A 273,504-nucleotide genomic window follows, 5' to 3' on the forward strand; every position below is an offset into this window, starting at 1 on the left:
CGGTGTCCCCCGTCCCTGCCCCCGGCTGGTGCCCGAGGAGGCGGCGGCGGAGGCAGGGCTGGAAACCGGAGAGGCGCAGCTGGCTTGCAACCCGAACCCGGGGCGCCGCGCCGCTGCCGCCGGGGAGGAAGGAGAGCGCTGATCAAAGGCCAGGCACGCAAGAGGTGCAGCCGGGGCGCTGGGCAGGCAGGGAATGACCTCGGCGCTCCCTCGGGTCCCTTGGCGGGGCTCCCCTGGAGCGGAGGGTGGGGCGGCGTCCTGCCCCCTACCCTCCTCCTCCAGCCGCCGCCACTGCCAGGATGGAGAACGGCAACAGCTCCGCGGCAGCAGGCACCCGCTTGGCAGGCTGAGGCCTCCCCTTCAGTGCTTCCCTTGTCTGAAAGCCCGGAGAGTTGCTGCCAGTCAGTGGCGACCGTTCTGAGCTAGCTGGGGCCAGGGTCAGCCCCCTGCGTCCTGCCCTGCTGCAAGATGCCCTTGAGGTTGAAGGCCCAGCCTCCCTCGCCTGGGGAGCAGCCCCTGCCCAGCTGCCTTCAGGGAAGCAATCTGCAGGGGCAGCCCCAGGCCTTCATGTCAGGCTTGTGGCTGGCCGGCCACCGTTGGAAACAGCATGCTGGGCTGGGTGGCGCCACGTGGGTCTGCTCCAGCAGGGCTGCTCTTGCGTTGGGAAGACACAACCCTTGGATGGGTTGTCTTCCCTGAAGGCCAGGGCTGGCCCTCCGGCCTTTCCCCTCCCGCAGGTACACAGCAGGTGCTTTTCAGGACTTTGGGCTAAGTGAGGGGGGCAGCAGATAGTCTCCTCCTTTGGCGTGGGGCGGGGGCTGCACAACAGCTCTGCCTAGTTCAGAAGGTCTGGCCAAGAGAAGAGGCCCGGAGTCGGCCAAGGCGCAGGGCAGCTGCTGAGCCAAAGACAATCCTTGGGATTTTCCTAACCTGGCTTCCTGTCCTGAGTCACAGGCGGGCCAAACATGGGCAGCTAAAATATCATTCTGGGCACTGAGCCACCGCACCGTGGGCACAGCAGATGAAGCAACTGCCCATTGCGTTGTGCGGAGCTGGCTGGCACGCAGCGAGGGTCAGGAGGGTGCGATGGGAGTTCGGCATGATGATGAACGACTGCAGCATTTCCCCTTTTCCCACAGTCTGTACATGCTGGAGACACAGCAACATCTGGAGCCCATCAACCCACATGTGCTGTGTTGCACAACAGGCTGCGCAGCTGTCCAAACCAGTGACTTCCAGTGTCTCACAGGACATCGCAGGAGGAGCAGCTCCAGCAGGACTCGCAGGAAAGGGCTACAGCCAGAGCCAGAGCAGGCAAAGGCTGGGAGAGCTTCTCTTGCACGCAAAGGCCAATGTTGGAAGGTCTGTAGGAAGAGATGGGAGGCAGCCTAATGGAGCAAGCACAAAGTTCTTCCCATTACGTCAGGGGTGGGAAGCCTTTTCTAGACAGAGGGCCACATTCCTTCCTGGGTAATATTCTGCACATCTGACCTTCCTATGGTAGTCCACTTTCTACACATCCAGGCACCTGAGAGGCATTAGCAGAGTTCAAGGACCCAACCCAGGAGTGGAAATACCCTCAAGGGGGGGGATGAAGTAGGGCTGGCGAGGGGTACGGATGAGGAGCAGGTGTGGGCAGGGGAGAGTCCTGAGGGCCAGGCAGAGAGGCTGGAGGGCCGCATTTGGCCCCCAGGTTCCCCATCCCTGTATTATGTGTGGCAGACTTTACAACAGCTCTGCGAGGCAGGCCAGCTTTACTTCAGTCTTGTGGCAGAAGGGGCCACAGGCAAGAGTGAGTGAAGCAGGAGACCCCACCCCCATGCCTTGGCTGTCTTGTCAAGCCAGTGAGCCCTCCCCCTCTCCAAGAGCAGGCTGAACAAACAACTCCAAACATTTCCCAGTTGAAACAAATTTGTTCACCCAGAGACCAGCCTAATTATAGCTAACCATTATATCACCCAGGGAGGGGAGGCGAGGGGAGGAGAGATCCCTGGCCCATTTTCCTTTCTCTGCTCCCTCAATCCCTTTTAAATAAAAAGGAGGGCCCCCCATGCATCCTCCAGCATAAACAATTGGGTTGAAGGGCCTGGATGGTCCCCAGATGTGCCTTCAAGCACCAGGTGGCCAGCAGCTGCAGCCTCTTCAGGAGACCAGAGCAAGGGCAGGAGAGCCAAAGACAAGGGGAAAGAGACGAGTGTCTTTAGCCTGCCTGCACTCAGAGTGGAGAGAAGAAGCCGGCCTTGGAGCTGGTTGCCTGACAAAGTTTGCTCCACTTTGCTGTGGAGGGGTAGCCTCTGCCCCCTCCCAAGTGACTCCATTCAGCTTGGCCGGATACAGGTAACCTGCTGGCGTTACCTTTCCCTGCCTGGCTGATGCTGGCGAGATGACCGGTGGAGAAGCTGTAGGGACACCGAGGCCATTAGCTCACAGGAGCTAAACCATGCTGTAGAGGGGAGCCTAGTGTGCCCCCCTCCCCCCAATATGAGCATAGGCCATGAATGTGTGGATGAGCAGGCAGGCAGTTCTGCCCCAGGCAACCTTTTAAAAAATAAATATTGTCATTGTCATTTTCCATTATGCACCAGAACTGTATTCACGACAGGAGCACAGGGTGGCCTCTGAGCTTGAGGAAACAGAGAAAATTGGGTCTAACCTTTCACCCAGCTAGTGCAGTATTGCCTATATGGAGTGAGAGCAGCTCTCCAGCATTTCAGACCAGGGACCTCCTGGGGGATTGAACCTAGAACATCCTGCTTGCAGGTTATGTGCTCTACGGTCCTTCCAATAAGGGGTGGGGGTGTTTCCCACAGGAATAAGGCAGGGACTGTCACTCTTTAGGGGGCAGTGGGCACATCTGGAGTTTTGCAAGAGTTCCACAGGCACCCTCTGCTCTGATCCCTTCCTCCCGCCTCTAGGTCACTCCCACCCTAGGCAGAAAAAGGAAGCAAGCTTGTGCACGCACAACTTGTTTATGAGGTCTGGATAAAAGTCAGATCGGGTAAAATTAAAATGGATCCTTTTGAATTTGTATGATTTTACATAAGGTTCTCCCAAAGAACACCACCAAACTGAAGCTGGCAGTGCTTGACTGTACAGCAAGTTACAAATCTGGTACTTGCAATCAAGATACAGGTCGGTATCTTCATGATTATAGGGCCACAGTCATGGACATGGTACGGGCGAGTCACCTCAGGACCAGGACCAGGGGCAGCCAGGTTGGGCACTGATCAAAGGCGCATGCATCTGACGGGGCCCTGGGGCTGGCTGGCTGGGTGGGTGTAGCTCCCACTCCCGATCCACGCACCTGGTTGCAGAGTGTGTGCCCCACAACCCAATGCGGGAGTCACCCTCCAGGCAACAGCCCCACCACCACCACCACTGGGGTAGGCTGGCCATGCCACTTCCTGCATTGCCACGGCAGTTCCTTGTCCAAGGGAACAATTCTGCAACTGTTGAGCAACCATTTGTGAAGAGCCCCCATTAACCTTCAATATACCATAACGGTAAGGTTCTGTTTGTATTGAAACAGAACTTTAAAATGGACAGCAACCATTTTATCAGAGGGCAAATCCTAGTCACCACTATTCAAATTGGGAGGGAGGGAAAGAGTAATCAAAAACAGAAGACATTCGGGACTTTTTCAGGTAAGCGGTAAACTCTGGCATCTTCCAACAGGTATTTTTTACTCTTTTTCATTTAATAATTGAGCCACTTGACAGGCACATCCTACCATTTTAAATGACTTCTTACTCATCATGGCATTTCTTCATTTAGTCAATACAGATATGGTAGGATGCCCTATCCTGTGGCAAATTATCTTTGGGGCTGGAGGGCCATCAGTGGCAGGGTGGCGTGTGTAAGTCCCACATTTGTCTGTTCACTGGAATGTATGCAAATGAAGCTACCACTTCATGTTACAAATATCAACTGGCAACCAATGCCATTTTATTTTAATGGATGTACTCAGAGTATGACTAGCACTGGTTATCACCCTCTCTTTTGTCAGCCCTCTTATGCCATAGGTGAGCACGGCAGTGCCTGTAGATTTGCCTCGGTGGGGGGGAATGTATATAAGAAGCCAGACCCATATGTAGGCCTAGTTTGTGTTCTGTTATTGTTTAATGCCAGATTGGTACACAATAAGACCACACTCAGCCATGATTTGATCGTGGATGAAGATGCCAATCTGGTGTGCATTAGCAAGACCTGGGTGGGTGAGCTGGGAGTTGATCTGACCCACATTTGCCCACCTGGATACTCAGTGAAACACCAGCACAGGCTGCAGGGATGGGGGCGGGGGGAGGAGTTGCTATGGTCTACAGAACTTCTAACTCTGACACCAGGAAACCACTCTGTCTTGGAGCTGACTGTGAGGGCCTGCACCTGGTGTTGGGCCAAGGAGACAGGAAACTAGGGTTGCTGCTGATGTACCATCCACCCTGCTGCCCGGCAGCTTCTCTGACTGAGCTGGTGGAGGACATCTCAGCTGTGGTATTGGAGGAGCCCAGAACGATAGTTCTGGGTGATTTCAATGTCCACATTGAGGCTGCCTCCAATGTTCCAGCTCAGGACTTTATGGCCTCCATGACAACCATGGGGCTGTCTCAAGTTGTCACCGGTCCAATGCATAGGGCAGGGCATACCCTCGACTTGGGTTTTGCTCCAGATGGAGGAAGGGGTGGTCTGGAGATGGGGTGTGTGAATGTCACCCAACTGTCATGGTCAGACCACTTCCTGGTGAAGGTCTTATGGCTCTGATCCTTCCCTGCAAGAGTGGTGGACAGATTAAGATGGTCCACCCCCAGAGACTAATGGAATCCACTGGATTCCTGAATGCCCTGGGGGAATTCCCAGTAGATAGAGCAGGTGACCCAGTGACACCGAGGCACATCAGGCTCTTGACATGGTTGCCCCCGAGTGCCCTCTCCGGCATTGTGGAGCCTGGTTTGCACCCTGGTACACCAGTGAGCTAAGGGCAATGAAACAGGCTGGACAACGGCTAGATTGCAAGTGGCGAAAGGCATGCTGTGAGGTTGATTGGGCACAAGTAAAACATAACCGTGCCTACTGTGTGGCAGTGAGGACAGTGAAGAAGGCCCCCTTCTCTGCCTCCATTGCATCCTCAAGTAGCCGTTCAGTGCAGCTTTTCCATATTGTATGGGGTCTGTTGACATAAACACCAGGAAATGTAGTTTTAGACCCTTCAGAGGCCCACTGTGAATTGTTTGCAAGGTACTTTGACAGTAAAGTTGCTCGCCTCCGCAGCTGACTTGATGTCCCATCTACATCTACTGTAGTCCCCAATGAGGTGTCCAGTGCACCATTTGCTGCAACTTCTTGGGAACAGTTTCAGCTGATGTGGCCTGATGACATAGATAAGGTGCTTGTGATGATGCAGCCAGCAACTTGTCCTCTTGACCCTTCTTGGCTTATTAAAGCTTGCCGAGTGGGATTGACCGAGTGGATCCAGGGTGTGGTCAACACATCATTGCAGGAGGGAGTGGTTCCAGCCACCCTGAAAGAGTCGGTGATCTGACCACTCCTGAAAAAGCCTACCCTGGACCCATTGGTCTGCAACAATTACCAACTGGTCGCAAATTACCCCTTCCTAGGGAAGGTGATTGAGAGGGTTGTGGTGCAGCAATTGCAAGTACTCTTGGATGAAACAGATTATCTTGACCCATTCCAGTCTGGGTTCAGGCCTGGTTATGGGGCTGAATCGGCCTTGGTTGTCCTGGTTGACCTTTATCGGGAGGACATGGGGAGTGTGACCTGTTACTCTTACTTGATCTCTTGGCAGCTTTTGATACCATTGATGATGGTATCCTTCTGGGCCGACTTGGTGAGATGGATATTGGAGGCACTGTTTTACAGTGGTTCCGATCCTATCTCCAGGGTCGTTTTCAGAGAATAGCATTGGGTGATTGTCTTTCAGCCCCCTGGCAGTTGTGCTGTGGGGTGCCGCAGGGTACCATCTTGTCCTCAATGCTGTTTAACATCTATATGAAGTCCTTGGGAGAGGTCATCAGGAGATATGGGGTGAGGTGTCAGCAGTATGCTGAAGATACCCAGCTCTATTTCTCTGTAACATCTGAATCGGGAGATGCCGTGCAAGCTCTGGACCGCTGCCTGGACTCAGTGGTGGGCTGCATGAGGGCCAGTAAACAGAGTCTGAATCCTAGCAAGATGGAGGCGCTGTGGGTTGGGAGTTCCCAAGTTCAGATAATTGGTCAGTTGCCTGCTTTGGATGGGGTCATTCTCCCTCTGAAAGAGCAGGTCCATAGTCTGGGGGTGCTCCTGGATCCATCTTTCTCACTAGAAGCCCAGGTGACCTCAGTGGCTAAGGGTGCCTTTTACCAACTTCAGCCGTTTCTGGACTGGGATAAACTGATCACTGTTATCCACGCATTGGTAACCTGGATTACTGTAATGGGCTTTATGTGGGGCTGCCCTTGAGAATGGTCCTGAATCTACAGCTGGTGCAAAATGTGGCAGCGCAACTCCTTACTGGGGCAGAGTGTCACCAACATGTGACCCCGCTGCTGAAAGAATTGCACTGGCTGCCTATTAGCATAACATAAAAAAGTTTTTAAAGATGTTTTGTTTTAGTGTATTTTAAACTCTTTTTATGTTTTAGTGTTTTTAGTGCTTTTGTTGGCCACCCTGGGCTCCTGCTGGAAGGGTGGGATATAATAAAATTAATACCTGGATAGTGCTCTGTGATCGATACTGATATATGCAAAGTTTCCTGTTGCAGAGCTTCAGATTTTATTTCAAGCTGAATTTTGCAACTGGGGCTAGGAAGATTAAAGATCTCAAGACACTGAATTTTGTATCAAGGACTCCCTCCTGTGTTTTCTGTAAGGACAGTGAAGTCACTTGGCCTTGGGGTCTGGCAGATCCCATAGCCTGTATATTTGCTGCTTGTGAATTGATGGTGTTATAGAGCAGGTACAGGGAACCTTTGCCCTAAAGATGTTGCTGAACTACAACTCCAATCATCCCTGGCCACTGGCTGTGCTTTGCTAGGGCTGATGGCAACTGCAGTTCAGCAACATGACTGACATACCAAAAACATCATAGTTGAAGTAGAGGTCGGTCAGAGTGTGTGTATCGATACACACACACACAGTTAAAAAAAACACTATTACTCAAACCTTGAACTGATGCCCCATCTCCCAAACTGAGCTGTCAACAGCAACCCAGCAATAGCCACTTCAGAGTCTGCTCTAGGCCAGCTGTTTACACTCCCTTGGACCATAGAAGAGTTGGAAGGGGCCTATAAGGCCATCAAATCCAACCTCCTGCTCAATGCAGGAATCCAAGTTAAAGCATGCCCAATAGGTGGCAGTCCAGCTGCCTCTTGAATGCCTCCAGTGTCGGAGAGCCCACCACCACCATAGGTCATTGGTTCCATTGTTATACTGCCGTTTGGAAATTTTTCCTGATGTTTAGCTGAAATCTAGCTTCCTGTAACTTGAGCTCGTTATTCCATGTCTTGCACTGGGTTGATCGAGAACCCGCCTGCATCTGTGTGGCAACCTTTCAAGTACTTGTAGGGTGCTCTCGCATCGCCCCTCAGTCTTCTCAAGGCTAAACATGCGTTTTTTTAGTCTCTTCTCATAGGGCTGTTTCCAGTCCCGATTATGTTGCCCTCCTCAGAACCTGTTCGTTTGTTTGCACCTTCTTAAAAGTACTCACTAACCAGTGCTGAATAGAGGGGAACCAATGCTTCATGTGATTTGGAAATTATGCTTCTGTTAACGCAGCCTAAAATAGCATTTGCCTTTCTTCCAGCCACATCACACTGTTTGCTCATATTCAGCTTGTGATCAACAATTCCAAGATCCTTCTCGCGTGTAGTATTGCTGGGCCAAGTATTCCCAATCTTATCTGTGCATTTGGTTTCTTTTTCCTGGGTGTAGAGCTTTTTACTTTCCCTGGAAAGTTTCATTTGTTTTCAGGCCGATGTTCTAGCTTATCAATATGTTTCTGTCTTTCAGGGTATTAAGCTCCCTCTCCCAATTTTGTGTCATCTGCAAATTTGATAAGCATTCCCAACAGCTCCTCAACCAAGTCATTAATAAAAATGTTAAAGAGCGCTGGGCCCAGGACCGAGCCCTGCAGTACCCCGCTTGTTACCTCCCCCCACGTTGAGAAGGAACCATTGATAAGCATTCTCCAAGGATGATTCTGTAGCCAACAGTGGATCCACCTAGTTGTTCCATCCGGCCCACATTTAGCTAGCTTGCTAATCAGAGTATCATGGGGCACTTTGTCAAAAGCTTTGCTGAAGTCCAGATATATTATGTCCACAGCATTCCCACAGTCTACAAGGAAGGTTACCCGATCAAAATATAAGATTAGTCTGGCAGGATTTGTTCTTGATAAATCCATGTTGGCTTCTAGTAATCACTGCATTGTCTTCAAAGTGCTTACAGACTGCTTTATCATGTGCTCCAGAATTTCCCCAGGGATCGATGTCAGGCTGACAGGTCTTAGTTCCCACGTTCCTTTTTGCCCTTTTTGAAGATAGGGACAACATTAGCCCTCCTCCAGTCATCCAGCACTTCACCCATCCACCACAATTTCACAAAGACAATAGACAGTGGTTCTGAGAGTTCTTCAGCTAATTCCTTCAATATAGCAGGATGCAGTTCATTGGGCCCTGGAGTTCTGAACCGTTCAAAGTGGTTAGGTATGTCTATCAATCTCAAGCTTCAATCCTGTTCCTTCCACTTGTACTTCACGTTTGCCAGGAAGGTCATAGACCCTCTTCTGGGAGAAAATTGAGTAGGAATTGAGCACTTATTTTTGTTTTGTCACCTGTTACCATTCTTATAGTATCAGCTCCAGGTTCAAAGCCCATCCCATTCTAGGCAGCTAAATAGCTTCACGCATCTCCTTTCAGAATACTCTTTATTGGATTCAGGAGCAGGGATTCTGTGTGTACACTGGAATGTGTTATAGGCCCTAACTCATTATTTTACAGGGTTACAAAATCTTATTTAAATATCACTTCTCCCCCCCTCCATGTCATTTAAGAAAAAAAGCCTCCTTTGGTGGAACTATACTTAACTCCATTTTAAAAATCAGACGGACAACTCTTCAACACTGCTGGATCAGTAAGATTCATAGCTACTTCCTACGGTACAGGCCTAGCCCACCCAACCCCAAGGACATTTTGAAAAGGGTCACATCAGCAATGAGGCAACATGGGAGAAGCTGGTGACTTCTCTAACAGGTGGGCACAAACTGGCACGTGCCAAAAGCCACTGGGGAAGTCAGTGCCTGCCACTCCTCCCTATTGATGGCCATTTCAAAGGGTTCCCAGGCAAGAAAGGCCAGAGACACTGCTTCCTCCTCCTCCAGATGGGTAGCAGCTTGATCAGAGAGAGCGACTGGTCTTCAGGCAAGAGTCCAGAACTGGACCGAGTCAGGAGCAGTGGCCAAAGGTTCCCTCCACACCCTCCTCTCCCAGGTCAGGATTGGCAGGGGCTCCATGGCATCAGGGAAGGAAGTGCCAGCCCTTGGTACAGGTAAGGGGCAGGGAGTGACAGGGGCTGACCTCTGCTTTCTGCCAGGTTAGAGCTTGTTAGGAGCCATGCTGTTCTCCCCTGACTGATGCTGGGTGCAACAGCTACTCCACTCCCATCAGAGTAAGTGGCCAGCAACAAAAAGGGGTGTCCTGGGGGAAAGGGGTGAGGGGAAGTCACTGTGAATTAAAGCACAGGAGGAGAGAGCCTACAGAGTGGGGAGGCCAGCTGAGCCAGAGAAGCAAGTGGCCTCTCCCTGCCTGATTGGCTGTGACCTTGGGAATATCGGTGGGCAAACGAACATGTCAGTGTCGCCTGACATGGAAAGGGCTGCGGCCACCTTCCAAGAGAGCACAGCCTTGAAGTCTTGCTTGTCACTTCCCTGGAGCAAGGGCTACAGAATCTCATACTTGTCCACAAGGAAGGTGGTCTCTGTGGAAAATTTCACGGGACTGTTCCCATCTACCTGGGTCACTTTGGTAACCTGCAGAGAGAAAGCCGCAAGGTCAGCTGGGATGAAACAGTCTGCTGCAGGCACTGGGCTAAACGGCTTCTGTGGTATAGGCCAGATGGGACAAAATTCCAGGATACACTTGTCCCTCCACTCCACGCCCAAGGCTGGATTATCAGTGGTGCAACTGCTCCAATTGCACCAGACCCTTGCCTGCAAGAGGGCCCAGATTCTGCACTTTCATTAATAAAAAAAAGTAAGCAAATCAGCATAGCAAAATGTGCACACAAATGAGGCAGCCTTGTTTTTCCCACCTTTTCAACGTTTTTAGTTAATGAGTGAAGTCAGAGCTGTGACTGACAAGTCAATCCCTGGGTCCTAAAGGGCAGCTGCTTCACCCTTCCCTTTAGTTTCTGTTTCCGAGTCTGTCTTTGCAGTTTGCCCTGGCCCAGCAGCAGCAGCAGCAGTCAGTCTGCTTGGAGAAAACTATGTACATTTGGAATTAATATAGTACCGTCTTATTTATCTTAAATGTTGTGGATATCTCCCTCCTGCCCCCCAAAAAAGCAATCTAATAAATGAGGATGAAGTTTGGAAATTTGGGGATAGGAAGTGATTTATAGCATTCTGTGTGAACAAAGTTAAGAGCCTAGCTAAGTCTAACCTGGACATGGTTAGACTTTGGATATTAAGGTTCGTGTTTGACATCTGTGCAAAGTGACAATGATGAGAAATGTGTGGAAAAGAGATGCCTGATTTTTAAAACATCTAAGGTTTTATTACTGATTATGATTTGTCTTATTACTGACCTTTGTAAGCCACTCTGGAAGCCTTTTTTGGCTGAAGAGCGGAGCAAACAACGCTTTGCTTTTTTGTGTCAGAACAGTGTACTAAATAAAAATATTGCTGCTTCAGAACAGTAGAGCTTGCTTGGGCATGTTCACAGGGTAGTAAAAAAACTCAAACCAGAAACAATTTTTTTTAAAAAAAATGTGAGTGTGTGGGGTAGTCTCTCTAAATATATCAGCAACTAGACTGAATGAATCCTAAGGTCCAGCTGGTCTACCATGTGTGGTTCCCACAATGGCAACTAGATACATCAGAAAGCCCATAAGCAGGGTTTGAGGCCAAGAACCTTTTTCTGCTGCTTGCTCTGTGCTGTGAGACGCAGCAGCCCCGTCTCTCTAACAACCGTCAAACTGTAATCTACTTTTATCTTGATCTGTAAACGGTGAATTTAACTTGAATGGGACCTTCTCCCGTAGGGGGCATCATCATTTCACCTGATGTTACATACCCACAGTTTTAATTTTTGGGCATCTACTTACAACATTTTTTTTTCCCTGACCTTTTCTAGTGTGTGATCTAACGTTGTCTTATTATTGCTGTTTTATTCGTGGTCTTTCAGAACTGCAGACCATTCAGAAATGAGTATGCTTATGTTGCAGTGCTCAAATACATCCAACAAAATAAACATTACTTTTTTTTTTCAACACATGCATTCCTTTCTGGGAGAGGGGTGCCCTTTTGGGAAACCTAACCGGGGGGCCCAACCACTTTAATCCAGCCTTGTTTACACCCAAAGGAAAGAGTCCAAGGTTTTATTCCCAGCAAATGTAGCATGGCAGTTTGAAAAAACAAGGATTAGACTGTGAAAAGACAAGGACAATCTTCCTACACCAATGTGCACTCACACACAGAAGGCCTCAGCTGAAGAGAGCAATGGCGCCAAGAAGAGGCACAGCTCAAAGTCAGTCACCTGCTTTGCATGCAGAAATCCCCCAACTTTCCTGCTCTGGACATGTGTGTACATGTGGGTGGGAAGGATATGGCTTGCCAGTTGGTCTGGGTGCCTTAGCCACATGGCTGTGAGGCAGCTCCCCCCCCCCGTGGAGCTGTGAAGACATCTCTGCATCTTCAAAGATGGGTAGGAAAGCTTGTTGCTCACCACACTTGCTAGATGAGCAGACTGCAGACCTGTTTGTAAACTGAGGAGAGTTTCCTTTTTTTGTGGAATGGGGCTGCTCCCTTTGGGCAACAAAGAGGAAGAGGCCACTGCATCCATTCAAGGCACCCCAAGACTCACCTGGATGTGGCAGTAGTTCTTCTTGGATACAAAGGAAACATGCACAGGGAAGAAGTCATTGGGCTGCCCAGTGATGCTGAACTCCAGGCTGCCACTCTTGTTTTTGGCATCAATCACAGGCAGGCACCACTCCAGGATGTTCCTCCGGCTGTCATGGCGATACTCGCCATCAATCTCCCCAATCACAGGAGCACCCACACCAGACCTAAAGTAACAGCAATGAGTTACATCAGGGTTGACATTTGAGCTGGTGGGTGGATTGGGGCCCGAGAGGTGTGACAACTACTCACGGCAAGGGGATGGCGATCACCACATCATTTAACTCCAGGTTCTCCTCTTGCAGCTCATACTCAATGTTGACATCGCAGCCACCCCCGCTCTCTGATGGCCAGCAGTTAACTAAGAGAAAAAACACCCCACTCATTGCAAGATCTTGTACCAGAAAGATGTGGGAGGAAGGTCTGCGAATGGCCAAGCAAGGGAGCCCCCCCCCTTGCTCTGCCACCTCTAGGAATAGCGTGTTATATTCCTGCCTTGGTCCATCTGTCCCTTCCCCCCCATCACACTTACTTGTTAGTGGAATGAGAGACTCCTCTGTCGTCTGCAGCCGCCATTTCAGCACTCCCACATCGCTGTTTGTGGGGAAAGACTTATCTGGGTTCTTCAGGCCAATCAGGGACTCTGCTGTAAAAAGCTTCTTGTCAACATTGGGGTGAGTCTGAAGGAAAATTAAAAATTGAGAGTAGATTCAGCTGTTGACCCCAAAAGTCAAACACTCCCTGCCCTAAATTCTGGACTGACAATTTGCTTTTGGCTCATCAGCTCTCCTGTCCCTTGCCATACCCGGCTGGGACAGGCAAGCCAGTCAACAGAGAGGAGATGGAAAACCGCTTCCAAACCAGATAGTGGGTCCTCTCGTGTTTTTCCAAACAGGGCTACCCTGCAGGATGCCAAGACTTTCTCCTTCACCCTGCCACACCAAATCTAGGAGAATGCCCATGCCCAGGGCAGAGCGACTGGGAGCTCCTCGCCTAGAGGACAAGATGAGGCAAGAATGGTGAAGCCCAGAGCCGTGGCCTTTCACAACAGAAGGCCTAAAACTTTGTCTCTCTTGTCACCGCTACTGGCCTCAGTTCCTCATACTCCCATCCTGCAATAGTTAGTTCAGGCAGAGAGATCCACCCTGCGTCTTCCACGTGAAGAGAGATGCGAACCCTTCTTTCCCATGGTTTGCTATCTCCTTTTTCTTCTCCAGCGCACCTCTGACTCCCTTGCTGTCCAAAGGTTCAACTGCCTCCCTACCGCAATGGTATTTAAATACAGTTTTTTGCTGGCCTTCGTTGCCAACAATGTGCTCCTTCGCTCTCAGTGCCTCCTTTTGTCTCTTCTCCGTTCAGACCATTGCACGTGTTTTCACCTCTGTCTGTATCCCTGAGGGATGATTTCTTCCGAACTGGAAGCTCCTTTAGCCCCTGCTGGCTTCACCCCCGCAATTAGTTTTTCTGCCAACCCAGTTCTGGGAGGACCACTAACCCCAGATCGAAGTGCAACAGACCTCTAGCCAAGGACGCCTACCCCAAACCCACAGCTCAATTAATACCCCCAACTTGTGTCAGCTGCCATGTGCAGTGGAAAGCAGCTGCTGCTGGCCACTCCTTTTCACCCGCACAGACAGCAGCAACAAGGCCAGCTGGACACACCTGGAGCTGCACTCCCTTCTTGTCCTCATTCTCAACGTGGATGCGGATCCGGGCAAACTTTTCATCCAAGATCCGCAGCATGATCATGCCATGCAGCTCCATGTTCTGCAGCCCCCCATCTCTGCCGCAGGTCAGTGAGATCTTCTCCTCTATTTTCATGTGCACACTGGAGAGGAGAGAACCTGGGTTACAACACTCGTGGCCCTGCGTCCCTTTCCCTTTGGCCATGTCACTGCCTGAGGTTAAAAAGTCTCCAGGCCAAAACAGGATGGAGGTTTGGCTCCCCTTGGAACAGCCCTTCTAAGGGTTATGCTCGTACAGTTCTAGGCTAGATTACCTGTGTGCACTTCCCATGACACACCCCTCAGCTCGTTCCTCTCCCCAACCTCACTGTCCCTTCAATTTGTGCTGCTCAGGGCAGTGACTGCAGCGGCTGCTTTTGAGTGCAGGATTCAACTCCCAACAAGGTACCTCTAATTCCTCACAGGGACAATCACAGATGCCTACAGAGCACACCTGCTGGAAAGCCCAGGAATGCTGACAATCCCCAGGATTGGGTGGGATGATGTCAGGAGGGCAGAAGCCACCCTGAATCCCAGCTCCAGCTGCCAGGAAGCTTCACCCTCTCCTCTCCTTACACAGCACAAACACTTACCTCTCCATGTTAATGGGTGGAGCAAGAACAGCAGCTGCTTCTGAGGACCGTTTGCCAACAGAAGATGTGACTATATGTTCTCCTTCAGACTTTAGCTTGTCTACGAAATTGTCTACTTCCTTCCCTTTTGCACCAAGCTTGAGTGCCTTATTTGAACCAGACGGCCTACCAGAGAAAATAAGATGCAGCCATTTTGTGACAGTCCTTTTTCCGTAGCAAAAACCAAAGGGGGGCTGAGAAGGCGTTTGTGGCGCTGCTGCTGCTGCTATAGCCTTATCCTCACGCTCTAAAGCCCATTAAGGAATGAAATGCACAATGACCATATGCTCAGTGTGGAGATCGCATCTGGATGCCCTCCAGAGAGCAAGTAGATCATTCAGTTGGGAAGCACCGCAAGATTAATCCAAGAAGCCCAATGAGAATCCTGGTTAAGACCCACAACTCCTGCTTTTGAAGGTGGCTACTCACAGCAATAAGAGCTCAGGGAGACATGTGGAGGTCCACAACCTGCACCCGCTTCTTGCTCACCCTTCACCCAGCAGAGGGAAACAGCTTTTATACCTGGTAGGTGCTGGAGTCACTTTTGGTTTCTCTGTCTCAATGATGGTTTCGGTGATCATGGCAGCTGTGCTGCCTCCCGACATAGCTGAGCTCCCAAAACCACCAAAGCCCGGAGCTTTGGTGCCCCGGCGCTCAGCATCCCTGCGGGCCTGCTGCAGCTCCTTGGCTTTCCGGCGCATCTCTGCCTTGGCCTCACGCTCCTGCGTCTAAACATACATGAGAGAGAAAGAGGTGGACACACAAGCACAGTGAGGAATTGATGGCCGGAACCAAATACATTCCACAGGTACAGACTTGGAGACCAGAGTCTTCGCCTACCTCACGGACAGCTCTGAAGACCTTCTCCTCATGGGAGTCCATCTCCGTAAAGGTGCGGATCTGGGCCAGGTTGACGTTTTCCCGGTACCCAAGGGCAACAATCTCATCGAAGGCAAATATCAGATCAAAGCAGTGTTCAGAGATCTCGTTCTCCTCCAGAGCTCTGCAGTATTCTGGTATCTAGATGGAGTAAGGGAAAAAGGCATCCTGAGAAGGTGTGCAAATTGTGGATAAGAACTGCTCCCTGCGGCTTCCTAGCCAAAACCTCTACACCTTCAGCTGGTCCACTGGTCAGGAGGTCTGTTTCAAGGGCAAAAAATTATCCTGACTAACTACCTCCTCCCCACACCTCTTCCAACAGCATCCGGTGGATCACCCCTTCGGCCCTCAATTCCATATCAACGACTGAGGCACATCAAAGAAACCAACGAAAAGAGCGGGAGCAGGCTGTGGCTATCGAAAGGTCCTTGGCTTTGTCCTGCCTCCCCCCACCCCCACCCCCACTCCTGGGCATTTAGCAAGCAAGCCAGCTTCGCCCAGGATCCTCACCACTCTAGAGAAGAGCCGGAGAGTTTCAAGGTCCTCCAGGATGTTGCTGTTTTTGGTGGTGATCAGGACCATGTACAGCTTCTCCATGGGCTGGTAGACGTAGCGCACGCTCTCAGTCTCCACAAACGTGTGCTGCTTCCCTGTATTCATGAGCTTAGGGAAGGCTGCCAACAGCCCCTCAATGCGAGTCCGTGTCATCTCTACAAACTGGCGCGAGACAATCGCCTTCCCGGCTTTCGTGCAGACGGCAGCTGCCAAGAGCACCTAGAGAGACAAGGGCTTTTATCAGCTGCATAAAAGCATAAACAGGTAAGAGCACTTCAGCTGGATCAGTGGCCAGCCAGATGCCCATGGGACCTGGTAATTCCTGGCAACTGATATGCAGAAATGGAGATAGTTTACAGCCATCAGCCTTGCCCAGTAGCCATCGATGGTCTTATCTCGCTTTCCTTCCCTGCCTTACGAACAAGGAGCAAAGGTCTGTGTGGGGCACCTCCATCTCACAGCGATTTTCTTCTTATAACTCAAGGAGGCCTCCAGCAATCCTCTGGTGCTGAACAGCCACATTTTAGCCACTGGCCATTAGGCAGCCTCAGGCAGGCCACTGTCACTCAGCCTGTCCAAATCAGCTATCAAGCAAGTACTGCGGCAAAAAGTAAGCAGCAGAGATTACTAATGTTTTGTGATTTATTCCTCCAAAAGAATTAACAATTAAAATAAGCATAAGCGAGTTTAACAAGCTGTACAAGATTACTTATAACACCCAAAGCAAAATGCGCTGCGCTAGCCAAGCATCAGAAGCTCCAAATTTCAACTACTTCTGGCATATTCTTAACTGATTTACTTTGCGCTACTTTACACCAAAGTGGTATGCGAACAAATGTTCGCTCTACTAGATTTGCACGGGGCTGTGCAAACGATTTTAACACAAGGCCTCCCTGGCAGCTTCTCCAATTCTTCTCCCTCCTCCAGGGAGCCCCCTTTTTCCTCCGGAGAGAAGCCCACTCTTTTAGGGCATCGGAAGGGGTCACTGATAAAACTGCTGCCGGCAGATCTCGGTGCCCGCAAATTGCAGGGCCCCTTCACGAGCCAGCGCGGCGGCACCTGCTACCTCCGCCTCGGGGGAACTGCACAGCCAGCCCCCGCAGGTGCACCCGGACATCCCCCAGACCTCCGACGACGCGGCCTCTCCGCCAGCAGCCTCAGCTCATGGAGGGAGGCCTCCGGGTGGCGCAGGCAGCGGCCCGTGAGCATCAGAGGCGGTCGGTGTCCCGGGCGGCGCTCCGCCTTGGGGCTGCGGAAGGGCCCCGCTCCGGCCGGGGCCGCCCAGGAAGCGCTTCGCCCGCGCGCTCCCCACACCCGGAGCACCCACGGCCGCCCGGCCTCCGCCCGCTCGCAAGGGCGGCCGGAGGGAAGAGGGCGGCGGGAGGACAGGACAGGCCCCGCTGCGGGGAGGGGGCGACGGCAGCCCCATGCGACGCGGGGGACCCCGGAGGCCCGGCACTCACCATGGCGGCGGCGGCGGCGTCTCCTCCCTCGTCCGCGTCCCTCCCGGCCTGGCCTGAGGGTCTCTCGGCTCCGCCCGCCCGCCTGCCCGTCTGCCAGCCACACAAGATGGCAGCTCCGAGCCACGTCTCCCAGGCGGAAGTGGCGGCGTCACGCACGCAGAGGGCACGGTGCCCCGCCCCTCGCCCTCCCCGCCACAGCCGGCAGGCGGCGCTGCGCCCTCGCTTCCCCCAGCCAGAGAGGCCCGCCTGCCTCGTCCGCTCCTCGCCGTCCGTTTCCCGGGAGACGGAGCCGCCAAGGCCTCCCTCGCCCGCCCGACTGCCTGCGGGTATGGCCGGAGCGCCGCCGCCGCCGCCCGAAGTCGGGCTGCAGGTGAGGAGGGGGAGGGGCTCCAAGCGAGGGAGGCGCACTCCGGAGCGGCGAATCCGGATTAGCAGGGGGGGCGGGGCGGCCGGCCTCTGACCGCTTCTCTGCCCCGGCAGACCCGGATCCTGGAGAACCAGCCGTATGACGAGAGCCTGGACGTCAACGAGACGGAGGACGTGGCCAGCATCTACGCGCCCAGCCCCCCGCAGCCAGGTGCGGCAGGCAGGCGGGGAGGGAGCCTCGGTGGGGCGCCGAGGGACCCCTGGGGCGCCCCCGCCGCAAGCTCGCCCCGCCTGATGAGGCTCTTCCCCTCTCTCAGGCCCGCGCCCGCCGCGCGCCCAGCATAAGAGCCTGGCCGAGAACAGCAGCGAGGAGGACGACGAGGAGATCCTGAAGGTAGCCCAGACCCCCCGCCGCCCCCGTGGCTAGCAGGGGAGAAGGTGGGGTAGCCACTGCCAGCAGCAGCAGCGAGCGAATAGAGGGTGGTGGTCGCGGGGCTTCCGGGGGCCGCCCGGGGGCCAGGTTGTCACCAAGTGCTCTCCCCCCCTCTTTGCTTCCCCCCCCCAGGACAAAAAGGCCACCCAGCTGGCCTCCCAGCGGCGGTTCAGCGGCAACGAGGTGGAGGATGAGGACGAGGACTCTTCGGAGACAGACTCTGACGACGACGACGATGATGACGACGAGCACGGGGCTCCTCTGGAGGGGTATTGGCCGGGCAGGGGGTGCCTCCTGCTTGCGGGAAGGAAAGGGGGTTCCCTTCAGCCGTGAGGCACCTGGGTGCTGGGCACCCCGGGGAAGGAAGGAGGCTAGGCAGGCACGTCTTCGGGTGCCAACACATTGGCAGGAGTTGGCGGGTTGGCTTCCTGAGGATGTGAAGGGCGTCTGCCTGGAAGACGTCCCCGAGCCCTTGACTTCAGTGGGCTGCCTGGCTTTGAGCAGAAAGAGGCCTGACCTGGAGCCTTCCTTGCCCATCAGCCTCTTCCATTCCCCCCCTCCCTGCACGGGCCAGTGGAAAGTCAAGAAGACTCCTGTGTCTGGATAGCAAAGACAGCTCTGTCAGGAGCCAAAGTCAGACCTTCCCAGAGAAGCCTTGTGGGCCTCCAAAGCCCCCCAGACACTGTCATTTGGGCAGCCAGGAGAGGAGCCCATAAGGCAAGGGTGGGGAACTGTGGCCCTCCAGAGGTTGCTGGACTACAGCTCCTGCCATGCCTCACCATTGTCCGTGCTGGCGGGGGCTGATGGGAGATGGAGTCCAGCAGCCTCTGGAAGGCCACAGGTTGCCAATCCATGTCATAATATAGTAGTCTTGTAGAAGATAGCTAAATATCAAAGCCAATCAGGTATGCTCAGATATAGCATCTTAGCTGGACAGTCAGGGTTGTATCAAATGCTAGTTCTACTTGGAGTAGACCCATTACAATCAAAGGACACGAGCAGCTTAAGTGCAGGGATTTCAGTGGGTCTGTTTACGGTAAGACTTCCATGGATGTAACCCTCAGCCTGTTTTGCCATCTTTGGCAGCCCTCTCAGGCATGAACTACTTGTTCTGTGAAGTGCACTTGTTGTGTTTAACCTTTAGGTGTTATCTGCAGTTTTAGATAGCATCAGTTTGTCAGTGTGGAACAACGAGGTTGTAGCAGGTACGTAAGGGGGGACAGTCACCTTTCCCCCCCCCTGTTGAGGCTTGAGGAAGATGCTGTTTGCTTCAGGGAGGGAAGTTCTCCTTTGGCCTCCAGCAGTGCCAGCCTTGCTTGAGGAGGAGGAGAGCGAGAGCTGGTTTCCACTCTGAGAATCTCCTTGGAGCCAGGACCTCCCTTGTCCTGCCTCTGAGCGTATCTCCTGCCCAACCGCCCTCTGCTTCTTTCTCCAGGGCGTATAACTCAGCAGATTATGACTACCTGCCGGTCTCCCTGGAGATCAAGGAACTTTTCCAGTACATCCGGAGGTGAGTGGAGACGGGGGGGGGGACTTGGCTTTAGGGTGGGCCGATGGCGGGCCTCTTTCCCAGCTCCTGCTCTGTGCCTGTTCCTCAGGTATTCTTCGCAAATGATTGACCTGGAGCACAAGCTGAAGCCGTTCATTCCAGACTTCATTCCTGCTGTTGGGGACATTGATGCCTTCTTGAAGGTATGGCATTCACTGTAGCACTTCCCTACATGCAGCCCTGGCTGGGAGTTCGTAGAATCATAGAATAGTCGAGTTGGAAGGGGCTTATAAGGCCATCCAGTCCAACCCCCTGCTCAATGCAGAAATCCAAATCAAAGCATTCCCGCCCGATGGCCATCCAGCTGCCTCTTGAATGCCTCCAGTGTCGGAGCGCCCACTTCCTCCCTAGGTCTTTGGTTCCATTGTCGTATGGCTCTAGCCACTCAGGGCTCTCCCCGATGGCAGCGCTTGTTGCCGCTCTAGGGCGGTGTGGCAGATTTTGCCTCTGTCCCCGCAGTCACCAGAGCCAAGAACCCTCCTGGGCAAGTGGGGAGAGTTGTTGCATTCAGGTCCTGCTCATGGGTGCTGTGAGAAGAGGGTGCTGAACTCGACGGGTCCCCTTTTGTCTTGTGCAGCAGCAGGGCTCTTCCTTAAGTTCTTCCAGCTCCTTGGCTTTTGCAGCAGGCAGGGCCGTGTTCTGTGGGTCAGTGGTGCCTGTCCTGTCCCAGAAGAAACTCTTGAGGAGAGTCCTGCCCTGGGTGTGGGGGTGTGAAAGAATGGCAGCTGCTCCCTGAAGGGCACCTTGGCTTATTTCCCAAAGGTTCCACGCTCTGATGGGAAGCCAGATAACCTTGGTTTGTTGGTGCTGGATGAGCCGTCGACCAAGCAGTCAGACCCTACTGTGCTGTCCCTCTGGCTAACAGAAAACTCAAAGCAGCACAACGTGGCTGTAAGTGAGTGGGAGGGAGGGAGGGAGGGAGGCTGGCCAGTGTTGGTAATGGGATGGCTGTTGGCTGTCACCAGCAGCTGCTGCTACCACAGTAGTCTGTGTTTGTAGCAGCAAATAAAAGTGAAAAGCCTGGAGAATGCCGAGAAGAATCCCAAAGCCATTGACAGCTGGATCGAGAGCATCAGTGAGCTCCATCGCTGCAAGCCGCCAGCCACAGTCCACTATGCCAGGTGGGCCTCTATAGGGAGCATGATGGAAAGGGCCAGGCCTGCCAGCATTGAGCTGCTCTGTCCTGGGGGTGGGGGAGAAATCCTTCCCGCAGAAGCACCCTCTGTGCAGAGCTGTGGTCATCTCAAACTGCCATCTGGCGCCTCTTCCTTGCAGGCCCATGCCGGACATAGACACGCTGATGCAGGAATGGTCCCCGGAGTTTGAAGATCTGCTGGGAAAGGTACACTGTCTGCCAAGTCTCTCCCCCCCTTCTTCTTTCCATGGGGCCTTTGATGAAGGGGGAGATTGTGGGCCTTAAAAGAGCTTCCTAGAGAAGAAGAGACCAGTACTGAGCCAATGGTTCCCTCTCTGCTCTTCAGGTGAGCCTTCCTACTGCAGACATCAACTGCAGCTTGGCTGAATACACGGACATGATATGTGGTGAGTGCCCTTCTGCTGTGCTCATCTATGCCAAGCCTTGACTTGTCGGAGCCACACTAAATTGCTCCTATTTGGGGGTCGGGTTCTTTTCCTCAGCTATTCTGGACATTCCTGTCTACAAGGGCCACATCCAGTCCCTGCACACCTTCTTCTCCCTCTACTCTGAATTCAAAAATTCACAGGTAGGAGAGGGGCAAGGGGCAGACGCTCTGACCATGGAGGGGTGGGAGGGGGTGCTTTCTGCTGGTGGAGGGACTGCATCCACGCACTCCAAGCAGGAGGCTCCACCTGAACCTCCCCTCCCCCCCAGCGGAAGTGATTGCTTGCCAGCCATTTGCACTTTGGGCAACCTGAGCTGGAGGCCTTGGCCCTCCAGCAGCCTAAAGCGAGGGCATGCTCTCCCCCTCCCCCACTCTTCCCTGCAGCATTTCAAGGCTCTCGCCGAGGGCAAGAAAGCTACCAGCCCTCCCTCCAATGCCCCCTCGCAGGCTGAAGAGATGGACATCCTGAGCCTTACCTGAGGCAGCCGCCTGCCCTGGAAGGAGCTGTTCTAGAGAATTGCCAGCCTGAAAGTTGCAGGCCCTGAGATCTTGTTTGGGTCAAATGCTACTCAGGCTTCCAGGTTTCCTCTGAGGCAAAGCTCCCGTTGGCCCTGTGCAGCACAACACAGCAGGGATCTAGCTCAAAGGCTGATGTCCTAGCAGGTTTTCAATATATTTTTCTTTGTGCAGCTTCTGTGAAAGATTTGCTTCAGTAAAGTTTTGTTTGCAGTGTGACTGCGGATGGACTTGGAACAGTTTAAGAGTACTGTGGCTGTTTTCATCTTATTTGGCTCTTAGACTCAACTTACCTGCAGGGCAAGCCCCAGGTTTATTTCTCTGTTCCAGGGGTGTATATATGTTAGGGTGCCTCTGTAAATGAGGAATGTTGCCCAGAGTTCAGAATCCTAAGCATCTGAGGCTTCTAGTCCTTAAGATGAAAGAAGTCTTGAGTAGGTAAGTAGGGTTGCGCTGTCTGAAGGTTTCATTCCCCCCCCCCATCAAAGACTAGCCTGGCCTGCCCAGCTCCCTTCAGCTGCTGTTCCTTAACTGCAGCTCCTCCTGTTATTGGGTATTGTTAAATCTGTCCGTGGACGGCCAAATCAACGCATGTGCACTCCGGACCCCTGTACACCTCTGTCTCTCTCCTTTGCCTGGGTTCCTCTTTTGGGAGCTGGAGGGATGGTCTGAGAGCAAAAGAAAGGGAAACACTTTGATCACAGCCATTTATTTGTGAAGTGCAGAAGCTACACAGCAGCATGCCTCAGCGGAGATGGCTGTGGCCCCTTGATGCCACGGAAGAGCAGTTGCATGCAGATGGAGCCATCCCTCAGGCTGGGAATCTCCGCTGGAGAGGAAGGGCCCAGCCTCTTTGCCAGGCCTTGAGGTGCTCTGACTGGGGGCTAGGCGGTGCACTTGGTCACTGCAGGTCTTCTTGGACTATGCTTAACAAGGCCCTGCAGTCCCACATGGGATCTGGCACCAGAGACGCCAACACAGGTCCTCGCTGCCCCGCCCCTTACAAGTCGGCCTCTTCAGTGCCTCCGCTCTGGCATGGGGACAGGCCTCACAGCCAGATCTCATCACTGCTCACACTGGATGCTCTGTAGATGTATCCAACCATCTGGGGTCGCTCAAAGCCTGCAGGGCCAGAGAAACCTGCTTTTGACTACTGACAAACGGAAGGGGTGGGCAGTTGGGTGCAGTGCACCTGCACTCTGCGTGCAGAAAGTCCCAGGTGTAGCCTCCAGCATTGCTCGCTTTATAGGATCTCCTATCGGTATGGCTGGCAAAATGGCCCTGGGGAGCCCCCAGGAACCTGCGTTAATCCTGTTGGGACAACAGGCGGAGCTCCAAGGGGCCCATCTACTCCAGTACTGCGCACTCACTCTCCAGGGCCCTGGGTGTGGGGAGGGTCCCATGGTCGAGGGACTGAGCCTGGCCCCCTCCTGCATGCAAAGCAGCCGCTCCAACACTAAGCTGTGGGAGCGTCACAGTGGTTTCTCTTGGAAGGTGGCTTCATCACACCTGTTTCACAGGGGTAGAAAGCAACACAGGTGCACGGGGAGGCCAGATTTCACCTCCTTTGTTTTTGTAGAAAAAGACTGCAAGGCTGGAGGGCTGTGCGTGTGCCTTTGAACGTGTGTGTAGGCAAGGCTGATTAAGCCAGAGTGGGAGACCCAAGGCACGTTGGTAGGACTTGGGCCCTTTCCTAGAAGCAACAGAAAGTACACAAATGGCATAATTCTTAAGGAGAGCCATCTCATCTAACTGGAGAAGAAGGCCTCAGCCCTTATTCTTTGGCCCCAACGCTGGTTGATGGAGGTATACTGCTTCTGAACAAATCAAATCTTTATTGTTACGGTCAATGACCAGCATACTGCTTCTGAACATGGAAGTTCTATTGTAGGTATTAGCCATTGATAGCAAATTCCTGAAGAAGGCTTTTAAAGAGATATACTAATTATGTGTGGTTTGAAAATGGACTTTACACCTATCCTGAAGCTCCTGGTAATCAGTTTCACTGGGTAATGTGTTACAGGAGAGTAAACGCAGCACTTTGTCCGTGCCATGCATAATTTTATACATCTCTGTTGTGGTCCTCCTCGCCATTTTTCTTAACTAAAAAGCCCCAGACATGGCACCTTTCCTCATAGGGGAGCAACTCCAGCCCCTTGATCATTTCCTCAACCTCCAGTTCCACAATAATCTTTCTGAGATGTAGAAGCTAGAATTATGTGCTCTGTTTCATGTGTTTACATGTTATACAACCAACAAGAGTGGCTGTATGCTGTAACCAGCATGGATTTTTCACACTCTACCATGTTAAATTGAAAATACCCCTCAAGCCATTCTGCTTGCTTCCTATACGCTTATTTCAAAACAAAATCTTTCAAAACGTGTAGTCCTGAACTCAAATGCTTGCATAACAACCCTCTAAGTTTTCATGGTGATACACAAAATGGAGAGAATTGAGAGTTCAAAGTCTAAAATGAAGGGAAAAAATCCAGACCCCCTGTTGGCCTTTCTTCTGTCAGTGGTCTCATAATTTGTTGACATTTTTCAGCCATGTTCACAGAGTACATGTAATCTTATTACTGACCATGCCCCATACTCTGGCCTTCATCCTCTGCGGTTTTAAAAAAATGCATGGCTGATTTTTTAGTTAATTTAAGAAATTTAACATTGGATTCTATGATAGTGCAGGGCATGCTCAGTAAGAACCAACTGTCAGTGTTGTACAAGCCAGACTTGCAGCTGATTGGCTTGGCTAATCAGGTGACCACACCCATGCCGGACCTTTATTTCACTGTAAATAGCCATGGCTTCCCCCCAAGAATCCTGGCAAGTGTAATTTGTGAAGGGTGCTGAGAGTTGCTAGGAGACTCCTATACCCCTGACAGAGCTCTTGGGCCAGAGTGGTTTAACAGCTCCTCTTCTGGTGATTGTAGCTCTGAGGGTAATAGGGCATAAATATTATTGACCTCAATAAGCATGCAAATGATGGTCAGTTTCACCCATCCCAAGCGTGATTGCTGAGAAGTGAATCCCACTGAACTCAATAAGCATGCATATGTTCAAACCTGCCCTCCTCCTTCCCTGTCCCTCCTGCCTGCTCCCATTCCCCTCATCCCTCCTTCCCTCCCTCCTCCTCCCCAATGGTCATTTTCACCTATCCTAAGCATGATTGCAAGGGAGTAAATCTCATTGAACTCAATAAGCATGCAAATGATCAATCCATTCTCGGCAAACTTGCACAGGATCCCATTTCTTACCCCCCAGGTTAAAAAGCAGAGAATGTCACTAATGCAAAAAATCCTTTGTGGTTTAGGAATGTACCTATAGCCAACGGATATTTCTATGAAATGTTAAAAAACAGGGAAATTGGGCAGCTATAGTGATTGTACTAGGGGAGCAGGAGACCTGACCTCTTTAAGATATTGTCCTGTCCTACAAATATGTAAAAATGCAAACACAATTTGGCTTGGTCTTTCACAGTCCAATCCACTTCCTGTGTAGCTTGGAAGAATTTGGTAATATGTGCCTCTGAGCATATCGTGAGTGGTGGCAACACCTGCAATTAGGGCTACATCGCCAAAGATGGAAAATCACATTTTTTGTATGTTTATTGGTGGTGGTCTTATTTTGCTTCTTTCCTGTGTTACTACTATTTCTACAGAGAATCTAACCTAGAAATTTATATTTCACTCATTGTGCATCCTAGAAATCTGTGTCAAATATTTGTTGGCTATAGGTACGTTCTTGAACTGCAAGGGTTTTTTGCCTATTAGTGAATTTCAAATAAAGGCTGCACTATGGATTTGTATGGGGATATTATAATACTGGCTGTTATGTTTTCAGTCTGTTTCCTAATAATCTCTTAAGGAATTTGCCATTTTCATTGAGCTACCACCGTACACTCAAGATCCCTTTCCTGGCTAAGTCACAACATGTCATTTTTTAAAAGTGGCTCTACCCCCATCTCTGTTTGACTCAGTTCAGATTCCTTCCTGTAAGCAAGTGGCTACTGGTGATGGTGGTGGATCTGCCCAATATTTCTTGCAGCTTTTCTTGGCCCAAACTTCTCCTTGCCTTGTGGCTGAAGGCCAAATATTTTTAAAAGCAGAGCAACCACAGCCGCCTCCCTCTGCCCCCTCCCATTGCTTACCAGCCCTTCTGTCCTACCTCTCTCTGCAAGGGCCAGGGAGTCCTCCGGCTCCGAGAAGCCCTCTTCCTCCTCCTGCTGTAGTGCAGTTCCTTCTGTCATCCTGTCCTTGGCTGTGGAAGGAAAGTGGTGTGAGGCTAGGACCTTTATATCCCTCCCCGCACCTCCCAGCTGTAAGATGAGACCTTCAGGCCACTTCTGCATCCCCTACCTTTGGGCTCGGGGGTGAGGTTGTTGAGCTGCAGGTTGGCTGGGAGAGACCTGTTTGCCCGGGGCAGCCGGGCCACCTTTGGCTTCAGGTTGTTGGAGTCACTGTGGTGAGAGCAGAAAACAACCAGTGGGCTGAAATCTCCAGAGTAGGGCTCCACCCACATGCACACACCCCAGCTTGGTCAGCTCAAGGCATTGTGGAGACCACAGCCCTCAGGATTATCTACCCTGGTTCTACTGGGGAGGGTGGAGACACCTGGTGAAGGCTGGCTGGCACCTATCAAACCCAGGTTCTATGCTGCTGGTGCTAGCCTTGGTCTCAGAGGCGTATGCCAGGCAATTCGGGCTGCAGTCTCTCTGCTGGGGTCCCAGAGCAGGGTCTATGCAGACAACCCTGACAGGAAAAGGCAGGGAGCAGACAAGATGCTTTTACCCCAAACTAAGTCCCGCCAGAAGAGGAGCCAGTGGCTGGGAATGTTACCTCGGAGGCACCAGCACTGGTGGGGACAGTCCTGCAAGAAAGAGGAGAAATTGGGGTGGGGTGGTCCTAATGGTGGCATCAGGCAGGGTCCTGGTTGGCTCTCTTGCACCTACCTGCTGCCTTCTTGCCCTGCTGGTAGACTGCACAGCTGATGAGAGTGCCAAGGCCTAGGAGAGTCCCCAGGGTCACCGCACCCCCCACCACAAGCGCCAGAAGGGGCAGCTCAATGCGGGTGTCCAGGAAACCTGGGGAGACCAGAAATGTCTGTCAGGGCTCTCGTTCCAGCCCTGCCCTTTGGAGGCTTTGTGAGCTGGGCCCGGGCACTAAGCTTCTCCCGTGAAGTCTCAGGCAGGAGGTCAGTTAGTTGCCAGCCACTGAGAGGCCAGCTGTGCCAAGCTGCCCCACTCTTGGCCTGCAAGGGTGAGCACCCAAGCAGACACCCAGAGGCCTGGTTACTTGCTTATCGGGCCCATCATCCAACCAGGACCCCCAACCGATGGTGACACCCTGACCCCTACCAGGCAGCGGAACAGAGGAGTTGATGATGCCCAGGTCATTGGAGGCGCTGAAGGAGAAGTTCTTGGCCAGGCTGCTGAGCTGCACCTGAACGGTGTGGTTGATGAGCCAGGGGTAGGTTTTGGTGTCCACGATGAGGAAGTGGGAGGTGTTCACTATCACTTGGCCCTCCTGGTCCACCCAAGTGATGCTGGCAGGGGGATTGGCTTGGACCAGCACAAACAACACCAGGAGGAGACCGGGCTCCCTGGCCTCTTCGTAGCGGGCATCCATCCTCACGATTTCTGGTTTAACTAGGTCGGGGGACACAAAGAACAAACTGTACACCAGCATGCCCGGTAAGCCAGCCGCGGGCGGGCGGGCGGGGGCGGCACACCTCCTTAGGGCTGCGAAGGCCGGCTGCCCCGCCAGGCTGGCGCTGAATCAACCCTGCCGGGCCCAGTTCCGGCCTGCGGGATGCTGCCCTCCGCAGGCGCCTGGCCAGGCCCGGAGACCGACCCACCCGCTGGACCTTCCGGGTAGTCCCGCTCACATTGCACGTTGAGAAGGACGGAGGCGTTGGCGACGCGGCCCGTGGCCGGGTCGGTGGCGGAGCAGTTGAGCTGGCGGTCCAGGCGCCGCGCCGTCACCACGAAGGTGCTGCTACTGCTGTCCTCGAAGGGGCCGCCGCCGCTGTCGTCCTGGCCGTCCGTGGCCAGCAACCTGCTGGAGCCGTTGGTCTCCTGCCGCTCCCCGTTGAGGTACCAGGCCAGGCTGGGCGCCGCGGCCAGGCACGTAAAGGCCCGGCTCTCGGCCTCCCGCAGGCTGCGGACAGACAGCGCCCGCCCGTCGATCATGGCCTCGAGCTCCGCCAGGCCTACACAGGAGCAGAGCAGAGCTGAGCAAGGCGAGGCGGGGTAGGCGAGCCTCTGCCCGGCTGGGGCCCTCCTGGGGAGTCCGTCCCTCTCACCTGCCGGGAAGAGCGCCTGGAGGAGGAGAAGGAGAAGGGGCGGCGGCTGGAGCGGGGCTGGCAGGGGGCTGCCTGGCGTCATCCGCCTCCTTCCCCGCCGGGAGGTGTTCCGAGAAGACGACCAGCGGGTAGCCCTCGGAGGGCCGTTGTGCTGGGTCACCACTCGGGCCCCCGCCGGAAGACGATGCTCCGCGCGCGGCTCAGGAGCGCACACTGCGGTGGTTGCGCCGCTCCGGCTGGTCCCGTCGAGGCTGCTGCGGCAACGACTGGCCGCGGAAGAGGCGCTCGGCCCCGCCCCTCGCGGGCTCCTTAGCAATCCCGGCCTGGACCCTTCGCTCCGCCGGTGGGGACGGAGGCTGGGTTCCCTCCCGGCCCGAGCGCCGCTCTTTCCGAGCTGCTCGAACCCGAACCCCTCCTCGCTCTGAGTAAGCCGCGCTGGCGCTTTCCCGGAAAAGGAGGCGGAGGCGCGTTCACCGAGCGCAGCGGCGGCCGCGGCAGGTCCCTGGGGTTGCCTGCCTGCTGGGACCGGCTCGGAGGTGGCAGGCCCAGGATGTGGCCTGGCGGGCCGCTCAGCCAGCTTCGACCCCTTCCAGTAGTCCCAACCCCTCCTGCTTGCAGAACTGATGCTCTGCCACAACTCTTGTTCAGAGGCAGTCTACCACAATCCCAGCAGCTGAGCTCACACAAGGAAAGCTTCTGCCTGCCTCCCTCTCCCTGTCGGTTCCCGGCATCAGGAGAACCGCTGCCAATGCTGTACGTGCAAGAGGGTTTCAACACCAGAAGAGCCTGCCTGCAGTTGGATCAGGCCCATGGGGTCCAGCACCCTGTTCTCACAGTGGCCAACCAGGTGGCTTTGGGACGCTCACAAGCAGGACTGCAGGGCACAGGAGCAGGTTCCTGGCTTCTGATTCCCAGCATCATGCCTCTGGCACTGAAAGGAGAACGTATGTTTAGCCTCCTCCATGCATTTGTCGAATCCCCTTTTAAAGCCATCCACGGTCGTGGGTGTCACTCCACTTGGTGGGAGCAACTTCCATAGTTTGATGTGCTGTGTGAAGAAGTATCGTGTTTTCTGTCCTGACTCTTCCAGCATTCTGCTTCATTGGATGGCCCTGCCTTCTACTCTCATGAGAGGGAGAAAAAACGACTGTCCACAATCTTAACACCTTGCATAATCTTATGCACCTCTGTCATGTCCCCCCCCCCGCTTGCCTTTTCTCTAAGATAAAAAGCCCCAAATGCTGCAACTTCTCATAGGGGAGTCGCTCCATCCCCTTTTCCAGCTCTCTGTAATATCATAATTGTTTATTTGTATGCTACTTTTCCAGGGTAAACCATGTTCAAAGAGTCTCAAAGCATCAAAATGTTTCCGTAAGATAATTCTTGATTCTTATGCGTAAAGCTGGGGTTTAGAGAGCCATCGCCCTCAGCTTGCCATGCCCAGCGGCGTTTGTGGAAGAGGAGGCAGGAATACCCCTGGACTCTACCTGGGGCATCATCTGGGGAAAGGAGGAGCACCCACTGGGATGCAGCATTGCCAGGAGACCACCAGCTACTTAGAAGGAGGCAAATGCTCAGTGGGCTCAGCTATGCTCCTCAATTGCAGCGTAACATGAAGCCAGCATCTGACTGATAAGGAGAGTGCCTTTTGAGGTGAGGTAACCAGAACTGTACACTGTTTCTCAACTGCAGTTGCACCCTAGATTTGTATAATGGCATTATGATATCGGCAGTTGTGTTTTCAGTCCCTTTCCCAATAGTTCCTAGCATTTAATTTGCCTTTTCCCCAGCTGCTACATACTGGGTTGACATTGAGGTGGATTTCGATCAATACTGAACAAGTCTGACTGCCATTTTCCCTAAACAGGGGGTCACGTAGACAACAGAGAATAGTGCTATTGTAGTGAAAATGTGCCAAGGACACTGATATTGCAGGAATGAAGGGAGGACGGATGGAATGGGGCAGAGCATCATTGTAGCATTGTAACATAGAATAATGCAATGTAACTGTTGCCATGATTGTGACGGAGGTAAAGGTATATGACTGTCTGTAACCAACCACCATTTTGAGGAAGAGAGTTGAGTCCTGTACTCTACTCTGGCTAAGCGCTTAGCTAAATAAACAACCTTAAAACAGGCTTTGGCTTCATTATTAAGTCTCCTCAAAAAGAACTCAGTCGTAAATTCCACGACAATCTTGGTGGGAGAGGTGGGATGTGAGGATCTCCTGTCTGGGTCAACCCGAAGGGGGAAGGTTGGAGCGGCGGTTTGTGCACATTCTGAGAGGTAAGAGGACCTCGTTTTGATCAAATCCTCCCGCTTAGCTCCCACCTCCAACCCCGGGACTCCTGGATGGGCGGTAAGAATTTCCCATAGTTTATCGAAGCCCCTGCGTTAAGGTCCCTCCCTGGTTACATCTACACTCACAACAAAGGGTAAGCAGTCCCACAGTCTCTGGTTTGGGTGTTAGGATAGGTTTGGAGGACGTCCTAATGAGCCGTGAATGAAACTGATACTGTTCCAACTTTTTCTCTCTGTCTGCTGGGGACGCCTGGCCTTTCTAAACTGCCCTTCTCCATCGCTTGATCAGTTTCAGCTCCGGACAAAACATGGGTGGAGGTGTGTCTTGTCCTGATGAAAAAAACCCCTGGGGTACATGTGCCAAAATTATGGTACCCGTTTGGGTCCAAAAAACTGCTCAAAGGCTGGTGAAGCTGACTCACTGGTGGAGTGAGTGCACCTTCAACCGGCCTGAGCTTCAAATCCCGGAAACGGCGCTTTTGACATGGACAAGCTCACCTATTTATGGGGAAAACTGGAGAAAACAAAGCCTAGGCATATAGATTTCTGGGTCCTGTGGAAAGAGGAGGCAGAACACAGGAAACAGAAATCTATAGTAACAAGTCTTCAAGATTCTAACAAAAAGTTAAAAGCACAACTGGAGGGAAAAAAAAGAAAATCGAGAAAGAAAAGGAACAAGAAAAAAAATGCATGCCAACGCCCCTTGCTGCCTCTGTATCAAAGCTTGCTAGCCACTGCCCCTTTGCCACCCTATAACGAGGTACCAGAAGATATTTTGGATATTTTGGGCCCCAACGGCTGGGAATGCTCAGCCTCAAGCGCAGGCAAATGCTACTTTACAGTCAGAGCAGACACCACCTCTCCCAGCTCGAGCGGGTGCCATTTTAAGCTCTGGAATACCCAAACGCTCTAAAGAGAAGAAACACCCCCCCACCTGAACTTACTAGAGAAGAATGGCCACTGTCTCCTGAGGAATTAACATTTAAGGAGCAGTTTCCCCATCTTGTCAGTGCAAGAGTTACAAAAAGGGTTAAAAGCAAAGTTTGAAATTGTAGCTACATCCATAGACAGCCCCATTTGCCAAATAAAGTTGGGGAGAAAAAAGACAGTGATGGAGGATTTACCTCTATCCAGTTTAATCCGGAAAACTTCCCTGGGTGCTTTCCCCAAGTTCAGCCAGCCGGCATGGTTCAATATCTTCCTGAAACTCAGGGAGGCTCCCAATGAATTTAAAGAAAAGCTGGAAGCAATCATTAGTGTTTACAACCCAACTTGGGCTGACATGAACCAGCTGCTCTCTGGACTCCTGTCCCCAGAACAAAAAATCAGCCCTGATAGCCCAAATGGAAGTCTGAGGATTCCAGACATACCACACAAGCTGAGAGAATGCTCTTAGCCAATTTGCACACCCGCACCCAGCTAGTTAATAAAAGAAACAGTTAGAAGCCGAGAAATACTGCAAACCTTCTCTGTTAACCCTTCCTTGGCTCCCCACCGCATTCTTGCAGCAGTAGTGTTCAAGAGGACAACCTTCAAGACAACTGGGCTCCCTACACTCCATCACCCCCACAGTTGTTTCCAGAGGAATAGTTTAAAAAAAGGAAAAAAAATTAAGCATGCTCAGCTTTTAACCTGATGTTGTCTCAAACTAATTTCTCCACCTCTGATGCTACCATTCCTCTTACAGTTGCCGGCCAGCCACAGCATTTCTCATAGACTCTTATGCTTCCAGATCCACAGTTCATCAAGCTGACCTGTCTCATCCACCATCAGGAGAAATAGTGACTGAGTTTGAAGTAGGAGGTCAACTAGCAACCTTTTCAGCTGCTCCACTCACCTATGACCATATCTTTCTTTCCCTGGTACCAGTTCTGTCAATTTCTGTGTAAATTGCACAATACTGTTATTGCAGCTCTGATGGGTACATTTGGATCTTCCCTTTTCTAATCCTCATTATTGTTCCTTCTAAAGCTACAGAGGCATTCCCTTGGAATGATGTGGGAAAGCTGCTAACAGTGGAACCAATAGAGATTCGGTGTCCACCTGATAAACCTTACCCATCAGTAAAGCAATACACTCTCTCTCAGCTGAAGCAATTGAGGACATCCAGCCTGATTGCCTCACTGCTACAGCAAGGTATTCTTGTATGTAATGTGCTTCCCTGTAATAGGAAAAAGCCGCTTCGTAGGTTTTTGAGAGCGGCTAAATACTAGGCATTGGATCCCAAACTTTGCAGCCTATTGAATGAAAGGCAGAATGTGAGGCTTCCTTTGTGGATTTAAGGAAGGCTGTGGCCCAGACTCCTGTTATGTTAAACCTTTTTTCCTCTTTTGCCATGAGTCTCAGGGTTCTGCTGCAGAAGTACTCTGTCGACCTGGTAGCTAAAGGATACCCTCCTTGGAGTACAGCTTGTTTGTCCAGAAGTCTGAGGACTTGGAGCAAGGACGTTCCCTCACTGTGTTGGTTCCCCATTCTGTGCATTCTCTCCTGCTGCACAGAAAAACTCAGTTCCTTTCTTCTCAATGTCAAACTTCCTATGGAACTGTTAGTGTTCATGTACCTCACAGCATTTCTTACCTCAGCTAGTTCACCTTGGGAGGTGGATAGCTTTCCTTATTTACAAGGATATGATGACAATGGAACTATTCTGCTTACCCCACCTAACAACTCTGTGCCCCTCTCAACCCTGCTTCACTTCTACCCCTTCCTTCTGATGGAGAACCTCATTCAATCTCTCCTCATGATTGTTTGCAGGTCGTTGAACATCTCTCCACCCCTTGCCCCGACCTTCGTGACATTCCTCTGGATAACCCTGATCTTATCCTTTTCACAGATGGCTCCTGCTTCAGAGATGACACAGGAGTTCTCAGAATTGGCTATGCTGTGTGCTCTCCACATGAAGTCCTAGAAACCTTTTCTCTGCCAACTCTCCAGTCTGTCCAAGCTGCAGAGCTCGTGGCTCTACAGAGAGCCTGCATTCTGGCATCCAGTTGCTCTGCTAATATCTATACAGACTCTTCTTATGCTTTCAAAACCTGTCATTTCGTGGGTCAAATTTGGTCACACAGAGGATTCTTGACTTCAGCTGGCACACAAATTTCTCATTCAGCTCTTATTTCTGCTTTACTGTCTGCTCTTCAACTTCCTAATTCTATTGCTCTCATGCACTGCTCTGCCCACACCACTGCTACTGATCCTGTTAGCCGTGGCTAGGGAAGTCCGATTGTGGACACCTTTCCTAAGGGTCTGATATGAAATTATCGAAGGGTAGCCCCAAGTCATAAAATCCTGGAAGCTTATAAAGATCTTAAAGCTCCAGGTGAGTCCTGGCTACGACGTATCTTCCCCTTTTATGGGGCAGGGGCAAACCATTTAGATATCTTAAGAATTTGTACTCTGCTGGAGAACTTCATGAATGAAACTGCTGATGCCCTTTCTATGATTAACACTGAACTTAAACAAGTCCGACAGTTTGTCTTACAAAACCGCATAACGTTGAACTATCTTTTGACATCGCAAGGCAGAGTCTGAGGTCTTATTGGCCCAGAATGCTGCACCTACATTGTTGACAGCTCTGTAAATATCACCGGATCTATTGAGAATATTCGCCTATTAGCATCTAAGGTGCATGAGGTTAAGACCTCTGGGTGGCAATGGAGTCCAGGGGATTGGTTCAGTGGCCTAAGAGGCTGGATAAAATCAATCCTCTTAGGACTATTGTTGGGTATGTTGTTCCTCTTTGCCATGTATATCTTGGTTAATTGTGTATTGTTTTGTTTAAAGAGTACCATGCAAAAGACCACCCAAATGTTAACACCGGCTGAAGTGAAACAAATGTACTTGGAATTTGATAGACAACGGATGGAGGAGAAAGAGAAGGTGTTATCTATCATGCAAATTGGGATGGGACTCGAAAGGAGTCCCATAGGGGGGAGTGAGGTGGATTTTGATCAATACTGAACAAGTCTGACTGCCATTTTCCCTAAACAGGGGGTCACGTAGACAACAGAGAATAGTGCTGTTGTAGTGAAAATGTGCCAAGGACACTGATATTGCAGGAATGAAGGGAGGACGGATGGAATGGGGCAGAGCATCATTGTAGCATTGTAACATAGAATAATGCAATGTAACTGTTGCCATGATTGTGACGGAGGTAAAGGTATATAACTGTCTGTAACCAACCACCATTTTGAGGAAGAGAGTTGAGTCCTGTACTCTACTCTGGCTAAGCGCTTAGCTAAATAAACAACCTTAAAACAGGCTTTGGCTTCATTATTAAGTCTCCTCAAAAAGAACTCAGTCGTAGATTCCATGACAACATTGTCATTGAGGTATCCACCACAGCCCCAATATATTTTTCCTGGTCAGTTACTGACAGATCAAACCCAATTAGCATATATATGAAAATAGGAATTTTCTTTGCTCCAGTGTGCATCACTTTGCACTTGCTTACATTGAATTGCATTTGCCATTTTACTGCCAATTCACACAGTCTGGACAGATCCCTTTGGAGCTCTTTGCAATTCCTTTTTGTTTTACCTGAACAATTTGGTATCATCAGCAAACTTGGCTAACTCACTGTGCACCCCTAGCCCCAGATCATTTGAGAACTAGTTAAAAACCACAGGTCCCATTGCTGATCCTTGGGGGACTCTACTTTCTACATCCCTCCATTGGGAGAACTGTCCATTTATTCCTGTTCTCGGCTCCCTGTTCAATAACCAGTTGCTGATCCATAAGAGGCCTATCCTCTTACCCCAGGATTGCTAGACTTAGGAGCATTTAGTGAGGAACTTCATCAGAAGTTTTTTGAAAGCCTAAGCGCAAAATGTCAGGTGGATCACCTCTATATGCTTTTTTACATTTTCAAAGAACTCTAAAAGGTTAGTGAGACAGGACTCATTCTGTTTCAGCAAGGCTTGTTTTGCTTTGTAATTCCATCTCTAGCACTGCTTTCCACCAGTTTTCTTGGAAGAGATGTTAAGCCAACCAGCCTGTAATTTCCTGGATCTCCCCTGGATCCCTTCTTAAAACTTGCTGTGACCAGGCCTCAGGTATGAAAGCTGATCTTAGGGATATGTAATGTCTCTTGTTAAAAGATCCATTTCTAAATTTGAATTATTAATACAAAATAAAATTATAATTTAATTTTATAATTGAGATCTGTGCTAGGTAAGATGCAAAACATGAAAAATTTGTCAAAGTGCTCAATTTGTATAGTTTATTCCAGATCACAACCCAAATGCACATTGCTTTGAGACAATCTTTGTTGCCAGAAAGGGAGAGCGAGCGAGCCATAATGAGGAGCAGCCCCCACAGCTTGCCTTTTGGAGAGGAAGTGCAGAATGAGCCCTTCTGGACCCTCAGCCACAGCTCTCAGTGGCACTCTTTCTCCCTGGAAGAAGCCTCCTGCTGGGGCTCTTCCCTTGGGCAGTGGAGCTTCTTCACCACTTCTGAGAGCATCTGGTTACAGAGGGCTGCGTAAGGATTCATCAGGACCAGCTGCTGGCGGGCAAAGGTGCTGCCCAGACTGGCTGCTTGCTCAAAATCCTTCCGGGCTGCCTCTTCCTGGCCTTGCAAGCGTTGGATCAGTCCTCTTTGCACAAATCCTTGGCAGGCCACACGGCCAACACCCTTGCTAAGTTTCAGTGTCATGTCCAGGTCCTTTCGGGCACCTGATGGGATAGAGATGAAAGGGTGCAAATGGTGGAGGCAGAGGAAATTAGAGCTCCTGCACTGTTAATGGCCAGGATATTTGGGGAGAGAAGGAACCAGTTTCTCACTGCTGTGGCATCATCTTCAGCTCAGGCAGAGCTGAGATGGAGAGAGATTATTTTATTAAGAAGCGGAATTTGTTTCAGCAGTTTGGGTTCCACTTTCACAAGCAGGTTCAGAGCTCAGAGATGTGAGTCACATGGATCTTGCAGAGGAGGGGAAATGCCCCGGTAGGTGGGTTCTCAAGCTGTTCTTGGGAAGATTACAAAGAGCACCAATCTTGGGCCTGTGGCTGATGGCAAAGCCTGTAAAACTCACTTGAAAAGGACAAGGAATCTGGAGCCCATGGTGCCTGTCCCAGGCAGAGGGCACCCATACCCCAGTGTCAAGGAAAAAATGGGGAAACAGATCAGTCCCCTTGCTCACTTACTTGCTACGTCGCCATTGAGGCGGAGGGCCTGGGCCCTGTTGTTGTAGGCTGTAGCTCGCTCAGGGAGCAGCCGAATGGCTCGGTCAAACCTCTCCAAGGCCTTATCCAGGTCTCCAGCTTCAGCGGCTGCAACTCCCTGGATCTCTAGCTCAGTGGCTTGTTCCAGCAGCTCTGGGTCAAATGCAGCTCCTGCTCCATCTCAAGGAGAAGCAGATTCTTGTCAATAGCTCTGACTCACTGCCTCCCCCCCTCAGCAGACACCTCTATGGGTATGCATCAAGGCCCCTATGGATAGCTTAGTCACTCAGAAGCCACCAGCCCCCCCCCCCAATCTTCTGCCTGGTGCTGGCTGCACAGCTGGACCCTCTATTTTGGCCTCTGGTTCTACATCACAACTGCTAAATTGCAGCAGCTACAACAGTGGGACCTACAGCCATACTACTCTGAACACGCAAAACTCCTCTGATCTCGGAAGCAGGGCCAGGCCTGGTTAGCACTTGGATGGGAGACCGCCTGGGAATACCGGGTGCCGTAGGCTTAGAGGAAGGCAATGGTGAACCACCTCTGAATACCTCTTACCATGAAAACCCTATGAATATATCCAAAAAAAGATTCCTAGGGTTGCCATAAGTCACAATTGACTTGAAGGTATATAACAACAGAATTGGGGTTTTTTATTGCTGCATCAGGGAGAGACCAGGAACTTCTCAGGGACAGTAGAAAGGAACACCCCCCCTTCTCCAGAGCAGAGTGCAACGAATGCTGGTCATCTCATGCCTTTGGGAGGTCTGGCTGCGCCACTGTGGAAATGAACCCAGAAGCAAGGCACCAAGCCAGCCTCTCCTGCTGAAGCCTGGAGAAAAAGGTGGGCAGACGAGGGGAAGTAGTCTGTGCCACCCTCTGCCCTGTCCTTGCAGAGTGACTGCCAGCCCTCCCGTTCCATCCTGATTGCCTTGGAAATGCCTGGCGAACGAGAAGAGAATCGGGGGAGGCATTTGCTGCTGCTCCTTACGCAAGCAGACAAGGGGGTGGGGCTTTCTTCTCTGTACCTCCCCCCCAGTCTTCGAACCCCCAATTCTTAGCACTCTGAAGCTGCTCAAGTGCCTCTGAAGTTTAGGGCACAGGCAGGAGAATGCCCTGACCCCCCCCCCCCAGTCAAACTCACCTTCCTCTTGCACCTCCTCCAACTCGGCAGAGATTTCCCCAAAGGGGGTATTTGGGTGGAAGATACTTTGCAAAACTGCCCTGTCGTTGGCTGTGGCCATGTCAAATTCCTTTCTGCAGGAAAAAGGCTCTTGCAGAGCCGACCTAGAATGACTGGGGGGGGAGGGAGGGGCTGGCCCACAAGCAGCCAATAGCAATGGGGGAGGAGATGGGGCAATGCCCTGCTGGGGGACTCCTTGTGCTTGTGGACTGAGCAGCTGCTACTTCCAGGTTCAATTCAAGGTGTTGTTTTTCAGTGAAAGCCCTAAATGGCCTGGGGCCAGAAGGCCTTCAGAATAGTTCCCCAGCACCTGTTTGACCCCCCCCTTTTTACACTAGTGTTACAGTGCAATTCAAACCTGAATTGCTGGAAGGCAAATTCCATGCTAGCGATAATTAGGAAAGGTATTGAAAATAAAACAGCCGATATCATAATGCCATTGTATAAATCTATGGTGTGGCTGCATTTGGAATACTGTGTACAGTTCTGGTCGCCTCATCTCAAAAAGGATATTATAGAGTTGGAAAAGGTTCAGAAGAGGGCAACCAGAATTATCAAGGGGATGGAGCGACTCCCTTATGAGGAAAGGTTGCAGCATTTGGGGCTTTTTAGTTTAGAAAAGGCGGGTCAGAGGAGACATGATAGAAGTGTATAAAATTATGCATGGCATTGAGAAAGTGGATAGAGAAAAGTTCTTCTCCCTCTCTCATAATACTAGAACTCGTGGACATTCAAAGAAGCTGAATGTTGGAAGATTCAGGACAGACAAAAGGAAGTATTTCTTTACTCAGCGCATAGTTAAACTATGGAATTTGCTCCCACAAGATGCAGTAATGGCCACCAGCTTGGATGGCTTTAAAAGAAGATTAGACAAATTCATGGAGGACAGGCATATCAATGGCTACTAGCCATGATGGCTGTGCTCTGCCACCCTAGTCAGAGGCAGCATGCTTCTGAAAACCAGTTGTTGGAAGCCTCAGGAGGGGAGAGTGTTCTTGCACTCGGGTCCTGCTTGCGGGCTTTCCCCAGGCACCTGGTTGGCCACTGTGAGAACAGGATGCCGGACTAGATGGGCCACTGGCCTGATCCAGCAGGCTCTTATGTTCTTATGGGGCTAGGATACAGGGCAATCAGCCTCACCACTGGAAATCCCCTCTTGCCGCCAGCTCCATTGCCCACTAACGGGCAGCCTGGTGGAAGTCAGGCTTGCCTGATGCACCTGGCATAAATGCCAAATAAGGGACACATTGGGGGGAAGGCCATCTGGCTGCCACATCCAAACCCTGCTCAGGCTGGGCAGATTCAATGTCAGCCAAAGGGGTGGTGCTTAGGGACACATTCCATGGGCTGGGCCTGATCCAGGAAATGGGTTCCACTTGAACCAGACTGTTGGGACTTGGCATGGAAAAGGTGGCAGAGCAGCTTTCAAACTGATGGGCGGGGCAAGCAGAATGGAGCTGGGGAACATCTAGAAAAGTTTATTACTGTCCAAATGGGAGAAGCAGGCAACAAAACTGCAGGAGGATTTGATAGCAATCCTAAGAGTCTCAAGTGCCACAGGGTTAAAGGCACATGACAGACATTTGGAGAGAGGCACCACGGACAGGTGTTTATCTGCTAAAGCTTGAAGCCTCCACACCAAGATGGCTGAGCTGGAGCGCTTGATCTTACAGACACAGACACAGTAGGCAAAAGGAAAACCTGATGAAATGGAGAGAATCAGCAGGCCTTTGTTACCGCTGGATATAAACTATGGGAAGGACAAGGAACAGCATTATGGAGGTGATGTTGCTTTGTACATCAAAGAGGACATGGAGTTCAACAAGCTCGATATCCCCAAAAGGGGCAAACTCCTCCACAGAATTTCTGTGGGTGGCGATACCAGCCCCCGAGTAATTTAGTTCTGGAGAGAGTACTGTTAACACTTTGTTCCTGCTTCTGGGGCATCTGGTGAGCCACTGTGAGAACAGGATGTTGGAACAGATGGCCCTTTATTCTGATCCAGCAGCCAGGCAGATCTTACTTTTTTATGAGGAGTGGCAGTGGCCGACTGTTGCAGCCAGAGAGGTGCGTGGCAACTTACAGAATATTTTTGTAGTATGAATAGAGGTCATGGGGGTGGGGTAAATGGTCTCCACTTTGGAGTGGAGTTTGCATGATGCAGCCTAGAAGAGGCTGGCCCCCTTTTGTATTCCTTGACAGCTATGTAGAAATCAGCCCTGGGAGACACCTCCACAGCCCTTGATCAATAAATGAAAACACAATTCTCTGAAGCAATAAACTTGACATGTTTATTAATTAAACTATCACTTAAATAAAAAAAGTGCATAGAAAATAAACATGTTTAAAAACTCCTTTTTTTGTACAACTATATACACTTGTTTTTACATTCAGTCTTTCATGGAACTTCTCAGTCATTTCTTGAACTACTGAAAGTACTTCCTTCATCCCTGTGACAGTGACAGGGAATTAACACTGATGCAGCACGAGAGACGCATTTCCTCTTTTTAAAGAAACAAAAAAACCCAAACTATTTGGAAGAACACAAGAAGAGAAAACAAAATAAAAAATAAGAGAGATTGGTTTTACATGGTAAGTTGCTTTTTGTCTGGAACAAAACCCTGTTTGTGTAGCGTTTGCACAGTTTGAGACAATTATTCACTACCTGTAGCTATTAAAGACGGCTACGTTGAATCAAAGGAACACCAAAAGCACAGTTCTCAGCTGAGAGGCAAAGCTGCAGGACATTGTTCAGATACCAGGAAAGCGCATGATGCAGTTGTGGTACCTCAACAATCAGAACCCAAGAGGAGGAGGAGGAGGAGGAGGAGGAGGAGGAGGAGGTGGTGGCGGCGGCAGCAGCAGGAAACAGGAACTGTACAAGAATTGACTGCTAACACTGAAGGTCAAGGGAATTCATAGCCGAGGCCCCACAGACTTCCTGGGGGTTCGCATGCAGGCAGGCTGAGCTGGAGCATCCGCCGTTGTCTCCTCTGTGGAGGAGGAGAGAGGCGTCAAGTGGCCCCAAAGCCTTTGGCTTGTTAGTTTTCCTGCCTTTTGAGCAACTGGGACACAACCTTTATCTATAGTGTTAAAGATAATTCAAAGCCAGGCTTCAAGACATGGTGCAGTATGATGTAAGTTCCTATATATACCATATTTATAGTTATAAAAACTTGCAAGTGTGTGTGGGTGAGGAGGAGATGGAGGGAAGGACAGAGCAGCAATCGGTGTGAACGACATGATTCTGCACAAAGGACAAGAACCTGGTATTGCTTTGCAAGGGAGGAAAAGGAAGAGAAGATTATACCCCAAGCCCTTTGCAGTGACCCGCTTTTCCTTTAAAAAAATAAACACCTTAAAGGTTTGACTCAGTATTCTCAGGTATCATGATCTGTCAGTCCTTAGAAATATACATTCATATTGCCAGGAAGCTGCATGGAGCTCCGCCTGTTGCTCTGGAGGTCAGAGCCCAGGCCCTTCCTTCCTTCCCCGCCTCCCTCCTGGAAGAGCCCCAGCACAGGGGCAAACGCAGCTCTCTCCTTGGGTTACTGGCCAGGGCGGCTGCCACTCAGGTCAGCCAGGACAGCAGCAGCAGCAAATGGCAATGAGCTTGGACCCCAATCCAGTTCCCCACGGAGGCACGGGCTCCTCCTCCTACACCGCCCCCAAGGCCCTGAGCACCGTGCCCAGGATTCCTGTGGAAGAAAGAAGGAAGCCAGGAGGGGCTCTCTTCTGACCAGGCTTTGGGAGCAGCAGGGGACGGGAGTTGTGTTTCTCCTTGGCCCCAGGATGTGCCACCCAGAGGCCTTCCCCACAAGCTCTGCCACACTTGTCAGGTGTAGCCCAGCTTGGATTTTGCCTCTCCACCAACAGGAGAAATGCTTGCAAGGCCTCTGCGCCCCTCAAGCTGGAGAGACAGGCTTAGTAGTGCTGGCCTGCCCCCCTCAGGCAAAAGACCCCACAAGAGTGAAGAAGCCCGATGCAGCAGGAGGGGCCCCACCCAGACAGGCCTGGCCTCTGCCGCTGCTGCCTTCCGAGATGGCCACAGGCAGCTTTGCTTCTGGTCCCAGAGCCAAGCTGGTTTGCCTCGTGGCATGAGATGGGGCAGGCCAGAAATGCTGGGCCACTGAGGTGGGCTTGGTGGGAAATGGGACATTTGCAGCACAGACAGGCATCTCTGGGCCTTGGAAGAGGGAGGCAGGCCAGAGGTATCCTCCCATCCCTGTGTAAAGACAAGGGAGGCCCAGCAAGCATCAATGCCAGCTTCAGAACACCTCTCCCAGGTGTGTGAGAATCTTCTGTCCCACAATGCAACATTCAAGGGCCAGCCAAAGCTTCCAGGTAACTAAAAAAGGTCCCCCTCCCCACTGCTCTCCAGAGGAAGGTTCAGACTGCAGGCATGGCCAGCAACCTCCTATTAAAACAAAAAGGTCAATAAAAATGGGTTCTTTTAAATTAGGATGACACCACAATTGAAAAAATAGTTTCATAAGTGCTCTTCGCTATGAAGTGCTTCTCATAGAAAAATATACAAAATATATTTACATTTACAAAACCTTAAATACTAAACTGTAAACAGAACCAAGTAAAATCCAATGACATAATTCAAGAGGGTGCAACTGAAGGAGGCTGAAAGGAAGGAAGTTGTGCTGTGCTTGCGTTTGCTTTAGAATGGGCACAAGATGTCACTCTGGAGATTCGCCATCTGGGTCCCAAATCTTTGACTGGGAAACCCTCAGCCTGCTGCTGTCTGGGAGCTGTGCCACCCCTGGGCCTCCCCTCTCTCGAGAGGCAGCAGGAAATGCCCCACCAGCTTCTACTACTGCAGGCTGGTGCTCCACAAGGCCCCAGGTCCGCTGCCTGGGAGGCTCCTCAGTCTCCATTGAGGGTGCCTTGAGTGGCAACTGGAGACTGGGGCTGTACATCAGGCAGGACAGCCTGCTCCCAGAGGCAGGGACTCCTCCTCTAAGGATTCGCTTCCACTACTAGCCTGAGCTCTCCCAAAGCGCTTGGAAATCCTCAGCCCTAATTACTTGCTCAAATACAGACCAGATATTCCTCTGCAATACTCACAGGAATTCCAGGGAGCAGCTGGCCAAAGCCAAGACATGAGGACTGCTCACCCGAGACCTCCTAGCCACGCGCCAAGTCTGGAGAGGAGGAGTCGGGGCAACCAGGCATCAGTCAAGTGTGTAGGAAGGAACCCCCCGGCCTCTCCAGGCAGGCAGCCCAGCACGCCATGCAGAGGTCTCCCTTATGCGGTGGCACAGCAAAGCCCACCCTTCTGGGAGAGACACTCCACACAGACAAGGAGCCAGCCAATGGCCAGGCCTGAGCCAACTGCCTGGCTTGACTTACTTGCCTTGGAGGGCCCCCACATGCAGCTGCCACACGCCTGAGACTGGTGGAGCCCAACCACTGCAACAACTAGGCCAGGCATGCTCAGTTAAGGAACCGGCGGCATTTCTTGGCACCGCAGTTGCATGGCAGCTTGTTGCTGGCATCTTCGATGGGGAACTTGTAGTCGTAGGTCAGCTCCTCGCCACGGTAGATCTTGCGCATGGCAAAGATGACAATGTGCTTCTGCCCGTCAATGTTGATGACCCGGGAGTAGCAGTTGGGCTCACACGAGTGGTTGATGAAGCGGGCCGCATTCCCGTGCATGGTGGCATCCACCACCTCGGAGTCATCAATGCGGAACATGTAGCAGCCAATGCCCTGGGCAGAGAGAGAGGGACGGGGTGTGTGTGTAACTCCGCAGGGCACCATCAGATAAGACCAGCTGCAAAACAGAAGGCTCCTGGAAAAGCCAAACTATTCCACGGACAAGTATTTTAAAAGATTCCCAAAGCATTCGGCTCAACCCTGCAAGGAAGACTGACTGATAAAGGTGTAAACAGTTTATTGGAGGTTATCTGTGAATTTTTTAAATGAACTGTCATAGGTTTTTTTTATTTATGCTTTATGTTCTTTAAAAAAATTGCTAAGTCACTTGGAGATCTTTTGCATAGCAAGCGACTAATAAATTCACTAGTAAGCGATTAATGATAATGACTGCTTCTTCATTATCTTCCTTGGACATCAAATGTGTTGTGGTTAGAGTATTGGACTGGACCCTGGGAGACCTGGGTTCAAATCCCTGCTCGGCCAAGAAGCTCACTGGGTGACTTTGGGCCTTGTCTCCAGCCTAACCTTCCTCACTGGGTTAATTTTGTGTGGATAAAATCAGGGAAGGGAGCCATGTTTTTATGCCACCTTGAGCTTCTTGGAATAAAGCTGGGATATAAATGGTTGTTAATATTATTACTATTAACAATATTGCTACTACTATTATTACTACTAGAGGCATCATTCCAACAAACATTTACATTTCAGGGTGTTTCTCTGCAGCTGAATCAACCTCTTCTTGCATAGGCACTCATCAGCCCACTTGTGTCTCCACTTGCTTCCTGGAGGAAGGGGCTGCACCTCAGTGTCTGTCAGGAAGACCCCTGCACTGGGCACTCTGATCAAAAGAGCCCAGAGCTACTTCTTCCTTGGCTTCACAGGAGGCAGATGCAGTTGCCTTCCTCTCCTGCCCCCCGCTCAGCACCCCTCCAGCCAACACTCAGAACCAGCTGGGTGCCAGTAGTGCCTCTGCTGCTGCAACTAAAAGCTCACCTTGCTATCATAGTATTTCTCGCGCTTGTCAGTTAGGATGGAGCGAATCACATTGCCGGCATATTCTATCACCATCTCTCCTGCATCAATGTTCCTTTTGCAGAACAGGCCCCGCCCATGGATGGGAGACCTGGCAAGGAAGAACACAGAGTGCAGCCGCAGGGGGAGCGAGCCTCTCCCTGACCCTGGAGGCAGGCAGGCAGTGCCCAGCAAGGAGCACATCCTTCAGGGATTCCACGGGCAGCCATGCAGACAGACCTCCCCCTTGCTACTACACTGGGGCCTCTGGGTGGCTGCGCTCTGTTGGCTTGACACGGCTCCGACAGCCCAGGTGAGCCTGAGCTGTCCCCCCTGCCCACTTTTGTCTTGCCAAGGCGTCTCCTCCCCAAGGCCCACCTACCTGTAGACCCCAACGGCCTCCTTGGACGTCTTCTTCAGGTGTCGGAACCGCATGGGCATGGGAAGGTCCATGCTGGTGGCCCTTCTGAAAGGAGGGAGGGAAATGGCTGCTTGAGGGCCCAAGTCCAACCAATAACCCAACCCTGCAAGTCGGAAAATTCTGCCAACCACTTTGCGGTCTCAACTGCTGCGAGGCTGGCTGAGTGGTCAGCACAGATGTTAAAATCCACCCCCCCCCATTTCCCACCACTGCAGCCTCCCCCCCCCCTCCACATACCGGGCAGATTTCAGCTGCACCTCCTCTTCCTCCTCATCATTGGGGTTGTACTCGGGTGGCTGGCGATGCTTAGAAGCCAGGAAATTGAACATGTCCAAGGCAGACTTTCTACAGTGCAGAGCCAAGAGCGATGAGTCAGGCTTACAGGGTTAACTGGCTGCCTTAAGCGCCCTCTGGGGCTGTCAGTCATCCAGCCATTCCCAGAGACCAGAAGCAGAGCCCACCAGACTGCCCCAGCTCCCCACCATCTTACGGACAAGTGTCAAGGTGCCCATCCTGAGCTAAAGCCACAGCGGCTCAGGGCCTCTGAGAGACTTCCGCAACCATTCCCTCCTTGGAACTGGGGGTGGAGACGCAGGAGCGGCCGCTTCACTCTGGTCTTTTGTCAGGTGACCCTCCCTGTCCTGGATTCCTCCTGTATGCCAGCGAGGGAGCACCTGAGCCCCGAGTCTGTACACTAATGGCAGGCCAAGACCACGGCACTTGCTTTGAAAGCCTTCCTCGGCCCCTCAACTGGCATTTAAACAAGAATGTCTGTTAATTGCCTCTCCGCAGGAAGCCTCCTCCCCGAGCCACTGAAGGTACCTGAAGACGGTGCTTTGGTTTTACGGGAGCAGAGACCCTGGGGGAGGATTCCACTTGCCTGAGGTGCATGTCGGCCCTGGCAGAGCCATGGGGGTTGACAGGGGGCTCCTTTGCCTCCTCTGGCTTATGGAACCTGAACTTGTAGTTGTGGCAGTGCTTCGCTCCAGAGAGCTGCTCTATCAGAAACACGACCGCATCGTGGAGAATTCCCAGCATTCTCAATCCGCTCACACCTGGAACAAGGAGAGAGTGCAGGGGAGGCAGCTGGCCTGCAAAACAAGCTGCCCTGCACAGCAGAGGTGCCCTGCAGGCCCTGTTGCATGGAGCAGCAACAGACTTGGCCTGACGGTGCCCACACAATCTGGGCCAGAAACAGCTCAAGCAGGAGCTCTGGCAAGAAAGTGACTGAGCAACTGAAACAAGGTGCCCAGATCTGCACTGCCAGGCATGAACAACATCCTAACTGAGGTAGAGGATGTTCCTAAAGAGCCCCCCCCTCCCAGTCCCTCATCCTTGGGCCGCTGGTGCAAGCAAAGGATTGCTTCCGAAGAACACAGGGCACTCCATGAGAATCTTTCTAGTATTCCCCCAGCACAAGAAAGCGGCTCCGGTGGCAAAGTCCTGCCTGGGCCTCTGCCTACAGGGGAGCAGCAACACTCTGTCCTGGCCCTTTCCTGTTCACGGAGCGGGGACAGGCTCTTTGGGAGGCAGAACCTCCACCCGCCTGCTGTTGCTGTTACCTGCAAAGGAGAGCTGCTTCAGGCGGGCATTGGATCGAGCCTCCTGAACTTTGTCAGTCAGGGATTTCCAGGCCTCTGAGATGAAGAGAAGGAAACAAGGAATGACTCGGGGAGAGGGAGGCGCGTCCCTTTTGCTCCTGGTTAAATCATACAGCCCACAACTGCATGGCTTCACACAGGGCTCTCCCCTGCAACGCCTAGGAAGGTGTGACACAGTCACCCTTTGGTCCACGGCGAGAGCGGCAAAGGTGCTGCTCACCCCAAAGCAGCCACTGCTGCTGCCACCACCTCCCTCACCAGCCCGTTCCCACCTTCAATACTTTCTGCACAGATCTGAAAGCCATCATCGCTTGAGATCTCGAAAACCAGCCCTTTCTTGGGCTTCCTCTCAGCAAGGCTCTCCTTCCTCTTCCGCTCTTGCTGCAACCAGAACATGAGTGGGGAGCTGAACGTGTCCTCCTCATCCTCCGGAGCTCTGGAGTCTGGAAGGAAAACAGGATCTCCTTTTGACTCCAGAGTCCTCAGCAGTGCAAAAGCTACCAAACACTGACCATCAAGAAGTCGGGGAAAGGCTCTCATGAACTAGGAGAGCTACTGAGGGCTCTCTCAAGGAGGACCAGAGGGCAAACTTAATCAGGGCAATTTATTCCATGAATTTATGTGCCTTTGCAAGATGGAATGGCTGTGAACTGGCCCTCAATTTGTACCTGAGACGGGCAACATACCTGTGGATTCTTGCTCACTTGTTGTGCTCTGTGCTGTGTGGGATTCTGGGACAGATGTCGTTTGTCTGTGGAGAGGACAGTTGGAAGCAATGTGAGAATCTGCTCCTGTTTGACAACTGAAGCCTTTTAGGAGTTGGATTCCCTTGCAGTTGCCACAGGAATAAGCTAAACAAAATACCCCAAGCTGTGCGCCTCCACCAACCACACTAAGAAGCTGCTGCTTGTAATTCTTTCGGGGAGCAGCAGACGGTTCAGAGGTGGACCAAGCAGCAGAAGCACAGTGCAGCAGCGCTGCTCATCCTTCTCAGCAGCTCAGATGTGGGACATAAGGACAAGGCTTGGAGCGTTCAGAGAGCGGTCTGCATGCTGCTTATGGGCTCTGAGGCCACCACCAGAATGGCCCAATGGGAGGCACTGGCCATCTGTCTTTCACTGGAACTGCTCAGAACCAGAGCTTGGAAAAGTTACTTTTTTGAACTACAACTCCCATCAGCCCCAGCCAGCATGGCCACTGGATTGGGCTGATGGGAGTTGTAGTTCAAACAAAGTAACTTCCCCAAGCTCTGCTCAGAACTTGTGGCTGCTTCCTTTGTGCAGCCAGGCACAGGTGCGCCCCTGCCGGCTCCTCACTGACACACAACAGTCCCAGCTCGTCTGGATGTGCCCACCATCGAAGTGTTGAGCTAGAGCAGAGAGAGCGACTTACCCTGCCACTCTGGGCGGGAGCTGCTCGACACTCGTGGCCGCCTCCTCCTCCTCCGCCTCCTCCGTGTGCTTCTTCAGGGCAGGACTCCTAGGACAGACAGGAAGACTCAGGGCTGCTACAATGGCCGGGGGGGGGGTGGGCTTGGTCACAAGCCAGGTATCCCTTCACTTGGAGCAAACGCTTCTGTGATGTCAACGCAAGGCTGACTCCTCTGTCCCTTCATGAAGCTGCTCCGTGTGCTGCTGCTGGTCAGGCACCATTAACAAGAGGAAAGCCCCATTTCAAAACTAATAGCAGGTGGGTTGTCTACAGGAATTCCTCAAAAGATGTTTGCTCAAGAATATGGAATTAAACCAACTGAGGTGCTCGAGTCGCGGTGCTGAGGCAGGCAAATCAAAACTCTTCTCTCCAGCCCCCACCCCTGGTTCTTTTTCACTTGGTACAACCCCATCACATCAACCACTGTAAACCAAGCAGGTCAGGCCCATGCATCGGGGAGGAAGGAGAGAACCCAAAGCTACCAGGGAAAGTGACTTCTCCCACTTTTCTTCAAATAAAGGCCCTAAGGAATCACAGCTCATATTTAGAAGCTGTCAACTACACAGAAACTGTCTGGTTCAAGTGTGCATCTGGCAGACCAGCAGACTGCCTGCTGGCTTCCGAGTTAAGCATGTTTTCCATCTGGGCTCTGTTTTAGAAGCCCCAGCAGCAGAACTTAAGAAATAAAAAGGAGGATGCTTCTGTAGAAGGGGAAGGACCAAGACTTCCTTCTCTTACCCTCCACCCAAGTCCTGGGCTGCAGCACTGATGCCTCCTGGGGGAAGGTGCTTCTCAGGGGAGCAGGTCCAGAAATGAGACAACTTGTGCTTCTTCCCAGGCCCTTTGCTGCTGTTGCTGCTGTCTGACAAGGGCTGAATCCGTTTAACTTTGGCTTTGACTTTCACAGAGGAGCTTCCAGGCAGCTGCTCAGAGGATATGGAGCTCACAGGGGAAGCTGAGCTGGCACATGTGATGGAGGAGGAGGAGGAGGACTGGTTTTGCTCTAGTGCTGCAGGGTTAGCAATGTCTGCCAAGTGGGGAAAGCTTGAGAGTGACGGGGCTTGGGAAGGAGTGAGGTCCACCTGAGGTGGGACAGTCCCAGTTTTGCTGGCCAGGATCTGTGTCAGAGGCCCAGGCTGGTAAGAGCCTTCATGGTCAGGAGTCCTGCCCACCGTTTGTGTGGACGGCATGACACAGATGCTGGATGCTGTTGCGGTCACAGAGGCTGCAGACTGAGCCGACGAGCTGTCGCCAAGTGATGGAAACATCCCAGAGCTAGATGGCAGCACTGCGGTGCACTGCTCCGGAAGACCCAAGCTCTGCTGAGTGGCTTTGATTAACAGGTTGCTGATAGAGCCCATGTCAGACACTCCTGGCATCCCGGAGCTAGGTAGTGCAACAGACCCGTGCCTCAGCACATGGCCAGGGACTGATGCGCTTGCGGGAGGCGCTGACGATGTCGGCATGGACACTGTATTCAACACAGATGCAGCAGTGGGTAGGCCTGACACTGGTCCGGTTGCAAGAGGGCCACTCTCAGGCCCAGCCACACCAGGAGATGTTCCAGCTGCTGCTGTGGTCGCCCCCACCCTCTGGGGCAGCAGAGGGGGGTGTTCAAAGTACATAACCCCTGACTTTGAACGCTTGATGATATTGGGAACTGTTCTGTGGGGTGCAGAGTTACTGGTAGTCCCCAGATCTAGCAGGCTTGGATGGCTGGGGAGCTGGGATGGAGTGAAGCTCATTAATGTCATGTTTGGTACCATGTCAGAAGAGGCAATGGCTGAAGGGGCAAGTTTTTTGTTCTTTCGTGATTGCAGACGTGCAATTGGCCTTTTCTTGCTGAGGCCGGAGGGTGGTGTGGTGGCTGTGGACCCAATATCCGCTCTCTGACTTGCTTCAGGGTCAGGCGGTTGCTGGACACCAATCAGAAGTCCCGAGGCAGGACTACCCAGGGTGGAGGGGAAGCCACTTTGGGGGGCTGCAGAAAAGGAGTGCAAGTGCTGGTGATGGGGCATTGGCAGCAGCCCTTTGCTGGCTGGTGGGAAGAGAGGCTGGGAGGAGGGCAAGCTGGGATTTAAACCTGCCCCTAGTGCAAGCCCTGCCCCCCCCATGGGCCCAAGCACAGAAGCAGTGGCCTCCAACGCACCCTGAGCAGAACCGACGGAGGACGTCAGCTGGATCTTTTGCGTGACGCCGTTGGGAAGAGTCTGAAGGACATACAATGGCTGCATGTTCTGGTTCACCACTAGGAGCTTTTCAGCAGCTGCCTTCAGGTGGAGGGGGGCCGTCTGCACAGCAGCGTTGGAAATCTGAGCTGGACCAGGGCTGTCTGTGGAGTTTGGCCCATATTTGGGATTCTGAAGTGGGAGGGTGGGAGAAACTGGGACTTGGAGCCCAGGCGTTCCGCCACTCCTGGCTAGGTCTTGGCCGGCTGCACGGCCTGGTTCCCCAGGACCACACGGAGGGCTGCTTATGTGCTCTGCTTCGATGTGACCTTGAATAAAGGGGTCAGGGGTGAGGGGGCCTTCAGGGCTTGGGTCAACTCGTGGGCTTAGCAGAGCTGGCTCCCCTTCGCTGGAGGCGGGTTTCTCTGTGATGGTCGCCCTCTTCTCAGCGGACTCCGCAGAAGGCAAAGCCAAGAGTGACCTCTCGCCGCCAGCGGTGGAGGAGGAGGAGGAGGAGGAAGAAGAGAGGGAAGATTCCGAAATGACAGCAAGCCTGCCATGATTCTGGCTAGGCACTGTCGGGCTCCGAGTTGTCAAGACAGAGAGGTCAGAAGGAAGCTCCAAGGGCAGCTCAAACGGCTCTTCTGCCGATATGGATGAAGAAACGCTGCTGTCTGCGGGCTCCGCTGTTGGCAGCTGCTGAGAAAAGACCTCGAAGAGGCCCATGTCTTTGCCCCGGTTGCTGTCAAGGCCCAGCCCTTCTCCCAGAGTCAGGAGCTCGGAGGAGGACGACTCTGGGCTCTCTCCCAGGGCCTGCATCGAGGGGGTGTTTTTCAGCACAAAGTCCATGATGTCAGATGGGAGAATGTTCCCGCAGTCATCGCTGTTGTTGTTGTCAGAGTCAGACTTGAGCAGCTCTGTGCTGAAAGTGTCCAGCAAGGCCTTCTCGGAAGGGGTGCTGGCGCGGGGGCGGCGGCCTGCCTCTAAAGAGCTCAGCTGAGCTTCCAAAGGATCCTGGCTCTGAGTTTTGACACGGCAGTTCTCCATCTTTGGCTCAGTTGTCTTGTGGCCAGCTGAGCTCTTGGCCACCTGAGCCTTCTCCTCGCTCTGATCAAGCTTTACGCTTTCAGTCCCATTTTCTTTGCCACTCCTTTTAGTCACTGGGTTGACTTTCCTTGTTGATACTGTGATGCTTGTATCGCTTTCTGTCCCATCATCCACACCATCCAGCTGAGAGATTTTGGGAAGGCTGCACTGTTCCTCCTCCCGGAATAAGTTGTGAGGGGATGCAAGATGCTCTTCTGTGCTCGAGACCACTGTCCTGGCAAAGTTGTAGTAGTAAAGGTCATCCTCATCCGACGTGCTGAGGTCATCAGCACCATCCACTTGCCCTTCAGCAGACCTCTTTCCCCGCTTCTTCCCAGTGGAGTTGCTGTAGAATGGAATGTCTTCCTCGCCATAAGACCTCACCCCATACAAGGGAGTCAGCCCAAAGAACATGTTGGATCTGGCCCGGGCACTGCGCCGGGGGTACCGCCGCTTGTAGGCCCCATCTTCCTGGGCCTTGGCTCCCTCCTGGAGCATCTCTTGAACAGGAAGACTCTGGTAGGCCTCACTTGGGGCCTCAGGGGTTGAAGCACAGCTTGGCCTTTCTTGAACCACAGAGGCATTTCCTGACCATTCCAGAGCTGGAGAGGACTGTGCCACAGAAGCTGGCTTGCTCTCCTTGGGCTGAGATTCTGCATCACTCTCTCGCTGAACATTCTTGGACTGGCTCTCGCCTTCCATCTTGAGTGGAGTCAGAGTGACTTTCACTGTGCGCTTCTGGGAAGCCTGCAGATCCTTGGGAGTGGCCCCTTCGCCTGGGGAAGGAGCCTTGCAGGTCCTCTGGCTAAGCAGCTGACTGTTTGGGACCTTCTCTACAGGAACACTGTTACAGTGCTTCTGATTCACGTGCTCAGGGGTCACAACTTGACGAACAAGTTCTGGCTCTGCAGTGTCCTTGTTGCCAGGGGAGAGGAGGCTTGGACTTGTAAAAAGCTTACTGCAATGTCTCTCTTTGGCTCCCCATTTCCCCTTCTGCTGCTGCTGCCTCCTCTTCCTCCTCTCGCGGCTCACAGAAGGTGTCAGATCACTTACAGAAGATGGAGAACCGTTACTTGCCCCAGAAAGCTTGGCGGTCTTTGCTTCCGGATCCTCATAAGAGCAGTTTTTTTCTGGCTGTGCGAGATCCGCCTGCTGGTCTTGCTCCTTCTTTGGGGGTCTCGGATGTAAAAGTGAAAAAGCTACCATCTCTTTGGAAGAAAACAGCCCAGAAGAAGGCTCTGGAAGCTTCCCTGCTTTGCTGGTGCTTGGCTCAGTGCCAGAGGAGCTCTGCGCTGGAGTGCTTGCTTTCACATTCCCTAGGGAAGCACTCGGGTTGCTCTTCTCTGCCTTGGCAGAGGTGTGCCCCCCTGGAGGCACTGTTGTTTCTAATGATGGGCTCCCCTCCAAGGAAGCCCCTTGGCCTCCACTTGTGCCTGCTGGCTTCTGACTACAGGGATGGGCAGAGCTAGTCTGGATGGCTACGCACACAGCTGTTGGGCCTGCCAGGCGTTCTGCAAGCTTTGTGCTCAAGTCATGCTCCGGCAAGGGAGCTAGGCTGGGTACTGAAGAGATGCTGTGCCTGGCGTTAGCGCCCCCGGCTCTGTTGGAAGGCAGCATCCAGGACCTCAGCTGCAGAGGGGGAAGAGGAGAGGGCGTGCTGTGCCTCCTGGAGCCGATGCTCCGGAGTCCAGATGATAGCAGCGGGTCTCCTACAGTCACTATCTCGTGCGTCATGGGGGTGGGACTCCCTGGGGAGAGACAGAGGGGAGGGGAATTACAGAACCGAACTTGACAGGTCCAGAGAACATTCAGATTGATGCAGGCAAGGAGCACAGCTGAGACCCAATCCCCAGAGCCAAACTCTTCCTGTACCTAATTCTTCCTTCCGGAGGCAAAAAACTCTGCTAACACTTAGAGCAACTTTTCCCTTTGGGCTTTAAGTTGCATGACAACAGGTTTGGCCTTGGCTATCCAGAAATACTTCCTAACTGTAACAGCAGCAGGGTGAACTTTTCTTGGGGTTCTTTCCAAATTCTGATCCAAACCCCTGACAAACTCTCATGACTGTGGAAGTGCAGATGCGGTTTCTGGGCTTCAGCATCCCAAGGTACCTTTTTTCATCTAGGCCAAGTCTCCTGACTTCAAAACGGCAGCCTGGATTGTCAGTGACAAGAATTTGGAAAGGACATGACCCTCCAGGGTGCGGTTCAGAGTTCACCTTGGCTGAAAAGTTCAGGGAGGTTTACAAGTTGTCAGCAACTCGAGCATGATTCATTTAATAAGGGCAATGCAAAGAATGCCGGTGAGATGCTGGAAAGATGCTCTAGGGGAATCCCAGTGGGGTGGGGGTGGGCAACAGCCAAGGATGCCTTCCCCCACCCCAGGACAACTCACAGCTGGCATCCCCTCGCACAGCCTTTGATGGGGATGGGCAGCACCTCTTAAGGGCTTTTTCCATCAACACCCAGCAGCGCTTCTTGAGCCCCAAACCCAACCTAGACAGATTCCATGCTATTGAGAACAGCCTAAAGACAATGCTGAACGCAGACAAGCAGAAGCCAAAGGGAAGGCGCACACAAGAGCCTGGGGGGGGGGCAGACCTGCAGAGGGCAAAGGCCTTGAGCCGGGAGATCGCTGGGCAGGGGCTCTGATCCGCAGAGCCTTGCAGTTCTGAGAATGTGGCAGGAAGTCTGAAGAGGGAGGGGTCACAACTGCCGATACCACAAGGCCCTCTCTGGCTGGAATTTCTGCTGTGGAAGAAGAAGAAAAATCAGGAGCTTCTGGACTGAGAAAAAATCAAGATACAAAACAACTTCAGGGATGAAGGGAAGACCTGGCTCTTTCAGCAGGCCTTTGGGGTATCTGGGGAGGGTTAATTGTTATAACTGAAATGCCTCCTGCCTAGTTTTAATATTGTTGCTGCAGATGTGTTGTTTTTATATTGTATTACTGTATTTTATCAATTGTATTTTAACAATTTTGTAAGTCGCCTAGAGTGGCCATTGGCCAGATAGGCGACGAAGAAATTAAATTTATTATTATTATTATTATTATTATTATTATTACTACTACTACTGAAGGTTCCCCCACCCCCGGGAATGTTGACAGAAGAGCCTCTATACAGGGAGAGAGGGAGAAAAAGGGCAAAAAGGGACTAGAAGACCAAGTTGGGTAATGTGTCATTAGCAAGGGAGGGACAAACATCTGCAATTGTAGGCAAAGAAGCACCTTCTCCCCAGTCAAGGAACTTCTCAGAGGGGCAAAGTTCAAGTCCCCACATATCATCTACTCTTCAGGACTGTGCGGACACTGAAGCTGCATTCTGCACTGTGGAGCCTGCATGGCTGGACTAGGCGACCCCCAATGTTCCTTGCAACTCTATGATCCTGTGACTCAGTTGTGAAGCAAGGCCGAGGAGCCACTCCAAACCCTACAGCCAAAGCAGAGGATGTGGCATTTCCCAGGGAATCCCTTTTCTGCCTCCCTCTGAGAGTGGACTGCCCTGCACAGGAATTCATCACCACTTGATCCACCGTCCAGCGGCAAAGACTGTCCACAACAGGAACGTTTCTGTCTCTGGGGACTAGAAACAGCGGCGGGCACAAGCATCTTGCCTGGGCTGTGAGCGATGGTCCTGTTGCCATCATGCTCTACGGTGCTGTTGACGTCTGGCTCCAGGAGGGGTGGGCGGCATTCCATGATCTTGCAAGTATACACGCAGCGCTTCCGAGCATCCGTTGTGCTCCAGTATACTCGAGAGCACCTGGAAAAACATTTGAACGATAAACATCTGCACAGCGGAAGTGCTGGGATAGAGCTATGCATGCCTGCAAAAGCCCTTCCTCAGCTGGAGGAGGGAGGTCAAAAGCTCCCTGGGTGGTCCTCACAGCGCCTTCCAGGAAAAATGACATGGAGTGGTATCCCATGCTAGTACTACTCAGAGTAGACACACTGAAGCTAACAGACACAACTAACTTAGGTGTCTTAATTTCAGTGAGTCTACTCTGAGTAGGACTTAGCTGTGTATAGCCTCTGGACTTTGCTGCTGCCTATTCAGATTCTACTTACTGATAGCCGATGGGGAATAGCTTGTCTTCACAGTCAGACAGATCACTCAGAATTCCAAGGCAGTCAATTGTCATGGACCCTGCAGGGAAATCGAAGAGTTAAAGTTCTGTGTGTGAAGACCAGCAGCAGCAACCCAATCCCACCCGGCCCTTCACCACGGGCAGAGGCCAAGGCCTCACCAATCATCATGTGGATGTTCTCCGGTTCCAGGCCATGAAGAAACTTCCGCCTCAAACTAATTCCTTCAAAATCCACAAAGACTCTTCTCAGCACTTCAAAGCCATTCTCAGGTACCACCTGCAGCAAGCACAGAGAGATGCCCATACAGTCTGTGTTGCTTACGCCTGAGTTAAGAAGAGCAGCTGGGCACAGGCCTGGGAGGGGCTCACCTCTCCTTTGATCAGATCCCGATGGCGCTGGCAGTAGACTTTCTTATCCTCCAGGAAGACACAGTTCTTGGCCCGGGAGCACATGAAGTGATAGTTACTAGTGCAGGAGGTCAGGCAGCAGCCTACTGTGGCACCTGACTTTAGGCAGAACTCACATCTCTGCAGGGGTGGAGGGAGGAAGGTTTTTTGAAAAGCATGTTATTGTTATGGCCAAAACAAACACACTGAAAAAGTACAGCAGTCAAAAGGAACACCCTAACCTTAGCTCTATGAAGTGTATATCACATCAATATTCAAGTACTAAAATTAAAAACATCAAAGAGAATTGCTGCTGTTCCACCGCTCAAATCCACCATTTAGCAAACAGAACCCATCTTGTCCAAAAGCTGCTACTAATTTGAGCACAGCCTGATTTTGTTTGTTCCTTTACAAACTCAGACATTTTCTGGACTTCCCATTTTAATTCCAACTTAGGTTAAAGGTTTTTCAGTTTACAGCAATTTCCAAGCACACAAAAGGGATTAGTGATCAAGAGGTAGAATGAAGAAGCTGCCACAGGAACTAGCCTCAACTCCTGGCTGTTGCAGCAGTTGAGGTGAGTTGCTCAATGCCTGTTAAGGTGACTTCCCACCCCTTGGGCCACTGATTGTTCACAGAAGGCATCCTTTCCTATTCATTACAAGGACAGGTGGGACACCTGGTCACATTTTGCTGCTTTAGAAGCCAGACCACGAGCTGGTTCATATGCTACTATACTATAACGGAGTTGCTTGCAAACATTCAAATAACAGGAGCTTTTGATTCTCTGCTATTAAAGAAGTGTTGGGATCAGGATTCAGAGATCTTTTCACACGCAGTGTTCTGTGAACCCCATTACTTCAACTGTGTCTGACACTTTTTCAAGCCAGGCAATTAAAGTCAACTATGAACTGGTTCTCCATGGAGATGGGCTTTCCAATACCTGCCTTTGCTATATTCTTAAAAATGTAAACCCTCCCGAACCTTGCCTACTCCTACCCACCAGCTGCTTCCCTCGGATCACTGCCACGTGCACATTCTTCAGGGAGCCGTCATCATCTTCAAACACTTCTGCTGACCACAGGGCACAGTTCACATGGGTCCACTCATTCTGGCCAATGTAGAGGAGACGGCCAGCATCCTGCAGAAAAGCAGAAGGCCACCAGATGCACTGAGAATACAGCCAAGTGCAACTGCTGGGCACCTAAGGCAACAGCCACGGTGAAAGAAGAGCTGGCAAACATTAAGAAGGCTCAGAGAATCAGAGGGTTGAAAAGGCCTTTGTTGCTGTCTAGCCCAACCCAACTGCTTGATGCAGTAAATCCACAGCATTCCCAACAGCTGGCTGCCAAGGTATGCTCAAAGTCCTCCAGCAAGGGAGAGCCAGTCATTGCTCCCTAGGTAATAGTTGCTGTTTCATCCAAATGCTCTTATTGTTAGGGAAGTTCTCCTAATGTTCAGCCAAAATCTATCGTTCTGTAACTTAAGCCCATTAGCTCTAACCCTGTGACCTCTGCAGGAACAGAGAACAGGTCTTTAGGACATAGGTAGTGGGATGTGTAGGCTGCAAGGTGATTTGCCTGCCTGGCTGAAGGGTGCTTGGCAGATAGTGCTGGGGAGGAGTCAGTGGTCGTGGTGCATGGTGGCACCACATGGGGAAATACAGTTTTTATTTATTTATTTATTTATTTGACTTGTATCCCACCCTTCCTCCCAGTAGGAGCCCAGGGTAGCAAAAAAAGAAAAGAAAAAAAGCACTAAAAAACTTTAACACATCATAAGAACAGACTTTAATATATATTAAAACAAAACACCTTTAAAAACATTTTTAAAAGCTTTAAAAACATCTTTAAAAAAAAAGGTTTAAAAACATATTAAAAAGCAATTCCAACACAGACACAGTCTTGAGGTCCTGGAAGCAAGATCTAGGTTGCTAGGTAGGATGCGGAAAGCCAAGACCTCCAGGGTGGTTTTCTCTGAAAAACTACTCATTCCACACGCAGGGCCAGCTAGAAAGGCACAGCTGTGTACTCTCAGCACATGGATGGGACATTGGCGTAGGGAGGAGGGGTTTGGATTTGTTAGGCACTGGGGAATATTTTGGGACAAGCCAGGCCTGTACAAAAGGGATGGGCTCCACTTGAACTGGGATACAACCAGACTGCTGGTACTTAAAATCAAATGGTGGCAGAGCAGCTTTTAACCTGATTGAGGGGTGCAAAGGCAACAGGAGCTGGGGGTCTGCTTTGAAACAAATCTCCCTCCTGGGATAAAGACAAAAAAAATCATGAAAATTTAAATGGGGTAGGCCTAGAACTACGCATTGTGGGCAGGGCCACAGGATAGCAATCCAGAGAGGCCGAAGTACTACAGGCCAAACCAAGTGCCAAAGACACTTCAACAGAGACACTGTATACAAGTGTTTACACGCTAATGCCAGAAGCCTCCGAGCCAAGATGGGAGAATGGGAGTGGCTGGTCTTAGAGGACAGCACTGACACAGAGAGCACAATGGAAACCTGGTAGAATGGAGAAAACCTGTGGGACACAGTTATCCCTGGATATAAACTATACCGGAAGGACAGGGAAAGATGTATCGGAGATGGTATCACAGCTCTATGTGTGAAAGAGGGCATTGAATCCAGCAAGCTAGAAACGCCCAAAGAGGCAGACTCCTCCACAAAATCATTCTGAGTGAATGACTGGGCCCCAGGAGTAATTTAGTATTGGGGACATACTATCGTCCCACTGACCAAAATGCTGTGGGGGATCTTAAGATGAAAAGTGAAATAGAGGAAGCATATAAACTAGGAAATGTTGTAGCAATGGGTGACTTCAACAACCCTGACACACACTGGCTGCATGTGTCCCAGTCACGAGAAAGAAGCAAAATTCCTAGATACCCTAAATGACTGTACCTGAGAACAGCTGATCATGGAACCGACCAGAGGGACAGTAGCCCCTGACTCAATCTTAAGATTTAAGTGTTGTTTGACTGATTAGGAGCAGTAACCACAGTGCTGTTTAATTAAATATGCATGTAACTGGCCAATTGCCAAGAAAATCCAACATGGTCACATTTTACTTCCTCAAAATGAAGGGACTGGTAAAAAACAAGTTGAAAGGCAAAGTCAAGAGGGTCAAATGCTTGGGAGTTGTTTAAAAGCACAACATTAGAAGCTCAACTGGAGTGTATACCACAGATCAGAAAAGGCACCACCAGGGCCAAGAGGATGCCGTTGTGGTAAATGAGCAGAGTTAAAGAAACTATTAGAGGCAAGAAGGCTTCCTCCAAGAAAAAAAAAAGAATGAGGAGAAAAGGAACACAAACTGGCAAAAAAAATGCAAGAAAACAATAAGGGACACTAAAAAAGGAATTTGAGGAGCACATCATTAAAAACAAAAACCAACAGCAAAAATCGCTTAAATACATTCTAAGCAAGAGACCATCCAGGGAGGCGGTTGGACCCTTGGACAACAAGCGAGTCAAAGATGTGCTCAAGCAGGATGAGATTGCAGAGAAGCAAAGTGAATTCTTTGCATCTGTCTTCGCAGTGGAGGATATAGGGAGATCCCTGTGCCTGGACTAACGTTTTGCAGGAAGGTAGTCTGAGGAACTGAGGCAAATAGTAGTGATAAAAGATGAAGTTCTAGGTTTAATAGGTAAAATAAAAACTGACAAATTGCAGGTTCTGGGTGGCATCCACCCAAGAGTTCTCAAAGAACTCAAATGTGAAACTGCTGATCTTCTAACAAAAATATGCAACTTGACCCTCAGATTTGTCTCCATATCTGAGGACTGGAAAGTGGCTCATTAATGCCAATGTTTAAAAAGGGATCCAGGGGGAATCCCTGGAATTACAGGTCAGTTTGCTTTATGTCTGTCCCAGGAAAACTGGAAGTATTGTTAAAGGCAAAATAACCAAGCATATAGAAGAGCGAGCCTTGCTGAAGCAGAACCAGCATGGCTTCTGCAAGGGTAGTCCTGTCTCACTAATCTATAAGAGTTGTCTGAGAGTGTTAACAAGCATATAGACAGAGATGATCCAATTGACACAGTGTACTTGGACTTTCAAAAAGCTTTTAACAAGATATCTCACTAAAGATCCTGAGTAAGGTTAACTGGCATGGAATGAGAGGTCCTTTTGTGGATCAGAAACTGGTTAAATGAAGCAGAGAACAGGAATAATGGACAGTTCTTCTAATGGAGGGCTGTAGAAAGTGGAGTCCCCCAAGGATTGGTATTGGGACCTCCTGTGCTTTTTAACGTGTTCATAAACAATCTGGAGTTAGGGATGAGCAGTGAGGTGGCCAAGTTTGCTGATGATACTAAATTGTTCAGAGTTGTTAAAACAAAAAGGGATTGCAAAGAGCTCCAAAAGGACCTCACCAAATGGAGTGAGTGGGCGGTAAAATGGCAAAGGCAATTCAGTGTAAACAAGTGTAAAGTTCTGCATATGGGAGCAAAAAAATCTTAATTGCACAGACATGTTCATGGGGTCTGAACTGGCATGACTGACCAGGAATGAGACCTTGGAATCATAGTGGATAGCTTGATGAAGATGTTGACCCTGTGTGTGGCAGGGGTGAGCAGTCAGGTGGTCACGTTTTCTGATGATAGTAAAGGTCATTAAAAAAAAAAAGGATTGAGAAGAGCTTCAAAAGGAGTAAATGGGCCGCAAAATGGCAAATGCAATTCAACCTAAACAATTGTAAAGTGATGCACGTCGGGGCAAAAAAACTTAATGTCACATATATGCTCATCAGATCTGAACTGGCAGTGATTAGCCAAGATCAAGATCTTGGGGTCATAGTGGATAGCTCGATGAAGATGTGAGAAAGGCAAATTCCATGCTAGGGATCATTAGGAAAGGAATCGAAAATAAAACTGCTGTTATCATTATGCCATTGTACAAATCTATGGTGCAGCAGCATCTGGAATACTGTGTACAGTTCTGGTCGCCTCACCTCAAAAAAGATATTGTAGAACTAGAAAAGGTTCAGAAAAGAGCAATCAAAATGATCATGGGGATTGACTGATTCCCCTGCGAGGAAAGGCTGCAGGATTTGGGGCTTTTTGATTTAGAAAAAAGGTGAGTAAGAGGCTACATGATAGAGGTGTATAACATTATGCATGGAAAAAATGGATAGAGAAGTTTTTCTCCCTCTCCCATAACACTAGAACTCATGGACATTCAATAAAGCTGAATGTTGGAAGATTTAGGGCAGGCAAAAGAAAAATACTTCTTCACAGATCACATGGTTAAACTATGGGGTTCACTATCACAGGAGGCAAGGATGGGCACAAATTTGGATGGCTTTAAGAGGATTAGACAAATTCATGGAGGAAAAGGCTATCAGTGGCTACTTGCCATGATGGCTACGCTCTGCCTCCATAGTTGGAGACAGGATGCTTCCAAATACCAGTTGCTAGAAACTGCAAGAGGGGAGTGCTCTTTGCACCCAGGTCCTGCTTGCTTATGGGCTTTCCATTGATTGGCCCCATGAGAAGAGGATGCTGGACGAGATGGGCCCCCTTTGGCCTGATCCAGCTGCTCTTACGTCTGCCTTTTTGCACATGACAATCCTTCAGGGATCTGAAGAGAGTGGCTCTCATGTTCCACCTCCGTCTCCTCTTTACCCAGCTAAACGCTCCCCAGTCCTTCAACCGTTCCTCACTTAGCTTGTTTTCCATACTGCTGACCGTTTCTGTTGCCTCCTCTGAACCCATCCCAATGCGTCTGCATCCTTTTTGAGGCATGGTGCCGGAAATGGAACTATTACTTCTCATGAGTTGGTAACGGCAGTTCTGTTTGTGCAGCCTAAGATTGCATTAGCTTTTTTATAGACACCTCTGACTTGCGTTCAGCTTATGATCAGCTACAATCCTGAGATTCTGTTCACATGCACTTTTATCAAATCAGGTGTTCCTCATCCTATATCTGCTTATAGGATTCCTGCCTCCCCCACTGCAGATCTTTGCATTTGTCTTTACTGATTTTCGTTTTGTTAGGTTCTGCTCATTTTTCCACTTTAAGTGTTATTGCTGTCTTCTGAGGTGTTCACTATTCCTCCAGTTTTGTGTTATCTGGAAATTCCCTCTAACCCACCATCCAAGAGTTAAATGAAGGGACAGAGAGAATCCTTACCATATTTTCAGATGACATAATAAATCACTGATAAAAGTGTTGGAAGAGTGCCAAGCCCAGCACAGAGGCTTGAGGCACAACACTTGAAACCTCCCTATAGTTTGATGAGGAACTACTGGTGAGCACCCTTGGAGTACACCTTTCCAACTAGCTGTGAATCTACCTGATGATGATCTCATCTAGCCTGCATTTAAACAGTCTACTAACCAAAATATTGTGGGGATCTTTATCAAGCTAAATTGGTATCAAGCTAAATTACATCCACAGCTTTCCCACAATTCACTAAGCTAGTAACTTGATTAAAAAGTAAGGTTAGTCTGGCTGTGCTGGATGGAGTGTTGCAACAAAGACTTGAAGGTTAGGCCTGCCTTTCAACCTGACCAGGAGATGAAGACTAAGTGTCTGCTCTGCAGTTCACTCACTCACTCTCTCTCTCTCACACTCTCTCTCTCTCTTGATAGAGCCACTTACATTCCCCCCATCATCACCATACTTCAGACAAAGTGCGCACTGCCGGTTGTCCTCCACATCCGGAGGGGGGTTCAGTTCTGGGCTGTCTTCTAGGCTTCTGTCAGAACCTCAGAGCAGACAAAGAAAAAGAGATACAGGATATCATTCACTCCTGAGAAGTAATGCTTGGAAGAAAATGTGACCTGGGGACCAGTTACTGGAGAAATCACTTGGATTGCAAAGGCCCAGAGCAACTGCCAATTTCAGCTATTGCTTGAATTGAAGGAGTTCTGCTTCTCTTTAGAATAACACACAATCCAACCAACCATGCAGATACCAGGGGAAGGCAGAAAAAGAGGCTTGGTCCAGACTTAGGAGGACCCCTGGCAAATGGTGGATCAGGCAAAAGGCTTTCTGCCCAGCCCTTCTATGTGCCCGATTTAGCCCCAAGTCCAAAGCCTGCCTCCCGCAATGGTAGCCACATCATGTAGAGCTTCCCCCAGACAAAAATATTTAGTTTCTCACTGGATATGGGTGGAGTAGAAGGGTGCAGTGGAATCGGGGAGTCTGGCTCTCCAGGCCCTTTGGGTTTGGGAGCTGGAATGATTTTCTTCATCAGAGGAGGTTGCTGAGCACAACTGTTTTCTTCACGCTCCTGCCACTGTGCATAATTATGGTCGAGTGATGGGGGCAAGACAGCGTTTGGCAGCATCCCACTGCTAGAAGGCAACAACAAGAGGCATGGCAGAGCATCAGGCATGGCTGCCTTTGGGAGGCCCCAACTATAGCCCTTGGGTAGGCACAGCTCACTTGATCCCCACAGACTATCGCTGCAAGGCAAGATGTGGGGCTAAGGCACAGACTGGCACAAGAGGCCTCACAATCCACTTCCATGTTCCAGATAAGGAATTAAGTGCAGGCAGTTGCTCTGAGAAGCAGGAGACACCCATCTGGAAATTCAATTCTGATTTTACGTCCAAGGGGCACAAGTGCTAGCACCACCTTTGATCGAAACATTCACCAGTTCAACTGCAGCAAGTAGGTGCTGGAAGCACAGTAAGTTACTTACTTGGTTGTGACTTTATTAGGTTCCCAATATCTTGATTTCTTTACATTGAACCATGGAAAAACTCGCTCCATTTGCTTAAAAACAAACACACCAATTTTAAATGTTAGAAATGCTTTACAAGACTCAGAACTAAACACTTGAAGAAGACAGCTTTCTAGGATCTCTGCAAATTTACAGTCAGGAAGAATTTATTATAGACTTAAATATCTGCCAAGTCAAGATACTAATTTGTTTCACAGACAGCCGAGCAGCAGCTTGAATAGAAATATGAGCTCCTTGGGGAGGATTTAAGATGCTACATCACCAAAAATAAGAGGCAAACTTGGCTTACCCGAATAAAGAAGGACTTCAACATGCTGTTGGCCTTTTTAAGTTCTGGCTGCCCTCCATCTGCATTAATGGCTGCTTGGATTATCTTTACAACATCATCACTAAACTCCAGCTGGAAGAGAGAGGGACAGACACACACACCCCTCAGCTTCCTATCCTCCTCCACAGGCTGCCTTCCCCATACCCTTTCCCCACCCATGGGTGCTGAACATCAAGTGGCAGAAGGTCACCTTTTCCATTCCTCCCTTTTGTTCCCTGCCCCATGCTCCAGAAGAGCAGCATGTCCAAGATAGAACCCTGCAACATGGGCTACAATGTCTATGCACCTCCAAAGGAGGTACAAAGGAGGATTTACAGCAGAAAATGCAGCATTTTAGGACCACTTCAACCAAGTTCACAAACAGCAAGTTGATTTGCTTTAAAATTTATATCCCATCTTCTCTTCCTCAGCCAAAGAGCCAATGGAACCTCTGACAGAAGCCAGAAGGGGATGCTGTTTGAGCTGTTAACGCACCACAGAGGTGTAGCTCCCTTGGTCCATTTTCCTTTTCACTCCTTCCAGGTCCAGCGGCTGCTGCTCCTCCTGTTTGCTGACTTCAGTGAGCACAGGCGGGTCTGGGCCTTCTGGGGAGCTCTGGGATGGGACAGTCTCCTCTGTCTCAGGGTTTAAGTCAGGGGGCTTGGCTGCCTGGAGACAGACAGACAGGCAGGCAGACAGAGAGTAAGACACAACAACATTTCTGAGCCCACCACCACGATACAATGAACAAGCCACCACACAGCACTCCATTCACAGGGAGTCTGCCTGTGGGTACAAGTTCTAGTTGACTGAAACGAGGTGCAGAAAAGAACAGTCAAATGGAGAATCGGGGGGAAGAGTCCCCTTCATGGGTGAACCGTGTGAGGGGAAGACCCTTCCTGCCAGCGGCTCCACCTTCCAAGTCATAAAGTTTGGTCCTGACATTCACACCTGCAGGGGAAAGGCTCGGCACGGAAACCTCTTTGGAGCTGGAACCCTGTCATGTTGGGCAGAGGTCGAGGCACATAAATCCTCATCTAATGCATGGCCAGTGGACCTGGGGCAAGCTATGCGACGTTGACAGCATGGCCCTGGCAGCCCCCTTCTCTAGCGCTAGAGGGGCCTACAGTCTTCTATATTGGAAAAAAAGGCTTCAGAATTTTTGAGCTTAGGAAGCAAAATGGCAGAACAGACATGAGAGAGTTTATAAAATTCTGAGTGGTGCAGAGAGCACACACGGGAAACATTTCCTTTCAAGGTCCAAAAAATGTCCAGCAAAAATGACAGGTGGCAGACAAGGTAAGGCAAAATAACACTTCTTCACACCATGCAGGTTTAGCCATAGGATTCATTGCCATGTGACCCTGGAGGCAGAAACGGATTAAAAGAGTAAACCTGGGAAGAAGAGGCCTACAGCGAGGGCTCTCCTGGCAGACACAGAGCAAGGGCTGGGACTTAGGCTACAGAGAAGTGGAGCCAGTGCCGTGCCAGCTGGATCCATGGGATGGCTCAGGATAAGGCAGAGACACAGGTTCATATGAACAGGTGAGCTAACTTCTTCCTGCCTCAAACACACCCTCTTAACAGATACTGCTGATAAGTAAGCAAGACTTTGCCATATGAATTTTGCTTATGTCAGGAACTTCCTTGTGATACAGAATGTCAGACTGTTGGTTTGTCTCACACATGTACAAAACCCATTGCCTGGCAATAGCAATCTAAGAAATAATATTATGCTTCAAAGTCCAACACCACAACTCTCAGCAGTCAGAATTCAGATGCATCTGTACAATTCTCAGAAGGATGGGAAGGTGGCTCACCTGTCTGTAACGCAGCAAGTGGCTGGATGTCCTGGAATTCAGCAGGGTGGTCAGAACCTGCTTCAAAGAAAGCTGCAGCTCTTTCTCCAGTGCTAGCCGCCATTCAGCAGGATGTCGTTCTGTGCAGTTAATGCAAGTGTAAGCCACGCTCTCTGGCAGGTTGGAGAGGATCTCATACATCTCATCTGAAGGGAGACACGGCAAGCGTTATGGGTGCCAAGCCCCAGGAAGCCAAATGTGTCAACTCTAGGGTGGTGAGCCTGCATGGCAGCTCTTGGGCATGAGACTACATACAAAGGAGCTCAGCTTTAAGGCTTTCAAATTCTGGGGGCTTAGAGAACACAGTGGAATCACAAATTCTTGAGGAATGTGGTCTACTGAACATCTGGAGTGGGTTTACATGTAGATTTAACATCTCCCTAACTAGATTTAACATCTCCCTAACTGGCAACATTCAATGGGGAAAGGGTCTCTCTGCTCCTGCTCCAGAACCTACAGCACAGCTGGGCTCCCAGTAAATCCTCACTCCGCAGCTCAGCACACTTTGTACACAATTAGCATAGGATATTAGCTCCTTGGCCTCTACACTTCAGTCCAAGAAGAATTTGCCCACCTGACCAAGATGAAATTATAAAAAGGATTTAAAGTACAAGCTTCTTGGTTTTAAATGCACCTCCTCTACATACGACAGGCTAGAGGCCGTCCTCACCTGAGAGGTTCTCACACTTGGAGTGGACCCAGTGGTCACATTTCCCACACTGCATCATCTTGCTCTCATAGTCATCGTCATCATAGCATTTGTCACAGAGGGGGCAGAAGTTCCCTGCAAGCAAGACAGAGGGACAATCCAGGTCTCCCACCATAAGCATGCACAGCCAAATATCCAGGGCAGCTAGCGGTCAGGGGACTCCATCAATAAGGCAAGAATGGCTACCAGCCAATGCAGCTCCCTCCTTCCCCCAATCTCACTTCCCAGATTGCAACAGTGAAAAACAAAGCAAGAGCTACATCCACACGTGGAACTCCCGCCAGCAGCCCTTCCCTTGTGCATGATATGGTGTATGTCAGTGGCAGACCAGGCTTATCATGCTCCCGGCCTCTCCACACCTTTAGCGAAGAGTTTGGCACAATCGTGACACAGAGAGAAGTCGTGAGACCACTGGGCATCCCACCCTTTGCCTGGCGTTGTCGCTCCACAGCTCTTGCAGCGGACACATTTAGTGCAGATCTGGAAAGACAGACAAGGAGTCAAGGGATGATGGGATTGAGTTATGGCAGGCATCAAAGAAGCTGCCCTCTATGAGTGATGCATGCCTCCCACAAGATGCAGTAATGGCCACCAGCTTGGACGGCTTTAAAAGAAGATTAGACAAATTCATGGAGGACAGGGCTATCAATGGCTACTAGCCATGATGGCTGTGCTCTGCCACCCTAGTCAGAGGCAGCATGCTTCTGAAAACCAGTTGCCGGAAGCCTCAGGAGGGGAGAGTGTTCTTGCACTCGGGTCCTGCTTGCGGGCTTCCCCCAGGCACCTGGTTGGCCACTGTGAGAACAGGATGCCGGACTAGATGGGCCAGTGGCCTGATCCAGCAGGCTCTTCTTATGTTCTTATGCCTGTGGGAGCATTTTCCATAGTTTAAATATGGAAAAATTACACAAGGAAAGGTATTGAAAATAAAACAGCCGATATCATAATGCCGTTGTATAAATCTATGGTGCGGCCACATTTGGAATACTGTGTACAGTTTTGGTCACCTCATCTCAAAAAGGATATTATAGAGTTGGAAAAGGTTCAGAAGAAGGCAACCAGAATGATCAAGGGGATGGAGCGACTCCCTTACGAGGAAAGGTTGCAGCATTTGGGGCTTTTTAGTTTAGAGAAAAGGCTGGTCAGAGGAGACATGATAGAAGTGTATAAAATTATGCATGGCATTGAGAAAGTGGATAGAGAAAAGTTCTTCTCCCTCTCTCATAATACTAGAACTCGTGGACATTCAAAGAAGCTGAATGTTGGAAGATTCAGGACAGACAAAAGCAAGTACTTTACTCAGCGCACAGTTAAACTATGGAATTTGCTTCCACAAGACGCAGTAATGGCCACCAGCTTGGATGGCTTTAAAAGAAGATTAGACAAATTCATGGAGGACAGGGCTATCAATGGCTACTAGCCATGATGGCTGTGCTCTGCCACCCTAGTCAGAGGCAGCATGCTTCTGAAAACCAGTTGCCGGAAGCCTCAGGAGGGGAGAGTGTTCTTGCACTCGGGTCCTGCTTGCGGGCTTCCCCCAGGCACCTGGTTGGCCACTGTGAGAACAGGATGCTGGACTAGATGGGCCACTGGCCTGATCCAGCAGGCTCTTCTTATGTTCTTATGCCTCAACCTACCTATTTTGCAACGGCTAATTGGCAGGGATGCTGGGTTTAGTAGTACAGGATACAGACACATGTTTGTATGTTCTCTTGTAAACAGTGAGCAGTTTTTTAAAGAGTAGAGGTGCATCACTTTCAAAATCAGGCTAAGACATGTAGCAGTCTCATTATAATAGCGGGAGAAGGCATGAAGTTTGCCTTACAAATGCACCCCCCCCGGTGATGCAACAAAACTCACCCAAACCTTCTTCTTCTTTGTAGGCTTTGTTGGGTAGTTTGGTCCCAGGCACTCTGGGTGATAGCTGTTTCGGCACTTGTTACACTCCAGCAACTGCTATGGGAACACAAAGAGCAGAGCAGCAAGTGAAGCCATACCCCTGCCGTGCTTGAGACATTTGATGCTACGCTAGGGTTCCAGTTCAGCAAGACGAAACTGCGTTTGGGAAACTGAACGCCCCCCAATGGCCATCCCTAGTGATGCCATGAATCCCACTCCCACATTCCAGAGGGACAAAAGGAGCCAGACAAGCTTGAGTGGCTTTGACTACCTTGGTGGCCTGATGCTGCCTCCCACACACATGGCAGAACTTGCAGCGACGACAGCACCAGTTTTCCAACTGGTCCTCCAGGGGGCGCTCGCTGTCTTCCAAACAGAACTTGTGGAAAGGCTCACAGCACACCTGGCAATACACAAACTGCAAGGAAAGGCAGCAAGTCAGCAAGTCCATCCGTGCCCCCCACAGCCGTGGACTGTACCTATTTGCCCACTAGCTTGCCCCAAACAACTGGTTCTAGGAGGAGGAAGCGAAGAGAAGGACTTTGGGCATCCCCCCTCATGGTTCCACATATCCTTAATATTTACTTCAAAGAAGCTGAGAAAGCCTCCGCCTCCACTCCCCTCCCCCAGCACTGGCCTATTAGCACTCAATGATAATATGAAGTGAGGGCAATTTCATGGATTTAGACAACCTCCTGCTATGAACCATTTATCTGTGCGCTGTTTTATCTCCAGAATACCCCTGCAAGAGAGACGATGAAAGGACAACTGGAGCTTGTAGCTGGAGATTTATTTATTGCATTTGTATACTGCCCCATAGCTGAAGCTCTCTAGGCAGTTTACAACAATTAAAAACAAATATACAAATTTAAAAGCACATTTTTTAAAAAGCAATTTAAAAACACATGCTAAATGGGAGCACTCTGCTCACTCCTCTGTTGTGAGGGGCACGTGCAAAGCAGCATTTCAAATGGGAGCTGGAGATTGGATAGAAAACTATTCAGGATTCAATTCCAGCTTCAAGTTCAAATTTCCTTTAGCTTTAGATAATTAAAATAACCACCCCATGCATGACCCATCAAACAGCTCAGTGTGGACTATCAGAGCCAGACACCCCCCCTTACCTCCACATGCCCGCTGCTGGCACAGAGGAAGCAGACCACTCTGGGAGTTATCGGGATGGACGTCAAGATACCCAAACCGCCCATTTCCCAAACATTCTCAGTCTCACAGTCCTCCTAAAAAGCACAAAAGAAGTGGGAACATGGGAAGGTATGGTAGAGATGTCAAGAATTGGGGCAAAGCGCATCACCATTGAGATCCTGCACAAATCATCATGACAATGTTTTGTTTGCTAATGCTCTTTTCACATGCTAAGGAAGGTGCTGTATGGAGTTAAGTCGACCTAGGTGGGTTCTCTCACACCAGAGACGCATACCTTGGCAGCAACAGGATTACCTACATGCCGATGTACTGCATGCTGCTGCTGTTGCTAACAGTCTCTTTGGGCATGAAAAGCCTCAGGAGGTTGTCTTGGTTTACAGAACCTCCTGGTATTCCCTTTTGGAATCACAATCCCCCTGTGTGCTCTCTTAAGAAACAACAGGTTCCAGCCACTGCTGAAAATGAAACAACTTTTACCGTATCGGCTCTTTGGAGAAAGATGGGGCTTCTAGAAAGGTATGTCACTGCACAAGCCCCCAAAGCCATGTTCCTGGGAGATAAAGGCACAAACAACTCCCAAAGCCATCCTGTTACCTTGAAGTCTACTCGGATCCTGTGGACTCCATCTGTCAGGGACTTCTGCCTGGAGCTGCTGCCATTCGATAAAGTGCTTAGCAAGCTGAGGGTGCTGTTTTCCGGCTTGTTGACTGGAGGAGGCTTCTCCTAGAAAGCGAAGGCACAATAGATTTTGTTTTCTATATCCAAAGGTCTTTGTTCAGGCACCAGAAGAAGAAGCAGGATTCAAGATATATTCAGTTATTTATAGGCTGACTCTAAGGACTACTCTCATTAATTGACTTCTTTCACATTTTGAAAAGCAAAGAGCAACTGTAGTTTCACAAAATGGAAAGCAGAATCTGGAATGCTGGTCAGTCTAGCTTTGAAAACAGATTCAAAGCACGATTTAGAGTGTAGTCTATTAGTGCTAAAAAATGTACTGTATGTCCTTGTCTCTCTTGGAGAAGAGGCCATTCCATGCACAGACTACATGGGGGGAAAACATACATGGTGAGAAGCAGCATCAGCATCTGGACACCAACCTGACCCTTGGAGAGCCAAGAAAAATGGGCTCCAAGAGCCTGGAGCCACAGCAAAAGCAGCTCATCTACAGGTAGTATCCCCAAAGGGCCAGGGCTGGTACCAAAGGGCACTCAACTTGTGTCATCTTTATGGGCTCTCTAAAGGCCAAGAGGGCTACTTGCAATGACCCAACCATGAAAAAACTTTCTGTTCACTTGAGACATAGAACAAAAACTGTAGGTTACCTTTTCTTTTGGCTTCTGTTTCACTGGTAAGCTTAGACGAGGAGTTATTTTCTTCTGTTTGCTTTGCTCAATACCTACAAAAAGTACAATTGCATTTGTTACAAGCCAAGAGTTGTCTCTAAAAATCAAAAGGAATTTGGGGACTTGAGGAAAAGCACTTCTAACCGCTGTGAAAGCTGAAATCCGCACACTCTCTCCTCTTGTGCAGTAAGTGCCTGGCATTCACTTTTGCCCAGAGCCTGGGGCTAAGGAACCCGGGATCCTCCCGGTGTTGCTGGGCTTTTCATCAGTGTCAGTCAGGAAGGCCTATAGTCTGGAATGATGCGAGTTCCAGTCCAGCAACATGTGGAAGGCCCCACAGGTTCCCCATCCCTGCTCTAGCCAGTCAGACTGCCTGGGTGCAGTGCCAGATGGTCACTTCACGGGATGGGTACAGCCCCCTTCTCTCTCCACTGGGGGCCTTTCGTTTCCCTTTGCTGAAGATCCTCATGTTTCTGGCTAGCCTGATTTGTGTGCACAGCTGAACATGGCAGTATGGCACATGTCTATATTAATTATAGACCAGGGACAGATGCCCTTTAGCCACTGTCCTGTCCCTAGGACCTAATGCCAGTTGTTCTGTGCACTCTAGAGACGGAGGCCTGACTCAACTCGTTCCAGAATCTGTTAAGTCCCGTTCTATCAGCCACACTGGCACCCCCTGCCCCCAGGACCTCCATGTCCCTGGCTGTTAGTCAGGGCACTCACCCCTCCCTCCTGCTGCCACACCGTGTGGACTCCTCCTGAGTGGACACAAGAAATGCTGGAAGGGACTCGTGGTCCCTAAGACAGCCTGTCATATGTAGTGGCACACTTTGCTCCCTCTCTCAAACAATGTCCTAGAGTTTCCTGTACAAGCACATTCTCTCTCGTCCTCAGTTCTAGAGGAGCTCCTGCGTCTGACGCTCATTGTCCAAAACCTTACTTGTTCTCTTCCAACATTGCTTATGATGGGCTCAGATCTTACAGGATCAGGACACTCCATACAGATAGAGTCAAAACGTAACATTCTCAGGCATCACCTACAATTTAGCCTCAATTTCCCCCCCAATGAGCCCAGGCCCCCTGGACCCAAGTAAAGTCTACCCACCCTGCCTCCATATTTGAGCTCTGGCCAGGTAGACCCATGGTGGGCTTTGCCTGCCTGCCTTGCCAGACAAAGAGTGTGTGTGTGTGTGTGTGTGTGTGTGAGTGAGTGAGGGAGGGAGGGAGAGAGGGAGAGAATTAGCAATTCCAATTTGTTATTTGGAGGCAAGTGGGCCATATTTGGCTGGTACAACAGACATGTCCACAGCATTTCCCTGCTGCAGGCAGCCATGTAGCCCAGAGAAGGGCCACTTTCTCTTGAAACCAGGAGAGGCTGCAACTGCCCCCAACACATTTGAATGCGTACCCGCTTCTGGTGGTGGAGCTGCCTTTTTCTTGGGCTCAGCAGGGATGGTTTTCGAGGCTTCCTTTTTGGGTGGTCCTGTACTAGGTGGTGGGGTGGGGGCCACCTGCGTGGGGGGCAGTGCCTGCTTGCTGGTTTTCCGGGCAACAGGGAGAGGGGCCTGCTTGGTGTCTGGGAGAGGAGGTGTCAGCGGTGGCGGGCCCTCCTCACTCTTCTCCTCATTGGGCTTCCAGGCAGGTTCACTGCCCCTTTTGGAGGCCTGATCCTCTTTCACCAAGGTAAGTGGAGGAGCAGTTGCCTTCTGCCCAGGCTCTGCCTGGCTCTTCACAGCCTGGCTCTCTCTCTTTTCACTGGACTTGGATTTCTTTTCTTTCTTCTTCACAGCTGTAAAACAAAAGCAGCACCTCAGGTGCAATTCCAGGTGGCGCCACCTGTGGTGCTGCCCTTCCCCAAGCAACTGACAGGCAGTGGAGAAGGTGGTGCTTTAGGATGATATGCCCGCCCGCCCATGGTCTCACTACTGAGCTGGAGGAAATAATAATAATAGTAATATTTAATTTGTGTGTCGCCTATCTGGCAATTAGCCACTCTAGGCGACGTACATTAAAATGAAATAAAATACAATAATATCAAATGCAGTCACATTAATAACAGTAGATAAAATAAATACTGGACAGTCATCAATACATATATAAAACAATTATTTTAGCAGCATACGATAGATGACAAGATCATGGAGATTTACCCATCCCAAGGACCTCAAAGGCCTGTTGGAATAGCCACGCCTTCAGGGCCTTGCAGAATACATCTAGGGAAGGGGCATGTCGAAGATCACATGGGAGGGAGTTCCAGAGAGTGGGGGCCACCACAGAAAAGGCTCTCTCCCTAGTACCCACCAACCTAGCTGTTTTGGTTGGCGGGATTGAGAGAAAGCCTTGTGTGGCTGATCTAGTTGGGCGGCATAATTGGTGGCGGTGGAGGCGCTCTTTCAGGTAAACTGGGCCAAAACCGTACAGGGTTTTAAAGGTTAAAACTTTGCAGTCATCCCTATATGCCTTCTTTTCCTCATCTCAAAAAATAAAAACAAAATAAAACCACCTACCTTTGGCTTGCTTCTGGAGATAGGCTTTTGATGGCATCCACTGCAAATTCTGACACTTCCTCATCCTAGGATAAAATGAGCAAGTGGGGGGAATAAAGGAATGAGACTGCAAGACACATCACCCAACATATGCCTTTGGTTTCCAGTCAGATATTGCACACTGCTGGTTTTGGCTCAATGCATCTCACGGAAGGCCCCTACAGAAAGGCACCGTCTTGGGCATCAACACTGGAGCCATGTCAAGGTTCCCTTTGAGACCAATTCTAGACAAATCTGGGTAAGTGAGTGGGAGAAGTCACCCCAGCAACAACGGCTCTGCTGTGTCAGCCTTTTCTGCTACACTTGCAAGCATCTTCTGGAGTTCAAAGTCCTACTTTCAAGATGAGTAGACAATAACTGTCTCCCTCTTTGTCTAAGGTTTGAAACCTTGCTCTGAAGCTTGGCCAAGCTGCTGTGGAAAAGCCTGCTCAGAACAAGCACACGTTCACACAAGGGAGCAACTTTCATCACTACACTTTAGTTTTCATGTTCAGGAGATTATCCAGCAGGGTAAAATGCAAAGCCAGGAAGCCTGAAGAAAGGAGGAAACTGAACTGAGGGTGGCAAAGGCTGATCTCCCCATTGTCCCACCCACTGTCTGCCAGAGAACCTGACTGTCACTTTGACTACCTGGAGACAACAGGAAATGCTGTGGCCATGCTCAGCGGATGACAAAGTCACCATTCTTACGTTCCTTAGCTCTGTAAGTCAAAGGATTTTCCCCTAGCTAAATATTTCACAGAAAAACAGGGTAGAAATATCATAAAGCAACCAGAGAGCACCTCCCTCCGACTGCAACAGGAGGGCACTGCTGCCCCAAGGGGTGGGTGGAGGTGTGGAGGGCTTCACACCCACACGCTTACTTGCAGCACTGTTTCTTTATGTTCCGCCCACCAAACTTTGGCTTATCCAGGCAATTTGTGCAGACTCCACAGTCCTCTGGGACCTGGCAGCCTGGGCATTGCCCACAGCGTCTTGACCGCCGGCCTTTCTTCACAGGAGGCTCCTGGGGGGCTTTGTTTCGGGTAACTGGCTTGATAGGCTTGATGGGAGGCGCAAGGGGCTCAGCATCTTCTGAACCTGCAACTGAGGACTTGTCTGTGAAATGAAAGCCCAACTATTAATTCAGCTATCAATAAAGGAGAAACAGGTCATCAATAGAACTGACTTTGTGCCACTTGCTGTCTTCCTTGAACAGCAACACAGCAGGGCCCTTCCAGATTTCCTAGTAGAGTAACTGATTCATCCTGCACCCTCAAACACCTCCTATTGTCACTGGTGCATCTTGCGAGAAAGGAGTACCATCCTGCATAAATCCAGACACTTACCATCGTTCCCCATGGAAGACAGTATCTTCTCCCGTTCTTCCCACGGTAAGGCACTCAGGGTGGGCATATCGTCTGGAAAGACTGCTCGCTTGCGACCTAGTGCTACAGCTGCCCTTCTGCAGACATGTTTGATCCGTGGCCCTCGCACTGAGGTCTCTGAAGAATCACTCTCTTGACTCTAGATTCCAAGCAAGGCAAGGACACAGGAAGAGATTGTTATGAGCACTCAGACACAATTAACCATCCCCACTGGGAGCAGTTCAAAACCCAAAGGCAAAGAGCAGGTCGTCCAGTTTCCAAGTGGAGAGAGAGCATGGTAGAAACTGGAAGTATTTGTTCTAAAGAACTTATTTAAAGTATGCAAATAGTCATAAGACTAGCCCAACCTTTGCTTTCAAGGGAATGATTCTTGCAGCTACTTACATAAAATGCTGACTATGTACCTTATGAGTGACCAAAAGCGCACCAAATTCTACACTTGTTAGAAAAGTGCAACAGTTTTGGGGAGACATCTGGCTGCCGCCATGTATTGCATCCCAAGCCTGTCTTTTTTTGGGGTGGAGCAAAGAGAACAAGCAGTACTGCCCAACAGGCAAGTGGAAGCACGAAGATAAAAGGCTGAAGTGAGAAGAATCTCACCACCAATTCAAAAAGGGAGGAGCCTTTGTTTTTCGTTCAAGATGTAAACTCCCCTGGGATGGGAAAGATGCGAGATCAAGGCAACGGGAAGCTTCAAAAAGACAGCTCAATGGGAGGTGGCACTGGGCATTCCTGATTAGAGGTCACAAAACTCTGGCTTGCTTACAGAGATCTCGAGACCTGCGACGCTACCCCTTCCCTCAGGCTGCTCCTGCCAAGAGCTTTTGCCTCCCCCTCCCGGCACTGTGAGGCCTCCTGCTGCCTTGGCTATTTCCCTTGAGGTGCAAGCTCATTTTAAAGCCACTATTTTGGGGAAAAATACCTGTCCTTTTGGCTGATCCACCTGCTTGAGGGACTTGCTCTTCTCAATCTTGTACAGTTGGGCTTTTGCTTTCTTGAGGAGGCTGGCCACCCTCTTGTCCGTCATTGGAAGTTTGTCTGCATGAGCCAGCACTGAGCTGATGGAGGAATGTTTCATGATGCTTGCCGAAGCAGCCGGGAGACGCAGGGATTCTTCCTTTTCCACGGAAGGGACAATCAGGCCAAGTTCCAGACTGGATTTCTCTAACCCCCCTCGGCCTTTCTTGGGTAGTTTGGTCTTAATCATGGCTGCTGCTGACTCCACAAGAACTACAGCAGGCACATCTGCTGCTGGATCAGCCGCTGCCGATTTCTTCCGGCCTGCAGACTTTTTGGCAGAAGAGGAAATGGCTACATCTTCACTGACAGCAACTTTCCCTTTGGAAACCCGAGCCAATGGGAACAAAGCTGAGCTGCTCTGGATTTCTGGAGCCTTTTTCCTCCTCTCTTTCCTGGACTCCCGCTTGTTCTCTTTCTCCCTCTCTCTAGCCCTTTCTCTGCTTTTCTCCTTCTCAAGACCTTTGTCACTTTCTTTGTCTTTGGGGGGCTCCTCAGTGGCTTTGTCTTTGTTCTTGCCCCGCTCTGTCTGGGGACTTGGTGTGAACCACGGAAAGAGCGGAGCGGGGCTTCCCGAGAACAGCTCAGCCGGAACGCTTGCCTGCTTCCTCAGTCTCTGGCTTTTCTCTCCCGATTCCCCAGGATGGGAGAGGGAATGGGAAGGAAAAGGAAAAGTGGCGTTTAAGGCACTGGTGGTGAGGGAGCCCACAGAAATGCTTGTCAGTGAGGAAGAGACTGGCAACGGAGGAGTGAGAGTGGACAGGTCAGGGGTACTCAGCCTTCCACTCCTTGTCCTCATGGAGTGCGAGGGAGATCGGGGTTCGGATCGAATCGGGCTGAACACTCTCCTCTTCCGCTTCTTCGGAGAGGATCCTGCCGTAGTGCCTCCTGCAGCCGCTCGACTAACAGACGAAGGCAAGGTTACAGACTCAAAGATGCGCGAATGGGCCTCGCTCGGGGTGAACCTTGGAGCTCGAAGCAGGGGGCTCCTCTTGTGCATATCGAACCTTGTTCCAGAGTGAAGAGGGGAAAACAACCGGGCTGGACCTGCTGCTGCTCCAGAAGCTGAAAAGCCAGAGGCAAAGCCAACATCCTCGGGGGTCAGCGGTGGAGGCCTGAAGTTATCAAATATGGGCTTGCGGATGAGACCTTCTTTGGCATACTTTGCTGAGGAAAAGTACTGGGGTTCAGAGCGAGAGTGCTTCAAAGAGGTCCAACGGAAGGTTGGCTCCCGGAGGATGGACTTCCGCTTCTCTTGCATGTGAGCAGCAGAGGAAGGCAGAAAGGGGGAGGCCAAAGGGATGGTGGGAGGCATTAGCCAAGGAGCGTGGTCTGAGATGCCGGCAGTGGGCTGAAGCGGTGGGGGCGGAGTCAGGAGTGGGGGCGGAGGAGAGGAGGAAGATGGTGGCGGTGGCTGCTGGGACACACTTTGGAGGCTGGGCAGTTTCTTAGCTGCTTGAGGCACAACATTTCTCTCCGCCATAGAAAACCTCCTCCTCCTCCTCTCACCACTCTCGTTATCAGGGGACGGGGAGATGGGCAACGGAGGGTGAGCTTCCGGAGTATTGCTGCGTTCTTCAGACAAGGCCTGCATCTCTTCCGAGGCCTGAGAATCTGTGGATGTATCAACGCTGGGGCTGCTGGACCGTGAGGAATCTGAAGACCCCTGAGAGGAGTGCTGAGAGGCGCCACTGGACTTCTCGCTGGACCCACAAGAGGGAGCACTGAAGCGGCTATTTGGAGTGGACTCCAGGCGGGCTATTTTGATTGGCGGATCATAGTCTTCGTCTTCAATGAAGCGCTTGGGAGTTTTAATGATCCGTGAAGAGATAGCACTCACCACTGGCATGATGAACTGCCGGATGTTTTTGAGCTGTGTCCTTCCCTTCCGGCCCTGAAGCTTTGCTGCCTCTTTCTCAATCTTCTTTTGGGCCCCCTTTTTTGCCCTCTGTAAGAGCTGCTTAGCAATTGTGGCATCTGTCCTCTTGGAGGAAGGAATGATCCGGACCGGCCTGCGGGGGCTCTGCCGAACAGCTGGCTTCTCGTCTCTGGAGAGAGGTGGGACTCCATCTTTCTCCTTTCGCACCTTCTGGCCTTTCTCTAACGGAGAACTCACAACAAGAGCCGGAGCAGTCTTCAAGCGGTCAGACGAGGGTGGCCTTCCTCTTCTGCGTACAATCTGAACCCCTTTTCTCCCAATCTGGAGTTTTCCCGATTTGAATTTAGACTTCAGAGGAGAGAGTTTGCCTGCTCTTAGTTTCTTGATTTTTGCAGCATGCTGAAATGCAGCAGATGGTGCTCGCTTTATTTTCTTTAGGTTCTCTTTTTCCTCCTTGCCTCCCTTCTGAGCATCTGGAGTGACCTCTGTGCGGGTGATCTTGAACTTCACACTGCTAAGGGCAGGGGGCCTTCCTCGTCGCTTTTCTGCGCTTTTCAATTCTTTGTTCTTTAATTTTTCCATGGAGATGGACTCTGGTTTGCTTGAAGGCGCATACACTGGCAAGGACTCTGAGAGCACAACTGAACTTCGGTCTGAGCTGTTTCGGGGTCTCCCACGAGGTTTGCGCGCATTAGGCTTGACTAAGGTTGCCCATGAAGAAAAAAGGAGAAATATACATTAAGCTTCTCTATATACTGCACACACCACCTCTTGTAAGACAGGAACAACTGCCTACATTGCAAAGTCACATGGCATACAAACAGGCTACGGAACCCAAATCAAACAGAACTTTCCAAACAAGCACATGTACACCAAGCAATCCCACTGGAATCAACGGATCTGCTACAGGAAAAAGACTTCTCTCCAGCTGACTGTAAGGGACCATAGCTTTCCCAGGAATTTAAAAGTTACCATAAAAGCTAGTCGTTCTTGAGATTAGTTGGTAACCTCCCCTCCCCTCTTTCTAGAAATGCAGACCAAGGATGGCATTCAGAACAAGCCAAACTGAGAGCTGAATGTGTCTGGTTGTATTGTTTAGGTTTAACCCACTTCTCACTTTAAGGACAGATGGGAGGTATTATACAACATGCACTTGATCTGAAGCTACTCAAGTACTCAGCTCATTGCTCCTCAGGCAAAGACTGTTGTAAGGCTCCTTTTCACAGTCTCCCCGGCCAAACAAGAAATAGTACTATGCTGGGGAAATGAATCCAACCAATGCTGCTTACCTGGAAGTGAGCTAGGACAGAAACCCAGAGCATGAAGTCAAGTGTGGGGCAGGGAGAAATGGCCTCATGGATCCCTGGCAGGCCTAATTTGGCCTATGGGCCAGAGGTTCCCCATCCTGTAGTAGAGCTTAATCCCATTCCCATAGGAAAGTCATCTCCCATGGAGAAGGCGGGGAGGCATAACACATGTTGCAGGTTGGACCCCACTAACCAGAGCAGTCATCTATAGATCCCATCAGAGCAAACTCCTGTGAACAGTGCAAGACAGCAGCAAACGGGACGTACCTGTGGGAGACTTTGCGGGGCTTTGTCCTTTGGCCTCGTCATCTGAACCGAAGCCTAGGAACTGCTCATCCTGCAAAAACAGAGAGATGGTGTAAAAAAGGAAAGAAAAGATTAGAAGTATCTACAGCAATGCTCAATGCCTGCTCCCAAATAAGTCGAGGCTGAAAGGCAATTAGTAACAAGCTCCATGGGCTGTGTGTTGGACCAATGTAAGGCTATCAACAGCTACTAGCCATGATGGCTGTGGACTACTTCCACTATTGGAGCAGTATGGTTCAGAATACCATCTTGGCCCCTTCTGGGAGGAAGGGAGGTATATAAATTTAATAAATAAATAAATAAATTTCCCGCATGTTCTGTGGCATCAAATACTGCCAACTGCAGACATCTTGAGTAACAAAGGTGGCCTTTATTTATTAGCAGAATGCCTGCCCCTGGGCTGGGCTGGAGAGGACCCTTGGGGTATACTGTACCCAAAGAGATGCCTACTGAGCAGGAGCCAGGCTGCCACCCACATTCAGCACAGGAGGGCAAGTCCGGCACTGACTGCAACAAGGACCTGCAAGGGCAGTGCCTGCAGTTCCCCCACAGGAAGAAATGGCAGCTGTTCAATTACCTGGGAGAAAGGAAGGAGGCACACTTTGGGACAGGCATAGGGGTGGATAAACCTTGCTGGCTCCTCTCCTGTGCATTCCCAATTGCAGCCAGTTTACTCGCCCGGCAGACCATAATGGGAGCCACTGAGAGCCAAGCCTCTTCCCAACTACAAGATTCAGGCAAGATGGGCAAGAGTTCAGTGAAGGCAATTGTTCCAAGCACAGAAGCAGGCAGAGGGGAGGTGGCAGGAGGGTCCCATCCAGGCCAAGCAGAAAGCAGCCACTAGGGCAGGCAGCAGGTCCAGGACAGCCTATGCAGGAGGATGTGCCAGCCCTGCTTGCTAGGGCTTTTCGCTGCCAACAGTAGGCAAGAAAAGTACTGGAGCGACATCCCCAAGGTGGTACCTGCCTACTCAGACTGGGGCTATGGAGAGCTTTGGCTCGTATTTCAAGCTCTTTATATCCATCAGGGCTGGAGGCTCACGGTCATCGCTGGGCAGGGGAGGTCACTCAGGAGGGTGGAGGCCAGCCCCCACTTTGTGAGCAAACCCCTTCAACAGTACTTTGGTGTAATGAGGTACCTCATTTTGTTCCTGGCTCTGCCCAGTGACAAAGATGTTGCTTCCAGTTTCCCATATTCAAATTTAACAGGTCACCCTTGTAACCTGCTCTTCCCAGGGAATGTAGATCATTCCACAGACACCTGGGGGACACACTCTCTCTCTCTCTCTCACACACACACGCACGCACAGAGGTGTGCTTGATACAGGAAGGAACATGGATTCTGGGGAGAGCCATGCTGCAGGCTATAGGTAGGAACAGCTAATTGAAGAGGATTCATTTGCTGGAAGTCAGTGTGAGAAAAGCAACTCGGAGGAGCAGCTGCTTTTGGCTGCCTTTCTTCAACATACGCAACACAGTCAGGACTGAGGAGGCAAAGAGGTGGTCTGTTTTTCAGCATTACGTCAAGCAGCAAACTCTCCTGCCAGCATTGGGGGAGGGGTAAGTAAGGGGAGGGAAGGATGCATACATAACCATGTAAAGAAAATCTGACAACATGACTGCGGATTCCTCTAAAGGAGCTCATTTCATGAAAGACAAACTCAGCTGCAGTGCCTGCATCCAAGCTGAATTAAGCAGAGCTGCATAAGGAGCGGCGTAGTGGAAGTGTATCATGCTCAGAGGCTCTGGTTTTGCACACAGCACTGCAAAAAGCAGCCTCCTCCTCCTCCGGCAGCCACTCCCCTTGGACACGTGGGGCTCCCTGCAAGAAGTAAACAATGTTTGGCAGAGGAAGAGCTGAGGCTTCCTCTACAAAGCTGGCCCAAAGCGCAGCTGGTTAACACCAACAGGGGCTGCTCTGGAAAGCACAAGGGCAGCCTTTGTAGCTCCTAAGCTGGGAGAGATCCATGGGACAAGCAAGCAGGGGAGTGGGGATCCTACCAAAGCTTCATTTCTTCCATCTCCCCCTTCCTAGAAAGCCACGCATACCAATCCTAGGCATCCTGAAAGAAACAGCAGCCTTGACTAACAGCTGGCAAGGCAAAGCTGGCCTCTGACCAAGTTCAAGGAAGGACATTCACCAGGATCAAAGGCTGCAAATCCTCTTTGCAACTACATCTTGCTGTTGTGAGTTCAACTTAATGAGGAAGACCGAGGCAGAAATCCACAGCAATTCTGGAAAACCCAGAAACATAATCTGGGTATCCCAGTCCTCAGTTCCATGACTCAAAGCACTTTGACAACAGTTTGCCTTCCAATTTCAGCAACTCCAAGCTGGCATTGATCCCATAATATCACCCCTCTTGCCCAACAGAATTGAGTGCTCATGATCTCCACTTGTAGAATGACCACAGCCTCATCTTACTGAATTTTTGGCCTGATGTATCTGTTCATGCTTAGCCACTGAACTCTCTTCTGCCTCTATTACCAGCCACCAAGGAGGAGCGCCTTAACTCTAGTAGCTGTTTTCTACACAGAGAACGGCACCGCTGTTTGAACATGCATCCTCATGCAGAAACCCCAATGTACAAGCACGTATTTAAAGTGGTATACAAACCATGTCATAATATTTGGTCAGACTATTAGAAATCTTTGGTCAAGAGCCTTGTCAACCAGCTTGAACACCATCATTTTTATGTACAAGCCCATTTGTGCATCCCTGTACTGGACGCAAAGCAATTCCTGAGTGAAATTTTGATATTTTTCTTTTCTACCAGTAAAAGCACCTCACTCCTTCCTTTTGCTTTTGTATGAAAGTCACTGGCACACCCTGTTGTTTAATATTGTGATGTTCTCTCACAGAGAGCCTTTTGGAAAGATTAAGGTTGTCTATTACAAATGCACCAGAGGTGGATGTATAGATTTGGACATGGGACATCTAGTTGTTTTAAAAGGATGATGCACAGAATTTGATGCTGATTTTTTTGTTCAGTTTGTTTCTAAATCATGATTTTTCAAAATGTTGAATAAAATAAATAGTATTGTGATGTTTGTAACTGAAAGCCAAAAATGATTTAATAAAAAGTATACATTTTGACCCCTTCTCACACACATAGTGCTTTCCCATAGATTGTGGGATGCAAACATCACAACCATGCCAGTTTTATCTGAACAGCTGGTGAGAAACATCCAAAAGTGAATCCATGATTGTGGCAGAGCTGGGCTGTTTCTTCTTGCCTGGAGGCAACTTTGAATCACAAAGCTGTGCCGTCCTGCATCTCTCTCCTGGATAGCACCACACTCTGGTATAGCAATGGGGCAGGTGCCATGAGGCAGGACATTTGGGCAATTTGTTCAGCACCAGCAAAAGGGGCAACAGGGGCACTGGAACTGGGTGAGACAGCAGGCCCACGAGGGAAGAGCAGACAGATTTGAGAGTTACTGGCAGGTGGTGTGAAGAGAGAAGCCCCTCCTGCTCACTTCTGGAAAGGCCCATCCAGATCAACTTTAGCTGAGACACAAGCAGAAGCTGCATTCACCTTTTCAATGGTTCACTCAGCAATAGCTTCGAGGGCCATATACCTTCTTCACAAAAATGAAGCCGGAAATTCCTCCATCTTCTGTCACATCTGATGTGACAGATTATTTAACTTCCATTGGCAGTTTGCCTTACATAAGAATTTCCATGTTGGGTCAGACCAACGTTTCACTGGAGTGTGTGAAACTGGAGATTTCTTTTGATAGTTGAGAGCTTCATGATCTCTGTGTGTATGAAGGCTGAACGTCTGCATCTCACAGCCACTTGTACAGCTATTCTAGCCACCCTGCTTGGAAGGGCAAGTCAAAGAAGAACAACCTCCCCGTATTTCCTTTCCCGTCTCTGTAAGAGAGAGCTGCTCCCAAAAAAATCTCCAATAGGATTCTAGCGGAGGGTGGCTCAGGGGCCAGTGATTTTTTCACAGAAAAATTTCAGCTTCCTAAGTTCACTTTTAATAATGAATGGATGCCAACTGCAAAAGCATTATTAGGCAAGATTGGCAGTTTGAATGTTTTTAGCGTTGTTTACTAAATACAAGTAAAAAGGATATGCTAAATTAGATCAGTCTCTAGGGCATCAGAACATTTTTCAATACCAATTGAAAAATTTCTGATGCAAATTGGAAATTTGCATAGCCTAATTTGCATAGAAAACTTTCCCAGAAAACCCACAATACTATCAGGGACTGTTATGTCTTCTCAGAACTGAGGCAGAAGGGGTGGAATCCGCTTAGCTTTAAAAGAGTGCAGCTGTGGAAGGGTCTCCACCTTGTCTCAGTGAGAACCTAACAGAAAAAAAGCCAATTCCAAAAGATGCGAAAAAAGTTGAGCATGTCTTGCTGATCCCTCAAGGGAGTTGTGGCAAAACTGGTGCAATTCAGCAAGTCTTTGGAAGGCTTTGAGAGAACAACATGGTCAAAGCAGCACTTTGCAGACACACCAGAAGCTCTCCATGTGGAAGGAGGATATGGATTTGCTAAAGAAAACCAGTCCAAGTTGCCAGAGAAACAGGACCATGAGACAAGGATCTTATTGTGCCAACATTTAAAGATGATTTATCAATTTCAGTAAAGCATACCTTGGCTTTTCATTTCTCCTTCCAGAGCCAGGAAGATAATACAACAGCGTCTATATTTAATTTTATTTATTTAATTAAGCTTATATACCGCCCGACTAGCAACAGCTCTCTGGGCGGTGAACATTAAAAATACAATAAAAATAACACAAAACTGTACACAAAACTGTACAGTCTAAAATCAAAATATAATAATTTAGAATTAACAGGAATTAATTATACTATACTAGATAAAGCAGCAACCAACCAACCTGGCAAAGAAGCCCCAGAAAGTGGGTGGTGGTGGTTGTGGAGGTGGAGGTGAGCACCACCCCAACAGGGTGTCTGCTTCACACCTGCTTAAGAGGCCTGTGCCAGAGCAGAAGGCAGGCAGCTCACTAGACAAAGAGGAATAAGGAGGCTTCATGCCCTGTAGCTTAGGCTGCAGGCAGCTCCCACAGAGCGCTGCTCCAGCTTCAGTTCTGCTGCCCTTCACCAAGTCAGACCATTGGTCCATCTAGGGCTCTCCAGGGCTTCAGGCAGGAGTCTTTCTCTGGCCCTACCTGGAGATGCCACTGGGTCTTGAACCTGGGACTTTCTGCACGCAAAGCTGATACTCAGCCAGTAATGGCTGATGAGATGGCACAGGGAGAGGGGGGGGCTGTTGCTCTCTTGGTTTCTGGATGCCGCAGGTTGCTGAGAGAGAAGGGGCGAGGCACAGGGAGATGGGTGGAGCAGGCGCATCAGATTGGCTCTACTGCATCAAGCTCCCTGCACCTTGCCCTCCCGGTCTGCAGTAGCAGCAGCCGCCCAGCGTACCTGGAAACCAGGAGCGCAATGGCAGCATGGGTCAGCACTCTGAGCCACACCCCTCTTTGTGCAGGAAGTGTCCACTGGAAACAGTTTTGCCTCCCCTCAGTTCTACTGACTGTTCCTCAGAGTCCTGCAACATGCAAGCCTTTCACCATGAGGACTTTGAGAAAATTCAAATGGTTAAGCAGAAGTGACAGGTCTTACAAGGCCCATCTTGGCAGATTCTAGATCCTTCTAGATAACTTCCAGCACAAAGGATAATATTTTTCTTCCCCACCTCCTATGCGTACTAAATGTAAAAAAACACAACCACCCTCAATAAAAAACTAGAAATCGTTTTGGAAACACAAAAGATAATATTTAGGCTTAGTTAAATACAAGCAAAGAGGGCATGTGTCTTTAAATGGCATCCTGACATTTTGGGGTTAATCTGAAGTTTAAGCTTCAGAGCACAGAATGACAGCCAATCAGATGTCATGGACTGTGTGTTGGACTGGGATGACCAGGGTACCTCTCAACCTAAGTGGCATTGCAGGGTAGCAGAAACTGCAAAGGTAATTGCAGGGCTTAACCCACACAGGGCAGCAAAGCGCCAAATCCAATGATTCCTGGTTGCAGCCCAGTGGCTCCTGACAGTCCAAACACCACCTCTTCCCAGGACTCCACTAACTCTGCAGCCACAAAAATAATCCTTAAACCCCACAAGGATCACAGCTCGTTTATCAAGACATGCAGCATGGAGCTATATCATTGGGCCCAGACAACAAAGAGCCAAAATGAACAACAAAGTAGGAATAAATAATGTTTGTCTTCTCTCAGAACCCTCCCAGTTCTACCCTCCCTCAGGAGTCCAGACACAAGGAACCTCCTTTCACTGGGACTGCAAAAGAATCTTACAGGTGTGCTGGGGAGGCAGCGGTGGGGAGAGCCCATGCCTAAATATTTATCCCAGGTGTTTGCAATGCAATTTAAAATCCAAAACAAAATGGAGAAACCTATCGGTTCCCCATCGGGAAGGGTGTGAGACAGGGGTGTATTTTATCACCCTATTTGTTTAATCTATATGCAGAACATATACAGAAAGTGGGATTGGACCAAGATGAAGGTGTGAAAATTGGAGGGAGAAATATCAATAATTTAAGATATGCAGACGATACCATACTACTAGCAGAAACCAGTAATGATTTGAAACAAATGCTGATGAAAGTTAAAGAGGAAAGCACAAAAGCAGGACTACAGCTGAACGTCAAGAAGGCTAAAGTAATAACAGAAGATTTATGTAACTTTACAGTTGACAATGAGGCCATTGAACTTGTCAAGGATTATCAATAGATTGGCACAGTCCTTAACCAAAATGGAGACAATAGTCAAGAAATCAGAAGACGGCTAGGACTGGGGAGGGCAGCTATGAGAGTACTGGAAAAGGTCCTCAAATGCAAAAATGCATCACTGAACACTAAAGTCAGGATCATTCAGACCATGGTATTCCTGATCTCTATGTATGGATGTGAAAGTTGGACAGTGAAAAAAGCTGATAAGAGAAAAATCAACTTATTTGAAATGTGGTGATGGAGGAGAGCTTTGCGGGTACCATGGATTGCGAAAAAGACAAATAATTGGGTGTTAGAACAAATTAAACCAGAACTATCACTAGAAACTAAAATGATGAAACTGAGGTTATCATACTTTGGACACATCATGAGAAGGCATGATTCACTAGAAAAGACAATAATGGTGGGAAAAACAGAAGAGAGTAGAAAAAAGGAAGGCCAAACAAGAGATGGAATGACTCCATAACGGAAGCCACAGACCTGAACTTACAAGATCTGAACAGGGTGGTTTATAACATATAACAGGGTGGTTTATAACTATTGGAGGTTGCTGATTCATAGGGTCGCCACAAGTCGTAATCGACTTGAAGGCACATAACACACACACACAAAGTATCAACGTTAAAATGCCTGAAAGAATAAAAACACTTTAACCAATTGCCTAAAAAATAGTAATCTGGATGCCATACTGACTTTGGGAAGGATGTTCCACATTTAGGGTGCCATGGATCAAAATGTCCTAGTTTTTGTTGCCTTTCCAGAGTGCATGACAGACAGCAATGCAAAGGGTGCAGCAATCCCCTGTGGAGATACAATGTTGGAAACAGTTGCATCTTTTCTCCGTCTGTCATGCAGTTTTCAAGAGCACAGCACAGAAATCTTGCAGGACCAAGAACACCTGCAAGCCATTCCTCTGCAATGTCATATAAACTCACTTTGCAACTGGCACTGTACAATAAAAGCTCTTCCTCTGTTTTGGGGATGAGTAGCAAATACGGAACCAGCACCCTTACTGAAAAGGAGCACCCCACTGTCTCAGGCACATTCCGGTGCCAAGAAGAGTTGGCATATCCTGAGAAATATCTTGTGGCTGCTACTCTGCAAGACAGCCCACGCAGGGGGTCTACAGTCAAGAGACCCAATGCCCCCTGAATGGATACCTGTTCCACAGCTCCAGCAGCAGAGACAGTGATGAGCCTGAACTGAAGCCCAGAGCCAAAGGTTCAAGACTAGGAAGCAAGAATGGAAACGTGCTCCAGATCAGGGCCTTGTGAAGCTCCAAGGAGCAGGGCAACCTAAAACCTCAAAGTCACTGCCTGCCTCTTCTTTACCTAGGCTGAGTCTTTGGCTGGACAGCTCCCTTGCTGCGGTGGAACACCTTGCCTCATCAGAGTCCCGCCTGAACAGCTTCCCAGCTGCAATACAGCCACAACTCTCAGGGTCCCTGGGGGCACAGCAATTCAGTCTCCTCCAGACCTCCTCCATCCCAGTATCGCTGGGATGATAATTCACCCAGCAGCTGAGCTCCATGGTGGAGGGGGGAAGCCAACAAGCTGCTCTGAGAAAACAGACAGCAGATGCTGGTAATTATCCTAACAAAAAGATCCAGGAACAGAATGAAGGGGCTGGGGATCTTGGGGAAAGAATGCCCACATGCCAATCATTCCAGCTGCTGTACCTGCTGGTATGAGGGTCTGTGGCTTCCTCTTTCCCAGTAGACTGGAGCCAGGGATTGAACCCAGGATCTCATGCAGGCTAAGCTGTGCCACAACACACCAAAGGCCCTTTCAGTATTGGCTCTATGGCTGGGAGACTTCCCATTGATGGGGCAGTGGGGGAGCATGTCATGGATGTGACCCCTGGGAGATCAAAAGGTCCCATCAAGAGTTTTTCACCCACCTGCTCCTGTGTTATGTGGGTAGGGCAGTGATAGCCAACATGATGCCCTCCAGATTAGGATTGGATTAGGATCTCCCTCTCAGTGGTGCAGGAAGGCTCAGTTCTAATTCTGCTGCATCACCCTTTTCCCATCTAAAGTTACTGCTGCCCCTAAAGGGAGCATTTCTCCCTTGAGGAGGCCACGTGTGCACTGCCCTAGGTTGGGATTCAGATTTGTACCCCTTTCCCATTGACCTACTGGCAGAGCTTGGAAAAGTTACTTTTTTGAACTACAACTCCCATCAGCCCCAGCCAGCATGGTCACTGGATTGGGCTGATGGGAGTTGTAGTTCAAAAAAAGTAACTTTTCCAAGCTCTGCCTACTGGGCAGCTTATAGGTTAGCTTCCTGTGGGCTTGCTCTTGTAGCGTCCATTCTTCTTTGTCCATGTGGCTCTGGCTCTTCCTTGCCAGAAGTACCTCCTCCTCTACCAATACAAACATACTGTCTGCCAAGTTACCAGCATGGCCTATGTAGTATCACTGGCCCCATGACAGGACTCAGCCCTTCTCCTGGGAAGCCTCTGGGTTCCAATTGGTGGGGCATGGAAGGCCTTTGCTAGAGGAAGTGCTGTTGTTTATTTCTGGGAGCATCCATGTGTGTGGGGGGGAAGAGTCTTTCTGCTGGTGCTATATGTTGATTGGTGCATTGCTAATGTGGGGACATCCTCACCAACTGGTGGATAGCAGCAGAGTTTTTGGGGAGGCTCTGGGAGTGTCTATCAGTGTCACTACATCAGCTTTTGTTTGTACAGTAGGAACCACTCATACAGCGGGTTACGTTCCAGACCCCTGCCGAAAAGCGGAACTCCGTCAATAAAATGGTGCCCGGTGCCTGAAAACCACCATAAAAGTGGAACAAGCTCTGTGTGAGTGGGGCCTTACTCTAATTGAACACTGCCGTATTAGCGGAACGCCGAAAAGCAAGGCCCTACTGTATAGGTGCTGTTGTGCCACTGCCTGCTGCTGGCTGGGCATAGAATCATAACATTGTACCAGCCGTGAGCTTTGCGTAGTGGAAGCATAGAACAGGGCTGCATACCCATGATGACCTCGAGAAATTATTTCTGAGAACTTAGGTTTCTGGTTTTCCTCTTCTCTAGAAATGCTGTTTAAGATTAGGCAAGATGCTGTTTATGTTGCCTTCACTGTTTTCTGTTGGTGTGACTTATAGTTTTACAAATAAATAAATGAACCCCTCTTTCTCCAAAGATCACCATTACATACTGCAAAGTCCTACAGGACAGAGCCAGCACCTTTCACTTGCTTGCCATAAATCACTGTTTTTGCAAAAGTCAACGCAGGCCCAAGTGATAAAGACTGACTTGGCACATACATCCTCCCTCCCACCCACACATTCACCCATAAGTGCCAACATCTTCTCTGAAAACACAAAGGCTGCAATACAATACATGATATTGGATGAATTGTATATTGTATTTTAATTCTGGTTGTAGGTCGCCTAGAGTGTCCGTTAAGTCGGACAGATAGGCGACTAACAAATAAAATTTTATTATTATTTTTTTATTATTATTATATGTCTACTCAGAAGGAAGCTCCATTGGGTTCAATAGGACTTACTCCCAGGTAAATGTGTATTGGATTGCAGCCAATGCCTGCAGGTCTTGAAAAGGTTTCTGCGCACACAAGTTGCAAGGTTCCAGGGATGACCTGGAGGCTGATGTTTTACTAAAAGAGACCAAGAACACATGCAGGAGCTTAGCTCATGCAGGACGCTGCCTTGTAGGAATGCCAGGTGAGCAAACCATACATTGTGCTTCTCTCACCTGATGTACCAGGCAGCAATGCTGCTACGCAGACTCTGCAGAACTCTAACAGGCCAGGGCAAAATACACAATTCTGAATGCCAAAATTTCACACTTACGAAGGAAGAATATAATCAGACAATTCTGGCCATCCCTTCCAGCAATAATTTCAATAAAGTTTTGAAGCTTGCTACGTAAAACATTATTGTCCACTCACAATTACAGCACAATCATGGCATCACCATTTTAGGTGGCTTGTTTGTTCGATATCCTGTCCCTTCAGCTGAACTACAAAGGCTGCTTACAGTATGTAATAATAAAAACACAACAGCTACAAAATTACAAACTCCCAGTGGCGCAGCCTAAAAAGGAAGCAGTGTGAAAAGGCTCCTGACTGGTATCAGAAAGACACTTACAGTTCATTTACATTTCAAGCTTCTTTCCAAAATGCTCGAGACTCAGATGAAATAGCAAAATCTCTGTCACCAGGAAAGATGATGTACCAATATCAAACAATTTGAAATGGATGGGAAGTGCCTATCCCATTCCAATCATTTTGTGTACATTGAATTCTTCTCTGACAAGAGTTGCCTTAATATCAAGTATCCCAGAGGCAGTGTGAGTCTAAGCTTCTTTAAGCTACACCAAGAAAAAAAAAAATCTTCGCTGGAAGATATGAGATAGTAAGTGGACATTTATGCTTTAAGTTGGATTCCTGTATTGAACACGGGGGTTGGACTTGATGGCCTTATAGGCCCCTTCCAACTCTACTATTTTATTATCTTTGCATGTCAGTTTCCTCATTAGGCTTGTGCCACTGCACTGATATGAGCTGGTGCATCTGGAAATGACTGGGGGGGGGCGTATTTTACATAAGTAGAGTTCCACATAATTCAAAAGCTTACTACGTCTACAAAATTCAGTCCAATCAAATTTCTTGTGTCTGTGAATGAGACCATTTATTGTGCATATGTTTAAATTTTATTTTTAAAACATGAAATGTAAATTTTTTTAATGTTCCTGAAGGATCCCAAATATGTCCCACCTATCTTATTCTGGCTATCCAAACAGCAATACAACTATTTTAACCATGTTTTCACTTGACACCTCCCCTCCCCCCCCAAAAAAGAGTTGTGACTGAAAGAGCTGCTTATCTGAGGGTCTCCTTTTGGAAGGAAAGAAGGAAAGAAAGAGTATAATAAACTCAATAAAGTGTTGGGATTGGATGTATGAAATCTGAGTTCAACGGTATGAACCTGGAAACTGGTATTTATCACTATAAGTTATCTTTCAGGATTGTAGTGAGAAGTAAATGAAGCCTACATGCTGCTCTTAAGCTTCTTTTAGATTGCACAGCATACAAGTGTGAACAAATGAAAATCAGTTCTCAGCCGTGCAGTTCATTGATCTTAGTTTAGTTATAACAATTCCATTCACACATTTTCATAGGTATGCAAGCAAATCTGGACCACAATCACATTTAAAACTGGTTTCCGTAAATTATTGCATCCAAAGGCTTAATTCATAAGGAACTGTGATACGCTGCACCTAGTATTATCAAGAGTTTACAGTAGAGCCCCACTCATACGGTGGGTCACGTACCAGACCCCCGCCAAAAAGCGGAACTTGCCTAAAAGCGGAACTCATTCAATAGAATGGCGCCCGATGCCTGAAAAACACCATAAAAATGGAACAAGCGCCGTATGAGTGGGGCCTTACTCTAACTGAAAGCTGATATATTAGCAGAACACCGCAAAGCGGGCTGCCAAAAAGCGGGGCCCTACTGTACTTGAAATTGCTGGAGAGGCTCATTCAAGAGAAAAGTGGAACCAGGTGCCAATTAAGCAGGTGGACCTATCCTGTCAAGAGGTAACAGGAATCATAAATAATGTGCTGTATAATTGTCAACAGGACATGATTCAGGCAGGGAAAGAGGCCAGCCTCACAGAGTATTTGCAATCAAAAGGAAAACGCTGTGCCTAGCTTCATGTTGAATGGTGGGTAACATCTGTATGCTTGACAGTGAAGCGTAAATATTCTGTCCTGCTTAGCAATGAAGATTTCAAGCAAAACCACAGCTGCATGGATGTTTCTCCTGATCTTCATGAAGAGACAGCATCTTTGAGTGCAGAAACCATGCTGTTTCCAGAAATTCCAGATTATGGAACAGATTATGACATCTTTAAGAACTTGAGCCCACATTCTTAAATTACCTATCAAAAGCATAAAGGCTTGAATTCTCAAACTATTTCTCCTAGAACAGTCTCCTCTGACTTCATAAGCATATCTGTAAGCAAACAAAATGTGGATCGCATCCAAAGTCTCTAGAAAGAGAGCCAACACACATCCGATTACATAGCCAGGAATAGGAGATAAAAAGAACAACCCAACCACCTCAGCCTTACTTTAATACACAAACTGCTGCTTGACCTTCCCTGGGTCTTCGCCCTGCTTATTTGAATTCACCTTAGAAGGAGAATGATTCATGTCATACCCTCTCACAATACAAGAAAAAAGATGGCACAAAACTATTTTTTTGCCAAACAGACTAACACAGTTACCCCTTTGGAAATAAAAGTTAAAATTACCCTTGAATCAGCTCAGGCACACTGGTCCTGCTATACTGTTCCATGCAAAGAAGCACAATCTCAAAAAAAAAAAAGTCATTTTAAAGCAGCATGTGCCATAATTGTCCTTGGCAACTGTTTTTATCTCCCCATAACAAGTTGGGGATCCACAAAGACTTGGAAGGAGGCAGCCTCTCTTCTCAACTCAAGCAATCAAACGAGCTAACTTCTTAAACCGAGAGGCACAGAATGGGAAAGGGAGGTATAACCCCCCCTACACACACAAATTAACACCAGCCAAAAAATTCAGTACTGTAGAGGTGGGAGGTTTTGGGGACAACTGTACAGCAGTTTTCCTCAGCCTGGTGCCTTTCAGATGTTTTGGACTGTAACTCTGTACATCCATGCAGGCTGGGGCTCATAGGAGTTGTAGCCCAAAAGCATCTGGAGGGCATCAGGTTGGGGAAGGCTGCTGTCCAGAAAGCTGTTTAGTCAGGCCCCAACCTGAGCAACTGCAATATCTCCTGGTGTCTTGGAGTAGGGGAGACGGGATGCAGAGCAACCATGCAGACAGTCCTGAACCTAACACTATAAGATGCTGCAGGGCATTGTGGGGAGGCTACTCTGTGACCCTCCAGACGCAATGGGACTCCAGCTCCCATCAGCCCCTACCAGTATGGCCAATGGTTAGAAAGGAGGGAATAAGAGATTAGCCACTCCTGCTCTTTAGGAAGCTAGGAAGGTAAAGCACCCAATAGGAGACAGAGACAGGACATAGACAAAGACTCACTCCTACTTCTATCATTCCAACTCTTAATAATGCCAGGGGATAGTGCTACTAACAGCTGCCTGATTGTTAGATAATCAGGATATCCTAAACTTTGGAGAATGTGATACAGCAGCTCTATTATCTCCATAGAGAGACTGTCTTGGCAAGCAAAACAAACAATCTTTCCTCCTAGAGTTGCTTAGTTCAAATTTGTATGGAATAATTCTGTGCCCCAGAATGTAACACACACTCCTGATGAGCCTAAGCCCAACAAGCTGCAGTGCTCAGGGCCCCTGAAGGCCGTGGTGGGAGCCCCCTTAGCTACCAGCTAACCCGACTGGGCTGAGAAAGCGATGCTGGCGGCCCTGGTCATCCTCGGTGGCACCAGGGCCAGAAGCGGCTGCGCCCTGCCTGCTTCAGAGGAGCTCCTAGGAGAACACATCCATACAGAAAGCCTCTCTCACGTGGGTGCCAACGGCAGGGGAACGGGGGCGCACAGCCGGGTCCCCAGAGGGCGCCTCATCCAAGGGGCAGCACCAGCAGCCCTCCTCCTCCTCGTGCTGCTGCTGCGCGTGTGGCCCTGCGGGAGTGCCGAGGCAGGATCGTGGCCCCGCGGCTTTGACAGCAGCCGACGGCGGCCTCTCTCTCTCTTCCCTCTCAGCGAGCAGAGATGCAGGTGCCCACGGGCCTCGTCGCTCGCTCGCTCTCCCTCCTCACCGAGGCGCGGATGCTTCCAAGGAACGAGCAGGGGAGGGACGGAGGGAGGGAGAAAGGGAGGGACGGAGGGAGGGAGAAAGGGAGGGACGGAGGGAGGGAGAAAGGCGGGCGGGTTGCGCTCGTTCGCTCCTTCCCTGCTTCTCCCGCGCTCTCGCCCCGCCGCCCTGAGCGCGCAGCGGCCGCGGCAGCATCTCCATCTCCTCCTCCTGCCGCTCCTCGCGGGGAGGCGAGGTGGGCGTGCCTGCCAGTCAGTCAGTCAGCAGTCAGTCAGTCTCCCGCGGCCCGGGCTGCCGGTCGCGAGGCAGGCGGGCGGGCAAGACGGAGGAGGGAACAGCCTCCTCTCCCTCCCTCCGCCTCCATCCCCAGGCGTCCTTTCCCGCCGGGCGCGAATGCAGGGCAGGGGGAGGGAGGCACGCCCCCGCGGCCCCCCTCGGGCGCGCTTCTTCTTCTCCTGCACGCACGAGCACGAGATCACCCGCTGCTTCCCTCCCGCCGCAGCCTGCGCGCGCCCGACCTCCTCACCTCTCCGCTGCCTGCCTCAGCCCCGCAGGCCGCCCGGAACCGGCGCAGGTTGATGCCGATAGTGGCCGAGACCTGGAGCGCCGCGTCGAAGCCGGGCGCCACCCCCGCCGCCGCCGAGGAGGAGGGAGGCGCGGCAGAGCCGTGAGGAGCAGCAGCAGCAGCAGCAGGCGGCGAGCCGAGGGCGGCGGAGGCCGAGGAAGAGCCGCCCGCCCCGCCCCCTCCGCCACTGCCGCCGCTGGTTCCCGCCGCCGCCGCGGCCCCTCCTCCCACCCCGCCGCCTCCGCCCCCTCCCGGGCGCTCCTCGGGCGGGTCCCCGCGCAGGCTGCGCACGGCCGGCACCCGCATGCGGCAACCCCCGAGCCCGCGGCGGCCCCAGCCACAGCTGCCGGGCCGGGCCGGGAAGCGCCACCGACCGCTGTGCGCCATCTTTACTGTGAGGCGACGAGCCAGAGAGCGGGGCCGGGCCGCGCCCGGGAACCTGCCTGGCGCAAAACCCGGCCCTAGGGGCGCTGCAGACGCGCCCCACGCATCCAGGTTCCGGGGCCCCGCCAGAGCGCCGCCCCGCGCCCTGCCTGAACCATGGCGAGCCGCAGGAGGCGCGGCATAACAGCGGCGCCTATGCATGGTCCAGGGCCCCGCCCGGGCAGCGGCATAGCGCAACAGCCGTGCATGTGAGGCGGCATAACTGCGCCCGGCATGCTGTGCGCGGGGTCCTAGGCTGGGCGGGGCTTGAGCCTCGCTGCGCCGCCGCTTGCCCAGCGGCCGCTCTGGGGAAGCACCTGACGCACCCGCTGCCGCCGCCCTTGCGAGGATGCCAAGCCAGCCAGCCTCCTGCAACCGGGAAAGGGCAGCAGGTGCGACGCGGCTGGAAGCGCTCTGCGCGTAGGCGGTCAGGAGCAGACACGGGATTGGCCGTTCTCACGTGCCAGCGGCCTCAGAGGGAGGACGAAACCTCGCTTTGCTGCGGGAGGGCAGCGCAGGGCCCCCTCCTGCGCCCGACACCCGCCGGCTTACTCTGCCCCCCCCAACCAGCTGGCGCACCGCCTGGGCGCCCAAGTATCCCCGCCCAGCTTGCCTTGGAAGCTCCAGGCCGCTCCTCCCACCAGTTGTCGGAGGCTCCCCTCCTCTTTCGCCCTCTTAGCCTGGCCCCAGGGGGTGATGCCCACATGGAGGGCCACTGTGCGCACAGATGCCACTCTGGCGACCCCCATCTCAAACAGCCCATGCCCAACAGACGACACATCGCTGGGTTGATGGCAGGGTTCGCTTTAAATGTCTGTAACGGGAGGATGGGACAGGTTAAGCCGGGGACTCACCAGGTTGGGTGCTCTCAGAATGCGCTGTTGTAGCATCCATAGATTGCTTCTATCCTTGCTGCAGGCTGTCTGCTTATCCAGGACTGTCCAATGGCCGCCATTGTAACCCCGGTAATGATCACTGTGGGGGTCTTGGGCAATTCCCCATCTACACTTAACAGGGCTGGATGAGGGGAACACATGGAGCAATCTATTCCAGCCCCAGAAAGATGCCATCATCCAAGCAGAACAAGGCAAGGCTGTTTTGCTGCTAGACCCCATAAGTGGCAACATTATGGGCCAGGCCATCACACCTGACAGAGCGGGGGTGCTTAGCAAAACCCACCTGGGAGGTTGCACCTGCTAAATGCAATCTGTACTCTAGGAATGGCTGTTAGTGCCATTGCTGCTGCTTCCAAACCCTCCCCAGTTTCTTTCCTGGAGTCTTCATCAGCAAGCCAAGATTAAGTTCTTTGTAGGCAATGCCTGCTGTGATGCTAAGCAACTGCACTATAACAATACTGTCATTTATCAACTGGAAAGGGTGGCGGTGGGGAGAGGGGCTTGCCAGGAGAGTGTGAGGAAGATTGGAAGGTCTCTTGGCACCAGACACCCAACTCTTTGCAAGCTGGGCCAGTCCCTAATTTGAGGTGTGGATTCAGATTTCTGGGCCCTAACAGAGACAATTCTTTTCAATTAAGCAGATTGGCATGTTATGCTACAGCATCTCCACTCTAAACATGAACATTCCCACCCACTTCTGTTTTAAATCTTGATGGCTCCTGGAGTGCTATACTTCCAATCAAGGGAAAGGAAGGGAAGCATCACACAGTCATCCCTCTCTGAATTCACATCCCTCCAAGCCTGCAGACTGCACTCATCAGCAACCAGAAATGGCCGTATTGTCCTGGATCACAGGTCCTAAATGCTAATCCCACCAGCTTCTCTACAAACTACAAAATGACACTAAGAATCAGGACTGCCACCTCTATGGTGACAACTCACACCAGAAGGAATTAAAGGGCATTGTATTAACTGGTCTACTATGTGACTTTGCAACTATGACTCTCTTCCTACAAAATCAAGGCATTCCTTTGGCACAAATTCAAATCTATATGGAGGTGAACATTGCTAAGGTATTAACAGTATTAGCGAGTGTTAACGGTAGGGATCTTTTTAGGAGCAAGTTGTAATTCAATGGGACATGAAGCCAATGCCTGCTAAATTTTCGTACTCATTAACAGCCTAGCTCAATCACAAACTTCCATCACATCATCTTAGGTTTCTTCCTCCAAGGGCTATAATCTGGCAGGGGTAATCTAGGGGAAGCGAAGCCATAGTTCTCTGCACTTCCACACAAAGTTAGACAATGTGCAATAATGAGATTATATTGAAAGCAGACAGGTTGTGCAAAAGTTCCCCAAAGTTCTGCTTCCAACAACCAGATCGCATCAGTTCTCAAGGAATTAATGATGTAGCTTTTTTTTTGCTTCTTTTTAAGTGAAGAAACCACTTCCACAGATGGCAATACTGATTTATTGTGTTTAGAAAGGTCTCAAGTCAGCCAGTCACTAGCACAGAGTCACGGCCAGGTTACAGCCCATTCATCCCTAGATATCCAATGACTACTGAAGCATTATCCAATCAAAGGCTAATATGGATACACAAACCCATCTGCCCTCGGTTTCAATTTCCCTTTTCTTGCTAATAGTGATTTCAGCTCATCTTTGGAAGCAGCTAACATTTCAGAACACAAGGGCTAAAAGGGGGGTCTGAGCAGGGCTTTTCTCAGTGGTTGCCTTGCCACTGAACACCCAACTGGATGCAACCCGGTTAAGTCCACCTCCTTGAGATTCTTAAATAAGTTTTCTGGAAGGAACAGGCTGATGCTGAAACTGAATTTTCACTAGTACTTTAAAGATTAGAAGTTTGTGTGTTATTTTTAAGTCATATTTTAATTGGCATTAAGACACTATGCGAGAAAAACGTGAAGAGTGGTTTTCTGCTAGGAAGCTTCTAGTGCTGTGGGGTGCCCAAACGCTAAAGCGTCAGGGGGAATCATTCTACCTACTCACAATTCCCTTCCAAGACAGGCCAAGCTACAGTACTTGCAGTACTTGAATGATATTTCCACAGACTCCAGCATCAAGCCACTTCTAAACACAAGGCAGCAGTCAGAAGGGACCCAAATCACTTTCCAGCCACTTTCTTTTGGGTGTTTATTTGAACCACCAACAACTGGGGGGGGGGGAGTATGTCAGGGCTCCTTATCAGCCTTTACATCACCATCATCCGATTCTGCCCCCAATTTGAACAATACTTGCAGAGACGACCACAATTTCATCTCAAGTGCCAGAATTTAATATTAAGACACCTTTAGGGCTCAAAAGCAAATGACTTTCAAACATCATATCCAATCAGGCCACGTTTGCCTATGATCTCGCCGATATAAAACCACATTAACACTTCAGTAGCCACCAAACCGTTCCTCAGAGCTTCCTGAAAGAAGAAAAATACATTTTATAACTTTTACCACGGTAGCAAAACATCCATGCAAAACACAAAACCCACCCCAGAAACCTGTGGCAGAATACATAACATGAACACCACAATGACACACTCAGGTTCCTGTGAAAAATTTCTGTCCGTAATTCTTCAACAGAACAGAGATAGGAGCAGATATTTGAGCGTTTCATCTGATGTCCCACAATTTCCAATATCTCAGCCTCAGGAACAGGCACGATGCAAATAAAGTTTTGCAAGGTACACCAACTATCATCCATAAGATCACGAAAATGAAACTAGCATAGCAATTTACAACTGGCTTTGGGACTTCCAACTGTTGCAGGCATCAAAGTCCTAGACAAATAGGCTACCAGCCAAGGTGATGTCAAAGGCTCAGCCCACCTTCCCAAGAGTTAAAAAAAAATATATGTCACAGTGTTTGCATCAGGGTAAAACACCAAACAAATGTTCAGGCAGCCTTTTGATTGACAGTACTTCCTGAATTCACTTTTTATGCCCAGCCTGATACAGTTAGCTACAGCATGGATAGTGACTGTTCACCTCTGGCTTTTAGTTACCTTAACAGTGAGCTGTGTGAGGCGGCCCGTCTGGAAGCTCTTCACCAATCCTTTCATACTGTCAATGGCCTTAGGGATTTCAGCAGGAGTTGGGGGAGCCAACTCAACTTTGGCATAGTACCAAAATGTGGCCAGGCGAGGCCTTGAATAAGTGATAGCAGCTGGAAGAGATATGAGCAGAATGAGATGGAGAATAAAAACAGCAGGTGTGCCAATCAGACAAATATTCATATATCACCATAAACTGAGGTCCCACTGGATGCAAAGATGGCACAGTTTTTTTTGCAACAGGTAACACTACCACCACTGAACGCCTGTGCCCAGTGGGGGCGCATTGCCCTCAGCCTATGAGTAATTTGCACATTGTGGCCATTGAGTGTGAGGTCTTGGGTGGCAGTGGTGGCTGCAGCCCATTGGGGCTGGGAGGACAGAAGGCAGGGAGGTCAACAGTACACAGAGGCAGAGCCAATGGCAGGTGGAGCCAATTCACTAATGTTCTGCTTCCATCCTGCTGCTGAGTTCTACAAGGAAAACCAATACTGAAAGAGAAGGAAGCTGGCGCCCTCTTGAGTGGTGGTATTAAGGCAGGCAAGGGCTGGCTGAGGGCAGACTGAAGTTGGTGGGGCCCTTTTCACCCTACTGGATCAGCCACCACTTGTCTTGTTAGAAAAGTAGTCCAAAGCCCCAGCACTGGTCATGTGTAAGCACTAAGGCAAGGCAGCACTTGGGATTTTTCTAGCCCTCCAAGTAGCTGTTTTACACACTAAGGACAAAACTTGCAGTATCCAAGTACTCAGTGGCAGAACTCACTTGACTGCATTAGTACATTTAAAACAATTTTTTAAGCACCAACGTTTGAAATAAAGTGAACAGGGCAATTCCCGCCCCTACTGGCAACCATTATGAGTTCCTGGAACAGGCTGGATCGCCATTCACCAAGCGCAGCTCCTACACAGGACGCGGTGGCGACTGAGGCGGGAATCTCCTCTGAAGGGGTGCCAGGTTTATACGAATCATTCTCTCCCCAGCTCTGCCTGCCCAGTGCCATCATGGCAAGGTTTTCGAAGGCAGGTCAAGCCAGTCTTGCTCTCCTGGGGCCCCCCTGCCGGCGTCTCAGGGTTTTATTCCAATGCCATTCGCTTCAGTTTTCATACAAGCTTTTGCCGCTAGCAAGGCCGCTCGGGAGCGGCGGAGTCATTCGCTCGCGAGAAGGCGGCAGCGCAGTTCTGAAGCACCCCTTCTGGCATCTCAGCAGTTCGGCGCAAGCCTCAAGTGAAAGCGCCTCCTGGGCGGCGGCTGCTGCTGCTATAACCCCCTCCCTGTTCCCTCCAGAGGAGCCCTCCGAGCCCCCACCGCCAGAGCTGCGCTTGGGGAAGGAAGTACAGCGGGGAGGGCCGCACCCGCCAAGCGCGGCGGCGGCGACACCGCCGCCCGGGGAAAGAGGAGCAGGAGGAGGAGGCCACCCACCCACCGCCCTCCGACAGACCGACTGACTGACCGGAAACGAGCTTTGGCCCTTTGACGGTGACGGCCGTGACCAGCTTCTGCGCGGCTTGCGCCATGCTGGGCGGGCGGTGATCCGGTGTCTGCTCCTGGGCGGGCGGACAGGAGCCGCTCGAGCGAGGCCCCCTGAAGGTCGCGGCGAAGGGAGGCGGACTGAGGACCCCGCCGCAGTTGCCTCAGCCGTGCCGGGCTACCTCGCCCGCTCGCCCTGCCCAGAAGGAGGCCCTGAGGTGTTGAGCCTGCCGGCCTCTCTGAGTAACTGCTGCCTCACCCGCCACGTATCGTTTTCTTCATCTTCTGGGGTTTTGTGGCGGGCATCTCCCCCCGTTCACCTACAGGCAATTGTCGAAGACACCCGTCCATTTTGGGCCTGTGCACATGCGCTCTCCACGGGCGCTGCCGGGGGAGGGGTCTGGGAGCCTGTCCCAGCCACGCGCATGCGCGGGAGCGCCATCCCGCTCGCGGCCGCTTCCCGGGGAAGGAGGACCAGCCCTTTTGTCCGAGGTCCGGGCGAGGGAGCGGGAGCCGGACAGGGGGCTGCACCCGAAAAGGCCCTGCCTGCATCCACAGCTGGCCTTTCCCCACGCAGCCCCTCACCCTAACAGCTGGCAGAAGATGCCCAAGAACAAACTACAGGGCTGGCTCCAGGTTTCTGGGGGCACCGCGTATCAGGGGGCCCTTGACCCCTCCCTTTCCTCCTCAAATCACATTCCTCCTCCCTTGTGGCCCCGCCCTTTTCAAAGAAAACATTTTCGCCAATATTCCGACCCCCTTATAAAATAAACATACAAAATTTTGATATATTTTAATTGGTTGGGGTAAATCTACCTATTTTGTAGGCCTCAGCTCCTAAGAATTTATTCTGGTTTACCACGTTAATGATAGGCAGATTATATGAATAGCATCAGAGCCTGGGCTCTTCCACAAAATGTACTGAGAAACAATTCTCATTTTTCCGTTTCTGTTGGCTTTTCTACTTTAATGTTTTCACAGACAAAATGTGTGTGTGTGTGGGGGGGGTTGAATCCATCCTTTCCTGTCATTTGCAAAGATCTTTGAAAAAAGCATTTCAAATAAACATTTCAATTCTCACATAGGAAGCTTCCTTATACCGAGTCAGGCCATTGGTCCATCTAGCCCAGTACTGTCTACGGACTGGCAGCCGCTCTCCAGAGTTTCAGGCAGGAGTCTGTCCCAGAAGGTCTCTCTGGTTCAGTCCCTGATGGCACCTCTCGTACCTGGAGATGCCACTGGGGGGCTGAACCTGAGGGACCTTCTGCCTGCAAGGCAGATGCTGCAACAGCCCTTTCCCTGCACACACCATTTACTCAACTGTGCTGAGATAGTAGGAGGCATTCTAGAATTAATCTTAAACTCCTTACTGCCACGTGGCACTAACAGAGCAGCAGGGCAAGCCAAGGACAGAACAGTAGATTAAAAAGTTAAAAATTCCAAATTCTCAAAAAAACACATTCACAATAAATTCACTTACAATTCACCTATAAAGAAGTGTGTATAGTGTACAATGAATTCAACAGCGCTTACTTCTGAGCAGATATTAGAACAGGCATTGGCTCTTTTTCAGCCCCTTCCCTCAGCATCGCCTCGCTTCTGCCACTAAGCGCCACGCCTCCTCCCACGCCCCAAACTCAGACAGGCCAGGCAGCTCCTTAGCAGCCGTCGTCCTGGCACTTCTCTTTCCCGGCAGCAGCGGCGCAGTATAATAATAATAAATAATAAAATTTTATTTTTCAGCCGCCTATCTGTCCGGGTTACGGACACTCCAGGCGACGAACAACAAGAATAAAAACAATCCATATACATCAACATAATCCAATTTTAAGCTAAAAAACATTCATTAATTCAATTGTAACATAAGTTAATCTGTCCCAATCTTGTAGGCCTGCCTGAACAGCCAGGTCTTCAAGGCTCGGCGATAGCTGGACAGGGAGGGAGCCTGTCTGAGATCGAAAGGGAGAGAGTTCCAGAGGGTGGGGGCCACAACCGAGAAGGCCCTCTCTCTGGTCCGCACCAACATAGCTGTTCTCACCGGTGGGACCGAGAGAAGGTCTTGCGAGGCTGATCTCGTCAGGCGGCACAATCGGTGATTCTGGAGGCGTTCCTTCAGATATACTGGGCCGAAACCATATAGGGTTTTAAAGGTCAACACCAACACCTTGAATTGGGCCCGGTAGACAACTGGTAGCCAGTGAAGATCTAATAACACTGGGGTGATATGATCCCAGCAACAGCTATGCGTAATCAAGCATGCCGCCGCGTTCTGTACCAGCTGTAATTTCCGGACCATTTTCAAGGGTAACCCCACGTAGAGCACATTGCAGTAGTCTAAGCGAGAGGAGACCAGGGCATGTATCACCTGAGGGAGCAGGTGAACAGGAAGATAGGAACGCAGTCTCCGTATCAGATGTAATTGATACCAAGCTGCCCGGCTCACTGCTGTAATCTAAGCCTCCATGGACAGCTGGGAGTCAAGTATGACCCCAAGACTGTGGACCTGGTCCTTCAGGGGTAAACTTACCCCATCAAGCATCAGGTCAGTAATTCCTAACTTCCTTTTATCTCCCACAAGTAATACCTCAGTCTTGTCAGGGTTCAGCTTTAGCCTATTCTCTCCCATCCATCCACTTACGGATTCTAGGCACTTGGACATGGTATTCACAGCCAACTCCGGTGAGGACTTAAAGGAGAGATAGAGCTGAGTGTCATCTGCGTACTGATGGCACTGCAACCCAAAACTCCTGATGATTGCTCCCAGCGGTTTCACACAGATGTTGAATAGCATGGGAGAGAGGATAGAACCCTGTGGGACTCCACAATGAAGAGGCCAAGGGTCTGAAACCTCATCTCCCAATGCCACCCGTTGCTGCCTATCCGAGAGATAGGAACGGAACCACTGCAAGACAGTACCTCCTATTCCTAATCCCTCTAGGCGGTTTAAAAGGATACCGTGGTCAACGGTATCGAAAGCTGCTGAGAGGTCCAGGAGGACAAGGAAGGTGTATTCACCCCTATCCAATGCCCTCCGCATATCATCTACCAGAGCAACCAAGGCTGTTTCCGTACCATGACCAGTCCTAAAACCCGATTGGTATGGATCTAAATAATCCGTTTCCTCCAAGTGTGTCTGTAATTGAGATGAGTTGAGCAGGACAGACGCTGCAGAGCTGGCCAGGGCTTGCCTGCTCCGACGCCCGCTGATTCCCTCCTCTGCTGCTGGCCTGCGCTTATCCCGGGAGGGTCCACCCTGTGCGAGATCCTGGGCTCTTGGGCCAGTGCCCCACCTGACCATGTGCTAGTGCTGGGCCTGAACAAACATTTGGTGTTGGGCTGGGAAACTGACCAGTGGCCAGCACAGCTGCCCCAGAACTGGCAAAATGCATTCCATGCGACCTAATAATCACTCTGCTGCAGTATTTTGCAATAACTGCAGCTTCTTCCAAGGGAACCCCCACATGCAGCACATTGCAATAGGCTCAGTTGGGTGTTAACCCTTCACTGTGAACTGTGACCAGGCTGTCCCTGTCTGTCTGGGAGTTGGGCTTTCAGCTGGAGCTGGTGAAAGGTGCTTCATACTGCAGAGTTCACTCAAGCTTCCTCAGAGAAGGCCAGATCTAACAACAGCTCCGCGGCAGTACATGAAAGGTTGTCTCACAGAGAGCTGGGATCTCTTCTCAAATCATCCTAGCGTGCAGGACATGTTGCAGGAAGCCAGATTTCGACTGGACATCAGGAACAACTTCCTGTTAGAGCCATACGACAATGGAACCAGTTACCTAGAGAGGTAGTGGGCTCTCCGACATTGGGGGCATTCAAGAGGCAGCTGGACAACCATCTGTCGGGAATGCTTTGATTTGGATTCTTGCATTGAGTAGGGGGTTGGACTTGATGGCCTTGTAGGCCCCTTCCAACTCTACTATTCTATGATCTGCTTTGGGTGCAGAAGGTCCCATGCAAGGCCAGGAAAAAACCCTGGAGAGCTGCTGCCCATCAGTGCAGACAACACTGAGCTACATAAACCAATGTTCTGACATGGCTTAAGGCAGCTTCTGATATTCCTGAATTTGATCTTTCAGAGCGGAGCAGCAACCCATCCAGTGCTGGCTGGAACGCCCCCTCCCAGTTCGGATAAACCAAGCACAACAAGTCCACCCTCATTTGGCAGCTTCTCTCCCCCTCCTTGGACCCCAAAAATCTAGATGCAAAGACAAACGTCTGCTCTTTCCAACTCAGGTCTTCTTCCATAGGGAAAAATGGGATTTTTTTGTTCTTAAAAATCAATATAATCCACTTTTTACAGATTGTGTAATTGTAAGTATGCTTTGTATTTTTAAATCCATGTAATCTGCCTCGGGACCTGAATTCCAGGTGAGAGGGGGGCAACAAAAATAAATTTATTATTATTGTTAATTGGGGGAAGGGCCACAGCTCAGTGGTAGAAGTATCTCTGCACGCAGAAGGTCCCAAGTTCAATCCAAACAGCAGATGGAAAACAATTCCCTGCCTGAAATGCTGTAGAGCTGCCCGTCAAGCGTAGAGAATATTGAGCTCAATGGGCCATTGGTCTGGCTCAGAATAAAGCGGCTACATCCGTGATGGAAGCTGCGTAAGAGGACTTGGGGATATAGGCCTACCAAACCCAATTAAATTGCCCTCTGAATCAGCCCCTCCCAAGCCAAACTCTCTTGAATACAAGACAGTCTGGACACGGCTTGTGGCTGCTCATGGCAGGGGATGTGAAGAGATGGCCTTGTGACAGGCATGTTGACTGCTCAGAGTGAAGGTTCTGGCCGTCACCCATTGTGTAAGAAGAGGGATGAGGGAGAAGCACTTGTGGTGTACTACTCAGCTTGCAAAATATAGTCATGCAACCATAAAAAAATAGGTTGCTGGGTACAATATTGAAGCCCTGGAACTTCAAGACAGTAGTTTCATAATTGCTATTTACACACACACACCCCGACCAACCACACAGGCAGAACTGCAGGATCTCAGCAGGAAGGATTTAGATTTGGTTAGGTCCCAGGGAGCATTTTGGGAGCCTACAAAAAATAGAACCAGACTGCTAACACTTACAGTACTATCAACATGGTTGCAGAGCTGTCTTTAAATGCTGGTGAGGGGTCAGAGAGAGGAGGGCAGCCAACACAATCTATGAAAAAGCATCTTCTTCAGCACAACTCATAGTGTTCCTGTTCCAGCTCTTCTAAACTGCAAAGGGTAGAAATTAGCATGAGTATACCATTACATCACATAGCCATGTTTTTTAAAAAAGGACAGAAATGCTTCAAATGGAAATATTCAGCATTAAACCGAGAGCAGGTGAGGGTTGTACTAAATGTAGCCACTGATAAAGCTGCATGAATTACCCTGGCAGAGAGGCAAAGTTGGGTAGGGTAGAAGGCCGCAGCTCAATAAGCACACTTCAAAGAACCACGGACAGCTGACACTTTTATTGATCTAAAGTGAATGTCATACTATATATACACACTGCATACATATTGACATGCAACAGGCACAGTATAAATGCAGGCAGGATTTACAGGGCACCTGCATGAACATGTACACAGTGCTCTCTGCACAGGCCCACCAGCCCAAAAGGCTTTATCATTGCTAGCAAAAGCAACAATGGGTCTGACGCCACAGGATGATGTGTGAAGCTCAGGGAGAGGCCTCAGGCGACAGCAGACATTCACCCGGCCACTTGGCATTGGCTTCCTCTAGCCAAGGGCTGCTTGGGGACACCACAACCCCGGGGTAGGCACAGTCTCCACCAACAGTGTCAGGATAATAAAGAAAGGCCTGTCCAATGGCGAGAACACAGCCGCCTTCACATTAAAACAGAAAAAAATTCTGGCACAAGAACTGCTGCTGCAACAGAAGGAAAACCTATCTAGGGAGGGATAATGGGAAGGGCAATTGCTGAGGAAACAGGACAGCAGGTGAACCAAAGATGCAAGGGAACAGCTGAAGGTTTTTGACAGAAGTCCGAAAGGGAAGAAACCAAAGAAAAGGCTGATGGAGCCCCCACCCCGCCCCAAATCTCCACTGTGGTAGCACAAGACAGGGAAGAGCAGGCAGCCTGCTTAAGGGTCCTGGGGGGTTGTGGGGACCCATCCAGGAGCACAATCCAGGTCACAGAGTCCCTCCCGACTGCTCCTTTTCTTTCTTCCTCTCTGCTAGCCACTGTTGGATCCGCTCCTTCAGTTCGGTATTTGGTCTGATCTGGTCCATGGTGAGGGGGCTCCGGTTGAAAGGATCAGTCTGGTCACTACAAGGAAAAAACAGAAACAGGGTCAAGAAGAGGCCAAAGCTGGTGGCTCAGATACATAGGCAAGAGAAACAGCCACCAACCTTGGGAGATGTGGGCACACAGCCCTCTGCCAGATGGAAATTTTGTGGACTAAGACAGGCCTTAATCAAGGAGGAATAAGTCACCATGTAGGGCAGCTGTGGAGGCCCTACACGATGGTCTGACAGACCCCAATGTGCAACCCGCAGCCTTTGGCAGTGATGGAAGTTGCTTATTTTAGGAAACTGTATGCCAAGGACAGGGAGCTGGGGCTCAGCCAAGCTGAAAGCCACAGAGGATTTGGGAGAGAGGAGCTAGCTGAGGCAGACCCAGGGATAAATTGGGGTGCTTGCACGCCAAATAACGCTTTATTTTGGTGGGTGGGGTGGAAGGTGATGCTTGGATCTAATGCAAGCTCACAAGCAGCCAGATGCTCAGAAGCTCAGGGAGGGGGAAGGCTGAGTACCTCAGGAGGTGCCTGGCGATTGTTGATCTATCAACAGTAACCCGAGAGGAAGGCAGCAGCACTGGGTCCATCATTAAAGTGCTCATGATGGGATCCAGAAACTCATCGCAGGCATCCGCGTAGGTCTCCTCTTCCTGCTGCTGGCGGTCTGCAAGAGACTAGAAAAAGGAAGCCCAGCAGCCGTGAGAGGCCCCTCGCTCAAGTTGGCCTGGGGACGGACTGCAGAGGGAAACTCCTCCTCCTCCTCAGCACACCCCAGAAGCTCCACAGGGACAGACTGCTGGTTGACCCGAAGCCCAAGCGCAGCCTCAGCCTCGGTTCAGGAAAGGGCAACTGGAAAGTCAAACCCTGGGCCTGGCTAAACTCCAGGTGGAGGTGAGGAAGGGGCTGCTGCTCCCACCTGACTTCCCTTTGGCTTTCGGGGGCCTTAGTGAAAGCCATGAGCTCGGAGAGTCTCCTCCTTGCGGATGCTACTAGGCAGGGAAATGCTACCCAGACCCAGAAGAACATACACAAGCTTCCCAGCTCTGCGTGCTAACAGCAGAGGATGAGGCACCGATAGGCAGCCCACCACACAGGAGGGTTCTCTGAATGAAAGCACGGACAAAGGCACTGCCAGACTCCCCCCCACTCACCTTGATCCGCTCTGCCAGGTTGCTAAATGCCACAATCATGTTGCCAGGCTTGTTAATCTTCTTCAGGACCCGGACTGTCTGAGCAAAAAGAGTTGGGGAATATGACCGCCCGTCCTTGGGCACCGTGGCACAAAAGTTCTCCTCGTCACTGAAAGAGAGAAGAGGGCTGAAAGAAGAACAGTGGGAGTGGCAGCGCCCTTCAGCATGTTCAAGCAAGTTTGCTCTATGCTGTCAGTCACGCCTTCCTGTTTTTGGCCTTTGGCATTCTCTCACACACACACCCCTCCACAAGCACACCAACATCCTTGCTTGGACAGACCTAAGGATGAGCTTCCTCTGTCCTCTGTTTGCAACAGTAGCCAACTGAATGCTCCCAAGGACAGCATGATGGGAAACAGCCATCACGGATTTGTCCCCAACCCCTGATACTCAAGGGGCTACCGCTGCCTCTATTCTCACTCAGCGAAGGAGGGCATCTTTCCACCACTAGGGGAAGCACTTAACTGAGTGCAAAATCCTTCTGGTGGAGAAGCTCCTGCCTCCACCAAGACAGCAAGGATGGGTAGGTCAGAAAAACACCTCCTCTTGACCTTTGCCCCCACATTCAGGTAGCCAGTTGGGGAGGAGGACTCCTGAGAGAGACAGACGCGAGAGCACCAGCCTTCACCAGGCAGTATCCAGAAGCAGACTGGCATCCAGACACCTCAAAACCAGCCTGGCCAAGGCTCCAATCAGGAACACAGAGGGAGTTTACCTGGTTCAGGAAGAGCCCTGGACCCAGGCTGACCAAGGGGAAGAGAGGCTGTGCAGCAGCTTCCTGGCTCCAGTGCTCCCTATGGAGGTGGGGGGACCTATTTTGGACCCGCCCCAAAGCATCCCTTGGCCTTTCCCAAGGACTTCCATCCGCAGGCAAGATATTGCTTCCCCAGGAACTTTTCAACTACACAGTGGGTAGAGTAATGGTGTGGCACGTAGCAACCAGCGGGGAAGAGAACAGAAAAATGCTGCAGGCACCACAGCCCTTTTCCTCCCAGCATGGGATCCCTCCTTACAGCGCTCACCTTTGCCCCAGTGAAGCAAAAAGGGAGGGAGGGCAGAGTTCAGGTCTTCCACCCAGCCACTTTGCTTCTCTTCCATCTCCCACCTTCCCACTGGTAGCCAACGTTTCTCAAGGAGTGCTTCTTCCCCTCCCCCTGCCTCGCCCAAGGGACATTTCCTGTGGAGCTCATGGTCTGACACCCTCCTGGAAGGCACAGAGATCTTTCCCTGCCACTCTACCATAGGATGAAGGACAAGCTCTCGGTGTTGGGGGAGAGAAGTTATTCTGGCCCTCCATCCCCAACTGTGACAAATTGTATTTTTCTGGGGGTTGGAATCAGCTCATGACCATTCTAGGTTTTGTTGGGATGACATTCCTTTCCTGCTCAACAACTGTCTTTTTGGTCTTGAGTGGTTAACGCCTGTTGTGACAGTTGCAATTTTCAACTTCTCTTGTTTTGAGTCTGGAAATGGGAAGCTGCTCCTCCCCTCCCCCGAGGAATTTCAGCTCCTATTAAGCCTTGCCTGTTTCAAAATGCCCCTCTCCCTCCAAGAAGCAGGGACACTCACTCATGGTAAGGACTACCATGACTTTCCTAGTCGTCATAGCTGGGGGTCCACCATGAGTGTGCCCTCTCCTCGCCAACACACATACCCCAGATTTAAGTAGATGGTGCAGATGTCAGAAACCAGCTGCTGGGGTTTGAAGTCAAATTCGCTGAAGTCTTTGACCTTTAAGGCCCCCATTTTAGGGCCTACCAGGTGCTGTAGGAAGTAGTTGAGCATGGAGATCATGCGCTCAGCCAGGAAGGGGTGCACAAAGAGGGACTTGATCTCTGCAATGGAAACCAAGTCTCCGTGAGGTCCCCGAAGAGCCCTGCTCCCGCCTCGCACCTAGCCTTAGCATGCACCTTTACCCGAAGTCAGGAAGGCCAGGGTCCCAATGGTTTCATTGGACATGATGTTGTGGAAGCGAGCCAGCTGCCCAAACATCTGCAGGCTGGCTTCCTTCTCACGCCGTGCATCTGTAGACAGGCCGTCCCACTCGCCCCGATCCTTCTCAATCTGCTGGATCTTGATCTTACTCAGGTACTGCAGAGAGGTTTGTGGGGGGGACAGAGAGAAAGAGGGTGTGTGAGGCACATGGGGCCATAACTCAAGTGCCCCACTGGCCTTTAAACCACCATGTTCCACTGAGGGGATGGGGAACAGCTGCCACTGCAACCAATGAGTTTTTAGAATGGGCCTCTCTTCCCTCAGCTTGAGCCAGATGCAGTTCTCTTGGGCAGGCATGACCTGATGGAGACACCCAGCTCACCCCATTGGAGGCAAGGGGTTGAGGAAGAGCCTCAAAGGGAGGCATGCAGGGGAAGAATGACTCTCACAAGCATGAACAGGCAGGCAACAGAGGATGTGCTGAAGCATTTCCACAAACAAGCCCTTCAAAGGGACTGGGCTCTGTGGCTCAGGGGTTGCCAGAAGAGCTTCTCTCCTCTCCTCCTTCTGAGCTGGTCCACCACAATCAGGTCAGAGACAGAAAATGCTCCCAGAACTTCCAAGAAAGGGGATCCTCCCTCCCTCTCCCCACACATGCACAGCCTACCTTCCTCCTATCTTACCTTGTATTATCAGGAAAACCGCAGGTGGCGTCCTTTCATGACTATGAGCAAAAGTCTCATTTCATAGACTGTTTTGGTACCTCAAAAAAAAAAAGTTTTACCTGAATGGCCTCATCCAACAAGAAGATGGCATCATTCATGAGCAGGTTTAGAAAGCGCAAGAAGAGAGGTGGCTTCATTGCTTCTAGGTTCTTTGAGGCGTAGTCAGCCAGTGCCTGAAGGAGAGAGAGAGAGAGAGAGAGAGAGAGACATTTCCTTCCCAGAGACGATCACTGCCCTGAGACAGCAGCTGCTGCCCCGCCCGAGTCGTACCTTGACGCTTTCCCGGTAGGAATCGATGCCCCACATATACCTGAGGATGGGGTACATAGGCCTCCGATAGTTGAACTTCTGCTCAAACTGATGTGGATCTCCTGAGGAGGGGGAAAAAGCAGGTTAAGCCAGAATAGATCCCAAGATCTGGCAGCACTGGAAGACCAAGCTTTTGCTGACCATATGGAAGCTCCTTGTGCTTTGAAGCTGCATCTTGGCACATGACAGTGTGCAACTGTATGTCCAGATAGCACAAAGAGGGGACAATAGAGGACTGGCACTTCCCACCTTCCCGTTATGGTCTGCACACAAGAAAGGACAGTGACAGCTCAGCAACCGGCCCGGGGCCATGAACGGTAAAGGGAGAGAAGCCACCCACGCCTGGCATGGAGCGTCAGCACCTCAGAGGCCTTGGGAGAAAAGGAAAGCTCCCCTTGCCCCCTCCCCTGCCCGCATGAGCACTGCCACCACATACGCCAAGCACAGGACTGGGGAGATGGCTCTGTTGAACAGGAACTGAGCAGCTCAAGGGGGAGGAAGATGGAAGTGGCACTTCCTGCTTGCCAAAGAGCTGTGCCAGAGAGAGGGCCCAGCCCTCCAACGTCTTGCCCTCCCCCTTACCTGTGAACTCAATGTCCACAAAGACCTTGATAAGAGCCTCGGCAAGGTAGGCAGCATGTTGGTAGGAGCGGAAGACCCTCTTGCGGTGGAAGACGCTTGAGACAAGGGGATTCTGCACCTGGTCCATGTGGGGCATTACAGCCTCCAACACCTCAGCTAGCTTGGCTCGCAGATGTGGGTTCTTCATCCTGCAGGAGGTAAATGATGGTAGTTCAAGGATGATTGCTAGACCTGCCTCCATATCCTTGAAACTGCTTTGTAAAAGCTGCCTCTAGGACTGCTGCTAACTCTTTGGAGACTGCAGCTGAGGCAGAAGACAGAGGCTGCCCAAACCACAAGACAAGGGCCCCAGTGTCTGTAAGCGTTTCTTGACTCAAGTGGAAGTGCTGCGTTTGCTCTCCTAGGACCCAAATGGCTTGGTCACTGAAGACCTTGGAGACTAGCCCCAACGCTTAGACCGCTCTCTATCACAATGCAGCAGCTGCAGCCGCAGGCACCACAGCCTTCCTAATGCAGCTGTCAGAGACCTGCTTTACCATGCCTCCATCCACAGCACACCCACTGAAGATCAAGTCTGTGCAATGCTTCTGCAAACACAACTGAACAGTGGGCAATCTGTTCAAGAACATGGAGGGAAGCAGGACAGAAGAGACCATTCCTAGCTGCTTGAATAGCTTAATATTTCCACAGTAGCCTGGTCTTCCATGCTAAGTTGTAGGAGCTGTAGTCACAGTTTGACTCAAAGATGACTGATTTTATCTGGCCACAATCACTCTCCCTGCCTTGGTACTCCCAAATATTTACTAGTCACCACCCCTGAAGACTGGATGAAGTGCAACAGGCTGGGCAAGTGGCTGGAGAAGCCATTACCTGTCTACATCCCCAGTGAAGACAGTCACAAAATGAAGGATGTGCTCCAGGGAGTCGGCTGATGTCTCCAGCAGATCATCAGCAAAGCGACGCAAAAATATGAAGAAGTCCCCCAAGTTGTCAGCAAAGAATTCTACAAAACAGAAGGGCCCAGATGAGGTGCTTGCTGGGAGAGCATTCAGCTTCTAGACCTTGATCAGAAAAAGCTCACATATTATTACAGACTCCTCTGGAGAGCAATTATACCTTAGCCTTCACCAGAGTCTATTACGACACACAAAGGAGGTCAGACTAAACATATGCTGAGGCACTACAAGCTGCCCTGGCCTAATGAGCACAGGAAGAGCAGTCTTCAAAATGGATACACACATGTAGATATTTCACATCCAAAAACAGAGACAGATGTGTTTGTGTGCTTCCATCACTTCACTATCTCCTAGGTGTAGCTTTTTAGATAGCACACACTATGCCTGACAGCAAGACAGACTCCTCTGTACATCCATCTGCCACTAGAGGGAGAAAGTTCCTGAGGTGCAGCTGGGAGTCTTTTAGAGCAACATGGAATCTGCACATCAAGCGAGGTCTGATGAGGTATTTTCAGTGGCATTCTGAGAAGCACAGCTTTTTTTTTTTCATTTTTAAGGAGCATTCTGTAGTTGCCCTTAATGACAAACCAGAGCCTGAGACCACCGAGACCTTTAGTGCCTGCTTGTGGCAGGATTCTAGATGTAGTGTTCCTGCAACCAGCATCATTCCCAGGCCCTCCCAACCCTCAGCCTCTCTTGCCAGCCAGAATTCTAGAAACCTTCCTACTCCAGCCTACAACAATGGACTGCACACAAACACGCCCAACGTAAGATTTTGTAAACAAAACAAAAACAAGCCTTGCTCAGCTTATGTCAGTCAAATTATATGGATTGCTTTGGTTGACAGACTTAATTCTAGACCACAGTCACCACCACCCCACCCACAGGACAGCTAATCCATCCCAGCAGTTCCACCACTACAGGGATGCTGCAATAAGCCAGCTAAGTCCAGTCCAAGAGAGTAACACTGACTGTGATCCAAAGGCACCTGTTTGTACAGCATTTTGTTCCACCCCAGCACTTTTCCAGGCCCACTAAATTCTGATGAGAACCACACTAGGCTGTTCTCTAGTTTACAGTTCTCTAGATGCCCATCACTCAGACCAGGTCAGCAAATGTGCTCAGTTTCAAGAAGAGCAGGTACTCACAACCTGGTAATGCATTCAGCCAAACAGATAAACCAAGCATTTCTGAAGGTGAAGCCTTCAGAAGGGAAGGCTTCCCCTTCAGAAAAGTTCAGGGGAAGCCTACAGGAGACGCCAGTCACCTGGGACATAAGCAAGGGCATTCTTTTCCACCTCAGGCAGTGGGAATGTCAGGTCTGTCAGTTCAGTCCCTTGGTTTCCAATGGCCAGCTGGACCAGGAGAACAGCCATGGACACCTGCAGGTGGAGACAGTTCTGCAACATCTGCGGCTCTGTCATGGCCGTTTTGGTGGAGAGATAGATGGTCATAAGGCGCTCAAACTGCTCCCGAAGGTTATCTGCTGAGGGGCTGGAGCTCTGCTGAGCCTCTCGCCACGCCACTTGTAGCCGGTGAAGGCTTTGGTTGAGCTTGATCATCTGGTCATGCAACCTGTACAAGCAACAGAAACACATACAGTGACCAGAGGGGGCAGGCCCAAAGAGGGGTGGGCAGGACAGCCACTGTAGGTTTCGGGGGGGTGGGGTGGATGCCCAAGGCTCCCCTCCAAGGCAAAGGGAAGATGAACCCAGCATTTCCACAGCCAGAACCAATTCTCTGTTGGATCTCACAAGCCACAAGTGGAAGCAGGTGACTGCATGCAGAAGGCTTTTGCAATCTGTCCTTTGGCAGGCTGCTTTGATCCACATCAAGGAAGGGTGCTTTGTGGGGACAGTCTGGAAATCATTCACTTTGGCTCTACTGCTTTAGCTTCTTCAGTGGAGCAGGACAATCCCCCTCCCTCAAACCAATGCGTGATTAAACCAACTTGATTTGGGGTGCTCTCACCCCCATCACAGCCTGTGAAGAGAGCATCCCAGGGTGATCTCAGCTTGCAAAGGCTGCCAACCAGGCTTCAAGAGCCTGATGCTGCTGCAGCAGCCAGGTTTCAGCCCTGATGGAAGAGGAGGCATTGCTGTGGCCGTTGCCACTCCCACCCACCCTCTGGAGGCAATACCTGTGAAACCCTACATGAAGGGTGTACTGGGTCAGCACCAAGTTCTCCGTCACCAGGTTGTAGCTGGGGGCAAACTCCGGCTCCTGCTCAGTCGTGGCTGGGATCAAGCAGGTTTCTTTTTCCAAACCTTGGAAGAAGTTAATAGGAAAAGCTTCTCCACCAGCTCTGGCAAGCAACACCTACTGAGAGGATGACAGCACCACTGGGGACGCTCCTGCTGCTCTCTGCTCTTCCTCCGCCCTTGGCCAGCAACCTCCTGCCTCCCATGTTGCCTTGCCAGGGGATGCGGACATACTTGCAATGTTTTGCAGCTCACCTTTCATGTGCACATTCTTGCTGCGCTGCTCTTCCTCATTCAGCTCTTTCAGAGCACAGTAGGTAGGGTCAAAGGTAAGGAGCCGGGGCGATCTGGGCTTACAGAAGGGCTGGCAAAGCCTGAGGAGGGCAGCCCCCAAGTTCAGAAAGAAGGCATCTGAGGCATACATCTGGAAGAAGATCTCTGGCATCTGGTTGGTCCAGATCTTGGTGCGGCCCGCGTTGGCATGGAGACAGTTCCCAAGCCAGGACAGGATCCGGTGTTTGGTTTGTGGAGACAGCTGCAGCAGGTTCTTCAACATCTGGTAGATCTTCTCATGGAACTGAGCCATGAACTGTTTCCAAGACACCACAAGTGTTAAGATGTATACAATTAACACACTAGCTAAGTCAGCTGAATCTTCTGCAAGAACAACCTGCGTTATTCTAACAAAGCTATGCCTGCCCAGCTCTCTCCCAAATTCCAGTTTATTCATCAGTTGACCACTAAATACCCGAACAGCACAAATTTCCTGGGGTGACGCTTTAATTTGGATTCCTGCATTGAGCAGGAGGTTGGACTCGATGACCTTATAGGCTCCTTCCAACTCTGTGATTCTATGTTCACTGTACAGAAATCTGATGTTGAGAATCTGGACAGATATGGATGGTTAAGTTTAAGAAAGAGAGGAACTGCCATCATCAACTACTGTCTCCTCTACTTTTAACACTGCCTGATTCACCCATTCTGGTATGAATGTACCCACCTGATGGATGTTGGACTCCTGCACCTTGATCTCCTGAGGGCTGGACCGAGAGGGATTCAGAAAGTAGTCATGGTTCTCCACCACACCAGGGGTCTTCAACAAGCATGAAATGCTTAAGATGGCTCCCAGCAAAGTCTTCTGGTAGAGCTGCCCATTGGCTGGGTCCTTTGGCTGGATGTACTCTACAAAAACCTGAACAAACAGAAGCAGAAGGTGCTGCTGGCCAGCCAGATCAGGAAAAGCACCCCCTTTTCCTTCCTGTTTACGGAGCTGTGGCTCTGCCCCAGGGGCCGGCCTTTAATTGGTGCATGTTGTAAGCAGAGCCTGGAATCAGGTCGGCAATGCCCCCTTTGCTACAAAGCCCCCTGGCAGCCATGCAGGGAACAAACGACTGGTCCTCCCTCTGCCCAGGAGGGAGGGTGAAGATGGTCAGGACTGCCTGCTTTGCTGCTTCACTGCTCTCGGGAGAGAGGACAGCCAAACGCTCACTTTGGCGATCTCTTTCTGCCTGGTGAAGTAGAGAAGCACGTCCAGGTAGGAGTACAGCAGGATCTGGCAAAGGTGCAGTTCTCGGATCCGGCTCAAGAGTACATCGAAGACAGGCACCATGACCTCCTCAAAGGTCCGCACCTCCTCGTCCGCAGTGATAACTTCTATGACTTCCTCCAGGAAAGCAGTTACGTCTTCAAAGCCTACAGGAAGGTAGTGGGAGACAATGGAAGGGACCCCCAATTATTTTGACATATACGTGCTGCGCTACAGGGGCATCTTTGAGGGATCACCAAAACTTGCAGCCCATTCACTTCTCCAGGGATGCTCGGCTCTGCCTCTACAACTTACGGGCTCCTCTAAGGGATTCCAGCATCAACTCCACTAGCTGTTCATAGACATTCTGGCTGACGTAGATCTCTGGTGTGAGGAGGACTGTGCGAGTGTTGGACACCGAAAGGTTCCGGCAGCGCACCGCAAAGGGCAACAGGTTCTCTGGCACTTTAGTGATCTAGGAAGACAGAGGAGAGCATTTCATCCCCGGCCTGCAGGGGTGCTCTACTCAGGCCAACAGGCAAGTTGGCTGGCTGGCAGGCATGCGGAGCCTCAACCCACCTCCTCCTTTGCCCTCTGGAAGCTGGCAAAGAGGTAGCGAAGAATGTGCTTCTCTCCTGCATCTCTTTCTGCTGAAAGATTCTGTATGCTGGCCGAGGTCATGTGAATCAGGTGATTTCCTGGTTCTGGGAGCAGCAGTCGGCTAAAGAGAGCCTGGAGGGACATATCAACCTATGACATGAACATCCAGTGCAAACTCTCCCTTCCCACCTGCACCCCACAGCACTTGGAGGGAGCGACCAGCTAGGTATCAATCATAAAGGTCATCTGGGCTAACTCCTATGGCTAAGGCCAGATCCTTCACACACTCATGTAATTGTGAGCTGCAAGCCGAGGGCTGATGGGAGTCAGGTATCTGATGTCAGACAAGCCTGCTTGATTCAAGGGAAAGTCCAAGAAGCACTCAAGGTGGTTCTAGAATAGGAGTGGCATACTGGTAGCCCAACGAGATCTGGATGCCACAGCTCCTAACAGCCCCAGCCAGCACAGCCAACGGCCACAGATGGAGTTGGAGTCCAACAACATTTGGAGGCTCACAAGCTGGCCAACCTTGCTCTACAAAGTGAGCCAAGTTACCACTACAAAAGGCGGGAAGGCAAAGATCTCCCATGTGCAAGATAATCTGAGTTGGCAGATGGTTCCTTTGAGGCCATCATCACAGAGAACAATTTGACTTGAAGAGCAAGACCATCTCCTTCACCAAGGCTCACTGATGCCCTGCCAAGCCCTCAGCCTGGCCAAAAAATCAGCTATGTCTCTCCATGTGTGCATGCGAGTATTTACTTATTTATTTGATTTATATCCCACCATTTCTCCCAGTAGGAGCCCAGGGCGTTCAGATACCTGTTCCACATTCTCCATGTCCAGCCAGTCCTGATCCTCCAGGCCTGCTGCCATTTCCTCCAAGTACACACAACGTGCAGGAATCCCATTGCCACTTTTCAGATTGGGGTCACCTGCAGGTTGGGAATCACCAACAGCACACCATCGGCAACATCTCAAGTGTGAAGTTCTGTCCTACAAGCCCCTAGTCATTGTTCCAACCTGCACAACATCCTCCCACTCCACCTTCCTAGTCTGATAAACATTTTTTTTCCTCTGAAGGCAGAAATTATTTTTATCAGTTCCCGGGGGAGGGGGGAGAAATTCAAGCTTCCTTTTGTACACAGCCAGTGGCACAGCACATACCTGATGGGATATGACCATTACACCAAAAGGAAACAACCAAAAGAGCACCTTGCAACTTTTAAGGGGCTTTCAAGGGATCAGATGCATGTAGGGATCTGAGCTTTAAGTAATTTGCCCCCCCCCATTCCCTGCCAGTGCACTTAGCATAAGATGCCTTGTAGTTGGCTCAGTGAGAAAGCTTTTGATCCTTGCAACAGCCCCCCAAGATAGCCTAATGCAGAAACTGGATGGTTATAATCTGTATTAATGAATACAGCCTTGCATTCACCAGGAGCACCTCCAGAAACATTTACAGTGAACTTCAACACTTCAATCCTACAAAGCTGTTACAGTCAGGAAAGTATTTACACAATTTGTATTTGAAAAGCACAGCGTCTGGTTCTTTCAAAACAGTCAAGTCCTACTCTAGGAGCTTCTACACTACAGAGCAATGCAGCAGGAATCACAAGTAGAAGATGGTCTGTGTTGAGTCTACAGCCTTACCTTGTCACTACCCACCACACAGTACTGCACCCCTGCCCTAGCTAGGCTCCAAAAAATCCCAATGGCAGTCTGGAATTAAATCCCCAGACTCACTGTTGTCAAGTGTGATCAGGAAGATTCTCTGGATCATGTGGTTGATGTTGAGCTGCTCACAGAGCTCCTGCTGAGAGCGGAAGGAGCGGCTGATCTCGGCCACAGAGTAGTCGCAATCATCCAGACTTTCAGACACACTGTTGTCAGAATCATCTTGGCTGGCTGAAGTTTCCTCCACTGGAGAAGTAGAACTGATCAACAAGCAGCCTAACTTGGCCCAACTGGGCCCCAGACACCAACCAAGCAGCCAACCCCTTTTGCCCAGAGGAAGGCTGTGTCAAGAAGCAGGGGCCAGCAATCTGTACCTCAGATCTCGTTTCTTGTTAAGGTCTTAGGGCACTTAGCAGCTGCCAGCTGCAGAATCAGCCTACTGCAAATCACAAAGGTATTGTTGCCTCTGGAAAATGTGTGGAGCTGCACGCGGGCACTTCTTGCACCTTACCTTTTCCTCCTTGGCACCCATAAACAAAGCATGCAATCTCACAGTTACCACCCACTTGCCTAACCAGGCCAGCCAAGACACAGAAAGGCAACCTCATTGGCTACCCCATTTCTATGAACCCTGCTTTTTCAACCAGGGCTGCGGAGTTGGAGTCGTGGAGTCGGAAGCAATTCTGGGTGGAGTCAGAGTTGGTAGAAATGTACCGACTCTGACTTCAAAATAAATTTTGATTGACAATTTTTTTAAAACATAAATTCAAAATGTCAAAGAAGCTTCCCATGAAGTCACCTGTAGTTGAGCATTTCACCATAACTCAAGATGGAAAACATTTTGTGTGTCAGTGTATGACACAGGACCCAGATGAAGACAAATGCTGTGATGCCAAGATCAACGCATATTCAGGCAGCGATAAAAATGCTCCTATGAGAGCTTCCAATTTAAAAAGACATTTACAGCCCTTTCCAGGGCTGTGGAATTGGAAGCAATTTTGGGTGGAGTCAGAGTCGGAGTCGGTCAGTAGAAAAATAGAGGAGTCGGAGTTGAAGGTTTGGCATACTGACTCCACAGCCCTGCTTTCAACAGTTTGCCAAACTAGGCAGCTGTTTAGGAAGTACAGCCTCCATTTAGGAGGTCGGCAGTATGTGAGGGAGGAGGCTGCTGGCCAAGGGCAGTGGGAAACCTGAGCCAAACAAGGCTGGAGTTAAACCAGTAAAAAAGTGGGGATTTCAGCATCTGCTACATTTTAGCCATTTTAATCAGATTCTGCCTACGGCCATACCACCCTGAACATGCTCGATCTCGTCTGATCTCAGAAACTAAGCAGGGTCAAGCCTGGTTAGTACTTGAATGAGAGACCGCCTGGGAATACCGGGTGCCATAGGCTCCTTAGAGAAAGTCAATGGTAAACCACCTCTTAATACCTCTTACCATGAAAACCCTATGAATACATCCAAAAGATTCATAGGGTCGCCATAAGTCATAATCAGCTTGAAGGCATATATCAACAACCAGATTGTCATTTTTAGTACTAATTCACTGAGATCTACATTTGTTTTTGCAATTTGTTGTTACAGATCCCCAAGCTTTTGAGATAACATAGACCGCAGTTTCAAATAAGTAATCTGGGGGGCCGGAAGATCTAAGTGCTTTCTGCACCGCTTCAGTATGGGACTCGCCTCCAACCCCCCGACACTGGGCGGATGTTTCCCAGCCCATGGATGTTAGTCCGGCTATGGCCCTCCAGCCACCGTCAAGCGAAGGCCTCTCCTCACCCGCGGGCTGCGTCAGCTGCTGCTGCTTCTGGACCTCGGCGAAGTGCTTGGCGTCGGCGACGGAGCTGAAGAGGGCGGCGAAAGGGTTGCTGGACATACTGTTGTTGTTCTCCTGGTCGGTCATTTCCCCGCCAGGCGAGCTCCATCCAGCGCTGTGGACCAAAGCGAGAGCAACGCTTCAGAGGCCAGAAGGGAGGCGGGCGGCGGCGGCGGCAGTAGCAGCAGGAAGAAAAAGAAGCGAGCCCGGGAAAGCCGAGCGCAGCGCCGCTCTCCAGCAGCCCCTCCCCTTCGCCACCGCGCACTGAGGGCCGCCCGACCCCGGAGCACTTCGCTTCCGACGACGAATCAGAGCAACCCCGGCGACCGGCCTGTTCCGCCCAAGGCTCGGGAGGGAAGGAGCGGCGGCGCTTCGCCTTCTCACCGGTCCGCGACCGCTTCGACGCCCCTTCCCTGGCAGTCAACTTGGCAACGCGTGACGCCACTGCATGGCGCCCCTACGCCATCAGAGAGGGCCAGCAGCGGACCCTACCAATGGGAGAAGGGAGGGCGGGGCACGTGAAGTAGGGCCGCAGAGATACGAAAATTGTAGAGAGAACCACATAAACTCTTTCCTCAGCATATTTCCTGGTTTAGCCACAGGCTATTTGTAGATTCCCCTCCCCCCGCCCCGTAGAACTGAGGCCACCTACGCCCGATATTTACTCCACTTTAGACAGTCCTGGCTTCCCCAGAGAATCCTGGGAAGTGTAGTTTGTGAAGGGAGCTCAAAGGTGAACCTTATTCGCCTTACAGAGCCATATTCCCTTAACAACAATGAACACCCTTCACAAACTACACTTCCCAGGATTCTCTTGGGGAAGCCATGGCTGTTTCAAGTGGAGTAAATGCCTGGAGTGGATGTGGCCAGTTTCAAGTGGAGTAAATGCCTGGAGTGGATGTGGCCATTGCCTGGCTAGGTCACTTCCTGGTTCACCCTGAGAAGCTGTTTTTCCATGTCCGCAGAGATATCCACCTTTAACATGAAAGAATTCAGCCCTGCTGGGATTGAGCAGAAGTGCTTCCCCATCACCCATCCCCTAAAAAACAAAATGGATGGAAAAGCCCAAAGTGTAGTTTGTGAAGGGTGCTGAGAGTTGTTAGGAGACCCCCCCCATTCCCTTAATAAAGCTACAATTCCAAAATTTTCTGAGAAAGAGGGGCTGACTATTCAACCACTCTACCACTGTAGCTCTATGAGGGGAAGAGGGAGTCTCCTAACAACTCTCAGCACCTTCACAAACTACACTTCCCAGAATTCTTTAGGGGAGCCAAGACTATTTAAAGTGGAATAAATATCTGATGTGCATGTGGCCTGAGAGCCACGCCCTGTCCAGGATTTTAACGTGGCTGTGATTGGGCAGCAGCCTGCATCAACCCGCCCCACAGGGGGCAGAAAACTCGGGTCTGGCTATACCCGCCGCCCACCCCCCCGAGTTTCGGCATTCAAAAAGTGTCCCTGCCCCCACCCCTTACAACCATGATTTGTGCACAGCTTACCTACAACTGAGGGTTACCCTCCCCCCTTGGCTGTTGGGTAAAAGTGACAGCTGTCCATAGGACACAATGGAGCGAGCCCCTTTTGTTTGGTTTTGGCCTAGTTCTCTTGGGGCAGCATGTCCCCCCTTGCTTCTCCTGCCCTGACACACACGTGTGTACGGGTAGCAACAGAGCTCATTAAAAAACTAGCAGTAGAGTTCAGGTTTCACCTCGCATGAGAAATCGATGTAATTTTTAAAGGTTCTTTAAAATATTTCAAAAACAAACATGAAAATCTGGGCTGCTATTAGTATCCCCACATTGCAGGATGAGGGCCGTGGGTGGATTTCAGAATGTCAGGACTAGGAGAGCTGTGCAGCTGGCTCAGGCCAAAGGGAGGGGCATCTTGTCCAGTATCCTGTTTTCCACAGTAGCCAAGCAAATGCCTTCTGGGAAGGGCACACACAGGACATGAGGACGATAGCTCTCTCCAACTGAGAGGGGAGGGAGAGGGATACAACAACCCTGCAATGTAGTCCATCTTTATTATATACTTAGGTGCATTAAGTACTGGGCTGCTAGGCAGTGGTTTGGAATGCCACAGTGGAAGCTTTCCTCACACACCCCCACTGTTCACTTTCTGTCAGTGGCTCTTTTGGGTCTCCAGGATTCACCTCCCCTCCAACCCTCTGGTGGAATAGGTCTGCTTCCCTCCCAGTCATGGAGAACCACACTATCAGTGTCACGATGGATGCATGCTATCTCCAGGATCAGACGCTGCATGCCTCTAAATACCAGTCACTGGGCCATTGTGCTCATGTCCTGATGGTGAGCCTCTGAAGAGGCATTTAGCTGGCCAGCGTGGGAAGAGGATGCTGCACTAGATAGTGGCTGATCCAGCTGCAGGGCTCTTCTAATAAATCTGGCCAAGGAAGGCAAGGGCTGGATTGTCAGGGCTGCTGCAGTTGGTAAATGCCTGGTTTTACAGCATGGAGATAGTAAGTGCACCATCTCTCTGGACACAGCCCATGCAGTTGGCAGATCTGACAACAGGAGGAAAAAACAGTGTAAGGAAAAAAGGATAAACACCCATGTTCTGCAGACCATTTTCCTTCCATCTGAAGGCCTAATTTATATGCATCTGTGCAGAGAGGGGGTTATCTAATAATACTGTTTGTCCCGATTGATCTTTTCTCAAATGATCCTACAGGCTACTGTGCTAAGGAACAAAGCTTGGAGTATGTTACCATTCTGTGCCTTGGTGTGGCATTCTGTCCTACTGGCACATTCACAATGAGGGTGAGAGAGTAAAAAGGTGACGGTGTAATCTGGGGCACAAAAGAACATCAGAAGAGCCTGCTGGATCAGGCCAAAGGAGGCCCATCTAGCCCAGCACCCTCTTCTCACAGTGGCCAACCAGATGCCTGTGGGAAGCCCACAAGCAGAATTAATCAAGCACAAACAATACTTTCCAGATAGACATCTATTGGCCAGCAACAGTTTTCCACCCACTAAGGCTGTTTTTCATCAAGACTGGTAGGTATAGGTGATTCATCTCTATTTTCTCAGAAAAAAAAGGACTGAATACATCCCTTTGCTGTTTTTGCTTTGGGAGTCTAACACAAGAATGATAACCTTTGGAAACTGCACTCTCTCAACGTCTTTTCACTCACTCATTTCCGTGCACAGGAGGGGGGGCTGCCCACAGGTTTCCTGTCAACAACAGAGTGCAGAGAGATTTTCTTGCTACTTCTGCACTCAGCTCATCACAGCACCCAGCACAACCCCCTTTGTATCATTTTGCGAAGTGTGCGATTTCCCTTTCAGGAGGGAAGGAGTAGGCAGGTCTCTGAAGAAAAGCCATGGGACGCAGCCAGCATCTCCTGTGTGCAGCTCTCCTTGGGTTGCTCTCCAAAGGTAGGACCTTCCTCAAAGGCAAACTATAGAGTGGACAGGACCAGAAGGCCCCTGAGTCCAGCACTCAGCCTCAGGACAGGATGTGACAAAAGTGGGGTGGGGGTGGGAGAACAAAGAAGGAAAAGAAAAACTGGGGTCCCTGATTGGGAAGGCAAAGAGAGGCAGGCAGACAAAGCACTTTCAAACGTTTACAGGCACCTTCTTTCCCATGCTGCGGTTGTCCAAAATTGTGCTTTAAAACCTGCACATCTCAAAGACACACGACATGCTTGACAAGAAGGCACTGGTCATGTTTGCCTTCTGTGTTCCATCCTGAAAGACAGCAGGTCTTTTGCTGGACCCTGTTAAAGGTCAGTGCCTTTCCCAGAGGATATAGTAGGACCACCATCCACACCTCTGCCTGCAAGGAAACAGGTTCCATATTGCCATCATGATCCATTGTGGTTGTCTAGACCTTTCCCTCCTTCTCCTCTGCGAGTGTGTCTTAATCAGCCATCTACATTAATGGCCATTACCACCACCATCTTGTGGCAGAGAATTATATATATTCTTGTGCATCTCTCTCTCTCTCTCTCCTGATTCTCCAACTCTTTCACTTCATTGGGAGACTCCGGATTCTAGTTTTATGAGAGAGGGAGAAGAAGTGGACTTCCCTCTGTCCAATGTGCAGAATTTCATAAACCTCAATCATGCCCCCTCTTCCTGTCATAATTTTTCTGGACTAAGAAGCCCCAAACAGAGGGAGGGTATTCTGGTCCCTAATAATTTTGGTTCCCTTTTCCCAACTCTGTGCTGTTCTTTTTGAGATGGGGCAACCAGTAGTCCAAATGCAGCTGCACTATGGAACATTTCCATCACAATGCAGTCTGTCTTATTTGCTGTCCTTTTCCTAACCATCCCTAGCTTGAGGGGATGCTGCAGCTGCCGCTGCCCCACACAGAGGAATCACTTTCATTATTTTGCTGTGTGTGGCCAGGGAGGAGGGTTCAGGCTTTGGGGTTTGGGCTACAGACCTCATTCTGATGCATGCCTGTGTCCAGGTCTGGGCACAGTCACCCCTCCTTGATGTTGCCTGGCCCAGAAGCCAGTTGGGATCAAATTGTGCCTCTTGCCCCCAGTGCCTGGTGCTTGGCCCATGCTTCTTAAACTGTAACACTCTCCTTTCCTCTCAGGCATCCTCATCGCCGCTGGAAACTCTGCAGCGGAAACTACCACAGGTATGGCTCATCTTGATCTTCCTGGGGGGGGGGGGAGAGGAAGGCAGTAATCCTGGCTGAGTCTTGGGCCTCTTTCTCTTTCAGAAGTGGCTGAAGTAGCACTGTGTGGCTGAGTCTTCTTGGCTCCCCTTCGTTGCTGCCCTCTTTCACTGGAGAAGGATTCTGGGGCTAGCTTTTGTTTAAAATAAGTTGTTGTTGTCTGTACTGTTTGTTTTTTTAAAAAAATATTCTATACACCTAAATCTCCTGAGCTTGTGAGCTGCCAGTGGCAAACCAGGTTTTCAAGCAGTTTAGCCATCATGGGGACTGTAGCCACAGAAAGTGGTTGGTGAGTCTTCACTGTGAGAGATCTCTCCAAACCACAGGGTTGGTTTTTTTTGGGGGGGTGGCAATGTAACCACTTTGCCAGGCTAACCACAACCCATGCCTCCCCTTTCATGCTGATTGGCTTCTAGGGTAAGTGAGAAGTGAGCAAAATATCTTGGTCTCTCAAATTCTAGTCCCATGGTGGCTTCATTTCAGAATTCTTAAAATCAAAGCATTTCTGGCGAGGTTTAGCCCCCAGAGAGAGAAGCTGAGGGTGGGGGGAAGACTATGCACACAGCACTTTTATTCTGATTCTGTCATTCTGTAATTGCAGAAGAGATTATGAATCCTGGGGGCTTGGCTGCGAGGGGTGTGTGGTGTGACTATCATGAAGGAACCCTGCACTTCTGAATTTGCCACTACACCACTGCTCTAGATGGAAGGGGAATTGCTGGCTGGCAGGGTGGTGAGCTGGCCGTGTCTGTGTCCCAATTAGTTGTTGGTTTCCCAGCGGGGTCTTGAAAAGCAGGCTGCCACCCTCATGGGCCTCAGCCTGTGGGCTGATTGAAGCAACGACTGTATGCAGCTGAGTGTGTGCACAGAAGTTCAATCCTGCCAATGCTTGGCTGGTGCAAAGCCAGGGGTGGATGTGGAGAGGAGGAGGAGGAGGCGGCAGCAGGAGGGGGCCTGTTTGGTGTGAGGGTGGTTGAGGCTCCAGGAAAAGAGGCTGTGGTGGAGCCCCTGCTTTATATTCAGAAGATCCAGATTCAGTCCCTGGCCGCATCTCCAGGTAAGACTGGGAGAGACTCCTCTCTCAAACCTTGGTCAGCTGCTGCCACTGCCAGTTGGGGTCTGTAGTGAGCCAGGTGGAGGCAGGCAGCTGCCTGTCTCCCTCCACACTTCTAGGTTGCACTTTGTGGCCTTCGTAGGAGCTGCCTTCACCTGGATGATTCATTGCATGTCATGAACCAGGGAAGCAAACACCAACATTAGGCTGCCCTTGTGCCACTGCTGAGGTTGCTTTCTCAGGCAGAGCTAGGCTTGCATTCCCTTGGGAGAGAGTTGCTGCCATCAAGTGCTGAGGAAGGGGCCAGCCTGGCTAGCCACCTCCTCCTCAAGCCAGTGCAGATGTTTCCATCACATGTGGACCTGCCTGAAGGAGGCCTTTGTCCTACAGCTGCACGCCTTCTTCCTCCTGCCTGCATCCCAGCTGTGCTGATGATCTTGGGTCGCTCCGAGGGCTAGATGGATGGATGGGGTCTGTGGGTCTCTCCCCCCACCCTTCTCACGCCATCCCTCCCTGTTGGTATTGCAGAGATCATCACGGTGAAGCAGTCAAGGAAGAGCATCATCTTGCAGTGTGAAGCAGATAAGAACGCCATGGTACAATGGAAGAAAAATGGGAAAGCTTTAAGCCACACGGACAAAGAGCTGCCTTTGGGTTTTGCTGTGGATGACCCCAGAGGTTTCTACGAGTGCAATAATTCAAAGACGACTGACTCTCTGCACGTGTTCTTCCGAAGTGCGTGAACCCCTCCTTGCCCCCAGCTTAAGTGCTGCTCCAGAGATTCACACAATGGAGGGGGGGATGTGGGGGGGAACATCGGTACACATGGCCAGGGTGGACTTGCTGAGGCTGCTAGGAGCTGTGAGACTGTAAAGGGCCCTGCAGGAGCCCGCTTTCTTTGCCTCCCCCCCCTTGTCACCTTCCCTTTCCCGGAGGGAGGGCTTGCTTTGGAACTGAACTGAGTGAAGGAGGGACTCCGCTGAAGGCAGACAGAATGGGGGTGGCAGGGACTTGGGGGGGGGAAGAGATTTTTAGGGGGTCTTGAGAGAACATAAAACAGATTAGCAATAAAACTTCCAAGAAGAGTTAGGGGAAAATTCCCCTACCCCAACACTGACAAAATTTCAAATTTATCAAAATATAGCATTTGTTCTGGTTTGTATTTGTGACTTCTTGGGTAGGGTTTGTTTCCTAATTGGTTACATTAAATGAGCAATCGTATCACAAAAGCAAACATTTTACTACCTGCTGTTGCTTGTCATCTCTCAAACGCTATCGAAGACTGGCAGTTTCTGCATGTGAGCTGCCAAATACTAAAATACCTTTGCTCACATTAGATCTGTGGTTTAAATTTTAAAAATCAAATGTCAACTATCACTGTATGTCAAATATACTAACAGCATCAAAATTAGAATGCTCTTCAGAGGAGAATTTGGGGAACAAATCAGTTTCTGTTCCGAAACAGACTCCCCTTGCCAGATTGTTCTTTTGTTGTTGTTGGGTATCTTGCTCAGTGTACGGTGTGTGTGTGTGTGTATCACAGAACAATAGAACAGAAGAGTGGGAAGGGTCCTATAAAATCCATCAAATCCAACCCCCTGCTCAGTGCAGGAATCCAAATTAAAGCATTCCTGACAGGTGGCTGTCCAGCTGCCTCTTGAAGGTCTCCAGTGCTGGAGAGCCCACCACCTCCCTAGGACATTGGTTCCATTGTCGTACAGCTCTAACAGTTAGGATGTTTTTCTTGATGCTCAACCGAAATCTGGCTTCCTCCAACTTGAAGTTAACTCTGAGTTGTGGGACTGAAGAGTCCTTGGGCTCTGTTTTTAAAAAGGGGAGGGGAATGTTAGGCGTTATATCTACAGTACTTGGAAATCCCACCCAAGGACCAGAATGGCTTCCCTCTATTCCCAGATGGATAAGGGCTGTTTGTGGTCACTCAGTGGCAAGGGAATGGCAGTTTATTTATTTATTGTTTATTAAATGTCTATCTTGCCGTACCTCCCAATGGAGCCCAGGACAGCAAACCTCAAAATGTTAAACAATATGGTTTGCACATGCTCAAATGAAGTAATGGGTTGACCGAAGCAGGATGTGCTGGTGAGCATGTGGTGATGGGTGCAGGATGCTTGCTCAGCTCTCTCTCTCTTGCCACACAGTGTGCCAGAATTGTATCCACCTGAATCTTGCTACGATCTTGGGGGTTCTGGTGGCCAGCATTGTGGCCACATTTTTCCTGGCTGTTGCTGTGTACTGCATTGCTGCAGAGAAGCCAGGCCAGCGCTCTCAAGGTAAGCAGTGGAGGGCAGATATTTGCTGGGAGATGGGGAGACATCCTTGAAGAAGGGGCAAGGTCCTGTGTGCCACAATGGCAGCTGTGTTCCACGTGGGCCTCTGGGGAGAAGCTCCACCTTCCATGTAATAACACGGGTCTGAGACCCAGAGGCCTCCTGTCCCTCAATGATCCCCCAAGGTTGCTGCTTTTGTAGCCTGGGCCTGGAGCTTGTGCTTGAACTCTGCTAGAACAAATGGGAGCTTTTTCTCCACTGAGGCCAATTACTGCAGGGGGAGGGGATGTTAGTTGAAACTGCAGTTGGGGGAAGGGTTAAATCTCTCCCCACATGCTGCAGTCCAGCTGAAGATGCGCCTCCCAGCCTTGGTATATTTATTTTTTACTTTTTAAGATAATCTCTTAGAGTAGTCCTGAATTTTCCTATTTTGACTTTGTAGCTTCCGACAAGCAGACCCTGCTGGCGAATGAGCAGCTCTACCAGGTGAGTTGCCACCGCTGCTTCCGCCCTCAGTCTCTTCCTTCCTCTCCTCCATGTTGTTTGCTGGGCAGCTCTTCCCAGACCTTCACACAAGGGGCCCTTCACACCCCAGGCCTCCTTGACTTCTCCTGAGCTTCTAATACCACAGCCAGAGAGCCCCTTGGCACAGAATGCAGATGTCAATTCTCCTGGGGATCTTCTCCCTCTCCCCTTTTAAAAAGGAAATTTCTAGCCTTCCTGGCAACAGATAAGCCTCCAAATGGGATCAACTGAAAATACTGTGTTGCCAGAGGTAGAAAGCCCAACATAGATTCCATTTGTTTTGGAGCATGGAGATGTCCTAAGTCACCAGGAGACAGTGGAGGGAGCACTTTGCTCTGCATTGTTGTGCACAGAGCTTGCTTGAAGGCTTTGGCCTGTCTGTGCAGGCCCAGGCACGGCAACCACCTCTCCTGCTCCCTGGTGTGGGGGTGTGCACACGTGTGCACCTCAACATGGCATTTGCTACCACAAGACAATGCGGATCTGTCACGGGCTGGTAATGACACTGTCCCACTTCTTGCCCCAAGGAGTGAACAACCCGATGGCTGGGAGGGACTGCAGGGGGTGCAGCTGGAACGACACCGCCTTTGCTGCTTTTGCAGCTACAGCCTTACCCGGCTGCCCTCCAGCAATTGAAGGGAGCTGTCGGCATCAGTGGTGGCCAGCAGCCATGGCTGAGCGCAGCACAGGTCCTTCCCGGGCTGGCAGTCCTGCTGTGCTAACGATGCCATGTCTGTCCCAGGCTGCCCGCTCCTCTGTCATCCCCAGGCATTTGTTCCCAAGGCACAGTCCACAACGCTTCTCAATGCACACCTCTCTTCCCTTCCAGCCTCTCGGGGACCGCAGCAACGGGCAGTACAGCCACCTCCAAGCTGCCAAGAGGCGCCACCGGTGAGAGGGGCACCACTCCTTTACCTCTGCAACGCCAGACGGGAGGATTGCTGAGGGAGGGATGGCAACGGGAATTCCCGAGGGAAGGTCACTTCATGCGCAGAGGAGGACGTAACCTTCCTTTGAATCTTGCTGGGCCTTCCTTTCACAATGTGACCCCCCCCCCGCTGGCCTCCTCTTGTTCCCTCCCCTCAACTTTTCATTCTGATCCTAAAGGGCATCAATAGCTAAGCAAGTCAAAGGATCTCCCACGCTCGCGGTTTCTGAAGTGATCAATTTCGAACATTGTTAAATCATTTTGAGATGTTTTATATGAAGCAATTCATAAGCAGAATGAAATAAATAAAAACATTTCAGCCCCAGGTTCCCTGTTGAGTAGAACCTAGATCCGGAGCCCAGCACTTGAGGAGGTCCTTTTTTAGGTGCAAAAGATAGGAAGGGATAGTTCAGCTTCCATCTCCTGCCTTTTCGTTTCCTTGCATCCAAACTGTAGCTCATCTCTGTGCATTGCATACCTTTCCAAATAAACATCTTATTTTACTAAAAGAAATTGGACTCTTAAGTGGTGTGTGGTTAAATGTGTTCTGAACGGCAGTTCAGCAGCGAGTTCTGAGTGCTTCAGCTCTTTACAGAGTCAGCAACTTGCACAAATGTGCAGCTGTGACGCCCTTCCCTGGCTCTCCCTGTCAGGTTCCTACCTGCTCGTGGTTACTGCCTGTCACTAGGCACCACCAGGGACTCCACCAGTCCGGACTGTCCTTTTTTATGGTTTCTCTCCCCGCTCTAGCACAGATCTCAACAGATCCCCCTGCTAGGCAGCACCACCAGTCACGTCCTATAACCAGTATTCCCAGAGACTCTGCCTGAGTCTCTCTATCAGGTTACCTCTGTGACTGAGTGCTTAAGCTGTCCCCAATCCCTTTGATCTTTATATATAATTCTGGTTTGCTCTGAATACTTGTGGTGTTATATTATCCCCTTCACCGCTGCCACCATTTGTTACAGTTTCCCTTCAGCCTTGGTATTTACCTTACCCTCCCTTCTGGTCTGTGAAACCCCAGCCAAGGATCAGGCCTTTGGTAAACCAAATATATTTATTAAATAACAAAGATAACAAGATTTCTTTATAAAGGCACTTAAGCATATGGTTTCATCTATCCCTGAGGTACTGGTCTTAGTATTAATCCGAACTCCACACTCTCCTCACATCCACCAACTCTCCACACAATCTCCTCTCAAAAACCCACCAAAACAACCCACAACGTCCACCCAGATTTAACTGTCATCCTTCCATTTATACTCTCCGCCATTCTCCACCCTCAGCCAATCATCCAGCATTCTACTGCCCATTCACTCCCCCTCCTCTTTCACTCCACTTACCATGTATCTTCTATTCAAACAGCACTTACCATATATACACTAATACAGCAACATCACAGCAGCCCCACATTCTTTCTTTCTTTGCAGGTGCACTTGCTCTGACCACATCCTGTGGAACAAGCGCAGTCGCTGGGGGCTGAGCGTTCCTCCTCCTCACCGCAGCTGCCACTTCCTGTGCTGATCAGCCTCCCCGTGGGGCCAGGAGAGGCATTCTGCTGGGGGCCCTTTTCCACCAAGCAGCCCTTGAGCAGGAGTGATGGCTGAGGTGTTCCCAGCAGGATGTACTGGGGTCCTGCTTCAACCAAATGGCTGAGAGGCCCTCTCTGGCCTGTGGTGTTAAATACAGCCCTGTCCCTCATGCCCCACGGTCCCTCTGGCTGGCATGCCCTCTTCGCCTGCCTTCCCACCTTGAGCATTGCCGGCAAGCCCTGCATTCTCCGGCCAGCCTCTTTCCCACTATGCCACACCTGTGGAGTGTCGGTGGGTCCCTCCAGGAGTAAGACACACATCAGGAGTCTCCACCCAGCACAGAACACACAGACCCCGGAAAGAATGATGGGCAAACAGAGTCAGTGTGATGGTGCCGGCTGGACCAGAAGCCACTTTATTACAATTCCTTGCAAACACAACCAAAATAAACACGGAAACAGGCTTTTTCCAAAGAGGTCAGAGCACTGCTCTGGGGGCGGCAGATTGCAGTTGCTTCCTGTGGTGCCTGAACCCAGGACCCACCACGTGGCAGGCCAGGAGAAGGACGAAGGCAGCAAAGGCAGCTGAGCCGGTAGACTGACCGTTCTCCCTGAGTGGCAGGAGCCTTGTGGCGGGGGGGTGTCTGACTACAAGGGGCTTAAGTTCAAAGAGTTGATGCAGGGAAGGGGGCCAGGACTGATGGATGAAGAAGGGGGGATGCCTTGGGGGAGCAGGTTCTGTCAGACCCCCTTAGTCAAAGGCTCTAGAACTAGGACACCCCCTGCCCCTGCAATCAGGTTCTGTTCAGGGGTGGAGCACTGCTCGCGGGGCAAGTCCAGGCGGTGAGGGTGGGGGGTGAGGGTGGGGGGTGAGGGTGGGGGGTGAGGGTCGGGCCCTGACCCCAACCCTAACCCCACACAGCCCCTCCCAGTACCTGTGGCCTGCCCTAGGTCTCTGTGTTCCAAGCAGCCCCCCCCCCCAGATACCCTGTGTTGCGCTGGGGGAGCTCCAGCCATGGCTGGGAGATGGTAGCAGAGCAGTCGGAAGGCCCCCCTCTCCACTATCCTGAGGCACATCCAGACCCACTGGAGGGAAGGGGCTGAGCTGCGTAGGAGGAGGAGGAGGCAGCGGCTGCAAGAATCAGAGAGGAAAACAACACACACACACCGAAGCTGCTGGTGGCACAAGGAAATGGCGGTGCTGTAGACGCAGTCTCTGGCCACGGCCACCAGCAAAATGGTTTCCTGGCACTGCATCTCCGCCCAGCATCATCTGTGGTGCGTCTCAGAAGGCCCTGGCCTCTAGTCCGGCATACACCTCCCGCTGGCCTTTCCGGATGGGCTGTCAGAACAAAAAGCAGGTGTTACTCAGCCAGGCCCCTTTCTGGTGAGGACATCTCTGTGTCCCCAGACAGGCTGTGGGGCCACCAGGAAGCTGGGGCTGATTAGCCAGGAGAGCAAGCAGCTGCCAACTCTGCCTGTGCCTGGCCTGGCCTGTGCCCACCCAGCTTCTGAGGGCAGCCAGGCTCCAGGTACTTTGGCTGACCTCCCCCTCCCCAGCAAATGGTCCTCTCCTGCGCTTACCTCATAGTCTGGGTTTGGGACAGGTGGGGGGCAGTCCCCCTTTGGGCCTGGAAAACAATGCAAAGCCAAGATTCAGAGGCGGTTATCCCCAAATAGTAACTGCGGGATATGTGCTTCTGTGCACATGGACAAGGAACTTCTTTCTGTCATATTTCTGGGCAGATAGCAGTATCTTGTTTTATCCAATGACATGATAGCTCATTCTAGATTATCTTCATTACTTTATTTTATATTATGGATAATGTGTTTTATGCTGTTCCTGAATGCAGGTCTTTGACTGTAATAAGGAGTGCTGTGGTTTGACTCAGGACTCCGTTTCATAGCAAAGGAGTTATAAAGTCACCCCACCGGAGGTAGCTTCCTTGCTGCTGCTGCTGCTGCTATGACCTCTGGGCCTGGCCAGGTGTCAGGGTTCCTCCTGTGGTGAGGCCACCCACCCACTGCAGGCCCGCTCTGAGCATCCTTCAGCCTCCAGTTCACCTCCTGAAGCGAGTCCTGAGCCAGTAGAGAGCATCCCAGCAACACAGGATTCTTAAGCTGTAACAGGGCCAGAGCTCATTCTTGCCTGAACCCCCATTGCCACCCCCACCCCCGGCTCAGGATGGGAGTGAGGGGCTTGGCATGCAGCCACCCCCACCCCAGGTCCAGACACACATCCTTTCCAACTTCCTGTTTGCCAATGGAGCGGGCACAAGAGGAGGGAGAGAGGTCACCAGGCCTGCCACCCTTGCTCCTTTGCCAGAGACATCGGCTGTCTTATGACCTTGGGGCAAGGAGAAGGGGAGGTATCCCTCCCTCCTCTCTGGCAGGGCCTCATTTTCAGTGGGGCAACAGGAGAAGCAGAGGGCCCTTGATGGAGAGCCTGACCTACTACCAAGACAGGCACTCACCTTGTGTCCGTGTGCGGGGGCCACCCCCTGCAGCCCCTCCACGGCTCTTGCTGAAGTAGTAGACCAGGAAGAGGACCCCGCAGGTGATGAGCAGGTCAGCGATGACGATGCCGGCCACAAACCCGGTGCTCAGTTCCACACAGTCTTCACAGGCTGCCCAGAAAAACAAGAGGGTCAAGGAATGGAAGCCAGGCCGGGGGGGGGGGGGGAACGGGGCAAGGAGCTGTTGGGGGACAGAGCAGCATGTGTGCCACGCAGCTTGCCCAGAGCCCCTGAGCCAGCCTGCTGCCTTCAGTTGTCTGGGGTGGTGGTGGACTGGTCTTGTCCTTCACCTTGCCAGCCGCAACACGTCTTGGGCCCTGGAGTAGCCTGACTTTGGAGAGAGATCTCACTGGGCAGGGGAGGGCTCCCCTGCCTCCAGGTTCCCCAAGACAAGCAGGCTTTCTTTACAGGGATGGGGAACAGGCACCTTGGCCTGGGTGTGGAGTTCAGGAGGAGACGCTCTTGGCAGCTCCCTCAGATCTCTCCACCTTCCTCACAAGAACATAGAATGAGCCCTGCAGCTGGACCAGGCCATAAGGGGCCGATCCAGACCACTAGCAGCCAACGAGGTGCCTCAAAGGGAAGACGCCTGCAAGCAGCAGCCGCCTCTCCCCACCTGCAGCTCCCAGCAACTGGCATTCGGGGGCATCCTGCCTCTGACAGTGGAGGGCATTGATACCCTCCTCCTCCTCCTCCTCCTCCATGAATGTGTCTAATCCTCTTTTAAAGCGATACAAGTCATACATCACTGCCTCCGGTGGGAACGAATCCCATAGCTTAACTATACGCAGTGGGAAGAAGTTCCTTTCTTTTCTGTGCCCTGGATCTTCTAACATTCAGCTTCACTGGATGGTCCCGAGCTGTGTTGTTATGACAGACTGTAAGTGTCAGTAGCCTTCATCTGGTGCTAGAGAAATCCCAGCACCAGGATCTCAAGCTGCTGGCTGCAAGGGGTTTTCAGCACTCACCTTTGATCTGCAGATAAATCCTGGATGTCTGATCATCCTTGGAGACACAGGAGTACTGACCCTTGGTCACTTTCCCCTCACTGAGTGGTATGGTCAATATTCCACTCTTGTGTAGAGGTTTATACTTGCTCCACTCTTTTATTTTCCATTCGGGGTTATCTGTGGAGCAGCTGAGATTCACATGCTTCTGAAAGACATCAACTTTCATTTCTGTGGTGGATGAGGCTGGAGGACAGAAACAAGGTGGGCAATTAAAACACAAAAAGATCTCAACCCTTATATATCCAGCCAATCACTGCACTGTGCAGGTGAGGGCCTCCTGCAGATACCATCTTATTAGAAGGTCCGTTCTGCACAACATAGGAAGCGGACCTTTATTGTGGTGGCACCTACCCTGTGGATTTCCCTCCCCTTAAATATTAGACAGGCACCATCTCTGTTATCTTTTTGGCACCTACTGAAGACCTTCCTCTTTCAACAAGTCTTTTGAGCAGAGACCTTATGCCAGTCTGCGTCTGTGTTGGAATTGCATTTTAAGATGTTTTTAAATATGTTTTTAAAGCTGTTTTGTTTTAATATGTTTTCAAGTCTGCTTTTAAGATGTTTTGAGAGTTTTGTGTGTGTTTTGTTAGCCACATTGGGCTCTTTCTGGGAGGAAGGGGGGGATATAGCCCGCTGCTGAAAGAATTGCACTGGCTGCCCATTTGCTACCAGGCCAAGTTCAAGGTTCTAGTCTTGGTGTACAAAGCCCTATACTGCTTAGGATCAGGGCACCTGAAAGACTGTCTTATCCCTTATATACCCAGTCGATCCCTGCGCTCTGCAGGTGAGGGCCTCCTGCAGATACCATCTTATCAGGAGATCCGTTCTGCACAACATAGGAAACGGACCTCTAGTGTGGTGGCATCTACCCTGTGGAATTCCCTCCCCTTAAATATTAGACAGGCACCATCTCTGTTATCTTTGCAGCGCCTTTTGAAGACCTTCCTCTTTCAACAAGCCTTTTAAGTTGAGACCTATCCTAGTCTGCATCTGTGTTGGAATTGCTTTTAATATGTTTTTTTAAAACCTTTTTTTCCTAAACAATATGTTTTTAACCCTTTTTATTTAAGATGTTTTTGAAGCTTTTTTAAAGAATGTTTTTAAAGTTGTTTTGTTTTAATGTATTTTAAGGTCTGCTTTTATGATGTTTTAAAGTGTTTTTACTGCTTTTGTTTGCTGCCCTGGGCTCCTCCTGGGAGGAAGGGCGGGATATAAGATAAATAATAAATAAAATAAAATATAAATTAAACTAACAAGCAAACTCTGCCCTTTCCTCAGCAGCACTGCCTGCAAAGGGGCTCTGCATTCATTCCTTCATTCATCAGCCCATCAGAGAAGCCTTTGGAAGCCTTTGAACTCTGACTCTGCGGCTGCATTGGCAATCAGCCTCTGCTCGGTGCTGGCCAAAAAGGCAAAATAAAGAGAAAGGGCAAGGGAGGAGAGAGGGGGAAATAACGTGGGCCTCTCCTGGCTGTGACAATCATCTCTCTTTACCAAGACTTTTAAGGACTGCTAATGTTAGGGTTTTTAACTCAAGCAGTTTTGATTGGAATAGACTGGAGCTGTTTCAGTTTTTGGTTTGTACATTTTATTTATTTTTCAATTCATACTTTGTTAGCCACCAAATGTATGTTGAATCTGCAGGATATAAACTATGGAAACAAGCCAACTCCCCCCCCCGCTACATGTGTGTGTGTGCGCGGGGGTTGGACTAGCCCCAATTATCTGTAGCAGGGCTGGGGCAGGCTGGGGGCTGCACTCAAGAGAAACACTATGGACAGGCGGCAGGCTCCCCAAGCTTAATGGTGAATGGCCGTGAAATCCTGGCAAATCCAGCTGGGCTGCTGAGTGGGTTTTCAAAGGACCCAGTGGAAATGTTCCTTAAGTGTGATGGGTGGTGTGGGTCTCCAGTGTCTCCCACTCTTCATTACACCCTCGGACTCCACATTCGCTGCATGAACCCAAAACCACCTTGGCTGGGAGAGTGACAGTTTGGGGAAGGGTGTGACCCAGGAGAAAATAATTGCCGCTAAATGACTTCTAGGTTGAGAACCAGTACGGTGTAGTGGTTAGAGTGGTTGGATTGGAGCCTTGGGAGACCAGGGTTCAAATCCCTGCTCAGCTGTGAAGCTTACTGGATGACCTTGGGCCAATCATAGTCTCTCAGCTTAACCTACCTCACAAGGTTGTTGTGAGAATAAAATGGAGAGAGACAAACAATGTACACCACATTGAGCTCCTTGGAGTAAAAGTAGGATAGAAATGAAATAAATAATAAATAGATTCAGGACAGACCAAAGAAAGTGCTACATCACATAATTAACCCAAGAGATTCTCTGCCACAAGGTGTGGTGGTAGCACTAGCTTCAAAAGGGGACTAGATGCAACCGCTCCACCATGGTGCCTCCTCTGATGAAAACTAATTGGACCCTCCACACCCAGAGGCAGTGAGTGTGCCTCTGAATGCCCCTTGCCGGAAAAATGGCAAAGGAGGGTGTTGCCTTTATGCCCAGTTTGTGGGCTTCCAGGTGCCTCTGGATGGCCACTGCTGGGAGCCCCTGATCTAGAGGGACCTGGCAGGGCTCTTCCTCTGGTGTGCACCCAGCCCTCCCACCACCACAGCCAGATGTACTTACCCAAAGAGAAGACAGTGAGAGCCAAGGCACCCAGACAGACCCCCAAGAGCATCCTTCCCTGCTCTTCCCTGCTGTGGCTTAGACTGCTCCCATCCAGTTCAAGGGACTTTGTTTGCACCTGCAAAGAGAAAGGGGAGGGAGGCCTTGGGAGTGCCCCCTGGGGCTGCTGAAGAGCCTGGCGAGTCTGTAAGCAAAGAGAGGGCAGCCACACAACGTTTCCACTGCAAGATTGCCAGAGCAGCTTGAAGCGCCTGAGACAAGCACAAGCCCTGCCAGAAGTGCAGGAGTGCCGCGAGGAGGAGGAGAGCAATAGGCTGCCGACCGCGGAGGGAGGGAGGGAGGGAGGGAGGGAGGGGTGCCTTGTAGGGCCTTTGGGTGAAGGCTGGAGTGGAAAGGGCAGGGTTAGGGTTAGTCCTCTGACCCCAGTTGCTCTCAGCAGATTCTGAGCACTGCCTCACTTTCCCAGAGTCAGCCTGTTGGGTCCTGCCAGAAACCTTGGGTGGCATGCATCCAACTCACCTCTTCTCAAGAGTAGGACAAGCACTAGAGACAAGCCATGAAGGATCCATGGGCTCTTGGGTGCCAAGATGTGGAGCGTGCGCCAGCAATTCCTCTCCATCAAGCAACACAGTACTTGAATCTCTGACTTATAGGAGGGCTTTTATTAAGGAACGCAAGAGGGGTGAGGAAGGGAGAGCATACAAAATGTTGCTTCTGACCAACCACGGAGACGCCCCCTGTGCCCTCTCCCCACATCCTGTCTCAGGTCCCTGTAGTGTTGCTGGAATGACTGTTGCAGGACTTCTGGGATGATGAGATGCCTTTGGAGAGCCCGATTGGCTCTGGCATCCACCCTGGGGCCCTGCTTGGTCACTCCTGTCCCGTGGCAGCACCTCCTTGCTCAGAGATGGCCCACCAGCTGTTGCTGAACTACAGCAACTCCCATCAGCCCCAGCAAGCATGGCCAACGGCCTGGGATGACAGGAGTTGCTGTAGTTCAGCAACATCTGGAGAGCCAAAGTTCCCCACACCAGTTCTTGCCAGTTGTTTTGTGCCTTGCTGTCCCTTGCCCCCTGGTTGGGTGCTACTCCTGCCTAAGGACTCTCTGCTGGAGCGCGGGTTGGTCTCCCTGCCCTGTGCTCTGTTGCAGCGGCTGTTTACATCTGCAGCCAAGAAGGTCCTGCTGCACGGGAAGCTGGGAGTTGTAGTCCAGCAGCAGTCTGCAAGGGCTGCTGCGAAAGTGCGACGAGGGACCCCCTAGTGGTGTCAGAGTGTATTGCTTATTTGACCTTGCCGCAAAGTAAAAGTAAGAAAACTACTCCAGCTGTGGTTTTTATTGATTTTTTTCTCAGGATTTCCCTGGCTTCTGCATGGGTGGTGCTGGGAGTTGTTGCTCCCAGGGGCACAGCGCCTGCCTTGCATGCAGAAGGTCCCGGATTCAACCGCCGACGGCATCTCCTCCAGGCAGGGCTGGGAGAGGCTCCCTGCCTGAAACCCTGGAGAGCCACTGCTGCCAGAGTAGAGTGCAGAGTGTAGACAGTACTGTAGACAGCCCCCTTTGGCCTGGTCCCACAGTGGGCTCCTCTCCGGCTCCAAATGAGGAGGAGAGGTTCGCGAAGCCCTTTGCACCGCCTGTTCCTTTTGCTGCTGCCAGCGGGGTGGCCGGCCTCACCCTGGCCCGACCACCAGTCCGAGGCCACAAGGGTGATGGCAAGGACGCCTTCCCTGCCTCCCTCTGTAGCAGCTCCTGAGCTCGGAGCAAACGACGTTCGCACCCCGAGAGCACTCTTGGGCCTCGGTGACCCCCGAGTCATCGCAGCCAGCTGCGCGCATCTGGATCCGGATTTGCGAGATGCTTCACTCCAGCTCCTCTCTGGCAACCGCCGCCTGCCCAGGAAAGGTGGAGGCAGCCGCAGCGGCGGCGTTGTTGAGGCTGGGAGCGGCCTTTTGGGTCGGCCTGCGGGGTGGGGTGGAGGGGAGGAGGAGAAGCAGAGCTCCACCTGGTTCACTCCAGCGCCAGGAGAGCACCTGAGGGGAGCGGCGGCCTCTGCCTCGGCCACCACCAGCCCGCCTCCTGTCCACAGGCCCGGCCTGTGGAGTGCGGCCATGGCCCCGCTTGCCCAGGGGCGGCCTGGCCCCAGCTGGGGGGGCGTCCTGCTGCTGGGTAAGAGACACCGCTCGGTCCTCCCCCGCGCCTCCTCCCCTGCCCGGGCGCCTCTCGGGCGGGCGGCCAGGGAGCAGGGCCTCGCTGCTGCTCTTGGACAACGAGGCGGGGGTGGGAGTGGGGGAGAGAACCCCCTCCCCGCTGTTGGGGCTGGGTCGGAGGGAGGGGAGGGCCGAGGGAGGGGCTCTCAGCCACAGTTCCGCGCCCTCCTGTTCACCTGACCAGCGCTCTGCCCACCAAGCCGTGGTCTGAAGGGGCGAGGGGCCGACGAGCCATGGTGGCCGTGGCTGGTTCATAGCGGCAGGGCAGGGCAGGGCAGGGCAGGGCAGGCGGCGCAGCCCCTGAGCGCCCTCCGCTCCTGTTTGCTCCGGGCACGCTCGTTGCTCTTGTGCCAACACTCCGGCAAAAGGAAGGACTGTTTGTGCTGGTGCGGAGAGAGAAGCGAGGAGGGGTCCTGGATCACTTTTATCTCCCGACAAGGGGCTGGTTTCTTTGCAGACCCCCCCCCCTTAAGAGGACAGCCCTTTACACTTTTCCAGGGTTGGGCTGAGCTGGGCCCGATTTTCAACGCCGCCCTCTTCAGAACAGACGCTTTGCCGAGTTTGACTTTCGCAGTTTTGCTGGACTTTCTGCCATTCCCCTTTTCCATGCCGGAAACGGAGGCCGAGAGGCAGTACTTATGCAAGGCTGGTCTGGCCCTGCTCCTGTCCCGGCATGCAGGAGCCCAGCACTGGAGCCCCGCTGCATCACGCAGCAGCCACAGAGTTCATGTGCGTGTTGTGCAAGCCGGATATAAGAACCCAGCATTTCTCATCAGGGACTCCACGTGAGTCACTTTCAGGAGAAAGGCTGAGGCCAGGCCCAGGCCCACCTTCCTTCCTTCCTCTGCAGAAGTGGCTCTTGACGAGGGCAGGCAAAGGTCCCTACTTGGGGGCAAGATGATTAAGGAAGCAGGTGGCCCAGCTGGTGCCCGGGGACCAGGAGGCCACCCTGTGGTACCTCGCTACCTTCTGGCCCTGAATTCCCACTTTGCCCAACATCCTCTCCTCAACCTGCTTTTAGGAGAGCTGCTTTGTTTGCTTTACTGTTTTATTTTGTGCATTTATATCCTGTATTTCTTCCATTGTGGCAAATGGTGGGTGCGGGTGCATGCCCTGGCCAGACCCAGAGAGCTTAGCTTCAGAAAGAAGGATGCACTGCCTGGCCTCAGGCCAGGCACAGAAACCCTTTTCCTGAAGACTGAACTTACGGGGCTTCTCACTCAGGGCGAGGAGAAGGAAGTGGCTGGCTGGCAGCTGAGGGGCAAATGCAAGCAAGCTTTTCTTGGGGGCTCCAGGAGTGGGCATGCTTGAATCTCGAGCAGCAAGTCCCCTGGGTCACTGCCCAGTTTGTATTATTTATTTATAAATTATTTCCCATAAACCATCCTCAAGCGATTTAACAATAAAAACAACATCAAAACATATTTAAACAAGGTTTCAATCCAATGTACTTTAAAATCTGGGACCAACATCTCCAGTTAAAAGACTTGCTGGAAGCAGAAGTTCTTCACAAGACACTTAAGCGTCATAAGCACATAGGAAGAACCTGCTGAATCAAGTAAATAAAGGTGGTGCCTGCGGCCTGTCTGATATGTAACAGGAGGGCCTTCCAAAGGTTAGCTACTGCCGCCACACAAAGGCCCACTAAATCCACCCCAGACTGCCTAAAAATTGGTTGTGGCATTGTTAGTGGGGGTGGGGAATCAGCCATTCTCTCAGGTGTGGAAATTATTGGTACCAAGTTGGAATGCCAACACTGGGCGAGGGGTGGTGGTCCTTCCTTGCTCCCTGCAAGGGCTCATTTTCCATATTTGTTTTCCTCTAGTGCTCTGCCCTGTGGCAGCAGTGGAAATTTATACCTCGGGGACACTGGAAGCTCTGAACGGTACAGACGTGCGCTTGAAATGCACCTTCCGCAGCCATTCCCCAGTCGGGCAGAGGTTGACGGTGTCTTGGCACTTCCAGCCCCAGGCAAAGGGCCCAACTGAGTTTGTGAGTTCATCTGTGCAACCTTTTGGTGAAAGGTGACCCAGCCTCTTCCCAAGGGTTGGGGGGGGCACTTGGCACTTGGGCTCCAGCTGTTCCTGGGCAGCTGATTCATCTGCCTGCAGAGTTTGGAGTTTTCCTGCCTGGTCTCTGCAAACGCCTCCCCATCCCCCAAAATCTGTCCACCCCCATGTCTGATATGTTCTGAATAAACAGCCTGCACCCCAGTGGGGGGAAGGGGAATGGGTGTCACCTTGTGGAATGGCTTTGAGGCCCCAGAGATCTCTTGTGCCCGACAAGGGGGGGGGGAAATCATAAGTGGCTGTGCCCAGCCCTGCTCAGACATCTCCCTCCTGAAAGAGTCATTTAAAGATGTCCGCTGATTATGAAAATGGCTTGCATTTCATTTTCCAGTGTTTGAACTCAGATCTGAATAGCTGTAGCTGACATCCATGCAACAAGAACCTCCCCTGATGGGAAGCTGGTTCCGATTGTTCTTTTGAGAGCACCTTAATCAAAGAGGATTCACCACTGAGGGTAGTGCTGGCCCAAGACATTCTGCTGTTGAAATGGTGTCCACCCCACCCCACTGCTCAGCCAATCTTGCTGCACCACAATTCCCTCTCCCTCTTGGTGCTGCCTGAAGTAGATTGGTTCACTCAGGTGCAAGACAGGGCAGGCCTGGCAGACAGGAAATCTTGCCCATTCCCAGGGATGACATTCATGTGGAGAACCGCCTGTTCCGCCAGGTGATGTTCAGTCCTAAAGCCTCCTGCAGAAGTAGGAGGCGCCATCAGCAGAGGGAAGGGGTCGCATTGAGGAGGAGGAGGAGGAATAATTACCAGGCTTCTCTTCTCTGCCACTCCCCAGGTTTTCTACTACAGTGAGCAGGGCTACCCTCCTGTGACAGGCCGCTTCTCAGGCAGAGTCACATGGGATGGCAACACTGCCAAGAACGATGCCTCCATTATGCTTTGGAACGTGAGCCCCAATGACAACGGGACCTTCCAATGCCACGTGAAGAACCCGCCTGATGTGGATGGCGTCACTGGCGAGATCCAGCTGCAGGTGGTGCTGAAAGGTTTGAGACTTGAGGGGGGCTTGCTGGTGCGGGCAGGGGCTTCTTAGCTTCCAGTGCTGTTGGGAAGGGCAGGGGCCATGTGTTCTCTCGCACCCCCAACCTGACTTTCATCCCTGCACAGTGAATTTCTCGGAGATCCATATCCTAGCAATCACCATCGGCGCTGCCTGTGTTCTGATGATTGTCACAGTGCTTGTGGTTGTTTTCTGCCGTCATCAGCGGAAGATGCAGCAAGACACGAAAATGGAGATGGAGGAGACAGAACTGTAAGTGTTTGTGTGTATGTGTGATGTATGGGCTTTTGGGGAGCTGACTAGAGGCAACTGGCCTGGCCTTGGGGGAGATCTCAGGAGTCACTGAGAATGGGTGCCATCTCTTCACCCATGCAGGTAAGTAACTCTCTTCAGAAGAGATGAAGAAGGTCAAACGGCCTTGAGGGACACAGCAGGGGAGGGTTTGCAGACAGGACAGGGCCGATCAAAACTGTAACAAGGAATGAGGAAAATCAGAATTTGCCTGCCTGGGTCCCATTGAACAACCACCCCTTGAAGTGGTTGCTGACCAGGAGACGGAGAGGTCTCCACACATGTAGCAGAAGGAGGCAGGTATGAGGTGTGTGTGTGTGTTCAACTGGTATATGCCACTTCAGACATATTGCAGCTGGGGATCATTTTTTAACTCCTCCTCAACATCTTGGGATCCAAATACCTGAAGCAGCGACTCCTTCCATATCAGTCTGCTCACCTGGCACCCCCACTGCAATCTTTTCAGCGCCAGGCAACAGTGTTACTGTTTACACAGACCTTTTAATCTGCTTTATTTACTGCTTTATTGTTGTATTTTTATGATTATTGATTGCATGTTGCCCAGAAATTCAAGAAGAATAAAGGGCAGTATAAATATGTTTCAAACAGATAAATGAAAAATCCCTGCAAACAGAAATTTAGCTCTCTGGGAGGAAGGTTCTAGTCTGCTCATTGCCTTTAGCAGCTGTACTGGTTTTCAGTTTGAAGGGAGTTGTTAATGTAGGGAGTGTTCCAAGATGTGACTCCACCTCAGTTTCACATGGTGCAGACCACTCCACCGCCTCATTCCGCTGCAAAGAATACAGGGAGCAGGAAATCCATTGCAAAACATTTGGATGACTTTGTGTTGTTTTGGAATGGCTGCGAATTGATGGCTACGCAGTCGCCTGAGGAGGTGGTCCATTTGCTGAGTGACCAGCTCAGACTGTGATCTACAGAGTGCTGCACCCAGCCGAGCAGGATGGCGACTTTGGCAGGCTCAGGACAGCTGAGCGCACAACATGCTGCCAGAGCCATGGCTGATGAGCTGTCTCAGGATGGCTGCGCTGGTTGCTGGGCGTACCTCTTCTTGCTGATCCTTGTTCCCTCCCAAGTCCAGCAGGGACTCTCGCATTTTATTTCACGCAACAGCCTCTTTTTTTCTCCCTGACTCTGAGGCCAGAGAACTTGGATGGTTCTCCAATGGCTGCCTTTGTTGCATTTAATGACAGGCCAGAGAAGGAGAAGCTGAAGGGAGCCCAGGAGGACACTGAGACACACCTGTGGGAAGACGGGGCCTAACATGCCAGGTGGGTGCCTTGGGCCTGGTGCCGCACTCCAGAGGGCCTTCCTGTGACCAAGCTGATGGGAGGGAGGGCCCAGCACAGATCAGCAGAGGCACCGCAGGAGGCGCCTCTGTGCAGATGTTTTAGGGAAGGGTCATAGCTCGGGGGCAGAGCACCTGCTTTGCATGCAGCAAGTCCCAGGTCTGATCCCCAGCATCTCCAGGTGCAGCTGGGAGAGATCTTTGTCCAAAACTTTGGAGAGCTGCTGCCAGTCAGTGTAGTCAGTATTGGGCTAGATGGACCAATGGTCTGACTGTGTATAAAGCAGCTCCCTACGTTATGTTGCCTGGCTCCCGGAGGAATAGCCGTGGCTGGCCACTGTGTATGTGTGTAATGAAAGCTGCTCCCTGCCACTGATCTCAAAACGGGAGATTAGTCCATATGGCCTTCTGGAATGAACATGGCAGCAAGGGGGACACTAGCCACCTTGGCCAGTGAAGGCACCGCTGATGGGGGCTTGCTTCCCCATCTCTCAGTGGCAGGGTGTTGGCTTTGCATGCAGAAGGGTTCACTCCCTGGGTTTCCAGGCAGGGCTGGCAGAGACCCCTGCCTGAAACCTGGGAGAGTTTCTGAGGGCAGGGCAGGCAATACTGAGCTGGGGGACCAGTGACCCGACTCGGTGTAGGGCATCTGTAGCTGCAGCCTCGTGGTGCATCCCTGCAGTGCCGCTTTTGCTGTCCTGTGCTGAACGCCCCAGCCTTTCCAGGACTGCCCTCCGACTCAGGAATGAAGCCCACGGATGACCTGCCCGCCCTCTTTTCTTCCCACAGGCCCCCTGCCCACCCCCGTTGCCATGGAGGCTGGCTCTTCAGAGATCTGGGTCAGAGGCAGCGGATGCCACAAGGCGGCTCGTCTCGTCTCCCTCACCTCAGAAAGTGCTTCGTTCATCTTCAAAGGCCTTTGGGGAAAAGAGTGCCTGGCCTGGCCTGGCACATACTGTGGGGGTTCCCAATGATGCTGTAGTGCAGAGGACCACAAATGGTTGTCCCGACCCTGCCCTCATGTGTACCTGTGGGGGATTCCTCTGAGCCACTTACCAAGGGGGCACCCCACGTCCAAGTACCTGGAGAAGGCAAAGATGCCAAGATGCAGCCTCTTTGCCAGCCTGGCCTAAGCTGCTCTGCCACAGACACAACCACACTGTCCTGCTGTCTTCCCAAGTTTCAGGGGAACTGAAGCTTGGCTTGACTCTAAAGCCCAAATGGAAACATAGACCTGCCCTCCTGCCTGCCCTCCTTTGAGTAGCCAAATTTGCCAGAAGGATTCCATGGTGCACAATGTCAGTGTCTCCAGTGCTCCAACCCTCTGATAAAGGGCAGTCATTGTCGGAATTCTATTGAGTTGCGGAGCGGAGTGGAGAGATCTGAGCGAGCTTGTGTGTGTGTGTTTGAATCTTTGCTAAGAGTCTACCTTCCCTGCAAATTAGTCAGAGACTTTTAAGCTTCAAAATAAGACATAACTACTTTATTCTGGAAGTACATGCTTGATAGGAAAGAGTTCTATATCTAGCTAACTAGCTATGTTGGAGCAGTCTGCACTGGTCCCAGTGCAGCTCTCATGCTGGTTGAGAGGGAGAGACAAAGGAAAGATGTCTGCTCCCCTCTCAAGAAAGAAGAAGGAACCGGGAAGGCAGGAAGGAACTGGGATCAACATCCTTTGCATATCAGTCTAGCAGGAGGGGGAGAGACGGCAAGGATCAAAGGACAGGTATACCCTAGCAACGAAGAGGCCTCCTCCCTAGCTATCCTTTTTAACCCCATGCAACCTCAACCCACCAAGCTGGAGTTGAACCTCATACATTCCAACAGTCATTACACTGAGCAGGTTCAGTACCTGCAGGGTCTGTCAGTATTTTGAGCCCAGGAAGGAAAGAGATGGTGATCGGGGGCGGCTCCTGGGGTCTCTGGCTCCTTCACTGTGAGGTGCCCCCTCCTTGTCTAAACCACCATTCTCTCCTCCTGGATTTCTTCAGCCAGACAGGATCTGGAGAAGCAAACAGATTTGCCTATATGCTGTGACATCCCTTCCTCCCACAGAACTTGCACTCAGAGCCGCTTGTTGCAATTCAGCAGCAAGTTTGCAACAGCCTCGCAGGAAGCCTCAGCCAGCCTCTCTCCGTTTTCGATCTTTGCTCACAAACTGCCTTTTCTACCGTTCACTGCTCTAAACCTACTCAGTATAGACGCCCCCCTATTTGCGGGCTAGCGGCTGCCCAGCTTTTCCCCTCCCCAGCCAAATTTGCTGTATTTGTTACACTAGCGGCCCGGCCTGTCCGTGGAAGGCAGGTGGGCGGGCGGGCGTCGGGGGCACCAGCTCGGGCCGGCCCTGTAATTTATTTGTACGAGTCTTGTGAAACGTTTGCCTGTAAATAAAGTGCATTTCATACTGAAAAGAACCGGAGTTGGGGTGGAACACTGGCGAGCTTCGAGCCGGCTTTCTAAGGTCCCTGGGGCCCAACTCCTCCTCCCTATCCGGGCACGCCGGGGAAGCGGCAGCCGAGGAGCCCCTCCCGCGCCAAGGTCTCCGGGGAGGGGGAAGGGAGCCGTGAGCCTCGCCGCCCGAGGGAAGGCGCCCCGAGGACGCGTCCGACGACGGCGCTCGCTCCTCCACCTGCAGGTCCGGGGGGCGCCGAGAGGCCTCGCCGGCGTCTTTTCCAACGCCGCCGTGTTCCTAGGTAGCGATGCACTGCCACTGAGCGTGTGCAGAATGCCGGCCAGGCGGGAGCGGCTCTCGGCGGCCATTTTGGGCATCGCCCCGCCCCTTCCGGCCTCACCTGGGCGGACAGGTGCGGCCCGCGGAAGCGGCGAGAAAATGGGGCTCTCGCGGAAGAAGCCGGACGGGGCGGCCCTCCTGCCGCTGCTTCTGTGGGGTGAGTGAGGGGCGCGCGGGGACCCCAGCTCGGCCTGCGCTCCTCCCGCCGGCCCGAGGGAGCAGCCGCCGGGGCGCGCTGGGCTCGACTCGGGAGCAGCCCTCTCGGCTCTCCCAGGCTCGGGCCGGCTGCGAGGACTCTTTCCCCCGGCGGAGAGGGCCGAAGGCTCGTGCGTTGCTGCCGGCGCCGAGCGGGGCAACGTGCGGGTGTTTCCGGGGCAGAGGAGCCCGCGGCCGGGGAAGCGGCAGACGCCCAGCCCCCGCAGCGGCTTACCAGGAACGAGCTGGCGCCGCCCGGGGACCAAGCGGGGCAATCGGCTGGCCGCTGCTCTCGGCCTCTCCCGTCTGTAGTGTGCGTGTGCGCGCGGGGAGGGGGGATACTGCTTTACCTTGCAGGGTTGTTGTGAAGAGGGCAAGCGCGTTGAACGCCAGAAAGAGCCCAACAACCGCCCAGAAGTCGGATTCATTTACCAATGGAATAGCCAGTGGGTTAGAACCTCAGTTAGTCATGTCTGTGCAGTAGGTCTGCTCTGGGCAGGACTAGCTCGGAATACAGCCCAGTCAATGCTAGCAAGGTGACAGGAGCCTCGCTCTGAGGTACAGCCCCCAAAGTGCCCCCCCTTCAGGACAAGATAAAGGAGAAGATGTCCCGCCCCCATTGCGCATACAGAGCCAGCCAGTCAGGCATTTGAATCTCAGTTTTTTTATTTATTTGGTTTATATCCCCGCCCTTCCTCGCAGTAGGAGCCCAGGGCGGCAAACAAAAGCACTAAACACTTTAAAACATCATAAAAACAGATTTTAAAACATATGAAAACAAAACATCCTTAAAAACATGTTAAAGCAAAATTTCTTTAAAAACGTCTTTTTTAAAAGGTGTTAAGAACACCTTAAAAAGCAATTCCAACACAGATGCAGACTGGGATAAGGTCTCTACTTAAAAGTCTTGTTGAAAGAGAAAGGTCTTCAGTTGGCACCGAGAAGAGAACAGAGATGGCGCCTGTCTAGTATTGGGGAGGGAATGCCAAAGGGTTGGTGCCACAACACTAAAGGTCCACTTCCTCTGTTGTGCGGAACCGATAAGACGGTATCTACAGAAGCCTCTCACCTGCAGAGCTCAGTGATCTGCTGGGTATATAAGGGGTAAGACAATCTTTCAAGTATCCTGGTCCTAAGGTGTATTGGGCTTTGTACACCAAAACCAGCACCTTGAACTTGGTCTTCAGACCTGGCAACACCTGAAGGCAGCAGGCTGGGGGGGCAAAGGGCAGGTAGTGCTGGGGGGGGGGCACAGCTCCATCTTCCATCTCAGCATCTGCCTGAGGCAGTTTCCTCCCTTTGCCTAATGGTAGCGTTTTCCCCCCCATATCTTTGTCAGTGGCCTCTGTGCCCGAAGTCTGCAGAGTGGCAGGAGGGGCCTTTTGGGGAGTCCCTTTGAGGCTGGTCTTGTTGGCTCCCTTTGCCAGACAGGAAAAGGCTTTGGCCAGCCCCTCTGTTGACCTGAGCTCATCCTGTGGAGCAGCAGGAAGGTTAGCAGCTGCCTCTGTGTTTTGCTCTGGGGCCTAACCTGTCTCACGGGGTTATGTCTGCAGCCTTGGTCGGTGTCCGCTCCCTGGAAATCCAGGCTGACCCCAAGGTCCAGGCCTTCGTGGCTGAGCCAGTGACCCTGAAGTGCTGGTTCAAGTCCTCCTTTCCAGTCACAGAGAAGCTCACCATCGACTGGACGTATCGGCCTCTTGCAGGGGGCAATTTGGAGCCAGTGAGTGGCGCTCTTGGCGGAGTGGCAGCTGTGCCAGCCTCCTCTCCTGCTGTGGCGGGTGGCACTGGGACATTAGACATATGGGGTGGGGGTGGGTTATCAAATGGCTTTGGCTACCCCCCAAAACCATCATCCCTCCTGCAGCAAAACGAGCCCCCCTTGCTGGAGCGGTTCCCTGCTAAGGAGACCTTGTGCTCCTGGCTCTAGGTTGTCATGGTGTCTGGCACTCACCATCTCTAAACCCCTCTAGATCTTCCATTACCAGTCTGTCGCTTACCCTGCTCAGAAGGGCACCTTCCGTGACCGGGTCTCCTGGGCTGGGAACGTGGCCAAGCGTGATGCATCCATTAGGATCACCAACCCAATGATGGGTGACAATGGGACATTCACCTGTGCTGTGAAGAATCCCCCGGATGTGCAGCATAACATTCCCCAGATTATGCTGACCGTCACTCAGAGAGGTAAAACAATGTTTCTAGCCCCTGTGGTGGTGGTTCTGTGAGCCCCCCCCCAACTGCTCCCAGCCTTTCCTCTCAGGAGTGTTAAACACCCTGAGCGGGTTTCCTGAAGTCCTCAGCCTCTGAGAGGGCCGGGTGCCATCTTGCCCCTGTGCCGTTTCTCCCCTCCCGTCCTCCACCGGTTGCATTCTCCAGCAGGGCAGGCGCTCCTTCTATCTGGGGGCCTCTGATGTGATCCCTTCCTGCTCTGGATGCCAGAGGCTGGCATGTGAAAAGAGAAAGGCTGGGGGGGGGGCTCACTGCACATGTGTGAGCCTGCAAGTAGAGTCCCTTTTTGCCATGGTTTGAGGCAAGCCCCTCACGTGGGCCTCTCCCCCTCCGGAGGTGGCAGGTCCTCCCAAGGCCCCTGTGGTCTGCAGAAACAGCCACTTCAGTCGTTTAAGGCATCCCAGAGAGCAGCCATGGTGGAGGATGCTGCGTAATTTCTGGGGAAGCTGCTTGGAGTTTTGTGCTGGTTTTTGCTGTTGGCTAAGATCTTGGCAGCCTGACGAAAGTAGCAGGAAAAGAGCGGTGAAGGCCAAATGCTTAACGTGCTTTGGCAAGCCCGTGTGGCGTGTGTCAAAGCGCCTCCCCAGACGCTGATGAAGCAAGAAGATCATGATCATTGATGGTCTGCATTGGCCATGCTGGAGGGGTTGATGGGAGTTGTAGTCCAACATCTGGAGGGCCACACGTTGGCAACCCCAAGTCTGTGTCTTATGAGTAATGAAATTATTAATGCAAATGACAGAAGAATTCGCCCCCCTGTTCCAGTTCTTGATCAATTTAAAAAAATGTATAGAGAACTTTTTTGGGGTTGGTTAGTTTGTTTTGTGGGGAGGGTGTCTTTCCTGCTACCTGTTCTGCACCACGTGCTTTTGCCCTGCTGAATGCCACAAGGTCTGTCTGTCGTCTTGGATTAGCCACTGTGCACTTTGTTACCATCTAGTATGCCAAGGGACTTAGAACTGTTTCTCGACTAGATGGGCTGGAGGGACTTAGGAGGGGATTATGTCACTCTGATGGTTTTGCCAGTGCTGCTATTGATAAATCCAATTAGTTCATACTGTTATCAAACCATTAATTAGTTTGTGCAATTTATATAGCATTGCTTTAATTTTCTTCTTATGGAATTTTGTTATCTGTAAGTTACTTTATTTTCTTTACATTCCATAATACCACCAATCAACCAATGGATTCATTCCAGTCACAATCTTCAGCCTGCAGTTGCGGCTGAGCCAATGTGAGCCAACCTGAAGGGCTCCGGTAGCATTAGGCGCATTGCCCAGGGATTGGCATGCTGTGTGCTAAGAGAACTGTCATTGGTCCTGCTGACCATCTGGAGATGGGCTGTGAGGGAGCGTTCCTTCCAGGGTCAGGGTTTTGCCTTGTTTTTTTCCTCACATGTGGAGCAGAGCAAGGCGGATTGCCACCCAAGGCTTTCCTCTTACCTCCTTCCCCAGGCACTTCCTTCCATCTGACGTCAGCTGGGCTGCTGTCCATCCTCGTCTTCCTCCCCTCGGCCATTGTGGTGGCCTTGCTCCTAGTTCGAATGGGCAGGAAGTTTGGGGTGCTGAAAAGCAGGAAGAAGTTCAGCTACAAGAAGTCCTCCATTGAAGTCTCCGACGAGTGAGAGCTTTTGTGTTCTGTGCTTATCCCGGAAGAGGGTAGAGAGCATGGGGGAGGGCTGCCTGGGGCTTTTGTTGGACTCCTGGGGGTATATGGAGATTGCTGTCAATCCTCCAGTCACTACGCCCATATTCCAAGCCCAAACATGGTGAGGGGCCGCGTGGCTATTGTTGAAGGGGGGATCCCACCTCTGCACCCTTACATGTCGGGCTAGCTGGGGTTGTGATGAATGGAAGTTCAGCACCCTCCACCGCAGCTGGGGCCTCCGGCACGTCTCCTCCCTGTTGGTGGCTCCTGCATAAACTTTGGGGGCTTGGAGGTCTGCAGAGATGGTCTTCCCCCATGCCTACTTACCTACCAGCTGGGGTGGCTGGTCCATGTGAGGAGCAGACAGCCCATGGGAGCTTTGTGGGGTGGGGCACATCTGGAGAACTGGGTTTGTTTGAGAGGGGTGGGGTGGAGCAACCCAGCTCAAAGATGGGTGCCGTTGACTGCCCATGAAGTCCTGGGCCCTGCTAGGGTTTGAACAGGGGCAGGGAGTGCTGGCAAGTGATGGACGCATCTCCTCTGTCCTTTTCCCTTAGACCTGAGCAACCTGGCTGCAGGAAGAGGCTCGCTGTCTGGTGTCTGCGGTGTCTGGTAAGCAAACGTGCCATTCTTGTATGCAGGCGTGCACACGCACACACAAAACCAGTTTCCCTTTGGCAACATAGCAGAGGGCCCAAGTATCCTGGGCCTGCAGTCAAACTCTCCTTCATGCCTGACCCAATCCAGAGGACAGAGTCAACCCTTCCACCTTTGCACTGTAAGTGTCAAAAGGGCCGAGCCATTTCTGAACAGGGCTGGCCCAGGAAGAGCCCTGCCGTTGGCTCAGGCCAATGACCCCCCTAGTCTAGCATCCTGGTCTCACAGTGGCCAACCAGATGACCATTTTGGGAAGCCCACGAACAGGTCCTGTGTGCAAGAACACTCTCTCCACTTGTGATTCCCAGCATCTGCTACTCGGAAGCAAGCTGCCTCTGACCTTAGAGGCAGAGTGTAGCCATCCTGGCTAGCAGGCACGATAGCCTTTGGAACAAGTCCCTTCCTCCCTGTGCCGGCACCACCCGATGTTGCCATCTGCCCTTCCATCATGGGAGAGGTGGGGTGCAAGCCGGCCATGGGGGGCCCTCCCTCTTGTCCTCCTGCCACTGCTGGCAGGTGCATCATCAGGTGGGGGGGAAGAGGAAGGGGGAATGAGCAGCATTTGCTGTTGCATCTGAAGCTGCATCTTGGAGGAGGACTCAGAGGTAGAGAGAGTGGCAGCAGTCCTCATTGCTCCTCCCTCCGCTTGCAAGGTCCCCGCTTCAGAGCAGGGCTGGCGGTGGAGTGCATGGCCCCGCCAGGGGGAGGGGGAGGGGTGGCAAAAGCAACAGTAGAAGAAGCACAGCAGAGCTCATTGTTACTGGAAGTCAGAAGAGTTAACACAGTCATTGCAAGAAATCACTCTGTTCAGACCCCCAATAAAAGTGAGCAAGAAAAGTCAAGGTTTATTCACTAATAACATGCATAGCCATCTCCCTGAGTTAAGAGCTCAGAGAGACACATCCTCACAATATGGAGAGGGTGCGGTCTGAGAAGGAGCAGGGATGCTCAAAAATACACAAACAAGTTGCAAGGTGGTCAGTGAGAGGAATACACAACATGAGTCTTTCTGTCTATCATCGCCCACTGGTTCAGGTAACTAACTACAGGTGTTGTTGCCTCATTCCAACCGGTGTCTGTCTCTCTTTGGGAATCTTGTTGGCTACTTTGCTTGATCTCCTTTTCTTGCTTCCTGTTCAGGACACAGATGATGAGGATCCTTACTGACTTGAGGAGAAAGATGACCTTTTTGAGTGTCACTCAAAGGCCAACCAGATCTGTCCCAGTGATTCTGCAATGAATGGAACTTTGGCCGTGGACTTAAGGGTGTCAGGGTGTCATGGGCAGATGCTGTGGGACCAGGCTCTACGTTATGCTGGGAATAATCAAGAGGTTAACAGTCTCTTTCTTGTTGGTCTCTCTCTTGCCCTCTGTCTTTGGAGCCTGTGGGGAGTACAGCTCTCAGTCTGGATTGTCAGGTTCTGGGTGAGATGACTTGTGCTGATTGATGCTGCTGCTTCCCCACACACTGTCTTTAACACAGCCATGTTGTAGCACTTGGCACATGAAGGGCTGACACCTCTCCTCCTCCTCCTGGCCACCTCTTTGCAGAAACCTGCCATCCTCTTCTACCTTGGAGCCCAAAGACATCTGCAGCAGGAAGAACAAAAGGTTTGGAAATGGTGTGATGGACTCCTTGTGTCTGATGCAGCCTGAAGGTGATAAATGGTGGCCAGTTGCCACTGACATGAGGAAAGGGGGACTCTGGGCTATGGAAATGGGCAAATTTGTGGAACCTGCCGTGGCCTTGAGAGATGGCTGGGCAGGGATTCTGTCGCTGAGGGTGCCTGTGGAGTTCCCTATGCTTTTATTTCTGATGAGCAAAGGGCCACCCCGTCTGATCTTCCCCCTTTGGCTGCTGCCCTTTCTCCTCTGGTTCACAGCCCAGCTGGCCTTTTGCAGTGTCGCCAGAGGAGGTGGCGGTGGAGAGTTGGGCCTCCAACAAAAGGCAAGGCTTGCAGCTGGCCTGATGCCACATTCTTGGAGCTGGTCTTGCATTCCTGGGTTCAGGTGACTTGGAGCTGTCATATGAACCACCTTCATTTGGAGACAGGTGGGAACCTCTGGGTGTCCCCAAACACACATACAGTCTTGGGGGATGCTGGGACAAGACCAGAGAGTGCTGTTCCTCTACTTGTAAAAGCCTCTCCTCTGTCAGCCCGACTTTCTTCTCTAGACTGCTGCTTGTGTGTGTGTGTGTGTGTGTGTGTGTGTGTGTGCGCGTGCGCACGTGTGCATGCACACAGGTATATACATACATTGTCTCCTCTTCCATATACATTCATTCATTCTACAGTGGGCCTTTCTGCAGACAGCATCTGGATTCCTCTCTCTCTTATAGCCAACTCAGCCTAATTTTCCTATTTGTACTGGGCAGGAATGGGCTGCAAGTTGTTGGTCTGCCCAAAGTGGTATCCATCATACACAGCAAGCACAGGGTCACAGCCGTATGGTCCATCGAGCTCAGTATTGTCTGCACTGGCTGTCAGCGGCTCTCCAGGACTTTCTCCCATCTCTACTTGGGGATGGCGGAGATTAAGCCTGGGACTATGCCTCTGACAGAGGGAGTGTAACTCTGAATGCTAGTTGATGGGAACTGCAGCAGGGAGAGCACTGTAGTGCTCAGGTCCCCCTCGAACAGCCTGCTGGACCAGATGGGCCTTTGCTCTGAGTGAGCAGGCTCTGCTGATGACCACCTGCATGCAAAGCAGACCTTCTCCACACATGCTCACATATGATGTGCACAACACACACATACACATGCAGCTTCTTTCCCACCCCCTAAGCAAGTAGTCTTAAGGGGAAATCATTTCTAAGGTTGTTGGGGTTTTTTTGCAGTTTACCCTTCTCCTACCCCCAAAACCAGTCTCCAGTGCAGTAGCTGGGTAAAAAGCCTTTTATGGGAGCCAATGGGGCTTTTTTCAACTGCAGCATGAGAGGATTTTCTTCAGGGCCTTTCAGGCCCAGGGCAGGGGAGTGGAGGGAAGGTCAGAGCAGGCAGGCAACCATCATTCATTCATTGGCAATCACTCGTGGCCAAATAAGATCGTCTTTCAAGATAAGGTCTTTAACGGTGGGTCAGTAAGTGACTGTGGAGGCCAATTCTGGATTCACACAGCCTCCCAGAGTGAGGACATAGGTTTCCAGGTGGAAGATGGTGGCGATGGGGATTTGTTTGACGTGCCTTCCGCTTAGCTCATTTGTCCTGTTTGCCCTGTATTTGTGCTTCTTCGAAGTCCACAGCACTTTTTATAATAGTCGACCTCCATTTGGGACGTTCATGGGCCAAGACTTCCTAGTTCTTGATGTTCATGTTACATTTTTTATAGATTCACTTTAAGAACATCTTTAAACCTCTTTTGCTGTCCACCGATATTCCATTTTCCAACCTTAATTAAAGTAGCTGCTCTGGAAGACGGTGATCAGGCATTCGAACAACATGGCCGGTCCAGCAAAGTTGATGTTGGAGGATCATTGTTTCAACACTGGTAGTCTTTGCTTCTTCCAAAGCACTGACATTAGTCCACCTATCTTCCCAAGTAATTTGCAGACCACCATCAGTCCTGCCTTATTTGTCTCCTGCCTCTGTTTTTTAGAGAGTTTCCTGGTTCTGGAGGCATAGCTAAAATATTTTTAGTCTCTGATGGACTACTGAAGGGCAAGGCGCTGAGGCTTGCTGTGGTGGTCTGCATGGGCTCAACAAGTGTGACCCCCATGATCTGGCCTGACCCTGGTCCTGGACCTCTTTCCTCAGGCTCCGTTTGGGCCTGCTGCTATCCCTGCATATTGCACCTTGGCTGTGGGTCTCCTGCTGCTGTTGCCCTGATACATCTCTGGGCTGGATGTTGGCCCTGGCAGCACAGCTGTGGCTGGCTCTTGGCATGCTTCCTTTTTCCAGCCCCCTACCCACCATCTGTTCTGGCCAGGGTCCCTGCTTGGCTTTAATTTGTGGAAAGGGTGAGGCCTTGGCAGTACTGAAGGACTTAACCTTAAAAGCAACCAGGTGCCTCTCTGAGGTTGGGCCAGTCCAGCTCCTCTGAAACACATAACATGCCCTCTGCTGCTTCTTCCTTGAGAAGTATAAGAGAGAAAGTCCTTGCCTGAAGTTTCTTGAGTGCAACAAAGCAACCCTCTCCTTTCCACCCCCTAAAAACTGAAGTCCCCTTTTTCCACCAGCTACAGAACCGAGGCATCAAATATTGTCCAAAACAAGAGGGGTTGAGGAGATCTGCATATCACTTCCCTAGTCACCAATGGATCAATGCAGGGATGGAGACCTTTTCAGACTGAAAGTCTAACCCAGAAATGGCCCAAGTGGGAGGGGTCATCCACTTGTCAATCTCCTGTCATTGCATGATGTCAGGTGATTTAAAGTTCAATCCAGAGCAAGCAGAGGCTTATCTTTGTTGTTGTCTCACAATAGTATGACCAGAGATAAGCCTCTGCCTGCTGCCTTTACCATCAGGCTAGATATCTTGCTAGACTATTATTGCTGTTATTTATTAAATGTCTTAGTTGCCTTTCTCATAAACAACTCAATGTGGCCCACAAAAATTTAAAATTTTGCCCACTTTGGCAGCACGCACACTAAAACTGGAATGATAGAGCAAGGTAGCATAGCCCCTGCCCAAGGATGACACACAAATTTGTGAAGCGTTCCATATTTTGTTACTATTGCTGTTATTGTTGCTGTTTCTCAATTTAAGTTTTCAAAATCCATAAATAAGCAGAGTTTAGGACCAAACAATAAAACAATATGAATCCATAGAAAGTGAAAAGCACACATCCCATAAAATGTAACACAATCAAAACTGGCAGAATAAACAATCACAAACATATACAAATGAATGATCAGTCAAAACAGCCCCTTGCATGCCTAGGAGCAGAGAACAGCTTGAGCTGATGGTGACAAGACTGTGTCAGCACCAGGTGGCCCTTGCAGGGGAGAGTATTCCATAGGCAGGGGCCCTTCAATCGATTGGTCCCAAGTGAAGCCCTAGAAATGCCATTAATGGTGAAAATGACTTGCCAACTCAGCAAGGGTAATTGCAGCAGGAACAGTACTGTAGCTGGATCAGGCCAAAGGGGCTCCATCTATTCCAGTGTCCTGTTCTCACAGTGGCCAACCAGATGCTGCAACAGAAAACCCGCAAGCAGGAACTGAGCACAACAGCACCCTCCTGACTTGCGATTCCCAGCAACTGGTATCCAGAGGCATACTGCCACTGGCACTGGAGCCTCTTTCAGGGAGGGTCCACAGGGATCATGTCAAGCCACACTGGCATCTGGGAATGGGGCTGGCCTTGCACCTTGGGTTTCCCAAGCTCTGCAGAGAGACTTTTAGAAGGAATGACCGCTATCTAGAGCAGAAGAAACTGACTCAGCAGCAAATCTGTTCTGACTTTGCAGAACTGGGCTGCGTACATTGTCTGATAGGGGAGAGTGGCTTGAAATATTAATAAGGTGCTCCTTAAGGCAGAGTTGGAGAGAGCAGGATGGAGTCATCTTCAAAGGGAGCCGGTTTCTGGAGATAGAGGGCATTCATACTTGTTCACTGATGATATTCTCTTAAGGTTGAGAAATCCAAAAATAGCTCTAATCCCTCTGAAAGGGAATTTGAGAAATTCAGTTGCATGGCAGGTCTAGGAATTAATTGTTCTACATCTGTCATTCCAAGCTTTCATATCTCTGTGTTGCTAGATTCCACTTACTCCAGTTTTCTGATTTTTGTCTCTGCCACAGATGCTTCCGGTACCTGGGGGTGGTAGTGACCAGAGACCTTTAATAACGTAGGCACTGCAACTATGTTAAAGTGACACAAGGGGCCAACCTAGTACTTAGGGATTGGTAACAGGTGGCACTGTTGTGACTTCATAAAATTGTGGCCCTTAAGATGGTCATTCACTAATAGGCAAAAAAACCCTTGTGGTTTAAGAACGTACCTATAGCCAGGCCAATGGGGGGGGGCTGGTACAAATTACTGGAGCCCAGCAGTCCAGAAGGGGCCCTGGGGCCCGACTATGTTGCCTATGTTTTTGTCTTTCTTGGTAATATTATTTGTTGATGGTTTTTGATATCCATTGTAAAACCGGTGAATTTCAAAGAAAATAATAATGATATAAATTAGATTAAAGTGTAAAGATTTTGAGGGGCCCGAAAAATTTATTTTGACAACTTCATTGAGGATAAGGCCATCGGTGCTCCTATTCATGACCTCTGTGTAAGTTACTTCTGGCCCTAGAGGCAGCCTGCTGTGGATCCTGAGGAGGAGAGTGCTTGTGCTCATGTCCTGCTTGTGGTCCGCGGAGGCGTCTGGCTGGTCATGGTGGGATACAGGCTGGCCTAGATAGGCCCTTGGTCTGATGCAGCTGCTGGACTCTTCTTGCATCCAGGAAAAGGGAAGCAAGGGAACTGGGCCTTGCTGCACCTTAGGAGGAGCATGCTACCTCTTGGAGGGTGACAGGCCTTGAAGACTTCTCTTTCTGGCAGGTGTACAGTATGCATCCCCCATTGTATTTATAGCTTCCCATCCCATCTGGGCCCCAGCAGGAAACACCCTGTGGCTGGCTGTGGCCTGAAGGCTGCAGGCAGCTTAGAGGAGATCCTCCATCCCAGCCAAAGGCACCATCCGTGGTGGCTGATGCCCACTGGGATGAGTAGGCTAGGGTGATAGGCAAGGAGTCAGAACCCAGGGCAGGCAGGGCCAGCCACTTCTAGCTTTGTCTCCTCCCTGTGACTAAGAAAGAGGGAGCTGACAGCCAGGGCCACCCCGTGGGCTGGTAAGGAGGGCCGGCAGTTCGAGGGGGACTGGCTGACGCAGACAGGGTTGCCCTAAGGGACCAGTCCATCGCCCTGTTGCGTGTGGGCCTGCAGTCGGAGGCCTGTTTGGGCGCCACGGACTCTTCCACGTGTGTGCAAACGGGCACCCTCCTGCACTAGGCCCAGCCCACTTTTCCTTTCTCCTCGTCTTCCGACAGCCTCAGCGATGGGGACGAGGAGAGGCTGCCTGAAGCGGCTGCAGGACTGTGGACAGCGCTGCTGCCGAGGAGCGGGAACGGCTCTTGGATTTGGCCAGTCGGTTTCAGGCGCGGCGCTCCCTTGCGCTCCGCTGCTTCACGGAGCTCAGCAGCCCTCTCCCAATCTCGCCCCGTCCCTCCCCAAGGCAGCCAGCTGCTCCTCGCCCAGGTTGCGGGCAGGCAGAGAGCCCGGTGGCTGGGGTCTCTCCACCTCACCTCAGGAGCCTCCCCCAGTAGCGTAGTGGCAAATTCAGAAGTGCAGGGTCCCTTCATGATAGTTACAGTCACAGTCACAGCCAGACACCCTCCCCCCCCTTTTGCTGCTGGGTTGAGAATGAGGTCCTTGTTAATGCCTTCTCCCACAACCACTGATGTCCGAGGAGACATCAGCATGAACGGGTAGAGTGTTAGCTACTGAAAAAAGTCTTCTCAGTGGCTGACTCACCTCCTTTCGCTCTGATTGGCTCCAATCAGCAGGAAAGGTCAATGAAGCATGTTAGAAGACTCTTTTCAGTGGCTAAGACACTCCCCTTTCATGCTGATCAGCTCAAAGGATGCTGGAGACACTGGGACCCTGCTCCCAAAATAGTAAGGGGTCTAAGACCCCCCAGCACCTGCACAACTACATCCCTGGTTGGGACCTGGATAACCCCCCCCCCGCAGGCCCTGGAGATCTACCTCTGCCTCACCATTGGAAGTCAACCCGAAAGCCGCTCTTGGGGGCCTGTGGGTGGGGGACTTCCAGCCAGCCCTCCTCTGCACAGGTGGTGGTGGCCGGCTCCCCTCTGAGCTGGCCTGGGTGCTGAGGGAGGGGAGGGAAGACCCCACGTAGAGCCTGAGCAGAGGCACGTTCTGCTGCAATCTCTTGTTTCCCGTCGCCGCTGGCCCTGTTTTCCGGCAGAGGCAGATAAGTGCTCTTGGATCCAACTGCTCCCTCCCGCAACCGTCCGCAGAAAAGCCAAAGAGCCAGCGCAGCCCTCCCCGCTTGACTTGGCCCTTCTACGCCTGCAACGGGTGTAACGGGCCGGACGCGGAGGGCCCTGGTCGCTCGCTCGCGCCTCTTCCTGGCTGGCTCCAACCGGCACCCCTTCAGCTCCCAGTGGAAACGCAGATTGTGCGCCACAGGAGCAACGGGGGGGGAGGGGAGAAGGAGCACTTCCCGGAGGGCAGAAGGGGCGGCGATGCGGGGCTCCGGCTGGCGGGCCTTTGAAGGGGCGGAGCGCACCCATCCACCGGTTCCCCCGCCACCTGTGCGCCTGGCGCCCCTCCCCCACTGCCCCTCCTCCTGGGGACAATATGTGCGTGCCAGTGGGTGAGTGGGTGGCTGGGGGCTCCTGGCTTGCCCATTACACCAGCGGACGCCCACCCTGATATTCTTGGCCATCCCGCCCCCAGGCTGCTCGGGCAGTTGCTGCCAAAGAGGAAGGGTGTTGCCGGTAGGGCGGAGCTGCTTTTTTGTGGGGAGGGGAAGGGAAAGTTAACTGGGCATATGAAGTGCATCTGGCTCCTCCAGGACCCGTCAAAGGAGGTGGCTAAGCAATGAAAGGAACAGACCATCACACGCCTCAGGAAGGACACTCCTCCCACCGCATGTTGCGGGGACAGGGGTGTAGTCGTCCAGGGTCCCAGGGGGCCTTAGACCCCTTACACTCTGGGGAGCCCGGCCCCAGCAGGGTCCCTATGTCTCTAGCGCCCTACCGACCAGTCGGCATGAAAGGGGAGTGTGTTGGCCCCGGAGAAGGGTCCCAAGAAGTGTCCGTGGTAAGCAAGCCTGCATTAGTTCCTGCTGCAAAAGTGTGGGGAGGGAGAATTTTGTACCTGCAGAACAGAATCCTGAGGGTAGCATCCCATCTACATCATCAAGCAGCAGGAGATGAACGTGTCTGTAGACGCTGAACTCAGTAATGCCGGCAATGTATGGGACAGCCCAACGGTGACCGTGGTAGAGAAGCAGAAAGCAGGGTTCAGGCCGGGCGGGATTCTTCTAAGAAGGTTGCATAACCTTGGAAGGGGACGGGAGTGTGATGCTCATGAAGGGACCCTGCGCTTCTGAATTTGCCACAACACTACTGGGGGGGAGGGTCCTTGAAAGGGATAGTTGCTGCAGATTTGAGCCGGCAGACAAGAAGAGCCCGGCACCCCAAGGGATGGCGGGGACTGTGACCTTGGCCTCCGGCTCTTCTCTTTCTGGGGTGGGGAACAGCTTCTTGGGAACCGGCAGCGGCCTTTTCCCGGGTCAGACCCGGTCCATCCAGCTCATTACTGTCAGCACTGACTGGCAGCGGCTCTCCGCAGTCTTTACTTGGAGATTCGACCAGAGTTTGGACCTGGGACCTTCTCTGTGAGGAGCAGGTGCTAACCACCAAGCTGCGACCCTCCCCTGACGAGAGCCTTAGGCTGGGCGGGCAAGGGGGCCGAGACGAATCAGTCGCCCGCTGTGCGCCAGCCGGGAGCAGCTCCCCTTCCGAATCAGGCACCTCCCGCTTTCCTGCCCTCCCGCTTCCTATGCGGAGATTCGCCAACCACAGAATTGACGGGTCCCCCGTTTTTAGCCGCGGCTGCAGGGGCAGCGCAAACCCTCCTGCCGCCATCTTGGAGCCTGCGCCATACCTCCACCCGAGCATGATGTATGACTCCGAGCCCGAGTTCTGCATTTGACCCCCTTCCCCGCCCCCAGGCCAGCAGCGAGTCGCCCTCTCTCCCCGCCAGGCCCCGAGGATGAGCCGAGTAGGCCCCCGGCCCCCGACGACGCCAGCCCTGGTGCTCCTCCGCCTCTGCCTGGCGCTGGGTAAGTGGCCCCAGGTCCTCGCCCATGGAGCTGGGGCAGGAGAGGGACCCTCCCCACGCAGGAAGGGCTGCTGCAATCTGGGGAGGGGACGCGCCCGCTTGGCTGCGCCCAAGGTAGCGCCTCCTTCCTTGGCGGGCTCTGTGGAGGGCGCGTGTTTGGGGCCCTTCCTTGGCGCGCCCCTGTGCACTTGCTAGCTACCAGCCCCGCCTGGGCCCGGAGAAACCGGCCAGGCCGCCTCACGACAGCGGCAGCTGCAGCATTGCTGGCGGAGGCGGAGGTTGCCAGCGACGGGAAAGGTCAACGCGGAGGGACTTGGCACTTGGGAAGCGGCCGCGGCAGAGGCTCTGTGGGAGCTTTCGAGTGGTTCCCGGTCACCCCTGGCGATGGACATCGCGCCCCGCCGGTGCGCCCGCCCGCTCGCCTGCCCGCCCTTTCCCAGCAAGGCCGACTCTGCCGCCGCGGGCCGTGCCCCCTACCCTCGTGATGAGACCTGGCCTTTATACGCGGTTCGCGGTCACCAGCCAGCCCCATGGGGGGCGGGGGAAGGAGGGGAGGGTGCGCCAGATCTGATGGGGACTTCCCCAGTCGCTCCTCCCTGACTCAAGCACCAGGGCCCCTTCCAGCTGGGCCTCCTCTGTTTCAAGACCCTTTGCTTGCCCGCCCCCAGCCCCATTGCAGGGGGGATTCATTCCCCTCTCCAGGTGGCCGGCAGTGAGTGGGGCGCCCCGTGTCCTGGGTGCCCAGCGCGCCATCCACTCCGCCTCTCCAGAAGGGACTTCCAGGGCGCAAAAGGCAGGCACGGGAAGGAGGGGAGGCGAGGCTTTCTGGGGCTGGGGCGCAGGAAAGGCCCGCCGCGGAGGTGTTCTACTTTTGCCGCTGCTGCAGATGCGGCGCACCGTCCTCCCCGTGGGCAGGCGGAGGCGGGCCAAGAGCAGCCCATCTGGGCCGGCCTCAGCCACAGCGGCCTTCGAGTCATCCCGAGGTCGCGGCTCGTGCGAGGCGAAGGGATTCCGCGGCACCAGAACCAGGGAGGGAGCGGGAGAAGGATCGGAGGGCGCTGAGGACCTTGGGCTGCTCGCCTCGGACGCTCTCCGCCTGGTCCAGCCAGGCACCTTCTGAAGGCGCCAGGAGCTTCAGCGCGGCCGGCTGGGGAGAGTGACGCCCGTACCCCGTCCGGGCAGCGTGAGCCCCGGCCAGCTAGGGCTCCGAGGCGGCGGCAGCGCCCCTGTACCGGAGGCAGACAGAGATGGCGGCGCCATTCATGCCACGCAGGCAACAGCCGCCCCCGGCTGTTACCCCGGATTAGCTGCCCACCTCCAGGCTCAGGATCGCTGCTCCCCGCTCTGCCCCTAAGCCTGCGGCCAGGGAGGGGATGGGCGGCAAGCTGTCCCCCTGCCCCTTGCAGGCCCTCGCGGATGACTGAGGCGGAGGGAGCCTGGCTCGGCGCAGCGGTGCAGCCTGTGAATGGCAGGCCTCGTGCCTGGTCGGATGTCTCTCCGACTGCCCCCCCTTTAATAAAAATAAATGAAAAAGAAAGAAACCAGGTGAAAGGGGGTTGGGCGACCAGCCTTGTGGCCGGACTAGCTGAAGTGCTGGCCCCAGGACCCCTTGGCTCCCATCAGCTGCCTTTCCCTGGGCCCGGTCCAGTTCTGGTGGCTTGGCCGGCCTCCTCCAGTCGCGCTCGCTTCCCCCCCCCCGCGAAGCAACCGCTGAGCGATGCCCTGCGGCAGGGACCCTTGGGGGGGGCGGCCTGCAGGTTTGGCAGAACTAGCCTCCCTTGGGGGAAAACCCAAACGGGGGTGAGGGACGCGGAAGGGTCCCAGCTCCGTAGCAGAGCACCTGCTTGGCGTGGGGGGGGCACGGTTGAGTTCCCGGCATCATCTCCAGGTAGAGCTGGGAGGACATCTCCTGTCCGAAGCCCTTCAGAGCCGCTGCCTGTCCGTGTAGGCAATAACGAGCTAGGGGGCCAACGGTTCCTTCTGCTCCTCGGGGAATGGAGACTGGGACGTTAGAGCTACTGGGGCGCAACCCTCCTGATGAGAACCTCAAGCTATTTTTAAAATATCCCCCCCATCTCAAAGCTACACAGGCCTCCCCCCCCCGTTTTATATTTTCTGGAACTCACAGAAGCTTGTGAAGGCATTTCTGTCAATCTCTGGCCTCTCTGCACCACTCAGCCAATCCTAACCCCAAAGTATAGCGATGGCAGAGGTTCCCCCTCCCCCCCCACCTGCCTGCTGCTCAGCCCTACTTACAAGGCTCCGGCCCCATCCCTTGTTAGGAGGCTTATCCAGCACAGCCAGTATAGCAAATTGGGGACGACTGGTCCAAGAACAGCCCTATGTGGTAACCTTAGCCTATATCAGAATTATACATTGGTTCTGAGGATGCTCAGTTCTGTTTCCCTGAAGGCCAGATCTCACTGATTGCCAGAGAAGCAAAAGGGACTGTTTCTTACTTTGAGGAGCTTTTCTGTCTGTCTAGCTTAGTATTTTTTGTGTGTGGCCTGGCCAGAAAGAGAGAGAGTGTGTAATCCAATAACAGTGAGTCTCTTTCTATAATAAATATTTGTTTTTTACTTATAATTCTGCATTTATTTTTGTGAATTAGGAGGAGAAATAGGGGATGGCTTGTGTAGCAACAAATTCTGTATTAACCATTTCCCTGCATTCACTCATTAAAAGACGGGTGGTGCAGGGTAGGTTGATCTGAGCCACTTGCAATTCCAGAGGGATTTTCCCCCAGTGTATTTCCAGAAAAGGTGTGTGGATTTGCTTCCCACAAGCCCCTCTCCTAGTTTAAATTCATAATATTTTCAATGCAGAGGAATGGATGAAAATGCTGGTGCTATTATTTCTAGCTCGTTTTTCTTTGGTGGGTTATGTCAGTGATTTCTAACATGAAATGTTTGGGTTCTGTGCCTGTCTGGATATGACCCCACATTCTTCCCCAAATCTGGAAGATATTCTCCTAATCTCAGACGGAACAGAGGCTGATTGCATTTAGTCTGGTGTGATGTTCTCTGCATGTGAGCAGAGATTATTGCTTCACATTTTCATGACTAAGCCATGCATTGCAAATACATTCTGCTGTGTTCTGATGTGCCCTGGTTCAAATATATTGTTATGAGCATGGGGGTTGGAATGGATGATCCCTGTGGGGCCCCTTTCCAGCCTCTGATTTGGAATCCTGTGCCTTGGAATGAGGAACTCGCTGTGCTGGTCAGATGAGTCTCTCCTTTGTTAAGCTAATAAGAGTGGCCAGGTAGGCTAATGGGTTTATCATTTGCCCAGCAACTGGTGAATGGGCCAGGAAGACCCTTTTGTCATTGAAACTCTTCAGGAGAGTCTTACCCCCCTTCCTGGCAGCTACCAGAAGTTTGTGCTTTCAGTGTTTTTAGAATTGTCTAGAGAATGGCTGGGGCTGGAGGCAGGCAGAGAGACTATCCCTCTCACCATGGCTTTAGGATGCCTCCTGCAACCCAGATGGAAAAGCTGGATATTGGACTGCTGATGCCTTGAACCCCTCCATCCTAAGCTCAGGTTGGAATGTGTGTAAATAAATAAACCATATTTCATAAAGACACCGCAGTCTCTGCTGACCTTCTTCCCAAAGGAAACCAAACCCTGGATGAGCGCAGAGACCCCTGAGATCTCACCACTTGGAGATTGGGGAGGCACGCAACAATATGGTGCAACTGCATTTGGAATACTGGGTACAGTTCTGGTTGCCTCACCTCAAAAAAGATATTGTGGACCTGGAAAAGATTCAGAAAAGGGCAATCAGAATGATCAAGGGGATGGAGCAACTCCCCAATGAGGAAAGGCTGCAGTATTTGTGGCTTTTTAGTTTAGAGAAAAGGAGAGTAAAGGTGGCATGACAGCAGTGTATAAAATGATGCATGGTGTGGAGAAAGTGGTTAGAAAAAAGTTTTTTTCATTTTCACATAACACTAGAACTCATGGACATCCAGTGAAGCTGAATGAAACTGCAGCATGAATTGTTGTTGCTGTTAACAACAACAATAATAGTTAACAACAACAACATTTATATAAGAACATAAGAAGAGCCTGCTGGATCAGGCCAGTGGCCCATCTAGTCCAGCATCCTGTTCTCACAGTGGCCAACCAGGTGCCTGGGGGAAGCCCGCAAGCAGGACCCGAGTGCAAGAACACTCTCCCCTCCTGAGGCTTCCGGCAACTGGTTTTCAGAAGCATGCTGCCTCTGACTAGGGTGGCAGAGCACAGCCATCATGGCTAGTAGCCATTGATAGCCCTGTCCTCCATGAATTTGTCTAATCTTCTTTTAAAGCCGTCCAAGCTGGTGGCCATTACTGCATCTTGTGGGAGCAAATTCCATAGTTTAACTATGCGCTGAGTAAAGAAGTACTTCCTTTTGTCTGTCCTGAATCTTCCAACATTCAGCTTCTTTGAATGTCCACGAGTTCTAGTATTATGAGAGAGGGAGAAGAACTTTTCTCTATCCACTTTCTCAATGCCATGCATACTTTTATACACTTCTATCATGTCTCCTCTGACCCGCCTTTTCTCTAAACTAAAAAGCCCCAAATGCTGCAACCTTTCCTTGTAAGGGAGTCGCTCCATCCCCTTGATAATTCTGGTTGCCCTCTTCTGAACCTTTTCCAACTCTATAATATCCTTTTTGAGATGAGGCGACCAGAACTGTACACAGTATTCCAAATGCGGCCGCACCATAGATTTATACAACGGCATTATGATATCGGCTGTTTTATTTTCAATACCTTTCCTAATTATTGCTAGCATGGAATTTGCCTTTTTCACAGCTGCCGCACACTGGGTCGACATTTTCATCGTGCTGTCCACTACAACCCCGAGGTCTCTCTCCTGGTCGGTCACCGCCAGTTCAGACCCCATGAGCGTATATGTGAAATTCAGATTTTTTGCTCCAATATGCATAATTTTACACTTGTTTAAATTGAATTGCATTTGCCATTTTTCTGCCCATTCACTCAGTTTGGAGAGGTCTTTTTGGAGCTCTTCGCAATCCCTTTTTGTTTTAACAACCCTGAACAATTTCGTGTCGTCAGCAAACTTGGCCACTTCACTGCTCACTCCTAATTCTAGGTCATTAATGAACAAGTTGAAAAGTACAGGTCCCAATACCGATCCTTGAGGGACTCCACTTTCTACAGCCCTCCATTGGGAGAACTGTCCGTTGATTCCTACTCTCTGCTTTCTGCTTCTTAACCAATTCCTTATCCACAAGAGGACCTCTCCTCTTATTCCATGACTGCTAAGCTTCCTCAGAAGCCTTTGGTGAGGTACCTTGTCAAACGCTTTTTGAAAGTCTAAGTACACTATGTCCACTGGATCACCTCTATCTATATGCTTGTTGACACTCTCAAAGAATTCTAATAGGTTACTGAGACAGGACTTTCCCTTGCAGAAGCCATGCTGGCTCTGCTTCAGCAAGGCTTGTTCTTCTATGTGCTTAGTTAATCTAGCTTTAATAATACTTTCTACCAGTTTTCCAGGGACAGAAGTTAAGCTAACTGGCCTGTAATTTCCGGGATCCCCTCTGGATCCCTTTTTGAAGATTGGCGTTACATTTGCCACTTTCCAGTCCTCAGGCACGGAGGAGGACCCGAGGGACAAGTTACATATTTTAGTTAGCAGATCAGCAATTTCACCTTTGAGTTCTTTGAGAACTCTCGGGTGGATGCCATCCGGGCCCGGTGATTTGTCAGTTTTTATATTGTCCATTAAGCTTAGAACTTCCTCTCTCGTTACCATTATTTGTCTCAGTTCCTCAGAATCCCTTCCTGCAAATGTTAGTTCAGGTTCAGGGATCTGCCCTATATCTTCCACTGTGAAGACAGATGCAAAGAATTCATGTAGCTTCTCTGCAATCTCCTTATCGTTCTTTAGTACACCTTTGACTCCCTTATCATCCAAGGGTCCAATCGTCTCCCTAGATGGTCTCCTGCTTTGAATGTATTTATAGAATTTTTTGTTGTTGGTTTTTATGTTCTTAGCAATGTGCTCCTCAAATTCTTTTTTAGCATCCCTTATTGTCTTCTTGCATTTCTTTTGCCAGAGTTTGTGTTCTTTTTTATTTTCTTCATTCGGACAAGACTTCCATTTTCTGAAGGAAGACTTTTTGCCTCTAAGAGCTTCCTTGACTTTGCTCGTTAACCATGCTGGCATCTTCTTGGCCCTGGTGGTACCTTTTCTGATCTGCGGTATGCACTCCAGTTGAGCTTCTAATATAGTGTTTTTAAACAACTTCCAAGCATTTTCGAGTGATGTGACCCTCTGGACTTTGTTTTTCAGCTTTCTTTTTACCAATCCCCTCATTTTTGTGAAGTTTCCTCTTTTGAAGTCAAATGTGACCGTGTTGGATTTTCTTGGCAATTGGCCAGTTACATGTATGTTTAATTTAATAGCACTGTGGTCACTGCTCCCAATCGGTTCAACAACACTTACATCTCGCACCAGGTCCTGGTCCCCACTGAGGATTAAATCCAGGGTTGCCGTCCCTCTGGTCGGTTCCATGACCAACTGGTCTAGGGAATAGTAATAATAATAATAATAATAAATTTAATTTCTTCGTCACCTATCTGGACAATGGCCACTCTAGGCGACTTACAAAATTATTAAAATACAATTAATAAAATACAGTAATACAATAAAAACAATAGATCTACAACAACAATATTAAAACTGGGTAGGAGGCATTACAATTATATCGATTAACCCTCCCCGGATACCCCGAAGGCCTGCTGAAAAAGCCAGGTCTTTAAGGCTTTCCGAAATACATTTAGGGAAGAGGCATGCCGGAGATCTTGTGGGAGGGAGTTCCAAAGAGTGGGGGCCGCCACTGAGAATGCCCTCTCTCTTGTACCCGCCAATCTGGCTGTTTTTGTTGGCGGGATTGAGAGAGGGCCCTGTGTGGCCGATCTTGTCGGGCGGCATAATTGGTGGCGTTGAAGGCGCTCCGTGAGATAAACTGGGCCGAAACCATATAGGGATTTAAAGGTCAATACCAACACCTTGAATTGGGCTCGGAAAACAACTGGAAGCCAGTGTAGGTCGAACAACACTGGTGTGATGTGATCTCGGCGGCGACTATTCGTAAGTAGTCGAGCCGCCGCATTTTGTATCAGTTGTAATTTCCGGACCATTTTCAAGGGTAACCCCACGTAGAGCGCATTACAGTAGTCCAAACGAGAGGTGATCAGGGCGTGTACCACCAGTGGGAGCTGATGAACAGGAAGGTAGGGTTGCAGCCTTCGTATGAGGTGTAGTTGGTACCAGGCTGCCCAGCTCACTGCCGAAATCTGAGCCTCCATGGACAGCCTGGAATCAAGCACAACCCCAAGGCTGCGGACCTGGTCCTTTAGGGGTAAACTCACCCCATTGAACTTCAGGTCAATGTCACCCAACCTTCTCTTGTCCCCCACAAGTAGTACCTCGGTTTTATCAGGGTTCAACTTCAGCTTGTTCCTTCCCATCCATCCACTCACGGATTCCAGGCAGTTGGACAAGGTCTCCACAGCCAACTCTGGTGAAGATTTAAACGAGAGATAGAGCTGAGTGTCATCCGCATATTGATGACACTGCAGCCCAAATCTCCTGATGATTGCTCCCAGCGGCTTCATATAGATGTTAAATAGCATGGGAGAGAGGATAGAGCCCTGTGGCACACCACAATTGAGAGGCCAAGGGTCTGATACCTCCTCCCCCAACGCTACCTGTTGGTACCTGTCGGAGAGAAAGGAATGGAACCACTGTAATACAGTGCCTCCAATTCCCAATCCCTCCAGGCGAAGCAGAAGGATACTGTGGTCGACAGTATCAAAAGCCGCTGAGAGATCGAGGAGGACAAGAAAGGTGGATTCTCCCCTATCTAATGCCCTCCTCAAATCATCAACCAGAGCGACCAAGGCTGTTTCAGTTCCGTGACCAGTCCTGAAACCCGATTGGTATGGATCCAAATAATCCGTTTCATCCAAGTGTGCTGACAACTGGTTGGCCACCACTCGCTCAGTGACCTTGCCCAGAAATGGTAGATTCGAAATTGGTCATTTAGAATATCTAGAAACTTTGCTTCTTTGTCATGACTGGAACACATATGCGGCCAGTCTATGTCCGGGTAGTTGAAGTCACCCATTACTACCACATTTCCTAGTTTGGATGCTTCCTCAATTTCATATCTCATCTCAAGGTCTCCCTGAGCATTTTGATCAGGGGGACGATAGATCGTTCCCAGTATTAAGTCCCTCCTGGGGCACGGTATCACCACCCACAACGATTCTGTGGAGGAGTCTGCCTCTTTTGGGGTTTCGAGCTTGCTGGATTCAATGCCTTCTTTCACGTATAGAGCGACTCCGCCACCAATACGTCCTTCCCTGTCCTTCCGATATAGTTTATATCCAGGGATAACCGTATCCCACTGGTTTTCTCCATTCCACCAGGTCTCCGTTATGCTCACTATATCAATGCTCTCCTCTAAGACCAAGCACTCCAGTTCTCCCATCTTGGTTCGGAGGCTCCTAGCATTAGCGTACAGGCACTTGTAAGCAGTGTCTCTCTTCAAGTGTCTTTGGCACTTGTGGTTAGGCCTGTGGTAATTTTGCTCTTCTGAATTTATATCCTGTGCCCCTGCTCTCACAATGCCTACTTCTAGGCCTATCCCTGTTCTCACAGTGGCCAACCAGGTGCCTGGGGGAAGCCCGCAAGCAAGACCTGAGTGCAAGAACACTCTCCCCTCCTGAGGCTTCCGGCAACTGGTTTTCAGAAGCATGCTGCCTCTGACTAGGGTGGCACAGCACAGCCATCACGGCTAGTAGCCATTGATAGCCCTGTCCTCCATGAATTTGTCTAATCTTCTTTTAAAGCCGTCCAAGCTGGTGGCCATTACTGCATCTTGTGGGAGCAAATTCCATAGTTTAACTATGCGCTGAGTAAAGAAGTACTTCCTTTTGTCTGTCCTGAATCTTCCAACATTCAGCTTCTTTGAATGTCCACGAGTTCTAGTATTATGAGAGAGGGAGAAGAACTTTTCTCTATCCACTTTCTCAATGCCATGCATAATTTTATACACTTCTATCATGTCTCCTCTGACCAGCCTTTTCTCTAAACTAAAAAGCCCCAAATGCTGCAACCTTTCCTCGTAAGGGAGTCGCTCCATCCCCTTGATCATTCTGGTTGCCTTCTTCTGAACCTTTTCCAACTCTATAATATCCTTTTTGAGATGAGGTGACCAGAACTGTACACAGTATTCCAAATGTGGCCGCACCATAGATTTATACAACGGCATTATGATATCGGCTGTTTTATTTTCAATACCTTTCCTTGTGTAATTTTTCCATATTTAAACTATGGAAAATGCTCCCACAGGTGCATGGCCACGAACTTGGATGGCTTTAAAAGAGGATTCAGAAAAATTGTGGATGACAAGGCTATCAGTGGCTGCTAGCCAGGATGGCTCTGCTCTGACGCCACCCACAGCTGGAGGCAGCGTGCTTCCGAATACCAGTTTCTGGAAACCGCAGGAGGGGAGAGTCACTCTTGTGCTCAGGTCCTGCTTGCAGGCTTCCCACTGGGGCATCTCCTTGGCCACGCTTGAGCAGGAGGCTGGACTAGATGGGCCCCCTTTGGCCTTATCCAGCAGACTCTTCTGATGGTCTTAAATGAAACAACTTTTGTATCTATTAGTTGGAATGCCTTTTCTTTTAATTTAGAGAAAAACATGTTTTGGATAATGAAATGTTCAACTGATTTTTTGGGGGGAGGGGAGAAAAACTGCATGAAACTGAAAGCAAAGGTTCCTCATATTTTAAAAGTTTTTGTGTGCTTGTTTTTGGCAATAGATATGTAGGTGTAATCAATACACAAGTTCTAAACCTTTTGTCATGCAATATGTCTTAATTTCTAAGTAAGAGGTGTGGAGTCTGTTGTAAATATGTGGTGCAACTGGTTGGGTTTGCATGGGTTAAAAAAGTTTGATAGAGAGGAGGCCTCCTGGTTCCTAGGCTATAGGTATTCTTCGATCTCCTGCTAACTCTTCCTTCCTGTGTAAACTGATAATTCTTAGATTGCTGACCACATCTTTGTTCTCTTGAGAGCTCGACCCTCTATCTCTCTCTCTCCTCACAGTGTGAGGGTAAACACTGGGCTCAGTGTTTGCATTTCAAACTTAGCCAGAACTCTTTCCTATCAAAGTATGTATGTCACAAATAAAGTAGTTTTCTTATTTTGAAGCCTAAAGTGACAAATTCCAGGTAAGATGTGCTACTTAGCAAGGATTCAAAACCTTAGGCGCTTCTTTGCAACTCTGCAACAGAGTCAGTCTTGTCTGAAAATCATACTTGGCCCTCTTACATGGAAGCTCTTACAGTGTCTATAGATGTGCAGAAAATTGTTATCTTTAGTGAGGAGACAGTGACACTCTGCCCATGTGTAATTGCACACTTTCCTAAATAAGTGCTGTACCTCCTATTGTGATGAAAACAGCAAGGGACAGTGTTACTGGTCACCACTGGAATAGAGTATCCAGGAAAAGGGCATGGCTGGCTGGCTGGCACGTGGACCAGGAGCTCTCCACAGGGCAACATTTGTGGCAAGTCTCACTTATTCGATAATATTCATGAGCAGTGTCTTTTCATTACAGCTGGGATCCTGTTTTAAATGGAATACTTAGTATAATATTTGATTGCCATGAGCACCTCCCCCTCTTTCCAGCAGATCCCTTTAAGCCTTTGCTGACCCGACATTGGTGCCCTTTGTGAGGGGTGGGTGGGCTCAGCAGGGGAGGAATGGGCTGCTGTGCCAGCACCCAGCTGAGACCCTCCCTGTCCTCTCTTCCTGGCAGTGCCAAGCAGCCTGAGCATGGAGGTCATGGCCCCCCCCACCGTCTACGCCCTGAACGGCTCCTCCATTCGCCTAGGCTGCACTTTCAACTCCTGCTACCGCATGGAGAAGAAACAGTTCTCCCTCAACTGGACCTACCAGGAGTGTGACAACTGCACAGAAGAGACGGTGAGTGAGTCCGTGGCATGCTGGGCTGAGCCAGATCCGTGCAGCCCCTTGACGCCTTTGTTGCCCCTGGAGACCCCCCTTTGGTGATCAGTGAGCGGGTGCAAAGCCTGCTCCGAAATCAAACCCTCTGAACTGGAAGCCAAATATGGTGTGTGTGTGTGTATGGGGGGGCTAGTAGCAGTTACTCAGCATGCACAAAACAGCCAAGAGTCTCTTATGGCCTCAGCTTATACCATAATTAATTCGTGAGAATTTAAGGGGCCAGGAGTCTCTTTGTTGTGTTTGCTGCCTCTTGTAAGTCAGGATCAAGGGAAATGCACTCCTGTATGTGCTCAGAGGCATCCTTTGAGTTTCAACCACAAGATCCAGGGACAGGCTTTGCTACTGAAGGGGCTGGCTTGGGGTGTGTGACACATGAGCCAAACAGCACAGCTCTCCGGAGCATCTTCTTGGTCTTCTGCTGTGCCGGATTTAGACTTGGTGAGGTCCTAAGCTATATAAAGCTTGGAGGCCCTTTGTTAAAAAATTACACCATATATATATATATTCAGTACACATAAAATTTTAAAAGCCCCCCAAAAAAATTCTGAATTTTTTTTAGGCCCCTACGGACTGTGAGGCCCTAAGCTGTAGCTTGTTTAGCTTATGCCTAAATCTGGCACTGGTCTTCTGAGATGAGGCTGATTTCCCCCCCCCCCCCGTTCAGTTCCTACAGTTTAAACTAAAGATTGTTCCTGCGGAGCTGAATCGCTTTGGAGATCGGGTGGAATTCACGGGGAACCCTACCAAGAACGACGTCTCCTTCACCCTCCACAACGTGCAGCTGGAAGACGAGGGGACCTACCACTGCTATGTCATGAACCCCCCGGACCGGCACAAGGGCCATGGCAAGATCAGCCTGAAGGTCCTCACCAAAGGTCAGTGCCCAGGAGCCCTCCAGAGGTCCCTCCTCCTCATCTGGTGCAGCCCCCCAGCCACACAGCACACCTTTCCTTCCTGCAGCCCTAGGAAGCCCCCTTCCGGGGACCCGGGGGGGCACTAGGTGTTGGGGCCCAGCCCTGGGGAGAAGCGTCCTGCTGCCTGGCCGGGTGCCTGGGGGCCAGCACCACCTCCCTCAACCCCATCCCGCTCTGCCTCTCCTCCTTAGAGCCCCCAGAGCGGGACTCGACCGTGGCGGTGATCGTGGGTGCCACCGTGGGAGGCTTCCTGGCCGTGGTGATCCTGGCTTTGGTGGTTGTCAAGTGCGTGCGGCGGAAGAAGCAGCAGCGGCTGAGCACCGAAGACCAGAAGACAGAGGAGGAGGGCAAGACTGACGGGGAGGGAAACCCCGAGGAAGGCACTAAGTAGAGCAGCGGGCACCTTGCCGGGGATGGGACCCCTGAGCCGCCCCCTCATCCATGCTGTGTCTAAAGCAAGGACCTCCCCAGTGTCAGAAGCATCCAGACTGTCCCCCCTCCCCTCCCCCATCCAGACATTGTGCTACCTGGCTGGCCAGGAGGCGTGCCACAGAAGGGCCCCCCAGGAGCCTTCTCTGGGGCAGTAGTGGTGGACCTCCTGGGCTAAGAGGGGGGCAGCTGGCTGCATGCCCGGACTGGCAGCGCCTCCTTGCTGAGGTACAGGCAGCTGGGGGAGGGATCCCACAGGCAGGCAGCTGCTTGTCTCCCAACTTGCCACAGGAAAGGCCTGAGTGCCCTGCCTGCCCGCCCTCTCCCCTCCCTTTCCAGGTTTTGTTGAAAGGCTTGTTTCTTGCCGTCCCCAACCCCCAGGTCACGCTGGGATGCCTATAACTCAGCCAGCTAAGGGGGCTTTTATCTCCCTGATGCCATGGGGTGGGGTGCTTAGCAACTGTGCCTGCGGGGGAGCATTCACCCCCCCCAGGAAGAGGCTGGCTGGGTGGGCTTTCCTCCCTGATGCAGAAACTGCCACTTCTCGTCTTCCTTCTACAGAAGCCACAAGCACAACCCACAACTGCCAAGCGGAACTCACTGCCAGGGAGGGAGGGAGGTCAAAAGAGGGACCGCTCTAGAGCAGCGGGGCAGTGGCAAAGTCAGAAGTGCTAGGTCCTTCATGAGAGCCACAACCATGCTCCCTCCGACCCTTTCTTGTTTGTTTTGTTTTGTTTTGCTGCTGAGTTGAGAATGAGATCCTTGTTCATGCCACTACAGACGTCCCTAGGAGCCAATCATCGTGAAAAGGGAGAGTGTTAGCTGCTGAGAAGAGTCTTCTCAGTGGCTGACACCTCTCTTAACTCTGCTTGGGGGAGCATGTTAGAAGACTCTTCTCAGTAGCTAACACACTTCCCTTTCATGTTGATTGGCTTGTAGGATGCTGGAGACATTGGGATCCTGCTCCCAAAAAAGTAAAGGGTCTAAGACCCCCAGTCCTTGGACGACTGCACTCCTGCTCTAGAGAGCACTTCTGCCCCTCCCACCAGCCCCCACCCCCAGGGATTGCCCCAGAATCTGCATTTGCAAACCCAAACCTAAGAATATTTGGAAAGGGAGTCGCTATTTCCTGGTGTGTCCCCCCCCACGACCCCTTGATGTTTCCCATGCCCAGGATAGCGGGGTGGGAGGGAAGGTTGCTTGCTTGCTTCCGGAGAGCCTACCGCCTGTGCGAGCCCCTCCCACCAGTCCCACAGTATTTCTTCCCGGGGGGCGAGTGCGCGTGGCGCTGAGAAGGTCCTTGGTGGAGGAGAGGCCTGGGTTCCTTCCCTGCCGCCCTCCGGCTTCCTCTTTGGCGGAGCGCATCTACCTGGCCAGGCCCGCCAGCCGCTTGCTCCAAACCCGAAAGCTCCTTGTGGCTCTGGGAGGGCAGAGCAGGATCAGGCGCCTCGCTGCTGGCTGCGCTGCCGCCTCGGTCCACCGGGCAAGTGCGCAGCGCCTCGTCCGCTTAGCCCCAGCAGGGCTCAGGCCCTGGCAACCGGATCGTCCACCCGGCCCGCCCCCTTCTTGTCCAAGCGGCCGGCTGGGCCTCCAGGCTTCCTCGTTGTGCCGCACCTGGGAAAAGAAAGGGCAGCCGAGGAATGGGGCGGCGGCGGCGGCGGCGGCGCTCCCCAGGCCCAGGGCCGCCCAGGGCCCTCGGCGGGCGCCACGCTCACCATAGCAGGACTCCGCTCCGCTCCGGCTGACCTGCGAGCTTCCCTGCTGGGCCGCGGCGTCCGCGCCTACCGACGCAGCCCTCTGGTTGGTCATGACGGGGTCCTTCTGCGGGGAGCCCCACTGCTGAGACGGGGGAGGAGGGTGCGGGCAGGCAAAGGGCGCCGCGTTGGCTGGTTTCAGGGCTCGAAGCTGCCTTTGGCTCTTGCTTGAGGCCTTTCCCCGGAACTGTACTGTGGCTCCCGCTGGGGTGTGTGTGTGTGTGGTCCTCAACGCCCAGGGAAGACGCAGGGGCCTCTGGCTCCCCCCCGCAGCTCGACGGCGGCCCTGGCCGCCTCTCTGTTTTGTCTCGCTTTGCCAAATGTGCAGTTTGGTTCTCGCCAGAGCCTCCGTGTAGAATGCCTTCTTGCCCTTTATGCATCTACAGGAAAACATATATAAACACACAGAGAGACGGGCACATATTTAAGGAAGACGTTCGTTGGTCATAATTGGCACACTGGCCTCGTTGTTCTCTGTGCTGTTATGCTGGGAAGGAGCACTTCTCAGCCTGGGTCTGTCCCGGGAACCCGAGAAATGAAAGGCCGCCGCACGTCTCTCGGAGCAAGGCGGGCTCTGCTACTTTGCTGGGGCGACGGGGTAGTGGGTGAGAGCGCAGCCTCACTAGCAGGGACCGCGAAGCCCTCGGGGGCTTCCCAGCGGATCCTGGTTTGTAGGCGCTTAGGGCGATGGGATGGAGAGATGGATCGATTCCGAGGAAGCTACAGACCGGAAGTGACAAGATCCGAACAGGGTGGTTTACAAGAGATGCTACTGGAGGCCGCTGATTCATAGGGTGGCCATAAGTCGACATCGACTTGAAGGCACATCTCTCTCTCTCACACACAGGGCGATGGGGTCCTGAAGGTCGCTCCCCTAGTCCACCTCGCCCCCACATAGAGGCAAGGGGGGCGCTTACATCTAGAGCATATTGAAGAAGAATAAAGATGACGGTGCCTCTGAACCGGTGCAGAGTGCCTTTCATTTGCAGCTGAGTCCTCATGGCCGGCCCTTGCGCCCCTCGAGTTAGGGGCTTCAGACCTCTCCTCTCCTGCCAAAGGAGGCAAAGCGAGCGGAGGCCGGCCCGCGTCTTGGCATGAGAACAAACGGACGCCCTGCAGGGGCAATCGGGGGCTACTCTGTGAACTTGGGAAAGTCGCCACGGGGAGGGAGGGAGGGCGAGCGGATGGGGGGCGAGTTTGCAGCCTTTTGCTGAATCCGAGCCCCGCCAGGAGTGACCGGAGGCGGCTCTCAGCTGTGCCAGGCCTTGAAGGCGGCCTTGTGTCTGGAGCGATCGTCTGCAAAGACTTTTTACGCCGGGGAGACTGGGGATCTGCGGGGGGGGCAGATTTGGGCCTTGGGGGTGTGTGACCACAGCATTATTCCCCCCAGTCAAAAGAGACCCCTCCCCCAATGCCTGATTTCTGTAGAGGGTGCTTTTAGTTCAACGCTGCTGAAATTATAGGTGGGGGCAGGTGAGGGGAGGAGAAACAACATTGAAGCCGGAAAAGGAGAAAGGGGGCTTGACTGTAAGAACCCCCGAAGAGCCCTTCAGCAGCTGGACCAGACCCACTGTTTCCCACAGTGGCCAACCAAAGGCACCCCCTCGCTTTCCCCGACCCCCAGGAACGGCCGCCCCCGTTCAGAGAGTGCCGCCGCCTCTGCGGCTACCTCTGGTCCTAAAAGTGGTTGCCGCCCCGGGTAGCCTTCTCCCCCATGGATTGGTCCAGTCCCCTTGGAAAGCCATCTAAATGGTACAGTGGGGGGGTGACAATTAGGAAGAAATCATGCTAACCTGACTGGGCTTCCTTCTCGCCCTGGCAACGGTGGGGGTCCTAAAGGGCGCCGCACGTGCGGGAAAACCACTAGGCAACGCAGCCCAGCGTGGCGGGTCAGAACAGGGAGCCGCTGCCTCCCGTCCCTGCAGCTCACCTTTCCAACGACTCTCTGGCGCACCTCGGGAGGAAGGCCGGGCGCGCCAGAAAGTTGCTTGCTGGAGAGTCCGCTCCTCCTCCTCCTCCTCTCAAGAGGGACACCGGCGGGCTGGCGCCCAGTCTGGGCAGTCCTGCTCGCATCTCCCCTCCCGCTCCAAGCCCCTTCCCTACCCAGCCGGGCCAGGCACAGGCTGGATCCATTCTGGCCACTCCTCTTCTTTTCCCTCCCCGCTGAAGACTGGGCAGAAGGGCCGCTACGACTCTGGCCCGCCGGTCTCCGCTCCAGCTAGCCTCAGACAGGGCGGTCCTGCTCGGGCTGAGTGAGGCTGCAGCCGGCTCGATGCTTCCCCGCTGGTTCTGGCGGGCTGGGGCGCGGCTGGTTTCCTCCCTTTCGCGAGCGCCTGGTGCGCTCTGGTGCCTCTCCCCAGGACTGTCCCGAGGCTGGTTGGAGAGGAGTTTGCCGAGTCAGCATCTGGCCCGTTTCCCTGGGGAAAGGCAGCTCGACAGCACGCGGAGGTTGCTGCAGGGGCCGGCCGGAGTGTCTGCGCCTTTGGGTCCATACTTTGCTCTGCCTTGACTTTCTTCCGTCCCGTCCAGAGAGGAGCTGACAAAGTTCCCGGAGAGAGGGTGGAGGATGGACCCCCCACCCGCCCGTCTTTGTTCCGAAGGGGAGTTTCTGGCGCTGGGGAAGGTCGGAGCGCGGGAGGACTCCCCCGCTTGGTCCACGAGGCGTCTGGGTGCAGGCTGGCCTCCAGTGTCGCTCGAGGATTTTCCTCGGGGCAACTATCCAGAGGCGCAATTAACAGGGCCCTCCACCCGCAGCAAGTTCCCCGCCGGCCTGCCCCTCGAAAAACCATTAACTGGCCTTGCATGCACTCTCAGTTCTCCGGGCTGGCGCAACCCAGCCTTGACCCTGCCGCCCAGAAGCTGCTTGCCTTGGAAAAGGCCACACTTTTCTTTATTGTATTTAATGCATTTATATCCCATCTTTTCTCTAAGGCGCTCAAGGTGGCCTCCTGATTTAATCCCCACAGCAACCCTGTGAGGTAAATTAGGCTGGGAGACAGTGACTGGCGCAAGGCCACGCAGCGAGCTTCATGCCTGATTGGGGATTCGAACCCGGGTCTCCCAGGCTGTAGCCCAACACTAGCCATGACATGGCGCTGGCTCTCTGCCTCCCATTGCCTGGCCCCAACTGCTCCCTAGGCCAGAGGGGAGCAACCCAGAGGAGGGGAAACCCAGGCCAGGTCTTCCCTCTGGGATCACCCCACAAGCACTGGCTGGAGGCTGAGGGCTTGCCTGCCTCCTACATGGCTGGGTCCTCTTCAACTCTCTTTTCATAGGGATTTTTACAACTGAAGAAGACTGGTTATGATTACCCAGGTGGTGAGAGGTACTCTGCACATGGTCAGAGGTATTTCATTTCCAGGATGTTAGCCCTGCCAGTGCTGAGAGTCAGCTCTGGTGGGCCCCTGGATCAAATTAAAGCCCTTCTCTTTGTCCACATGGCCAAGCCAATGAGTTGTTTCCATTTTGGAGTAGGAAGTAGTTTGGGTTTTGAGAGGTCAGCAAGTATTTTTTTGGGAGGGAGAGGTTAAAAAAGTTTTGACATTTGAAAAGTTTTGAGGCATTTGTTGTTTTGGCATTTGCCTCTGTGTGTGTGAGCATGTGCATCCCTTCCCCCAAAATCTTATAATGCTGACAGAGTGGGGAATGGAGGAGAGCTGTGTGATGCGTCCTTCCCTGGCTCTCCCTGTCAGGTTCCTACCTGCTCGTGGTTACTGCCTGTCTCTAGGCACCACCAGGGACTCCACCAGTCCGGACCGCACTCTCTTATGGTTTCTCTCCCCGCTCTAGCACAGATCTCAACAGATCCCCCTGCTAGGCAACCACCAGTAACGTCCCAATACTAGTATTCCCAGAGACTCTGAATACTGGTATTGTTATTCTCTTCACCGCTGCCACCATTTGTTACAGTTCCCCTTCAGCCTTGGTCATTACCTTACCCTCCCTTCTGGTCTGTGAAACCCCAGCCAAGGATCAGGCCTTTGGTAAACCAAATTAAGTATTTATTAAAGATAACAAAGCTAACAAGATTAACAAGATTTCTTCTTAAGGCACATAAGCATATGGTTTTACTCAATACTAATCCGAACTCCACCTCCCTCCTTCTTCACGCTCTCCTGGCAAACAACTCTCTCAAACCCCACCAAGCAATCCACTCTTTCTCTTCTCCCCCCAGATTCCACAATTCACCACCTCACATTTCCCCAGATTTACCTGTCATCCTTTCATTTATACTGTCAGCCATTTTAAACATTCAGCCAATCATCAAGCATTCTATTGCCCATTCACTCCCCCTCTTTCACTCCACTTACCATGTATCTTCTAAAACAACAACACTTACCATATATACATTAATATAGGAACATCACAAGCTGTCCCTTCCATATGGCTGGGGCATCCCATAAACTAGCTCTTCTTAAAAGGGTCTGTCTGCTTTCCTCCTCCCAAAAAGCACTGGTGAGGTGATCTGAGGTGCTCCCTTGAGTCCAGCAGTTTACCCCAGGTGAGTCCAGGGTAAGGCTGGGACTTGAACCCCAGAGGGGCATCTCTGGTCTGCCATCATTGACCCTTTCAGGTGAGATCAGATCATGCCACTTTGGGCCCTTCCAGCTGACCATTTTATTATGCATTCATGATGATTTGTGCTCATGATGCTGTTGGGGTGGTCATACCCAATCCTGCTGTCAATACTGCAAAACATTTGAGGCAGTCATTCTGCTTCATTTCCAGTCAGTGCACATCCTGTAACCTTCTGCTGAAATCCATACCTTTTCCTACCACAAATGTTCTGGTGTGTTTTTGACCTGCTTTTGTTGTGCTTGACCCCCTCCGAACAGCAGCAGCAACACTGAGGAAGCAGCGTAGAACAACAAATAAAGCAGAATTAACTCCACCAATAATGCACAATTATTGTGTCAAGGACATGTTGCAGAACACACCCACGATAAAAACCCCATCTGGAGGGGCCCCAAAGCTCTGCCTGGTGCATCTGAACTTGGGGTGGGGTGTGGAGGAAAATCATTTCTGGAGCTGCAGCCATCTCCTTACGAAGGCAGGCAACAGGGCTGACTTGCTTGCCACAGGAGTAGAGGGCTGGGCTGGCGTGGAGGTGCATGCAACCCTTTTCATCTTGCCCGCAGAGGAGATTCTCAGGGAAGGTGAGGAGGGAGCAGCCCAGTCTCTGCAGAAGGGGCCACTTGTGGCCTACAGAAAATTCTAAATGAAAGGGCATGGAGGGGGTGGGCAAGGTGGCTCAAAACCACCAAGGACAGGCAGAGGAGAAGGAGCAGCCTGGCCTAACTCAGCCGCCTGCCCGCCCCCTGCTCTCAGAATAACACTGGAAACATGACTCTCCCACAGCCCTCCGGTCTACTCACTCCAGCCGGAAGGAGCCCGGATCTCTGGTTTCCTGCCATTCTGGGAAGGTGACACCTGTCTGCAGAAGCTGACATCTTCAGATCCAGGGATGCTCCACTCAGCAGAAAGGAGACTCTCGAAAGGCTTCTGTCTTTCAACAGCACCTGGGGAGGGAGGCCAAGCCTGGGGGGGGGGCTTGTGGTGTGACTCCGTGTATGTTGGGTAGTCAGTGGGGAGGGGGGATGCTGGGGGGAAGCAGCTGCTCCAAAATCCTCCTGAACTGGCTAAATACTTGCATTGGGGTAGGCCAAGCAGTGGGACTTTATCTGAGTCCAGACAGAGCCCCATGCTGGAGCCTGGAGTATTAAACAAAACAGTTTTGTTGAGCATATACAAAGGACCACTCACTTGTTGTGAAATAACTGCATCTGGAATTTGTTAGCAGTTAGGTTTTAGATCAGTGGCAGCAGCACAGACTGAGTGTGTGTGTGTGACTTTGCCAGTAAAGGAGCATACTTTACTCTGCTGCAATCACTGAGGCTTCAGACTTGGGCCACATTAACACCATACATTTATTCTGCTGTTATTCCACTTTAAACAGTCATGGCTTCCCCCAAAGGATCCTGGGAACTGTAGCTTGTTAAAGGTGCTGAGAGTTGTTAGGAGACTCTAATTCCCCTCACAGAGCTACAATTCCCAGAATTCCCTGGGAAGAGGGATTGTTAAACCACTCTGAGAATTGTAGCTCTGTGAGCCTTACAGCTCTCAGCACCCTTCACAAACTACACTTCCCAGGATTCTCTGGGGGAAGCCATGCCTTTTTGGAATGGAATAAAAGTGGAATAAATGCAAGGTGTGAATGTAGGTGCATTTTGAGGTGCTTCTCCACAATTCCAACAAAATTAATGTCCTTTATAGTGTAGAGATTAATCCTTATCCCGGGAAAATGTTCTTTGCACCAGTGGAGGCATAATCCCCCCAGGATCAAAACATCTTCTGGGATGTCCTGATTTCCACTCCCTTGGAGGACGTTGCTAAGTCAGCACTTTTCTGAACACCTGCTAGGCTTGCTCCTTGGCCTGCTTCTATTTTTGCACCTTGTGATCAATCAGAGAGGGGGGCACCAGGGCCCATGTCAGGCAAAGTCAGCCTCTGCACCTTGCATGGATGGGGTGTAAACAGCCCCGCACCTTCCCATTAAGGTGCAAATTCATTTCCAAAGTGGGAGCTAGAGATGAAGGGCTCTGCCTAGAGGAGCAGCTGTTCTTTTCTTGCTATTCATGCTTGGGGATCAGTGAATCAAAGACCTGGAGAAGCAGCCCCTTCTGCTTAAAGGAAAGGGGCACCTTCACAGATACCAGCCGTTGCTTGATCTTGAGTTTACAGAATTAAATGCCACTTGATATCCTGACAATGTTAGCATAGATGACTAGGTTTATTTGCTTGTTTAAGGACTGCCAGCTTCATGGAGGCTTGATTTAGCTGCAGCTGTCAACCTTTTTAGTGAACCAGGAGCTGTGTCCAGAGTGAACATACCCCTGGTTGCAAGGTCTTGTTGGGGGCAAGCAACAGGGAAAGACTGTCTCCTCCATGGCACTGTGATCTTCCCAGCCTGAATCCAGGGGTGAGCAAGGTGGCGTTTGGCCTGACCTAGCTGTGTGTCCTTGTGGATCTTTACAGTCCAGACCACAACAGAGTGGGCCAGAGCGGATGGGGACAAAGAGAGCAGAGTTCCAAAGGATCATCTGAAAGTGCTGAGGATCCCTTCCCATCTTCTCTTCAGCAAAGAAAGTCTGGGTCAGGCAGGCCAGTGCCTGGATGGGAGCCTTCTGGGCATCTGTCCTGTGCTGCGCAGGGCTTTCTGGACCCTCTGTGGGGCAGCCTTCAGTAACTTGGTGCCCTCCAGGGGTTTTGGACTACAAGTCCCATCAGGCCCTATCAGCCACATCTGGAGGGCACCAGATAGGGGAAGGCTGGTGTGGGGATTCCCCTTCCCAGCTTCATTTCTCTCCCTGCTCAACCATTGCATCAGAAGCACCCACTCACCCTCCACTCTGTCCCTCAAAACCCTCAAGGAAGACTCTGGCTGGCACCAAACACTCTCACAGAAGAAACTAGCATTGAGTGTGAAACTTGATGTATGTTGGTTTGAAATCCTGCTAGCCTTGTATTTGATCAGAGGAACTGCAAAGGGCAGTCTTTGTGATGGCTCTGGGGTCATTGCCCTGGACACTCTTCAGCCACCTGAGCTGGCTCTCTGCAGTGGTAATCCTGCACCACCAGGATGAAGCTGCTCCTTCCCCTCCCCATGCAGAGCGGGTCCCCAAACTGCTTGCAGTCAGTTTCTGGCAGCACTGCAACTCTTCATTTCACAACACAATCCCTGAGTCATGGTTCCTTGCAGGTCTCAGAGCTGCAGCAGCAGCAGCACCCCAGCCTTCCTCAGCCCCATCTTGCCTGAAACCCCAAATTTCCCCTAAGCTAGCAAAATGGCATACTAGTCCTGTGGGCTGCCTGTGGACTCTGCCCAGGACTCTCCCTCCACCCTCCGCCCTGCAATAACCATTGCACCTCCCCTTTCAACTCCTCCTGGGTGGCCCTTGGGGAGCCATGTTACTCCTTCCCTTTCTGAACTAACCTCTTCTTTCTAGATCATTCGCCCTTAGATTGCTGTCTAAAAATGACTAGATCAGCATTTGCATGAATAAATGCTCACTTCTGCTCTTGCTTTCTCTCTCTCCCCCTGCCCCAGAATTTACTTTCCTTTCTGCACCCTCAGAGTCTCTCTTGAGTTCCAGCCTCTAACAGTGGTGGGGAGATGGGCCCATGAGGGCACCAGGCATGCAGGCTGTACCTAATCTTCCTGGAGGGCCAGGCTGCAGCTAGTCAGGGATAGGCCCAGGGGTGCCCTGCCTTGAGCTACATTTGTCATGCCTAAAATGTCCTCCAAATTTAGGAATGCAGCCTGCCTCCCATTCATGCTGATCTTGAAAATCTGTTAAAAGCCAGCTTCATTAGTGGGTGATTTGTGGTGAGCATCCCACAGCCTTGGCACTCCTTTGTTGCAGGCCGTGTCAGAAGGCCTTCTGCTCGGGCAGGGATCCTGGGATGCAGGGACTAAACAGCAGCCTGGCTCTTCTCTGCAGTGGAGTCTGAGTGCAGATCTTGTCCTCGACCGTGCCCCCCTTCTTGTGCTAGCAGAACTATCACCTTTCTTGTCATCTTGCCTTCTGAAGATGTGTGAGGTTAACCAACCTGCTGTGGATGATCTTGTCCAGATAGTCAGTGGGCTATTGGTGAGAAGCTTGCAAGATCCACCAGTTAAATATACCAGAAGGTAACCTCCTGGCTGGAAGCATCTGATGCAAGTCAGGAGTCCCTCCTCTATCCTGAGTGAATGCTATTGACTTGATATTTGTGCTAAGCAAGCCATGTGCAAAGAAGGCACTAGTCAGGTTGTTGCTGCTCCAGGTGATGAGTCCATGACACCTGTGCTTCTGGTCCCCATGATCCAGGAGAGAACTGGTCCAGCTTCACATCAAACATCCCTGAAAAGCATCTGAGAGGACCAAATTGATTTATGAGTTTTGTATCATGTGTCATAAGCCAGTGTGGTGTAGTGGTTAAAGAGTTGGACTATGACCTCGGAGACCAGGGTTTGAATCCCCACATAGCCATGAAGCTGAATTTTTTAAAAGAAAAATGCAGTCAAGTTGCTCCCACCAGATTTTACAGTAAAAGGGAGCCAGGTGTTCTCAGAAGAGGGAGGTGGAGACACACTGGAACCGGCAGAGCCCTTAGTCCCTCACCAACCATCCTTGAGAAAGCTTAGCAGTAGCCGGATCAGACAGCAGGTCTTCCTCTCATGGATGAGTATCTGGTTAAAGAATTGAAGACAGAGACCAGGCATAAAAGGACAGTTCTCTGGTGGACAGTCGCAGGGGTGCCGGGCTCCTGAGAGCAGGATGCTGGAGGCGATGCGCCCCCTTTGGTCCCATCCAGCTGCAAGGCTCTTGTGTTCTTATTTATTTATTTATTTATTTATTTATTTATTTATTTATTTATTTATATTTAGTTTAATTTATATACCACCCTAAGCCCGAAGGCTCTCTGGGCGGTGTACAAAAAGATAAAAACAAGCACAATATATAAATACAATAAATACAATAAATAATAAAAAACAAACAAACAAACAATAACGAACCAAACAACATCCAAAATACGGAAATGCTGTTTAAAATACACTTTAAAATGCCTGGGAATATAAAAAGGTTTTCACCTGGTGCCGAAAAGATAGTAGCGTCGGTGCCAGGCGCACCTCATCAGGGAGACTGTTCCACAGTTCGGGGGCCACTACTGAAAAGGCCCTGGTTCTAGTCATCACCCTCCGAGCCTCTCGATGGGATGGTACTCGGAGGAGGGCCTTAGATGTTGAGCGTAGTGTACGGGTAGGTTCATATTGGGAGAGGTGTTCCACCAGGTATTGCGGTCCCATGCCGTGTAGGGCTTTATAGGTCAAAACCAGCACTTTGAATCTAGCCCGGAAACAAATAGGAAGCCAGTGCAGACGGGCCAGAACAGGTGTTATATGAGCGGACCTTCTGGTCCGCGTCAACAATCTGGCCGCTGCATTCTGGACTAGCTGTAGTTTCCGAACAGTCTTCAAGGGCAGCCCCACATAGAGCGCGTTGCAGTAGTCCAATCTAGAAGTTACCAGAGCATGAACAACTGAAGCGAGGTCATCACTGTCCAGATAGGGACGTAGCTGGGCTACCAATCGAAGATGGTAAAAAGCATTCCGTGCCACCGAGGCCACCTGGGCCTCAAGAGACAGGGAAGGATCGAAAAGAACTCCCAAGCTACGAACCTGTTCCTTCAAGGGGAGTGTAACCCCATCAAGAACAGGATGAACATCCACCATCTGAGCAGAGAAGGCACTCACCAACAGCGTCTCAGTCTTGTCTGGATTGAGCTTTAGTCTGTTAGCTCCCATCCAGTCCATTATCGCAGTCAGGCAACGGTTTAGCACGTTAACAGCCTCACCTGAGGAGGATGAAAAGGAGAAATAGAGCTGCGTGTCATCAGCGTACTGATGACAATGCAGCCCAAAACTCCTGATGACCGCACCCAGCGGCTTCATGTAGATGTTGAAAAGCATGGGGGACAGTACCGATCCCTGCGGGACTCCACAATGGAGAGTCCAGGGTATCGAGCAATGTTCCCCAAGCACTACCTTCTGGTGGCGACCCACCAAGTAGGAGCGGAGCCACTGCCAAGCAGTACCCCCAACTCCCAACTCCGTGAGTCTTCCCAGAAGGATACCATGGTCCATGGTATCAAAAGCAGCTGAGAGATCAAGGAGAATCAACAGAGTCACACTCCCCCTGTCCCTCTCCCGACAAAGGTCATCGTACAGGGCGACCAAGGCTGTTTCGGTGCCAAAACCAGGCCTAAAACCGGATTGAAATGGATCAAGATAATCAGTGTCATCCAAGAGCCCCTGGAGCTGGCCGGCAACCACCCGTTCCAGTACCTTGCCCAAGAACGGAACATTCGCCACAGGTCTATAGTTGTTCAGGTTATCTGGGTCCAAAGAGGATTTCTTCAGGAGTGGTCTCACTACCGCCTCTTTTAGGCAGTCAGGGACCACTCCCTCTCTCAAAGAGGCGTTTATTATCTCCTTGGCCCAGCCGGCGGTTCCGGTCCTGCCAGCTTTCACCAGCCAAGAGGGGCAAGGGTCCAGAACAGATGTGGTCGCCCGCACCAGTCCAAGGATCTTGTCAACATCCTCAAGCTGTACAGACTGAAACTCATCCAATAAATAAGGACAAGACCGCGTTCTGGATGCTTCGTTGGAACTCACTGTCATAACATTGGAGTCTTAAGTCCCGGCGAATGCATGCGATCTTATCCTGGAAGTGCCTTGCGAACTCATCACAGCGGGCTGCAGATGAATCCATAATATCCCGAGGGCCAGAATGTAAAAACCATCGTACAATTTTAAAGAGCTCCGCTGGGCGGGAGAGAGATGCCTTAATTGTGGCAGCAAAATATCTCTTTTTTGCTGCCCTCACCGCTACTATATACCGCTTAGAAGAAGCACTTACCAAAGCATAATTGCATTCGCCAGGGCTGCAATTCTTAATGGGCTGCTGAGGCAGCAGAGCTGCCAGCTCCTTGGGGGCCTCCATCCATTAAGGGACTCTCATCCCCATTACTCTTCTGCTAGCTAGGGCATCTGATAGCGGAGGCCACACCTCGCAGAGAAGTGCTGAGGCAGGAGGCACTGCTGGGCCCAGCAAAGAAAGCGGGGCAGGGCAGGCTTGGCCATCTCCAACACAAGGCCTGTGTGATCCTCCTGGGCTGAGGCAGCTGCTTCCTTCTGCCTGGTGCAAGGGCCGGCCCAGCTTATACCAGTGAATTCTTCCTGTTTGTTCTTGTGCCAAGGGATTGTGTCCAGCTAAGTTTTATTCAGAGTAGACCCACTGGAATTAATGAACCTGAGTTACTCTTGTGCATTAACTTTAATGGGCCTACTCTAAGTAGGCATTTGGTGCAATCCTGAAGGGTACAGGAGTGTCAACTCATTTGGGCCCATGAAGGACCTGTACTTCTGGTTCTCACCCAGGCCAGGCAGAGGCCCCAGCCAGCCGCAGTCAGAGAGAAGGACTGGACCTTGGCCTCATCCATGCCCAAGGGGCAGGATCCACCAGCTAGTCGTGAACCTTACTTGGGGGAAGGGATCTGCCCTGTCACAGGAGATCGACGCCCATCCCTCCATGCCCTCCCAGCAGCCGCATCGAGGCGCATTTGGAGCCCAGGGAGCCCAGGGGGCGGGAGAGGGTGCTGACCCAAACCGATGCCCCAGGGCCGTGGTCCGGAAGCGGACTGACCCACGCGAATGGGCCTGCCTGCCTTCGGCCGGACTCCCCTCTCGGCGCTGGCTGTGGGACCGGTCACGCGGCGAAGGCGGACGGGCAAGGAGGCGCTCTGCTCCCACCGCGGTCGGTCCGGGCTTGCTGCGGAGGCGGTCCGGCAACGGCGGGGGACGCCTGCTGCCTCCGCCCAGGCGCGGCTGCTCGAGGGGGCGGGTCCCGCGCGGCAACTTTTGGAGCCGGAGAGCTGCAGCGGCTGGCAAGGGCAGGGAGCGGCAGCGGAGCAAGGGCCAAACTCGGGACGCCGCCTGCTCGCCTCGGCAGCTCGGGCCGGCGAAGGCGGCCACTGCGGCGCTGCAGCTGGGGAGGAGATGGCCGGGAGCGCCGTCAGGGCCAGAGGCTGGCTGGGGGCCCTCCTGGTAGGTAAGTGGCGGGGCCGCCCTCGGGCCGCTGGCGAGGCAGGGAGGGAGCACCCCGTGGAGGTCCTGCCGCAGGCGGCCTTGCAGGGCTGGGGGAAAGAGAGCGGCCGGCTTCTGCTGCTCTGAGCGGGCCGGCGGGCGGGCTGCCAGACCGCAAAGCGAGTCCCGCCCGGCATGGGGGCCAGACCGGCGTCGGGGCCGCTGGAGCAACGTGGATGCCCGCGAGCAACTTTGATGGCGGAGCTGCTCTGTGTGTCCTTCCCCCGCACGCTTTCCCCGAGCTCAGTCCCAGCCGGGCGTCCCAGTAGCTTGGGGGCCCAGCAGGATATCGTACTCCCCTCCCACAGCTGCTGCGGGGCTCCCTCGCAAGGCTCCCCAGGATTAGCGTCTGCTCTGCCCTGCCGTGAGACAGGCTCCTGCCCCCCAAACCCCCAAACTGGGGCTCCAGTCTGCCTGGAAGTCTACCCAATAACCTTTTTCTTTCTTTTTCATATATTATATATTTTTATTTATAACTGTATTAATATATATATATATATATATATATATATATATATATAATAATATAGGGTTGTACTGAAGTAAGTACTACTCAGAGCAGACCCACTGAAATTAAAGAACCTCAGTTAGTCGTGTTGTGACTTCAACATTCACTACAAGGCTACCTGGGATTTTGTGGCCTCTGTGCAACCATGGGGCTGACTTGGGTTGTCCCTGGTCCAACACATAATGCAGGACATATCTATGTTTTGGCCTTTGTGAGGAAATGGGTTGTCTGAAAGTATGGGAGTAGGAGCAATCATGTTGTCATGGTCAGCCCACTTCCAGGTGAAGCTTGGACTTACAACAGCTATCTCCGCCTGCTGGGGTGGGAATCTGTTAGAATGGTCTACCCCCGGAGACTAATGGAATTTGAGGGATTCCTGAATATTCTGGGGAATTTTCCAGTGGATAGAGCTAATGATCCTTTCAGAACACAGTGGGATGGTGAGATGTGATGGGGTGTTGATATGACCTCTCCCAAGTGCCTTCTGTGGTGTTGCAGAGTCCTTTTGGCTCCCTGTGGACAATAAAACAAGCTAACCAAAAATGGGTGAGTGTGCACCTGCTTACCACATGACAGTGCAGGAAGCAAAGAAGACTTACTTTGCATCTTTGAGTAGCCACCTGGTGAAGCTCTTTAGGGTGGTTTGGCGATTGTTAACATCTGCTTTGGCAGATGGACATCTGGATCCTCAGAGATTCTTTGTTGTTATTTTGTTAAGCACTTTGAGGATAAAGTTGCTCACTTCCACAAAGACCTTGACACCATGGTTATAGGAGATCCAAGTGAGATGTCTAGCGTCCTATTGAGCCCCATTTTGTGGAAACAGTTTCAGTTGATGCAGTCTGATGATGTGTGCAAGGTGCTTGCAGCCTTGAGACTAGACTGCAGCAATGCACTCTTTGTGGAGCTATCCTAGGGATGATCGGGAAGCTACAGCTAGACTGTTAACTGAAGCAGTCTGACAACATGTGACGCCTTTGCTGAAGGAACTGCACTGGCTGCCAATATGTTACCAGGCCAACTTTAATATTTTGTTATTAGCTTACAAAGCCCTGAAGCTTGGGACCAGGGTGCCTCCGGGACCCCCTTACCTGTTATGCCCCAGCCTGGTCACTGTGATCCTTAGGAAGAGAGACACTCTCAAGCAGTGCCCATGGCATGAACAGCATGAGTTGGGAGTTCAGTGCTGCAGTGCCTGCCTTGTGGAATTCTCTTCCTGTTATTGTCAGGCAAGGGTCAGCTGCACTACTCTTTCGATGCTTGCTCAATACCTATTTGTTCACACAGGCCGTTTCTGAAATGTGACCCAGCTATGTTTACCATGGATCAGTACAATTTGATTCTTTAAAACTGAATTTTATACTTTTAAATGGTTTGTTGTGTTTTTATGTTGTACACTACTTTGGTATTTTCCTATGGGAAGTGGTATAAAAATTTGTAAAATAAAGTCAAATTTAATGTTCATCTACCCTGTAAGCAGAGCAGATGTTGACTGACTCAGCCACCCCAGAGCTTCATGGTAGGCTAGTGGGGAGGTGTTCCAGGCTTCAGCCTCCCTTGAGCAAGTTCCTTCACCCCATGGCCTCTCTTAGGATTAATTGCATCACCATTGTCTGTGGTGTTTTGCAGAGTAAACTCGGGTCCCTTCCTGTCTGGAGGAATTTAAACATTGACACTTTGTGAGAAAACAAAGGGAGGGAGGGCCAGGAATGGCCACTGTGGAGTGATCTGATTTCAGCTTGCTTCAGAAACCTCAGAACTGGGCTTCTTGGGGATCCAGAGAGCAGACTTTGTGCTGATTTTTCCTTGTTCAGATGAATGGCCTGTCTAGGGAGCACATACATGCCCAATGATTATGCCTCTACTATTTGGCCCTTTTGGGATGACTTGTGGTCCTGGTCTGGCTTGCATGGGGAGGCTGGGATGTTCTTTATGTACCTTTGTGGCAGGAGCTACAGTGAGGAGATGGTGAAGCCCCGGGAGGTCTCCGTCCCTTTTGCTTGCAGGGGAAGGCTTGGCCTGGTTGCTGCTCCTAGTGGAGCTGGTTGCTCAGCAGCCCTTTCCCGGAGATGAGAGGCCTCTGGTGGCCAGTGGCTTCAGAAAGGCAACTTGTGCCACACAGGGGTTGGTGCAGGTCCCTAGCCCTGCCTGAAGAGCCTCTCTTAGGTAGGAGGCTGCCTTTATACAGAGTCGCATCCTTGGGCTATCTAGCTCATATTCTCTCTCTGCCCACTGACTGGCAGCGGCTCTCAGGGTTTCAGGCAAGGGAAATTCCCATCCCGACCTGGAGGTGCTGGAGACTGGCTCGGGGAACTGGTGCTCTGCCATTATGCTAAGGCCCTTCCTCATGCTGCTGAGAGGGCTGCAAATCCTTCACTCAAGCAGCTGTCTGTATCTTTATTTTACCCCTTTATTGCTTAAAAATATTTATATACCACCTCTCATCACTGGCTCCTGTTGGTCTACTGAAGCCAGTGGGCTGCTCCTGCTGCTGTTGGTTGGAGAGGCACAAAAGAGCTGTTACAGAGTGCAGGTCATGGCTGGGCTGAAGCCCAAAGCTATGCAGCAGGCCAGGAAACCAGCGGCAGTGGTGGCGGTGGGGTTTATTATGCTGGAGCTAGTTCCTAGCTCCAGGGCGTGGGCTGGGACCCTTCTGAGGCTTCCCAAAGCAGTAAGCCACCTGCATGCCTTCCTCCTGCAAACAGACAAGCTCCTTTCTGCCCCTCTCTGGGTCTTGGCTTGAGCTGCAGCTGCTCTGCGCTCCTGGCACTTCCCCCAAAGCCATAGCAAGTGGGCAAAAGCAGTGAGGTATGCTGCACAGCTGCCAAGGGAAGTCCTGCAGCGTGGGTGATGATGCAGTAGGTGGCACCCTGCCTTTGGGCTTCTTGCACTGAGCAACTGGGCTTGGAGGTGGCTGGCTGATGTGTGGCTGGGGAAGTGGGTGCTTCAGAGGTTGGCTGCTTTGTCAGCATCTATAGAGCAAGCATTTGAACTGCCAGAGGGTCTGCAGGGCAATCATTTGACTCTGGCCACAGGACTTACCCAAATCCAAGGTCTTGCCAGGCTGGCTTTTGGCCTGTTGTTGGGCAAAGGGAGTCCTTCCAGACTCTGTGTTGAGGCAAGCTGGAAGGAGAGCACTCCACTGCCCTTCCCTCAGCCACCATGCTGGAGGGTGCAATGGTGCACATCTTAGCACATCATTCCCACTTCTTGCCAGCAGTGGGTGCTGAAGATCTGAGGACTCTGGGATCTGTTCATTAGCTGGGCCGATCTTCATTGCATGTCCAGAACCAAAGCTGTAGGAGACCAGCGAGAGGGAACTCTGCCTCTTCCCATATGTGTGTGTGTGTGTGTGTGTGTGTGTGTGAGTGAGTGAGTGAGTGAGTGAGTGAGAGTGAGTGTCTGTGTGTGTGCGTGTGTGTGTGTGTGTGTGTGTGTGTGTGTGTGAGAGAGAGAGAGAGAGAGAGGCATGTGTGTAATGCAGCAACTCTAAAGCTGGCAGTCTGAAGGTCACCTGTCAGCTGCAGAAAGAAAGCTGTTTTCTGAAGAAGCTGAGCTGTCCTGAGATCTTTTGTGGGAACATTAACATCCCAGAATAGGCAAGACCCTGACTAGCAAACACTGAGGGTGAGTAAGTAGTAGCATGCAGGTATGCAAAAGCTCTGAGGGAGCTTGAGGGGTGTGTGTGCTCAGGATTTCATGCACCTTCATCCTATTGTTTTCACATCTCTTGCAGAGGTGGTCCACATTTCTGCGTATCTGCAAGGCAGGTAAAGGATGCTCAGTCTTGGAAAGTCTCTAGTCCTGTCTAGTCTTAAGCGACCACCATTTCACCCCCACACACACACGTGACAGCTCATTTTACAGAGCTTGGAGGGGGCTCCTGAAGCAAAAGGGGCAGCGAAGGATGGGCTAGTCGGCTCCCCAAAGCCCCCTGCAGAGGCCCCCTGCTGCGGGAAAGGCCATAACTCTGGGGTTGAGCATCTGCTTCGCATGCAGAAGGTCCCAGATTCAGTCCCCGGTGTCAGCAAATAGGGCTGGGAGAGACCCCTGCTGGAAACCGGAAGAACTGCTGTCAGTCCATAGACGATGCTGAGCTACATCTGACTGGGGATAAGGCAGTTCCCTCTGGTCCTCTGACTCAGGGAACAATGAGAATACACCCAGACTTCCCAGGGCTCCCTTGAGGGCCCTGCCGGCTTTGCAGGAGAGCCCTTGGGGTGACTGGCTCCCTGTCACGAGTGCCAAGTCTCCCAACCAGGGAAAGTGCCTCTGCCTTTTCAAGGGATTGCTCCAGATTCTGCCCAGCTGGGCCGACTGACAACTGCCGTTTGGCCAAGCTTTATGTAACCTTGTGATGGGGCACCTTTGTTGCAAGTTCTAGATTGGGGCCTAGAGAAGAATTACTCCCCTTTTAAAAGGAATAGTGTTTGGAACATTTAAGCAGCGGAAGAAAGAAGAAAATAGCACTTATGAGGCAGCTTGAATGCTTAAGCAGCCAGCCTTTATTTATCCTAATAACTCTGATGCCCTACACAGCTTGGGACCAGGATACCTGAAAGACCATCTTACCCCTTATATACCCGGTTGATCACTGCGCTGGTGAGGGCCATCTTATCTTATCTTATCTTATCTTATCTTATCTTATCTTATCTTATCTTATCTGGAGGTTCTTTCCACACAACATAGGAAGGGACCTTCAGCATATTGTCACCGACACTCTGGAATTCCCTCCCCTTCAGTATTAGACGGGCGCCACCTCTGTTGTCTTTTCGGTGCCTACTGAAGACCTTCTTTCAACAAGCCTTTTAAGTAGATATCTTATCCTAGTCTGCGTCTGTGTTGGAACTGCTTTTTAAGATGTTTTTAAAGTTTTTTAAAATATGTTTTTAATATGTTTTTAAAGATGTTCTGTTTTAATATATTTTAAAGTCTGTTTTTAAAGATGTCTTAGAGTGTTTTTAGTGTTTTTGTTTGCTGCCCTGGGCTCCTACTGGAAGGAAGGGTGGGATATAAATTTAATCAGCAACAACAACAACAACAAAAGCTAGCCTAAAGAATTATATACTTTGCAGTTTAGAACAATTTCACTTTGAACACAGCTTATAGACTGGTGAGCCTTTCCCTGAGAGTTCCTAAACAGATGATCTGTGTTCTTTAATCATAAATATTTTAGTGGCATCCTGTTCCAGAAGAATGTGGGTACATGAGTTGCGAGGTGCAGTCAAGCAGGGCCGAGAGGGTAGATGGCAAAAAGAGATGGGTTTTTGATCTGGTTTGAGGGTCTGCCCATCAGCCCCAGATCTGACATCTTTTATTTATACCCTTTGATCAAGGGTACACTGTTCTGGTCAGTTTAATTACATTCCCGTAAATAAATTTCTAATGGACATCTGGTCTTTTGATTACCTGGCTGATCAGTGGTCAGCAGGCTGCTTTATTTATTTTTAAGATTTATATTCTGCCTTTTTTCCACTGTGGAACCCAAAGTGGTGTTCATGTCTTTCTGGGAAATCACCCATCCAAGGCACTGAGCAGCCCCAGACCTGCTTAGCTTCAACAAGGTAGTGGCCTCCTGTCCCTTCAGACCATGCCACGGGATGTCTGTATTTGTGACAGGCCCTCTGGTGCTCTGATAGAGTCTTAGACTTGCATCTGTCTAGTTTATCGGCATGTACTCAGTTCTGGATGTGCTCTTGGCCAAAGAAAATATGGCCTGGGAGGCTGGGCCTGGCAACTAAAAGGTCTTCTGTATCTTTAAAAGTTGTGCAGGGAGAAGGGAGAATTCCACCTTGTGGTTTTTCTCATTACAGTGTTGCAAGAACACCTGCACTTGGCTGACTTTCTCTTCTCCTAAAGATACAGGATAAGTCTCAGGCCCTGAGCCTGGCAACCCTAATACCAAGCTAGGCGGGCAAACAGCCCCTGACTGAGGTTCAGCAGCTCCTTCTGCCCACCCATGTTCATCCTGCTTCATGGTGGTGGTGGTGATGGTATAAGCAGAGGCAGTTGCTATGCTTTCTTCTCAGCAGGTGCGTGTGCAGGGGAGGAGAAGGTGCTTCCAGGTGATCCTTTTACTGAGTATTTGTTCTGATTTGTTTGCAAGGAGAATAGACAACTGTGATGGGTTCTGGGGGAGGGGAACCGGGAAGCTCCCTGGACCCATCCCGCACCCAGCCAAATGAAGCAATATGGCAACTACCTCCGGCAACTGCTCCTTTATGGTCTCTTCATTACAGGTTGGGGTCCAGCCCTAGAGGCACCTGGCCTCCTGTTCGCTTCGCAGGATTCCCCCCTGCTGCCTGTGTTCTGTGGCCCCTTTTAGGGCAGAGAGCCCCTCCTGCTCAGCCTGGCAGGCCCTGCCCTGTTGCTTGCTTTCCTGTTGGCTTGTAGACAGCAGGCTCTGCCTGTCCAGTGGCCATGCTCCTACCTCCAGCAGCTTTGCTCACCAGGCACTGCCTCTCCTTGCCCGCTGACAGCACTCAGCAAGCCGGGGGGGGGTCTGGTCAGTTGCTCCACCCTGCTTCTCTCAGGCACCCCCATCAGCACAGCAATGGGTGGGCAAAGGCAAGCCAAGGAGCAAAGCTGCCTCCACCCTTTTCCTGAGCAGTTGCCGCCTCCTTGCTCGATCCCTGGAGAAGAGTCCCTCTGTGGCCTTCCGATCCTGCCACAACTCCCTGGCCTCAGCTGAGCTTCAGTGGCTGCATCATGGCTTCCACCTGCTGCCAGGGGAATAGGACAGAGGCAAGGCTACAACTGCCTGCCTGCCTGCCTGCCTGCCTGCTTACCTGCCTGCTTGTCTGGAGGCTGCTGCTGAAGGCTATGTAAGGAGCATTCACTCTGATTTGTTTGCAGGGAGTTAGAGGATGTTGTGTTAAAGCAAGTGGTGTTGTCCCACACAATCCAGGGCATTTTTTCATCACTTTCCCTATGGCAAAAAGTCTTCCAAGTAACCATAATTCCACAACCTGCATTTGATTGAAAAGTGCCCTGAGTTTCCTCCATCCAAATTACACTGCGGTGAACCAGCTCCCACTCTCTCCTCCACAGGTCTCCAGCTGTGCTCTGTGACACTCACCTTGGAGGTCTCGGTGGGCAAGGTGGCTGTGATCTATGCCAAGAATGGCTCGGATGTGCTTTTGCCCTGCACATTCACCTCCTGCATCGGCATTGAGAAAGCCAACTTCTCATGGATCAACAACAACACGGAAGTGTGTGGCCTACAACCCTTGGAGGCGGGGGGGGGGGGGTTTGCAGGGGCTGGACGGCAAAGCAGAGAGACACCAAGGGGTGGAATTAACTGCTACCTTGAGGTGGTTCTGTTTCATTTTTATAATGTTTTATGGCTTTTTATTGTGGCTATGAGCTGTCTTGAAAGTCCCAGTCCTGGGACATAGAGGCAGGGACACACATCTTAATAAGTAATGAATACTGGCCCTCTCGGATCACCAGCTGAATTCCTTCCCCATATAGCAGCTCCCACTGAACCTTGCTGCCACTGCCCCCCCCAGGTCTCTGCTGTGGCCAGAGGGGAGGAGGAAGGCTGATTCCCATCTGGTGGCTCCACGGTCCCCACAGGAGCCTCCTAGTTCTGAAGTTTCCAAAGCATTTCCACAAACCGTGTGGTTAAACTGCTCTGGGGACCCACCAGAGCCATCATGTGACAGGAGCTTACACCCTCCCAGCTGAAGTCGCCAATCCCAGTTCATGCATCTTAGATTGACAATTCTGGACACAAAGCACACATCTTGGTCCCTGAGAGGAGACGGAGCCTTTCCTGCCTAAGTCACCCCTCCCACCCTATTTGCTCTGGAGATGGGGCTCATGGACATATGTCCCTGTGTGTGTAAGGGGGTGGAGTGAGGCGAAGAGGCAACTGCATTCAAAGCAGAAAGGATCTCCCACCTCACTCTCTCCCCTCCCTCTGGCTGGGTCCACAGTGACATTCCAGCCAGAGCTCTGATGCAGACCCTCCCTGCCAGTTTGGACTTGGCTGAGGAACTGGCTTTTTTTCAGCTGGTGCTTTGAGCTGATGCATCAGGCACCTTTTCCCCCTGGCTGGCTGGCTTGGGAAGTGCTCCCCATGGCAGCCTGACCCATCAAGGGAAGGCTCTTCTGAACCACCCTTCTCCCTCATTGTTCCCTCCCCCTTTTGCAGATATTCAAAGGGGTAGTCAAGAACAAAGACTCCAAGCCAGAGCCATACCCAGCCTACCAGTTTCCCATCAAGTATGGGTTGCCACCAGATCTGCCCCTCAGCAAGGACAACCGGGAGTTCAACGTCTCCCTCCTGCTCCTGTACGCAGACTTCAGTGACTCCGGGAAGTACACTTGCTTTGTCAAGAACCCCAAAGAGAAGAATGCCAACCACAGTGCCATCATCACCCTCAAAGTGGTCATGGAGTGTGAGTGCCGCTTGCCATTGGGGCAAAGGATCCTGGCGGCTGTTGGGGGCCCTGTTGGACCGGTTGCTCCTCTCTCCTCGCCTGGGTGGCAGCTGCTCATCGCCATGGGTGGGGGCTGTTTGCTCTGCTCTGGAATTGGGGGTGGCGAGTGGAGCTGGGTCCTCCTCACACAGGTCAGGGGTGGCATCTGCATCTGGGCCACCAGCTTCTCTTGAGCTCAGTGCTGCCCTATTGGGGAGGAGGGGACAGAAAGGGGTGCCTGGCAGGGGCTGTGTCTCTGGGCACCCCACTGCCACCCTGGGCTCCTCTTGCCTCACCCTTCCCTGTCTTCTCTGTTCTCCTCTCCTCCCCCCAGTGGAGAAGGTCGACAACACAGTGACGCTGATCATCGTGTCAGTCGTGGGGGGTGTCATTGGGCTCCTCGTCATCATCTTGCTGGTCAAGAAGCTCATCCTCGTCATTTTCAAGAAGACACAGAAGAAGTGAGTCTGGCTTGCCTCCCTGCCCTTTCCCCTCGGGGTGGGGGGTGGGCTGCCTCTTCCTGGCCAGACTGCCTTTTGCCCACAGCACCTGAGGGGGCTCACCCAGCAGTGCAGCCCGGTCTGGTGCTCACATGTGGCCCTGGGGCAGGCGGCTTGTTTGGATTCTTTCTGTGAAGGATCAGCAGGAAGAGGGGATGCTTTGCCTTCCTAGGAGCCCCTTCCCCTGCCCTGAGCTGCCATTGCATACACCCTGCTGAGCCCCATCCTCCTGAGGGTGGTCTGGCCCCTGCCCCTGGCTGGCTAGCCTTCCTGCTGAATGAGTAGCCGCCTCTGCCTCTTGGCCAACCTTGGCAAACAGCAGGCCTAAGCAGGTGTGGTGGTGGGGGTGCTGGGGACGGCTGTAGCCAGTCTCTGTCTTTGCTTGCAGCCCTGAGCGTCTTGTGAGTTCCTCAGGAAATGACAACACAGAGAATGGATTGGTCGGCTCCAAAGCAGAACACAAACCCACGCCAAAGGCCTGAGGCCGCTGTGGAGTCGGTGACCTGCAAGGCTCTCAAGTCCAGGCCCAGGAGGGGAGGAGGAGCCAACCCTTTCCAAAGGATTGATGCTTGAGGCGTGCCTATATTACACAGTCAGCTGCAACCAGCGCTGCTTCTCAGACAAGACTGCAGGCCCAGACATGCCCGCTGCTGGGGGTGGCAGGGGGAAGGGGCAGCTCAAGCAGGTCTTGAGCCACCATGAGGATGCATGCTGCCAGGAGGGATCTGGCAGATGTCAGCTTGGGCATCTGTAGTGCCAGAGTGGGGTGGGGTGGGACCTCAGAGGCGGGCAATGTGCCAGGGATTTGGCTCTCGTCCTGGGCAGAGAGCAACCACAGAGTGCAGGTGGGCTGGATCCTTCAGGGGAGATGCTGCGGGGTGGGGTCTTTTCTGCCAACCTGCCTCAGGAGCTGGAGCTCCTTTCTAGAGAATGGGGGGGTGACGCTGTGGGGCTGGTGGGGTGGTGCATGCGCAGAAGGAAGGCGCTTTAAGCGGACTAGAAAGTCAACCTGCCATTTTGCCTGCATTTGTGCTGGATTTTTCACCCTGAGCTCTTCTGCCACCCTCACACCACAAGTGCTTCACTGGGTGGTTGTTGCTTTTAAGGCAGTCTGATGATGGGGGGAGGGGGGAGGGAGGGGGGAGAAAAACAGCCTGGCTCCCTTGAAATCACCCTGGTGTTTGTGTGTGGGGCTCTTGGGGTGGGATGCAGCAGTAGTGCTCCCCCCCCGCCTCAGTCTCCAGGAGTATCCCCCACCGCACACACATGGTGGTCCTTTGCTTCAGCCTCTGTTCTCAGCTGCCATGCAGCCATGGCAAGGGATGGCTGTTTGCCATAGGCAAGGGCAGCTGTGGAGCAGCTGGAGGTGGGCAACCTCCCTTGGCGCTGAGGCTGAAGGCTTGGAGCTTGCCCCCCCCTCCTGCTCCTTCCCAAGAGATAGACACAGACTAGTGTGCAAGTTTGCCAGATTTTGTGTTTAGCTCTTGCACCTTGGAGCTCCTTCTCCTTAACCAGAGACAAGCCCATTCCCTGGCCCTCCCCTCCCCTCCTCTCCCCAACCCTGCATGCCTCTTTCCTGGGCTTCCTGATGGAGAAGCCTCCATGAGGGAAGGTGCAGTGAGCAGGAGGGGCTGCCTCTCTGTCCGCCTGTGGTCAGGAGCAGCTCTGGTGGGAACCTTGCAAGGTTGCCATCCACCTGGGGGTTACCTTGTGCCTGAGCACATGGCTTGCCTGGACAAGGAGTCTGCCTCCCCAGGCCTGCAGGGCAGCAGCCCCCCCTCCCCATGGGGCTGCCTGGCCTCTCTTTGCTCCTGACTGCAGTGGGTCAAGGGCTAAGGGAGGCTTCCAAATGCAGCTGCCCTTTGTCACTCCCTCCCTCTAGTTACCCAGCCCAATGGGCATTCTGCAGGGAAGGATGGCCTCAAAGATGCACTTGCCCTATTTGATGTTTGGTCCAGTTGGGCATGTTTGGAATTTTGAAATTTTATCATGTTCACTTTTTAAAAGGCTGAAATTGGGGAGGGGGGAGAAATTTGGTGCCATGCAGCATAGCTGTTCCACCAGACTTTTCATTTTTTCTTTTTTTACCACGAGGACTAGCATTTTATTTTTTAAAAAAAGAAAGCTGAGCTTTTGCAAACCCTGTTTGAGCTCCTGCAATCCACAAAAGACCATTGTTCTTTGTGCCTGGGAGAGGGGGAGGGGGCCAAGTCCTTTGAGTCTTCTGAACTTCCACCCTGCTTCTTGTAACCTCATTTTCAGGAGGTTTGTTTTCTGTGTATTTTGGCAGAATCATGGCTAAGCAGCTGCTATTTATTTTGGGGGATAGGAGAAATGGCCCACCCCCACCTTCCCTTATCTATCTCTACCTTTTGGGGTGCCTTTGCAATAGTCCTTCCCCTGTGCCTCAGTCTCCCCTACTGCACATTGGGCATAATAAGCCTCAATTAGCTTGCTGCAGGGGTGTGTAAGGAGGCTGAATTCATGACTCCAGTCACGTGCTCTGGGTGGGTGGGTGGGTGGGTGGGGGAGTGACTGGCAATGCCAAGGCCGGACCCTTGAAGGCAGCAGCGGCGGCAACACCACCCATGGATGCCCCCCTTGAGGCTTGGCAAGCGGGGGAGGGATTTGGCAACTTGCTCTCCTCATCCCCTCTTTGCAGATGCTGCCTGCTGCGAGTTCCGCTCTCCTGTATGGTTTCTTTCCTCCCTCTGCCTCCCCCCTCCCAAGAGATGTAAACAGCAATAACAGCAGAACAACCCAGCCTGAGCCGGCAGCAGGCAGAGCAGGCTGGGACAGGACGAATTAACCAGATTCCTCAGGTTAATGAATTCTCTTCACTGGGTATCACAGCAAATCCAAAGAACAAGCAAAGCCCTCCTCCCCGCGCTTTCTTCCTGATCGGCTGGCCATGCGGGCTGGGGAGGAAGAGGTCAGGACCTTTGGCAATAACTCAAGAAGGAGCGGAGGGGGGGATGGAGGGCAACGCTGCAGCGCAGAGCCAGGCGTGAGGACCCCGCTCTCACTGCCGCCTTTGGGAGTCCCAGAGCGGGTCAGCAGGGGCAAGAGCTGCACGGGGTGAGGAAAGAAGCCGGGTGGGCATCAGCCAGGGAATCTTCTGCGGGGGTGTGTGTCTTCCTAGCTGGACTATCTAACGCACCCCCCCCCCCCGCTCCTTCCATCCCAAGCAGAGCCTTGGTCCTGGGGTGGGAGGGGCAAGGGCCGTCAGTAGGAGGGGTTACCAGCTGGCCTCAAGCGCAAGGCCTGAGCCTGCCAGTGAGGGGCGCCGGGCAGGACACCGAGGGCGCCCCTGCCTGCAGCTTCCCTTGACTCCCGTCATCACCGAGGGGTCTTCATCCGCACGCTGTCCTGCGCTGCTGTGTACCCCCCTCGTCCCCTCTGTGACCAGAAGAGGCTTGAGCCGAGCAGCGGGGGAGGGAAGTGCTCCCTCCCCTCCAGCTCTTGGCCTTCTGTGCATAGGCTTCTGCCACACGCTGCTGCACTTGGGCCTTCTTTCCTTTCAACAGAAGTGGCTGGCTGGCAGCCTCTGCCGGGATAAGCCTGGGGCTGCCTGCATGTGTGCATGTGAGGTGGAGGCGGCGGCGTGGCAACAGGGCTAGCGTAAAGGATGTGTCAAGCACAGGTGCACCCCGACAACCGGTGTTGCCTTTGAGACTTCTCTTTTGCACTCTTCAGCTGTAGCTGGCTTCCTTGCCGTGAATGAAATAAAACGTTTATATTTACCACAGAGGCTCCTTTTGGCTACTCTTCTTTGGGAGAGTCTTAATGGCACTGGGTTTGCGTGTGCACGTGTGGTCCATGCATGTAAAAGCACAGGACTCATGTTAAAACACATACAGCCAGAGAGCCACTTGACCTGCCTTTTTCTGATCAGAGCCTGGACGTGTGTTGTAGTCCCTGGCCAAAAGCCAAGACTTCCAGGCCCCACTGATGAAAACTGAGCAACCTGCACCAGGCTATCTTCAGAGGGGCCAGTCCCCCTCCTCCCAGTGCTGGATGGCCATGGGCAGGAGTCAGATTTGGAAGATTCAAAGAGCTGGTTCCCTCTCCTGTCCTTGGGGAAGGGATGCTCTATTTTCTTATCCTCTATGTCTGCTGCTGCTCCTGACAGCCAAACAGCTGCGGGGTAGAATGAACATTTTATGGGATGAGCAAGTGGCCTTCTGGGGCTGCTGAACTTGGGGCTTCCAAGCCCAACCTCTAACACAAGTTATGGGCTCTTTGAGCCTCCTGCAATGTCTTTGGTGGCCATGAGCATCAAGTAGTAGCTAGACCCGACTTCCTTCTTTGCTCCTGAGGCATCACCATACACTGCAAAAAGCCTCTCTTTTTGCATTGGAGGATCACAGAATCATTGTTCCCACACAGAGGAGGGCCAAGCTGTCTTCTCGATCATCTCAGAGTGCAGGTCATGGCATAATGGGCTCCAGTTGCAGGAAGCCAGATTTCAACTGAATATCAGGAAAAACTTCCTAACTGTTAGAGGAGTACAACAATGGAACCAATGACCTAGGGATGTGGTGGGCTCTCTAATGCTGGAGACCTTCAAGAGGCAGCTGGACAGCCACCTGTCAGGTGTGCTTTAAGTTGGGTTCCTGTGTTGAGCAGGGGAGTGGACCTGATGGCCTTGGAAGCCTCTTCCAACTCTGCTATTCTACGGTTCTGTGATACCAGTTGGTGGGAATTACAAGCTGGGAGAGTTGCTGGTGTGCTCAGGTTCTGCTTGTGGGTTCCTAGAAGAGGATGGTGGACGAGGTGTGCCTTTGCTGTGCTCCAGCAGCCAAGCTCTCCTTATGTTTAGAGAAGAGGGAGGCAGAGCTTTTGGGAAGGGAAGACGGAGCCTCCCCCCAGAGTTGACCCCTCCAGTTTCTCTTGATGCCAAAATGGATGAGTAACTGAATAGGTGACCCCCACCTGTCTCTGGTACAAACCCAGCTGGAACCAGTGCAGAACATGCATAGACTCAACAGCGTGATGGTGCAAAACATCCCTTGATTTATTCCAAGCGGAAAGAGGGATTTGTGCCATGGAAGAAGCAACCGCTGGATCCCTTCAGTGGCCCAAGTCAGAGGAGGGGAGGGGAAGCAGACGCCTCAAGGCCACAGGCTGTTGTCCTGCGAGGAGGCCTGGGCCCAGCCACTCTCTGCAAGGGCCAGGTCATGGGAAACAAACGGCCCCTCCTGGATCGCAACAGCTCCCAGAGTTCTGAAAAGAGCACTGCAGGTGGCCTCACCTGGGCTCCCAGCCACAGCCACCATAAATCAGCGTCGTCTCCAGGAGCCACATGCACTGCCTTGCTGAGGGCTCCTTCCTGCAGCTGCCCTCTTGCTTCCCCACCCCTGGGACTTCCGGGAAGGCTTCAGTGTGACTGGAAGGCCATCCTTTCCCACACACGCTGCTCCAGGCAGGGGGGATGTGTGGGGAGGTGCAGGATCCAGCCCATTCTCAGGACTCTGACTGGAAAGAGAAAGACCCGGAGGATGAAGGGGCCCAGTCCCCAGGTGGTGGGCAACTCCACCCTGCCCCACCAGTGCCAGGGCAGCAACAGGTCCCACCCCCAGTCTAGGGCAAAGGGGAGGAGTAACGCTGACCCTGAGGATGGTGTAGATCCAGTTGAGGTAGGCCTGGACTTTGGTGTAGACTCCTGGGGTGCTGGGGCTTCCACAACCATGGCCCCAGCTGACGATGCCCACAAGGTGCCATTGCCCCTGCTGGAACATCAGTGGCCCTCCACTGTCTCCCTGATGGGAAGGAAGAGAGACGGCTGCCAACGCTTGCCCAGAATGCCAGGAACAGCATAAAATATGGGAGGATCCCAGATGGAAACACAAAAGGCCAAGAGCTGCTCCGTTGGTCAAGGTGTACTCCTTGGTGCCCCTTACCTGGCAGGTGTCAGCTCTGCCCTGATCGCCGCCTGCACAGAGCATCTTTTCTGTGACTTCCCCCTGGTAGGCATCAGGTGTGTTGCAGATGCGGCTGTCAATCAACTCTACCTCTGCCTGCTGTAGCTTCTTGGACAGCATACCTGGGGAAAATGGCACGTGGGAACCTCAGATTCTGGGGACTGGCCCTGGAGCTGGCGGGGGAAGGGGGACTGCAGTGGCCAAAAGGGAAATGCTCTTTAAAATCCTGACTACTAACCCACCTACGCATACAGCCAGGGGTGCTTGTTCCAAGGCAATTTCCTCCTCAGAGATCTTCTCCCCCCCTCCCCAAAAGGGCCCTGCAGTACCTACAATTCATTGACCACATGTGGGAAAAAACTCTGCTCTCTTGCCCCTTCATTTCAGCTGGGCAGTTCAGCACGTGCGCCCAGCTGGAGTCACAAGCCCAGGATGGTTCCTGCCTGACAGGGGCACAGGTCCTCTCTCTACTGCCAAGAGGTTACTCCCTGCAGAACGTGCCTGGGGCTTGAATTGGCCAAGGCAGCCAGGTGCCCCTCAATCCCACTAGGGGAGGACAAACTGAGATGCAGCTTTTGTCCCTGTCACCTCAGGGTCCAGGACAGTTCCTCAACCAACCTTCAGCGAATGGGGAACTGACCACCTAAGCTGTGACTCATGAGGAGACCCAAAGCCCAACAGTAAGCAGCAGCTTAGGATCAGATAGACAGGCTAAGCCACAGAATCTCAGTTCTACTTCCCTTCGCTTATCCCTGTGGTTCTCCCCCCTTTGCCGTCTTTATCCTTAACAAATTGGACAGTCGGGTCTGTGTGCATTGCTGCCAACTCTCAGGTATTCGGACACCCCCACGTGCCTGGGCCACTTGGGGTCACGCTGCAAGGGTTTCCGAGCTGTTAAAATACCAGCACATTGCTCTGTTCTCCGGGGGAGGTGGGTAAATTATTTATCTATTATTTATTTATTAAATTTATATCCTGCCCTTCCTCCCAGTAGGCTTCCAAGGCGGTACGAGGGCTCTTGGCAGAGGTAAGCTCTTTTCCGCTTCAGAAGGGCTAAGCGAATGGGTGGCCCCCTCGGGGACCCCTATGTACCTGAGGGCTCCAGACTCCCCTCCTGCTTGGGAGCTATAGAGATAAAGAAGGAGGGTGGTGGCAGCAATTAGCGGATAGCTTGGAACCAATTGGTCTCCTCTGCAGGGTAGGTGTGTGGCAGTTGCACAAGGATGGGTGTAAACAGGGTCTCTCGGATCTCCCCCTTCTTTCACTACAGGAACAGAAACTGCTTCATATTGAGTCAGACCATTGACCGATCTAGCTCAATACTGTCTACTCTGACTGGCAGCTGCTCTGCAGGGTTCAGACTCAGATCTCTCCCAGCCCCAATTGGGAGATGCTTCCAGACACTGAACCTGGGGGCTCTGCCCCCAGGCTACACCTTTTCCCTGAGGACAGCTGGCACTCTTTGTTGTTATTGAAGGCGTGCCTGTGGACCCCCAGGCCAGGCCTTTGTGGTGTGTGCGTGCGTGTATGCACATACACAACTGCTTGCCTGCCCTTGCTCTGTGCCCTGATGGGGAACAATTTGGGAAGGTGAGCTTCTTGGTCCTAAGCAGGCTGCAGCAGAAATCAGAGTGTCTGGACTGGGCCGGGCGGAGGCGCCTCTCATTCAGTAGACAGCAACAGCAGCAGTGGTGGTGGTGCTGAAGACGGACAGGAGCACACTGAAGGAAACTCACCATCCTGCTTGGTGTACCCCCAGCCTGTGATCCACAATGGGGTTCCTGGAACTATTTCCTCGTCAAAGAAAGGCAGGCAAATAGGCTTCACTGATTCTGCAGCAGAGAGAGAGATGGGCGGTGGGTGGTGGAGGGCAAGATTGCAGCTGGGCAAGGAGGAAGTCCAGCATCCGGCTCTGAGCTCCGACCAGTTTTTGCAGTGGGCTCTGTCTGTCAGACTCTCCAAGTCCCTGACCCAGCTGAGTGTCTCTCACCCATCTCCCCCCCCCCCCGTTCCAGCTTGCAGTCTGAGAAGCTCTCACCTGGGAAGCCCAAGGGGGATTGTAATTTGACCAATGCAATGTCCATGTCTTTGGGAAACATGTACTTGATGTCGATGACAAAAACCTTCTCTACAGGGACAGCAGTGGCACTCGAGAGGGTTTCTGACCCGCCTTCCACTTTCCAGTGCTTAGTCACCAGGTGGTTCCTGAGAACAGAAGGCGGCACACCGATTTGCTCTTCCCTTTAATAGCAAGACAAACTCTGGCCACAAGGGGCACAGAGGCCCTTGGCTGCTGTCATGTGCGGAAGGACCAAATGACTAGAAAAACTGGCTCATCCTCCTTGTGAGCCTCTGTACGATGACAGTGTACTTGATTGCTCTTTAATGTCTGCAGCTCAACCTCCTGTGCAAGGGACAGGAGCGAGAGCCAGTAAAAAAGGTGGCAAGCCTAGTCATGAGTTGGACCTCTGATGCCCTCACCCTCTGAGGGAGACCCTTCTTACAAAGCACCTGCTGGGATAATGGGATGCTCCCTACCCCCAACTTGTCAGATTTGGACCCCTCACTCAATGAGAACCCAGAAGCCGAGGTGTGGGGGAAGGTCCTCTATAAGCAGGATTTACACTCAGAACTTGCCTTCATTGCCAAAAGGAGCCTGGGATCTCCTCCCAACAGTGCCACACAGAAGCTGGAAGTCAAAGGAAGCTCAAGTGCTGCATGCAACACAAGGTAATCTGCTGCAAATGGCAGAATGAATGGATGGATGAGAACAGGATCGGGGTCTGTCTCCAGTGAGTGGAGGCACAGGTCACACTTCAGCTGTAGGCCTATAAAGTCAGTTATGTGGGAGAAGGTGCTTTCTTCAGGGCGCCTTGGGCTAGTGTGGGTAGGTAAGGGTCTAGCTTTATTTATTCATTCATATACCTTACTATATTTATATGGCTGCCCAGTAACATTTATGTTCTCTACATGGCTCACAAAAATTAAAAGAATAAAATGCAACATTCAACATACACTGTTACACTAAAGTCAGCATAAAAAATGGTTCCTCCTGGCAGATATACAATAAAACATGAATCACAAGGTGGAGACGCCCTGATTAAAAACACAAATTGTTTAAGAAGGCATGGGACCAGCTTCACTGTTGAAGTATCAAATGTACCAGGAAAATATCAAATGGAACTCATACTGCAAAGCAGAAAGAACCCAAGACATGTAAAGACAGCACAATGGAAACATTGGCATTCTACGAGCAACGAAAGAAAAAACCCCAAGTCGATGAGATCTGCACTTGAGAGAGACTTCCTATTTGGGTCTTATCAGTGCTAACCCATACAACAAACTACTTTTAGGCAAGACTAATAGTCTGGAATTTGGAAAGCTGGTTCCAATAGCTGCATCCTTAGTACCAGCAAATATTGAGAAACTCACTAAAGATGTTCACTCTCAACCATCTCATGAGAATACAAGTGGAAAAGTGGAAAACAAGAGTGGCTGAGGGAGAAGTCATGGAGACCACAACTAGCATGCGCAGCTGAGTACCAACAAGGGGCAAGTGTTTATACTTTGGCCACACTCACTTTTAAGCTTCAGTTGCACCCTCTGTGACTTGCAGCCCCAGGAGAGTTGGCAATGGGTCCATGCCCCAAAAAGCTACCTACCCTTGGCTTGGGTGAATTGTTTTTAAAAAGCCTTCAGCTGGTGCCAAAAGGACCATTAAGATGGCTCCAGGTGAGCTTCTCTGGACAGGCTGTTCCATAGCCGGGGTACCACCTCCAAGATGGCCTTTTTGTAGACAGTAGTCATTTGGCCGGGATGCTCCGAGCAGGGCCTGTGATGAAGATCTTAAGGATCTGGCAGGTATATATGGGAGAAGGAGATTATTCAAGTAACCCTTTCCCAAGTCATTTAGGGCTTCAAAGGTTTAAACTGTCACTTTGAAGTGGTCCCAGTGAATAATCTTGTGGCCCTGTTCTGGAGCAACTGCAGTTCCCAGAGTGTGTTCATAGGCAGCCCCATGTACAACACATTGCAGTAGTCTAAACAGGAGCTTGGTAGAACATGAGCACCTGCAACCAAGTGGTCTCCATCCAGGCAGGGTGCAGCTGGCAGACCCGCTGAAACTGAGAAAAGGCCATAGCTGGCGCAACTCTTCTATGAGGAACAGTTATAAAATTACGGTGAGTAAAGTGAGTGAGTAAAAATAGAGTTGAACAAGATTATGTATGGCATGGAGAAAGTAGGCAGAGAGACGTTTTTCTCCTTCTCCCATAATACTAGAAGCCAAAAGGCCATCAGAACAGACCAAGGACTCACACAGCACATAGTTAAAATTACAGAATTTGCTCCAACTGGATGTAGCAATGGCTACCAACTTGGATGGCTGTAAAAGGGAGCTAGATAAATCTGTGGAAGTTTAAGGCTATTAATAGCTACTACTAGCCATGATGGCTATGTGTTGCCTCATTTTTAAAGGCAGTATGTCTCTGAATGCCAGTGGCTGGGAATCGTGAGAAGATTGCAGGTCCTGCTTGCCATGTGGCCTCACGCTCAAAGGGGGCCTCAAATTTAGACACGTCAATTTTTTGGCATTTTATAAGTTCCACAATTTGTTTTTATGTGCGTCAGACTAAATTGTGACATACTCTCTCAGCTTAGAGCTGCAAATTTAAACAAATAAGAGCTGTGACTCTGCAAAAAAACAGTTTTTTGTTAACTGATATAGATTTTGTCATATACTTAATATCAACTGTGGCATTGCATATTTCCCTGTATTTGCACAGAAAAAAACTAGAAAAGCATTTTTTAAATAAAAGAATTCAGCCTCTCTCTGTCTCTCTTTGCTGCCTTGTTCTGTTTTTGTAAGTTTGCCTTTTTTTCATGACAGCTAAGGCAGGGTCTCAAAAACTGGGCGTGGCCAGGGCCTCTGAGAGGCCTGCCTGTCAGGCCCCACTCTGCTGCTCACCAACTCACCGGAAACAGTGTGCTGCCGTCACAACCCATTGGGGGTCGATGATGCTCCCCCCACAGGCATGCTGCCCCTTGTGCTGCAGGCTGGCCTGCCATGGCCACGTTTCAATGGAAGCTGGGCTACCACCCACAACTCGTGGGGACCTCAAGTTGTAGCCACAACCTATATCCAAATGGCAAACAAATCAAGTTTAAGCTCATCGCATGATGTCATCTTGGAAATCTGGTGCAAGGGAAGCTGGGTGTGGAAGGGAAGGGATAAATGCTGCAATCACAAGCCCTTCTCTGGAGGGGAAGCTGCTAAGGATCCCAACAGGGTCACAAAAAGCCTGGTGCTGCCTGGTGTCTTTTTCAGGGCCAGGTCAAAAAACATCAGGGGTCTCTGCTGAGCCATATTCCGCTCCACCCAACTGCCCAGGCCACAGAGGCAAACCTGCTTGGGTCCTTCATTCACACATGAATGTGAGCCCAGGCACACAGCACTCAGCAAAATGCATTTTTTTTGCTGGAGAACAGGCTTTGGGCTCCTGGCTCACTGAAGTGGGGGGCCTGCACCCTGAAAGAGCCAACAGGTTAAGCCACAAGGCAGGAGCTTGGAGGTGACAGCTCAGTGCCACTATCCACACCAGCCAACCCACCAGCAGGTACACGCTTTGCCTTGCTGAGGGGAGGGTGGTGCCAGCTCTGCCCTGAATTGTGCCCTCAGGGATGGATCTTCAGATGGGATTGCTAGGTTGGCTAGGAGCAACAGCCTAACCCAGGCAGCAGGGGTGATTGCTGCTCGGTGATTAGTGCCAAGGGCACAAGCATACTCACTGGAGCAGGACAGAGAGACGATGAGACCAGAGAGGCACTGCCTGTAACAGAGAGGCCTGGTCAGAAACTGCTGCTGAGGGGACCACAGGTTAGGGGGAGGCCATCCTGAGCCCGGGTTTCCTCTGCTGAGCCCTGCCAGCTGTGCTCACTCAAAGAGTCTTAGACACGACCCTTGCAAGCCAGGATCCCATTTGCACATGGCTCTGGCTTAGCAAAGCAGTGCTGAGCCTCCCTGGGACTTGTGTAGGGTTCAGGTGGCGTGGCAGGAAAAGACCCATCACTCCCTGTGGCTTTATCAGATGAACCTGGCCAGTCCCAGCCACTTCATGTCACAGGCCCCCTGCATCCTCCTTCACCCACATGGCTGTCCTGGGTGCTGTAGCGGTTGCTAGCCTCCTTCCACCAGTCTTGAAGGGGCCACCAGGGGCCCTCCCCAGCCTCCTTTGGTGTCATCATGAATGCATTAAAGTGACTGAGCTCCCAACAGCAACTTCACCATCCTCTTGCAAAGTCCCAGGCAGGAGCAGGCTGCATCCAGGGTTGAGGGGCGGGGGCACTCTGGCCAAATCACCCTTCTCCTCCATCGGGGCGGGAGGAGGCTGGCAGGCTTACCTGGTGGCAGGTACCTGTTCTCCAGTAGTGCTGGGCTGCTGGGTCTCGCCACCACTGCCATGTCTCACAGTGCCCTGGAGTGATGCCTTGTTACGGGCAAATGTCTGGGAAATCTCAGCGGAAGCTAGACCCAGAAAGCTAGACCCAAAAAGAAGTTGGGGGATCCAGGGCAGGCATCAGGGATGGGTCCTGATTGCCAGGTGCCCTGGGCAAGAGGGCTGAGATGAAAGTCCGTCCGGGGCTGCCTGGAATCATCTACCACTCCTTCCTCCTTTTTGTTTTGTTTTCATAAAGTGGGATGAGGAGAGAGTCCCAGGGAGGGGGGCATGAGTCAGTGGATGCCCTGAAAGACACAGAACACCCGCCTCTTCAGGAGATTCCCACCCCACTCCTCATGCCAGGGAAGCAGCGGCCACTCCTTCCTTCCCCCCATGCCTGCCTCACTCACCTTTCCGAATCTCTCCAGCGGAGCTCCCCGCCCTGCAGAATCACCTCCCTGAGGGGCTGCCCCTGCTGCGCGGCACCAATTGCCACGGCCCTGAAGGAGGGGACCCTGCAAGAGAGGGAAGGGGCTGAGCAACAAAGGCACCTCCCCCTGGCACAAATCCCCCCCAAACATTTTTCCCCATCAGCTCTAGGCCAACCCTCCGTCCTGCAGGGGGATGGGCTCTACTGTGCTGACCCACACTTGGGGGGAGTGTAGTCATGTGAATAAAGCAGAGGGCCTTTCCAGGTGGGGCCTTAAGGTTGCCTTGCTCACCCACACTACACTTTTGCTCCCAAGACTGGGCAGAGGATCCTGCTGAAGGCAGAGAAGGGGGGGAGGATATTGCCACCCCTGCCCCCACTTTGCTCTCCAGAGAAGAGCCCTCCTTCTCTTTTAGCTGGTCTGACTGGGACCCTCCGGCTTGGAAGAGCCCCTCCCCCCTCCCTGAGCCAGGATGTGGGTGGACGTTACTCAATCAGTGGTAACAGAAATGCACTTTGCATTTCTTGATTTCATCTGTTCCAGGACTGCAAGAGGTCCTGAGCCTGAGTTCTGGCACAGATTAAGGTGGCCCCTTTGCTGTTGCCCTCAGCTTTGACCAGGGACTTCAATCACTGCACCCCCTCCAGCGGGCCCAGCTGAGCATGGACAGTCCTTATTTTCCTCGTCTTTGGCCATTTGGGGAGATGTTCCAGGTGTCTCCCGATAACACGCCTTAATTAACCCCCACCCTCCCAAGATTTATTTATTTATTTATTTATTTATTACATTTCTACCCCGCCTTTGTTTTCACAATAGAAACCCAAGGTGGCTTACATGAGGTTCCCAGGCGGTCTCCCATCCAGGCACTAACCAGACCTGACCCTGCTTAGCTTCAGCAGGGTGCTGGCCTCACGTGCCTTCAGACCACCCGGTGCCGGGTGCCCCTTTGCGTCCGAGCAGCGGTGCCTTAGAAGCCACTTACCCGGCCCATTGGCAGGGCCTCCGCTGGGCAGCTGCCGCAGCCAGGCTGCCAGTCGCGTGTCCCAGGCAGGCTGCCCTGCGGAGGCGACGGCAGGGCGCGGGGCAGTGCGGCCAGGGATCTGGAGGGGGGGTGCCCTCTCCTCTTTCCCTCCCTGCGCCACACGAGTTCTGCCTCCTGTCCGAAAGAGCCTCCCGGATCTCCCTCCCACCTGGTGGCCCGGCCTGGGACCAGAAACGGCTCCTTTGCTCTCAGCCCCGGGCCGGCAAGTTTGGGCTGCGGCACTGAGATGGATGCCGGCTGGCTTCAGCAGCAGCCGCCTAGCTAGTGCTTGAAAATGGGAGAATTCTGGGAAATGGAGTCCTGGTACAGGCCGGGGGGCATTAAAATAGCCCGGTGCAAGGGGGCAGCCCGGGGCCCTGTTCTGGCTGCCCCTCGCTGTTGCGCTTCAGTCTCGGGCTGGCGGCTCTCCAGGGCTGCTCTGCTTTGGCTTGCCTCTTCAGGGGCGCTTTGGCCCCGGCCTCCCCCCCCACCGTACCTGCTGTAGCCCATCTGCTTGCACGCTGCCGTCGCCATTGCCATGTCAAACGCGGTGCCGTGGCAAACCCAGGCCCAGCCGCCCGTCTCTTTGTCCCGCACTTGCAGGCTGGACCTGTCGCGGGAGAGACGCACTGTGGAGACAGAAGCAGAGGCCCAGGCCGCCGTTGGCTTCCCTTAGCTGCAGGCGCGGCTGCCTCCCTCGGGTGCCGCCGCCGCCGCAGGACTCACCTGCCACGAGGGGCCCGTCGGGCACTTGCTGCACGCAGCCGGCTTCATCTTCCCCCCAGGCGCAGTCGACGCGCCCGTCGCACTGAAGGCTCAGAGGGATGAACTGGAAGGTTTGGCCGCAGAAGAAGTAGTAGGAGTCCACAGCCATCTTGACTAGGCGGAGACAGAGAGCGACAGGGACGTCGGTGGGCGAGCTGCAGTCCAGGCAGGAGTCGGCAACGCGGGCCCCCTCGACAGCCCAGCACCGAGCCTCCATGCAAGCGGCGAGATCAGGCCGGCTAGGTGCTTGTGAGCGTCGGGCCTGGTGGGGCTGCCGGCCGCCTTCCCGGAGGGAGCCCCTGGGACGGCGTGATAGGGCATGGCGTGGGGTCGAGGGGGCCCGACAGGGACGAGCCTTGCGCTTCCCCTTTTGTAAAGGCGAGCGCTGAAGAGGTGCGCAAAGGGGCGGGGCGGGGCGGGGGCAGTGTGAGAGGGCGACAAGGCCAGCGCGAGGGGCCGGACCTGCCTGACCCGTGCAGCGCGAGGGAGGGTCTCTTACTGAGGAAGATGGCCGTGGCGAGAATCGCGATGCTCAGGACGGCTGCGATGACCGGGATACCGATGCGCTTGAAAGCTTCCTTGCTGGCCAGAGCCTTGTGCGCGAGCGAAGCATCTGTGGACACGGAGAGAAGGGTTCGCTTATGGGGCTGGAGGGAGCGAGAGCCCATCTTCAGTGCCAAGGCTGGGTGCGTGAAGCAGCGGCGAAGAGGAGAGCGCCTGCGGGCGCGGAGTCTCCGAGGAGAGTCTGTGCTGGGACCGGGCGCTTTAACTTGCTCGTAAATCCTCTGGAGCTGCGACTGAGCAACAGTGAAGTGGCCAAGTTTGCAGCTGACACTAAACTATTCAGGGTGGTTAAAGGGATTGCCAAGGCCTCCCAAAAAGTTCACTCCAAACTGGGTGAACAGGCATCAAACTGGCAAATGTAATTGGGTGTAAGAAGGTGTCAGGTGGTTCACATCGGGCAAAAGTCCCTAACTTTGCATGTAAGCTGATGGGGTTTGAACTGGCCCTGAATGACCAGGAAAGAGATCTTGGGGTACTGGTGGCTCCATGAAGATCTCAATCCTGTGTGGAGCGGCTTTGAAAAAGGAGGATCCCGTGCTAGGGATCATTCGGAAAGGGACTGAAAATGAAACTGAGATCCTAATGTTGTTATATGCATCTGTGGTGCAACTACCTTTGGAACAGTGTGCACAGTTCTGGTTGCCTCACCTCAGAACAGATTTTGTAGAGCTTCAGAAAAGGGTGGCCAAAATGGTCAAGGGGCTGGACCGCTCTCCTGTGAGGAAAGGTTGCACCATTCGGGGCTTTTTAGGTGAGTAAGCAGGGGCACATGAAGACATGCTAAGGCCCCAAGCCATGCCAAGATTTAGAGGCCCACAGGAGAGGATCAGCAGAAACGATGCCATGATGCTGTCGGAAGTGGGGCAAGAGCAACTCCTGTTTGGGCTCTTTTGTTTGTGTTCCAGAAGAAAGATGGAGTGAGGGTCCTCCAGCTGGCTAGGCTGGCCTACCTTTACCTGTGCTCTTCTCTGCCTAACTTCCTTCCCTTGTAAACTGATAAGCTCAGGGAAGCTGGCCTGCCCCTCCTTCCTTTGTCTTCTTCCACTGTCCGAGGAGAGAGGAGACATCTTTGTCTTTGCTCTCTCCTGAGCCATGAGGGCAAGACCCACATCTGGGCATTGAGTCTCCAGCTTCGTTAGTTAGAACTAGGTATGCCTTTCCTATCTACTATGTATTTCTATAAAGTAGCTTTTCTTATTTTACTAAGTCTTAAGTCCCAGTGATCCAAATGCAGGGTAAAAGCCTGCCACTTAGGTAAATACACACACTGGCACACACGCAGCTCATACAGCTGAGGATCTCTGCATGTACAAATTTCCATAACAGATGCAAGTAGCCGAGCAGCCCCAGGAGGGAAGTTGGTGGGATGGGTTGTAGGTTGGGATGGGGAGGTCAGAGGGTTTCAGCATTTTGGTGGTGGGTTTTACATGAAAGGTTTTTTAAGCCAAAGCGATGACAATTGTAATAAAATGTCTTTGTTGCTTCCAACAGTGTTCCTAAATCTGGCACTGTGAGTGAGGAGGGACATGACAGAGGCACATAAAATTATGCATGGTGACCCAGCGAGGTCACCCAACGAAGCTGAGTGTTGGAAGGTTCAGGACAGACAAGGGGAAGGAGGTCCTACTTCACAGGGCTGAGAGGGAATTTGCTCCCACAAGACGTAGGCAGGGCCACTGCCTTGCTATGCTGGTGCCACCTCCACGTTCAGAAGACCAGCAGCTGGGGAGCGAAAGAGGGAGGGGCAGCTCTTTAGTTCCCGTCCAGTCCAGCTTGTGGGCTTCCCAAAGGCACCTGGTTGGCTACTGGGTGAAAGAGGATGCTGGGCCACTTGGGCCTTTGGCTTCTTCTCTTCTCACCTCCACTGTTGAGTGGCTGCTCCGTGTCCTTGTCCTGAAAAGCAAAAGGAGATGCAGCTGTCAGGGTGGGGGAGGTGCAGAGCCTGGGGAGCCATGGCACCAGGCCAAAGGGGGCTTGCACAGCAGGGAGACCCTCCTTTGGCATGCCAGGCTGTCGCTAAGGTGCGGCTCACTGATTCAGAGAAGCAGCCCAAGGGCCCAGGGACTGTGGGGGTGGGGGGTAGAGAGGCAGGCTAGAACCGGGGAGACCAGGTGCAATTTTCCACCTAGCTGTGAAGCTCACTAGGTGAACTGGAGCCAGTCACTATCTCTCAGCTTACCCTACCTCAAAGGGTTGTTGTTAAGATAAGATGGGTAGGGGAAGAGAGCTATGTACAATGTCTTCTCCTTGAACTCCGTAGAGGACAGATCTTTGTTACACAATTGTAATAATCAAAGAGAAGCAGCCTGGTTTACTCTGTGGTGGGAATGAGTTCTCTCCCCCCCCCGTGCAATGCATGTCCTGGGACACAGACTGACTCTCAGCCTGATGAGAACTGGCTCCAGAGAGAGGGCAAAGCCCTCAGTCTTCCACATGTCACTGCAAGCCTGCATGGATTTGTGACTGCCTTGCTCCAGTTTTCCTTTGGCCTTGGAGGTTGGTGCTGAGTCTCCTGCTTCTTTCTCCCCACCTCTTGTTGCCTGAGCAGCAGGGAAGAAGAGGGGGAGGGGGGACCCAGGGGGCTCCTGAGAAAAGGAGGCTGGGTTGCTGCTAGGAGACTGTGTCAACTTAGCCTTGGCAGCCGGCACTGAAGCACAGAAAGTGCCTGGTGCTCCCCATCAAGGAGCTGGAAGGACGCCCTCTGCCCTGTGGGAAGCCAACCCCTCTGCTTCTAACCAGGGGCCCAGCCAGGTCCTGCTTGGCCTTGGCCTCAGATTGGCATCCTTGGACAGGATGCCAAGAGACTCTCCATTGCTGCTGCTCTGGAAATGATCGCCCCGAGGAGCTGCTTTAATGTCACCTTTGGCCCTGGACAAGAGCAGTTATTTACCTGGTGGGGCAACCTTTGGGTCTTACAATGACAGGTAAGGCCTGAAGTTGTGTTGTTAGCCAAATTAGGTTTTAGATCATCATCAGCGCAGCAGATTGTGTGTGTGTGTGTGTAAAACTTTACCTGTAAAAGAGCAGACTTTAACTGTGCTACAGTCACTGAGGCTGCAGACTTGGTAAAATAAGAAAAGTGTGCCTTATTGAAGGAACTACATAATAGGTAGAATGAGAATCCCGTTCCTAACTAGCTACACTGGAGGCGTGCAGACCTGGCATGGTCTTTGCCCTCTTGCTGTAGGTGAGAGAGACAAAGCAAAGATGTCTCCTTTCCCTGAGAAATGGAGAAGCAGGAAGGAGAGTTGGAAGGTGTGGTCAGCATCCCCAAGTGATATCAGTTTACCAGAAGGAAGATTAGGAGATGAGCAACCTAGACTCCTCTCTCCTTCAGACATATGAAGTACTCAATTCAGGGTGCAATCCCACAATTCCAATACCATGCAAGGTCCAGGCTGATGAGAAATTGGCTTTGAAGGTGACACCACCATCCCTCCTGAGGATCTGAAAACAATCTGGATCCATTTCAATTTGGCTTTTGGGCTGAGTTGGCATCCAAACCACCTTGGCTGCTCTGCTGAACCAACGGATGCTGAGAGAAGGGGGCATATGACCCAGTGACGTCTCCTGGCCATTTCTGCAGCTTTTAGTACCACCAGCCATGCAGTCCTTATGAACCATCTGTCAGGGCTGGGGACTGGGGACACTGCACTCCAGTAAGGCCAGCCCTGCCTGTCAGATTGGTTCTAGAAGGTTGTGCTGGGAGCTTTTTGTTCTGCAGGGCTGTTTTGTGCCTCAGGCTAGTTTTAACACCTACATGAAAGATCTTCAGGAATTTGGAGTCAGGAGGCAGCAGATGTGCTGTACAAGTACCTGGAGTCAGTGTTGGGCTGGATGAAGCATGAAGTACCTTCCTCCAGCTTAGGCTGCTACACCACCTGTGACCCTCCTGTATAGAAACAGCCTTGCCAGAGAAATCAATGTCGAGGAAATGTCCCAACTGACTATTGCAGTGCCTTGATGGGGATTGCCCATGAACTCTGTCAGAAACGTCACTTGGTTCAGAATAAGGAGCCAAGCAATTTTCTTGAATTGACCAGCTAGAACATATTTTGCCAGTGTAGAACATCTTTTTCTTGCTCTCAATTTGTTTCTCAGCACAATTCAAAGAGTTGGCTTTGATTTATGAAGCCCTCTACAGCATAGGATCAAGACATTTCATAGGGGATCCTGCACCCATATGAACCTGCCCATCCTTTAAGATCTCTGGCTGTACCCCCGCTTCTTGCTTTCAGAGGCAGGTGGATAGGTTTGGGGCAGGGTCTTTTTGGTGACATCACCCAGCTTGTGGAATGCTTTCCCCAAGGAGACCCTGCGGGTACCTAGAGCTCTACTAGCCTTGAGGTTCAGGGTGCTGATAATTCTATTTTCTCAAAATTTTAGTGGCCTTTTATAGGGTTCCATTTTATTGAATCTTTTAATTAATATCTTTTAATAATATTGTCATTAACAATCTTGGAAGATTTATGTTGAAAAGTGTCCTGTTGGTGTTGGGTGAGTGGGAATGACAAGGGGTCCTGTTGGTATTTGTGCCATTTGCCCGCCCAAAAGTCTCCCTTCTGGAACTGCTGGAGGATCTCAGATGTGGTATTGAGATTTTTGGGACTATTAGTCCTGGGGAATGTCAACATCCCCTATTTAAAGCAGCCCCTAGTGCCCACAGTATGGTTCCAGATTCCAGCTCAGGACTTCATGGCCTCTGTGGCAGCCATAGGGCTGTCCCAGAATGTTATTGCCTTGACAATGTGGCTGGTCACACTCTGGCTCTGGCCTTTTCAGCTGGGAAGGAAGGTGGTGGTGACCTGAAAGTAGGGGAGGCTAATATCTCTCCCTTGTTGTGGTCAGATAACCTTCTGGTGACATTTAGCTAGCTGGAGTTCTCTCCCCTCTTCAGAGGTGGGGGACCTATTAAAATAGTCCACTCCTGGAGAGTGATGGGTCCATGTGTCTTCCAGACAGCTGTGAAGGATTTTCCAGCTGTGGTGATACTGTCAAAGCCAATCTGTGGAATGCAGAGATGACTCCGGGAAGTTTACTTGATACCATCGCTCTGAGCACACTGGGCTCAGAAAGCCCTGTGGTATTCCTTGTAGCTGAGGGTGATGAAGCAGGATGGAAGATGGCAGGAACACAAGTGGAGAAAAACTCCAAACAAATACAACCCAACACACCGCTCTCATTGTCACATTTATTCTGTGGTGGCAGTGCAGAAAGGTTACTTTTTTGCCTCCATTGTGTCCTCAGCTTTAGCTTGTCATCCAGGAGAGCAATGCAAGGTGGTGTGAGGTCTTTTATGTTCTAGCCAGAAGGAGATGGTAAAGCCCTCAACAGCCTGCTGTGACTTATTTGCTAGACATATTGAGGATAAAATTGCTTGAATCTGTATGGTCTTAATATCTACTGTTGTGGCAGATCAATCTCATGTGATATCCAGAGCACACTGTGGTTAGATGTCTTTCGATGAGTATCAGTTGCTATGGCTCAAAGATGTGAACAAGGTGCTTGGACAAGTGCAGGCCACCACTTGGCCCTTGTCCTTCTGGGCCAATTGGGCCAAGGATGCAATTAATGCATCTCTAAGGGAGTGGTCCCAGGCTGCTTAAGAGAAATGGTAGTGATACAACTCCTTAAGAAATGCTCCTTGGACCCAGAAAGTGAAAGATATCGACTGTTCTCAAATATCCCCTTCCTTGCGAAGGTTCCTGAGCCAAGTGGTTGCCGACCACCTCCAAGCATTCTTGGATGGATGAGAAGGACTTTCTAGATCCATTTCAACTGGGGTTTAGGCCTGGCTTTGGCACTACCTTTGTCACCCTGTATAATGGCCTGTGTTGGGAGAAAGACGGGGGGCGTGTCCCTTGACATCTCAGCCATTCCAGGTACCATTGATCATGGCATCCTTCTGGAGTAGCTGGCTGAGCTGGGACAGCCAACTCCAGCAAGTGGTGCTTTGGAGGTGCTGCTCAGCCCTGTGGAATCTCCAGTGTGGTGTTTTGCAGGGCTCAGTCTTATTACGCTTGCTGCCTTGGAGCATGCAACTGCTGCATGGAGTCATCCACAGTTTGGGAGTGTATTGATGACATGCAACTCTATTTCTCCTTTACAGATTAAGCAGGTATGACAGAGGATGTGCTAAACCAGTGTCTGGCCTCTGTGTTGGACTGGGTGAGAGCCAGGGCACCTAGTCACTCTGTAAGCAAAGTGTACTGTAAGCAAAGTGTACTAAATATTAATCAATTTCAAAAATGGGGGAGAGTCAAGAGATCTGAGGCCCAATGTAAAAATGCCCTGCCCATCCCTTGATAGTGCCCCTGATAGTGATCTGCTCAGACTTTTGGGTTTCCCAGAGAGGGCATCTGCTTGGCTACTGTGAAAATAGAACAATGGACTAGACGGGCATCTTTGGTCTGATCCAGCTGCAGCCAAGCTCTTCTTCTGCTCTTTTAGAGAGAGACATAAGTCAGCCTCTGATCCAAAATCCAGGGTTCCATGAAGTTTGAATGTCTCCCTTGCATTGTGTGGAACAGGCTAACCTGGTGTGTATGAGAGAAGCTGTACAGCACAACTGGGCTCCAAATTAGGGTCTCTGCCAACATTTGGGGAGAGAAGAGAGTGTGGGGAAGAAACATTTAAGTCCACCCCATGCTGTGGAGTTCCTCTTGTGGAAACACTTTGCAGTTTCAGTAACCTGCCTCACAAAATTAGAAGAGCCCAGACTGGAGAGGGAAGGGAAAGGATGTTTATGTTTTTAGTCTAATGTGTTCCTTTGTTACTGATTTTATTCTATATTGTATTTTAATCTCGTTTTGTACACCGCCCAGAGAGCTATTAGCTATGGGCGGTCTAGAAATGAAATAAATAAATAAATCCCCTCTTGCTTCCCACCAGCCCAGATGTTGTGACACTGGAAGACTTTTGCTACCATCTACTGGCTGCCAGTGTGTCACTTCTTTGCCAGAGGGATGATTTTGTTAGCATGGAGTGGATGGAGGCAGATGGAAAGTCAAGAGGGGTACAACCTTGGGTGAGGAACACAGAGACTGGCTGGCCTCTTTGGCTGCTTAGTTGGTGCCAAGTGGGATGGCTTCCAATGGAAGGAAGTGTGAATGGTTAAACCCAGAGGAACTTGCGAAATAGCCCAGCAAGAGGGCCCATAGTCAATTGCTGGTGCTGGCTAGAGAGATGCCTGAGCACTGGGGCAGCAGAGCTAGCAGAACAAGAGGCTCTTCAGGGAGCACACTCTTGGGAATGTGTTCTGCTTCATGCTCAGAGCCTTGGGTCAAGCTGGGTGGGGTAGAGTGGCTGCCTGTCTTTGAGGTCTCTGTTCATACTTGCTGCAGGAGACACAAGTCATGTGTGTGTGTGGGAGCAAGCAATTGATCCATCCCTGCAGCACTGCCACAAGAAGAACATCTGCATTCAGGCAAGGACAGCCCCCAAGCAAAACACACCCCCTATTTTCTCTGCTGTTGTCCCACTTGGGGGTTTGTTCTCCTACAGTCGTCTAGGTTTTGTGGAGCCTTGCTTGGGTTAAAGAATGGTTGAGGATCTCTTACGATTCCATTGTAAACCACTTTGAGATCTTTCAGATAGTAAGAGGTCTTTAAGAGGAAAATCATCATCATAATCATCTCTCGGGGTCTCTGATCTGGAGGGGTAGGGTAGTGTGTGTGTGGGGGGAATGAGGGTTTACCAGCTGCTGGCCGCCCTTTGAGGCTGCTCTGGAGGAGTCAGTCAATCTAGGGATGGTGTGTGTGGCCAGTGAGTATTGGAGAGGCACACCTGCCCTGCGCACTTCATGTATATTCACTGGATATACATATATATTAATGTATATTCACCTGTGCACGTGTGTGATGGACCTCTTGGTTAGGCTAAAATGGAGCAATGCTGGGCAGGTTTTGAGTGGCACAAAACCACCTGCCAACCCAGGGAGAGTTCATTTTTAAAAGTCACTTTAGAAATAAGTAGAGAGAGCCAGTGTGGTGTAGTGGTTAAGGTGCTGGACTATGACCTGGGAGACCAGGGTTTGAATCCCCACACAGCCATGAAGCTCACTGGGTGACCTTGGGTCAGTCACTGCCTCTCAGCCTCAGAGGAAGGCAATGGTAAACCCCATCTGAATACCGCTTACCATGAAAACCCTGTTCATGGGGTCACCACAAGTTGGAATCGACTTGAAGGCAGTCCATCATCATCATCATTAGAAATAAGTGCCCAACCTAGCAGTGCACCAGGCATGCCCAATTCCTTGGTTTGGCTTGGACGAAGTGGAGGCCCTTTGCAAGGTGGGTAATATGCTCTTGCTTGCTTGGTCCCTCCTCGCTGCCTCTTTGCCTTCGAGGGAGACAGAGCTTGCCTTGGCCGCTGCTTTTGAAACTGCTTTGAGAGGCAAAGAGCCCCAGCAGAACTTGCTCCTCTCCTTGGGCACAGAGGGCTCTTCTTCCCATTCACAGAAACATTTTCTGTGGTGCTCCCTGCAGGAGGACATCAAAGGTGGCTGATGGTGGTCATTAAGGCTGCTTCTCTTTCCACCTGAGCAATGCCAGCTGGCTAATGCAAGAGCCGCTCCAGATTAGCGGCTGGAGAAGAAGCGGGGTGTCTTGCTGGCTCACTGAAAGGCACACTCCCTGGCAGGGCGTTGACAGTGGTGGTGGCACCACGCAGCATCTGCTTCCCAGCTGAACTTCTCAGTCCCAGCAGCAGAAAAGCCGCCTCCTTGTCTCCCTCTAGGGCTGCTTGTCTGCCCGCCATTTCCTGGTTCCTCTGCATTTTTGTGGGATCTGTTATCATATTACCACTCATTTTACTACCATGACTATTTTGCACTTATGTAGCACAGAATATCATCTTGTTTTGAACCTCACAAGAACCCTGACAGAGGGTGTGGGGTGGGGCTGGGGCAGCGGCATGCTTAAAGAGGTGAGATTTCAACAGGCTACTTTGCAGTTCACACTCTCCACAGACAGCAGCCAGGGCAGAAGGACTCTTCAAGTTCATTGGCTACACAAGCATAATGGAACGTCTATGTCCAGAGGCAGTCTACCTCTGAATACTAGGTGACGGAGACAAACAACAGGAGACCCTACCCACCCTGCATGTGAGCTGCCCAAAGGCATCTGGCTGGCAGTCCCTGGATGGGATGGCCCGCATGAGAGAGAGCTGTTCTGCTGCACTGAGAATCTGCTCTTGAGGAAAGAGGGCTCTTTGCTTTTCCCGCTGGACTTCATCTGATCTTTATTTGGCTCAAGGCGGTTCAGCCTGTATCAGCACCAAACACCAAGATGGGAGATGTTCAGTTGCAGCAAAGAAGAGGGTGTCTCTGGCCATCTGCAGAGTACCTTTCCTTCACTCCCACATCCAAGCCCCCCCATCTGGAAATAGGGAAGGGGTGTGTGTGTGTGTGTGTGTGTGTGTGTGTGAGTGAGTGAGTGAGTGAGTGAGTGAGTGAGTGAGTGAGTGAGTGAGAGAGCGAGAGCGAGAGAGAGCCCCAGGGCTTCTCAGTGGAAAACCAAAGCTCTGTCTTGGATCTAGCTCTGAGAGAGAGCCTTTTTGTCTCTCAAGTTCCTCATTTGCTATGTGGGGACGTTCAGCAGTGTTCTCTCTAGCCACAGGTTGTTCAGATGACAATTTGCTGCTGCCGCCGCCGCCGCCGCCACCACCATAAGTTGCTCCCCCACCACACACGGTCTGTGTGCTTTCCTAGTGCCTAGGTACCAGGAGATGCTGTGGGACCTTACAAGAAGGCCAGAGGGCCCCGCGCCAGAAGAAAGAGTCTGTGGGACTCATCCTGTCTTGCAGGAAGCAGATTTGCCACATAGCACTCACCATGTTTGTTGCAATCCAGGCTTTTCTGCCTCCTGCCACCTTCAGCAAGGGGGCAGAGCGCTGAACTCGTCCGGAGGTGCCCAGAGGGCAGAGGTGTGCTCTCCAGGCGGCTGAGGCCCTTCCAGCTCCCCACGGGTGTGCTTCCTTCTCCTCTCTGCCCCTGTGCCAGCTGTGACCGTTGGGTCAGGCAAGCAGCGCTTAAGACTTGGCTCAGCTGGAGTCGTCAGAGGAGACTGATGATCTGGGTTGTAACCTGACACTCACCTGTCAGTCGGGACATCATCGCCTCCTCCTGCCTGTGCAGCCTGAATGAGTCACCCCCACAGCCCAGATCATACGGGCTGGAGCCAGGCAGACTCCCTCCCTTTCCTCCCGCCTCCCCCCGCCTGTACCCAAGGGAGCATGAATGCCCAACACCAAGCTGGTACACAAGGCGAGGAGGAGAGAAAAGACTCCCCAGGTGGATGGTGAGAACTGGGAGCGCGAAGCCCCTGGGAAGCGGGAGGGTCCCGGTGCTCCTTGGTTCAAGCCGCGGAGTCCCGAGGGGGTTGCGGCGGGACTGAGGGAGTGAAGCAGCGGGTGGAGGTAGCACTGCCAGAGATGCTGAGCACCGGCCCGAAGATCCTGAGGTCTGGGGCCACCTGCTTAGCTTTCAGCTGGGCCAGCCATTCCCCCCCCCCATTGGCTGTGCAGTGCGTGCAGGTTTTGTCAGCTTCCTTCCACCTTTTGAAAACCTGGTGGAGCTGCGGCAGAGCTCAAAGAGGAAGGCGGGACGTTGCCTCTTCCAGGGTGGCCACCCGAGGCAGGGGTGGGGAGCAGGAACCGCAGAAATGGCAGGGACTCTGCCTTCTCGATGAGGCGCCGACCACCTGCCTCGTCTGTTGGCCAGCCTGCCCTGGCAAAGGCCAAGGAGGCGACGGGCACTTTGGGAAGCTGGCATTTGGAAGGAGGAAGGCGGCTCTTTCGGTCTGGAGTTTCCTCGGGAGGTGGGCTGCAGATCTGCCTAGAGAAATGACCGCCAAGCCCCCCGCCCGCATCTGCCCGGGGGGGGGGGTTTGCCGGGCGGCCTCCTATAAGCGGACCTCGTTAGCTCAGCGTGCTGCCGGGCGGGGGGGCTAAGAAGCTCTTCCCGTCTTGCCCAAATGTGTCCCACGGCCCCACTGCGAACCCCCTTTTCAAGCCCTCCCCGCCAGCCACTGGAGCAGGGGCGCAGGCGGGCGGCTCCCTGTCCTCCACGTGAGGTGTGCTCCTTGCGCCCTCGGAGGCCCACCCAGGTTCTCCAGCCGGCCGGCAGGCCATCCTGTGCCGCTGTTGTGCCGTAGGCGCCAGGGAGGCCCTGCCCTGCGCCGTCCACCTTCCGCAGGCGAGAGGGCGACCCACGAAGGTCCCGGGGAGTGAAGGGAGGGGTCTGCAGTGGGGCAGCGCAGAGCAAGGCTTGGGGGGCACATTGCTCCAGGCTGGCGCGTCACGCTGCGGCTCCCCGCCCCCCGGCCAGGAAGAGAGGGAGGAGGGAGGGCAGCATCCACGAGCGGTCGGGGGGCGACGCAGTGGCAGCGAGGGTAAGTAGTCCCCCAGGCGCCCTCGCTCCTTGCCAGACTGCGCTGCCTGCCTGTCTCCCCAGGAACCGCGCAGCCAGGCAGTGGCGGGGCGGGAGCTGCGGTCCGCCGCGGCGCAGCATCTGATTGTCAAAACAGGGAGGACCTTTGGATGCCCCGAGACGCGGTGACTCAGCTGGCTGACTCAGTCGGGGAGGGGAGGGCCCGGCTCAGCCCTTTTCCCAGCGGCGAAAATTTGCTCACCTGCCCCGGGCCAGCTCTTCTCTCCGGGGCCAGCCAGAGGCGCTTCCTGCAAAACAAGCCTTGGGGAATGTGCTGGTCCCGGAGAAGGGCCGGACCCCGCTGGGGCTGCGGTAGGCACCCAGGGGCAGAGCCCGGAGACGGGGGCGGGTCGGAGGCGCGGGAGCCCCACCGCACCTTCACGCTGCTGGACTGAAGAGCTCCAGCGGCAGCGCATCTCCTCCGCGTGCTTTCAGCTGCCAGTCAGTGTCGACAGTAGGGGTCTAGATGGGCCAGCGGTCTGACTCAGCAGGAGGCAGTTCCTCTGTCCCTGTGAAGGCCCCTGTGGCCCCTGCCTGCCTGGTTCCGAGGAGCTGGGCCAAGTTCATCAAGGGACCATCAGAACCTGTACTTGGGGCTCCTCTCCCAGAGCCAGGGAATCTGGGATGGATCAGGAGGGAGACAGTGCTGGTGGTGAGCCCAGTTTGCCAGCCCCGATCTCTGTCTGGGAGGCCACTGAGGTTTGTTGATTTTAAAAATGTATACCCCACTTTTCACCATCTAGGTCTCAAAGGGACTTACAATGATAAAAAACACAACATCCAACATTTAAAACATAAATTAAACCTCAAAACACTTAATACCTCAGAAATTTAAAGTCTCAAAAAATTAAACAAAAAAATGGAAAATTCAGAACACCAGAGGAGCATTGACGATGCAATGAAATTCAGAAGGGTTGTGCCTGTCTAAGTTTTAATGGGAGAGAGTGCCATAGAGTTGGGCCTACAACCCTGAAGGCAGGACTCTTGTCAACAGGAGCCATGCTTCCACTGCCCCAGATGATCTCAGTGATAGACTTGGGATGTACAGGGCAAGGCATTCCTTCAGGTATTCTGGACCTAAGTTATTCAGGGCTTTGTACACCAGTGCAAGAAAGTTGAACCCAGCCCTGTAGCAGATGGGAAGCCAGTGCAGGTCTTCCAACACGGGTGTTATGGGTGGGTGGTAGTCTGTTCCTGCCACCCAACTTGCTGCCCTAGGTGAGCTTCCAGACCAGTCCCAGAGTTATGTCCCAAATAGGAGTTGCAGCACATTCCCCACCACCGCCACGGGGTGAGCATGTCTTCCTGGCCTTCTGTCTTTGCAGTGCAAATGATAAGACACTTTTGCATCGGTGATTTTAACATTAACAGGCAGCTCTATCTTATTTTATTTATTTGTTTATTACATTTATATCCTGCCCTTCCTTCCAGTAGGAGCTCCCAGTATATCTTGCCCCCCCCCATGCTTCAGGTGGGCTACATGCATTTTAAGAAACATTTTAAAGTTCAGTGTGCACATTCACTCAATTGACTATTGTCCCTCCCCCCTGTAAGTTTTTTAAATGTGGGGAAACCATTTGGGTGAGGCTCTCCAGGGCACCCAGCTGCTTCTGCTGCAAAAAGGCTGAGTGCTTCCCCTGTACTCAGTCCATGTTTTCCATGTGTGTTTCCCTTACAAATGATGTGCGCCTATGCACATCTTCAAGAAGCTCTCCCAGTCAAAAAGGGTCTGTGAGAACCTGTGCCAAGCAACGGAATCTGGGCAAAGGTTGGCCTTTGTGACCTCCTCCAGACTGGTAAGCTGGTCTAGGGGTCAGTCTGTGGCCTGAGGGACCCTGCTCAGCCCACCATGGGAGAGTTTCTTCTGCTGGGAGGGAGGGGGAAAGGAGTGCAGTTCCTGCTTCCATCTCAGTGAAAAGTGGGTGTGATCTATGCATTTTTCACCTGGGCACAGCTGAGGTGACTCAGGGGCCTTGGATGCTTTGCTTATGCAACAAAAGGAAGCTTGTGTTGTTGTGTATGTGAATCCTGGCGTTCCTCTTGACCAAAACAGAGCCATATATCAGCCCTGCAAGGGATTAAGGCAGTTTTCACAAGTGGAGCTTAAATCAGATTTTGTGGCTCCTCTGTCCATCATTCAAATCCATCATATATTTATTTTTATTTCAAATATTTATAACCTGCCCTTCAACCAACTATCCCAGGGCGAGGAATAGCAAACATTTCTTGAGCATATGGCCTTCCCCACCACCTCAGCTACTTCACACTGGCTCCATCATGCAGGTGTTTGTATCTTAAGAGGTATATCAAAGAGGGTTAGATGTGTCTTCCTGGCAGGGCTCCAAGCGCAGGCCTGCAGCAGGGATTCTGTGCTAATTCAAGAGCAAAGGGAAGGGGGAATGTAGCGTTTGGACGGTATTTAAGGGACAATGCAATTAATTCATTCTGCCTGAATGCAACACATGCACAGCCACAGCGTATCTGATCTGCACTCTTTTCATTGAGATCCCGCTCAGTGTGAGACAGACAGCAACCTTTCTCCCTATGGGGTCTGCTGTAGCCATCTATGGCCTGTCCATATGCACCCACTTGGTGCTGCTGGGCAACCTGAAAATGCTCTTTCATGGGGGGAGGGATAGTCAGGGAGGATGACACACTCCAGGATCCACTCCTGCAGGGGTGCAGAGACCTTGGCAGTTCCAGGTGCTCCTGTGTTTTGGTATCTCTGCCTGCCTGATTCTAAAGGTGAGGTGAGATGGAGGATGCACTAGGTGAAGAACGCATGGAACATGGTGAGGTGTGGAAAGCATGGTGGGGCTTATTCCTCAGCACTTATCCCAGCAGCAGCCAGGCGAGGGGCTGTATGCATGGTCTGAGTGTGGGAAGCCAGCTGACTCAGCCCCAGTACCCCTTTGGACCATGACGATGACCTATGAAAGAGAGAGTCATGCATGATGCCTGGCGGCCTTTGGAGGAAGGCTCCTTCCACTGGAAGAGCCTTGGGCAGTTTCAGGAGCCTGTGAGCTGGGCACACTGCCTGGGCAGTTGGAGATATTTCCCAAGCAAGCTCCTCTGACGCACGCACAGGTGCACTTCCTTGCTGGAGAGACTTGTGGGGCAGGCGGCATCCAGAAGCTCAAAGAAGCATGAAGGTCACCACCCCCAGCCTTTGTGTGTGTATGCTGAAGTTGCACAATCACCTTCGAGAACAGGAGGCCACCAAAACAAGGTGCAGACCTGAACACCTCTTTGGTTTGGTGAGGAGAAGCAGAAAGCCTGCAGCTGCATATTGGCGTGTGATTTGGAGAGAAGTGCCCCAACTGCTGGGTGATGGAACATGCTCTCCTCTTGGGTCATGTTTCACCCAGGCCTTTTGGCCTCCCCCTTCTCACCAGCAAGACCTAGACAGCTGGGGCCATGGAGCCTCCATTGTGTGCTGGAGTTTGCTTAGGAACGGGTTTGTCTGGCAGGACCCCCCCTCGTGTGGGCCTGCCCAGCCTCTGTTAACTCAGTCCTTCAATGGGCTAAGATTTCATCTAATTCGTTATGCAGGGCTGGTTTAATCGGTTTGGCAGTGGTGGAGGGGGGGCTGCATGGGAAGGTGCCTGTGGGAAGGAGACTATGTGCGGGAAGGACACTCCTGTGGTGGTGACCTGCAATGTGTGTGCAATGTTTGTTTTCTTGCCTGAGAACAACATCACATACATGTGCAACAAGTGCAAGCTGGTGGTGATGTTGGAAGAAAAAGTGAGGGGCCTGGAACAGCAGGTGGCCACACTGAAGAGTATAAGAGAAGATGAAGAGTTCTTAGATAGAACATTGGAACAACAGCAGCAAAGAGAAGTACAGGAGGTGGAAGAACAGCAGCATGTTGAAGCAGAAGAGGACTTTTGTGGAGAGCAACAATGAAGTGGAGGAAGCTCCATGGGAAAAGGTGACAGGAGCAGAAGAGGTAGATGGCATCCATCACCGGCACTTGAGGATGAGACTAGAGGGCAGCCTGCATGGGAAGAATTACAAGACACCCCATGTGAAGCAAGTGAGAGGCTGAAGCTCAGTCAAGCAGAGGCAATGAAACCACACCGCATAACAACAAGAGTAGTAGTAGTAGTAGTAGTAGTAGTAGTAGTAGTAGTAGTAGTAGTAGTGGGAGACTCTGTACTGCATGGGATTGAAACCCAAGTATGCCAAGAAGATCCATGGACTCACCAGGTATGCTGCCTCCCTGGAGGATGGATTAGAGATGTGACGGAAGGGTTGCTATCACGCCTAAAGCCCACTGACAGATACCCCTTGTTTCTCATCCATTTGGGAACGAATGATACTGTCAAGTGGAGCTACAAAGAAATCACGTCAGACTTTGAAGCTCTGGGAAGGAAACTCAAGGACTTTGGGGCCCAGACAGTTTTCTAGTCCATCCTTTCAATACTTAGAAGAGGAGTGGAAAGGGAAAGAAAAATACTCTGGGTGAATGACTGGCTACAAAGGTGCTGCATGAGAGATTTGGATTCTGGAACCACAGAGTACGCTTCCTGGAAGATGCACTGCTGGCAAGTGATGGGTTGCACCTCACAAGGACTGAAAACAATGTATTTGGCCACAGCATGGAGAACTTCATCAGGAGGGCTTTAAACTGAATCCCAAGGGGGAGGGAAATGTAAACTTGTTGGTAATGACTAACAAAGGGTTGTGCACAGTAAGAGGAGCTCAAGGAACATCTCTAATGGGGCCCAATAATAGTCTTCATAAAAATGTAGGAAGGAAGCCAGGCCACAAATCTCATGGTCTTCGATGTCTGTATACTAATGCCCAGAGTATGAAACACAAACAGAACGAATTCTTAATACAGAACAGTAAATACGACTAGGTGGGATGATTCCCATGACTAGATTACAGCAATTGAAGGATATAACTTGTTCAAAAAGAACAGAAGGAATAGAAAGGGAGGTGCTGTTGCCCTATATGTTGAAATATATATCTCTGCACAGAAATACAGCAGGATGAGCATGGTAGCTTGGTAAAATTAATAGGGCAAGGAATAAAACGAACATGGTGGTTGGAGTCTACTACCAATCACCCAATCAAGGAGAAGACGAGGGTGAAACTTTTGAAAAGCAAATTGTTAATGTTTCAAGGAGGTACGAGTTAGTAGTAATGGGTGACTTCAATCCCCCCCAAAAAACTTCTGATGTGTTGCTGATAACCTTCTCCTACAGAACGTGGAGGAAGGAAGTAGAAGATCTGCTATCCTTGACTTGATTCTAACCAATAGTGATCTTTAAAAATGGGACCCCCAAGCCTGATTGCTAGATGCTGAGTGGGGGGGGGCAGGCTTGAGTGTGTGGCCATTGCCAGCTGCACATTGTGGGCTGCTTGGAGATCTCCCAGAGGCACCATCAGCCTTGCCCTGTTCAAAAGCTTGGATCTGAGCTTGATGGGCCCTCCCCTCATCCAGCCTGATGGGTTCTGTGCTCATCTTGCACCATGGGCCAGCTTGGACTGCCCACAGGTTGAGGGGGGGAAAGGCCTCACTTCAGGAGCAGGCCCTGACCATGTAGATGTTTCTGCTTCGAGGGGAAAGGGGGGACTGACTGGAGGCTCTCCCCGATAGCACAGTGCCCATTCCTTGGAGGATTGGATAGTCCTGGGTGGATGAGGCACGCGCACGAAGCCTACCGGCCTTGGCATGCTGCTGAGGATCTTATGGTGAAGGCCAGGCAAGAACTGTTATAAATACCAGCCTGCTACTCCGGGCATGGCATGTAGGAGGCTCCCTGCAACACAGAAGCTTCGTGCTGAGCAAGCCCTGTGGATTGTTTGCTGCATTTCTTCTTTTTGATGCCTTTAGTCTGTGCTGGAGCCAAAGGATGTGCTGCATGGGCCTCAGTGCTGGCAAAAGGTGGCTCTTTCAGGGCTTGTGCAACAGGATGTGGGCCTGGGGGGAGGAGGGGTTGTTCCATATGTGCATTCATGTATAGGTTAAATTATCTCAATGCCAAGTTTCTTTTAAATAGTGCAAAGTAATTCACAACAGCTTCAACTCAAAACAATAAAACACAGTAACACAATGTTGTCAAATAATTTTGTGTTTTTAGCTTATTTTATTTTAAATTACATTTTAACTGTTTTATTCTTTTTTTAACCCCCCCTTGGGAATTTCAAGGGTGATTTAAACATACCTGGGATGAATAAATCATGTTCTTTTTAAAAGAAAAAAAAGCAAGACACCAAGATCAGGTGCCCCCAGTCACAGCAGGGCCTTCCTCTGCGGTTAGAGTGACCCCGCGCCTTCCTCTGGCTGGGCTCTGTCCCATGGGCTTTTTTCTCTTTTCAGGAGGCGAGCCCATCAGCATCCTTGGCCTCATCCTTGGCATTAGCCTCTCCCTCTTGATCCTGGGCATGCTTAGCTATGCCCTTGCCAAATGGTACCGGGAAGGACACTGCTGGCACAGTAAGTACAGGGTGTGGTCTGCAGTTCCCAGGAACGACTCAGCCAAAGTGGTGGCCGGTGCAGTGAGAGGCGGGTGTGTGTATGTGTGTGTGCAGCAGAGGCTGAGGGCAGGCTGGCTTTCACGTAGCTGCCGTGGGCATGGTGTTTGACCAGTGCCCTGGCTGCATCAGCTCCTTCCACCCAACCCCTGGAACTCCCTTTCTCCCAGAGGGCAAGCAACACAAGAACTTTCCAGAAGAATTTCCTTTTGGAATGGCTTTAATGGGTCAGGTCAAGCAGGTGAGGAGTCATTTTAATGTTAATATTTTATATTCTTTTTTAAAAATAGCATTAGTTGGGATACCTCTTGAACCATCCATAATCTTTTCAAACCCTGAGGTACCATACAAAGTCAGTCACTTAGCCTGTCCCAAACTGCCCCATTGTTGTTGAGCTGTCCCTCAACTGGAAGGAAGATCCCAAAGACAGCAACCTCCAGATGTGGGAGATGTGCCAGCAGAGCATGGCAGTGCCTGACTGTGAAAATTCAGGCTGGCAGGGAGGGAAACTTCACGAAGAGCACTTATTGGTGCTGACTCATCCTGAGGGGGTTTGCCAGCAGGATGGGGTGTTTTTAAAAGCCTGGCAAAGGGAGCCTGGCAGAGCAGCTGAGCTGTGCATAGGAGGGGAGATTTCTACAGGATTCCCAGGATGGTGGAGAGTCGCCTGAGGGTCCTGTGGGTTTCACCACAGACTGCTCAAGGGTTGGAATCAGAAGTTTTAGATGATGATGATGGCTTGGGGGGGGGAAGGTCAGTATAAGGGTTGGTTTCTTACCAGCTCCAGGCTGCGGTTTTCAGAGGAATGGTCCTTTCCTGCACAGCCACTGTGTCTGTGCCTCAGTGGGTCAAGCAGCAGCTCAGGATGTGTGTGATTGGAAAATGGGGCAGGAGGGGGTTAACCCCCCAACTCCAGTGTCACAGCCCAGCTCTGAATCAAAGCCTCACAGGGCTGCATGTGCTCTCTTAGGAATGGAAGGCTTCCTGCCACAGTCCCCTCTGCCCCCCTCGTACCTGGGTGGCTCTGTGCTTGTGTATCTGTGTGTCTTGTTGCTCCTCACAGCTTCCTGCCTCCCTCTTTTCTTCTCTTTTCCAGCGCCTAATTTTGTCTTCAACCTTTACCACATCCGGTAAGTATACATACGTAGACACACATCTGCCGGTTACAGGCTTCCCTGGCCTTGAGCCCTTGCAAGACCCCAAGCGTGTAGCTCCCCCGGATCCTCTGCAGGGTGTGTGTGTCACTATTCACACAGGGAGGGAGGGAAGGGGACAGGGAGTCCTCAAGCAGAGGCCAATGAGCTGACCACACATGCCTGATTGTTGGGGTGTCTAGTTCCTGCAGCAAACCCAGAGGGGCGGCAGAGTGCGTGATGAAGGACGCTGTGGGGCTGAAGGTCTTGCACACACACACTTTCGCTGGTCTAGTATATCTGTTTTGCTTCATTTCCATCTCTACCCACTGGAACCAAAACGTTTAAAACTCCCACCTACTGGGGCAGCGCAGCGCTAACAGCGCTCTGGGTCAAGTAGGGAGGGTGGGCAGTTGTCCGTCCCCCTGCCTGACTGTCGGTCTTTATCCCCTTAGCAATGTGAAATCGGTGGAGGTGGAACTGGCTCCTCCCTTCACCATTAGTGACGCCATGCGTGAAGCAGAAAGCGATTATGTGCGGTTCCACGACAGAGGCACATAAGACCACCCGGGCCCTGCTGCATCTAAATCTGGCTCAGTGGCATCTTTCCCAGCGGGATGCTGGAGCTAAGGCAACGTGTTCTGTCAATGGGGAGGGTCTTTCTAGCTAGTCATGGCTCTCTGGGAGAGGCTGCATGCCTCCTTTCACACTCCCTAAATAGCCCCCGATGGGGAGGGGGCTGGAGGCTGCTGGAGGAGTCGGGGGGTTATGGGTGGGTCCAGATAAGATCCGAGATAGGTGGAACGTCCCTCCACTCTGCCAGGGCTCAAACTGGAGGTGGGGCTCTGGATCTGATCAGCTGGCCCACGTGGTGAGCCACAGAGCTGCATCTTGCAGCAGCATGTACAGGCAGCAGCGAATCCTCAGGCTCTGGCCTGGCCCCGCCCACACAGGCTGGCCATTGGACCTTCCTGAACAGGAAGGACTGTAAAAGGGTTTCCTATTTCCGGTTAGCCTGGCCTTCCTGGGTATTTCCGTTGGTCCTGACTCCACCGAATGATGGCTTCTAGCCGCCTGCTCCTTGAAACTTGTTCCTGCTTGTCCCTCCCCTCTAGTCTGCTGCCCCTCCCTTCGTAGCCAGAAAAGCAGGCACCTGATTGGAAGGAACTTCTCTGGTTGCCTCTCTGGGCTGAAATGTTGTTTTCACTTACCGCTTGCGCCATCCTGTGTCTCACTCCATTCAGTGCCATTCAGTGCTCAAAGCCAGGGCACTGCCCTCTTCTGGGAAGTGCATGAATGGAAACAGCCACCCTCTGCCAAGTCAGTGGCCAGCAGCCACTTGCCAGGCCTGGCTCAATCCTGCACCCAGGTGATGGAAACCGCCAGGAAGCCCTTCCACACCTGTGCTTGGCATTGCCTCTTGTGCTGGGCAGCAACTGCCAGTCACATTGCATGGAGGTGTATTGGTCAGTGTGTCATGCAGATCAATTAGAGCCCTGATGCATGGACTGGCAAGTTACCAGGCCAGACTACAGAAAGCTTTATGAAGTGTCCAGCGGGATGATGGCAGGCTGTGGTTTGGTGGCTTTGACCCCGTTCAGCTTCTGGCATCTCTCATAAAACTGGGCCTTGGGTAGCAGGGCTGTGAAAGACCCCTTCTACTCCCCCCCACCCCCAAAGCTTGGCGAGTCTCTTCCAGGCAAAAGAGATCACCTTGGACATTATTTATAAGGTTGCTGAGTGGGTGCTTCTTGGTTTTGGAGGAAACTCTTGCTAGTACCTTTGCTGTTTCCCCCAGAGAACTTTCTGAGGACCCGTGTGGCAGCCCCACCAAAAAGGCACAACTTCAAAGAGTGAGCTTTGCAGGAGGCACAAATAGCTTTAATTCTTGCCCTGCAGCTGGCTGGTGGCTCAGTTTGGTAGCCACTTCCTGAAAGCCTCTTTGCAAGACTTGCAAACAAACTTCCTCCAACTGTCTGGTTGTGAGATAATTTGGGGAATGCACAACCCTGTGTGGAATTTCTTTTTGGTCACTTTTGCAGCAGCCTCTTATTTAGAGGAAGTTCGCCTCCAGATCAAGTGAAGGGGTTGCAATTTTGTACATGGAGAGTTGCTCAATAAATTGAATTTCAAGATCTTCCTTGCTTGCCAGCAAAACCTTCACACTTGCAAAGCTCAGAGCTCAGCTAAGAAGCCAGGGATCTGTGAGAGGAAATGCCCTCCTCCCCACCCTGGTCTCCGGCATCACTCAACAGAGCAAAACAATGAAAAATAAAGTGCAACGAGATGTGAAGAGGGATCTGTGCAGGGTTTTGAAGAATTTGAAATAATCTTGAAATGGGGGAGAAATAAATCCTAAGCAGCGTGACATGAGAGCCTCAGAATAGCCCACTTCTAAGGAATGTGGATCTGGCAGGAGGAGTTTTCTAACAGTCAGACCTACTCAGCCCTGAGATGAGCTGTCCTCAGGATGGCAGTGGAACTGCATTCTTAGGTGGCTAGGTGCAGTCAAGGCTGGTTGATGCTGTGCACCTGTGGAGATATTCTAGGTGCAGCTGGGTTGCATGCTTGTGCTTCAGTGGTGGGAGTTGGATGAGCTGGTCCAATGGGCTGATGCAAAGCTGTAAATTGTGTGCGGGGGGGGGCAGATGAGATCTATGTAGTATTCTCTCCCCCACCCACACCAATTTTGGAGGCTTTATATTGAAATGCCACCAATTATTCATAAAGGACCAAAGGCACCAAACTGAATTTGAGAACATAGGTAAACTCTGAAAGCAGTTATCTGTAATTATTGTTAATTGTCTTACCCACCAAATAAACCTGTATCCCATTATTTGGGGTGGTTAAGTTTTGAGTCAGCTGCAAAACAAAACCCCGCAGTGGCACCTGATCAATGCCAGTGAAGTGTTTCATGAGCTTCCATCGAAACAAGCCCTTAGTCCTTGTTGATTCAGCTCGTGCGTGAGTCTTCAGGTGCAGCAGCAGCAGCAGCAGCAGCAGCAGCAGCAGCAGCAGCAGCAGGGGGCCAGTGGTGGGCTGGGCTGCGCCATGCCAGAGAGTGGAGGGGTGTGTTTAGTTTTGAATGTTCCCCTAAGCTTCAAAGCTTCCTGTCAACAGAAAACCAGTGCCGCTGGGACAGATCGTTCCTCCCTGGGGTGCTAGTTTGCTGTTTTCAGGGTTTTGGTAAAAATACAGAACAAGCATTCAGAAGTGGTTTCCTGCAGCTGCAGTCTGAAGTGGCACAATACATGCAGTCAACTCTTCTCGTACTGATGTGTGTGCAGACCAGCCCTCTGCCCTTCTTCCAAGTGGGCAGATGGGAGGGAGCCATTAGCTACCCAAGACAGCAGTGTGGTTGCAGTCCATGCCCCTTTGACACCAGTGGCAGAAGAACTCCCAGCTTTGGGATCTGTAGAGTGCACAGCGTAAGAGGGCCATCCAGACTGGGAGCCTCTACCCCTGATAGAAACAGCTGATGCCTGTGCAGTCGGTTCCCTTTGGCTGCCCAGCTGGCCTGACTCCATGCCAGGTGGGAGGCTGTGCAGCAGACTGTATGGGAGAGGACAAGGAGGCTGTACGGATGCAGCTCCCACACCTTGGTCATCCATGTGCTTCATGGAGGCTTTTACCCCAAAGTGGTTTTATTTTTTTTAAAAAATATACTGATTAAAAACTTGTATGCTCCAAGTAGCTTTACAAAATAAATAAATTAAGTTAGCTTGTACAAAACATTTCAAACATTTGGATACCTCTCTGTAATCATCATAATCCTAAAAGACACCCACTGAATGCCCTTCTTAAGGAAATGTGGGACTGGCAAGGCAGAGGAATACTGAAAAAGGCAAGGCCTGAGGGGTGGAGTGGTGGTTATGTGGTGAAGCCAGTTCCCATTAGCTGCTGTGGGACAGGACCCAGCTAAAGAAACAGATTTCTTCACCCCCCTCCCAACAGTGGCAAAGGCAGAGCCTCCTGTGTCCTGTTGCTGGTCTCTGGGGTTGCAATCCTTGCAAAGGGTACAGGATCTGAGGCAGAGGCTAGCCCCTCTTGTGAATCATCAACCGGAATGGTCCGAGCGCGCCAAGGGCTTATCCCGCAGCGTCTCCCCATTCCTTTGTTGCTGAGCACCTCTGGCTGACATCAGAGGCTGGAACTGGGCTCTCATGAGCGCTGCTGCTGTAGGGGGTGGGTGAGGGGTCAGCAGGGGTTCAGGGCAGAAGTTGTTCAGGACCAGCAGAAGGGCCTCCACTTAGGAAAGTTGCAGGCCGGTCTGCTGCGCCCATGGCTATTGCTTACAATGGGATCACCTGCAGGCAGAGAAGGGCATTTCTGTCTCCAAAGTTAAGCAGGAGTCGCAATGTCTGCCCAGCCCCCCACCCAGGAATCTGGTGGCTGCCACTCTAAGGAGAGAGAACCTGGAATGCATCCCAAAGATACTGTGGGCATTGCCTGAACAACAAGCTACCAGCCCTCAATGTTGCTGAGAGAACCCTAGTAATGTGTCAGCGAGAGTCCCCATGACAGGCACATATGCCCTCCCTTCCCTCAGCCTACAGCTCTCTTCCTTTAGCTTCTATAGACTGCGCTGACCTTCCTTCTCACGTTCACATCCCAGCGCTTCTCAGAAGCATTTGGTATCAGCCCCCACCCCCATCTGTCTATTGACTAGAATAAAACATGCTGGTTTAAATTTATGCATCTTATCCCACAGTGTGGATTTTTGGGTCCTAGGGTGTGGGTGGGTGTAGGTGTGTGGGAACTAAAACTCTGCCCATCCAGTAGCAAAGGGAGCTTAACAGGGCAAGCCAAGGAACAAGGAGAGTTTTCCTGGGTTATGCGCCTTCTTCCACCCTGCAGGCCCCACACTCTGCATGGCTCCTCTAGAGCTGGACTATCTCCCATTGACTCAGCTTATTGGGGGGCAGTCCCTGCACCCAGCACTGTGGGAGGGTTGGGGCATCTGGGCTCAGCTGCATGCTGGAGTGCAAGAAGGGGGAGGTATGGGGAGGGAGGCATGCCTCCTCTTGCTCAAAGAAGCTCAATGTCATGAGGGTCTTGGGGAATTTGGGGAGCAATTTCAGTGGCTCAAGGACATCCGGCGAAGTGCTGCTTGGGAAGTGAGTGTTCTGCTGCTCCATTCCATCCAGAAAGTCCTTGGCAAGAATCACACCCCTCACAAGACCAGGGGGGGTCCTGATGGAGGCCTGTTTCAGATACCCGGTAGCCAAGCCAGGCTCAGAAGGGGTCATTTCCTCTGTGCCGGGGGGAGTTCGAGGGCAGCCCACAACCTCTGGAGGTCCCACTGACTGTTTTTGGTACCCAGAGAACTGTGCCTTGGGCGGGTCCTCAGCACCTGGAGCCTCCTGCTCTGTCCCGCTGGAGGAGGAGGGAGCCACTTGCCACAGCTGCTCCTCCAGGCCGAGGCCACCAACATCTTCCTGGCTGCCTCCCTCCTCACTGCTTCCAAACAACAGCCTGCATGACTCCAGGCTGCCAGAGGGGTCATGCAGGCAGATGCCGCTGTCTGTGCTGCAGCCACTGCTGTCCATCGGGTCCCCGAGCCCTGCCCCCTTTGCCAGCCGCATCGGCAACCAGCAGCAACTCTCCAGAGGTGGTGTTGCTGTCCCAGTGCCATGGGTTGTGCTGTCAGGGTGGATGTGGTCCTTCAGGCCCACGAAGGAGAGCTGCTGGATGGGATCAGCCTCCAAGCACAACACAAAATCTTCCACCCCGAGAGGAGTCCTCTCATTTGGCACCCGGTGGGGGCTGTGCTTCAGGGGAGATTTCTGGCAGCCAAGAAGAGAAGAGGTTGGTTGAGTCTTTCTGCCCACTGTGCGGATCTCCAAACCAGGAGCTGGTGTACAGTTAAAATGGCCTTTCAGGAACCAAAACCTATCTGCACCTCCCACTCACAGGGCCTGTCCCAAGAGCCTTTGTTGCCTGAGGCAAAGGAGAAGATGCCGGTCCCATCCCCCCCCCCCCGCCTCACTCTTGGTTTCACTTACATCAGTTGAGTCTGTTGGCAGCTTTAGCTGGAGAAAGAAGAGGGGAGTGTCCCCCACTGCAGCTGAGGCCAGCAAGCTAGCTCAGGGGGCACAAGGCAAGCCATGCAGGTGGAACACCCCCCTTTGTTCTCCAAGACCTCACAGCTGATCTGCCAGCTGAGGCGGATGCCTCACTCTGCCAGCCCTGCCCAGGCACTGAGGAAGAGAGCCACCCCCAGGAGAGGACAGTGGAGGTGCAGCTGGCCTGGGACCTGGGAGACCTGCACTTGAGCCCCACCCTACCCCACCCCATTCTCTGACTGCTTCAGCCCCCACTGGGGAAGTGGATGGTGCTGGCACTGATTGTGAGTCCACACCTTACAGAGATCTGCTTTTGATAAGCCCCAAAAGGCACATGGCTGGCAGCCTGGCTCTGTTTACAGATTGTTGGGGAGGGGGAGCTGCAGGGAGAGACCTTGGAGGTGTGGGCCACTGTGCTGCCTTCTGCAAAAGGGCGTCTCTCTTCAAGACCTTTCCATGGCTGAAGAGTCCGCCCCACTCCCCACTGGCATCTCAGCACCCCAAAGAGTTGCCTTCTTTGCTTCTACAGTTGGATTGAACCAGCCATGGGGGCGGTGGGGAAGGAGGAGGGAGGCAGCTGATCCTCGATGGAAGCACTTACCAGTAAGAAGGGAATCCTTTGGGGCTTCCTCACATAGGCGCAGGCCACACCCAGCCCCAGGGCACAGAGCACCACCACAGTCAGGAGGGCCAAGCTGGGGATGAGGACGGAACTTACACTGTCTGCAAGGAAAGAGCCCCTTGGGGTTATTTATCTGAATGGACCATTCACACATGACAGGATGGTACTGGGAGAGGAGGGCCATAAGCGTGATTTTGCGGAGGAGATAAACAAATGTGCTGAGTCAGGAAAGGATAGAACATCAAAAGGTGGGCATCTGGAGGAGATTCACAAGGGCTGGAGGGGACAGAAGCGCCTGGAGAATCAGCTGCAGAACCAGAGAAAGCGCTCCCTCCTCCCTCTGCACCAGTCAAGGCCTTGGCTGTCTTGCCCTTTCCTCTGAGGCTGATGGGCCGGGGAACTGGTCTGGTGCAAGCTGGCTTCCTAGGCTCCTTGCAGGGGGGGGGGATGCTTGCAATGTCATCTGTTGTTCATTGGGCACCAAGCATTTACCTGGGGTGATTTATCTCAGGCCAGCCTGGCCTTGCCATTTCCTTCTCCTCTCCGTGCCCAGTCTCCTCCTGGCACCGGCTGTCTGCCTTCATCCTGGCTCTCTCACTGCAGCACAGAACCAGAGAGGGAGCTCCGGGATGCCACAGAGAGCAACACAACAGCTCAAGAAGAGCCTGCTTCCTGGGTCAAGCCAAAGGGGGCCATCTAGTCCAGCCTCCTGTTCTCACAGTGGCCAACCAGGTGCCCCAACTCTGAAGCCTGGAAGCAAGAACTGAGCACAACAGTAACTCTCCCCATCTGCGATTCCCAGCACGTGGTATTCAGAGGCAGACTGCTGCTTGTTCGCATTGGGTAGGTTTGCATGGCTGAAGGGAGTGAGGGAGGAGCCCTCCAGGTTGCTAGGCTGTACCTATCCTTTGCTCATTGCTAATCTTCCTCTTAGGGATGCTGACCACACCTTCCAACTCTCCTTCCTGCTTCATTTCCATCTCTCAGGGAGAGGAGGCATCTTTGCTTTGTCTCTCTCACCTGCAGCATGAGCGCAAAGGCCACGGGCCACGGGATTCTAGTTCTACCTATTATGTAGTTCCTTCACTAAGGCACGCTTTTCTTATTTTACCAAGTCTGCAGCCTCAGTGATTGTAGCACAGTAAAAGTCTGCTCCTTTACAGGTAAAGTCATGTGCGCATAACTCTGCTACTCTAGGTCTAAAAGCTGACTCCGCTAACACCTCTGACAGCAGGGCCTTGGAACTGGTGGCCTCTGGCTGGACAGGGCAGGGTTGATGAAGAGAGGGACTGGGGCCTCACCTTCCTTGGGGGGTATCAAGATGCACTGCTCCTCCGTCCACTTGCCAGGATTTGTTAGGGAGGTCACCTGTGGCTTCACTCTGACACAGTAGCGCTCACCCCACAACAGCAATGGGAGGTCAAACTCCAGGCTGGTCTCGATGTGCACAAACTGCAGAGAAGAAAGTGAGGATTGTCAGGCCGGCCCAATCCAACCCTAGTTGCAGTTTGCCAGACAGATAACTGACGCCCAATCCACAGAGGCCCCTAGCCAAGCCCCAATCACTGCCCAGGATGACTCCTCTGCCCCACCACCCACTGAGCTCGGCTGGCCCCTTCACTTCTTTGTGAGAAGGACGAAGCAGCTTGTGGTACCCTCAGCAACTGCCCCTCCCCCCCAGCGGATAAAGACCTGTCAGGGCTTCCCCTGGGAACAGAAGAAGCCCCTGCCTGGGACAGGTCCCTGGCAGAGTGCGATGCCCCCCAAAAAGAGTGTCCCCAGCAGCCAGCACGGCAGCAGGAGAGAGCCCCGCCCCTGCCAGGCAGACCTTTCCCCTGGGCTCTGCTGGCAGGGGCACTGTGCCACCCACTGAGTCCCACCTGGAGATTGTCAGACACCCTCCGGATGTGGGCATAGTACTCTCTCCACGATGGATAGAGGTCCTCGTAGATGACATTTGTCCACCTGCTAGTGGGGGGTTGGATCTTAACGTGGATAATATTGTCAGAAAGAGAAAGGTTCATGCCAGACAATCTCAACGTTGCTGGGAAAACAAAACAACCGCAGAGAATTAATGGGAATTTAAAAAATATGTCTGAGTGTGACTTTCTGAGGTGAGAAAAATATCATGGCTCCACTATCACTCACTGAGTAGGGGGTTGGACTTGATGGCCTTATAGACCCCTTCCAACTCCAAGATTCTATGATTCACTCCCCTCCTAGCAATGCTTTGTCCTTGTATATGGAGCCAGCCTACACAGACCCTCTTGCTGGGAGGGGGCCACAATCATCATCTGACAGCTCGGATCCAGACCTTGCCAAAGAGACAAGGTGATAAACCTTTCAGAGTGTCAAAGTGTTGGTCTTCCATGTGTCCTGGGCTGGGCTGGGCAAGCAGCACCCAGGACACCAAACACTTGCAACTTTCCAAACAGGCCTTGGTTGCAACTGTGCAATTTTGCTGGGACAGTGCTATGTTGTGCGGCTGGGATTTGTTAAGTAGGCTCAGTATTATTAATTTAGACATTTGAATATACATCGAGGTTTCTTTTATAGGACGCTGGGCCCAATGTCCTGTAGGACCCTGCAGAGTTGTGCTGCGGAACGGAGAGTATTGAGCGAGCTTGTGTATGTATGTTTGAATCTGTGCAAAGACTCTACCTTCCCTGCAAATTAGTCAGACAAAGACTTTAAGCTTTAAAATAAGAAATAACTACTTTATTCTGGAAGTACATGTTTGATAGGAAAGAGTCCTATATCTAGCTAACAAGCTAAGTTGGAGCAGCAAGCACTGAGCCCAGTGCTCGCCCTCATGCTGGAGGATAGGGAGAGACAAAGGAAAGATGTCTGCTCCCCTCTCGAGAGAAAGAAGAAAAACTGGGAAGGAGGGAAGGAACTGGGATCAGCATCCTCTGCATATCAGTCTAGCAGGAAGGAACAGAAAGCAGGAGATCAAAGGACAGGTATAGCCTAGCAACCAAGAGGTCTCCTCTCTAGCTACCCTTTTCAACCCCATGAAGCCTCAACCCAAGTTGGAGTTGAACCCCATATATTCCAACATCTTTTTAGAGATAAACATAATAAACAGTAATTATTCTTCCTATTATCTGTTAGTCACCTTGAGTCTCTTGGGAGAAACAAGCCCGATAGGATTTTGAAACATCAAAAGGGGGGGCAGGCATAGTAGGGGGCTCTGGCAGGGAGGGGTTCAGCCACTGAGGGCTTCCGGGATACCTGGGGAGGCCTCCTGATACTGGGCGGGACATGGAGCCGTCCAGCTCAGCGCCGCCTTAGAAAGCCTGGCGGCAGCAGCAGCACCGACTCCCCAAGGTCCGGCCAGTCCCTCCCCTCCCTACTTGGGGAGGCCATCGGGGATTGAACCTGCGGCCTCCTGCGTGCCAGGCAGATGCTCTTCCCACTGAGCCGCGCGGCCTTTCCACTTCCCAAGGCGCCCTTCCTGGGCCAGGCCTTGCTCTTGCAAAGGGAGGCGCGGCCGGTCAAGCGCGGCTCACGGCGCTGGGATTCACTGGCACGGCCAGTTGGGGGGGGGGCTCCGCTGCGGCAGGTACTACCTGACTTGGGGCTGAAGCGGGGCGTCCGGGTCCAGTTGGAGGCGCGGTTCTCGGCCACCGCTCGCACTCTGGCGAGGTACTCCCCGAAGGGCTCTCGCGTCTCGTAGGAGAGGTCACAGGAGAGGGTCGCGATGCGGGTGCAGTTCAGCGTTGGCCACCAGCCGCCCTGGCCGTAACTGCGGGCGAGGAACCGGCGAAGCGCCGGAGTGTGAGGAGGCGGCGCGGGGGCTGCTTGGTTGCCCAGCCAGAGCCCCCGCCGCGCCCCCGTGGCTTACCTCTTGTATTGGACGTCATAGAGGAGCCCGGGGGCGCTATTCCCAGCGCCCGGCGGCTCCCAGTGCAGCCAGTGTCGGAAGGTCTCCGCGACGAACCTCACGCGCTCGGGCGGGGCAGGGATTCTCCCTCCTGCAACGGCAGCGCGGGGGGGGGGGAGGTCACCGCCGGTTACTGGCTGAGTGTCCTGGCTGAGGCGCCGGGGTTAGCCCAGCGGCACCCACGCTAGGGCCTTCTCGATAGCCTCCTCCAGGCGCGCCCCTCTGCGCCACAGAAGGAGGGCACGGCCAGGCTCCGAAGAACAGCAGAGCCCCGCAGCTGGTTTAGAGTCAAGCTCCCCCTGCCATCCAGCCCACCAGCGCCGCCCACTGCCCGATTGCCTCCCGATCCTCACCGTGTCCCGGAGGGCAGCAGCGCAGGAGGAAGAGCAGGAGCACGGCCTGGAGCATGGCCTCGTCGGTCCGGCCGGCCGCTGGGGAGCAACTGAGCGAGCTCTGGGAGGCCGCGGGAGGGAAGCGCTGCTCGGCTCTGTCCTTCCCCTCGGGGCAATCCCCGCCGCCGTCGCCCTCGTTGGGGAATGTCCGCACCTCTCTGGGCAGCCCGGCGCGTCCCCGGAGGAGGCGCGCGAGCCCGTCTGGGTTGGGGCGAGAGCAGCCCGGGCAGAACAAGAAGCCCACCAGTGGCAGCTCCGCCTGCCCCCCCCCCCGCCGCCGTCGCCGCCGCCGCCGCCGAGGGAGGCTATACGCTACCAGCAGAAGCGGGTGTGGCGAATCCGGGGCGGGGCGGGGCGGGGCGGGGGTGCTAGTCCATCCCTCAGCTTCTACTGCAAGGTGGATGCGAAGTTCTCCTCCGCCTTCCATCGCCCCCCCCCCCAGCAGAGTCCTCCCGGTGAGGACAGTGAAGTGATTGCAGGGGTGGAGAGCCTTGGGGTGCTGGTGAGCAATGCTGGAGTGTAGGGTGCTGCTTTATTGGGAGGGGGAGAAGTGGGGCTTATCATATTGGGGGCAGAGAGTGTTGCGCTGTGTGTAGTTGTGTTGCTTAATTTCGTTTAAAAGCAGCACCACAGCAGCAGAGAGTAACAGCAGATGTTGAAATGCGAGTGTGCCAGCGTGTGCGTGCGTTTGCCTAAGAAAGCAGGCTTTTACCCTGCATCAGCATCACTGAGACTGGAGACTTAGTAAAATAAGAAAAGCTACTTTATTTATAGAAATACATAGTAGATAGAAAAGGCATACCTAGTTCTAACTAACTAGCTAAGTTGGAGGCATAACGCCCAGGTGTGGGAGTCAGCCCCATGCTCAGAGAGAGAGAGAGAAAGGGATGTCTCCTCTCTCATGGACAGCCAGAGAAGAAAGGAATGGAAAGGGCGGAAGGAGGCATCACAGTCTAGCGACAGAAGGAAGTCAGTCAGAGCATCACAGGTAAAAGGTAAACAAAGCCTATCCATCTGGAGGACCCTAGCTCTATCTTCCTTCTGGAGCTTAAACAAAAGAACAAAACAGGAGTTGCTCTTGCCCCACTTCCAACAGAGAGACGGGCAGAAAGAGGGACACAGACATCCTCTCCCCCTCCTAAGGCTAGACCTGGGGAGGGTCTGGTGTTGCAGAGTAGCGAAAGAGCACCTGAGCGAGCTTTGTGTGTTTGAGTCTTTGCTAAAGATTCCACCTTCCCTGGAATTAGTCAGACTGAGACTTTAAGCTTCAAAATAAGAAATAACTACTTTATTCTGGAAGTACATACTTGATAGGAAAGGGTTCTACATCTAGCTAACTAGCTAAGTTGGAGATGCAAACAGGCTTGGAGGCGGCCCCAGGCAAGGGAAGAGAGCGACAGATACGCGGACAGGCGGGCAAGAGGCCGCCCTCCCTTGGCCGGTCCGAGCAGCAGTAGCAAGGAAACGCCAGGTGGAGGCATCGGGTCGCGATGGAAGGAAGCCCGGCGGAGGCGCGCAGGCCGGAAGGACAGCCCGGCCGCCTTGGAGGACTCCTCCCGCCCCCCGCAGGCCAACTTCAAGTCCCAAATTTGACTTGCAGCCTTAGGCGCCGCGTCCCTTGATGTTCTCTCACACGCTCTGACCCGTGACTCTGGTTTGGTGCTTGCGCGTGCTTTGGGGAAAGTACACCCCCCCTGCAGCTGGCCAAGATGCGGCCAGCCAAGGAGTTTCTGTTTCGGGTCGGGCAATGCGAGGGCGGGTGGTGGTGGAAGGAGGAGACGTTTCTCGTTCGGAAGCGACACAGTCCCGGTCGCACCCCTCGACCTGCGCCAGCGGGGCCCGGGGTCCTTCTTTCCCCCGTGCCAAAGGGGGGCTGCCAGTCCCTGCCTGGCGGCGTCAAGGAGACTCCGTCGGAGTTCTTGAAACGCCCCCGCGAGCCAGAAGAGGCGCCTCTTCCCCAGGCAACAGTCGCTGTCGCGGAGAGGCCAAAGTCCGGCCTGGGAGGAGCAGCAGCCGCGGCCCGCTCCGTCATTCCGCGCGTCACGCCTCGAGTTTCGCGGGAAACTCCAAGCGAAAAAAGCAACTGAAAAGAGGAAGGGGGAGGAGGAGGAGAGAAAGGGAAAGTGGCGGGGGGGAGGCGAGAGTGAAGGAGCCCCGCTTCGGAGAAACGAAAGAGCCCGTCCCCGCTGGGGGGAGTTTCAGGTGTGCTGCCCTGGCCTCACTAGGGACCATGTTCAGCTGAGCCCCCTCCCGCCCCATACTGAGGATGCAGCCGGGGGGGGGGGATGGCATGACTGGCACACAGACTTATCCTCCACCCCTCCCCTCCCTTTCAAGAAATGAAGCCCCCATCTCCTTTGCCAGCATCATCTGCAACCAGAGAAGCCCATTAAAAAAAAGACCCCCTCCTGGCTGGAGGTGGTCATGTGGCCATGATGCCATTGGTCTGCGACATTTACCGACCAATTGCAAATACCCCCTTCCTAGGGAAGGTGATTGAGAGGGTTGTGGTGCAGCAATTGCAAGTACTCTTGGATGAAACAGATTATCTTGACCCATTCCAGTCTGGGTTCAGGCCTGGTTATGGGACTGAATTGGCCTTGGTTGCCCTGATGGATGACCTTTATCGGGAGGACAGGGGGAGTACGACCCTGTTATTCTTACTTGATCTCTTGGCAGCTTTTGATACCATTGATGATGGTATCCTTCTGGGCCGACTTGGTGAGATGGTTATTGGAGGCACTGTTTTACAGTGGTTCCGATCCTATCTCCAGGGTCGTTTTCAGAGAATAGCATTGGGTGATTGTCTTTTGGCCCCCTAGCAGTTGTGTTGTGGGGTGCTGCAGGCTATCATCTTGTCCCCCATGCTGTTTAACATCTATATGAAGCCCTTGGGAGCATTCATCAGGAGATTTGGGGAGAGGTGTCAGCAGTACGCTGACAATACCCAGCTCTGTTTCTCTGTAACATCTGAATTGGGAGAGGCCGTGCAAGCCCTAGACAGGTGCCTGGACTTGGTGGTGGGCTGGATGAGGGCCAATAAACTGAGTCTGAATCCTAGCAAGATGGAGGCGCTGTGGGCTGGTGGTTCCCGAGTTCATACTCCCTTTGAAAGAGCAGGTTCGTAGTCTGGGGGTGTTCCTGGATCCATCTTTGTTGCTAGAGGCCCAGGTGACCTCAGTGGCTAGGAGTGCCTTTTACCAGCTTTGGCTGGTAAAATTTTTTTAAACCTTTTTTTAAAAGATGTTTTAAAAGCTTTTTTAAAGAAATGTTTTTAAAGATGTTTTGTTTTAATATATTTTAAAGTCTGTTTTATGATGTTTTAAAGTGTTTTTAGTGCTTTTGTTTGCTGCCCTGGGCTCCTACTGGGAGGAAGGGCAGAATATAAATAAATAATGAATAAATAATAAATAAATAAAATGCGACCAGGGCTTTGATGCAGCCTTGCTGGCTCAGGGGAGAGGAACGAGGGGTGGGACCACAAAGAGAAAAGGGGGGTTGTCACTCTCTCTCTGGCAGGGAGAGAAAGCGGGAAGTGGTTTCTCCTCCCACCTCCCATCCTGAGGGTAGAAGTGGGGCCAGCCCTATTGTTAGGCACAGTGAGGCAACCTCCAGAGTGTCAGGTGTGTTATGGAAATATATATGTAGAGATTCAGTGCTCTGAGCCGTGTGTGCCGGTGTGTGTATTTACCTAAGTAGCCGGCTTTTACGCTGCGTTGAGATCACTGAGACTTAAGACTTAATCAAATATGAAAAAGCTACTTTATTTATAGAAATACATAGTAGATAGGAAAGGCATACCTAGTTCTAACTAACAAAGTTGGAGGCGCAATGCCCAGACATGGGAGTTGCCCTCATGGCTCAGGAGAGAGAGCAAAGACTGAGATCTCTCCTCTCTCTTTGGACAGTCAAAGAAGAAGACAAAGGAAGGAGGGGCAGGTCAGCTTCCCTGAGCATATCAGTTTACAAGGGAAGGAAGTCAAGTAGAGAAGAGCACAGGTAAAGGTAGGCAAGCCTAGACAGCTGGAGGACCCTCACTCTGTCTTCCTTCTGGAGTACAAACAAAAGAACCCAAACAGGAGTTACTCTTGCCCCACTTCCAACAAGGTGTTGGGGGTGGGGAGCAGCAATAGCACCCACCTGCTCCTCCTGAGCCCCTCAGCCATTCCCCTGTGTTGCCATGTGGCTGGTCCTGGTCTGTTGCCTGAAGTGCCCTGAAGGATGCTATCCCCTCAACAGTGCTGAAGTAAGGATTCACCCAGTCCAGTCAAGTGCTGTGTTGTGTGAAGAGAGGGTGCTGTCTTGACCTTCACATCAGGCAGCCACATGTCTTGGCCAATGCTGGGCAGAAGGAAATCATCAGGCCAAGCCCTCCCTTGGGCACAGTAACATCCCTCCCCCCCAAGAATGACCAGCAGTGGCAAGAGCCTGGGGTTGGCTTCCCAAGACAGGCCTGGCACAGACGAGCACCTTGCCAAGTGGAGGAGGGGTCCTGCCATGGCTTTGCTTAGTCATCTGCATGAATGAAAACATGGTGTGAGGCTTCTTCTGCTACATGTTCTCATGTGTGGCAATGATCTGGGGATCTTCTCTAGGGGTCAAGTCTTGCCACATTTACCACCTGGCAAGTTGGTCTTCTGAATTCAACAGGGAGGGGGAGAGGAGGATCCAGCAGCCAGGTCAGGGACTCAGTTCCCCCATTTCTTGCCACCTCGGGTTCTCTCTAGGGGTTTCCTAGCAGGGCCATTTCCCCTCTTTCCCCTACTTAAATAGCAGCGGCTGTGCTCTGCCTTGGACTCCGACAAAGGTCTCTATAAGCCAGGTGAGTGTTAGAAGTAAGACAAGAGCAACTCCCATTTGGTCCATGAGGAGAGAGAGATAGCCCTTATAGCTGCCTGGGCTGCCACTGACCTGTGCTCACCTTTTCTGTCTGTCTTCCTTCCGTGTAAACTAATATGTCTTAGGGAGCTATTCACACCTCTGGCTCACCTTCCTGTTTCTCTCTTCTCTGCAGACCCCAGAGGAGAAGGAGCCACGTTCTCTCTGTCTGCTCTCCTCTAGTATGAGAGGCAATGCCCAGGCATGATCACTGAAGCCTCCAATTTACTTAGCTAGATAGAAGTAGCACTTTTCCTGTTCAGTGTGTATTTCTATTAATAAAGTAGTATTTCCTTATTTTGAAACCAAGTCTAAGTCTGAGTGATTTAAAGCAAGGTAAAAGGTCGTTTTCTCTCAGGTAAAATCACACCCATGCAGCACAGAGCCCTCAGCAACCTACGCTAAGCTCAACTCTGCTAACGTCCTAAATCTCTAACTGATCTACAAGCCATTGGAGAGTCATCAGTGAGGACCCCGTAGAGATGGATGGTCTCAGCAGGAAACTGTGAGGATCCCATCCTGCTCTTTCTTGCTTACTGGATTGAGCTCAGAATTTGCTGTCAGGCATGGCTCCCCGGTCCCCTGACTACTAATTCCACTGGCTCCTCACAAAATGCCCCCCAATTCCCAGTTCCTTGGTGCTCCTCCTCCACAAGTTCTCTAATCTCTCCCTCCTCTGGCTAATATAGTCCCCTGAATTTATCCAGATGTAGGGTGACTTTTTCTGCCATTTGTCCTCAGGTGTGGTAAAAGGTGTGGTCTTTCTCTACCAAGCAGCAAGACCATGCCACATTTCCTCAGGTGCTTAGACATTCATCTATATTCTGTGTTCTATGGCCAGTGACTGCTGCATGAAGGAGGTACTCCCTTGAGCTAAAGTGCTCCTCAAGACAACCTATTTATGGAGCATTCACTTTGATTTGCTTGCACAGAGCTTATGTGGAAGTTAGACTAGATTTGAGGTGATACCTAGCTCTGTTTCTCTGTAACATCTGAATCTGGAGAGGCTGTGCAAACCCTGGACCACTCCCTCCCTTGAAGACATGTTGACTACACCCTGGATCCACTCGGTCATACTCCCCTGGCATGCTTAATAAGCCAAGAAGGGCAAGGGTCAAGAGGACACATTGCTGGCTGCATCATTGCAAGCACCTTGTCCACGTCATCAGGCCGCATCAACTGAAACTGATCCCATGATGTTGCTGCAGAAGTTGCACTGGACACCTCACAGGGAGACTACAGTAAATGTGGGTGGGGCATCAAGATTGCTACAGAGGTGGGCAACTTTACCCTCGAAGTGCCTTGCAGACAATTGATAGTGGGCTTCCATTTCCTGGAGTAGATGTTAACAGACTACGGACAGTATGACAAAGTTCCACTGGATGGCTACTTGAAGATGTGACAGGGGCAGAGAAGTGGGTCTTCTGACTTGTCTTGTAAACAATAGTGTCTCTTTCCTGATGTTTCTCCATGGTTTTTCAATTGATAATTCAAATTTCTATCCAAGAGTTGTTTATAGATTTAGAAAGTTAGAAGATTTGCAGATATATTAAAATATTTAGCTAATAGATATTGGGTTTATTTGTTTTTTTAAAGGAAGAACATGTAGCCATAGCCATACCTGGTTGGCCACTGTGAGAACAGGATGCTGGACTAGATGGGCCACTGGCCTGATCCAGCAGGCTCTTCTTATGTTCTTATGTTCTTATACCTGAGCAATACTGACTTTTAAGGTTTAAAATTACACAGGGCTTCAAAGACAGGATCAGTGTTTATTGACCTGTTTGAAATGGCACCATTTTCAGTATGAATAAAGTTTGAAGGAAGTGAGAGTAGCTTAAAGATCTATTTCCCCAAACAACAAACCAGGAACTAGTGATGAAATACTCCAGCAATGAATAGGAGATTAAGTACAAGCCAGATATTCATAGCAACAGAAGCTGTTTGCATCCAGAATGAAAACCTGTACTTCAGTTATGCTGCCTGAGAGATTGTAGGATATGATGGAAGTGGGGCAAGAGCAACTCCTGTTTGGGTTCTTTTGTTTGTATTCCAGAAGGAAGATAGAGTGAGGGTCCTCCAGCTGGCTAGGCTGGCCTACCTTTACCTGTGCCTAAGGGAAGCTGGCCTGCCCCTCCTTCCTTTGTCTTCTTCTTTGACTGTCCAAGGAGAGAGGAGACATCTCGGTCTTTGCTCTTTCCTGAGGCATGAGGGCAATACACAAGCCTGGGCATTGCGCCTCCAACTTCGTTAGTTAGAACTAGGTATGCCTTTCCTATCTACCATGTATTTCTATAAATAATGGACAGTCAATGGACAGCAAATTGCTTTGGTTTCGCAATATAAATATCTAGGTATCACCTTCCATTCGTTGCTGAATTGGGCCACACATATAAAAGCCGCTGTTGCACTTGCACGCATAAACGCCAAAAAAATTCTCTGTTTCTTTTTTTACAAAGGAGGGAGGTATCTACCTGCAGCAATCCAGATCTTCCAAATAAAAATTATTCCACAACTACTGTTCAGAACGCAAATTTGGATCCATGCATTTAATTCCTCAGTAGAATCAGTCCTTTCCTCCTTTTTGCGTCAATTATTGGGCATACCAAGATGCGCTCCGGCGGCCGCCCTTAGACTAGAAGCTGGCCTTCCTTCCGTTGAATGCCAAGCGTGGCAGTTAGTCTCCAACTATTGGGCCAGAGTATCGTACGAACAACTCCCGGGATACTTATCCCTTCTTTGGAGCGACCCCTATATATCAAGCTGGAATAATAATATTAGGACTAAACTTTCCTTGATAGACCTTTCAGCTGAATATCTATCAACTCAAACCTTAACTTCAGCCAAACTTTCTATTCGAACCCGTCTTAAAGACATAGATTTTCTTTTTTTTTTCAATTAATTTTTATTCAAATTTTCAAAACCAAAACAATACAAAAAGAAAAAACACAAATCCATAACTAATACAATAAAAAGAAAAAAATATATAAAAAAATTGACTTCCGATTTGTCGTAGTTCAGCTATAAGTCTATAATATATAACAAGCCTGTATCTTAATAGATTATAAAATCACCTTCCTCCAGCGGTTATCTTAATTGGTTACAAATCTCATTAACATCATATCATTTTATTCTTCCACAAAAAGTCAAAGAGAAGTTTCCAATCCTTGAGATATATGTCCATCAATTTTTTTTCTAGATAAACATGTCAATTAATCCAATTCATCAAGTCTACTAAGTCCAGTAATTTCAAATCGCTCTTCTTCCATTATCCGTATTGGTTCCATCTTCCATCTTTACGCGCACAATAATCTTGCTGTCATAGTCGTATAATAAGAGTCTGATAGGAATTTCCTTTTTCACAGATATTTTCTTGCCATCAATTCCGAACATATCACTGAAGTATTGTTGCAAAGCCGCATCTCTGTTCCTCTTTTTTACATGATACACTAGCACATCTCTTGAAGATTTTTCCATTGACACAAAACAGGGATTAATTCTGTTAGCTTTCTCCATTTCAAGTTCCATCAAATCCTTCCAGTCCAGGAATTTTTTTGAACCGATAATATCTTTATCTCCAATCTCTTCAATTCCTTCAGGGACAGCGCTGAGTTCCAAACCGTAATATTTGTCTCCAGGATCCATCACAGCCAGGAAATCCAAATCTTTTTCCATGTCCATATTTAATCCAATCTCCATAGTTTGAACCTTGCCTTTAATTTCTCTTTCATCCTTTTTTGGTTTTCCAGATCTATCTTTATTCTCCTTTCTCATAGAATCCTGAATTTCTTTCAGCTCCTGTCTCATTTCGTCAAATTCAATTCTCAACGCTTGACTATTATTTCTCAGTTCTTGTTTTATTGAGTTAATCCCATTCATTATTTTCTGAAACATGTCTAAAGATAAAGTCCCTTCTTGTACATCCATGATCTTCTTAATTGTCATTCTTAAAGCCAAAGGAACAAAACTCCTTCAATTTTCAATGTCCCAAGCAAAGAGCAGTTTATTTCTTTATCCAGTTACAAAGGAGTTAATCTTTCAAACCAACTGGCCTCACACTCTAGACAGCCCTTATCTCTTATATGCCCAGAAGTGCAAAAACAGCTTTAGTTCACAGCGTCCAAATAACTAGTAGCAGAAAGAATGAGCAGATTCGTAAAAAAAAAAGTAGATCAGAAAAAATAGTCCCAGACATATATTACAAAAAAGTCATAAATCAAAAAGAAAGCCCTCATCCGTTGTAATCTTTATAATGCTATTTTCCATGTCAGCTTTTTGCAATAAAAAAAGATAGACTATTTTTATTTTCTTCCCCCTTAGTTCCGTGAGTAAAAGAGAAGGAAAGTTTTGACTCACCCAGGTTTTCTTAATTGCTGGTTCTTTGACAAATCTCTTTAGCTGTATAGATAAGAAAGTAATAAGCGTAGACAGGAGAATGCTTGCCTGTTAGACCGTTTTTCTTTAAAGAAAAAAAAACAGGTCACTTATTCAGCTGAGCTAGCTAGAAATCCTCGCTCCGTCCGAGCTGCTGGAAGACCTTCTTTCACAGACAATTCTGACGAATTCCAGTCTCCAACAATCACAACAAAGCTGTGTGGGAAATCTCACGTTTCTTCCTTATCCGGAAGAAATTATCCCCAGTCAAAAAAGACCCTTCTGACTGGATTTAAAACTGAAAAAGTTTCATCCAAGACGGGAGCCCGTCTCAGAGGCTGCACAGGCGGAGGGATCCTCCTGGGAAGTCCTTAAAGACATAGATTTTCAAACTGCCATTACAGTGGCGACAAAAACCTGCTCGCCTATACATTTTAATCTGAAGTTTGAGCCTTTCAACTATGCTCCGTATTTGGACTTTCTTGTAGTCCCAAATTTGTGTCTAGCTTTCACTAGGGCCAGATTTAACTCCCTCCATTCTGCATTATTGTCAGGGAGATATCAGGGAATTCCCTACGGCCAACATCTGTGCCCCTATGGGAAAGGCAATATTGAAACACTTTCGCATGTAATGCTGAACTGTCATATTTATGATTATATACGTTGTAAATTTTTAGTCAATATAATGGAAAGTATTTCTTCGATGGCCCCCGATAACATGATTAGTTACCTTGTATCAGGATTCAATAAAGACACCACATTGAGAGTTGCTAAATTTATATATGCTGCACGACTACGGTCTGAAGTTCCCTCAGGTTAGCCTGTCTTTCTTGTATATTACATTATACTATTCAATGTTGTAATTTTAGGTTATTTTATCTTTGTTTTAAAGTTTAACTGATTTGTATCTTTTATGCCCAAAATAGGACGGGTCTTTGACCGCAAAATAAAGATTTGATTTGATTTGATATAAATAAAGTAGCTTTTCTTATTTGACTCTTAAGACTCAGTGATCTCAACCCAGGGTAAAAGCCTGCTTCTAAGAGAAATACACACATTGGTCCACACAGCTCAGACTGCTGAAACATTCTGCATATATATGTATATATAATCCATAACAGGAAGCCCCACAGCCCGTTGGACAGAGCTGGTGAGATTGTGCCAGCATGAAGGATCCCCCTGTGGAACAGCTGGAAGAAGGTGGAATGCTGGGTAAGAAGTGGGTGGCATGGGGTGAGGGGTGGGGACCACACTTGTGGCCTCTCCTAGACCCCCTTTCATTGACCCTTCCAAGCCCCCCATTGATAGCAGAATTCAACACCCGCCCCTGACCTGGCACATGAAATTCCTCACCCTGTGACTTTGGGGGAGGGGTATCACAATGAAGCATAAAAATAGCTGCCCCACATTGACGACTGGCAGCAATGTTGTCAGGGGGTGGCCGGAGGGACCTGAGCCCCAGGGAGTTTTGTTAGGCTCTGGATCGGCTGCCCCTCCCCCCCCTTTTAAACTCACTTTGCTTACAGGGCTGCAAAGTGCTCAGAGAACTACATTTGTATCTATACATATAAATGTAGTGGATGCAAATTATATGCAGGTTTGTGTCATGGGCCTGTGCCCTGGGTCTTTTAAGTAGCTAGCAAGGACAGAGTGCATCGCGTCATTCAGCAACCTGTCAGCCACTCACAGCAATATATAAACCCCACAGAGAGAGAGAAACCATAACTAATGCCAGGGCACAACCCCATGGAGCTATATTTCTCTGTCCTTATGTTGTGTACCCTTAGAGTTCACAAGGGGGAGCTCTGGTGTTGGGAAACATTTGTACAAAGCTACCTGACCTCACACATGAAGCACATTGGCAACACTCCTCTGTATCAAACCCAACAGGTATCTCACCCTGTGACTTCTGACACCCAGCATCAAACCTACAAACTCCAGGATGGACACAGGCAACAGATGAAGGCCTTCCCAACATGGAGCTGGGCCCATAAGGAGCATTATACCTTCTCTTCTTTTCTGCTGTGCATCTGCCAAAGGCACAGGAGCCCTATTGCAGCAACTGGTTAACAACCCCAGACATCGGTCTTTTCCATACAGAGCTCCATACATTCTGTAATAAACACCATTATCACATTGCTATATGTATTATTGCTGTGTCTGTTGAGGACTGCTAGACAGAATTCTTTCTCCACACCTATGGGAGAGCAAGCCCTCACAAGGCAGCAGAGAATCAGCTGGGGACTGAGAGGAAAAAGGTATCCCAGGAATTTCCCATCCACCCCTATGGATGTCTGGGGTGTTCTGGCATTATCTGGGCTCCTGCTGGGAAGAAGGGCGGGATATAAATCAAATAATAAATAAATAAATATATTTTGTGCTCACAGCACTCCTTGAGTTCCACCAGTACAGCACGGCTTCTATCACATCTTATAGTCCCTCAACTGGCATAACTGAAGTATGGGATTCTGCTCCTACATACTGGTTCCTTCTGTTACTCTGAAGACTTGTCTCCTAAATATTCTTCATTGCTAAAGTATTTTATCAATAGTTCCTGGTTCCTTGCTCATTGTTTACGGAAGTAGATGGTTAAGAAGTTCTCCCTCTCAGATCAAAAGTTTATACATAATGATGATAGTGCTGTTTCAAAGAGGTCAGTAAAACATGTTCCCTGTCTTTGAAGCCTTTGCCTCAGGTACAATATTTGGCTTTAAAAAAAAAACAAAAATATGACTGTGCTACTTCTCAGCCTGCAAAGTCCTCTGTGGTGTGTATTTTTAAACATTAACATTCTGAGGAAGGTTGTGGAACCCACAAGCTACCATAACTGGCATACTGGTGAACTTCACCTTCCCTCCAGGTCCTAATCGTCCTTTCCCTGCACTCCACCCAGTTCCTGAATCCTGCTCCATAAATTGTATTTATTAATATACTAATTAATATACATGATCCCTAAGTGGCTTGCATAAATGTTAAAACCAAATTAAAATAACTTATCACAAAATAAAGCAATAAAACAGTTACTACACATATCAATAAAAACAGAACAGTGTGATAAAACTTTATAATCCAGGGAAAGCCTGCATTAAAAGTTGCATTTTCAAGAGGCATTTGAAAGTGCACACTATTTTTGCCTCCCAGACTGCATGTGGAATGCTTCTACAGGGGGCAGGTGCTACCACCAAGAAGGCCGGCTTCTTAGTGGCCGTTACAACAAATCGATCTGTTAAGCCCATTGGCAAAGCTGAGAAAGAAAAGTTAAGGGTTATTCCCTTTGAACAGACATATCTATCTCTCTGAGGTAGAACTCAGAGACAGCACGTCCTCACAACATGAACAAAGGAGAGTGTGTGGCACTGGTCAGAGAAGAGGCAGGAAGAGATGCTCAAACCAACAATATTTGTATTCTTTGCTGTACACCGCCCAGAGAGCTATGCTAGTGGGGCAGTATAAAAATCTAACAAATAAATAAATAATAAATAAATAAACAAGGTTACAAGGTGCTCAGTGAGAGGACCACCAATCTTATTCTTTCTGTCTACAAGCATTGTTGCCTCATTCCAACAAGTGGAAGGCAGCTGAGCCAGGGGAAGCAAGCACAGAGTTTTGCACCAGGCCGCCTACTCCTCCCTTGCTGAAACAGCTGTCTGCCAAGAGGCTGCTGTTGCTAGGAGATGCTGAACACCAGGGCTAGGCCCCACTGAGGCTGTTCTCCATTGGTCTGAGTGGCTGCAGCTGCCCAGGACACTCCCCAAACCAGCAGGCTTTGCACTGTGTGGGGAATGCAAGGGGATTGGGGAAGGGGAGGAGATAAGCCAGGCCTGCCAGGGGTGGTGGGGTGACTTCAAATGGGTTTGTTTCTTTGGGTTACATCAAGGATGAGAACTCACTTCCCCCTTTCAATTCATTTTATTGGGCATGGTTGTATAGCTGAGATGTTGGGGCTCCCCTTTCCTGCACCAAGCACAAGGGAAGCCATGCGCTCCTGCTAGCCAGCGTGCGATAGAGGGTGAGGGCCATGCAAGTCGTGATGCCAGCCCTTTGGGATGTCCTCCTTGGGTTCTTTCAGACATATGGAGATCCCGACTTCCTCAGGGAGGCCTTTGGCAGTGGCTACCCAAGGGTCGTCTTTGTCCTCTTGTTTGCTGGCTGGTTTGGTTGCTTTATGGTCTGGCTTCCTGCATATTCTTACTGTCTGCTAATATTTCTCTTTGTTGCCTTGCTTTTTATGTCATTCTTCTTCTTTGGTTTGAAGGTTTGTTGTTCAATGGTCTTTAATGGTTCTTGGAACAATACAGCAGGATACAAGTTCCTAAAACAAAAGAGAAATATAAACATAAGCATGAATCCAATTCCTGCCTGGCCCTGTAGTCTATCCATCTGCCAGTGGCACCTGCAAGGGTAGCTAAATGCACCATCTCATCCCCTGCCCCCAGCTCAAGCCCCTCAGCTTATCTGCCATCATAGGCAGGTCCCTGTCCAATGCCTCTGGAGCATCAGTTGCTTTGGAGCCAGTGTGGCAAGCAGAGTCTCCCATCAGACTCCACTGCTCTAGTAACAGCTCCTTCTGTTGGTGAAGAGATGGCTACAGACATAGGCTCCTTCTAGAAGGAAGGGCAGGATATAAATTTAATAATAAATAAAATGAACCCATTAACAACTCATCCCAGGTCATGACACCACCTCCCTTTTCATTTCTGGACATCCTCAGGGTGGGGAGGCTACAGGCTCATTTTTATCTCCCTGTTGCCAGAAACTCAGGGCTCAACTTGTATCACAGCTCACTGGGGCACAGCTGAGGATCTAGTTTGCACTGCCATCTTTCAGCCCTGGAACATGAAGTCATAGTAAGTAGTGTCTTTGAGCATGTGCAAAGTGCCATTGCATAACTGTAGCAATCCCTGACACCTTTGGGGCTGGTAGAGGAAGGACTCCCAAGGCAACAAGAAGGATTTCCTGGTGCTGTTCACTCTCCAGTCTGAGCCCTGCTGCTGTGTTTTGAGTACAGTGACAGCACAACAGGTGCCTCCTCCACCCAGCTCTATAGCGGCTGCACTTGCAGCCCAGCCCCTGCTGCTACCATTGTCAACACACACACACACAGAAATGTGCTGGAGGCTTGATGAGACAGGAGTAGCTGCCTTTCTCCACCTCCTGCCACCTCCTTGCGGAGTAGGCTGGGCGAAACCTTCCCTGCGATTGTATCTTCCTTGGGAGCTCATGACATCAGCCCATCAGTATGGTGAAAGAGCCGGGAAGCAGCTTTCATAATTATGGCTCTGCCACGTAAGAGCAATAATTGGCCTCATCCCCAGGCACTTCCGGCCTCCCACTGCTCGGCTAGATGTTTAACTGGTTCTGTAAGGCTGGTGCTCAGGAAATGCTGGTTAGCCCATTAGACAAACATCCAAGAATGCTCCAGACTGCCAGGCTGCCAGTTGAGCCTGGATATGGCAGGCGGGGCCATGGCTCAGACCTCCCCCTCCCTCCACATTTGGGCTTAGGACAAAAGAGGACTTTTATCCATACTGACCGCTCAGGGGCCCTTTTATTCCATGTCTTCACTGTCTTTACGTAGGATCTTTTGGTTAAGAAGCACACCTCTAGCCAATAAATAGTCATGGTATCTGAAGGAATGGCTGGTCACTCTCCGCATATGCCTGCCTGTACCCCCAGGTCCTCCTCAGAGGCCCTTCTTAGGATTCCTTCCCCACTGGAGGAATAGTGGGTGCCAGCCAAGGAAAGGGTCTTGTCAGTGGTGGCCCCCAACTGTGGAATATTTCTCCAGAGAAGCTTGCCTGGCTGATACCTATCTTGATGTCATTACAGTGCTGGGCAAAGCTCTCTTTATTTTCTCAGGCATTTTAATTCACTCTGATCTATTTTCACTTCCCTGGGTTTGCTGCTCCTAGTGATTTTGATGAAGTTTTGTATAATTTTAATTTGTATGTTTAAATTTGTTTTGTGGTGTTTTAAAAGTTTGAAAGCCATGCTGGGAATTTTATTAAAGGGTGGAGTACATACCCCTCCAATGAACGAATATTAATAAATACCTCTGGATGTATATCCCTCCCTCTCCTCAAGGCTCAAGATGGGTAATAGATTCTTATAGCCAAGGCTCACTAATCTATAGGGCACCAGGAGTCAAGCATGTGAAAGGCAGAGAAACTTCCCCAATCTCCCACCCTGCCCCACTTTGGGATCTGGATTCACATTTGTTTCCACTGTCCCTGCATTCTGGAGCCAAACTCAGAAAAGGGGCTGGCATCAAACTACTCTGGGGCCGGGGACCATGGGTGCCCAGTGTCAGTAGCAAAGCAGAATTACATCCAAACAAGGGGCCCAAACTCTGTAACCCTAAGCCCCCTCCCCCTCCCCACCTCGGCTGTCTTTGTTGGACACACACAGAGACAGAGAGGACAGAGAGAGAGAGAGAGAGAGAGAGAGACTAGTAGGCCCTATCCTCAAACTGGTGTGGACATGAGCACCTCTGCACTCTCTTTGGAGGCTGGCCAGCTGGTAGCAGAGCAGCCCGAAGGCTGATTAAGCAAAACAGTTAAATGGCGTAAGGGGGTGTTTGCAACTTTGCCGGTAATGCTCTGGGTGGAAAGCCCCAAATGGAGGGGGAGAAATGGGGGGGGGAGGAACGTCAACCTCTGTTGTGTGCTGTTGATGGCGAGACAGAGGCTTCCAAAGGTCCAGAATGGCCTCCCTGTGACGCTCTCCTGCCCAGCAGGGTCCAGATCTGGCTGGTTTCCCCAAGGCAGAGGCAACCCGTCCCTCTGCTGCTCCTTCTCACTTGCTCAAGGCGTCTCTCCTGAGTCAGGCAGAGCCATCTCCTCCTGTGTGCTTGCCTGATGACCTCCTGTGGGTGGGGCTCCCCAATACTGCCTGCCTGCCTGTGAAGGAGGCTTCTTCAGGTCCATGCTCAGGCAGGCATCAGGCTTGTAGAAAGGACCACTTCTCTTCACCACAAGGGAGCTATCCCAGTGGGGCTCCTCAGGACACCTGAAGGGTGACACCTTCCAACTGCGTTCAAGAAACTGGCAGGAAAGCAACAGCGCTTCAGGTTGGCCCAGTTTCTTCCATGGATTGCAACTGTGGTTGCCACACAGGTAGCAGGGAGTGTGCCAGACAGGCAGACAGGCTGGCTGGCTGGCTGGACTAGGACTCCCCACTTGGCAGTTGCCACACTGTTGCATTGGCTGAGTTCTGTAGCCCTACAGTGAGCAGGAAGGCAGCCCTCTGAAACGTGCTGTGCGCACTGGGGACATGGAGTGACCCAGAACTCCTGGAGGAGAGAAGAGGCCATGGGAGCGAGGCCCTCGCTGGTAAGTCAGAAAGTAGGAGCCTTGCTGTCTTGGGGATGGGTGGGGTGGACTATCTGGTGGGAATCTGATTGAAATGGGGTAATGGGGTGGAGGGGAGAGAGATGGATTGCAGCCTGGTCCTGGGAACTCAGCTAGGCAAGCAGAACTCAGTTGTGCCCCAAAATGTTGTCCTGGGATGACTCTGGCAGTTGTGAAGCTCTTCTTCCTAACCTTAAACCTCTGCCTGCTTCCCTGACCAAAGCCCTTGGCTCCTCCTCCTGTCCTGGGGAGAGGCTGAGCCACTGTCCCGCTTTCTGCATCCTGGGACCCTTTCAGACCGTTAAAACCTGCCAGCCCAGAAGGCAAAGCAGCCTGATCTCCTCAGACCCTTTGCATGTTTGGTCAACACACAGGGACTGTTTTTTCTTCCTGGAGCTGAATAGTTGGCTGCGGCTGTCCTCATTGTCCTGGTTGCTGGCCCAAATGCAGGTTGCACACCTTGTGGTGACTGTCCTGGGACTGGTGCTCTTTGCATGTGATTCAGGACAGCTGCAAAGAGAACCAAGGAGAAGCAGGATCCTGGGAGGGGGGCCTGACCCAATGCGTGCCCTGCGTAAAGGGCCAGGTGCAACTGCAGCACCCGCATTGCTCACAGATCCTCCGCTCCCAATTAGACCAAAAGGTCAGGGCCAAAGAACTCACTCCCCTTTTTCTGGTGTGATCAGGAGTGCAAGTAATTCACACACATTTCATGAGGGGTTAGCAGCTGAGCTACGGGGTGTGTGGGAGTGCGCTTGCACATATACAGTCATGCGAAACTCAGTGGAAGCCTCTGCACCGTGTTTCAGTTAGAATCTCTCTATGACTGGCCCACAGATCCTCAGCCTCAAAAGCCAACAGAGGCTTAAACATAGATGTACATTTAGGTAATATTGGCCAAGGCTCTGCCAAAGGTCTTTGGAAGCTGTGCTGGAAGTCAGAAGTCAGATTCTGTGGGTTACAGCAGGTCTCATGCCCCCTGGACAAAATCAGAAAGGTTTGCCTATGCTTCATTTGCCTCAATGAACTATTTCATCCTGAAGAAACAGGCAGGCTTTTGTGCTCTCTCTCTCTCTCTCTCTCTCTCTCTCTCTCCTTCAATAGGGCCAAACTAACATGTGCATTTGGGCCAAGAGGTCCATGACAGTGGAGATTTGTGACTGTCTCCTGAAAATTTAATTATTCTTTAAAAGCAGTAATGGGGGGGGTGCAAATTGAATTGGAGTAGTGACATTGCAGTGTGTTAAACCTTCCCCTCACACCTATTTCAGAATCTACTCCCCCTCACAGCAGGGCTTTTGCAGAAGGGAGGCGATGCAGATCCAGTTAATGAGGTTGTTAGTGAAACAGAGGGAGAGAATTTGCTTCCTGGTTGTGACACGCTGATGGCCCAGCAGCATTCCAGGGCCCAGGAAGACATCTCTGTGTTTAGGAATATGCCAGGCCCTGGAACTAGGAACAGCAAGTCTCAAGCCCTGCTGGCAACCTCCGCCACCACAGCTGCTGAATTTGGGGTGGTGTATGTGTGTGTGTGTGTGCAGCCCATATTCTCCTGTCTTTGGAAGTCAGATGACAATAGAGGGTCAGTTGGGTGCCACTGACTGACTTAAATATTCCCAGATGTGCTTCCTCTCAGTCTGGGCATCTTCACTCTGAGGGTTCATCCATACTTCCATTTTATCTGTCATGTTAGCCCCTTGTGTCTCCATTCTTTCACCCTCATCCACATGGCGTTCTCTGTCAGATGTCCAAGCTGGATTTAGAAAGGGAAGAGGTGACTGGTGGCCCTTCATACTCTTTTCTGCAAAAGATGAAAGAACGGGTCAAGTACCAACTCCTTTTAAAATAATATGGCTAAGTTAACATTCTCCTTAGACTCCATAACTGTGTATTTCAATGGAAAATGGAAGATGTTGAATAGGTGGGAAGAGGTGCCACAGCATCTGATTGTCCTGATGCTCAACCTATACTCTGGACAAGAGGCTATTCTAAGGACACAATGTGGAGAAACCTACTGATTCCCCATCGGAAAGAGTGTGAGGCAGGGGTGTATTTCATCACCCTATTTATTTAATCTATATGCAGAAAGTGGGTTTGGACCAAGATGAAGGAGGTGTGAAAACTGGAGGGAGAGATATGAATAATTTAAGATATACAGATGATACCATACTGCTAGCAGAAACCAGTAATGATCTGAAACAAATGCTGATGAAAGTTAAAGAGAAAAGCACAAAAGCAAGACTACAGCTGAATGTCAAGAAGACTAGAGTAATGACAACAGAAGATATATGTAACTTAAAAGCTGATAATGAGGACATTGAACTTGTCAGGGATTCAATACCTCGGCACAGTCATTAACCAAAATGGAGACAACAGTCAAGAAATCAGAAGAAGGCTAGGATTGGTGAGGGCAGCTATGAGAGAACTAGAAAAGATCCTCAAATGCAAAGATGTGTTACTGAACACTAAAGTCAGGATCATTCAGACCATGGTATTCCCAATCTCTATGTATGGATGTGAACGCTGGACAGTAAAAAAAGCAGATAAGAGAAAAATAAACTCATTTGAAATGTGGTGTTGAAGGAGAGTTTTGTGAATACCATGGACTGCGAAAAAGACAAATAATTGTGTGTTAGAACAAATTAAACCAGAACTATCACTAGAAGTTAAAATGATGAAACTGAGGTTATCATACTTTGGACACATCATGAGAAGACCTGATTCACTAGAAAAGACAACAATGCTGGGAAAAAGAGAAGAGAGTAGAAAAAGAGGAAGGCCGAACAAGAGATGGATTGATTCCATAACGGAAGCCACAGACCTGAACTTACAATATCTGAACAGGGTGGTTTACAACAGATGATACCGGAGGTTGCTGATTCAAAGGGTCACTATAAGTTGTAATTGACTTGAAGGCACATAATACACACACACAAATCTAGAGTTTCCCCACCCAGCAATAATTTATTTATTTATTTATTGCATTTGTATAATGCCCATAGCCGAAGCTCAAATATACAAATTTAAAAACACATTTTTAAAAAGCAATTTAAAAACACATGCTAAAATGCCTGGGAGAAGAGGAAAGTTTTGACCTGGCGCCGAAAAGATAAGAGTGTTAGCGCTAGGTGCACCTCATCAGAAAGATCATTCCATAATTTGGGGGCCACCACTGAGAAGGCCCTCTCCCTTGTTGCCATCCTTCCAGCTTCCCTCTGAGTAGGCACCCAGAGGAGGGCCTTGGATGTTGAGCATAGTGTACGGGTGGGTTCATGTCAGGAGAGGCGGTCCATCAAGTATTGTGGTCCTAAGCCATGTAAGGCTTTATAGGTTAAAACCAGCACCTTGAATCGAGCTCGGAAACATACAGGCAGCCAAGGCAAGTGGGCTAGAATCAATTTTATATGTTCGAACCATCTGGTCCCTGTTACCAATCTGGTGGCTGCATTTTGCACAAGCAGTTTCCGAACCGTCTTCCAAGGCAGCCCCACGAAGAGTGCATTGCAGTAATCTAACTTGGAGGTTACCGGAGCATGGACAATTCTGTGTAGGGAAACTCCAGATTTAGTTAGGAGAGAGCCAGTGTGGCATATTGGTTAGAGTGTCGAACTGGGACCTGGGAGACCAGGGTACAAATCCCCGCTCAGCCATGAAGCTCACTGGGTGACATTGGGCCAGTCACTGTCTCTCAGCCTAACCTGCCTCACTGTCAGGCCCAGGATGTGACTCAGGAACCAGACCAACGGCTGTAGTTAATTCGTGTTTTATTAGGGTAATGTCCAAACAAAGACTGTGTTTTCTCATGAAGCAATACAGGGATACAGGTCCTGCGGCATTGGGAGAAAGTTGACAGAGCAAGGGACTTCTTCCCGCCTGTTCTTTAAGAAGGGGCCAAACGGGCGCGCAATCTTTCACTCCTCCTTAACTGCCCCTCAGGTACTGCCCACCTTCCCCCCCTTCTCTCCTGTCTTTTCAGCTGTCTGCGTGTGCGCGGTGAGGGGGGAAGCATCACCCCCTCCTCTTCTGAAGTTTCCGATTCCAGGATGGGGGATAGGGGAGGAGCTGATGGTAAACTGCCTCCCCGCTTTTCGGCTGTGAGCAGCCCTCCCTCTTTCCCCTCTTGCTCTGAGCCTGAAAGAGGGGGAGGCGTGAGAATGTCCAGGGAGGGCTCAGGCTCCCTGTTGCTAAGCGACCTTATCACTGGCAGTTCCTCTGTTTCGTCTTCGCTCCAAAGGGGGGAAGTTCCTCCCCCTTCCCTCTGCCATCCATCCGAATACTCTTCTCCCAACTCTCCGGGATCCAGCTCCCCGGGATTGGGACCCCAGCTCTGCCTTCCGACACCATCCCCCCTCCCAGGCTGTGCCCCCCTCCCCTTGTCTGGCTTGGGACGGTGGGGAAAACGTTGATGGAAAAGTTTTACCAATTCTGGAGCATGCACATCAGCTGCATCTTCCCATGATCTGTCAGCCACCCCATAGCCTTTCCAGTGAATCAAGTACTGCAGCTTGTGGCGTCTGATCCTGGAATCTAAGATCTCCTCAACTTCAAACTCAAGCTGCTCATTTACCAGGAGTGGAGCTCCGGGAGGTTCCTCCGGCCGTAACTCACTGGGAGGGGCGGCTTTCGTTAAGAGGGATCGATGGAACACAGGATGTATTTTAAACGTGTCAGGCAGCTTCAGTCGGTACGCCACGGGATTGATTTGAGTTTCTATTTCGAAAGGACCCACCCTCTTGTCTTGTAATTTTCTACATTTGCCCGGCATCTGGAGGAAGCGGGTGGACAGCCATACCTGGTCTCCCGGTTGAAGGGGGGGCCTTCCTTCCTGTGCAGGTCAGCAACTCGCTTGTACTCCGTTTTGGCTTCGTTTAACTGCTGTTTCAGTGTCTGTTGCGCCGCTTGCAATTCCTTAAGGAAGTTCTCAGCTGCCGGTACCAGCATTCCTTCTGAGCTGCTTGGAAAGACTTTAGGATGGAATCCATAATTAGCGAAGAACGGGGTTTGTTGAGTGCTGGAGTGCAGAGAATTGTTGTAGGCGAACTCTGCAAAATGCAAATATGATACCCAGTCAGTCTGTTGATAGGACACATAACTTCGTAAATATCTTTCCAAAACGGCGTTCAAGCATTCCGTCTGCCCATCTGTCTGGGGGTGATGGGCGGAGGAGAGTTTTAATTCCGTCTGCAACTGTTTCCACATTGCTCTCCAAAATTTGGCTGTGAACTGAGTTCCTCGGTCTGAGACTACACTGTTTGGCAATCCATGCAGCCGGTAGACTTCTTTTATGAATAACTTGGCCGTTTCTTTAGCCTCTAAGGCCCCTGCACAAGGAAGAAAGTGTGCCATTTTGGTAAGTAGATCCACCACTACTAAGATGGCTGTCATTCCTTGGGACTTGGGTAGATCAGTTATAAAATCCATGGAGAGGTCCTTCCAGGGTTTGTGTGGGACAGGCAACGGTTGTGACAGTCCTGCTGGTGTCCCTGTTTGTGTTTTTGTCTGCAGACAGACAGAGCAGGACTTTACATAACTCTCAATATCCCGACGCATTTTATGCCACCAGAAGTCCTTGGCCACGTTCTGAATGGTCTTGTAAATCCCAAAGTGTCCCGCTGTGATGGAATCATGACACTGGCGTAGGATTCTGAGCCTTAATTCCCCTTCTGGCACATATCTGGCGGTTTTGAACAGTGAAAGGTTACTTCTGAGTCTTGACCTTGTCCCGTCTCCTGCTGATATTTTAGCATGTCTGCATCTTCTTGTTGTGCCTTTTTGAGTTCCTCTTCCCATGAAGGCTGGCATACTCCCAACGTTAATTTCTCTGGCGGGATTACGTACTGAGGCTGGTCCTCGGATTCACTTTCTTTGTATTGTGGCTGTCTGGATAAGGCATCCGCTCTCTGGTTTTTGGCTTGGGCATGGTAAGTAATCTGGAAGTTAAACCTAGTGAAAAACTGGGACCATCTTATCTGTCTCTGGTTCAGCTTTCTGGTGGTTTGGAGGCTTTCAAGATTCTTGTGGTCGGAGCGCACTTCAATTCGATGAGAGGTCCCCTCTAGGTATTGTCTCCAGTTTTCAAAAGAGTCCTTGATGGCCAGCAGCTCCTTCTCCCAAACTGCGTAGTTCTTCTCTGCAGGCTTTAACTTCCGAGAGAAGTACGCACAGGGGTGCAGCTCCTTCCCTTCTTGGTCTAATTGTAGCAGGACCCCCCCGATGGCAAAATCTGAAGCATCTGCTTCCACTACGAAAGGGCAGCTCGGATCAGCAAAGCGCAGAATGGGCTCAGTAGCAAACCTTCTCTTCAGCTCCTCAAAGGCCTCGGTGGCGTTCTCTGTCCATTGAAACTTCTTCTTCCCCCTTAAACAGTCAGTCAGAGGAGCTGTTAATTTGGAAAACCCTGGAATGAACTTTCTGTAATAATTGGCAAACCCCAAAAACCGTTGTACATCCTTTTTGGTGACAGGTTGGCCCCAGTCCAATATGCAGCTTACTTTCCCTGGGTCCATCTCCACGCCTTCCGCTGAGATTCGATATCCAAGGAAGTCTAGAGACTTGAGGTCAAATCCACATTTCTCTAATTTAGCATACAGGTGATTTTCTCTCAGTCTCTTCAACACCGTCTTCACATGCTGGTCGTGGTCTTCCTGGTTCTTTGAGAACACCAGGATATCATCTAAGTAACAGATTACATACGTGTCCAACAAGTCTCTAAACATGTCGTTCATGAATTTTTGAAAAATTCCTGGATTTCCACAAAGCCCGAACGGCATGACCAGGTATTCATACTGTCCGTAAGCGGTCAAGAATCCTGTTTTCCATTCATCTCCCTCCTTCATTCTGATCAGATTGTACGCTCCTCTCAAATCCAACTTCATGAAGATTTTTGCAGAGCGCAGTCGGTCCAGCAACTCTGAGATCAGGGGCAGCGGGTAGCTGTTGGGGATGGTGATCTGGTTCAATGTGCGATAGTCATTACAGGGTCTGAGTTCCCCCCCTCTTCGTTTTCACAAACAATAGTGGCGCTCCAGCAGGGGATTGTGAGGGGCGTATGAATCCTCACCTCAGGTTTTTATCCAGGAATTCCTTCAGGGCCTCCCTCTCATTCTCTGTGAGAGAGTAGATTCTCCCTGATGGGATGCTGGCTCCTGGCACTAGGTCAATCGCACAGTCGTAAGGGCGGTGGGGGGGGTAAAGTCTCTGCCTCTTTTTCATCAAACACATCTTTGAATTCTTCATACTTTGGCGGCAGGGTCACTTGCTCGATCTCTTGCACTGCCCCCACTAGGGTGTCTTGATTCCTTCAGGTTGACAGTTCTCCTGGCAATACTGTGAGGTGAACCACACCACCGCCTCCTTCCAACTTATTTTGGGTTCATGCTTTGCTAGCCAGGGCATTCCCAGAATCACCTCAAAGTTCGAGAGATCTGACACGTATAGCGAAATGAACTCTTCGTGCCCAGGGATTTGAAGTTTCACTTCCTCCGTGGCTTGTATCACCCCTCCTGACTTCAGGGGTCTCCCATCGATAGTCTCCACAGCTAGGGGAGCATCCAGTTTCCACCGGGAAATTCCATGACGCTTGACTAACTTTTCATCAATAAAATTTGTGGAGGCTCCACTGTCAATTAAGGCAGTGGAATTAAACACCACTCCTCTGGAAGTTGTAATCCGAATAAGCAAGACCAACACCCCCTTTGAGGGAGGTTGGATCGTTGGGGGGCCTTTATACAACGCTGCCCCCAGTCCACCGGCCTGCACGTGGACTGGGTGTCCTAGTTTCCCGACGGCTCGGCTTTCCCCCCTTTCAGTCCACAGTCTCTGGCCACATGGCCCGGCTTTGAACAATAAAAGCATAAACGTTCCCGGCGTCGTCTTTCCTTTTCTTCTTCCGACAGTCTTGGCCTAGCCCCTCCCTGTCCCTCAGTTGCATTACCTGCCATCCCTGCAGTGGGAAGGGTCTTGTTGCGGGATGCCGAGGCTGAGTATCTCGGGACCTCCTGCTTCCTTTCCAGGCGCCTTCCTTCCATCCGGTGATCTATCTGTAGGCATAGCCGGATGAGCCCTGGTAGGTCAGCGGGGGGGGAGGTCCTGGCCAACTCATCCAGGATTTCAGCATTTAATCCACTCCGGTACATAAACATCAGGGCGGCGTCATTGTAACCAGTTTCCTGGGACAGAATTTTAAAAGCGTTAGTGTACTCGGAAACAGTCCCTTTAGCTTGCTTCAGAGCGCCTAGTTGCCGCGCTACTGTTTCAGCCCTTTGCGGGTCTTGAAACATCTCGGTCATCTCCTGTATAAATCCTCTGTACCTTCCTAAGACAGTATCCTTTCTCACGAGATACGGAGTCACCCATTTTGCAGCTTCTCCCTCCAGGAGGCTAATCACGAAAGCTACTTTAGCCCCATCGTCTGGAAATTCCGTGTGCCTGACATCCAGATATAACTCACATTGAGCCACGAAGGTTGCCAACTGATCACTTTGTCCCGCGTATTTTGGGGGCAATCCAATGGGAACCTTTACTACGGCAGCTGGAGGGGCTGTTCGCATCTGGTCTATCGTGGCCTTCAAGGTTTGATTATCCGTCTTCAGCGCCTTGACTGCTGCTAGCAGGGCTTGAACATCCGTCTGCAAATCAGCTACCTTAGTCCTCAAGAGTTCCACTTCTTCCGTCTCAGAAGTGGGGTTCGTCCCCCCCGCTGCTCCCTTTGACATCTTGTCCCAGTCAAGTGAAGAGAGCGTTGAGGGTGATTTAGGTGGCTCTGTCAAGCTGTCAGGCCCAGGATGTGACTCAGGAACCAGACCAACGGCTGTAGTTAATTCGTGTTTTATTAGGGTAATGTCCAAACAAAGACTGTGTTTTCTCATGAAGCAATACAGGGATACAGGTCCTGCGGCATTGGGAGAAAGTTGACAGAGCAAGGGACTTCTTCCCGCCTGTTCTTTAAGAAGGGGCCAAACGGGCGCGCAATCTTTCACTCCTCCTTAACTGCCCCTCAGGTACTGCCCACCTTCCCCCCCTTCTCTCCTATCTTTTCAGCTGTCTGCGTGTGCGCGGTGAGGGGGGAAGCATCACCCCCTCCTCTTCTGAAGTTTCCGATTCCAGGATGGGGGATAGGGGAGGGGCTGATGGTAAACTGCCTCCCCGCTTTTCGGCTGTGAGCAGCCCTCCCTCTTTCCCCTCTTGCTCTGAGCCTGAAAGAGGGGGAGGCGTGAGAATGTCCAGGGAGGGCTCAGGCTCCCCATTGCTAAGCGACCTTATCACTGGCAGTTCCTCTGTTTCGTCTTCGCTCCAAAGGGGGGAAGTTCCTCCCCCTTCCCTCTGCCATCCATCCGAATACTCTTCCCCCAACTCTCTGGGATCCAGCTCCCCGGGATTGGGACCCCAGCTCTGCCTTCCGACACTCACAGGATTGTTGTGAGGATAAATTTGGGAGGTGGTGAACCATGTTTGTATGCCACTTCGAGCTCTTTGGAGGAAAGTTAGGATATAAATGTAATAAATAAATAATAAAATTGGAGAAGGCAGCAGCTGGCGGAGAATGTCATATGGACAAGTGTGAATCAATGGAGATGCAAGGGGCTGACATGACTGATAAAATGGATGTGTGGATGAACCTTCAGGGTCCTTGTCCTGTGCTAGCAGACAGCCTGACTTTGGGCTCCTCCAGGTGACCTGTATGTGGAGCATTCACCCTGATTCACTTGCAGGGCATTGTACCTCTTCCAGTTAGTCATTCTTTCATCCTACATTTATCAATGAGTTTCCCTGTCACATTCCAAACTGCAAAAAGTCTGATCCTTTTTAAAAAGTGGATTTGTTGCACTTGGGTGACAGAGCCCTTTAATCTACTCTAACTGTGCAAACCTGAAGTTCTGGCATGCTTTTGAATCCCTTCCACCAACTAGTGAGAGTATGGAGGATCCCAGCAGGCTTCCTGCCCAAGAGACTCACATGCCTTTGTGCCCACAAGGAAGACAGCAGTAAGCAGATTAAATGAATCAGCTCTTGGCCATCCCAGAAGTATTCCCGAAGCAGAGGCGGGGACAGCACTTCTGTTCCAGGGTGGGCAGCAGGGTGCATGAACTGGAGCACCCAAGTACCTTCTTGATTGCTCAAGCAGATAGTTAGCAATGATTGACCCAAGGACCAACATTAAAACCGTGGAGCCTCATTGAAGGGAGCAATCTGAGTAACTTAAACATGTGCACACATATGCACAGGCCCGCAGGCAGGCACACGACTCCCAAAATACTGCAGGGTTGGGTTTTTTTGTAAAGATGCCCCGTGTCTCCATCCCCCAAGAGGAATCCAAGAAGGCATTTCTTAATGGCCCTGGGCAGCCCAGACCCCTGGCTGATGGAGGCATCTCGGCTTGGATGCTTCTGCAGCCTTGAAGGTCAGACCCACTGAAAGGGGCACAGCATGAGGTTTCTCCAGGGCTGCTGCTGAACTTTTAGAGCTGCTAGGAACAGAGGAAGTGGCCTTATACTGAGCCAGACCACTGGTCCGTCTGGCTCAGTGTTCTCTACACTAACTGGCAGGGGCTCTCTGGGGGCTTCAGGCAGGAGTCTCTCCCAGCCCTACCTGGGGATGCCGTTGGGGACTGAACCAGGGACCTTCTGCATGCAACGAATGTGTGCTACTACTGAGCATTGTTGGCTGTTGGCTCCCTCAGAGGAAGATCCACTATTTCTGGTGCCATTTCTTCAGCTTCAACCTTCTTTACCCACAGAGAAGTCTGTCCCCACATCATGGGAACCTGAGCCCCAGCTTCCCCTGTATCTCACCAGCTGCCCTGCCCAACCCCGCCCAACCTTCCCCATCAGAAGAGACCGTCCAAGGAGTTGCCTTCAGACCCTGCACGACAGAGTCCAGACTGGCTCCTGTGCCCTGCATGGCTCGTGGGAGTTCAAGGGGTAAGATGGGGTAGGGGGAGTGAATACACCCAGTGGGAGCTCCTGCTGCAGGTGGAAGTGGGGGAGTCTGGATGGAAGATTCCAGGCAGGACTGGCAGAGTCAAGAGCATCTGCACCATCCAAGTGGCTGCTTGGGGGGGGGGAGAAGTGTTGCCCCCCTGTTGCCACCTGCCCCCCTTCTTCACTCCCATATCTGGGGCAGAGCCAGTTGCCAGGCCGGACCTTCAAAACAGAGAGCTTCCCAGAGCTGGGGCAACTAGACTGGAGAACCTTCTCTGACAGGGTCAACCTAAATTTTAGCCAAATCATCCCTCTGGGAACATTTAAAAAACAACTGAGGGAGCTGTCACAAAAAGGCAGTCAAGGCCCCTTTGGCTTCCCCCCAGTCATCTGATCACTGTGTCCATCCTGGACAGCATGCTGGGAACGCGGGAACGCTGTTGCTCTCATGTCCTGTCAGCAGATGCCCAACACAGGCTCCTGGTTGACCACTGAGAGACACTGGAGGATGCCGGATGACATGGCCCCCCTTTGCCCCAGTCCAGCTCCTGAAGAGCTCTGCGTTATGCTTTTTTTTGTATGTGTGTGGTGGGGGTGGAGGTCAGATCTTCTCTGGCCTCCTTAAGGTCTGCTCCTGAGCAACCAAACTGGCTTTCATCTTCTCTCCCCCAAACAGCTTCCTCCACTCCGACCTTCAAAGCATCCTGGGGGATGGGTCACAAGAGGACGGCCCTGATTTCCTGCCTCTTGGTCCTCATTGCTCTGCTGGTTGCTCTCATCTTGCTGTGTGAGTACCTCTTCTTCTCCAGTTTGTTGCTTAGAAGGTAGGGTGGGATGGGGAGGGGAAGGTCTCTGATGTTCCTTCAGCCCTGTGAATGTACATCCTGCTGAAAGAAATAGTGGCTCTCATACAGTGCACGCCAAGACAGAGAAGCCTTGCTCGGTGGAAAATTATTGTGTTTTTATATCTTTTCTTTGCACAATCAGGTTGGTTGAGGGAAAATAATATATGTAATCCTAAACTTTTGGGTGAATGGTGTTTTTGGGATATACGGTGCGCTCCTCTTTCCAGGCCCCCAAAGAGCTTGGTTTGGTCCAACATCCCCCAGCCTGGTGCTCCCACCTGAGCCTTTGGACTATGAGCTGTAGTCTGAAATATCTGGCGTGTGCCAAATTGGGAAACACTGCTTTGGTTTATGCCTGAGGAAATGGCCGGCAGGCCCCTGGCTTGGGGTGTGGGGTACAGAAGCTTTCCTTCCTCCTCAGCTAGGGGTGTGTGGGAGGGACTGACTAATCACAGGGTAGCAAGGAGGGACTGATCCAGACCAACTGAGGTGTCCTTGTGGCATTGTCAGAAGGCACACCCTCCCCCTCCCCCTCTTGCCTTCCTTCTGCCACAGGGCAGGAATCACGGCTTATGGCCATGGTGGCCTGTAGGCTTCTTTTGCCTGTTTGAAAGAGCTTTGGGGGGAGGGGGTCTTGCTGTCCCTTACACCTGGGCATGTGTTCTTTTTCATTCTTCTTTGCTCACTCTCACAAGTTATGATTTTAAACAAGAACGTGGTTCAACAGAACCCCCACTGATGCCAGGCAAATGAATACAAGTGACTTGGTGTAACTGGGTGCCCCATTTGTCAGGATTCTGACTGTGCCAAGCCTGGCTGAGAATTCCCCGCCCAGCTTTAGCTATGACCTTATTCCATGGCTCTTCCCTTTCCTTGGAAACTTGGCTGAGAGCCCACATTGCCTCACAAGGACATACAGCCTGGGGTTGTCTGGAAATGATTGTCCTCTCTCTTCTGGTTTTGGAGCCAAACATTGGGGAGGAGAGGGGAGGCAGTAAAGCAGCTGCCTTTCCTTGGTGCTCCCCTCTCACTGCACATACCACACAACACCACACAGCTCTTCCAAAAGAGGCAAGTGCAGCGCTAAGGCGACCCACCCTTGTGGGGATTGCGCATCTGATTTTTTAAAAAAGCAGGATTTTCTGCAGTCTGAAAAAATGGGAGAAGCACAAGGCAAGCCCAGAGAACCTCCACTGTGGGAGTCTGAGAGCAGGATGATGGCCCCCTTTGGCCTGATCCAGCAGCCAGGCTCTTCTTAGTGACCTTTTGATGATGATGTCATGCAGATGTCCTGTAAAAAAAGAGAGAAAGCAAGAAGAAAAAGAAAGAGAATGTGGCCATTGAATGGTCAACATCTAATGTGGAAGCACCTTGCATGTCCTATGGCTTGCAAGGGATCACCCTGCTCACTTTGGCCTCAGCTCTGTGTGTGTGCATGTGGGGGGGCACTGTCCTCCCCCCAGGAGACAGACCTCCTCCTCCGGGGACAGGGAGGACAGCTCCACTGGCAAGAAAGACGTTGCAAAGAAGGACACTGGAACATCACCCATAGAAACTAAGCCAAGCCAACCTCCAAGTGTGGCTCAGCTCAAAGAACATTCAGTGGGAATTGCAAGTGATACAAAGTACAGCCATGCTACGGGGTGTGGGGGCTGCAGCAGACTTTCCTTTGGCTGGGGACTGTGGTAGGATATGAGGAGGGGGCACCTCATATGAACATAGGAAGAGCCTGGCTGCTGGATCAGTTCAAAGGCTCATCTAGTCCAGCATCCTGTTCCCATGTAGCCAACCAGATGCCTCTTCTGGGAAGCCCAAGCAGGACCCGGGTGCAAGAGCTGTCTGTTCACCTTTGATTCCCAGCCACTGGTATTCAGAGACAGGCTGCAAGCACAGCATATCCACTGTGGCTAGTAGCGACAGATAACCTTATCCTCCTTTAACTTGTCTAATTATCTTTAAAAGCCATCTAACGCTTGTTGGAGGGAATTACAAAGTTTAACTGTGCTGTGTGAAATACTTTCTTTTGTCTGACCTCCTGCCTTCAAATGCTGGCTGCTGATCAGGACGCTCTCTCTCGCTCTCGCTCTCCGTGTGTGTGTGTGTGTGTGAGAGAGAGAGGGAGACCTGCTGACCTCTTTCAACTGAGGCACCAAGTAAAGGAGCCCTTTCTGGATTTTTGGGACCAAGCACAACTTTTCCCCTTAGCAATTCACCCCCAGTGATGTCTGTACAAGAACTGGGGGGGGGGCGGTTGTCGTGGGCGTTTATGGGGAGCAGGAGGAGCAGGGGGAGGACATGCAGCCTGTTATTCCCGGCCAGTCGCTTCCGCCACCCAGCCGCGCCCTGGAAGCCCTAGAGGAAGAGCGGGCCCCTGGGCGGTGGGGCGACGCGGCGCCTTCTCCCCTCTCACGCAGCAGCTCTCCCTTCGCAGTCTTGTTCTGGCGTTCAAAGACCGACATCGTGTACAAGGAGCCGGCCGAGAGCTGCGGAGACCGCGCCGTGCGCTGTGATGGGGTCGCCGACTGTTCCCAAGGGAGCGATGAGCTGGACTGCGGTAGCGCTTCCGACGGGACGGGCGGGCGTGCGTGCTGGGCATCGGGCAGGTCTTGTGCTGGCCTTGGGGAGCGGGGCAGGGCGGATCTTCCTCTGGCGAGCCAGTGGGGTGGGCGACGGCCCCCGCCACCGACTTCCCGAGGAGGGGA

General features: G+C 51.4%; 17 protein-coding genes, 1 non-coding gene and 1 pseudogene across 29 annotated transcripts in view; 10 read left to right on the forward strand and 9 right to left on the reverse strand.

Moving 5' to 3' along the window:
- Positions 1–8,902: 8,902 nt before the first annotated feature.
- On the reverse strand, positions 8,903–17,712 carry ARCN1 (archain 1). Its single transcript, XM_061593323.1, has 10 exons — positions 17,365–17,712; positions 15,857–16,120; positions 15,308–15,487; positions 14,990–15,195; positions 14,429–14,593; positions 13,774–13,939; positions 12,644–12,791; positions 12,364–12,472; positions 12,074–12,278; positions 8,903–10,020 (listed from the first exon to the last, which is right to left on the reverse strand). Exons 1-10 carry the CDS (start codon positions 17,365–17,367, stop codon positions 9,931–9,933), a joined length of 1,536 nt encoding a protein of 511 aa, XP_061449307.1. The 5' UTR covers positions 17,368–17,712; the 3' UTR covers positions 8,903–9,930.
- On the forward strand, positions 17,107–22,054 carry IFT46 (intraflagellar transport 46). 2 transcript variants are annotated; one of them, XM_061593324.1, is made up of 12 exons: positions 17,107–17,734; positions 17,845–17,941; positions 18,048–18,124; positions 18,296–18,432; positions 19,599–19,673; positions 19,762–19,855; positions 20,475–20,603; positions 20,712–20,833; positions 20,988–21,054; positions 21,194–21,254; positions 21,351–21,436; positions 21,680–22,054. In XM_061593324.1, exons 1-12 carry the CDS (start codon positions 17,366–17,368, stop codon positions 21,773–21,775), a joined length of 1,410 nt encoding a protein of 469 aa, XP_061449308.1. In that variant the 5' UTR covers positions 17,107–17,365; the 3' UTR covers positions 21,776–22,054. The 2 variants fall into 2 exon arrangements, with proteins under 2 accessions (XP_061449308.1, XP_061449309.1); XM_061593325.1 differs by having other exon boundaries at positions 20,715–20,833.
- A 288-nt stretch (positions 22,055–22,342) lies between these two features.
- TMEM25 (transmembrane protein 25) lies at positions 22,343–28,752 on the reverse strand. Of its 4 annotated transcripts, none has more exons than XM_061593328.1 (8): positions 28,115–28,522; positions 27,698–28,021; positions 27,168–27,458; positions 26,763–26,894; positions 26,650–26,680; positions 26,170–26,270; positions 25,979–26,071; positions 22,343–22,479 (listed from the first exon to the last, which is right to left on the reverse strand). In XM_061593328.1, the coding sequence occupies exons 1-8, from the start codon at positions 28,194–28,196 to the stop codon at positions 22,358–22,360; spliced, it is 1,176 nt and encodes a 391-aa protein (XP_061449312.1). In that variant the 5' UTR covers positions 28,197–28,522; the 3' UTR covers positions 22,343–22,357. The 4 variants fall into 4 exon arrangements, with proteins under 4 accessions (XP_061449312.1, XP_061449313.1, XP_061449311.1 ...); XM_061593329.1 differs by lacking the exon at positions 22,343–22,479 and adding an exon at positions 22,505–22,933 and having other exon boundaries at positions 28,115–28,509; XM_061593327.1 differs by lacking the exon at positions 22,343–22,479 and adding an exon at positions 22,967–23,504 and having other exon boundaries at positions 28,115–28,752.
- A 6,870-nt stretch (positions 28,753–35,622) lies between these two features.
- Positions 35,623–37,866, reverse strand: TTC36 (tetratricopeptide repeat domain 36). Of its 2 annotated transcripts, XM_061592618.1 has the most exons (3): positions 37,726–37,857; positions 36,561–36,758; positions 35,623–36,090 (listed from the first exon to the last, which is right to left on the reverse strand). In XM_061592618.1, exons 1-3 carry the CDS (start codon positions 37,823–37,825, stop codon positions 35,792–35,794), a joined length of 597 nt encoding a protein of 198 aa, XP_061448602.1. In that variant the 5' UTR covers positions 37,826–37,857; the 3' UTR covers positions 35,623–35,791. The 2 variants fall into 2 exon arrangements, with proteins under 2 accessions (XP_061448602.1, XP_061448604.1); XM_061592620.1 differs by lacking the exon at positions 36,561–36,758 and having other exon boundaries at positions 37,726–37,866.
- A 2,175-nt stretch (positions 37,867–40,041) lies between these two features.
- On the reverse strand, positions 40,042–94,620 carry KMT2A (lysine methyltransferase 2A). Of its 3 annotated transcripts, XM_061593194.1 has the most exons (36): positions 94,057–94,619; positions 79,007–79,076; positions 75,459–78,133; positions 74,498–74,675; positions 74,033–74,267; positions 73,131–73,195; positions 72,032–72,412; positions 70,600–70,673; positions 69,869–69,997; positions 69,235–69,348; positions 68,382–68,528; positions 68,072–68,167; positions 66,571–66,691; positions 66,173–66,286; positions 65,464–65,648; positions 64,139–64,312; positions 63,626–63,736; positions 63,295–63,368; positions 62,751–62,944; positions 62,247–62,353; positions 56,631–56,768; positions 55,610–55,768; positions 55,400–55,517; positions 55,221–55,299; positions 54,767–54,915; positions 53,753–53,902; positions 48,637–52,900; positions 47,860–47,946; positions 47,154–47,218; positions 46,740–46,910; positions 46,429–46,503; positions 45,743–45,921; positions 45,104–45,207; positions 44,828–44,911; positions 44,428–44,557; positions 40,042–43,485 (listed from the first exon to the last, which is right to left on the reverse strand). In XM_061593194.1, exons 1-36 carry the CDS (start codon positions 94,480–94,482, stop codon positions 43,210–43,212), a joined length of 11,898 nt encoding a protein of 3,965 aa, XP_061449178.1. In that variant the 5' UTR covers positions 94,483–94,619; the 3' UTR covers positions 40,042–43,209. The 3 variants fall into 3 exon arrangements, with proteins under 3 accessions (XP_061449178.1, XP_061449175.1, XP_061449177.1); XM_061593191.1 differs by lacking the exons at positions 40,042–43,485; positions 44,428–44,557; positions 44,828–44,911; positions 45,104–45,207 and having other exon boundaries at positions 45,247–45,921; positions 53,753–53,899; positions 94,057–94,620; XM_061593193.1 differs by lacking the exons at positions 40,042–43,485; positions 44,428–44,557; positions 44,828–44,911; positions 45,104–45,207; positions 94,057–94,619 and adding an exon at positions 93,282–93,514 and having other exon boundaries at positions 45,248–45,921.
- Positions 94,621–97,689: 3,069 nt separating this feature from the next.
- Positions 97,690–100,287, reverse strand: ATP5MG (ATP synthase membrane subunit g). The gene is made up of 3 exons (XM_061593195.1): positions 99,933–100,287; positions 98,435–98,595; positions 97,690–97,850 (listed from the first exon to the last, which is right to left on the reverse strand). The coding sequence occupies exons 1-3, from the start codon at positions 99,994–99,996 to the stop codon at positions 97,752–97,754; spliced, it is 324 nt and encodes a 107-aa protein (XP_061449179.1). The 5' UTR covers positions 99,997–100,287; the 3' UTR covers positions 97,690–97,751.
- A 5,106-nt stretch (positions 100,288–105,393) lies between these two features.
- Positions 105,394–120,274, reverse strand: UBE4A (ubiquitination factor E4A). Of its 3 annotated transcripts, XM_061592629.1 has the most exons (20): positions 120,098–120,274; positions 119,677–119,828; positions 117,964–118,140; positions 117,043–117,155; positions 116,200–116,352; positions 115,936–116,095; positions 115,585–115,787; positions 115,096–115,287; positions 114,351–114,684; positions 114,035–114,161; positions 113,162–113,469; positions 111,809–111,941; positions 110,939–111,126; positions 110,318–110,418; positions 110,107–110,220; positions 109,304–109,478; positions 109,042–109,222; positions 107,349–107,496; positions 106,714–106,871; positions 105,394–106,226 (listed from the first exon to the last, which is right to left on the reverse strand). In XM_061592629.1, exons 2-20 carry the CDS (start codon positions 119,798–119,800, stop codon positions 106,091–106,093), a joined length of 3,225 nt encoding a protein of 1,074 aa, XP_061448613.1. In that variant the 5' UTR covers positions 119,801–119,828; positions 120,098–120,274; the 3' UTR covers positions 105,394–106,090. The 3 variants fall into 3 exon arrangements, with proteins under 3 accessions (XP_061448613.1, XP_061448611.1, XP_061448614.1); XM_061592627.1 differs by having other exon boundaries at positions 119,677–120,274; XM_061592630.1 differs by lacking the exon at positions 116,200–116,352 and having other exon boundaries at positions 119,677–120,274.
- On the forward strand, positions 119,170–119,288 carry LOC133368899 (5S ribosomal RNA; annotated as a pseudogene).
- A 2,681-nt stretch (positions 120,275–122,955) lies between the features above and the next one.
- Positions 122,956–129,649, forward strand: LOC133368431 (T-cell surface glycoprotein CD3 gamma chain-like). The gene is made up of 6 exons (XM_061592665.1): positions 122,956–123,108; positions 124,281–124,325; positions 125,947–126,153; positions 127,578–127,709; positions 128,149–128,192; positions 129,061–129,649. The coding sequence occupies exons 1-6, from the start codon at positions 123,054–123,056 to the stop codon at positions 129,124–129,126; spliced, it is 549 nt and encodes a 182-aa protein (XP_061448649.1). The 5' UTR covers positions 122,956–123,053; the 3' UTR covers positions 129,127–129,649.
- Positions 129,650–131,086: 1,437 nt separating this feature from the next.
- On the reverse strand, positions 131,087–137,363 carry LOC133368780 (T-cell surface glycoprotein CD3 epsilon chain). The gene is made up of 5 exons (XM_061593395.1): positions 136,853–137,363; positions 134,175–134,399; positions 133,165–133,317; positions 132,275–132,321; positions 131,087–132,032 (listed from the first exon to the last, which is right to left on the reverse strand). The coding sequence occupies exons 1-5, from the start codon at positions 136,902–136,904 to the stop codon at positions 131,976–131,978; spliced, it is 534 nt and encodes a 177-aa protein (XP_061449379.1). The 5' UTR covers positions 136,905–137,363; the 3' UTR covers positions 131,087–131,975.
- Positions 137,364–138,228: 865 nt separating this feature from the next.
- MPZL2 (myelin protein zero like 2) lies at positions 138,229–146,149 on the forward strand. Of its 2 annotated transcripts, none has more exons than XM_061593391.1 (6): positions 138,229–139,016; positions 140,883–141,049; positions 141,914–142,124; positions 142,246–142,390; positions 143,641–143,718; positions 144,525–146,149. In XM_061593391.1, exons 1-5 carry the CDS (start codon positions 138,449–138,451, stop codon positions 143,708–143,710), a joined length of 1,161 nt encoding a protein of 386 aa, XP_061449375.1. In that variant the 5' UTR covers positions 138,229–138,448; the 3' UTR covers positions 143,711–143,718; positions 144,525–146,149. The 2 variants fall into 2 exon arrangements, with proteins under 2 accessions (XP_061449375.1, XP_061449376.1); XM_061593392.1 differs by lacking the exon at positions 138,229–139,016 and adding an exon at positions 139,208–139,842.
- On the forward strand, positions 146,086–152,533 carry MPZL3 (myelin protein zero like 3). The gene is made up of 6 exons (XM_061593394.1): positions 146,086–146,623; positions 148,215–148,381; positions 148,632–148,842; positions 150,342–150,507; positions 151,092–151,146; positions 152,332–152,533. The coding sequence occupies exons 1-6, from the start codon at positions 146,461–146,463 to the stop codon at positions 152,356–152,358; spliced, it is 789 nt and encodes a 262-aa protein (XP_061449378.1). The 5' UTR covers positions 146,086–146,460; the 3' UTR covers positions 152,359–152,533.
- A 3,221-nt stretch (positions 152,534–155,754) lies between these two features.
- On the forward strand, positions 155,755–155,859 carry LOC133368870 (U6 spliceosomal RNA). The gene has a single exon (XR_009758784.1). It is a non-coding gene; the product is annotated as a U6 spliceosomal RNA (small nuclear RNA).
- A 4,850-nt stretch (positions 155,860–160,709) lies between these two features.
- Positions 160,710–176,120, forward strand: SCN2B (sodium voltage-gated channel beta subunit 2). The gene is made up of 4 exons (XM_061593393.1): positions 160,710–160,995; positions 171,853–172,019; positions 172,726–172,936; positions 173,167–176,120. The coding sequence occupies exons 1-4, from the start codon at positions 160,926–160,928 to the stop codon at positions 173,364–173,366; spliced, it is 648 nt and encodes a 215-aa protein (XP_061449377.1). The 5' UTR covers positions 160,710–160,925; the 3' UTR covers positions 173,367–176,120.
- Positions 176,121–187,333: 11,213 nt separating this feature from the next.
- SCN4B (sodium voltage-gated channel beta subunit 4) lies at positions 187,334–201,026 on the forward strand. Its single transcript, XM_061593051.1, has 5 exons — positions 187,334–187,811; positions 195,405–195,565; positions 196,513–196,759; positions 197,115–197,241; positions 197,669–201,026. Exons 1-5 carry the CDS (start codon positions 187,415–187,417, stop codon positions 197,760–197,762), a joined length of 1,026 nt encoding a protein of 341 aa, XP_061449035.1. The 5' UTR covers positions 187,334–187,414; the 3' UTR covers positions 197,763–201,026.
- Positions 201,027–202,353: 1,327 nt separating this feature from the next.
- Positions 202,354–221,179, reverse strand: TMPRSS4 (transmembrane serine protease 4). Its single transcript, XM_061592492.1, has 14 exons — positions 221,051–221,179; positions 214,801–214,962; positions 214,282–214,315; positions 212,358–212,471; positions 211,820–211,972; positions 211,590–211,722; positions 210,052–210,156; positions 208,992–209,032; positions 208,179–208,338; positions 205,243–205,409; positions 204,941–205,036; positions 203,184–203,326; positions 202,893–203,042; positions 202,354–202,758 (listed from the first exon to the last, which is right to left on the reverse strand). Exons 1-14 carry the CDS (start codon positions 221,177–221,179, stop codon positions 202,747–202,749), a joined length of 1,599 nt encoding a protein of 532 aa, XP_061448476.1. The 3' UTR covers positions 202,354–202,746.
- A 1,414-nt stretch (positions 221,180–222,593) lies between these two features.
- SMIM35 (small integral membrane protein 35) lies at positions 222,594–232,033 on the forward strand. The gene is made up of 4 exons (XM_061592493.1): positions 222,594–222,720; positions 230,185–230,301; positions 231,436–231,469; positions 231,928–232,033. The coding sequence occupies exons 1-4, from the start codon at positions 222,660–222,662 to the stop codon at positions 232,031–232,033; spliced, it is 318 nt and encodes a 105-aa protein (XP_061448477.1). The 5' UTR covers positions 222,594–222,659.
- A 2,219-nt stretch (positions 232,034–234,252) lies between these two features.
- Positions 234,253–242,705, reverse strand: IL10RA (interleukin 10 receptor subunit alpha). Its single transcript, XM_061593094.1, has 7 exons — positions 242,399–242,705; positions 242,007–242,136; positions 241,732–241,907; positions 240,040–240,203; positions 239,461–239,611; positions 238,139–238,260; positions 234,253–237,258 (listed from the first exon to the last, which is right to left on the reverse strand). The coding sequence occupies exons 1-7, from the start codon at positions 242,451–242,453 to the stop codon at positions 236,353–236,355; spliced, it is 1,704 nt and encodes a 567-aa protein (XP_061449078.1). The 5' UTR covers positions 242,454–242,705; the 3' UTR covers positions 234,253–236,352.
- A 15,808-nt stretch (positions 242,706–258,513) lies between these two features.
- The window catches only part of TMPRSS13 (transmembrane serine protease 13), a 23,092-nt gene continuing 8,101 nt past the window's right edge, over positions 258,514–273,504 (forward strand). The window contains exons 1-4 of one of the 2 annotated variants that reach the window (XM_061592607.1): positions 258,514–259,020; positions 269,774–269,957; positions 270,634–270,744; positions 273,234–273,356. In XM_061592607.1, coding sequence (XP_061448591.1) covers positions 259,000–259,020; positions 269,774–269,957; positions 270,634–270,744; positions 273,234–273,356 — 439 coding nt within the window. In that variant the 5' untranslated portion in view covers positions 258,514–258,999. The remainder of the gene's footprint in view (positions 259,021–269,773; positions 269,958–270,633; positions 270,745–273,233; positions 273,357–273,504) is intronic. The other variant, XM_061592608.1, reaches the window with a different exon arrangement.

This window comes from Rhineura floridana, chromosome 12 (genome assembly GCF_030035675.1).
Source record: "Rhineura floridana isolate rRhiFlo1 chromosome 12, rRhiFlo1.hap2, whole genome shotgun sequence".
NCBI classification, from domain to species: Eukaryota; Metazoa; Chordata; class Lepidosauria; order Squamata; family Rhineuridae; genus Rhineura; species Rhineura floridana.

Excerpts from the sequence above, each read along its gene's own strand:
- IFT46 (XM_061593324.1), top strand. The coding sequence starts at position 17,366 with ATGGCGGCGGCGGCGGCGTCTCCTCCCTCGTCCGCGTCCCTCCCGGCC. Across the intron at positions 18,125-18,295 it reads ACGACGAGGAGATCCTGAAG|GACAAAAAGGCCACCCAGCT; the intron begins GTAGCCCAGACC and ends TCCCCCCCCCAG. Across the intron at positions 20,604-20,711 it reads CAAAGCAGCACAACGTGGCT|CAGCAAATAAAAGTGAAAAG; the intron begins GTAAGTGAGTGG and ends CTGTGTTTGTAG.
- ARCN1 (XM_061593323.1), bottom strand. Across the intron at positions 14,594-14,989 it reads GTGACTCCAGCACCTACCAG|GCCGTCTGGTTCAAATAAGG; the intron begins GTATAAAAGCTG and ends TTTCTCTGGTAG. Across the intron at positions 12,279-12,363 it reads GTGATCGCCATCCCCTTGCC|GTCTGGTGTGGGTGCTCCTG; the intron begins GTGAGTAGTTGT and ends CTGTTACTTTAG.
- TMEM25 (XM_061593327.1), bottom strand. The coding sequence starts at position 28,196 with ATGACGCCAGGCAGCCCCCTGCCAGCCCCGCTCCAGCCGCCGCCCCTT. Across the intron at positions 26,072-26,169 it reads CCTCACCCCCGAGCCCAAAG|CCAAGGACAGGATGACAGAA; the intron begins GTAGGGGATGCA and ends TTCCTTCCACAG. Across the intron at positions 23,505-25,978 it reads CCTGGCCCTTGCAGAGAGAG|GAAAGGGCCCAAGTCCTACC; the intron begins GTAGGACAGAAG and ends TGTTGCTTCTAG.
- TTC36 (XM_061592618.1), bottom strand. The coding sequence starts at position 37,825 with ATGGCCACAGCCAACGACAGGGCAGTTTTGCAAAGTATCTTCCACCCA. Across the intron at positions 36,759-37,725 it reads GGAGGAGGTGCAAGAGGAAG|ATGGAGCAGGAGCTGCATTT; the intron begins GTGAGTTTGACT and ends CTTCTCCTTGAG. Across the intron at positions 36,091-36,560 it reads CCTCAATGGCGACGTAGCAA|GTGCCCGAAAGGACCTGGAC; the intron begins GTAAGTGAGCAA and ends CTATCCCATCAG.
- KMT2A (XM_061593194.1), bottom strand. The coding sequence starts at position 94,482 with ATGGCGCACAGCGGTCGGTGGCGCTTCCCGGCCCGGCCCGGCAGCTGT. Across the intron at positions 54,916-55,220 it reads CTATTCCCCATCGGCTATCA|GTGCTCTCGAGTATACTGGA; the intron begins GTAAGTAGAATC and ends ATGTTTTTCCAG. Across the intron at positions 47,219-47,859 it reads CTCCCGCCCAGAGTGGCAGG|ACAAACGACATCTGTCCCAG; the intron begins GTAAGTCGCTCT and ends TCCTCTCCACAG.
- ATP5MG (XM_061593195.1), bottom strand. The coding sequence starts at position 99,996 with ATGGCGCAAGCCGCGCAGAAGCTGGTCACGGCCGTCACCGTCAAAGGG. Across the intron at positions 98,596-99,932 it reads AGGGCCAAAGCTCGTTTCCG|CTGCTATCACTTATTCAAGG; the intron begins GTCAGTCAGTCG and ends TATCTCTTCCAG. Across the intron at positions 97,851-98,434 it reads TCACACAGCTCACTGTTAAG|GAAGCTCTGAGGAACGGTTT; the intron begins GTAACTAAAAGC and ends TTCTTCTTTCAG.
- UBE4A (XM_061592629.1), bottom strand. The coding sequence starts at position 119,800 with ATGACCGACCAGGAGAACAACAACAGTATGTCCAGCAACCCTTTCGCC. Across the intron at positions 118,141-119,676 it reads GCAGCTGACGCAGCCCGCGG|TGGAGGAAACTTCAGCCAGC; the intron begins GTGAGGAGAGGC and ends CTACTTCTCCAG. Across the intron at positions 106,872-107,348 it reads ACCTGGCAGAGCGGATCAAG|TCTCTTGCAGACCGCCAGCA; the intron begins GTGAGTGGGGGG and ends TCCTTTTTCTAG.
- LOC133368431 (XM_061592665.1), top strand. The coding sequence starts at position 123,054 with ATGGGACGCAGCCAGCATCTCCTGTGTGCAGCTCTCCTTGGGTTGCTC. Across the intron at positions 123,109-124,280 it reads CCTTGGGTTGCTCTCCAAAG|GCATCCTCATCGCCGCTGGA; the intron begins GTAGGACCTTCC and ends CTTTCCTCTCAG. Across the intron at positions 126,154-127,577 it reads TCTGCACGTGTTCTTCCGAA|TGTGCCAGAATTGTATCCAC; the intron begins GTGCGTGAACCC and ends CTTGCCACACAG.
- LOC133368780 (XM_061593395.1), bottom strand. The coding sequence starts at position 136,904 with ATGCTCTTGGGGGTCTGTCTGGGTGCCTTGGCTCTCACTGTCTTCTCT. Across the intron at positions 133,318-134,174 it reads GATTTATCTGCAGATCAAAG|CCTGTGAAGACTGTGTGGAA; the intron begins GTGAGTGCTGAA and ends TTTTCTGGGCAG. Across the intron at positions 132,033-132,274 it reads TCCCAAACCCAGACTATGAG|CCCATCCGGAAAGGCCAGCG; the intron begins GTAAGCGCAGGA and ends TTGTTCTGACAG.
- MPZL2 (XM_061593391.1), top strand. The coding sequence starts at position 138,449 with ATGAGGAGGAGAGGTTCGCGAAGCCCTTTGCACCGCCTGTTCCTTTTG. Across the intron at positions 141,050-141,913 it reads CAAAGGGCCCAACTGAGTTT|GTTTTCTACTACAGTGAGCA; the intron begins GTGAGTTCATCT and ends GCCACTCCCCAG. Across the intron at positions 142,391-143,640 it reads GAGATGGAGGAGACAGAACT|GCCAGAGAAGGAGAAGCTGA; the intron begins GTAAGTGTTTGT and ends ATTTAATGACAG.
- MPZL3 (XM_061593394.1), top strand. The coding sequence starts at position 146,461 with ATGCCGGCCAGGCGGGAGCGGCTCTCGGCGGCCATTTTGGGCATCGCC. Across the intron at positions 146,624-148,214 it reads CCTGCCGCTGCTTCTGTGGG|CCTTGGTCGGTGTCCGCTCC; the intron begins GTGAGTGAGGGG and ends TTATGTCTGCAG. Across the intron at positions 150,508-151,091 it reads TCCATTGAAGTCTCCGACGA|ACCTGAGCAACCTGGCTGCA; the intron begins GTGAGAGCTTTT and ends CTTTTCCCTTAG.
- SCN2B (XM_061593393.1), top strand. The coding sequence starts at position 160,926 with ATGAGCCGAGTAGGCCCCCGGCCCCCGACGACGCCAGCCCTGGTGCTC. Across the intron at positions 172,020-172,725 it reads ACAACTGCACAGAAGAGACG|TTCCTACAGTTTAAACTAAA; the intron begins GTGAGTGAGTCC and ends CCCCCCGTTCAG. Across the intron at positions 172,937-173,166 it reads CCTGAAGGTCCTCACCAAAG|AGCCCCCAGAGCGGGACTCG; the intron begins GTCAGTGCCCAG and ends TCTCCTCCTTAG.
- SCN4B (XM_061593051.1), top strand. The coding sequence starts at position 187,415 with ATGGGCCTGCCTGCCTTCGGCCGGACTCCCCTCTCGGCGCTGGCTGTG. Across the intron at positions 196,760-197,114 it reads CCTCAAAGTGGTCATGGAGT|TGGAGAAGGTCGACAACACA; the intron begins GTGAGTGCCGCT and ends TCCTCCCCCCAG. Across the intron at positions 197,242-197,668 it reads TTCAAGAAGACACAGAAGAA|CCCTGAGCGTCTTGTGAGTT; the intron begins GTGAGTCTGGCT and ends CTTTGCTTGCAG.
- TMPRSS4 (XM_061592492.1), bottom strand. The coding sequence starts at position 221,179 with ATGGCGGGCAGACAAGCAGCCCTAGAGGGAGACAAGGAGGCGGCTTTT. Across the intron at positions 214,963-221,050 it reads TCAACGCCCTGCCAGGGAGT|GCAACAAGAGGTGGGGAGAA; the intron begins GTGCCTTTCAGT and ends CCTGCTGCTCAG. Across the intron at positions 211,723-211,819 it reads CGACGGGCCCCTCGTGGCAG|TGCGTCTCTCCCGCGACAGG; the intron begins GTGAGTCCTGCG and ends CTGTCTCCACAG.
- SMIM35 (XM_061592493.1), top strand. The coding sequence starts at position 222,660 with ATGCCCAACACCAAGCTGGTACACAAGGCGAGGAGGAGAGAAAAGACT. Across the intron at positions 222,721-230,184 it reads AAAGACTCCCCAGGTGGATG|GAGGCGAGCCCATCAGCATC; the intron begins GTGAGAACTGGG and ends TTCTCTTTTCAG. Across the intron at positions 231,470-231,927 it reads TTCAACCTTTACCACATCCG|CAATGTGAAATCGGTGGAGG; the intron begins GTAAGTATACAT and ends TTATCCCCTTAG.
- IL10RA (XM_061593094.1), bottom strand. The coding sequence starts at position 242,453 with ATGCTCCAGGCCGTGCTCCTGCTCTTCCTCCTGCGCTGCTGCCCTCCG. Across the intron at positions 238,261-239,460 it reads CTTGATACCCCCCAAGGAAG|ACAGTGTAAGTTCCGTCCTC; the intron begins GTGAGGCCCCAG and ends CTTTCCTTGCAG. Across the intron at positions 237,259-238,138 it reads AAAGGATTCCCTTCTTACTG|AAATCTCCCCTGAAGCACAG; the intron begins GTAAGTGCTTCC and ends CTTGGCTGCCAG.